Raw genomic sequence first — 287,699 nt, 5'->3', positions numbered from 1 at the left:
TCTGTTTCTTTCTCCCTGTCTCTCCACCTGTCTCCATCTCTCTCTGTTGCCATCTCTTGTGTCTCTCAGTCTCTGCCCCTTTCTCTCAGTGGCCCCATAGCTTTCCAGGTCAGGTTCAACAAGCAACCCCCGGGCATCCCCCTCCTTCCCTTTGCCTCTCCCCTGGTCCCATGATTTTGGGAACTTACAGACAGAGGCCAAGAGGGAGGCAGTGACTCGTGGGAAGCGGCGCAGCCAGTAAGCGACAGAACCTGGAGCAGACAAGGATTCGATGCCTTGCTTTGCTTCAGAGCTTCTGTTTCGCCAGGTGTTAAGTGACGGTAACCAGAGCTGCCCCGCAGGGTGTGACAGGCCCTTCGGGAGATGCCTGGCCCGCAGTGGTGCCTGGTGGGGCTGGCAGCCACGCACTGTTCACTCCAGCCTGACACCATTCCTGTACCAGCGCCTCCCTCCCCGCAGTTTCCTGCGGGGTTGTTCTCCGCTCACCCCAGGGAGTGTATATGCAGGAAATAAGGCGTCCCTCTCAGCCCCCTCCCGATGGGTCTTCTTCGAGGTCTTTTCCATAGGTAGGAGGCCCACCAGTTTGGACTTACATAGGAGCATCACTGTAGTTTTGTATTATTTTGCAAATGTAGGCTTTCTTACCTCTGCTTCTAAAGCACGGGCTGCTGTAAAATCCACGTGAGTTTCCTGGGCAATGCCCACCTTTCCCGTTGCTTCAAGGAGGGGAGTACAGAGCCCTTCTCTGGGAGCCTCTTAGAAAGTCGGTGTACCTGGGGAAGCAGGCTGCCTTTGCAGTGCTGTGACAGTGCTGTCCTGGAGGGGCCTCAGCCCTGGGGGACAGGAGTCTTCCTTCTTCTACAGCCCCCCCTCCCCCGGGGAGGGTGTGAACAGAGGCAAGCTCACGTGTCCATGAGAGACAGACAAGACACGAGAAAGTTGGGGCGAGAACCAGTGACGGGGCTGGGGGACCGGCAAGGCCCAGGAGCCGAGGTATGGGTTTTCTTCTGAGCATGATGGGAAGTCAGGGAGGGCCGTCTGTGATTTTGACAAAATGCCTTGGCTGCTGGGCAGAGAGTGGGTTGTTCTGGGGGCAAGAGTGGGCCCTGGGAGGCCAGTTAGGAGGCTTCTGCTCTGATCCAAGAGAGAGGGGGTGATGGCGGAGACCAGGCTGCAGTGGCGATAGAGACAGACCCCCAAGTGGGCCCCTGATGGGGTGCCTGGGGACAGCAGGGACCATTTAGGGGGCCAGCCACTCTCTCAACCTCTGTGATTCTGGCTTGGTGGTTTAGAAGACACATTCCCAGGGGATGGCCAGGGATGCACGTGTCATTCTGTCCTGTTGTCTGTGACCCCGATTGATGCTGCATGACCCCGATTGATCCTAACTGGGCCCACTGTGCTTTCTGAACCTTGCTTTGGTCCTGGCGCTGCCAGCTCCTCTGGGCTGGGCTTGGCCCCAGAGGCCACTGGCTGAGTCTGGCTTCTATGTGTGCTAAGTTGCTTCAGTTGTGTCCGACTCTGGGCGACCCTATGGCCTGTAGCCCGCCAGGCTCCTCTGTCCATGGGATTTCCCAGGCAAGAATACTGGAGTGGGTTGCCATTTCCTTCTCCAGGGCATCTTCCCAAGTCTGGCTTAGATGATACCGTCCATCCTCCCCTTGTTGTGGCTTGGAGAAAGCGTCTACAGTTTAGGGAGAACTGCAGCGGGCATGGGGGCTTTCTTCTGTGGGCCTGGATCCACAGCCAGCAGCTGGATTATCTCCCCAAGCTCCCCATCAGCCTCACAACGCTGGAACTCTCTTATGTTAAAGAAGAGTAACACAGACACAGAGTTGGGGTGATGAGTCCAGGTCCCCACAATTAGCAGATGACAGAGCCCACGCTTCCCTGGCCCTATGTCCCTCCTAGAGGGAGTGGGGTCCATGTGTTTGTGTGGCTGAGTCCTGGGCCACACCTCGATGGAGGCGCCACTGTAGGCTCCCCCTAGCGTGGAGCGGGGCACACATGAGTTTTGGGGTCAAACAGCCTCGGCCAGCTCCTGGTGGCTCCCGCATCCACCTCTGGAGCCTGTGCCTGTGAGCCCTGCCTGCCTGTCCTACATGGGTATACTTCAGCCTGTCACCCGGGACCCAGGCCACACCAGGCAGCCCACCAGTGATCCCCAGTAGGAATTTCATAAATGCTAATGCCTTTCCTTCCTCCTCCAGAGAGGTGAAAACCCTGCTGAAATTTTCCCCCTGGGACCCTGAACTTGACCGAGCCCACCTGCCCCCTGAGCTCACCTGTGATACTTCCTTGGCAGCAAGGTCACTGGGTCCCACTCTTCCATTTCTCACTTTATAGATGAGCAAACCGAGGTGGGGAAGGAGACAACTTGCCCAGGCCCCCTTCCCTGGCCTGACCCCACCCGACCCCACCCTGAAGCCTCAGTACCTCATTCGTGGGCTGGGAGAACCCCTAGAGCTGGTCCAAGCACCTGGAAGACCTCAGAACCAAGGAGGGGCGGCTGGTTTGCCCGGGAGGGCCTGGCCCTTCCAGAACCCCCACCCCAACCCATGCCTCTCTCTGTGTTCTGTCCCGTCTCTCGCAGGTATATCCGCACCATGTACCTGGGGATTCAGAGCCAGCGGCAGAAGGAACACCAGCGACGCTTCTACTGGGCTATGATGTACGAATATGCAGACGTTAACATGCTGCGCCTCCTGGAGACCTTCCTGGAAAGCGCCCCCCAACTGGTGCTACAGCTCTGCATAATGATCCAGAAGAGCCGCGCCGAGACGCTGCCCTGTGAGTCCCCCCACCCCCACCCCGGGGCTGGGGGCCACCCTCCGCGCACACTCAAGGGGCGTCGCCCATCCGGATCCCCAAGTCCCCGGCGCAGCATCTTTGCGCCCCCGTGTGCGCGCCCGTACCGCCGCCGTCACGTGTGCACTTGCGCGGCCTTCTTGTGCGCAGAGCAGAGCTGGGTCTCTAGTGTCCCTGGAGCGGCAGAGCAGGGGGCCTGGGTCTCCCAGTCCAGGGAAAAGTCCCCTTATCTTGGCGCTGGCCTGAGCCGCGGCGTTTGCACACACGTGATGAGGGAGACAGCACGTGCCCAAGAGGCTAACCGGCATCAGCAATTTTAGACATTCTTGAGCCCTGGTGCTTCAAACGCGTTTACAAAATGCAGAAGCCCCGTTTATAAAACAGGCTGAAGCAGCTGTGTTCTAGGTACATGGAGGGTGGGGGTCCAGAGCCCAGGGTATCCCGCCCGCCGACCCCACCCCCACTCCTGGCCCCTGCGGCTCCAGATAGTCTCCAAGCGCCCAGGGGCTGGTTTGGACACCACTGGTTTCTACAGCAGCAGGAAGCCTTTGGAGGCCACCCGGTGACCCAAGAAGCCCTTTCCAGGTGGGACTCCTCTGGTCAAAGCACATTGTCACCCTGGGTTGCTGATGTCAGGGCAGACCCCAGTCAGACCAGCCTGCAAGTGTCCAGTCATGTCAGAACTTGTTTCAGTGGGGCTGGAGTTCTGACTGGGGCAAAGGTCCAGGGTGAGGAGGCGCTGGAGATCACGATGCTTGGGGGATACTGGGGACATTTCATCCTGGGGAAGATGTAGGCTATGTGAACCCCAGCATTTGAAGGGATATAGGAGAAGGCAATGGCACCCCACTCCAGTACTCTTGCCTGGAAAATCCCATGGACGGAGGAGCCTGGTAGGCTCCAGTCCATGGGGTCGCTAAGAGTCGGGTACGACTGAGCGACTTCCCTTTCACTTTTCACTTTCATGCATTGGAGAAGGAAATGGCAACCCACTCCAGTGTTCTTGCCTGGAGAATCCCAGGGACGGGGGAGCCTGGTGGTTGCTGTCTATGGGGTCGCACAGAGTCGGACACGACTGAAGTGATTTAGCAGCAGCAGCAGCAGGAGAACCATGATCATTCCAAAGAGTGGGAGGGAGCTACAGGGAGATGGTTATTGATTCACCATGTGGGAGACATTTCAAACAGCAGGAGCCGTCCAGAGATGGAGAGACTGTCTCAGGAGGTAGTGAGTTTCCCGTCATGGGGAGCATTCAAGCAGAGATGTTGCTGAAAGGACTCAGTGCGGAGATTCCTGACTCCAGAGGATGTGCGTGTGTATGATCTGTGGTAGCAAGGGAGCTGGGGCAGAGGGTCCCTGGCCACTGGGGCCTGCAGGCCTCCTGGGTCCTTGCCTCTGGGTCCCCGGCTTCCCAAGCTGCTGCAGTGGGCCCTGGGTGTCACCAAGTTCACAGGCACCTGTAGGACACTCTCCAGTGGGATCCCCCCTTGCTCCACACCATCTGGAGAGGACAGCCAAGTCTGCGAACTTGGAAGGGGCTTGTTGGCAACGTGGACGCTGTGCGTTCTTGCAGGGCAGCAGCCTGGAAAGATGGGGCAACTCCCCCTGCTGCTTGACAGCTGTGTGACCTAGGCAAGGTACTGAGCCTCTCTGTTCCTCAGTTTTCTCGTTTCTGAAATGGAGATAATATTGGTACTTACCACAGAGGGTTGTTCTGAATATTTTGACATGACAAATGTCAAGGGCTTCAGGCAGCATCTGGCCATTTTGTTGTCGGTGACGGTAGAATTGGACCACACGTTACTAATGACATCATGGCCAGCTGGTGGCCTTTGGTGACACCTGTCCACTTTGTACCATTAATGCTAGTAGATGCTTAGGTAGATGGCTGTTTTTGTAATAGGTGAGTTTTCCAAGGATCTTGCCAGATACCAGCCTCTTCCACTTTTTCTCCCTATGCCATCTCTCCACCTTTGATTCTTCTTTTATAACTGGGTTAACATTACAGTAGTCAGCCTGAAAGATGGATTTGTATCCAATTTACCTGTAAAACTGGTTGTTTTTGTTCAGTCACTCAGTCATGTCTGACTCTTTACGACCCCTTGGACTGTAGCACAGCAGGCTTCTCCATCCTTCACTATCTCCCAGAGTTTCCTCAAACTCATGTTCACTGAGTCAGTGATGCCATCCAACCATCTCATCCTCTGTCGTCCCCTTTTTTGCCTTCAATCGTTCCTAGCATCAGGGTCTTTTCCAGTGAGTTGGCTTTTCGCATCAGGCGGCCAAAGTATTGGAGCTTCAGCTTCTGCTTCAGTCCTTCCAATGAATATTCAGGGTTGATTTCCTTTAGAATTGACTGGTTTGATCTCCTTTCTGTCCAAGGGACTCTCAAGAGTCTTTTCGAGCACCACAATTCAAAAGCATCAATTCTTTGATGCTTATCAATTCAAAATACAATTGTAGTGGTAATATTAAATCATGCAGATATTATGCAGTTATTATTGGGCTTCCTTTGTGGCTCAGCTGGTAAAGAATCCGCCTGCAATGCGGGAGACCTGGGTTCAATCCCTGGGTTGGGAATATCCCCTGCAGAAGGGAAAGGCTTCCCACTCCAGTATTCTGACCTGGAGAATTCCAAGGACTGTATAGTCCATGGGGTCGCAAAGAGTCAAACATGACTGAGCGACTTTCACCTTCACTTGAATATTTTGGTCATTTGGAGTCCTCCTTAAATCAGATGTCTCAAGTCAAGTTTAAATAAAGATAAAAATTATACATTTTATCTGGTAACATAGTGCCATTTTTCACTGGTAATGAGCCTGGTGTCAGTTGGGAGCTTCCAGAGCCTTCCTGGCTATGGCAGGGATGGGGAGGCAGCCCCGCATGGTGAGAAAAGTCCACCAGAGCTGTGTGTAAATTCCACCTCCACCACTTATTGGCTTTACAAGTTGATCTCCTAACTGGGCTTCTTCGTCCATAAAGTGGGCATAATAACTCCTCTGGGTGGTTGTGAAGGTCTAGTGAACTGCACATACCCGTCTACAGCACTTTGGCGGGTGTGTTATGGATATATGACACAGTCTTCCGGTCAACAAAGATGCTTTCAGTCATGCTCCATACTATGTGCAGAGGGTAACGGGGAACATAACAGAGGTAGTCCAGGCCCTCATGAATCTTCCATTCTCTCTTGGGAGACATAACAGGAGCAGTTAGATAGCTGGCATATTGTGGCAAATGCTTTAAGCAAACAAACATGATGCCAAGACTGTAGTACCTGGGGTGGGGTGTGCAGAGAGCTTATTTGTGCAGGGCTGGGTTTCCTAGGTAGCGCTAGTGATAAAGAACCCACCTGCCAGGACAGGAGACATAAGAGACATGGGTTGGATCCCTGGGTCAGGAAGATCCCCTGGAGGAGGGAATGGCGACCCACTCCAGTAGTCTTGCCCGGAGAGTCCCATGGACAGAGGAGCCTGGCGGGCTATAGTCCATGGGGTTGCACAGAGTCCGACACAACTGAAGCGACTTAGCACACACACATCAGAGAAAGCCTCTCTAGAGAGTTGACACTTGGCCTGAATATAAATGATGAGGAAGAACCAACTATGGGAGGAGCAGAAACAACCTTCCCTGCAGAGGGAATTGCATATACAAAGGCCTTGGGGTGAGAAAAGCCTGCCTTATTCTAGAATATGATAGGACTCAGTGTGGCTGCAGGTCAGCAGTCAGGGGATGGAGAGTGATGTGGGGGAGGGTGGAGAGGAAGGCGTGGGCCTGACAGCATGGGTGTATACCAAGTGCAGTGGGAAGGGTTATGTAGGAAAGCTATATGATCAGATTAGTTAAAAACAAATTATTTGCCTGCACGAATTTTAGTGCAGCGTGTGGGATCTAGTTTCCTGACCAGGGATTGAACCTGGGCCCCCTGCGTTGGGAGTGCAGAGTCTTGGCCACTAAAACACCGGAGAGGTCCCAGATTAGCTTTTTTAATTTTATTTTTTTAATTTATTTTTGGTTGAGATGGGACTTCATTGCTGCCCGGGCTTCTCTCTAGTTGTGGGGAGTGGCTTCTCTTGTCTCAGAGCACCAACTCTAGGCGCTTCAGCAGTTGCGGCTCCTGGGCTCCGGAGCACAGGCTCAATAATTGTGGCTCACAGCTTAGTTGCTCCAGGGCGTGTGGGATCTTCCTGAATCAGGGGTTGAACCCGTGTCTCCTGCATTGGTGCCAGATTAGCTTTTTTTTTTTTTTTTTTAAAGAGACAGGGTCTCGCTATATTGCCCAGGCTGGAGTACAGTGGCTATTCACAGGCGCGATCCCACTACTGATCAGCACGGGAGTTTTGACCTGCTCCGTTTCCGACCTGGGCCGGTTCACCCCTCCTTAGGCAACCTGGTGGCCCCCCGCTCCCGGGAGGTCACCATATTGATGCCGAACTTAGTGCGGACACCCGATCGGCATAGCGCACTGCAGCCCAGAACTGAGCTCAAGCGATCCTCCAGCCTCAGCCTCCCAAGTAGCTGGGATTACAGGTGCGCGCCATCGCGCCGGGCAGATTAGCTTTTAAAGAAGATCCCTTTTCTGGTGTTCAGGGAGGAAACCAAGAGCCCAGAGCACCTGTTAGAGGCAGCTGGTCCAGGGCTGAAACGATGGGCTTGGAGTGCTTGGAAGAGGAAGCCAACGCTCGGATTGGCAGGCAACTCTGGAGCAGAAATCAGCAACACTTAGCAGGCCTGGGGGAGGTGGTGATGGGAGGAGGTTGAGATGGGGTATGTTGAGATGAAAGATGCTCTCTGGGGATGGGGTTGAGAGTTAGCAGCTCTGTCGCCTTTCCCGACTTTGGGGGTTTTCTGATGCTTTTGGCCGGGGTTGGGGAGTACCACTCGCTTCACCCACACAGTGCCTGAGTCTGCCTTTTGGGGTTAAGCTCACACTGAGGTGTTGTCCTTCTTACATGACTCTGTGACCTGTTGTTCGTGGCCTCCCACCCGCCACGTGTCAGGCATCTACTCTGCTATAGGCAAGATGCTGTGTCAGAAATGGGTTTGCAAACACACTTATCCTTCGGTGGGTATCCTTAAACATTGGTTTTCTTTTAGACAAACACTGAACTCTAAGATCCAAATAGGCCCCTGTCTTTCCATCCCTTTGGTGTTAACCTCCCTAATTAGTTTTCTTCTTTTTCTTCTTCTTCTTCTTCTTTTTTTTTTTTTTTGAGTTGCCCCCGTGCATCATGCAGGATCTTAGCTCCCCAACCAGGGATCAATCCTAGATCCCTTGCACTGGGAGTGTGGAGTTTTAACCACTGGACCACTGGAAGTTTCTAGTTTTTTCTTTATTAAGTTCACTTGCTGGCTCCTCTTCTATCAGAAACCCTCCTGCTTCACACTTGCTCCTTTTTCCAGCAAGAGCTGATGGGAAACTCCACAGAGATGCAGGTGTCCATCCGCTTTCTCTGCTGCTCCTGTCTGTGCCTGTTTCTTCAGCCGCTCACATCCTGGAGGAGGCGTCAGCTCCCTCTCCTGATCAGCTTTCCTTTCTGCGTGAGGACCAGTCTGACCACGTTCCCCTTCTCAGGGGAAGGAGGGCCAGCTGTGGGGTTGGTTAACTGGCCCTCCTCGCCCTCCTCTCCTCGTGATCAAAGATTACCACCTCTCTCCTCTTGGGAGATTTCTTTTCTCTAATGAGAAAAGTGCTTTCTCCAGTCCTGCTTGTATGGACATCAGTTGTTACCCTCCAAATCTGGGTCACAAAAGTTGATTGCGTACATGCTCAGTCGCTCAATGTACATGGGTATATTGCCTGTGTCAGACTCTTGGCAACTCCATGGACTATAACCCACCAGGCTCCTCTGTCCATGGGATTTCCCAGGCATGAATAGTGGAGTGGATTGCCATTTCCTCCTCCAGGGGATCTTCCCAACCCAGGGATCGAACCCATGTCTTCTACAGTTTCTGCATTGGCAGGCGGATTCTTTACCTCTGAGCCACCTGAGAATCCCCAAAGTTGGTTACTTGATCATTTACACTTAGGTAAAGCTGCTGCCCAGAAGGTGACAATTATGTGGTTGTATGGCCTGAAGGTGACAGGTCTGTGCTCTATACCAACCTGTGAATTTCCACTGTGTCAAACACCATCAGATAATGAACCACCTTGCACAAAGTGATAGGGAGTTTTGTGCCCCGATCCTCTGTGATGTTGGCCACCACCTGGCCTAACCCTCCTCCCTGACTCCCCACCTACTGTCCCACCCCCACCCCCCTGGTGCTGAGCTGGAGCTAGCTGCTGGCGCTGATATTCCTGGGCTTCCGACCAGATTGATACAAAGATCTTCCAGCCTCCAGTCTGGACTTCAGGGTGCTCATCCCATGTCTGTCTTCGCCTCCTGGAATAATAAAGGGGAAGATGTGCGCTTCCCCTGGCTGCCTTGCATCTTCACAGATAGCTGCAATGAAGAGGGGCATGCCTGCCTTCTGCCACCAGAACACAGACTCAGCCTCTCTCACTTCCCTGGAGGAGGATCTCTCTCAGCTCTGTTTCTGTCTCCTTCTGAGGAGTCACCCCTCCCTCTCTCCCATCAGATACTTGCTTGGTGTCTACACACAGAGTTCCCCGAACAACGAACTCCAGCTCACAGCCCTGCTTCAGCTCCCAGTGGCTTCCTATCAAACAGAACATTAAAACTTCACACTCTTAAACAGAATCTGCAAGGATTTTAAACAGAGACATAACACTTTCAGTGCATCTGTGTAACTTGACTTTGTATCCAATTCTGAGGCCTTTTGGCTGAGGTTGCCCCTAACAACAAGAGAAAAAGAGAGTAGTTCTTTGTTTTTTTTTTTAAATTGTGGTAAGAACAAGAGAGATCCACCCTCTTAACAAATTTTAAGTGCAAAAGAAAGTGCAGTAGGTACATATGAGGAAGAGTCCTTAAAGCGGTAGGACAGCTCTAAGAAAGGCAGGGTTCATCAATTTCATTGGTTGCACAGTGGTGAAGAACCTGCCTGCCGGTGCAGGAAGCACAAGAGATGCAGATTCCATCCCTGGTTCAGAAAGATCCCCTAGAGGAGGAAAAGGCAACCCACTCCAGTATTCTTGCCTGGGAAATCCCATGGACAGAGGAGACTGGTGGGCTACAGTCCATGGGCTCGCAAAAGAGCGACCGAACAACAACAGTTAGTACAGATGAAGTAACAATTGGCCGCCTGAAAATGTCTGTGCATCAAATGCTGTGACAAGAGGGACGTTGAGGCAGGCTGACCGGCAGCACTTCAAGGGAGAGGCTCTGAGAGCTGCCAGCTCAGAAGCCTGAGCAGTAACTATAATGTGACCACTTGTTCAGTAACTATTTACCAAGCACCTACTATGTGCCAGGCATGGTTCCAGGAGCTGGGGAGAGAGTAATAATACAGACAGAAAGCCCTGCTCTCATGGAGCTTATGTGTCTTGGACAGAGACATGAACAAGGAGCAGAACAAATATTTTGTCTTCTGTATTAGAAAATGGTAAATAGAGTTCTAAAGCTGGAAAGAGAGCCACAGGGGAGCAGAGCTGTGTCCAGCGTTCAATAAGGGAGCAGGAAGGGGACCTCTGAGCAAAGATATAGAGCAGGGAGGGAGCCAGCCTGCAGGTCACTGGAGGTACACGCACCAGAGGAAGGCATAGCCAAACGCAAGGCCTTGAGCTAAGAAAGTGAGCCCAGTGTTTTGGGAGCAGCCAGGAGGCTGGGAAGATGGGGCACGATGCCTCCATTGCTTCCATAGCTCAGTCCTGCCCATGGTCCTGTCAGCAGAGCATCTTTTCTTCTTCTTCTTTGTTAAAAAAATATATATTTAAACAGCTTTATTGAGATACAGTTTGTATACTGCACAAGTCAGTCATTTGAAGTTCAATGGCTATCATTATGGGAGCATCAGGGCTTTGAGTCTTGTCGGCTGTTTGCCCCTCAATGAGGGTAGATTTACCGGGACTTTCCAGTGATGGCGGGTTTCCCTGTTGGCTCAGAGGGTAAAGCGTCTGTCTACAATGCGGGAGACCTGGGTTCGATCTCTGCGTCGGGAAGATCCCCTGGAGAAGGAAATGGCAACCCACTCCAGTATTCATGCCTGGAAAATCCCATGGACCAAGGAGCCTGGTAGGCTGCAGTCCATGGGGTTGCAAAGAATCAGACAAGCCTGAGCGACTTCACTTCACTTCTTCCAGTGATGGCAGACGGCTTCCTTCACAGTGTGCTCCAGGCCCGCCAGAATTCTGGCATTCGTGCGGCTTCTGCCAGGCCAGCTGAGTGGCTGACATTTGTCCTAGAATCTATAAAGTCTGCCTTTACCCAGCTGGCAGAGCCACAGTGCTCTCCCGCCTCTGTGAGTGGATTAATATCACTAGACCATGGGCCAGGAGCAGGGCATAGACCCCGAGGTCTCGGGCACCACTAATGGGAGCTTGCATGTGAGTCCACGGGAGAAGGGGAACTACTGGAGTTTGTAAGCCCAGGGCATTGGGCCCTTTGGAGCTGGAGGTACTGGGTTGGAAGCTCCCTCACCAGCAGTTTGCTGATGTTGTAGCTGTTTTAAAAGGCAGATTTTGTTATTGTTTAGGCATCTCAAGGCCAATAGATCAGGAGACAGCTGCCACTGAAAAAATCACTTGTCACAGATTCCCAAGAAGAGGCCGGCATGCCACATCATCGTGGGGGGCTTGGGATAGGCTAGTCTGAATAATATCAGGAAGCTTTGGGGTCCAGGGCTGTCCCTAATTGTCTGGTACCTGGCCCTGAGGCGATTAGGACAGGGGAACAGTGGCCCAAAGTGTCAGGGCCCAGTGAAGGTGTGAGCTCTGGACTGGTTGGTCTGTATATGAAAAGCACCTCTTGTTTGCTATTTCTAGGAATTTGCTAAACCTGAGAGGGGCGGTCCCTCCAAGATCAGCATGGCCCCAAAGGGGAACCATCAGAATACAAGCACACGCTTCAAGCCTTAATACTAGACAAATCCTTTTACCTCCTGGCGCCTTGGTTTCCTATCCTATAAAATGGGGTACCAGTAAGCATTTCAGGGGATTATTGTCAGGATGAAAGGAAATAATTTATGCGAAGTGTCTGGCACAATGCCTGCTGTATTGGGAATACTTGGTGGGTATTATCCTCCTCACCTCTGCCTTCTGCCCTCAAGGTTTCTTCTGAAAGACACACACATGAATGGAGGCTCCCCGGAGTTCTCTTTTCCCGCTTTCAGGGATAATGGTGGGAGGGTGAGACAGCTGGTGGGCTCATTTCTCCATCAGCCCCTTTGAGAATCAAAATGCCCCTGCGATTTTGCACATAGTTTCAGAAGGACCAGACCAATTGCTGCCCTGCCCTTGAGGGGCTCACCTGATGAAGGTGAGAACATACTTAAGGAAAAAGGGAAGGAGTCAGAGAGTGTATGGGATGGTGAATGACACTAAAGTGGGAAATACGGCCTGGAAGTGAAGCTCCAATACTTCAGCCACCTGATGTGACGACCTGCTTCTATAGAAAAGACCCTGATGCTGGGAAGGATTGGGGGCAGGAGGAGAAGGGGATGACAGAGGATGAGATGGTTGGATGGCATCACCAACTCAATGGACATGAGTTTGAGCAAGCTCTTGGAGTTAGTGATGAACAGGGAAGCCTGATGTGCTGCTGTCCATAGGGTCGCAAAGAGTTGGACACGACTGAGCGACTGAACTGGACTGAGGGCCTGGAAGGCGGGAGGAGGTACTGGGAGCTGAAGTTTGCAGTGTCTGGCTGGCAATGGCCTGGCTGAGAAGGCAAGCTCTGGTAAAAGCCTTCGTGCGGTGACACTTGGGGACCTGGGAAAGGGCCACGCAGGTGATGGACAGAGCCAGCACACATGTCCTGCAGTGGGACTGTGCCTGGAGCATGTGGGACAGAGGGGGTGTGAGGAGCTAGCTGGAGGTGACCTCAGAGCAGCCAGGGGCTGCCCTGAGTAGAGCCCAGGATTAAGGCCTGGCAGCATGACAGGAACTTCGGTGTGAGGCCACTGGAGAAGGGGACGCTGAGGAGCACGAACAGGGACTGGGCAGGGTGCACTCATAACTCAAGGCAGTGTCTTGAGAGGCCCCGCGGGCCTTAGAAGGACTGAAGCCTTAACCCTGGCCAAAACAGCATGTTGGCCCCCCAAGGGTGACCATACTGGGTTTAAGGGCCTCCCCGGTCAAAGATGTCCAACTGAGACTTGTGCCCGTCATGCTCCGTTTCGTTGATCTTGAGGTACAGACGTCCTCTTTCTAGAAACCTTAGATGCCTTGTCTGGTGATCAGAGCCCCAAGACCCCTGACCCAAGCCTTTCTCAGGGGTGGCCCCCAGGAGGCCCGACTTAGTGACCTCCCAGCTGCTGAGGCTGGACTCAGGTCGCCTGGTGGGCCAGCTGCACTGTCCCCCCGACCCCTCAGGGGCTGCTCCAGGAAAAATGAACAAGCCATGAAGGTCACTGCCTGGAACCCGTCATGGCTGAACGAGGAGTGTTCAGCAGTCTCCAGCCTGATCTTTGAAATGCAGAAGGTGATGGAGCTGTAAGTGGGAGGGATCATAAACACACCCAGCCTGAGCACAGTGTGGGCCTGGGTCTCGGCCAGGGTCATACATTGACTTTGGGGTTGACCTCGGGCCAAACAGAAATCTTCCAAGTGAGCTGCTTTGGAGGGAAAGCCCTGCACCCCCTCCCTCTGTAATGAAATACACGGCAGGCCTTTGAAGAGTGATCATTTAACAGGAGGAGAGTCAGGCCTTTGAAGAGTGAGAGTCAGACCTTTGAAGAGTGAAAGTCAGGCCTTTGAAGAGTGATCACTTAACAGCAGGAAAGTCAGGCTTTTAAAGAGTGATCATTTAACAGGAGGAGAATCAGGCCTTTGAAGAGTGAGAGTCAGGCCTTTGAAGAGTGATCACTTAACAGGAGGAGAGTCAGGCCTTTGAAGAGTGAGAGTCAGGCCTTTGAAGAGTAAGAATCAGGCCTTTGAAGAGTGATCACTTAACAGCAGGAAAGTCAGGCCTTTGAAGAGTGATCATTTAACAGGAGGAGAATCAGGTCTTTGATGAGTGATCACTTAACAGCAGGAAAGTCAGGCCTTTGAAGAGCGATCCCTTCATAGGCAGAGACTCAGGCCTTTGAAGAGTGATCACTTAACAGGCGGAGAGTCAGGCCTTTGAAGAGTGAGAGTCAGGCCTTTGAAGAGTGATCACTTAGCAGGAGAGTCAGACCTTTGAAGAGTGAGAGTCAGGCCTTTGAAGAGTGAGAGTCAGGTCTTTGAAGAGTGATCACTTAGCAGGAAAGTCAGGCCTTTGAAGAGTGATCATTTTGATCACTTAACAGGAGGACAGTGATCTCAGCTAATTCTGGTGGTCACCTCTTTCTTTGTGGCTTGCATGTTCCTTTCCTGAGGAAGGTAGAGGAGAACTTGGATTTGGTTTTCAGCTCCTTTATCAGGGGCCTCTCTCAGATACCTGTGAGTGCTACACTTCCTGTCCACTCTCCAAGAAGGGCTTAGATCCTTCACTCCAAGGGCTTCTAGCCCCTTCTAAGACCAAATCTGAAGGGTCTCTCAGTACAGTGGCTACTTTTAAGGCCAAAGAGTCTGAGTTTAAATCTTGATTCTACTTCTTGATAGAAACAGCCATCTTCTTTCCGTGTCCTCGGGTGGCCTTTCTTTTGTATGAGCGCACCCCTGGCATCTCCATCGGCCCAAGTGATCTGTTCTCATAAGGTTATGTTGGATCAGGGCCCGCCCTCATGACCTCCTGTTAAATTCAGTGCCCCTTTGAAGGCCCTGTCTCGGGATACAGTCACATACTAAACTCCGGGGGGTTAGGACTTCAACCTAAGACTCTGGGCAGAGGGGAGGAGATGGAGATACAGCCCATAGCAAATACCTACATCACTACATCACTTGTTCTTCTCAGTAAGAAAGGCGTGTTTTTTCACGAGGATGCCTGTTTCCTGTGGGGTGAGTGGGTGGAAGTGAGTGGTCTGTGTAGCTGCTGAAGATATAACGTTTAGCGATCTACAGCTTCACCAGGTTGGACATGGACGAGGCAGAGAGGTAAGATGTGGGCTGGACATCAGCAGACCCCCGACCGAGTGCTAGCACTCAGTCCTCCACGTGACCGCCTCCCGAACCTCTCCTCGTAATTCAGCAGTGATGTCTTATGACATTTGGGGAACACCACATCCTAGAGAGGACTTCCAGAAGCACTGACTGTGGACTGAGGCAGCAAGCAGTTTGGCTCAGAGGTGAGTGGTTTCTGTAATACCCTGAAGCCACCTGAAGGAACAGATCTGGAAGTGGCATCGGTGACCCAGAAGCTTCACTGACGATAGAGGATCGATGTGGCTTCACCGCGTGCAGCCAGTGGACATCTGAATTCCAGTTTGCTAGTACGTGGCATGGACCGGGCTACCGTCACAACACACCAAGCAACGAAATCAGGACCGTGACAGCTGAGGGCCTGTCCTGCGTCTGCCCCCCAAGTTTATTCGAGAGCACACTCAGAGACTGGATTAGACCATGCGTCAGCAAATCTAAACTGCCTTTTCTTACTTCGTGAGTTCGGCACGTGTGCTTTTCTGTGGACAGGGGAAGTAATACATTTTGCTCTATTAGAAGGAACAGGAAAATCAAGCCTTCTTCCCATGCAGCTGCTGTAGAACTCCCCTTTGATCACTGAGGGTGGAAGCACCTCCAAGATGTATCACTTTTAGCGTCAAGAAAAAGTGATAGTGTTCACTGGAAGCGAGGTGACGTCACGAAGAAGCTTTCTGAGGATGCTCCAGTGTCTGGTAATAAGCCTGGCATGTTCCCTGCCCTCCAGAAACCAACAGCCCAAGTCACGTGACTCCCAAGGGGACCCAGCCCCAACTCCCAAAGGACAGGCATGCAGGAGGCTCAAAGGTTAGCATGACCACTGTGACATGGTCACAGACACCACGTGGCCTCAGGAGAGGCTGGTGGAAATGTCCTACGTGACAACAGGCAACACAGGACACACATGAGTACCGTGTTCAGAACTTTCCAGAAAAGTGATAGAAGCATTGGCAGGAAAGATTGGCTTCAATGGAGAAATTGGGATCATTTCTTCTGTGTATTTTCCGCATTGGTTATGATCAGAAGACCAAAGCATACTCGTTGTAATAGTTAACCTTTCAGGCTTTTTCTCTGCTTCCACCAGCAAGATGGTTTTTGTTATCAGACTCTGAAGTTCTGCAAGCTGCAAACCAGCACAGCTTCTTGAAATGTTGGAAAAGAGGGGATGAGGGGCCTGGGAGAGGAAGAACCCGTGCAGGGTAGGGCGTGGGGTGGGTGGGAGGGTAAAGCAACAGAGGACTTTGATCCTTCACTGAGGTTGGGAGAGGAGTGGAGAGGTGAACAGGGGCTGAGGGAAAAGCAAGCAGAAGGGCCTGCTTCTTTAGTCTTAAGAATAGGCCTTCTGGATCTGACCTTGGAGCTGAAGACAGAAAATGACCAGGTGACTTTTATGTCAGCCTGGAAGAACGCCAAAGGGAAATCGTGCTCTGGGGCGGGGGAGGGGGATTTGGTTAGGAGATGTGGCCCTCGGGGCAGTATTCAGGACTCCAGCTGAATTGAGCTGCATTGAGTTCTGGAATTTGGGGAGAGAGGGAAAACAAAAACAGCGCTGGGTAGACTGAGTACAGATGATGCTTGGAGGAGCAGAGGCGTGATGGGGAGTCTTGGTCGAGAGAGGGAGGCAGTAATGACTGCCTGCTGGTGGGTGGATTTGGAGAGACTCTGGTCACTGTTTAGTGTGTTCAGTGTGACTGAGTTACAAATAGCAGATAGGCAGTGTCCTAAATAAAGCTGCTGTACAGGGATTCAAGTACAACTTGGGATCGGACACGCTCACCTGCTTGTTGAGGAATCTTGGAGGGAAGAACATGCAGAGGCCTTGGAGAGCTCACCATGCTAGGGAGGGGCAAAGAATCCCCAAAACCCAAGTTACCCTGCTCCCTCCCATCGCTGGACGGGGGCAGAGAGGGACCGGGCTTCCCCGGTCAAGGCTTTAAGGAGCCGAGAGCAGTGGTTGGAGGGAGAAGGCAAAGCACCATGGGGAGGCCAAGAGTGAGTGAGGAAGCAGCCCAAGAAACACAGGCTGTCCTGGTCCTCGATCAGAGTGGCCTTACGGAGTGGACGTGTAGTTGTTGTTGCTGCTTAGTTGCTCAGTTGTGACCAACTCTTTGAAACCCCATAGTAGCCTGCCAGGCTCCTCTGTCCATGGGATCTCCCAGGCAAGAATACTGGAGCGGGTAGCCATGCCCTCCTCCAGGGGATCTTCCTGAGCCGGGAATCGAACTCAAGTCTCCTGCATCGGCAAGCAGATTCTTTACCGCAGAGCCACCAGGGAAGCCCAGGGAGTGGATGAGAAGACGCTAAATGGGAGAAGAGCCTTTTGAGGGCTCCTTGGGGCGTTGGATGAGCTTACGAGAAGGCAAAGGGTGACTCGAGCACCTTCTGAGAGGAGGAGAGCTGTGCAGCTTGGGGCAGCGAGTAAGCGCTTGGTCTTCACACCCCATAATCCCTTCCGCTGGCTCCTCTGAGAACACAGCCTGCTAGTGACAAGGACACGGACCCCACGGTGAGCTTATGATTTCTTACAGTGGACACACATGTGGTCCCACCCGCAGCAGAGGTGATGAGCCAGCCAGGTGGTCCAGGCTCCCCAGCCCCTTGGCAAAGCACGTCAGCCTCCGCCTGCAGCTGTGGATCTCCAGAGGTTCTGGACTGGGTTACTGACACGGTTTCACGATTTCACAGCGTAGGGAGCAGCCGTGGCCTCCCAGCTTGGTTCCTGATGCTTTGTCTCTTCCCCCTCCTCCATTAGATTGCAGCGTGTGTATGTGTGCGTGTGGGCGTCTCCCTGGCCCGGCAGCCCTGCAGTGCCCGGCAGTGGACGTCCCCGGTTTTGACGGTGTGGGTTTGTGTCTTTCCGGCAGGTGTCTCCTCTGTGACTTCCCTGATGTCCCTGGCTTGGGTGCTAGCCTCCTATCACAAGCTGCTGCGGGACTCCAGGGACGACAAGAAGAGCATGAGCTACAGAGGGGCCCTCATCCACCTCTTCTGGCGCCTCTTCACCATCTCATCCAGAGTGATCTCTTTTGCCCTCTTTGCTTCCATCTTCCAGCTCTACTTCGGGATCTTCGTGGTGGTCCACTGGTGCGCCATGGCCTTCTGGATCATCCATGGCGGAACAGACTTCTGCATGTCCAAGTGGGAGGAGATCCTCTTCAACATGGTGGTAGGGATTGTGTACATTTTCTGCTGGTTTAACGTCAAGGAAGGGCGGACTCGATATCGAATGTTTGCCTATTACACGATAGTCTTGACCGAGAATGCTGCCTTGACGTTCCTTTGGTATTTTTACAGAAACCCAGAGACCACTGACTCCTATGCGGTGCCAGCACTGTGTTGCGTCTTTATTAGCTTTGTGGCTGGGATTGCACTGATGCTCTTATATTATGGTGTGCTGCATCCCACGGGGCCGCGAGTTAAGATCCTTGCCAGCTCCTGTTGTGCCGAGCTGCTCTGGGGCATCCCTTTGCCCCCCGATGTTGAGCCCATGGCGCCTCAGACCCCTGGGTACCGGGGGACCCAGGTCACGCCTACCAGAGCCGTAACGGAACAACAGGAGGATCTCACGGCTGACACTTGCTTGCCCGTGTTCCAAGTGAGACCCATGGGGCCCTCCACCCCGACGGGGCGTCCTTACCTCCCAGAAGGGCCCCTCATTAAGATTGACATGCCGAGAAAGAGATACCCAGCTTGGGATGCTCATTTTGTAGACAGGAGGTTGAGAAGGACTATTAACATTCTGCAGTATGTCACACCCACCGCGGTGGGCATCCGGTATCGGGACGGACCGCTCCTTTACGAGCTGCTACAGTATGAGTCTTCGCTCTGAGAGCATCCTGACCCAAGTTGAGAAGGGGACCTGAAGTTTGGTTTGCGGTAAAGCCGCCTGCAAGAAATATAACCCTCCCTTCCCCCAAAACACAGAACCACCACCACCACCACCACCACCACCACCAACAATGCTCCAAAAAAAAGAAAATAATAAGTCACAACCCCTTCAGATAAGCTTTCTTTCCAGTCGCTGTATGTATACAAAGATATTCTCTATGTTTTGTAAGTAAAAACAAAAAGAAAACCTTTCTTTTGTTTTTTACACATAAGTAACAGTATTGAAAAAAAAATCCCACACTATGGTTTATAGGGTGGAGAAGGAGCGGTTGTCTCCACTCCAAAAGAAAAAAAAAAACACAAAGTTTTATACCTTACACCAAGTGTAGATCATTTCCGGGATTGGTGCTGATTGAAAGAACAAAACAAAACAAAACAAAACAAACAAACAAAACCTTCAACTGCCTTATGCCCTTAGGTGCTGAGTTTCATTAAGTACTGTCACATTTTCTCATGCAAAACTCTCTGGTGATTTTTTGCACCGGGAGAGGGAAAATTAAACAATCAAATGAAACCAATCTAGAAACGAAACAAACAAACAAAAAAAACAACCAACCGATGGATAAAACTCAAAGCAATCATTCTTCCTATCTGATTATTTGTATTGAAGAAAACAAATTGACCCAAAGCAAAAGCATTGAAACCCCCTCCCTCTTTTTTGCTTTCTCTCCCTCTCCTCCTGTCCCTGCCCCCAACTTCTCAGCCCCTTCTAGGAGCCAGAGGCCATTTGAAACTCAGATGGTTGGCAGAGCTCCCTGAAGGCCAGCTAGGTGCCATTTCAGTGTTCACCTAGTAAGAATCACATTTGTTTCCTGGTGAAAAGCAAAACAGAAAAAAAACAAACGCCACCCTAATAATTCGATAAGAATAGGAAATTCTAAAGCAAACTAAAGGAGATTTCCATATACGTCATCAAAGAGAATCAGTAATAATAAAACTCAGCATAGTAGCAAAAAGAACGACATCAATTTAAAGGCACAATACTTAATCAGTGACTGGCAAAAATGATCTGTTCTGTCATTTTAAGGCCGCGAAAAGTATACATTTATCACATGTGATACTGGGGAAGGCCTCTTCTGTTTCCATTTGGTGGGAAGCCTTAAATTGATCTGGAAAGAATTCATTTTTTCATTTGTGCTTTTTAAAAATAGTTAAAACAAGAGGAAAATTAGAACATAAAAAAAAATCAAATTGTAATAACCTACCCATTTCAAAGACTGTTTGGTGCTTCTGTCTTTCACCATTGTGGTTGGCTGAAAGGTGTTCAGCTCACTTGGTGCATCTGGGTTGAGTGGGGAATTTTGTATGTGTTGCATGTGTGTGTGTGTGTGTGTCTGTGTGTGCCCATAGTACACACACACACACACGCACACACATATGTGTGTGCGTGTGTGTGTGTGTTTACATGTGTTTGTGTGTGTGTGTCTGCTGCAAAGTCTTGCCAGAAATGTAGAAAAAGTGATATAAGAGAGATTCTAAGGTCAAGTGTAAGGGGCTGGGAAGCTGGGGAGGGGATGGGGCTTTATCTTGAGTTTCTGTCTGATGGCAAGATGCAGCAGCAGCATACTCTGGGTCTTAGAAGGCGTGTCATTCGGGTGAAGGTTTGCTTCAATTATTTATTTTCTCATTGTACCAAGTTGAATTTCTCGAGGTGTTGCAAGTATGTTCAAACCATTTTTTAAACGTTATTTTTCAAAGTATTGCTCCTGTAAGGAATATTTTATTTTAGGGCATCGTTTCAATCCCATCATCTCTCTACTTGGGCACTAAAAACAAAAACAAAAAAAAGGAAAAGAAAAAAATCACAAAAGGAAAAAAATCTCCACAAAAAGATATATATATATATATACATATATATATATATACAAGTTTCTCTCTATATACACACACAATATTTTTAAGTAAAAATACTGTTAGTCTTTGCTGTGTGTAGCTGTGATTTTTTTCTCAATTCCAGATATAACTGTTTAGGGTGCAAGGCCTCACGCTGAACTACTCTTAAGAGAAGTTCAAAAACTGAGGACCTTTTTTTTATGTTTGTGGATTATTTTTTTTAAAAAATATTATTCAAAGAGGCTTCTCCTCCCTCCCTTCATTGTTTATCTAAATCTGTAAAAAAAAAACAGAAAAAACCCCACAAATTTTAAATGTCAGTTGGGTTGTAAAACTGGATCCTTTATAAATTGTTCAGACTCCTTGGATTTCCTTGATGATTAATAGATTTGCAGTGCCGTCCTGCCCCCTCCCTTCCCGAAGTGTCCCCTGTGGTCCCCCTGGCAGCAAGCAGGAGGGCAGAGGAGGGGCAGGAGGGCACGTCTAGGTCCAGGAAGCACTCCGCACAGAGCACACCAGGCCCTGGGAGGACCCTGCTGGCCAGTCCCCACCCGCCCAAGGGCCTGGGCCCCTCGGTGGTTGATTGGGAGTTCCAGTCTGGTCAGAGGTGCTTTTCTTTTCTATTCTGCTTCCCTACCAAGGGCTTAGCTCACTGCTTACTCTGCAGAGGCCAGAGGAGGTGAGGCCATTTGAGGGGGCTCTCCGCATCCTCCCTGCTTGCTGGGGTCCCAGCTCTCGTCTGCCTCAGCGCTTCGGACGTCCGCCACCAGAGCGGTCCTTGACGCTGCCCCTGGTGCATCCCTCTGGGACCTCGGCCACTTCGGCTTGTTCATCTGTTCTTGGCTTTAGTTCCTTCCTCTTTTTCATTTCGAGGCAATCACAGACTTTGATTTGCCACCTCTATTTTACCAAAACACATCCAGTGTGTACGCACTTGTATATGTGGGGTGTGTGTGTATACGTGTGTGTGTGTTTCACACAACTGAGAAAACGGCTGATGTCCGTTGACCTGGAGCACCCAAAGTTGGGGTGACTCAGGGAGGGCCCTCGGGGTGCTTTAGCCACTGGGAACAGAGGAGATGACCACAGGATGTTTCAGGAAGCCTTTCTTTCCGCGGGGGTTGGACTGGGCTCCATAGGACTCAGACAGGAGGGCTCCAGCTCCCCTGCCAGTATTGTCCACGCCTTCTATTGTGCCATGGCCTTTCCTAAGGGTGAAAATAAGCATCTGTGAGCAGTAACAGGGAAGTCTGGTTTTGCAAAGACAAAGGAAAAGCAAGTCAAGAAAGAAGTAAAGATCATGGGAGTCAGGGAAACATAAAGAGAGTTTTCCTGTGTCTTGTCACTCCCTTGAGAAGTGAGGGCCTCAACCCACCCCTGGAATCCCACCTCAGTTCATCAACCTGACCCCTGACAAACCATTACGGGCGCTGAGGCACCAGCTCATGAGGCCCTGGCTGCTCCCCCAAGAGGATGCTTTATGATGTTTTAAAAAAAAAAAAATCCCTGGGCTCAACTTTTTGCCCAGGAGCTCCTAATGAAAACTAATTAACAAGGCTCAATATTTAGGTCTAGTTAGGAGATAAGCACACTGTACCGAGAGCTAAAGAATAAACTCGGAAACTCTCTCTTTCCTCATTGCACCCCCCCCCCATCAAATCTGCCCACAGCTCCACTGTTAGTCCTTCTTTTCCTTCTCAGAAATATGGTGGCATCTCTAAAATCAGGCTGATTTTGTTAGCATCATTTCTTCAAGCTCTGTTTCTCCCTTGCTCGGTAGGTCTGCCTCTTCTTGGGCCCCTTCAAGAAAGGAAACCTTGGTCCCCTCAGCGTTGAGGCGATGTCCTCTGAGCTCATTGTCACAGGTCTGTGGGATCCAAAATGAGAACTAAGAGGATTTAAATTCATCAGATGAGCCCCCACTGACCTTACCCAGCCCCAGAGTTTCTCATTTCTCCAACCTACTCTTACATTCTGTCTTCAGAAGGTTCCCCTTGCTCTGCAGGGTCAGCCTTGTCTAAACAGCTGGGAACCGGGGGTGCTGTGGGGGTCAGGCTCCCTCTCTCTTGGGAGAGACAACACTTCCTTATAGCCCAGGGGCTCCTCTATCTCTCCCACAACTCCCCCACTCCACTCCCCAGGCACAAAATCACCTAAGACACACGGGGGCCTAACCCATCCCCTCAATAGCCACAGCCCCTTTGAGTCTCAGGGAGGTTTGAAAGAATACAAATACCTGTCTGGTCCATGGTCCTGAGGGTGATTCCACCAGCCAAATGGCTTGTCCTGCCAGAGGCATCAGACCCTATCCCAACAGTAGCCTTATTCTTGGAGAGAAAAACCTATGGGTTCTTAAAAAGCACCGAATGACATCATTCTCTCCATTCTCCCTCTCCTTTCTCCCCCTCTCACAGGGTCACAGGGGCCGAATAAGAGGTTTTTGATGCTAATCTTGTCCAGCCCTCTAAATGGGCATAGACGCCCTGTATGCACCCACAGAGACTTCACTCACTGTGTTGATAAGCCAGATGGAGGAAGCTTTCTTCCTCTTTCCCTTTCTGCTCTGCTTCTTGCTCCTGGAGGTTGGGGGAGCTCTAATGAGCCCTGGACCCTGATGCTTCCAGACCGCAGCAAAATGTTCTTTCTCCATTATCTAGGAACATAGGGATGAAAAGGACGGCACTGTGCAAGCTCTGAGCCTTTGGGCTGGAAGAAAGGGTGTCAGGTCCCAAACTGAAGAAGGCTGGTCATATTCCTGCTCCCAGCTCCCAGCTGGGGAGGGAGTGCCCTAGCAGTCACTTGGCACATGTGATGGCATTGTCTTTGCCAAGGAAAGGGGCTTCTTTCTCAAATGGAGCCCTTTCAAGGCCTCTGTTGTGTGGTGACAGCAGCTTCGGGTGGTGGTCTTCAGGAAGGATGCACTCCTTGTGCAAGTTCACCTGATTTTCTTATCAAAATACTAAAATCTGTGATTTCTTTGCCAAACTAAAAAATATTAAAATAACATCACCAAATTTGGCATGGGGAAGGGGAGAAATCTATATTTGGAGAGTGTGAAGGGAAGAAGGCTCATTGCAATGAGATTCTCCTGATTCCCAGTGTAGACCAGAAAAATGGCCAGGAAAAATCTCAAGGGGCTCAGAGGAGATAAGGGAGCACCTCGGCATGAGGGGGAAGAGGGGGCTGCAGAGGGCAGACTAAGCCTCCGGGGGGCTGGACCTGCCTTAGAGGGACCAGTTAGTTCTGTTCATCTTGTCCTCAAACGTTGACTGGTTCCTAGATTCTGTCCGGCCACCTTCCTCGTGACGCACACACAGGTGTCCTGTAGGAAGTGAATCTAAATCAACAGGAGCTTTTTACGAGAGTCCAGACATATGTGAAATGGACAAAGATGGGAAATTGCTCAAGGTTAAAGTCTGATCACCATCTCCTCATCCGACACTGGCCACCAACATACACACATGACAGCCACACATGGAGCACAGAAACAGACACTCCGTCCAGATAAGCCACGTTCCGTTCTCATTCACAGCTCGACCTCCTGGACATGGAAATGGTGGTGGTCAGCCTGTTGCAGGCTACAAAACCATAAGCTCATAAGAGGACTGCCCCAGAGCACCCTAAATCAGTGTGTGCCTATCTCAGTTTCAAAACCTGTGAAAAGGCCACTCTGCCCACTCAGAGATCTTTTTTGAAGCCCCTCCCTGGGAAAAAGATGATGCTTAGTCTTATTTCCTAAAGTGGCAACCTAAGCCTCTTTTTTGCCCATCCTTAGCTATTTTAAAGGTTTCATTTCTTGCTCAAAACACTGCATCTTATGCTACTGGCCAAATATCAAAAGACAAGGGCACTGCCTTCATCTGCCTGCAGCTTTATTCCTCTGCCCACCTGGTTCTGTCTGCCTTACTTGACCCTCCTGGGCATCATCTGCTTCTTCCCCTCCTCCTGGGAAGGAGCTGTGCCTTCTTCCTCCCTGTACCCTTCCGTGCAGTGGCTGGCAGGACGAGGTTGGTATGTTCTGGAGCCAAAGGTCGGGAGTCCCTATAAATGGCAGCTCCTGAGGGCAGCAGACGGACACCGTAGGGGTTCCCCCTGCACACAGCCAGCCCCTTGTGTCAAGGGCTAAGAATAGACCAAATCGGAAATGAGCAGGCAGGACCTCAGGGGCTCCTGCCCTGGTTTGCCCCCATCCAATGCAGAACAATATGCAAACCCCAGTAGGAGATGCCTGCCCTTGCCAATCCCTAACAGCAATCACAAGACCCCCATACCGGAAACGGAAGTCTGCCAGGTCACTCACGCTCATCCAGGAGGTTCTCGTCCTAAAAATCCATCCTCAAACAAAAAACAAAGGAATAATTTCCTTTGGATACAGTGCCAAGTGGTCACCCAGTGAACCCCTCTTTAGAGGCAGCCTTTGGCCATTTGACATGGTGGATACAGACAGCTGGTCACCTAGCAGATGACCCCCCTTGGTCAGGTTCTCGGTCCTCCATATGGGTCTGGGGTCCTCGGGCCGGAGTGGGGCTGGGAGATTTGTTTCAGCTGTTGACCTCCAAGAAGCTCATCTTTTGACCCAGAAAGTTCAGGAAATGTCACAGGCTGATTCAGGGTCCCCACTGTGATCATGGATAACTCACTTCACCTCTCGGTGCCTTGGTTTCTCCATCTGTAAAGTGGAGAGGAAGAAGGCCGGCTTCTTTCTCTCCTGCTCAGGGATGCTGTGAGGATTCAGTCATTATTGCCTGGAGCGAAGGCATTGTATAAGGACCAGTGACGGTCTTGTTACTTGGGAAGTGAAACCGCAGAAAGGTAGCAGGTTGTCCAGATACAGAAGCTCCTGGAAGCCCCCAGGACGAGCAGCGTAGCTGGACAGGGTGAAGTCTCACAAACTTGTAGTTTTTAGATACTTCCCAGCACTGTGAACCCACACAACGGTATTCTGGTCAGGCGACTGGGGGTCCCCTGGCTCAAGCCAGCCACTTGTAATTCTGAAACCAAATGTCCTGATGTTAAGTTTTCCTAAATTATTGGAGATTGTGGGAAGGATCCATTTGAAAACCTGATGTTCACTGAGCTTTGGGCAGATAAGAGAATGGGTGAATTCGGAGACGATTTGGACACTTTTGAAGGTGGTTGAAAGCGCTTTAGGAAATGTCTCTCACTTTCGTTCTTCCTTATAATCTTTTTCAACGTTGAGGCTCATCTCATCAAATGGACTGGTCTTCTCTTTGCCTCTTTGCAGAATACAGAAGCAAAACTTTGTTTTTTTGCGGGGGGGGGGGGAAACCCTTCGGTCAAAATGTGGGTCCCAATGGCAGATTTTACTCATTCCCTGGTGTGCTTTGAATGGAGCCTGCAGGCAAAGATTCAGAGACAAACAGGGGTTGGTGGATATCACTAATAGTTTTTATCCAAATCCGGCTAGTTTTCCCCCCTCATCATTTGAATTGGCAATGCTTAGTTGAGTTTTTCTTTCCTTTTTTTCTTTTTTCTTTTCTTTTTACTATGGGGTGACTATTATCAATCCAACTATAAAGATACCCTTTGAGCAGGAAAATAAACCCATCCTAAGAACCTCCATGTACTTCTTAGGATCTACACCAGAGTGAGGGCAGGTGGGAGCAGTGGTCACTGACGCTCAGACTCCAGGAGGACCAGCTGCAACACAGATTTTCTATGGGCTCTGAGAACCTTCTGGGAGAGGAAAATTCTAGAAGCCTCACCCATTGTAGCTCAGTCAACCTGGCTCTGGTTCTGGTCCTTTCCTTGGAGTTCAGGTTGTATCCTGGTATAAAAATTCTCACCAAAAAAAAAAAAAAAAGGCACCACCCAAGCCTGTCCTACAGGCCCAGGTGCTACTGCAATCTTCCTGCTCTTTGTCAGCCCTAACAAGACCTCTTTCCCACCTGCTCTGACTCTGCTCTCAAGTAATATTATTGTTTTGACAGCACAAGGGACCAGATCACAGTTTGGAATTCAGTAATGACTTCTGTTTGATTTTTATATCTGATCATTCTGTGGATAGGCCAAATCGTGCTGGAATTCTTTCTTTCCACAAGTATTTCTGATGCTAACCAGATGAAGGAAAACCTGAGACGCCCGTTCTCAGCGGCACTCCTCTTTGGACGGGAATGGACGGCGGATGAACTGGATGCCGTATATGAATGAGGACTTCGAGGATTGGAGCCGTGGAAGAACAAAATGACTCAGTGGATGGGTAGGAAGAACGATCAAGAAGAGGTGGGCTCCCAGAAATTCGTGGAAAGAAAACAGTGGCCACCATCTGTCTAATCACTACTTCCTATGTGCTCTGGGGCAGAAATACCAAGGCATGTCCTTTTCCAATAGAGGAAATTGATTTTTAGGGAGTGACGTATTGAAGCGTTATTGTTCCAATAGAAGGTCGGAGAAAGCATCTACGGACACGAAAGGCACGCTTTCATGCACAGACCACGTCGTTGGAAGTAAAAAAACAGTAACAACAACCCAGGACTCCATCCTTCTGCAGACCTGAGTGAAGTCACTCTTGGGGCCAAATTCTTTTTCTGTAAAGTGAGAAGAGTATTACTCACCTCACAGGGGTGTTGTGAGGATAAAGTCATTAATGTCTAGGAAAGCACTTTGAGGATAAAGGTATCACTGTTGCCAAGTTTGCTTCCTATTTCAAATCCTTCTAAACGTTCACCGAGCACCTGCTGTGTGCCAGGTACCACACTGGGTGCTGCCGAGAGAGGGGAAGACATCTAGTTCCTCTTCTCTTTTGTGATTAACGGATATTTTAAAGCGATTATAAGAGGGCAGAATAACAGAGTTTTCTCTGTATGGGCCAAGAGAGATGTTCTCTGTCTTTCTGCCCCCCAAAAGGCTACCCTCCTTTTTTTTCCCCAAGTGTTTGGGCAAAAAGGGAGAGCTTTGAATCCTTTTGACTTCCATCAGAGAACGCTCTTCTGAGAAGCAAACAAATAATTGATTACTCTTCTTCCTTTGGGGGAAAATGAAGGCAGATCTCAGTGAGCGTGTCCTGCGACCAGCAGATGAGGGTCCATTGTTCTGCCATTGCTCCCGGCTCAGCTTGTTTGCCACCGCCTTCATCTCCTCTCTCCTGACCCAGAGAAGGGTTGCTTGTGCTGTGCTGGAATAGCTGGGTGCTCTCTGGTTAGTTTGTGTCCTTGGAGAGTCTGATACACTGCTGTTTGCTGGCAAGTCTTGGCTTCCAAAACAAGGGTCTGCACAGAAAAGAAAGCAGACATGTGACTGCCTTTTTTGTTTTTGTTTTTTTTTTCTGGTGGTGCCAGGGTGGGGGGATTTTCAGTTCCTTAGCTGCCTCCCGTAAGATGAAACTTAATTTTAAGTTCCTCATTTGTTTTTCCATGTACAGAGTTCTTCCTTTCCAAAACACACTCTAGGAATCAAGTTGGGATTCCGAAGTAGCCTAAAATATTGCCCATCTCAGATGATTTTTACAGCGCCATGCCGAAGGTTCACTAGTTTATACAAAGAGCCAAAGCCCCCCAACTGAGCTAAGCAGGTTGGAAATCCAAGCCCCACTTCGAAGCTTCCAGAAGTGCCCTGGGTCCTCTGTAGTGTTGGGAGTGCTCTTTCGGTATCACTGGGGCCGTCTCCCTAAATCCTCTGAAATCTTTGTGCCACAGAGAGATCATTGTCAGAGCTCAGAGGGGGTGTCCTCAGTGTCTCAGAACCAGAGTGAAACCATTGTTATTCTGGAAAGTATTAGATGATGCCAGTCTTTAGGGAAAGAAGAGAAGCCTTTTTTCTGCCTTTCAGAGGGAAGAGGACAAAGAGAAAGGGAAGGTTATATGGTTTGAAAAGTGGCTCTTTTGTTGCTGAGAAAAGGCATGACACTCAGCAGTCCACAGTGGTCCCCTCCGCCGTGGACACAGGATGGGGAGGCCCTATGTGAGTTCCTTCAGGAACCCAAGGTAGTACTGGGGAGAGAGGGTGTCAGGGTCCTGTCCTTCCAACCCAGGCCCTGAGGATGAGAGGTTGCAGCTGTGACACTGCTGAGCCTCAGATCACCCTTGGCCACCACTGTGCCCCTCTCTAGCCTGCGCTCAAGAGAGCTCCCGACCCTGGCATTGAGTCCAGAGGCCTTCCTTCCCTGAAGCCCGTCCTTAAGCACACACAGACTCTGGGTGGGGCTGCTGGTCAGAAACTCAGTCCCTTCAGGGCTCTCCCCACACCTTGCCTGGACGCCCCCATCGCTGCATGCTTCCGCCACCCCTGCAGGACTCCAAGCTGAGGCCCAGACTCTCCTCTGGCCCAGCCTTCCTGGGGTTAAGGACAGGCTCTCTTTCCTCCTTCACTTAAATACGTATGTCTTTAAAACGCATGGCCCTGGGTCCCAGTGGAGACTTGAGAAACGGGGTGGGAGTCGGGGAGAAAGGGGCTGATAACTCTGGAGGCCAACTTGAGCTCTCAAGGGAAAGTGCAAGTTTTCTTGTCCCCTAGGCTGTCTAGGGCATTGTCTCATCAAAACAGCAGAAAGGTCTGTGCACATGATGACTCGTAGCTTGGTGGGGTCCCCTCCAGCCTCACAGGGGAGGCTAACTTCCTAGTTACTGAGGGCTTCGTTTTTACTTGTTTGGAATTATAGTGATTATGAAATGCTCGAGAGAGAGAAAGAGGACACATAAGCTGGGAGGTGATCTGACCTGATCTGAGATTTTGAGATTATGGTGGATTGGTCAGAAATGAGGAGCCTGATTGAAGTCCATGATCACCTAACTGCGTCATCAGCTTCTTAAACACATCGAGACACACGAACATGCCAATCTTGGGCGTGTGTATGTACACGTGTGTGTATATATACAGACGTGTATGTCTTTGTATATATATGCACACACGTGTGTGCACAAACACATATGTATTTGTGTGTATCTTTTTCTTAAAGGGCTTAAAACGTTGCTGAAATGAAGTATTTTGATGTTAGGTCTCTTGCTGGACTTGAAATAGACCTTGCCCAGATGGACTTTTGTTTCTCCCTGACCGGGGCCATGCTGGGCTCCCCTGAGCCGTAGTGTTCCTGCATCTCTTCCCCCCGGGATGGGAAGCAGGTCTGCAAGGCAACCAGAGACTCATACCACAGCTGACTAAGTAGCTCCCTGCTTTCTAAAAAGTAGATCATGCCTAGAAACTCTGACTGTTAGCATGGTGGCCATCAGAGCAGGAAAGAGAGGGACACACAGGGGGACAGGGAAGACAGGAAGTTACTGCTTGGAGTCCAGTCAGCATTAGATGTCCTTTGGTGCCAGGGACTCTGACCACGGAAACTCAGACCCCTGGGTTTGGCCGGGCAGTATGAGTATCTGCAAATGGCATGAAGCTACCTCGTGAGGCCCACAGGGACTCGGGGAATGTGACTCCCTTCCTGGTGACTCGAACAGACAGAGACATTTCAGGGCAATCCCCTTTAGGAGGCAGAACTGACTTCAGAGCAGGGCCACCACATTCCTCCCCAGCGCAGTGATGGTCACAAGTCTGGGGACAGAGCTGAGAAGAATCAGGTGTGCATGGTGTAGAAAAGGGACAGGATGCACGCGACCCAAAGTGCCAGGCTGTCTGGTTATGCTGGAGGGGTCCTTCCACAGAGCGGAGAAGAACTTTGAGGGAGTTACCTGGAGAGGAGAGATACTACACTTGTGCTTTGAGTCACAAACCTCTCTTGCCCTGCTTCCTGTTCTTTGGTTTCTGCTCTGACCAGAATTGCGCAGGAAGTGAGGGATGGAGCTGTGAACTGAGAATGTTTGGGATCCAGACAGGAGCTGGCTCTCTGACCCATGTCAGGTAGGAGAGAACCACGGGGTCTGGACAAGACCCCTGGAAAACTTTCCAAGCTCACTCCAGAAGAGCAGCTTTTGGGGTGCACATCTCCCGACCCTGGGTGGTGTGGCACGAAGCCCGCTGCTGCAGACTGCCGCCTCGGGAGCACACAGGACCCTTCCTCCCCCCATTTTCAGGTCCCTTTCTTCCCAGCGCCAGTCCCCAGCCTATAATAGCTCTGTTATCTCTTCCCTGAATGGACTCCTGTGACCAGACACATCAGCAGGAAGCCCGTTTCCTACTGGTGTCACAGGAAAGCGGCTCCTTGGGGTATAAAGAGGGAAATGCAGAGGTGGGACCTGGCAGATGGGAATACAGCCATGGATGGACTCAGGTGGCTTTTTAAAAAAAACAACAAAAAATGTGCACAATTGAAGCAAATATATGAGCAGGAAAGGAATGGAAGGGAGAGAGGGAGAAAAGGCAGGAGGAAGGGAAGACAGGAAAGAAAGAGGGAAAAAAAGAAAGAAGGGCAAAAAGAGGAAAAAAGAAAAATAGGCTCCCATCAAGTTTCTGCCATTTCTCGGCATCTGCAAGTAGTCACTGTGGTTTGCCAGCAGGTAGAGCTTCTCGGCATTCCTAATCCCATTGTCTGCCCAGGAAAGGCCACGCAGTCCTAGCTCTGGCCTCACTGACCTTACCCTGCAGGGATGTGGGGGGCACTTCCACGCTCACTCAGTCACTGGCTCTCCCAGTGCATCTGCCTGCAGGGTCAGAAGGCTGGAATCCAGTCTCTCTTCCCCAGATAATGGTTAATTTCTAGGATGTTCTCTTATCATTTGTTCAGTTTCTCTTGGATACTTTTCTATCAGTCATTCTTCCCATTTTAACCCCGGTGAAACTTCCTAACTGGCTCTTTAAAGAGCAGAACTATTGTAAATTCTCAGGTAAATCAAAGCTTAGAGGGCATAAAATTTGTAATTTCCCCTAAAGGGCTAACAAAATATTTTCTTGGTTACTCTTGAGTGTGAGCGGTGTCTGAGAAGCTGGTTGGGAGGTATCTTGGAGGATCTAAAGGAAGCTAAAGAGTCTAAAGGATCTAAAGGATCTAAAGAGTCATCAACACCATTCATTTGGAGATTCTAACAACTGCCTCCCCACTGGACAAATGATCAGGCACACATTTCTAAAAGGAAGGTTCTAGAACCTGGCAGTTTCAAGTGGGAGTTGGCTGCAGGAGTTTTAGTCAGCCTTCTGAGACTCGCCTTTCTCCCGTGTGTATCTCATCTTGATCCTCAGTTCCCCATGTTCCCTGAAGTAGATGTGTGAGTAAATATAGCTTCCAAACTTCAGACCAGACCTTCTTTTATTCTTGAGTTTGCTGATGTCAAAAACAACAGTGAACTCTAGACAGTGGATTAAGCCTATCAGCTGAACCTCTCAAGGTGGTTTACGGCCACCTTTCTGTTGACCAAATTCTCAACCTAAAGGAACATAAGTGAGCCTTTTTCTAACTCCATCTCTCCAGAGTAGGTCTGTGGAGAAGTGGTTTAGCCAGAGGTGGGGAGAAGGCTAAGGAGATACCCTTGCCCTTCATCACACCTGACCTGTCCAGGAAAGGCTTAGGGGAAACCTATGTTAAAGCCAGGGAAAGGTCTTATGCCTTTGGCAGGTGACCTAGACTACATTAATTAATGGGCCCCTTTGGATGAAAAAGGAAGCTCTTAAAACTAGATTTAATTTCATTTAACTGAGCACCTATTGTATGCACAACACCATCCTTGCCCATGGGTGATGAACCAAGGGAGGGAAAACATTGACTGAACCGTGGAAAGTGTAAAGGCTGAGATTGGCATTCACCCATCCTAAGGATAAAGACTTCCCATGGGACTTCAGTGTGATCTTGAACCAATTATTTGTTTCCAAAATGTTCTTTTCAGCTGTAACACACTCTGGCCACGATGACTCAGCTGGAAAGTCAAAGCGCTCTAGTGGAAGGCAGGATGATAAATACTGGGTTGGCCAAAAAAGTTCATTTAGATTTTGATAACATGGAAAAAGCTCGAATGAACTTTTTTGGCCAACCCAATACCATAGATGGCTTTCCAGGTGGCACTAGTGGTACAGAACCTGCCTGCCAATGTAGGAGGCGAAAGAGATGCAAGTTTGATTCTTGGGGTGAGAAGATGCCCTGGAGAAGGGCATGGTAACCCACTCTAGTGTTCTTGTCTAGAGAATCCCATGGACAGAGGACCCTAGTGAGCTACAGTCATGGGGTTGCAAAGAGTTGGACACGACTGATGACTTAGCACTCAATACATGGAGACACAGAGCAAATGCTGAGCCCCTCCAGCTGAGGGAGCACTCGACTCTGACAGTAAGGGGAGATCTCTGAGCCAAGTCCATCAATATTTCCCTTCTGCAGAGCTACAGAACAGCGCTTCTGGCTGCCAGGGATTGTGCTGGCTCTTGGTCTCATATAGGGAGCAGGAGTAGTGACAGATGTGGGTTCCCTTCTCTCTGCCATCTCTTCTGATTGGCAGCGGCAGGAGGAGCTGGGAAGGCAGGGGCCTGGCCCTCCCGGTCCCAGCAGCTCAGAACTGCACTGCACTCATCCACCCCAACTCCACCCACTGGGGTTACGGGGACTGTGGTCAGGACACCAGTGACTTTGGGTCTGTGGAGAGGCAATGGGCTCAGAGGTCAGCAATGCATCTCCCATCAAGAAGGAAGTTCTGGGAACCCCTGGAAGGAACAAATGGGCAGAGACCATTCTCCTAAAACTATGGGCAGTCAGTCTCCTGAACGCTCAGGTCTGTTACTGCAGGAGGCGTGTAGGTTGAAAATACCATGAATGGAGGCTTGGGGGCAGGGGAGGGTGGGGTGTCCAGGTGGCTTATTTCTGTCCCATGAAGATGCTAGAGGGGGGCTGTCTGCAAACAGAGGTCTCTTCTGGCAAAAGTCTTCTTATGCCCCTGTTGGCCACGACCCCAAAGTAGGTGTGGATGAACAGATTGCGGAAAAGTGGTAGGAATAATTCATTTTTCCTCACACTGAAATCGGGGTATCATTTTTGGTATAGATAAACATGAGAACTTGAACAACTTAAGGGAAAAAAAAAACACAATTCAAGGAATCAGAAGGAAAAGCAATAATTCGATTTAAATAAGTCTGCCACCGAGACTACAGTGTCAGACTCCCTCTGAGCAGCCTCCTGAGTTGTTGCATTGACCAGGGTTTGGGAAGAAGGGTCCCTGCAAGTAAGCCTTTTGATCTTAGTCTCAGGATCCCCCATCCTGTCATCATGGGCTTAAACACCAAGTCCCAGAAGCCTTGCAGGTCACACCAGCATGACCAGTTGGCATCCCTTCTTCCAGCCCTGACCAGGCATGACAGAAGGCATGTGGCTGGTGAGGATGGCTCTGCACCCCCCCACCCTCAGGTCCAGACCTTCTACAGCAAGTACAGGCTCCCCATCCCCATGACGAGTGTGGTCCCCCACCTAGAACGAGAAACACAGGGAGGACTATTTCAAGGCTGGCAAGCGACTAATAAAAATTAAGATGTCATTTCCCATGCACTCTGCAATCTGCCCCCTTTCCTTTTCTGGTTTGTCAGTGGCACACATCATTCTTGGTGCTCTGAATGGCCAACTTCCAGTTTTCTTGGCCAGACTATAAAGATGGAGTAATTCTAATGTAGATTCTAAGCCAACACTCATGGTTCTCAGCTCTGTGGACAGGTGTGGACATCTCTTTGTCCTCATTTAATCTAGAGCCGGTGCTATCTGTGGCTAACAGTGCCTATGGATGTAATTCCTTCATTTCATCTCTTTTTTCTGTGTGTGTGTGTGTGCTAATGCATTGCCACAAAGGAAACATATTAGAAAGACAGATATCCATAAAAAGATTTTCCTTAGCTTAAGATTTTTGTTCCGATTCTCACTTTTGTTAGGAGGGCTCGGTTTTCAGTGTCTCAGTCAGCCCCCCGCCCCCCGCCACCTCCTCACTTTTCTTTTGAAAAATGGAAAGGTATTCCTTTTCTATGAGCCACAAAGACGTTTCCGTAAAAGGAACCGCATCAGGCTCCGTCTTCCCTCTCTCCCTGGTGAGTGGAAGTGGGTAGATGCTCGTGGGTTGGGCTTATGTTTGAATCATTGGCTCCAGGGTTCTTGCTCAAGAGGAAAGACTTTTTCTGTCGCCCCACCACGGCGAGGTCAGGGCACTGACAACAAACAGTTCAACTTCTCGAAACCTCGTGGTGCCTTTTCTTGTGGTGCTTCTCTCGTATTTCTCCAGACAAGGCAGCCACTTGCAGCAAACAGCAGTGTCAGGGCTCTTCCTTGGTATTACGTGCCAGTGCAGTAGAAGACTTAATGTATACATATATAAACAGATATAGAGATATCACTATAGTTATATAATTATATAATTGAGGTTCTGATGCAGCTTTGGTGGGAGTTGATTACTCCTCTGCAAAAATAGACACTACTCAACGGGAACTCACAGCTCTGGGGGAGAGTTTTGACTTCTGGGAAGGACACCAACAAATGAGATAGGTTACTTCTGGTGATGAGTTTTCTTCTCCTTTCTTGTAAAAGTCGCTGTCTCCATAAACGTGGAACGTTTGCGAAGGGAGCCAAGAGCAGCTTCTTTTTTGAACTTCCTTTGGTGCTGATATTTTCAAAATTTCTTTGTTGCTTTTGCTTCCTCATCAGTGGCTAAAAGACTTGTTTTCCAAAACCTCGACCCACCCATCAAAGGGGATGGGGGACTGGGAATAAAAGGCTAGAGGTTGGGGGTCTCTGACTCTGTGACTTAACCCAGACCGTTTTCTGGGTATGGCTCCCAGACTCAGTCTCCCCGTCTCAAATAGACATCATATTTCCTTACCTCACGGGGAAGGGTAACTTCAGAGGATTCATCAATGGCCCTCAAACATGAAATCATGATTAATTTGGAGACAGCAACTTGGCATGTTTTTAAGATTTAGTTTGTATGTTGCTATCTTGACGTTTTGCTTTCTTCCCCTCCTGCTCTTCCATCTCCACCAAATTGTATGTCCTCCCTTCGGCAATACCTTTGAAAATCGTGTAACTGATAGCCCTCACCTAAAGGGTTGGGTAGTGCTAATTTCTCCCAAGGGAACAACATCACTAATACTGTATAAGGTGCTAGAATCAAACCTCATTTTATAAACTTTGGTTCTTAGAGAAAAACAAAACATGCAGAATTCTTTCTGTGAAGCCTTACTATAGATTGTTATAGCCAATTGTTTATCCAAAAAAATAAAAGAAAGAGAGAATAGAAAATAAAGATAAGATGCAGTGATTCTGTATAAAATGTAACTAAAAAACCTTCACTATTTCCTATATTAATGTAAACTATCATATATATATATATACATATATATATATGTTTGAGGCAGATGGAAAGAATGAAAAAGCATAAAGTATGTTCATCTTTCTTTTCATTTTCAGTTGGTTCGCAACTGTTAGTATGTGAGCAAGAGAGGTTTCTGGTGGGATGGGATAAGGAATGCCTAGTATGATATAGGAAATAAGTCTTATTACTGTCCTGTTCTACATGGTATTAGGAGTTTGGTTGAATGTGAGGACAGGGAAATCAATGAAAACACAGATGTGCTTTCTAACTGTTTGGAGCATTGATGTTATACTTTGGTGTTGTTTTCTCTTATTCTAAGTTTTCTCGATAGCACTGTACGCGTCTGCTGCCTAAGATGTTAACAAATCATGTTTACCTCAAAAAAGCTCAAAGACAGAGGCGGTTGTTTCCCCCCATCTCTTAGGAAGTAGTGAACCCCTGAGCAAAACATGAGGCATTTCCACAGAAGATCGATAAGAGACTAGAACCATTTCTGGTGCTTTCCTTGATGCCCCCATTGTCAGCTGCCCCTTCCCTTGCTAAAGAGAGACATACCCAAAAGATGAGTTTAATAAGGTTAGACTGTAGCACAAGCGGATGAGTAAATACAGAAACCTTGCCCGGAACAAGTGGTGTGAGGTCCTTTTAAGAACGGCTGTGTAATTCCAGAGTTTAGTGTTCGCATGCGTGTGTGTGTACTGTATATATGCTTCCATGGATGAAATGTTTGATGAACAGAGAAAAATACCGTAAACAGACATGAACAGAAAAAAAAAATAATCAAATGCTATTTTATCAGACGACGCACTTGTTCACCTTGATGAGAAGCCACTGTTTTCACAACTATGCAAACCCTCCCGCCTTCGCCTCCGCGCTCCATCTCCCGCACAGATTTTTCTTTGTACCAGAACCACAATATCCAACCTCTGGTTCAAGGTGAGCATGCTACAGTGATTCTTTTCCTAAATTTAAGAGCTCCCAAGAAAACTTTCCTTTGCTTTCCTTTTCAATGATTCGATGTAACCCTGTTTGGTTCTGTAAGTGAACTGCTGTGTATTTTTACATTTCGGTTATATGTTTACAAAAAAGCTTTCCATCCTCTTATCTATTCAAAATAATTATTTTCTTGATAAAGTCTAACTTTTATAGGATGTTTGGGGGATGTGTTGACTTAAGGCAAGAAAAAAATTTGGCTTAAGTGGAACAATGAGCATGTGACCTCGGGGGTGGGGGTGGGGGTGGGGTGGGGATGTTTGTGGACCTGCAGCTAACTTAGCACCTACACTTTGGTCCTGAATAAAGACCCCGGCAGGGAGCCAGATACTCTGGGAAGGATTTGATCCGGGGATTTTTCTTTCCTTACTTGTGGGCCTCTATATGGAGTAACCTGTCCCCAGAGGGTGAACTCGTATTTCCTACCCAGCTTTATGCCAGCCTCATCCTTCCCACCGACTTGACGCACTCCACCCGGTGCCAAAGCCCAGTTCCCTGCCTTGGCGCTGCTTCCTGCTCACCCTCTCCTCCCTTGGCAGCCGCTGAGTGGGGCCACTGCCTCTGCTTTCAGTCTGAAAGTTAGAAAGGATGTCTCCAAGAACTCGACCCCTGAAGCACTGAAGAGGTCAGCCCTTGGTTGCACGTCACTTGGAGGTATTTGCAACACAACCTTAGCTCTGGAGACAGTGGTTCCAGGTTTCACTTACAACCCACCCTGGAGCCATCTTGGCCGAGCCCTTCTTCACACGGGGTAACAGAGGAGTTGCTGGGCGGAAGAGCGATCCTGAGGTTAGACAAAGCACAACGTGGGCAGGGGCAGCCCTGCACGCAGAAGGCAGCTTCTCAACTTCTCTGGTTGTCTGCACAAGTCTGAGTTTTGCACAGTTTACACATCTTGCACAAGGTGGCCGAGCCATCCGAGACACTTTTTAAAAGATAAATTCAGACACTGCCTAACTGCTCCAGCACAACCTGCTTCCACCCCATGGCTGGTGGGAGCTTGAACGGAATTCCTCTGGAATGAGAAAGGTCGGTCCTCTGACAAGAATGCATTTTCTCTGTTGGCCTCATTCCCTGCCTCCCCATCCTATACAGACTCTTAGCGACTCAGGGGATCTTACTCAAGTGCTGTTCATTTGCATTCTGTCCTGTTCCACAGCTCACTCCTGCTAAGACCCATCCCTGGAATTTATCACTCATTATTTCTCTTTTCCTCCTGAAGAGGAGTTCTTTTATCCTTGGAAGTACCATTCTGGAGACCTTTGAGTCTATCTGACACAGACCTAGGAGTCTTTCCTGGAAGCCAGCTCACCTCTACAGCTCAGAAAACATCTAGGGAATCAATACCAGGATGCCAGGATACCAGGAGATTTCTCAACCCCTGGCCCTGCTTAAAAAGTGACTGAGGGGCTGGTGGGACCCTGTGAACCCTGTGACCCCACTCCTCTCCCATCAGCTCACCTGAGCTCAGGCCCTGGGCCAGCCTAGAGGACCCAGAGGCTCTGGGTCTTCCATGATGTTCAGAGTTGAGGGCAAATGAACCAGGGCCAAGGGGACGTGGGCTCCATCCACAGTTCCTCCACCATGGCCTGGTTAGAGTGTCCAGCACCTCTTTTGGGGCTGTGGCAACCGGCCTCTCTGGAAAGGGGCATGCCCACCTCCCGGGGCTGCGGCATCACTGAGTTTCCACTGCAGTCTACACCCAGTGGTTGTACAGAGGTAACGACTCACTCGAAGCACAAACAGAACCTTTGCCCAGGAGAGTCTTCCCCCTCAGGGGATGAGTCCCACTGTGGAGCAGGAGCTGACCCTCCATCAGGTGGATGGTGGCCACTGATTGGTATCTGAGACCGTGCCGGCCCCAGATATGTAGAGTTCTGGATGCCATGGCCAGAGAAGTCAGGTGCAGCCCCGAGCCCTCTCTGTGGTGGAGGAAGAGCCTCATCTGAGATGCTGTGTGTCCTCTTGTAGGGGAAGGGGACAATCGCTTTAGAGGAAAAGAGTATTTAGGATGCCCAGAGTCTCAGGATGTCAGAGTAAGTCCCATCAGCGTGGCCTGTGGGCAGGTGACACCAACCTTCTGGGAGGGCTTGAGGCGTCAGACACAGCTCACCCTAAGTGAGGCCAATGATATGGAAGGCCGTGTCCTGATGCCTGCGAGCAGTGATGTCGTCTAAACCTTTACAATAATCTGGCAAGATGAGAAACCCCATTCCATTTTACAGATGAGGAAACTGAGGCGTGGGGAGCTCAAGGGTCCTGTGGTCAGTCAGGGGTCCAGCTGGGGTCAGACCTGGATCTTTGGTCTTCCAGGCTTCTCTTTGTGCCCTTTCCCAATGGTTCACAGAGGCCAGCTAGCCAAGAGTGCCTGGCAGGGACAGCTTGGGACCAAGGCTGTCCAGGCATTTTTGTTTCCTTGTAGATGGCCATAGAGGCTAGGAGAAGAGTGAGTTTTAGAGGACTAAGAGTTTAATGACAGTTTATGAGACGGGGTATCCCTGTGGGAAAGGATTCCTGTTTCCCATGTGAGTTCTTGGAGAGCTGGTGTCTGTTTTGGTGTCCTGAGAACTTCTGTGTCTCCTTTCGTGGGGTTTTGTAGTGGTGGGTTTTGTGTGATCGATCTTGAAAACAGAGGTGATCTCTAGACAAGTGGATTATTTCTCTAAGGGTCCAGTAGGAATTAGGACAGAATCAGAAACTTAACCTTCACTGGGTAAATTCTGAGAAGGTTGTTGAAGATACTGGCTGTGACACGGCAGAGAGGAGGAGGATTCTCGACAGGCAAGTCCCCGTGCGAGCCTGGCATTCGGAGAGAAGCGGTGTTTGTAGGTGTGGGCAGCCAGGGAACCTACATCGTCTCTCTGTCCCCGCTTCCTGGGCCAGTCACTTGTCTTCCTTGAGCCTTGGTTTCCTCATCTCTGAAACATGGAAGTGAGCCTGGTGACCTCCATTGGGGGTCCCAACCAGAAAGGTACGAAAATAGCGAGAAAGGCAGCGCACTCACGAACGCCTTGACAACTGAAACTTTGGGATGATGAGCGTCGGGAGCCACTGTAAGTTCCTAAGCTGAGGGATGAAATGACCAGCGTGGAAATACGAGGCTGAAAAAACTGGTTTTCACTGGGATGTGAACTGATTAAGGGAGGAAAACAAGATAAATGAGAGAGGAAGAGCACCTGGGCAAACAGATGGGCAGGAAAGGGCAGAGTAGGGAAAGCTGAGGAGGAGAGAGAAGAGCCCTATTGTCCTGTTTCCTCACGAACATAGGTCAGCCTCCTAATTTACATGTTCATTTACAGTTATGTCAGCTTGATGCCTCCTGGGCTCACGCATGCACATACACACACCACACACCACACACGCACAACCTTAATCCTGCTGCAGTCAGAGCAGTTACCTACTGAGAAAAAAAACCCCAGTTCTTGGGCAGAGCTGGGGCTTCTTCAGAGCACAAGGGAACAATGGAATCTCAGGGTTTGAAGGAGACTCAGACGCCACCTGATTATTGCTTGTCCACACAGTCATAGACAAAATGGCATCAGACTTTTCTCAAGGCCTCCCCTCGAGTGAAAATACTCCTTAATGAATGCCTGGAGTCAGACAGCCCCCTCCTGTAAGGACTCCAACACTGTCTGTTGCTCAGCAGGCTGATTTCTTCTGCTTCCCATCTCTGAGGGAAGGGGGACCTAGTCCCTGGATTAGTGAGCCCTCCACCACCACTTCCCAGGAACTCCTAGTGGGGCAAGACTGGGAATCGCTTGAGAGTGATGGTCATAAGCTCACCTTGTCTTTGTCTCCTGAAATGATGCAAAATTAAGATGTATCGACCTCCTCCCCTCCCCACAGCCCAGCTCCAGGCTGGAGATGGCTGCTCACTTTGCTGTGACTCGGTTTCCGCACGTCCTCAGATGAATTGTTTTTAGTTCCTCTCGCACTGGGTTCTGCCGCTGTGTTATTCCTTCTCGGGACGATGTTTTATGTTCAAAATTCAAACATGACTCTTGCCTTGAGATGTACTTCAGAAGACAGGAGGAGGTTTCTGGTTATGGTCTTTGGGGAGAAAATATAGGGTCTTTAAAGTTCTTACAACATTGTGGCCCCTTCCCTTCTTCCCCAAACTATTCTCTCCTTGCATTTTCTTAAAATGCAATCCAGTCTGGGTGGTGCTCTTCATGTGCCAGGCACTGGGGCGGCAGAGGGGAAAGGTGCTCTCTTAGGGGATCTGCAGTCCAGCAGAGGAGAAAGATGGTCCACAGACAGATGGGACAGCGCAGCAACGCCCCCATCCTGGAGAGCAGGGCTGGGTCCCGCCCAGCATGGGCCAACTTTAAGCTTCCCTGACGTGCCTTTGCTCAGGCACCAGCCTTCCCACCCTGTTCCCTCCCCCAATCCTAAGTCTCCCAGACTCACCAGGCATTCCTCTCGGACCCCTCTGTCTTCGCTCTTGCCTGAGCTGACCCATTCCCAGCTATTTCCCAGCAACATAAATCCCATCCAAAGCAGGATCACAAGCAGAGACAAAACACCTACTCAATAGTCCGTGGAAGCTTGACTCCAGCTCGCTTGTTGCCCCGTCAGTGTTTCTGAGCCCCGCTTCCTCCGAGCTTCCTCTAGGGTCTCCAGGGCCTTGAGAGTCACTAGCCGCGAGCCCGAGTTACTCCTGCGCCTTCTGGTTGGAGCCCCTACGATCTCTGCCTGCACTTGGCTGAGCCGACCCTTTCTTGGCTGGTCCTTCCACTGTTTGCCTCCACCAGCCAGGCATCCCCTCCTGGTCCCTTACCTCACTCCATCTTTCTCCCATCCAAGACATCAGACAAGGACTAGTTGGCTTTCTCATCAGCTACCACTGCCTGACAGTGCATTTTACAATGCAAAATGCATTTATAGTAAAAACCAAGGCTGAAGATGACCTTCTCGGTGGCCTTTTAAGCTCTCTTTTGGAAAGGCTGTAAAGGGAAGTGATAAAGAGAAAGGAACCATCCCAGCAACCCAAATCAGTAGGTGCTCTTGACCTCACCCACTAGGAGAGCAGGGGATCCTCGGAAAGTAAAGTCATGCTGGAGACGTCACAGCTGAATTGATTGCCAGCTATTTCCAGGCGTGTGTCAAGGGCCCTCTGAGGCCAGCGGTCCCGGTGCAGTGGCTGCAGAGGCGAGGGTGCCCATAGACACCCTTACTGTCAACCCCCAGGCGCTGAACCCCCGAGGCTGCCCCACCCCCACCTGCAGGGATCCAGAGAAGAGCCCTGTGGGACAGGTTACTCCTAATTACATAGGTGAAAATTATATATAGAGATATATTATATAATTATATATTTTTTCCTGGGCACAAAAGCAAAAATACAAACTTTCTTTATTATACCAGGGCTTGTAATTGAACACACACATGATTCCCTGACTTAAAAAAAAAATTTTTTTTTTCATTTTGAAGCAGGTATTTTTTTAATGGGGCTTATTTTGGGGTTTGAGATCACTGGGCTTCTTGCCCTGTGAATCCACGCTTGCTGCTGTGTTGAAAATGCATACATTGGTGACCACAGTATTAAGCCAAATTTAAACTCTTTAGTCTCCTTCATCTGTAAGTGTTATGTATCTACCTCATTATGATTTTTTTGGTTTCCTGTGCTTTCGTGTTGTGTACAATGTCAGAGGTGAAATGTAGATAAAAATATATATATATATATATAAATATATATTTTTTGCTTTGCAATAAAGTTCAAAGCTATAACACAGACTATTCATGAAATGTCACAGCCTTTTATTGTGCTCTGTCCTCTTAGTTGTGAATTGTCCTGGGAGCCCTTTTGCTGATTCACCCAGAATCAATATTATTGTTTGTCATTTGATGAATTCTTCTAATTATTTTAACTGTACTTTTCCGACACATTGAATAAGACATTAGGATTCTTGAACAACTCTTGGTTCCAAAGGTGCTTTATTTCGTGGACTCATGTGATCAAATGGAAGAAAAGTGTCCCTGCAGACTTGAATCTTCCAGATAAAATGATGGATCTTAATGCCATTGGGTTTAGAACAAAAGGTTTGTGCGCAGGGGGAAAAAGGAAACATTGGTTTGGCTTTGACTTTTCGAAGCTTTCGATTTTGATTTATGTCCCAGCTTTCTGTTTTTAATTTCAATCTCTTGGCATGGAACACGGTACCCACGAACTCCCTAGCATTCTCATCTGTCTTGGCTGCTTTCGACATTTTGACTTCGCCGTTTTCTCTAGGTTGATTTCTTTGCATTGTGCCGTTTGGTGGTGAACCACCCTGTGCCCAGCCCTTACATCTCCAGCCTTGTGAAACCCTCTTCCGTACCATGTGTTAAGAGGAATGGCACCTGGGGAATGTTTGTAGTCGACAAGCCAGCGATGCCGTAAAGACCCAATTACAGAAGAATCCTGACCGATTACAGTACAGGGTGAAGGGAACTTGAATAGAAATTTCAAGGTGGATTATCTGCAATTGACTCCCCTTTTCTGTAATTCGAACACAATGACTTTCTTTTAACTAAGCAATTCAGGTTATGAGTCCTAGAAACTTCGTGTTTTTCTGTATCTTTTGCCAAAATATGGAAGACATTTCTCAACTTCATTAAATATGTTTTCAATGGGATAAAGAAAGGTCTGTAAGTTAAAGAGCCTTTAAAATGATACTTGAGTGATACTCTGTATGTCTTTTTTTAAATTCCCCAGCTCCAGGGAGCTAGGGAAAAGTTGTAATTGAAGTAGGGGAGAATAATTTCTACAAATGCCGTGTTTTCCCTTGAAACACATGCAGTGACTACAAAAAAAGAAAAATGCTTACGATTCAATTTCATATTATGTCCTGTTTTCCTCCTTTTTTTTCCTTCTGATGATCATAAGAATTGCTTGTGTGTATTAAGAATTTCCACTTGTGTTTGGGGAGGTTTGCCTTTCTCCTTAACAATGCCGAACCGGCATTCCAACAGCTCTGGCTAGATTATACCTTGCCTGTTCTCAGCTGTTTCTCTCTTTTTATGGTATAATGGTCTGTGTATAAATCGAAATGCAGATAAGATGTGTACTGAAGATGGAACACACTGGTGTTGACTTGAAGGGGAAAAAAAATCTAATGATAAATATATATTTATCAATCTATCTATATACCTTAAGTAGGTGAGTGGGAAAATATGATATATCCACACACCCACACACAAAACACACACATAGGCACAATGACAATAGACTTCCAAAGTTGGTTTTAGGTTCTGAGGAATTTGCCACCTCACTGAGCTTCCCAAGATTCCAAAATTTCTTTTGAAATAATTGTCTAAGAAGTGTTTTGCTTTGTTTTTTTAGGTACTAGAAAGCACAATTCTAATTATTCCCTGTTCCCTTGGGGACATAACGTAGATTCAGAGGAGCCCACTTGTAGGTGAGTTTCTATGGGATCCTTTCTTGCACCACCACCTTCTGGCTCGCCCAGTGATGAAAGAAATTTAACTAGAGCCTTGCACACCCTCCTGTCTTTGTTCCGTCTTTCCACTCATCTCAAGCCCCCCACTTTCCCACAGGGGAGACCTTGTTTGCTGGAGACCCTTCCAAACTCTGGATCCTGGGCTGACTTCTCTCTCCATGTAGGTTCTGGGCATTTCCACACTTGGGGTCACCTTTCCTGGATGACCAGACCCATTGCACCTCCAAATCGCCACCAGGATACAGGTAGCTAGGAGATTCCAGGATGAACAGAAGGAACTCCTTGCTGTGGCTGGGGCAGAAGCATTTTAGGTAGGCATGTTCATGGTCCTAAGCGCCAGGTTTAATCTGTTTCTTATAGAGGAAGGACCCAAACACACCAGGCTCTAAAGGTAACCCTGGGAGAGGGTGTGGCACGACCTCTGAGCCAGACCAGCCAGCATGGCCCGTGTGGTGCCCCACCCCTGGCCCACAAGCAAAGCTCCCTTAGTTGAGAGGGAATTTCCAACAGGACAGAGGGAGCATGAGGATGGGGAGAAGGGAGTTAAGCTTCACCTCACTGTTAAAAGGTGTTTTCTGCATGGTGGGTTGGTCTTTGGCCTTGACCGTTGCTCTTGGGTTGTTGTGGAAAGCATGTGCACTGACCTGAGGCTGCTATGCATTCTCTTTCACTGCTACCAGTCTGGACGCTTCTGTGTCCTGGAGAAGGGAGAGGGCACTGTTCCGGGAGGTGATCATTCTAGATAGAGTTGCTTTCAGTCCTGCTTACGGTTGTGTCTTGCTCTTGAACCTCTGGGGAAATCTCCAACCTGGACTCCACTTCTGAATCTCTAGCTGCTTTCTGGTGGCCTGTTTTGAGGCAAGGATGACTTCTGTGTTTGCCTGAGGTACTTTGAAGTCACTTTGAAATTAGAGGTGGAAAGTGTATTTCAATGAGATGTGGCAAAGGATGCAAGAATGTCTCTTACCCTGCATTTGAAGTGTGGTACAGCCGTGGTAGAGACGTCTTGATCTTGGACCATTAGGTCTGCCGTGTGCTATGCCCCTTGCAAGAACAAGGTGGGTGGATGATGAACTTACTTCACCTCGCTGCAGCTTTCCTGCCGCACAGTATTCCCACTTCAGATCTGGTCTGTCAGCTGGCTCTCAAACATGTGTCCGACACCTACTCTGCCAACAGCAGGGCTAGAATGGTAGGGGCGCTAAAGAGAAAACACACCTCAAGGAATGAAATATGAGAGGCAAGAAATGTGCATAAATAATCATAGTACAGTGACAAGCAGAGGCCTGAGAGAGTGCAGAGTGCTAGGGGCATCCTGAACAGAAAGCCATGCTTCCAATTAGAAAGAGAAGAGGAAGCTTCAAATAGACTGGCCTTTGAGTTGGGTTTTAAAGGCTCCATAGGATACGTAAAGATAGCTAAGTTGGGTTGACCATGCTTACAGTGGGGTGACATCATTGCTTCAGGTGACGTGTCGGCTGCCTTCTGATAAGAACGTGAGACAATTTCCAGCAATGCCACTGTCTGCTCACATTCACCAAGCCTCATTGAAAGGAGAGTCCTTCAAACTGCAGCCAGTTTCTCTTCAGTTGGTGATGTGATTCAGAGAATGGCGTCCCCTTGTGGCTAAACCCTCTCCCTCCTTGAAGGCTTCCCAGAGTTCCCAGAGCGGGTCTCAAGGGGTGCTCATGTGCGTTCACGTGCACGGCTTGGCTCAAAGCCTAGTTCCCTGCAGCTTGGGTGTGTCTAAAACCCATTCCTCTGGTCCTCGCAGTGCAGTGGAAGCCAGAAGGAATAAGGTCATCAAGTAGTGGTGACAGGCTTATGGGCCTCACATCTCTGCAAGTGAGGGCAAATCAGAGGATTAGAAGCTGTCCATCAAGTCTGATTTAAAGCCAAAGGGCAGGAAGGCTTGAATGTTGCATGGGATTTCTGAAAGCTCAAAGCTGCCCACGAGACACAAAAGAGCCCACTCTCTGCTTCTTAAAAAGTTTTGGTTCAGCCCTGGTCAGTCCAAATCCTAGGATATTTTAAGACTGCTGCAGCCTCCCAGAGTGACTAGACCTCAGCCAGCTTTGGGTGCTCCCTGAAGCAGCTAGGAGCTGGTCGCTGTGGGCTCAGCATATCCTAAAGGGGGCTGAGTCTTTGGGATCTGAGGAAAGGCCCGCTTGTTTCTATAGTTAGTGCAGTGGTTCTGGGCCTTTCCAGAAAAGAGTATTGATGAAAAGGAGGCCAAGAAAAATTAGGGTTTGTCTGACCCTTTCCCCAGTGGCCTCCAATTTCTTCAGCCCTACACACAGATTGCACCACAGTTTCTTTAGCTTGGTTTCATGTTCTGAGAAGAAAAAAAAAAAGACATTCAGACATTGGATGAGACAAGGCACAAGGAAACTGGGCAAGCACAAAACCCTTCCCAGCCTTCCTAGAATTCACGTTTCCCCATCAGAGTGGCCTGGCCTTTGGTGCAGACCACAGAATCTCAGCATGTCTAAGTCGACATGCATGGGTGGCTGTTCTGAACATTAGACCCTGATAATAGAATAAACAGGCTCGGTCCTCTCATTGGAATCCCCTGATTGTATGGGTTTACAGAGTATAGGTCTGTCTGGTTCATTAGTCATTCTCTCTTTAACCTCCATAAAATAAGTCTTTGCTGCCAATCCATGGCCTGGAATCTTTTCATAATGGGAAGGGTGATGACCACCTGCGTCCCTAACCATATCAGTCCAGTATCCTTTCAGAAAAGGTGGGCTGCTGTTTTGCACAAGTCATCTTTAAGAATATGTTAATCATGATCTTATTATCTGGGGGAATTTAATGTAGATCCTTAATTTACAGAGGAGGAAAGAGACATTGGGGTTTGAATCATTTGCCCAACTTCCCTTGATTAATGAAAGACAAACCACCATGTCGGCTCGGGTGTCTTGACTGAATGGCCATGCACCCCTCATGTAAATTGGTGGGAATATCTTACCTTTCTTTTCTTCCTACTGCCTAATAGAACTCTGAGGGTCCACCTATGATGGGACATTTATCTCAGCCTGCAGCAGACTGAATGGCTTGACTTGTGTATAAACAACTCATAGTGAAATGGACTAAGAGCAGGGGGCCCTCAGTTATCAGCTTGAGTCAACATATGGAAAAGAAACCCTCTGTATTCAACAAGAGTTGCTGCCTCCAGACAGACTGCCCCACAGACCTTGGAGAACACTGGTTCTAACTCTGCTTTGTCTCAGGTCAAAACTGAAGCAGTCTCTCCTGATAAGAAGGAGAGCCCCTCCCCTGAGATCCAAGGGCTCAGGATTCTTGACTCAAGGCCAGTCTGTTCATTCATAACTTAGTCTCCTTATTTACTCAGTCATCCTTCAGCTAGAAAATAGCCCAGGCATGGGAGTAGAATTTGTCCTCAAGTAATTAATAGTCTGGACAGAGAACTAGAACCTGTACATCAAGTGCTGAAGGGTAAGCCTTAAAGTGATGGGTCCAGATACAGCTCTTTGAGCTCTAAGGGAGAGAAGATGATGGTGTTGTCAGCTCTTTGCCTCCACTGGTCTTTCTGAAAGATTGCAGAGCACCCCTAGTGGGTGGCACACCTTGGATTTAGGACCTTAACACAATGTGTCCCCTACTCTTCTTCTCCTCTCCCTAAAAAGTAGCCCCCAGTGGACACCAATATATTGGTTCCCTTGACTACCACTTTTAGCAGATACCTCTTGCAAGATCACCAGGAGCGCTTCTCTAAAGCAGTGCTGTCTTAGGGAAAATGGCTTGACCAGAAAGAAGAGACAAATCAAGAAGAGTAAAGCGAAGACTCCTCTTCCTCTAAGATAGATTGCTTTAGAAAGAAAACAAGTTGCTTCACCTGCAGTCGTGTTAGCCTTGATCTGGAGACTGAAACGGGATGCAGATAAGGAATTTAGGAAAGGACTCTGTCTTAGATTTGGCTTCTATAACAAAGTAACATAAGCTGGGGGACTTAGAAACACACATTGATTTCTCTTAGTTCTGGAGGCTGGGAAGTCTGAGATCAAGATGTCATAGGTTTGGTGTCCAGTGAGAGATCTCCTCCTAGTTTGCAGGTGGCTGCTTCCTTGCTGTCCTTCCCTAATATCTCAGTTGGTAAAGAATCTGCCTGCAATGCAGGAGACCCTGGTCAGATTCCTGGGTCAGGAAGATCCCTTAGAGAAGGGATAGGCATGTCCTCATGTGGCAGAGAGAGCTCTTGTCCATTCTTCTTATAAGGGCACTAATCTCATTCATAGGGGCCCCACCCTCATGATCTCATCTAAATCTGATTATCTGTCAAGGGCTCTACCTCCAAATACCATCACATTGGGAATTAGGGTTTCAACATATGGAATTTGGGCATGAGACAGGGGCAGGGGACACAAATGTTTAGTCCATAGCAGACCTCTTTACCTGCAGGAGATGAAAGACCAAAAACTCAACATATCTACCCCATCCCCCTGAGCTATTATTCTTAGCCATCATTTCTTCATGTCCACGAACACATATCTCCATCCTGGGTTTACGGGTTTACAGAGTATGGGTTCAGCAGTGTGCTACGAATGTGTGCATGGGTTGTAGAGAACAAGAGAGAAGGCTGTCATCTTAGGAAGAGACAAGGGGAAAAGGAGGCACAATGGCATGACACAGCCAGCTAACCTTCAAGGTTTCCTATGAAATACAAACCCCTGGGCTGATCCCCACAAGACATTCACTCTTATGATGCCCCTTTAGGCCAATGGTGAATTTGTATTTCATTCCTTTTAACACTGATTCTTTTGGGTACACTGTTCTGTTCTCATGATAAATGCTGATATTTATCTTGAGGTGCATAATCAAAAGAGTTTTTGAAGTACAGGTATAGCACATCTATTGCAGTCACCACTAATCAGATGCCCATCTCTAAACATGTTAACCTCCAAGTAAGTTCATTTCAAAGCTACAGATTATTCAATAGGTGGTGGGTTTTTTTTTTAAGTCCTCATTGTTTAACAGTGATGAGGAATAGCGGGTTTTAAAAGTTATTTTTAATTTCCTAATCTCCTAGTTCAGTTCAGCAAACTGGACCACTGTAAGTCTGCCAGTTGTTATACCCAGTGCTTTGCTCTAAGCATGGCTGAGTGAGAGCAGGCTGAAGGGACTTCCGTGGTAGAAACGCAGATTGTTTAGGAAGCTGTGCTGTCCCATCACACGGCCAAGGAGCGCTGCCTCCAGCCCCACCTTCCTTCCAAACAGGGTCCCACCTCCACACAATCCATTTGCAGTAGCAAGGCAACTGGAATCACCACCAATCCGCTGAACTAGCTGAAGTACAATTTCTTTCCTGCAAAATGAAAGCAACACTTCCTAAGGTCCCTTCTCAACCCAGAATTCTGTTATCAACACACAAACTCACTCAACAAATGTCTATGAAGCTCATTGTCTCCAGACTGTGAACTTCTTAAAAAAAATAAAAACCAGGAGAAAAAATATCTTAGCTTCTCCTTTTAAACTCGTCCTCACGTTTGTGAGCATAAGAACCGGGAGATCGTCCTTAAATGGAAGGTAAACATCTCCTGAATCATTCAGCTCTATTTTTCTCTTGCTCAGAAGAGGAAGTCAAATTTCCACCATCTTTATAAACATACTCAAAACATATATCTTGAAGGTAAAAACATTCTGCGCCTCCCAATCCCTCTCTTGTTGATGTTAAGCAGGTTAAGTGTATTGGGGGAAAGACCACACCAGAGCATCTGCTAGTCACGAGAGGAGAATCAGCTGTATTGAACGCACAGAGACTATTGACCAGACCCACTTCCCCCACCAGTGTCCCTGGGCTGACTGTGCCTGTTCTCTGTGGCTGCATTCCTGGGAATCTCTTTCAGCCAGCGCAGCTCCACAATTCATGGTCAACAGTGTTAAACAGTCTCTGGAACTGAAAATGGGTTATCGCAGCCCAGTTCTGGAAATTTTCACCAGGCTTCACATTTGCCTGAGTTTGGCAACAGGAACTCAGCCCAGAGAAATCTTGGAGCATTTCTTCAGCATTTAAGCCACACTATCTATCATTTCATTCCCTAAGTCTATCCTGTCCCTTCACTCGCGTAAGTACACTTGTGATCAACGATCCTTAAATGATACTTTAATGACCAACTGCCAGATCAGAGACACAGCATTTGGCAAGAGTAGATCTAGCTGGGCAGGCCTTTCAGGGTTTATCTCGAACAGGGGCATTGGCTGAGGCCATTCAGGCAAAACAGCTTGCGCCTTTAAAAAATCCTCCTTTGGAGGGGAGACCTGCAGTCTGCGGTCCCTGTAGATCTAAGTTGGCTTGGAAGTGACCAGCCCCTCAGTGGCACCCAGAGGTGTGAGCAGGCAGCTTGTTTGGAGTCCCACCACTACTGTGCCCCAGAGGGCCAGGCCTTTCAGAGCTGGGGGAAGAACGCAAAGAATGTTTCTAGGGCAACTGCTTTGCTATAATAGGTCAGGTTGGGCCCCTAACCCCGCCCCCCCAGGGAAGGCTGGGTAGGAAACGGGATTGGGGAACCTAGGAAGTGCAGGGTCTCTTATAGCCAAAGCAATGAGGACCTGTGAGCACCCTGTGCCAAAAGCAAGGGATGCACACACAGGTTCTGCCTGATTCCACAGCCCCTGGGGTAAGAACAAGCCAGGGACACGTGCTAGGGGAAGCCTCATGCTTTGGCTGAACATGGTGCTCCACCGCACCCCGGGGAGCACAGCCAGCGTGGTGTGGGGGCGCTGAGCCTGCAGGGTCTGACAGAACTGTCTTTTCATCTCGAGGAATGTAGCAAAATGTGCCCAAAGTTCCTCTCGGGCACAGATTACAACCAATAATTGCGTTCTTCCTGGGCGCCTCACATTCTATATCAAAGGTAGGAAGCTTTCTAACAGAATGGAGGAATGTGTGTTTCTTCTTTTTCACAAGGTGTAGGTGTGAGTAAAGGGGTCACTCACCTACACAGGTCATTCACAGGAGGCAGGTGGATCCCACCACCCAGGCACGTCCCAGGGGGATGGGAGATGGGGCTGCTAACCCCGTACGTAGGACAGGCAGATCCCAGGCCCTGATCCCGCCGAGGCTGTCGAAAATTATCCCCTTTTAATTTCAACAGACCTGGGGAGAGTTTGCTCCACTGAGTTAGGAAGAACTCAGGGTGAGGCTTGAGAGGGGTGGGAGGGAGAGGGGCTCGCAGTCTTCTGGCCTGAGGTCCGTGCCCGCAGCTGCCAGCGCCTACCGCCACCTCTTGAGACAGAGATAAGGGCTCTTGGAGGCTCTCCAGGGCACCTTCCTCCCCCTGACCCATCCTGACTGTCAGCTCTAGAATGGAAGCACGTGATTCCTCGTCACCCTTCCCTCTTCTCCGTCCCTCAGCATGAGCATGAAGGCTGTCACCTGTCACTTCATTTCACCCCCTGGGTGGCTCTTCCTTTCAGGTGTGATGTGTGGTTCTTGACTCTTTCCTCTGCATCCTTCCCAGAACCTGAGGCTCTGAGACTGAGCTTGACAGAGGCCATCCCTTTGGCCAGACAAGGGCTCCTTGGTCCCTGCCTGCCCACCCCCACCCCAGCCCTTGCTTAGCAGTTCCATGGTCCTTTCCTAGGGGGGCGATTCTTGATGGCACAAGGGCGTGACCTCCATCACGGTTTCCTTTGACCCCCTGAGGTGGTGCTTCCTCCTCTTCCAATAGCCTGGGACGGAAGGCCAAAGCACAAAGCGGCAGTGCCCAAAGAGGCTCGTGCTAAACCAGTTCTTTTTAAGTATGATGGGAAAGCTCAGTGACGTGAGAAACTCCCTTCAGATGCTCTACCCTTCAGCCCCAGATTTCCAGTCCTTTTCTGGTTGGAATTTTCATACCATCCATTTATTATTATTATTATTTTCAACGGAAGAAGACACTCATGCTAATGAGTGGTTCAAAGGACACCATCTTTTGTTACTGTTCAGAGGGATGAAGACCATCGTCATGACCTGTGTTTCTGTTGAGACATCTATTTCTCGTGCTGGGTTGCTTTCAGACTGGTGCATCCTCACTTATCAGGGACCTCTGATTCCAGCAGAGTAAAATCAGCTACTTACTCTAGTTACTGTAAGCAGACACATAACTTTTACTGTAATTTGAAAAACCTTGCACTGTAATGGTTTCAAAACAAAACAAAAAGCAAATCTTCTCAAAACTGATTTTGTATTTTTGATTACATCTGAATTCTCACATTTTTGTATCTCACCGTGACCATGGTAGTGCTTCCATAGTTTGTGTTCAAGGTCTTGTTTCTTTCCAGGTTGAATTCTTAGGATTGTGTTGATGCCAAATGTTTCAGGGGCAGGACTGGGGCCTGGCTAGCAGACCTGTCTGGGGGTTGAGTGCTCCCTCGGCCAGATCACCGGCTGGCACAGGGAGCCTGGGGACCCAGTGAGCCGACGTCGCATTCCATCGTGTGAATTCCCACAGACAGCTCACATCTCCAACTAATCTAAGGCCAACTGTTTTGGCCAAACCTTTGCCAAGGACTCTCAAAACTGAGCTCCCCCGACCCCTGTACTACCCAGCTTCCTGGGTAAGGGAGGACATTTTTGAAAACAAAACTTGTGAAATTAATTTGTGATTATGGTTTTTTTTTTTCTCCTTGCTGGAAACGTGCTGGAAACCGGACAGCATGATGTTAATTGCTCTTTCTGCTTTTCCAAACCAATACACCTGTTGTGCTCTTTTGCTTCTTAGTGAAGAAAATTCTAGACACAGACCTAACTATGAACGCCTTTCCTCCTGTACTTCTATGAGCAATTCTCCCTATGTATTCCTAACTTGTTGAAGTGTTTTCCTTCTTAGCATTGCTTCTCATATCTTACTTTATTTTTTTTACTGAACAACAACAACAAACCCACAAAGGAACAAATAATCTCTTTCTCTTTTTCTCTCTTTCTCTCTGATGTGTACTGTTGTGTTGTCCAGATTCTGTATAAAACTATGTATATGATGTATCTGATACTTGGCAGCCACTGGCTGTTACTTTAACCAATATAATTAACAAAAAAAAATGCATAATGTTGGTGTTTGATTTTTTTTACAAAAAAAAAAAAAAAACAACCTAGTTAAGATGTTTGTGTATTTTTGCATGGTTAAAATGTACTTAGTGCATTGAGAAACGTTGTGGAGGTACTCAGTGAAAAGGCCGGTTTACTTTTTGATTCTAATGGTGATTGGTTGTTGACCAGACTATTCCCTACGATGTCCGTCTTTAATTTAGCATAATTCTATTTATAACTTGTTTTATGACTCAAGATTCTGCATAGTGTATCTATCTCTCTCTATTGTATTTACTGTTCCTTAAAACCAGGTTGTGGAAGTTCATGTCGTCTGGCACAGATGTCTCCATTGTCGATTTCTGCTGAGTTGTGTTCCCTTTGATTTGCTGTTCAGTCCAGACCTGAAGCAACCCCCCCACAACCCCATAGACAAAGGCTGTCATCCCTCATTCTAGAAGGCTGTTCCTCTGAGCAGTACTGCGGTTTTCCCTCGCCATGGAACGTCAATTTCCACCGCCTCCCCACCCCTCCCCCGCTAAACCTAGTTATGTAAAAAGGAGGAGAAAAGGTCAGGGAGTTAGACAGAAATCTACAAATTATTTATATTTTATACATAATAGTACATATATTATAGATAGACAAGCAGATAGACTTTAAATGCGAATTAAGCAGAAAGGCAATGGAAGATAGCAAAAGACTCAGAGAGAGATACCCAGGGTTTTCCTCCCAGGTGTGTGACTAGATCAGTATAAGAGCTGCAGGAAAACTGTTTGTCCTTCCTGTGCCTCAGTTTCCCCAGATGTAAGATGAGGACATGTTTTGGGTGGGGGGCGGGAGGCAACTATACCTTCCTGCATCTTCAGTGCACTTAAAGCAAGAGTGGGTCATAAGAGACGGAGCTGCAGGGAGTGTGGTGGCTGTGCTGGCAGCCTCCCTGCCCTTCTCAGGACACCCGGGCTTGCTCAGGGAAAAGATGTGTCATGTCTTAAAGGGTACGAGCCACTGGTCTGACATTACCCTGGCTTCTAGAATCTTCTCTTCCTTGAGGGGGCTCCTGCCCAGCTTGGAAGGAGGTGGGACTGGGAGGAAATGTCTCTGGCAAATGGAATTGACTTTCTCTCCCCTGGAATCCTGTGTTTCCTCTGCTCAAGTCAGAATCACGGGCTTGCTTTTCCCCAGGGAACACAAGGACTTTCCTGTGCTGTATCTTCTCACCCCCACTGCTAGGAACCAACATGCACAGCATTGTTGTGCAACCAACATTGCTATTAGAAGCACCAGTATTTCCAGCATGTTTGGTTTTGTGGACCTGTCTCCAGATGGGCCTTTCCTTCCTCCTCAAACCCAGAGACACAGCTGGTCCTCTGAGGTCTTCAGGCTTCTTGGCTTTGCAGTGAAATGTCAGCTCTGACAGCCGGTGAGGTGGACACAGGTACTTGCTGCTGCTCCCGCTCTGCAGAGAGGAGACCTAAGAGCTCAGTCTCTCGTCTTGTCCATCCTGCTGGACATTTGTGACCATGGGCACTGAGCTCATTACTGACCACTGCCGCGGATGTTTTTCAAAATATATTGACTTTTTAAAATTAGGTTTGAGGGGCACTTGCTATATTTCCTCAGAGTCAAGGTAGACTACATAGTGGCGAATGAGGAAACTCAAGTCCGGAGACAGGAAGTAATTTTCCCAAAGAAACAGCTATAAATTTGCATCAGGTCCCCAACCACAATGCTCCTTTCCCCTCTCCTGACTGTAACCGGTAGCTCAGAGACCTTCTTTTAATTTGTGAAATTCAGATGATACTTCCCAAATCGCCATGTTTTATGTAAGTTTCTGGGGAAGAGAAAAAAGAGTCTGTTTTCTCCGTTGCTGCAGTCAATATGAACAACAGATATAGACACAAACCCCTTCTCCAAACCAGGCTGTCTGTAAACAAAGTTAAGAGGGTAGGGTTTGGAATAAAAAATGAGCTGATGTCTTGTTTACCTATATTTTGAAGGACGAGGAGGAACAGTGAGAGTAAGAAATAGCAGAATTGCAATCTATAAATTTACTAAGTTTCTTGCCAGAACAGATTTTTCTAAATAATGGGAGTGGTCTGTGCACCCACCCGGTCACCCCATCTTTCCTTCAGCCATGTCAGCTTTCCTGGAGGTCTTCCACACCCATAGCATCTCATCTCCCTAGAACCTGCCGTTGTTTCTTTTAGCTGTTTCAGGAAGCCACGGTTTTTCATCCAGGCAAGTATTCATAATTCTTACTATAAATCTCTTGTTTTCTTCTTTCCATTATGCACCTCTCTGCTAACTTTTATCTCAGCTGAACCCCCAGAATCCAAAGCGTGGTTCCCTTGTGTAAAATGGTGGACCCAGAACTTTCCTGGGTGTCCTCCTTCTAAAAATGGTACGGGACTTCCCACCTCACCTTCCTCCTTTTGGGACCTTGGAGCTGCCTGTTTTACTTGGCTTGTTCTCCTTTGGGAAAACACTCCTTGAGCTGTGTCCTCATAAGCTTACAAGGACGTACATAGAACATTTTTATTTTAATTTTCAAGCTAAAGTCTATGACTTGCTACCAAGGCCCCTTGATTCCCTACTTGTGTCATCACTGTGAGGAAAGTCCAGTGTTCAGCCTCCCTCTTAGCCTCTAGTTCTTAAAAGTCTTTTTCTTATCAAATGGATTCATATCTTTGATTCCAATTAGATTACAGTGCCGTTTCTCTAAAGAGATTGAGGAACCTGAGCTGAAGACTTTTGATGGGATCTATTCTTTTCAGGGGCTGCCATGCCAGCCTTTGACACCCCTACCCTGGTCAGAAATGTGACACCCCCTTCCCCCACCAGGCCCTCTATCAGGCTCCAGAGAAAACTGCACACAGCCAGGGGTTCAGGAAGGACATTCAGTGTCCATCCTGGTGGTGGCTCCTCTGAGACGAAGCAGCCACAGCAGCTGCTTGTCCCTTAGACAAGTGTTCAAGTGGCTACTTGAAACCTTAGAGGAAAAAAAAGAAACCTTAGGGGAGAGCGAGTGCCTTAGAAATGCTGGGCCTGAAAAGAGCCTTCAAAGAACGCGCCCTCTAACGGCTTTATGGGAGAAGGGTACCTGGCAGTTATGGCTCTTAAGACTAATAGGCAGGATTTAAATTAAAAAAACACACCCACCTGCTTTTCAACATGGTAACAGCAGAGCTGAAGAACGTGACATTGATTTAAGGATGTAAATGCAATCAATATATCTTTAAAAAAAGTTTAATGGAGTATAATTTCTTTCCAGTGTTGTATTATATTCTGCTGTCCAGCAAAGTGAATCAGCCATGCAGACACATATATCCCCGCATTTTTGGATTTCTTTAAACTGTTGGTGCAAAGCCACTATGGAGAACAGCATAACGGTATCTTAACAAACTAAAAATAGAGTTGCCATATGACCCAACAATCCCACTCCTGCACATAACACCTGGAGAAAACCATCATTCAAACAGATCCATGCACCCCAGTGTTCACTGCAACACTATTTACAATAGCCAAGACATCGAAACAATCTAAATGTCCAACCAATATATCTTAATGCTGCATGAACACCCCGTGTGTTTCTGGACACTGGGTTCTCTCTGTAAAATGAGAGGTTAAGTTAGAGAACTTCCAAGGGGCCTTGTTTTATACTGTGAATAAAATCAAAACATATATTTAAATACAAACGAAAATCAAATTGTCCAATGAAGTCCCCCAGTAGGCTTCAACAGCAATCAACTCTTGACCAATCTTGTTTCATCTGGCACCCCACAGCTCAAGATCACATTGATTTTATTATGGATTTGTCATTATAATCCTTGGATTCCTGGAAGAAATGTCACCCATTTTTCTTAGGACCAAAATAGTATGACTTCCACCAGAGACAAGTCAGGCAGGACACCGGTCCCCAGACAGCTGACCATTGCAATTGGCATTTCTCCTTCTGCACGCCATTTCCCCATGAATGCCCCCTTTTGAGGTGAGGCTGAGTAATTAGATCATTGCCACCATATCCATGCCATTACATCTTCAGGCCCCAGGCATCTCATGGAGAGCTCTGGTATTAGGCTGCAACCTGGTGCTACAGGATGGAGGGGATTTTATCTTCTTTACTGAGCTTGCATTTGCTGGAGTGAGTTGCTGTACCTTTTAGAAACTGTCTTGAGAGCCAGTTCTTCAGTTCTAAGCCTCCGCAGTCAGATTATCCTGCATCTTGCCAGCCAGCCTGCCCAGAATGGAGGCAACTCTTAAGGTTTATGTTTTGCACAGTGTTTCAAGGTCTGTTTCTTTCACTCCAGAACAAGGGCAAAGGAATAGGTTCTTCCATCTGTTTTGTTCAGTCTTCTGTATGTTTCTCTGTGAGTGGGTTCAGATCAAAGGAGCTTCCTTCAAACCCCTAAGGAGCCAGCCATGAGTTTACAACCCTTGTTGGGACCTCAAACTCCGATGGACTTCATAATTGTCATTCCATCTGATGTAGGGGGAACATTCCTGAACCCTGAAGAGCTAGTCCTGCCCTCTAACAGAGCATGGGTCTCACTGGGGCATTTGAGCATCAGGCCTTGCTTTCCAGGACACACAGAGTTCAAGGCCACTGGGATGGGCCAGATAGTCTACAGCAAAGGACTTGCCCTAACTCTGCAATGAGCCTTGGTGCTTCCACTTTTCACTCCCTGGCTGGGTGACCATGGATGGCCTGTCCTCGGGAAAGAGAATCTGGAGAGAAGTTGCCTCCATCCAGAGCTGAGCCTCCTTGTCCACAGAGCCTTCCAAAGGGCAAACCCTGGGCTTTCACACACTGGATGCTTGGAGCTTTGGGAGCTGAGGTCTCCTGTGCTTGGGGCAGGGAGGTAGCCGAGGAGAAAGAGACTCCTTGCCTTTTGCTTAGGGCTTCCCTTGTGGCTCAGATGTTAAAGAATCTACCTGCAGTGCAGGAAACCTGGGTTCAATCCCCAGGTTGGGAAGATACCCTGGAGAAGGATATGGCAACCCACTCCAGTATTCTGCCTGGAGAATTCTATGGACAGAGGAGCCTGGTGGGCTACAGTCCATGGAGTCCCAAAGAGTTGGACACGACTGAGTGACTAACACTTTCTCACCTTTTATTTATCTTCCATCTGGCTGAATTTAGCTGCCCTTAATTTCTAGTTTGCTAAAGTCCTTATTGCCTTAACAACCACCTACCAAGCGATTAGAACCAGAGGAGAAAGCCCTTTGTGTGGTGTTCATTTTTGAGCCCACACCTGTCCTGGTCTCCCCCACGCTGCTGTGCCTGAAGAGTCCCCAGCCTTGTCCCCAAAGCACTGGGTGAGCCTCTTGCTGAGATAGAAATGTTCCCAGGCTGAGGGGAAACCCAGTACTGCTCAGGCAGGAGGACCCCCACCCCCTGAACCCCTCACCCCCAGCCCCCTGCCCAAATGTTCACTACTGACCGCTGTCTCCACCCTGCACATTTGCTCTGCTTCAGATCTGGACAACTCACCTCTCTCTGCGCCAACTCTTGTTCCAGAGACCCTCCAGCCCCCCTCATTCTCAGAGCCGTTCCTGAAGACTGTCTAGACTCTCCGTTCTCCTGCACACCTTCCCCGCCTTCAGCAGCAGCACATTCCTTCAGCCCCTCCACCGAGCTCTTTAAAACGAAAGGCAGTTGCTGTCTTCCCGTGGACAATACTGAATGTATCTTCTGTAAGTGCAGACCATGTAGAGAAGTGGCTGGGTTCATCAAAAAAAAAAAAAAAAAAAAAAAGGGTTTTTGTAAAGCCTGTTTATTTTTTTAAGTCGGTTTTGAGCATTTCTATTTTATCACCCTTCACATGGTCTTGGGGAACCCAAATTGTATCAAAGTCTCATGCCAAAACAAGCCAAAAGTTGTTTTCTTTACCTTTTTCCTCCATGCACCATGATTTAAATGATTGTTTCAGTGTCATTTTAAATGTTTTCTTGTGACATGTACTGACGATAAAAATCATCTTGACAAAAAAAAAAAAAAGATTTATACATGAATCAGAAAGTATTTATTTCAATTTTGTACCTTTCCATTTTAATACATTATAATGTATTGACTCAACTGAGATAATATAAACAGTTCATTTTAATAACATGTGTGTACGTGTGCCTTTTCCTTTGTTTACGGTGGGGGAGGGGCAGAGGAGCACGGAGTGGAAAATCCTGGGTGCTTATTAGCAGCCCTGTCAGCCTCAGTGGCCTCTGACTGGACCAAAGGCTTCTCAGCAGCAGCTGGTGACCCCAGAGGAAGAGAGGTGACAGGGGAATTAAGGAGGTAAGTGGGTGGGCCCTCTGGGCATCACTGCCTCCTAACACCACCACCCCACCCCCGCAATACCACTCAGGTAGGAAAAAAACCCTGGACCCGAAACTACTGACTCTTGGAATCTGAATGGAGGCTGGCAACCAAAGGTTAGGATAGGGGCCACGTAGGGGAAAATCCCAGGTAGATGCAAGGCGCGGAAGCTAGAGAGAAAACTCAGTGTTAAAAATTGGGCATGGTGGGTGGGACCTCCATGGTGATCCAGTAGCTTCTACTCGGCTCTCCCAGTGCAGGGGTCCGAGTTCAATCCCTGGTCAGGGAGCTAGATCCCACATGCCACACTAAGACCCAGTGCGGCCAAATAAATAAATGAATATTTTAGAAACTGGGGATGAGGGCGGGGAGAGACAGAAAAGTTCTAGGTTGTATTTTCCAAAGAAACACTTTCCCCCTAATACTTTATGCTAGAAATTCTGCCAGTGAATCCCTGGGACAAGCTGCTTTCATCAGAAACCCACTGACAACCAGCAAAAAGGTTTCTCATCGCTCCAATAGGACACGTGCTTTTTAAAATTTTTTATTTCTTTATCTTTTAAAGTTGCTTACATAAACTTATTTTTATTCACTTTTTGGCCTTGCTGCATGGCATGCAGGATCTTAGTTCTAAGACAAGGGATTGAACCCGTGCCCCCTACAGTGGAAGGGACCACCAGAGAAGCCCCATGACCAGTTCTTCTAGTTGTCCTAGGCTCAGGGCAGCATCTGACACAGCAGTCCTCATCCTGGGCTCTTTCCTGGAGGGTGGGGGTAGGTGGAAGGAAAGAGGCAGAACCTGGGCTGAGAGGGAGGGGGCATCCCACACAGTGGCACCCGTGGGCTTGTCTGGATTTAACTGTCCCAAGCAGATCTGACCAATGGGGTATTCCACCAGCCTCATGACAACGTTCATCTCTACTCGTGTCTGCTTGTTTGGACATGTTCCACTTTTTAACAGCATCATCCGGGAGGAAAAAGGAACATGGCTGGAAGGGAATCCATCAGCCCTTTCTTCCCCATGGAAGTGTAGCCCCGTGTGGAACTCCTCCGAGGGAGGGAGCGAGGTTCCATCAAGTGGGGATGTGTCACACACCAGAGCCTCCACACCCCCACTCTCTCCACTCCCTCCCCTGACTCCTCCCAACGTTCTAAATTGGTAACACTACACCTGCCCTTCAGGGGCACCTCCCCTCAGGTCCCTGGGACTCAAGCCTCGCCTTAACCCATAAAGAGAGCTCATCAGAAGAAGACTTCTCCGGAGGTGAGTCAGGGTCCCTGCTCTGTCTTTAGCTTCTTCCCTGGTCTGGGTCTGGTCTGATCACCTCTGTCCCCAGATTTCTGTCTGTGGATTTGACTCATGGTCCCTCAAAGACCTTCCATGCCACAGGAAGGGAGCGCTCACCCCCAGCACTGGGAGTGGCTTTTCTCATCCTCCCTGCCCCAAGCTGGGAGGAGTGAAGAGGAAACCCACGTGGCTTGGGTCCCCCCGCAGCACTTTGGCTTCTGGACCTCAGAGAGTAGAGCTTTGGTCACTGCCTTGGCCCCCTGGCACTCTCCATGCTGAGAAGAGGTTTTCTGTCTGGTGGGGAGTGGGGGCAGGAAACATTTACTCAAATAAACACATTCCTCCCTGAGTGACTTGTTGAGGAGGGCAGACCCACATACCAGCCACTCCCTGGATAGACGCCATGCCTGGGAGCACACACACGCCATGGCACTTTCAGGAAGAGAAGATCCTCCCCTGCCCATCCCCACTTCCCAGGCATAGTGAAGCTCTCAGTGGGCATAGAAAGACATTTCAAGGAAGGGAGGCCCCAGAATCTGCAGTAAACACTGCCCTGGGAAGCCCTTGTCCTTCAAAACTGTGTCTCCGATCCCCTCAACACCCCCCACCTTCTTGGATATGAAGCATGGAGCACCGACCTAACTCGGTGTTGAATTTTCAGACCAGACTGCCTGGGGCAGCTCACAGCCAGTGGGAGCTGATCTCAGATTTGTTGTTCTTCGGTCACTAAGTGTTATCTGACTCTGCAACCCCATGGACTGCGGCATGCCAGTCTCCTCTGTCCCCCACTATCTCCCCGAGTTTGCTCATGTCCATTGAGTCGGTGATGCTCTTGAACCATTTCATCCTCTGCCGCCGCCTCCTTCCTCCTTCCTCAGTCTTTCCCAGCATGAGGGTCTTTTCCAAAGAGTTGGCTCTCAGACACAAAGCCTTCAGAGGTTCTGTTTAAAGGATGCCCGGATCAAAGTTTAGGAAAAAATGTAGAAAATGTGGCATCTTATACCACAGGATAAAACCTTCAGAATTAACCAAGCCCTACAGCAACTGTTGCCGTGAGCCTTGGGATCTAAACCGGCCAGTTCCCTGACCTCATATTAGGTAAAATGCCCACCCCATTACCCACTCTGTAACATAACGCCACCCTTCCAGTAGGAATATTCTCTCTCTTGAGCCTCTAAAAACTGGCTGCTGCTGCTAAGTCACTTCTGTCGTGTCCAACTCTGTGCGACCCCATAGATGGCAGCCCACTAGGCTCCCCCATCCCCGGGATTCTCCAGGCAAGAATACTGGAGTGGGTTGCCATTTCCTTCTCCAATACCTGAAAGTGAAAAGTCAAAGTGAAGTCGCTCAGTCGTGTCCAACTCTTAGTGACCCCATTGACAGCAGCCTACCAGGCTCCTCCGTCCATGGGATTTTCCAGGCAAGAGTACTGGAGTAGGGAGCCATTGCCTTCTCCAAAAACTGGCTGCTGCTGCTGCTGCTTCTGCTGCTAAGTCGCTTCAGTCATGTCCGACTCTGTGTGACCCCATAGACGGCAGCCCACCAAGCTCCCCCGTCCCTGGGATTCTCCAGGCAAGAACACTGGAGTGGGTTGCCATTTCCTTCTCCAATGCATGAAAGTGAAAAGTGAAATTGAAGTCGCTCAGTCATGTCTGACTCTTCATGACCCCATGGACTGCAGCCCATCAGGCTTCTCCATCCATGGGATTTTCCAGGCAAGAGTACTGGAGTGGGCTACTAGCCCACAAAAGGAGTCAGCTCTATCTTGAGCCAGTCCACTGTTCTGACAGTGTCTCCCTCTCTAATAAACTTTATTCTTCTCTCATTCTGCCTCATGTCTGGACATTCTTTTCCAATCCGCACACAGATCCCAACAGGCACTTCTGGATCTAAAAAAGCATTTCACCTTCAAGTGAGTCCATCAGTCACGTGCTCATTGAGTAGCTGCCAGGAGCCAGGTGCCACGCTGGGTGCTGGGGAGACGGGGAGAATGAAGCAGACCCCATCCCACCGGGTGCAGCCTGGGATCAAGCCTTCGCAGGACTGGCTACTGGAAGTCCTGAGCAACTGCTGCCTGGAGCGTGTAACAACCCCCTACCTCCCACCCCAAGATACTCATTTATCATCTGAAATTGGAGGGGCATCTCTCTGGGGCAGTTTGGGCCTGAATACATCGTACATTTACGACTACATGGTGTGCTGGGCAGGAAGGAAGACCCTGCCCTTGGAGTGACTTGTCTCCACCACAGAGGCATTTCCAAAGTTTTCTCAGCAGCCTGAAACCTGTCTGGACCCACCCATTTGGGTCGCAGCATTATTTCTTTGTCAGATCGGGTAAATTCTGTCTGTAGCTGGCATAGTCCATCACTGTGGTTCTCTGCTGTGCTCTTTTGGAAAAAAAAAATTTTTAAGGGTTTCTGTAGCTCAGAAGGGCATTTGTCTTAGTCCATTCAGGCTGCTGTAATAAAATACCAGAGAGGGGGTGGCTTATAAACTACAGAAATTTATTTCTTACTGTTGTGGAGGCTGGGGATTCCAAGATCATGGTGCCAGCAAATTCGATGTGAGGGACCTCTTTCTGGCTCATAGATAGCCACATTATCTCTGTGTTCTCAAGCTGAGGAAGGGAAAACGGCTCCACCCTTCCTGATCTAATCAACCCCAGAGGCCCCCATTGCCAATTACATTGGGAGTTAGGCTTGCAACATACAAATTCTAGGGGAGCACAAACATTCAGTCTATAGCAGCATTCTTACTTGGGGGCATCCTCCACTCTTATCTCCCCTCTTCCCTCTCCCACCTTCTCTGGAGGTGGGGGAAAAGACTATTTTATGTCCCCTCCATGGGACTGCCCTGGTGGTACAATGGCTGACCTCGGGCTCCCAATGCAGAGGGCCCAGGTTCAACCCCTGGTCAGGGAACTAGATCCCACATGCAGCAACTAAGACCCGCTGCAGCCAAATAAATAAATAAACATTAAAAAAAAAAAAAGAATTTGCTTCCATGATGGACAGAAACTAGATATTTAGTGGTGAGCAAGCTGTAGAGTACACAGAAGTAAAGTATGATGTTTTCCACATAAAACTTATAGAATGTTATAAACCAATGTCCCCCCTATAAAAAATAAATTAAAAAAAAAGACTATCAGAGGTCCTTTCCACACACTAAGATACCCAGCACGGGTGCTAATGAAGAGATTCCAGAGTCAGGGAGACATGGCACTTGCTGGCTGATAAACTTTTCTCCAACTCTAAGATTCTAAAATGCCTTTTTCCCCTTACCTTAGACCGTGGGTCACAAACTCTTTGATAACATGTAATCAATGTTGGCAAATATTTTAGGCTTTGCTGGCCATACAGTCTCAGTTCCAGCTACGTAACTCTGCTAATACACAGTACAGAAGCCGCCAGAGAGCCATACAAAGAGGTGCTGACTTGAGCCACATGGATGAACTTTGAAAATGATGCTAAGTGAAAAAGAGCCAGGCACAAAAGCCTGCATATTCTATGGTTCAGTTTACACAAAACATCCAGAATAAGCAAATCAATAGAGGCATGAAGTTTATGAGTGGTTTCCAGGGGCTGGTGGGATGGAGAAGGGGTAGGTGATTGCTGAAGAGCATGGAGTTTCTTTTGAGGATGGCAAAAATGATCTAAAATTAAGTAATTCTGACAGTCGCACAACTCTGAACATACGAAAAATCACTGAATTGTAAAGTTTAAAAGGGTGAATCTTGTGGTGTGTGGGCTATATCTCAGCAAAGCTAGTTTTTTTTTTTTTTTTTAAACAGCCATAAAAAACATGTAGATAAGTGGGTGTGACTTTGTTCCAATGAAACTTTATTTACAAAATCAGGCTGGATGTGTCCCCTGGGCTGTAGTTTGTTGAGCCCTGCATAGCCAGGGCTGTGCCTCGTTTATCATTAATCTCCAGGACTACTACAATAGTGGTCAGATAAGTAAGAACCCAATAAATGTTTGCTGAATGAAAAAAATAAAAAAAGAATTGCCCTCTATAAGAGTGGGCAGAGGGCAGGATGATGTCCAGACTTTAAGACAGAGATGGAGCCAAGAAAATGCAGGCCACTCATAATTATGCAAATATGAGTCTCTGGTGAGATATACATCAGTGCCCTAATTTTTAAATTCTAATGCAGTGAATGTTTTGATTTAGATAGATCAAGATACCTTGATCATCTCGAGAGATGTATAAATACATGCAGATAAAGGTATTAACATCACAAGATTGTTTTAGACCGTTTTCCCATCTGGTTTGGTCCTGTAATTGCGTGGGAAGATACAGTTCTTGAAATTCTACCTGAAAATACATCACAGTCTCTCTAGGTTTGCAGCAGCCTGCAAGGTGCTTACTTCCAAAGCCAAGTTCAGATTGTTACAATGTCTGCATGGTATCCATAAATGTTAAGTCAACATTTTAGGGTGGTGATTGAGGGGAGAGGGTTACCAAACCTGGTTAGTTATCAGAGTGATCTGGAGAGTTTCTAAAAATTTTTATTCCTTGGACTTCCCTGGTGGTTCAGTGGTTGGGGCACTGCGTTTCCACTGCAGAGGGCACAGGTTTGATCCCTAGTCAAGGAACTAAGTTCATGCATGCTGCCTGGTGTGGCCAAAAAATAGAAAATAAAAGTAAAATCAAAAGTCTTACTCCATGCTCTGCCTTTAGAGATTGTGATGGCACAGCTCTCCAACGGGACTGGAAAGCCATATTTTTCAAAAGTTTTTCAGATGCCTTTGAGGACTACCCCCAGATCTCACGTTAGAATCTTAATGACCTGTTCTACTGAACGTGTACCCCGTGTGAGGGGCCTCAGCCTTGTCCAGGAACAGGTTAGAAACAGCAGCTCTGCATTTTCACCAGCTCCCCAGACAACTGGCAGGAAAATGTGAGAAGCACTGGTGTAGGGTTTCAACAGACCTGGGAAGTCTTTGGGAGACCATGACGGTCCCACTGTTGGCTGGTCAGGAAAGACTGTGGAGAAGTCCCACTGTTAAGATGGTCAGAAAGGCAGAGTGGACCACAGCTTCTATTCAACCAACACAGAAGAAGAGGAAATGAGAGAAAGGCAGAGAGGATACAGCCAATGGAACACAGGTGCTCTGTCTCCCCAGGATTATAAAAAATGAAATACCGACTTTATTTTGGCACATTTTTGCTGTAACTTTTAGAGCTGGCCTTCACACTGGAGAGTTATCTTCAGTACTCATTGAGGGCATCTGCAGAGCACGTTCACACTGTCTATTTAGAGCTTTTAGTTGAGGCTGTGCTGTGTGCTTAGTCACTCAGTCATGTCTGATTCTGTGACCCCATGGGCTGCAGCCCAACAGGCTCCTCTGTCATGGGGATTTTCCAGGCAAGAATACTGGAGTGGATTGCCATGCCTTCCTCTAGGGGATCTTCCCAACCCAGGGATCAAACCCAGGTCTCCCGCATTGCAGGCGGATTACTTACCATCTGAGCCACCAGGGAAGCCCCAGTCAAGGCTGTTTAATGCCAAAGAAAGCCCTAGGAATCCTGGAGATTGAGCCTGAAGTCAGCATTTCTTACAACCCACTGTGGGAAAGTCACCTGGGGTCCCCGGGCCTTGGTTTCCTCATCTGTAAAACATCTGTGGCTCCCAGTCTCATTTGATCCTACCTCCTGTTTTGAAATAAACATTGGTAACATCTTTGTGGTTCTAAAATGAAAATCATAGCTATAACCACCTACAGACATAACGTTTAAAAACCACTCTGATGCCCAACTGTAACCTAAGTGGGAAATTCAAGTGAATAGGTTGTAACAAAATAATATGCATTTTAATCAGTAAAGGTTTGGGCAGTGTTCTAAATATGTCTTTTGTTGTCTGTATTCTGATGCTTTGGCATCTGGGGCATTCTTGCACCTGGAGAGACTGGACCTCCCAGGGCTGCTGGAGATATTATTCCTAGAGACAGTAAGCAACTGGCCCAAGATCAGGATTTTTTTTTTTTTTTTTTGGCCATGGCACAGTCATGCAGGATGTTAGTTCCCTGACCAGGGATCAAACCCGTGTCTCCTGCAGTGGAAGCTCAGAGCCCTAACCACTGGACTGCCAGGGAAGTCCTAAGAGCAGGATTTTAAAATTCACACCAACCAGTCCAGAGCCCACCATCCAGCCACCTTTATCAGGCTCTCACATTCCTGACAGACCACGGTTTCCTTCTCCCCATCACACCAGAACCAGAGCTCTAGGGACAGCCCTGTGCCCAGAGCCACTGAAATTATGCACACTGGCCAGATCCTAAGCCCGCTTCCCCTAACCCACTTGTTGCTTTTCCATGGAAACCACGATGAAGACTAGCCCTCATTTTCTCCTTGCTCCTCTGCCTCCTAGCCCACCCTGATGCTTCCCTGTGTGCCCCTCCCCCACGCCGTGCTGTGCCCCTCCTCTTGGGCACTGTGAGTAACAATCAATTCAATGGCATTCATCTCTGGGCCTGTTGGCCTTCCTATACCTCAAAGTTTGTATTAATACACTGTATTTTTAAAACAGAACTCTATTGTGAGACATTAGGAAATGGTTTATTGCCCTGACTTACAATGACTAAGCTTAGATTTAAGAAAAGTCAAAGATAATAATTCCCAGGCAGTTTTGAGATTAGGACTTGGCATTCTTACTGCCAGGGCTTGGGTTCAACCTCTAGTCAGAGAACTAAAATCCTACAGGCCTCGCAGAGTGGTAAAAAAAAAAAAAAAAAAAAATCAAAGATTAGGAGCCATTTCCTAGAAAGACAGAGAATGAGAAAGCTGAACAGTTAGACAAAGGGATAATAGTTAGTGCTAAGTATTAACAGAGCTGATTTATTTGAACATGGCTGGAGAAAGAAGAAAATATCTTAAGTAGCGATAAGATGTTGAGCTAGATCATAAATTGCAGAGGAAAATAAGAAAGGAGGATGATTTGCAAATCATCCAGGCCTTATGTGTAAGTACAACATCAAAATAATTCCTTGTAGTGACGTGGGATGTGGAAGGGATGAAATATCACAGAAAAGGCATCCCAAATCTTGAAATCCCATCACTGGTTGAACCAGATGTTCTAACTCACAATGTCTGGCAGGATGCTGGAAAGTCTCATGGGGCCTGGGTAAACTCTTCCTGAGTGACCTGTCCTGGGCATGGTAAACATCCAGTGTCCTGAACTTCCAGCATCTCCAATCACATGACAGCAAAAACTCCCTCCATGGATTTTCAAGATGCCCACCTTGTGAATCCACTAAATTGGATAACCCCGAGCTACTCCCAGAACCAGCTTGCTTCAGTTCTGTGGCTCCAAGATGGCCAGGGCATCAGAGATGAGGTATATTGCTAATGTTCTTTAAAGTCTGAGAGTTCCTATTGCTGGACAAAAGGCCATTGCCATGAACTGGCCAGAACATGTTAAGACACAAAAGCAACAAAAATAGAAGAAAAGAGTGACAAGCCAAGCCACAGTGATTTTTTGAGAGCAAATCACAACCTTTAAGTGAACATCAAAAATGACCACAATTGTGCAAGTATATAGTTTTAGAAGCACGGTTTGGGATAGGCACTCTTCAAGACCCCAGGCTCTCAGTTGTGTAGGTGGTAGCAAGTCAGTCCGTGGTGGGTAAGGGCTCAGGCTCTGGAATGAGACAAAACTAGTTTCAACCATACTTATACCAGTTGTTAGCTGTGTTGTTGCTGCTGCTGCTGCTAAGTCACTTCAGTTGTGTCCGACTGTGTAAGACCCCATAAACGGCAGCCCACCAGGCTCCCCCGTACCTGGGATTCTCCAGGCAAGAATATTGGAGTGGGTTGCCATTTCCTTCTCCAATGCATGAAAGTGAAAAGTGAAAGTGAAGTCGCTCAGTCGTGTCTGACTCTTAGCGACCTCATGGACTGCAGCCTACCAGGCTCCTCTGTCCATGGGATTTTCCAGGCAAGAGTACTGGAGTGGGGTGCCATTGCCTTCTCCGGTTAGCTGTGTGTGGTGGTTAATTTGAATGGCCTCTCTGAATTAGTTCTATAATTGGTAAAATTGGAATCAGATGCCTAATTTACAATCAGTTGTAAGGAGGAGATAATAGAGGTAAAAGCTGTAGCCAGAGCAGGGCACTTAATAAGCAATGTAAAGATATTATTGTTCAGTCGCTAAGTCATGTTGGATTCTTTGCCACAGGCTCTTCTGTCCTCCACTATCTCCTGGAGTTTGCGCAAATTCATATTCATTGAGTCAGTGATGCTATCTAACCATCTCATCCTCTGCACCCACTTCCTTTGCCTTCAATCTTTCCCAGCATCAGGGTCTTTTCCAGTGAGTCTACTTTTCGCAACAGGTTTAAGCTGTTAACTTTAAAATTTATACAGGATGACACCACCCTTATGGCAGAAAATGAAGAGGAACTAAAAAGCCTCTTGATGAAGGTGAAAGAGGAGAGTTAAAAAGTTGGCTTAAAACTCAACATTCAGAAAACGAAGATCATGGCATCTGGTCCCATCACTTCATGGGAAATAGATGTGGAAACAGTAGAAACAGTGTCAGACTTTATTATTTGGGGCTCCAAAATCACTGCAGATGGTGACTGCAGCCATGAAATTAAAAGACGCTTACTCCTTGGAAGGAAAGTTATGACCAACCTAGATAGCATATTCAAAAGCAGAGACATTACTTTGCCAACAAAGGTTCATCTAGTCAAGGCTATGGTTTTTCCTGTGGTCATGTATGGATGTGAGAGTTGGACTGTGAAGAAAGCTGAGTGCCGAAGAATTGATGCTTTTGAACTGTGGTGTTGGAGAAGACTCTTGAGAGTCCCTTGGACTGCAAGGAGATCCAACCAGTCCATTCTGAAGGAGATCAGCCCTGGGATTTCTTTGGAAGGAATGATGCTAAAGCTGAAATTCCAGTACTTTGGCCACCTCATGCGAAGAGTTGACTCTTTGGAAAAGACTGATGCTGGGAGGGATTGGGGGCAGGAAGAGAAGGGGACGACAGAGGATGAGATGGCTGGATGGCATCACTGACTTGATGGACGTGGGTCTGAGTGAATTCTGGGAGTTGGTGATGGACAGGGAAGCCTGGCGTGCTGCGATTCATGGGGTCGCAGAGTTGGACCGACTGAGCGACTGAACTGAACTGAACTGAACTGATCTATTTTCAAACTTTCCACCAGAGGGCGTGCCAAACACTGTCCTGCAGCTTGAAAAAACTGCTGTCCTGTCTTGCTCCCAAATTCTCAATTTATAAAACATGCTCTAAAAATCCTTAGCACTGATATCTGAGAAATGTGATGTAGTGACTTTCCATTCATTTCGCCTCCCCCACTGAGAGGTCCTATACCTAAAATAAAAGCGCTCAACTGGAGACTGTTCATTTAATTTAAGTCAGATGTGCAATCTCACAGCCCTGAGGCTGCCTTTTAAAATCAGCTGCAAAGGGAAAAGCTGGGGAGCAGCCTTTTCTGGTACAAGCAGCAAGGGATGCTCTGTGGAGAATTCAACACAATAATACAGACTAAAATCACTTCATTTTTTTTAGATCAACCTGTGCCGGGGACCAGCCCCGGCTGATCCAGGGTATTCGAAGGGGAGACGGCGTCGGTGACCTATTCAAATGGTAATTAGAGATATTAAGAGTAATAGAATGAGGATAGCTCAGTAGGAAAATTCAGTGGAGAAAAGAGGCTGAGTAGCTTGGTTTACGCGGAAAATCAATATAACCCGTGACACCAGGTTAGCTCTGACCACGGAGGCCGCAGGCGCCCTCTCGAATAGCGGAAGGTGCCCCACCTTAGACACCTTCTCAAGTGGGTCTTAGAAGCCCAGGCAAATAAGTGGTCGCAGAGGATATCCACGCTCCAGATGGAGACTTCAGCCGGAAGTTAAAGGAAAGAATGACATGGGGAGACCAAGCATTGGTGAGCAAGCTTTATTTTTAACAGGGGCTTTTATACCCTAAGTTACACATAGAGGATAATAGGGGATGCAAAGTCAGCAGTCTTTGATTCTTATCAAAAACCAGGGTTTCTTTCCTGCAAATTTATCATATACAAATGGTTTAGGTGATTTACATCATCTTCTGGCCAGAAGGCCTACTAACATTTTATGACTCTTGACAAGGACTTATCAACAAAGACTTATTTTCTCTAAGAGTAATTATTTTAAGGTTTGGCGCCATCTTCCGAAGATAAAATTGCATTCCTATAGGGCGGATGTGTAATGGGTTTACAACAAAGGAAAGAATTTATTACCTTAAGGGTCTAAAGTTACTAACACCAAGGCCACTACTTATTTTTTCTACATACCAACTATATTAATTAATACACATTCAAGGATACAATTCAGGGGATGTGAAAAACTTGGCAACAAGCATTGGCTCATCAATGAAATCCTTTACTAATTTATTCTGACAGTTTCTAATTCTCTGAGAGGCTCTAAGCTATTTGAATATCTTAAGCTTCCCGTGCCTCTTGAGGCTGGCAGACTGTAAACAATCGTATGCATAGCTGTAGGAGTCCGGGTAAACTTGTCAGGCGAGTTAGAGAGCCATCTGAAGGGTTTGGATTTAAACACTCCTAATTGCCCAGGAACTTTATTAATTGGAGCTGTAAGTTAACTCTTTGACAGAGAGAGCGAGATGGTGGTAGGGGACAACCCCCAGTAAAGTCAGAGGTGAGAGCACAAAGCAATAAAGTAGGCAGACTCTGGTTTTTTGGGGGGAAAATGCTCGAGAATATCCCGGCGGACTCCTGAGGCTCGATCTCGCCTTTGCGTCTGTCGAGCCTCCTTCCTCACGACCTTTGTCACGAGCGGAATGCCTCACCGGCTCCCGGCAACCCTGTGCCAGTAATTCCAAATAATGTCAGTGATAAAATCCTCCTCCTTCCACACACACACACACAAATCTCTCATTGTTTCAAGTTCTAAACAACTTCTGGCAGGTAAGATGGTGCTTTATTAGTACATATGTAAGCTTCAACATGATACATTTCCTTCTTTATCCGTTAATGATTGTATTCTATCTGAAAGTTTATCCAGAGAACTCCCTGCTATGCCGAAGTTCCTGCTTGGTGGGTTCAGCTTCATGCATTTTCAGTCCAGGGTAAGTTCCATTTGATACAGAAAGGTTCAAAGCTTGTGGGGGAGGGGAAGGGAGGGTGGACAGGCTTTTGTTTTTGTTTTTTGGCCACACCGTTCGCCTGGGTGATCAGAGATGGTACTCGGTCCCTCTAAAGTAGAAGGACAGAGTCTTACCACTGGATGTCTCCCGGAGCTTGGGGTTTAATTATTGAGCAGTAACTGTTTCCAACACCTATTTTAATAGCCAATTCAAAATAACCCATGATAATACGGGGATTGCACAAAGGCATGGCCTTGAGTTATTTCACGTTTGTCATTCTACATGATACCGTAAACTTGGAGGTTTTGATTGTAAAATTTAAAACAGTTCCAGCTATAAAATAAACAAGTCCTGTAAGGTATAACATGGTGACTATAGTTAATAATACTGTTTTGTATGCTTGAAGGTGGCTGAGAGAGTAGATCTTAAAAGTTCTCCTCACAAGAAAAAAAAAAAAGGTAACCATGCGTGGTAATGGATGGTAGCTAAATTCATCCTGGTGATTGTCTCATAGTACAGCTGTCTGTGCTGTCTGACCCTCTGTGACCCCACGGCCTACAGCCTGCCGGGCTCCTCTGTCCATGGGATTTCCCAGGAAAGGATATGGAAACAGGTTGCCATTTCCTCCTCCAGGGAATCTTCCTGAGCCAGGGATCCAACCCCAGTCTCTTGTGTCTCAGACGCAGGAGGATTCTTCACCACTGCGCCACCTGAGAAGCGCAGACTACAAAGTTAAATTCAATTGTATCTCAACAACAACAACAACAACAACAATTTTTAAATAGTAAAATACGGAACTGTGAGATCTAATATTTTCTATTGGCAAGTGAAAATTTCAAGTGAAAATTTAGTTCAAACTTGAACTCTGTTCTAAATTTGAATAATGAAATATTATATGATTGTTACTAAAAGTAATTCTGTTGTATACGGACAGGGACACATTAAAAAATGATCCACCCCAGGTGTTAATTATAATAGGTCTGCCTGGGCCTTAAATCTCAAACAATTTGCTGTCCACCTCCCGTTGTGGTAAAGAATCTGCCTCTAATGGAGGAGACCCAGGTTTGATTCCTGGGTCGGGAAGATCCACTGGAGAAGGGAAAGGCTACCCACTCCAGTATTCTGGCCTGGAGAATTCCATGGACTGTATAGTCCGTGGGGTCACAAAGAGTCAGACATGACTGAGCAACTTTCACTCCCATTGTGGGAGGTGGCCAGCTGCTGACAGCCATTCAAAAATTGAAGGAAGGCTTTTCTATCAGGAAACTGGATACTGCTTTAGAGAAGCAGGGAGCAAGGGTTGAGAAAGTGTTTCAGAGAAGGAGAGAAGGGTGAGAGCAGTGCCAGCCACTTGATGCGTGCTCCTCCGGCCCGTGGAGACCACGTTCCCCGGGCCTAATCCTGCCCCCTTCATTTAAGGCCTATTTGGGAAGAACTCAGAGCAACTGACAAACAGCAGTTCAGGCCTGGAGCTGGAAGGATCGGTCGGAGGGAAGATGAGTTGAAAGTCCCACGGTGAGTGTGTTCTGGCTGCAACCTCATGCCTCTTGTGAAATCTAAATACATGCTTCAAAAACAAGTCAAGATGTCATGCCCTGCCCTCCATTGGAACTTGGTGATTTTTTAACCCCTCCAGAGAAACTGACCACAATTCTGTCCCTTCTCATTGGCATTGCTGCAAAATTTCTGCCCCTCTGGTTTGCACTGGAAGCCGCGTTCCAGCCCCCGAAATGAGGGGGCATCTGGATACCACCCTGCTGAGTCTGGGGTGCCAGTCCCTGGCGGCTGAGTCAACCCCGTTCCCTGGTAGCTTCCCCTAGCAGCAACTATTACTGTTTACTAAGGCTGGATTCGGAGAAGGCAGTGGCACCCCACTCCAGTACTTTTGCCTGGAAAATCCCATGGACGGAGGAGCCTGGTGGGCTGCAGTCCATGGGGTCGCTAGAGTCGGACACGACTGAAGCGACTTAGCAGCAGCAGCAGCAAGGCTGGATTGTTGTTTGTTATTTAGTCGCTAAGTCATGTCTGACTCTTTGCCACCTTGTGGACTATAGCCCACCAGGCTCCTCTGTCCATGGGGATTCTCCAGGCAAGGGTTGTCATTTCCTCCTCCAGGGAATCTTTCCAACCCAGGGATTGAATCTCTGTCTCCTGCTTTGGTACGTGGATTCTTTACCACTGAGCCAACAGGGAAGCCAGTTAAGGCTGGGCCTCCATGTCTAACAGTTGTATCTGCTTTATTTCTACTTCTCACAGTGACTTCAGTTTTGGGGTGAGGAAACTGAAGTCCAGAGGGCAAGCCCAGCGTCTGACCCTCACCAGCTAATGCTGTGAAATGAACACCAGTTCCCACCTGCCCCTGGGCGGCAGACAGCCTAGGGGTATGTTTCCAGGAACCGTGTAGAAATGAGCTCCCCCCATTTTTTGCTTTTATAAACTATTTTAAATTGTGAAATACATATGACATAGAGTTTGCAAATGAACTGTTTTCAAGTGTACAGTGTTGTGGCGATAAGTGCATTCACGTGGCTGTGCATCCGTCATCACCGTCCACCTCCAGAATCTGAGCATGCAAAACTGAAGCCCTGTACCCATGTAACTCCCCATCCTTTCCTCCCCTCTGCCCCCAGATCTTATAGGGTGGATACTGTTATTCCCCCAGTCCCAACTTCACAGAGAAGAAAACCAAGCTCCCCAGCCATTCTGACCAGTGGCAGGTGGTACCCTATTGTAGTTCTGATTTGCATTTCTCTAGTGATTATAGGCCATGAGCATCTCTTCATGTGCCTGTTGGCCATCTGTATGTCACCTTTGAAGAAATGTCTATTTAGATCTTATGCCCATTTTTTGATTGGGCTGTTTGTCTTTTGTTATCGAGTTGTATGAACTATTGGTATATTTTAGAAATTAAGCCCTGTTGGCCACATCATTTGCAAATATTGATAGTTCCTCTGAATCCATAAATTATCTTTTTGTTTTGTTTATAATCTTACCTAGTAACCATTTGGGGAAAAACCAAAGATAGTGGGCATTCCGAAAAAAAAAAGGTTCTCAACTGCAATTAAAACTAAACTAAAAAGTAGAGGAATGGAGTTTCTAGGGCACTGAAACTATTCTGTATAATACAATAATGATGGGCATATGCCCAATAAAGGACAGAAATGGTATAGACCTAACAGAAGCAGAAGATATTAAGAAGAGGTGACAAGAATACACAGAAGAACTATACAAAAAGGATCTCCATGACCCAGATAACCACGATGGTATGATCACTCACCTACAGCCAGACATCCTGGAATATGAAGTCAAGTGGGCCTTAGGAAGCATCACTACAAACCAAGCTAGTGGCGTGATGGAATTCCAGTTGAGCTATTTCAAATCCCAAAAGATGCTGCTGTGAAAGTGCAGCACTCAATATGCCAACAAATCTGGAAAACTCAGCAGTGGGCACAGGACGGGAAAAGGTCAGTTTTCATTCTAATCCCAAAGAAAGGCAATGCCAAAGAATGTTCAAACTATCACACAACTGTACTTATCACACACGGTAGCAAAGTAATACTCAAAATTCTCCAAGCCAGGCTTTCAACAGTACATGAACCAAGAACTTCCATATGTTCAAGCTGGTTTTAGAAAAGGCAGAGGAACCAGAGGTCAAATTGCCAACATATAAAAAGCAAGAGAGTTACAGAAAAACATCTACATCTGCTTTCTTGATTATGCCAAAGCCTTTGACTGTGTAGATCACAACAAACTGTGGAAAATTCTTCAAGAGATGGGAATACCAGACCACCTGACCTGCCTCTTGAGAAATCTGTATGCAGGTCAGGAAGCAACAGTTAGAACGGGATATGGAACAACAGACTGGTTCCAAATTGGGAAAGGAGTACATCAAGGCTGTATATTGTCATCCTGCTTATTTAACTTCTATGCAGAGTACATCATGCGAAATGCCAGGTTGAATGAAGCACAGACTGGAATCAAGATTGCTGGGAGAAATATCAATAATATCAGATATGCAGATGACACCACCCTTATGGCAGAAAGCTAAGAACTAAAGAGCTTCTTGATGAAAGTGAAAGAGGAGAGTGAAAAAGTTGGCTTAAAACTTAACATTTAAAAAACTAAGACTGTGGCATCCTGTCCCACACTTCATGGGAAATAGATGGGGAAACAATGGAAACAGTGACAGACTTTATTTTCTTGGGCTGCAAAATCACTATGGATGGTGACTGCAGCCATGAAATTAAAAGAAGCTTGCTCCTTGGAAGAAAAGCTGTGACCAACGTAGACAACATATTAAAAAGTAGAGACATTACTTGGCTAACAAAGGTCCGTCTAGTCAAAGCTATGGTTTTTCCAGTAGTCATGTATGGATGTGAGAGTTGGACTATAAAAAAAGCTGAGTGCCAAAGAATTGATGCTTTTGAAAAGTGGTGTTGGAGAAGAGTCTTGAGAGTCCCTTGGACTGCAAGGAGATCCAACCAGTCCATCCTAAAGGAAATCAGTCCTGGATGTTCATTGGTAGGACTGACACTGAAGCTGAATCTCTAATACTTTGTCTACCAGATGTGAAGAGCTGACTCATTGGAAAAGACCCTACTGCTGGGAAAGATTGAAGGCAGGAGAAGAAGGGGATGACAGAGGATGAGATGGTTGGATGGCATCATTGACTCGATGGACATGAGTTTGAGCAAGCTTGGTGTTGGTGATGGACAGGGAGGCCTGGCGTGCTGCAGTCCATGGGGTCACAAAGAATCAGACAAGACTGAGTGACTGAACTGAACTGACTAAAGAGTGAACACTAATGTAAACTGTGGATTTAGTTGTTAGCAATGCTTCAGTATTGGTAATCAACAAATGTACCCCACTAATAAAAGATGTAAATAATAGGGGAAACTTCAGAGTTGGTGAGGGTAGGGTAAAAGGATTAGGAGGGACATAAAGAGTCTATTAATTGCAAAAGAGAAACGATCAATTTATTAAGATAAAAACAAAGGTATCAAAAAACAGGAAGTGTCCATTGTCTTGACCTAATATATTTTATAGTAACCAGTCCTGAAGGTAATATTACCACCGTTAGGAATTTGCATAAAGTGGGGAGGATCCAAGACCTAAACGGAGTCTGTACAAATGTTAGCAGACTCTTAGGAGAGGCCAGAGCACACCCCAGGGGATGCGGCAGGCACAGCTCACAGCCATCACCTGTCACTGAGGAGCTCAGGGACAACAGCGAGGCTGGCAGCTCACCATCCACCACTGGATCAGCCGGGCATCGTTCATTCATTCATGCAAAGAGTGGGGTACCGCGCTCCAGGTGGACACCTTGCTCCTCACAGGCGCCGCCCTCCCCTGTGATGGCCCAGGACTGGTCCAGGACAGGTGCTGTCCCACTGCGGCAGAAGCTCTGTCTGCAGGCTTTCGGGGCCCATCACATCTTCCTCCCAGAGTCTCTCCACGCCTTGCTCCTGACAGCCTTGTACCCAAACACTGTTTAAAGGCCAGAGTTATTTAACCCTTTGAAACTCTTATCAAGAACGTTATTAAGCAACGTTTATGATTTTTACTTTCTTTGTGAGTGTCATAAAGTGTCATATGTGTTTATATGGCGGGAATACATAAGCCCAAACCATGTGAACATGAACTTAGTTTCTTTTTTTTCTTATAAATTTAAATTTTTTTCTTTGGGAAATTTCCAGATACATAGAGATTACTCCCCAGTCTCCTCAGTTGGAACTTAAGGTCTCAGGTCAATTAGGGATCTGTTGACATTAAAAAATACATAATCATGGTTATTATTAAAAACTTACAGGAAATGCAACACTGTAAACCTTATCCAGGCAGAAAAGGTGGGGTGAGTCCATTGGTTTGCATTGGTTTGCAGGATTTTACACAAATCGATTAGTTGTAACTCTCATGAATACTCTGGCTTGTATTTACTGTCTTAAATATACCATGTAAGTAATGATAACCTGACAAGTATAAGAAATTTAGGACATCCTATTCAGTCAAGCTTGTGGTAGGATAATAATTGCATAACTAAGATGTTATATTTAAATTATATTGTACATTATGATAAAATCAGATGTATAACTTTTAAAAAGCAAAATTCATAATTGATTAGTAGTATTAGGTGAATCTGAAATATAGATTTTTATATAACTTTCTTATACTAAATAATATTAAAACTCTTAAAACATAAATGTGAATATGGGGTTTCTGGAACCATTATCTGGTAAGTAGTTGTTGACCAAATGCTGAATTGCATTTATTTATTCCTTGTAATTTGTCAAAAGGAACTGCTGTTATTAAACTCTTACATTTTTTTTCTTTTCTGACCCAAAATCTTTATAGAGAGAATTGGTTTAGTATTAGAAAGCAGAAGTATTTTTTATATTTTTATTAAGGATTTATTTAGACATTGTTTTAATTTTTTACTAATTAGGATAATATATACCTTTTTTACTATTTAGTTCAGTTCAGTCACTCAGTCCTGTCTGACTCTTTTCGACCCCATGAATCACAGCACACCAGGCCTCCCTGTCCATCACCAACTCCCGGAGTTCACTCAGACTCACGTCCATCGAGTTGGTGATGCCATCCAGCCATCTCATCCTCTGTCGTCCCCTTCTCCTCCTGCCCCCAATCCCTCCCAGCATCAGAGTCTTTTCCAATGAGTCAATTCTTTGCATGAGGTGGCCAAAGTACTGGAGTTTCAGCTTTAGCATCATTCCTTCCAAAGAAATCCCAGGGCTGATCTCCTTCAGAATGGACTGGTTGGATCTCCTTGCAGTCCAAGGGACTCTCAAGAGTCTTCTCCAACACCACAGTTTCAAAAGCATCAATTCTTCGGCGCTCAGCCTTCTTCACAGTCCAACTCTCACATCCATACATGACCACAGGAAAAACCATAGCCTTGACTAGACGGACCTTTGTTGGCAAAGTAATGTCTCTGCTTTTGAATATGCTATCTAGGTTGGTCATAACTTTCCTTCCAAGGAGTAAGCATCTTTTAATTTCATGGCTGCAGTCACCATCTGCAGTGATTTTGGAGCCCAAAAAATAAAGTCTGACACTATTTCCACTGTTTCCCCATCTATTTCCCATGAAGTGATGGGACTGGATGCCATGATCTTCATTTTCTGAATGTTGAGCTTTAAGCCAAATTTTTCACTCTCCACTTTCACTTTCATCAAGAGGCTTTTGAGTTTCTCTTCACTTTCTGCCATAAGGGTGGTGTCATCTGTATATCTGAGGTTACTGATATTTCTCCCGGCAATCTTGATTACAGCTTGTGCTTCTTCCAGCCCAGTGTTTCTCATGATGTACTATGCATAGAAGTTGAATAAGCAGGGTGACAATATACAGCCTTGACGTACTCCTTTTCCTATTTGGAACCAGTCTGTTGTTCCATGTCCAGTTCTAACTGTTGCTTCCTGACCTGCATACAGATTTCCCAAGAGGCAGGTCAGGTGGTCTGGTATTCCCATCTCTTGAAGAATTTTCCACAGTTTATTGTGATCCACACAGTCAAAGGCTTTGGCATAGTCAATAAAGCAGAAATAGATGTTTTTCTGGAACCCTCTTGCTTTTTTCCATGATGAAGCGGATGTTGGCAATTTGATCTCTGGTTCCTCTGCCTTTTCTAAAACCAGCTTGAACATCAGGAAGTTCACGGTTCACGTATCGCTGAAGCCTGGCTTGGAGAATTTTGAGCATTACTTTACTAGCATGTGCTGCTGCTGCTGCTGCTAAGTCACCTCAGTTGTGTCCGACTCTGTGTGACCCCATAGACGCAGCCCACCAGGCTGCCCCATCCCTGGGATTCTCCAGGCAAGACCACTGGAGTGGGTTGCCATTTCCTTCTCCAATGCAGGAAAGTAAAAAGCGAAAGTGAAGTCGCTCAGTCGTGTCCAACTTAGCGACCCCATGGACTGCAGACTACCAGGCTCCTCCATCCATGAGATTTTCCAGGCAATAGTACTGGAGTGGGGTGCCATTGCCTTCTCTGCATAGTGTGTGAGATGCGTGCAATTGTGCGGTAGTTTGAGCATTCTTTGGCATTGCCTTTCTTTGGGATTGGAATGAAACCTGACCTTTTCCAGTCCTGTGGCCACTGCTGAGTTTTCCAAATTTGCTGGCATATTGAGTGCAGCACTTTCACAGCACCATCTTTCAGGATTTGGAATAGCTCAACTGGAATTCCATTACCTCCACTAGCTTTGTTCGTAGTGATGCTTTCTAAGGCCCAGTTGACTTCACATTCCAGGATGTCTGGCTCTAGGTCAGTGATCACACCATCGTGATTATCTGGGTTGTGAAGATCTTTTTTGTACAGTTCTTCTGTGTATTCTTGTCATCTCTTCTTAATATCTTCTGCTTCTGTTAGGTCCATACCATTTCCGTCCTTTATCGAGCCCATCTTTGCATGAAAGTTTCCCTTGTTAGGGTAATATATGTCTTTTTCTACATCGTGTTAACCATTTTTAAGTTTATAGCTATAGATGTTAAGTATATGCACATTGGTTTGTAAAAATATACCTTTTAATCCATGTTTTAATAATTGTGTTAAATTTAAGTCTTTGTATTGGAAATCTGCCTTTCCAAAAAGGGACCTAGTGGATTCTTCAGTTTCTAGAAGACTGATTTCTTTACACTATTTGAAATACAAGCATATATAGGTGGTTACAGTATATAATTTGCAACTTGAGTCTCCAACAACTTGTACATTTTATTTCCCATGGCGGAAGAGTTTTTCTTAAAGGGCCAGCATGTTTAAAGCATTAAGTATTTTGGCATCATTTTAAAACTTTTTTACTCTTTGGGGAGTCTTCAAGATTCTTTATCTTGCTTATTTATGTTCTTTTTAACTGCAAAAAATCATCAAAATAGGAACTGTATTGAATTTGACTTTCCAACTGTATTTGCTAACTCCCTGGGCAGACAGGCTATCCTGGTAATTCCCATGTGCATTTTCGAAACATTCTGGAAACTGTATCAAGATGTAATTTGTTCTCACATCTGGTACAACATGGATTGGTTGTATTATAGGTTTCATAAATTATTGGAGATTTTTTTAAAAATTTAAGGGCTCTTAATTAGGTTTAAAAATAGCACCTAACTCATGACAAAGGTTTATCTATTACCACCTGATCTTTCATTCAAGGTCTACTTCCTATGGGTATGTGTTGGTTGACAGCAGAGACCCATCTGTGTAAGAGCTGTTTGAGAGAGGGTGTTGCTGGGTCAGAACCTGATTTTCCTGTCACAGTTACAGTGAGCAGTTGGTGAGGGGAATTGCCTTCTCATGGTATCTTAGTCCTTTCAGGCTGCTATAACAAAATACCACAGACTTGGTGACTTATAAATAGCAGACAGTTTATTTATTGCCCACAGTCCTGGAGGCCCAAGATCAGGGTGGTAGTCTGGTCATGAGCGGGCCCGCCTCCAGGTTCATTTTTGCTGTGACCTCATGTGAAGGAAGAAATTGGAAGCTCTCTGGGGCCTCTCCTGTAAGGGCACTAATCCCATTTCTGAGGGCTTCACCTTCACAACCTAATCACCTTCCAAAGGCCCACCTTCTAACACTATCACAATGGGCTTTAGAAACAGCATGGTGATGTGGGGGACACATTCAGTCCCTAGCAGGAGGCACAGAAAGCAGAATGGGAGTAGCTATCAGTTCCTGCTGTGACTTAAGGCAACTTCTGGACTTTAGGAGTTTTCACATCTTTAAATTTAAGAGCTTCTTGAAGATGAATTACCAAACATCCTACATCCAAACAAGTTATCCCTCAGAAGACCTTGGCAACTAATACACTGATTCCATTTTTCTGGTTAGTTGTAAGATCTTTCCTATAGTGTGTGAACGAGTGAAAATCATGAATATTGGTTTTTTTTTTTTTTTTGGTAAGAAATTTGTTCCCTTCAGTTCAGTTCAGTTGCTCAGTTGTGTCCGACTCTTTGCAACCCCATGAATCACAGCATGCCAGGCCTCCCTGTCTATCACCAACTCCTGGAGTCCACCCAAACTCATGTCCATCGAGTCGGTGATGCCATCCAGCCATCTCATCCTCTGTCGTCCCCTTCTCCTCCTGCTCCCAATCCCTGTCAGCATCAGGGTCTCTTCCAGTGAGTCAACTCTTCGCATGAGGTGCCCAAAGTATTGGAGTTTCAGCTTTAGTATCATTCCTTCTAATGAACACACAGGACTGATCTCCTTTAGAATGGACTGGTTGGATCTCCTTGCAGTCCAAAGGATTCTCAAGAGTCTTCTCCAACACCACAGTTCAAAAGCATCAATTCTTCAGCGCTCAGCTTTCTTCACAGTCCAACTCTCACATCCATACGTGACTACTGGTTTTTCCAGTAGTCACGTATGGATGTGAGGTTAAATATTAACCCTACATTAATTTGCATCTCTGCCTTTACCAACAGCTTATCCCTCTCTCTCTGTCTCCTTGTAAGAGTTTTGTTGAGATGTAGTTCACATACCATACAATTCACTCATTTGAACTCTACAAACCACTAGAATTTATTATATTAAAGGGCTCTGCAAACATCACCATGATCAATTTTGGAACATTTTTGCCACCTGGAAAAGAAATTCCACGGACTTCCCTTGGAGAAGGAAATGGCAATCCACTCCAGTATTCTTACCTGGAGAATCCTGTGGACAGAGGAGCCTGGTGGGCTGCTGTCCATGGGGTCTCACAGAGTCGGTCACAATTGAAGTGACTTAGCAGCAGCAGCAAGAACTTCCCTGGCAGTTCAGTGGTTAAGACTTTGCTTTCCAGTGCTGGGAGTACAAGTTCGATCCCTGTTGGGAAGCTAAGATCCCACATGTCTCAGGGCGAAGAAACCAGAACATAAAAGTAATATTGTAACAAATTCAATAAAGACTTAAAAGAATGATCTACATTAAAAAAATTTTTTTTGAAAAAAGAAATTCCACATCTTTTAGCTATCGTCTTCATGTCCTCTTATACCTCCAGCTCCAAGCAATCACCAAAATCATTTTTTGTCTCTCTAGATTTCTGTGTTCTGGACATTTTGTTATCAGATCAGGTCCTGCTGCTTGCTGCTTAAAAATCAATATTTACAGATGTTGGTAGAAAGGAGAGGTGCCTTTTATCAGAAGGCTGGCAGTCTGGGGAGATGGTGGACTTGATGTTTTCCTCAAACCTGACTAGATTCTGCTCAGCCATGAAAGCTGCTAAAGGGAAACTGGAAAGTCATCTCAGTTAATCATTGAGATTGGGGAGGGGGTGTCAGAGTCATTACCATCTCCTACTGTTGAAGAGGAAATTTAAAACTTTACATAACCTCCTGCTGGTTCTGCATCTATAACTCAGCTTGCTCCTTGCACAGTCTGGATCATATAGGTCACATAGTCTCAGAAAGTGGGGACTTACAATACTAGGAACTGGAGCTTATCTCACTCACCCTTGTCCTGCTCTTTGCAATTGCCCAGCCCCTGCACACCTGCTTAAACATGCCTGTCTGTGTAAAGGTCAGGCATCCCCCTTCCCATCTTGACTGCTGTTCCCGTACACGCAAAACCCCTTAGTTTAAACCAGCCTATTATTATACTTGTTTCAGATGTACAACATTTTTTATAGGTGACTCCATTTAAATTTATTATATAATAATGGCCACGCTTGTTTGTTTTAAAATTTATTTTGAATTGGAGGATAATTGTTTTACAATATTGTGCTGATTTCTGTCAGACATCAACATGTGTCTGCCATAGGTACACATATGTCCCCTCCCTCTTAAAGTTTATTATGGACTCTCAGTTCTACTCCATTGATCTATATATCTATCCTTGTACCAATATCACGCTATCTGGATAACCATTACTTTGCAGTAACATCTGAATTTACGAAGTGTGATTCCTCCAGTTTTGTTCTTTTTTATGATTGTTTTGGTTGAGTCCCTTGCATTTCCATATAAACATATGTGATGCATTTATCTATAAATATATTTATAACCAGCTTGTCAGTCTCTACAAAGAAGCTAACTGGGATTTCAGTAGTGATTACGTTGAACCTGATCACTTTGGGGAATGTTGTCTTTTTAACAGTACTAAAGCTCTCAATCCATGAACATGAGATGTCTATTTATTTAGATCTTTAAAAATTTCTTTGAACAATATTTTCTAGATTTCAGAATATGAATTTTATACCTCTTTTGTTCAATTTATTCCTAAGTATTTTTCATACTTTTGTAAATGGAATTATTTTCAGATTGTTCATGGAAAAAGCATATAGAAATAACAGAAGATTTTTGTGTGTTGATTGTGTATCCTATAATCCTGGTGAACTTGTTTATTAGTTCTAATAGCTGTGGGGCTTTTTTAATGAATTCTCCAGGATTTTCTATATGGAAGATGATATTAAGGATCAGATCAGATCAGTCACTCAGTCGTGTCCGACTCTTTGCGACCCCATGAATCGCAGCACGCCAGGCTTCCCTGTCCATCAACAATTCCCGGAGTTCACTCAGATGTTAAATATAAATAGATATAATTTTATGTCTTCCTTCCTAATCTGGATGACTTTTATTTTGCTTTATTGCCTAATTGCCTTACTGGAACCTTTTGTACAATGTTGAATAGAAGTGGCAAAAGCATTTTGTATTATTTTTTACTTTTCAGAACCGTTAAGTATGATGTTAATTGTAGATTTTTCACCAATGCCCTTTCTCAGGTTGAAGAAGTTTCTCTGTGTATCTGCTGCGTGGTTTTGTCTGTTGTTTTTAAATGAGAAAGGGTATCAGATCTCGTCTTCTGCTTCTACTGAGCTAATCGTGTGGGCTTTGCTTTTATTCTGTTGACATTGTGTATTACATGAGCCGACTTCCAGGCGTTCCTTGTTCATATAGACATTCACAGCTACGTATTTTCCTGTAGGCATTGCCTTAGCTGCATAAATTTTGGGTTTTGTATCTCCATTTTCATTCATCTCAAAATATTTTTAAATTTTTGTTTTTATTTCTCCTTTGGTCTATTGGTTATTTAGGACTGTGTTATTTAATTTTCACATATATGTGAGTTTCCCAACTTACTTTCTGTTACTGATTTCTAATTTAATTCCATTTTGGTCAGAGGCTGTACTAGTTTAATGCAGTCATTTTAAGTGTATTAAGGTCTCTCTTATGGGATAGCATACACTCTATCCTGGAGAATATTTCATATGCATTTGGGAAGAACGTACAGTTTGCTATTGTTGAGAGAAGTGTTCTGTAGATATAGCAGAACCTAGTTTTTAATGTTTAATGGAGATTTCCATATGCATACAAAAGTAGAAACAGCATATGATGAACTCTCATCGACTCACCATCCAGCTTCGACGATCTCATGGCCACTTGTAGGGGTTCTGACAGGCGATAACTCGGGGTTCCCAGTCACTGCCGCTACTTGGGCTCTGCTTATCAGTGGCCTCTCAGGTGAGAAGGTCGAGAGACGGACACACAGTCCTCTTTCATGTTGCCAAAACGTCCCCTGGTCCAGAATTGAGGGGCAAGCTCTGGGTGATCTATGTTGGCCCTCCAAAAATGTTAGAAACAAAGGAGCAACAAAATTGAGCCTTGGCAAAATTTTACGGTACGTATAGTCAACAGTCAAATAACAGATTCCATGAGGATCTTGGAGGAAGGATTTTTAATGCAGAATTATAGGTTGTTCACATAACATTGTTTGCCAACATGATTGCATACAAAATGTTATATTGGTCTAAGCATTAAATAGAACTTTGTGGTCAGATCTCAGCTTGTCTTTGTAGCCAACTGAGTAGATGCTCTCAATATTCTAGGAACTAATTGTTAAGATTGGTACTAACTGTAAATTGTACAGATTGTAGCAGATCCAAGTTCTTGCTTGTAAACTGGCAAAATTCTTTCTTATTTGATATTCCAAAGTCATACTTCTAGCCCCTCCTTTGATTTCCTGTTGTTGTTTAGTCGTGTCTGACTCTTCGTGGCCCCATGGACTGCCGCGCGCCAGGCTTCCCTGTCCTTCACTGTCTCCCTTTTATTTCTACAAACATATTAAATATTTCCTTTCCTTTCCAGTGTCTTCAGGCTTTTGTGAATGTTTCTCTCCTCTTCCTCCTAACTCCTGCTATTGTGGCTTGTTTTCTCTTGTGTCTTATAAATTGTCGTTACGAGACTGTGTCCAGTGGAACCCACCTGTGACACTTCTTTGACTTGAGTCTGAGGGGCATTCCTTGAGCAAATAGTCACATTTGCTTTTGCAGACACCTGATATACAAGCAATCAAGGATGTTTTAAAATGATCAGTTTGGTGTTCTCAGGACTCTCAGACAGTATACATTCTGGCCCTAAACCTGTCTGAGGGTGAAGTGCAAATTCTTAATATATTTGTCTCCCCATCACCCAGAGTTAAAGTCAAGAGAGATGTTTCCTTACTATCTCCTTAAGAGAGTAAGGGAAAAATCCAAAGGGGATTTTTTTCCCCCTGGATTACTCAATGAAATGTGGCTTTCAGGGTCCCATATAATGAAGGTTTCCAGATGGTAGACTTAACCACCTGTACAGGGTCTAGACTTCATCTCCTTTCCCCTCAAGTAGACTGTCAAATGGAAACTCCAGGCCCCCAAAGTTTCCTTGAACAGTAACTGCTTCTATAGCCTTGCTCACATTTCTGAATTCATCATTTCCATAATTTTTGGTCTTTGAGAGTTCCCTTTTACTTTTCTGCCAGGCCAGCTATGCATTTAATAGTATGTTGGGTTTTAAATTTTCTTTAAAAAAATAGATAATTATAGGTGTTTTACCCAAAAGGGTTATTAGGGTTTGTAATCTTCCATATAACTAAAAGTAGAAAGCAATAGTTTTGTGGGAGTTTTTATTTTTTACATTTAGAACTTTATTTAAGCTAGATCTTATTTTTGTGATTAGTTTGAAGCAAGGTTAAATTTTTTCTGTAGATTCAAACAGCATAAAAAAAGGGACAATGGAAAATGGGCACTAAATGAGTGTGTTGGGAACTTTGAGTTCAGCTTTAGGAACAAAATGATGCACAAAAGCAAATATTAAGTAATTAACAGATTACTTTCATATCTTTGATTAATGTCTGCTACCCACCCCAGCCCTGACTCCTATTGATACAAAAGGTTCAAAACGACCTTTTCTATAGTGCTTTATTCACTGCATTTCCTCAGTTGTCTTACACTAGCTTTTCCCCACTGAGTTTCATGACTGAGGATCTATTTACTCTTCACTGTTTTTATTCCTGATTCTTCCAGGATGGTGGGGCCTGAATAAAGATGGGGGATTAGGATGATGAGTAGATTTTAGGATTTTGGACTGAGTTTGGGTCCAGATAAAAGTAATCTGAGGCTGCTAAGAAGAATGTGTTAATAGCTGATTTGTAAATGCAATCCCATCTAAATACAGAAACTCAGAACTTAGAGTAAATTCCATTCCTACCAAGTTTGAGGAACTGTCCTAATTTCTTGAAATATCAATTATATGTCTACTGTGTGCTTAGTCACTCAGTTGTGTCTGACTCTTTTGCCAGCCCATGGCCTGTAACCCACCAGGCTTCTCTGTCTATAGGATTCTCCAGGCAAGGATAGTAGAGTGGGTGGCCATTCCCTTCTCCAGAGGATCTTTCTGACCCAGAGATCAAACTCAGGTCTCCTGCATTGCAAGCAGATTCTTTACCATCTGAGCTACAGGGAAGTTCATCAATTCTATAAAACTATTACATATGTAAATATAAAATTAAGCCATTTTCTAGAACTTATAGATTATTTTGTTATAGATTTAAATTATAATCCACAACATTTTTAGAAATGAGAAAAACCCTAAATGAAAACTAACTTCCATTTAGAGGTAAAAATACTCAAACTTGGAAGCGCTTCCTACCCTTTGATTAGAATAGAAAAGTTTGCTTTCACTACTTTTTTAGAATTCTATTTTATTACAGTGCTTCCCAGGTGGCTATGTGACATTCTACAGGAGGCAGTGATTGAACCCATCCTCAAGAAAATAAATGCAAAAAGGCAAAATGGTTGTCTGAGGAGGCCTTACAAATAGCTGAGAAAAGAAGCTAAAGGCAAAGAAGAAAAGAAAAAATATACCCATTTGAATGCAGAGTTCCAAGAATAGCACGGAGAGATAAGAAAGCTTTCCTCAGTGATCAATGCAAAGAAATAGAGGAAAATGATAAAATGGGAAAGACTAGAGATCTCTTCAAGAAAATTAGAGATACCAAGGGAACATTTCATGCAAAGATGAGCACAATAAAGGACAGAAATGGTATGGACCTAACAGAAGCAGAAGATATTAAGAAGAGGTGGCAAGAAGACAGAAGACCTATACAAAAAAGATCTTCATGACCCAGATAACCATGATGGTGTGATCACTCACCTAGAGCCAGAGATCCTGGAATGTGAAGTCAAGTGGGCCTTGGGAAGCATCACTACGAACAACGCTAGTGGAGGTGATGGAATTCCAGTTGAGCTATTTCAAATCCTGAAAAATGATGCTGTGAAAGTGCTGCGCTCAATATGCCAGCAAATTTGGAAAACTCAGCAGTGGCCACAGGACTGGAAAAGGTCAGTTTTCATTCCAATCCCAAAGAAAGGCAATGCCAAAGAATGTTCAAACTACCGCACAATTGCACTCATCTCACGCGCTAGTAAAGTAATGATCAAAATTCTCCAAGCCAGGCTTCAGCAATATGTGAACCGTGAACTTCCAGATGTTCAAGCTGGTTTTAGAAAAGGCAGAGGAACCAGAGATCAAATTGCCAACATCCGCTAGATCATCAAAAAGGCAAGAGAGTTGCAGAAAAACATCTGTTTCTGCTTTATTGACTATGCCAAAGCCTTTGACTGTGTGGATCACAATAAACTATGGAAAATTCTTCAAGAGATGGAAATATCTGACCTGCCTCTTAAGAAATCTGTATGCAGGTTAGGAAGCAACAGTTAGAACTGGATATGGAACAACAGACTGGTTCTAAATTGGGAAAGGAGTACATCAAGGCTGTATATAGTCACCCTGCTTATTTAACTTCTATGCAGAGTACATCATGTGAAATAATGGGCTGGATGAAGCACAAACTGGAATCAAGATTGCCAGGAGAAATATCAATAACCTCGGATATGCAGATGACACCACCCTTATGGCAGAAAGCAAAGAAGAACTAAAGAGCCTCTTCATGAAAGTGAAAGAGGAGAGTGAAAAAGTTGCCTTATAACTTAACATTCAAAAAACTAAGACTGCGGCATCCAGTCCCACACTTTATGGCAAATAGATGGCGAAAGAGTGGAAACAGTGACAGACTTTATTTTCTTGGGCTCCAAAATCACTGCAGATGGTGACTGCGACCATGAAGTTAAAAGATGCTTGCTCCTTGGAAGAAAAGCTATGACCAATCTAGATAGCATATTAAAAAGGAGAGATATTACTTTGTCAACAAAGGTCTGTCTAGTCAAAGCTATGGTTTTTCCAGTAGTCACGTATGGATGTGAGAGTTGGACTATGAAGAAAGCTTAGCACTGAAGAATTAATGCTTTTGAACTGTGGTGTTGGAGAAGACTCTTGAGAGTCCCTTGGACTGTCAGGAAATCAAACCAGGCAATTCTAAAGGAAATCAGTCCTAAATATTCATTGGAAGGACTGATGCTGAAGCTGAAACTCCAATACTTTGGCCACGTGATGCGAAGAGCTGACTCATTGGAAAAGACCCTGCTGCTGGGAAAGATTAAAGGCAGGAGAAGAAGGGGATGACAGAGGATGAGATGGTTGGATGGCATCAGTGACTCGATGGACATGAGTTTGAGCAAGCTTGGAGTTGGTGATGGACAGGGAAGCTTGACATGCTGCAGTCCGTGGGGTCACAAAGAGTTGGACACGACTGAGCAACTGAATTTCTGAACTTCCCAGGTGGCTCAGTGATAAAGAGTCTACTTGCAATACAGGAGACACAGGAGACACGGGTTCTATCTCTGGGTTGGGAATATCCTCTGGAGAAGGAAATAACAACCCACTCCAGTATTGTTGCCTGGGAAATCCCATGGACAGAGGAGCCTGCTGGGCTATAGTCTATGGGGTCGCAAAAGAGTGAGACACAACTTAACAACTAAAGAACAACAGCGACAAATTTTATTACAACCTCAGATTGTAATTAAGTTACATCTATGTGATTGTTCTATTTTTTCTTTTTTCCTGCACTGAAGCCTGGATATCCCTGTTCTTATTTTCTGCCCCTCTACTCAGAAGACATCTATGTTTATTTATCTCCACTTTGCTGATATCATAGAGCATTTGTCTTTTTAAAACATGTTTACTTTAAATTGGAGTATATTGACTTACAATGTTGTGTTAGTTTCATGTATACAGCAAAGTGATTTAATTATACATAAATGCATATCTATTCTTTTACAGATTCCTTTCCCATTTAGGCTATTGCAGAATAGTGAGTAGACTTCCCCGTGCTATTTAATAGGTCCTTGTTGGTAATTTTTTTCTTTTACATATGGTACTGTGTACATGTTAGCTTCAAACTCCTAATTTTTTTCTTTCCTCAACTTTTCCTCAAATCATAAGCTTGTTTTCTAAGTCTGTGAGTCTGTTTCCATTTTGAAATAAGTTAATTTGTATCATTTTTATAGATTCCACATGTAACTGATATCATATGATACTTCCCTCTGTCACTTCACTTAGCGTGATAATCTGTACGTCTACCCATGTTGCTGGAAATGACATTATTTCTTTCTTTTTTATGGCTGAGTAACATTCTGCTGCTGCTAAGTGGCTTCAGTCCTGTCTAACTCTGTGTGACCCCACAGACGGTTTCAATGTGGTATAGATAGATAATAGAATGTTACTCTATCTATCAATGTAACATTCTACTGTCTATCTATACCACATTGAAAGATCTAGAAATTGATTTGGTTTTTGTGCCTGCAGCCTAGTTGGAAGAAAGTTTAGGAAAAAGGAACCAAGTGCAAAAACCTAATAGCAGAGGATGGTTTTAATCCATCGGCCTCTAGGCTGAGGGCCCAGCACGCTTCCACCGTACCACTCTGCTTGCTCACATGTGTGTTGTTTTAAGCCACTAAGTATGTGGTAATGTATTATAGCAGCTGTAGGAGACAGACGCAGCATGCGAGGGCCAGGCACACAGGACGTGCTCACTCAGTGACTGCCCTGCCCCGCCTTCACCGGCACACACGCACCCCCGGTGCTGAACTTGCTGCACCTTCAGAATTGCCCGGGGAGCTTGTGGAACAAGCTTAGGCTTCCAGAGGGTTTGATTCAGGAGGCTTGGGGAAGAGCCTGGGGTTTAGCTCAGGAAATCCTAGTGTAAATGTTTTGTCCCCCACAGTTTAAGAAACACCTCCTACAGCCAAGAATGATCTGTTGTTGCTGTCAGGGTCACCCTGAGGGGATGAAGACACGCAGGAGGAGGCTCTCAAAAACAGTCAAAGAGCAGGATGTAGAAAGCAGTCTTGGGACTTCCCCTGGGGCCTAGGGGTTAAGACTCTGCCCTCCCAATGCAAGGGCGCAGGGAGTGTGGGTTTGATCCCTGGTTGAGGAACTAAGATCACACATGCTGTACAATGTGGGAAATAAAAACGGGGGCAGTGTCTGCGCCTGCAGGGCCGTCGTCCTGCACCTCAGACCCGCCTTCCTAGAGGACCTGCGCAGCCTTCCTAGAGGACCTGCGCAGGTCACCTTGGAGGAGGCGGGCTATCAAAACGCCCTTTCCTGGAATCCATTAAAGGGGAGGGGATCTGTATTTCTCACAATCACAAACCGTTTAAGCTTTCTGAGAACAGTGCTAGGATCAAAAGAGAAGGTGCCCAGCTGAACTGCAAACAGTGCCCTGCTTTCAATTTTGTTAATAGTTGATATGTAGCAGGAGCACATCCTGTACCGGGCACTTTGATTTATTTTTATTTACTTGTGGCTGCGCCTGGTGGCATATGGAATCATAGCTCCCCGACCATGGATGAAACCAGGGCACCCTGCATTGGAAGTGCGAAGTTTTCATGACGGGACCACCAGGGAAGTCCCTGGCCACTTTTATGTATTTTAAATAATTATGTGATTTTATTTAATCCTCTTGATAGCTCTGGGAGGCCTGTGTTCTTCATTGGATAGGTGGGAACCTGAAGCTCAGAGAGGTTCAGTAAGTTGCCTGAGTTCACACAGGTGGTAAGTGTTGAGACAGGGTTCCACTTCCTTCTTGCAGCTGACGGCCTGTGGGCCACAGCCTGGCCCACACAGTTGTCCCCAGGGAATACCCTCTGGTAAAGTGACCCAGACTTAGGGGTCCAGGCTCTGCTTAGGCCACGTTCCCCGGCTCCTTTAGTGATTCTCCTGCAGCACACAGACATGGAAGACTGTGTCCAGGATGAGGCTGCCACCGAGATGCGGAGGCTATGAGGGCAAGCTGATGAGCTGTGACCCAAACATGAGACAGATGAGACCTGTGTCACTGGTGCTGAAAACCTGGGCTCTGTGCCCTGGTGCCAAACAGAAGCATGGAGAAAGAGCCTTGGAGGTGGAGAAAAGAGAAGCTTTATCACTTTGCGCAGCAAAGGGGGTCCCGGCAGGCTAATACCCACAAGACCATGCCCTGCTTCCTGGGAACGAGGAAGGGGTCTTGTAGTTTCAGGGTGGGAGATAAGGATCAGGGCTGATGTGGTCTTGCCGTCTGCTTTCCTCAGATGCCGGCTGAGATCATTAGGGCCAGCGTCAGGTGGCTCCAGAATAGGTTCTGGTGATCCGCAAGGTTGTCATTTCATGACCTTCTTTCTGGAATGAAGAATGCCCACAAAGGAAAGGGGTGCTAGGAAGTGTTGTCTTGGAGAGGTAAACATCAGGTCATAGTACAACTTTAACCAGAGGGCAGTCATTTTCAGAGTGCAATTCGGTAAGAAAGAGAGGGGAAAATAACATCTACAGGAGACCAGCTGAATGGGCAGAAGGAATAAGTGCTGAGGAGCGGTTATCATAATGGGGATGCCTCAACTAGTTTATACTACAGCATCACCTAAAGAACCAAGATGGGGGAGTGAGAAGGACCAGAGCTGTCTTTGTTGACCTTTGTCAATTAGTTCTTAATCTTTTTGTTACACAGGTGGTGGTTGTTTTTTAAATAAAAAAGACCATCTACATTAGTCTGCTAGGACTGCCATAATAAAGTACCGCACGTAGATTTAAACAACAGAAGCTTATTTCTTCCATAGTTCTGGAGGTTGGAAGTCCAAGGTCAAGTGTCAGAAGGGTTGGTTTCTCCTGAGGCCCCTCTTCTGTGGCTTATAGACAGCTGCCTTCTCCCTGTGTCTGCACATGGCCCTCCCTTTGCATGTCTGTGTCCAGTTATTCTCTTCTAGTAAAGGCAGCAGCAGCAGTTAAGGCTTTAGCCATATTAAGGACTTCCCTGGCAGTCCAGTGGTTAAGACACTGCACTTCCATTGCAGGGGGCATGGGTTCGATCCCTGATTGGGGAATCTAAGGTCCCACATGCTGTAGGGTGTAGCAAAGAAAGAAAACAAGAAAAAAAAAAAAAGGCTTTGGACATATTGGGTTAGGGCCACTGTAGACTTCACCTGCAATTCAGGAGACCTGTGTTCGATCCCTGGGTTAGGAAGATCCCCAGAGGAGGAAGTGTCAACCCACTCCAGTATTCTTGCTTGCAAAATCCCATGCACAGAGGCGCCTGGTGGGCTATAGTCCATGGGGTCACAAAGAGTCAGACATGACTGAGAGACTAACACTTTTCAAAGACTTTGTTTAACTTTAATCATCTCTTAAAACTTTAATCACCTACAAACAGTCACATTCTGACGTCCTGGGGTTTAAAACTTCAAAACATGAATTTTGGGGGACACAGTTCAGTGATCAGGTCTCTGGGTTTGTTGGTAATTATCAAGTTAGGATGGTATCCCCCCACAGACTGAGAGATGGGGACCTCTCCTTCCTGAGGATTGCATTTCAAAGGAGTGGCTTGCAGGTCCTTGAGAAAGACACTCCTGAGTTGTAGGAGATATATATATCTCTCTCTCTCAAAGGGACAGAGGAAGGATTCACAACTGTAGGCCCTTTTTAGGAAATGTTCTGTAAGGTCAGGTCAGGACCTGTCATCAGGTTTCAGGTAGAACAAACACTAAATTCTTTTTAGGCTTGAGGTTTTTTAGGCAAGAGCTTTAAGGTGAATAGAGTCATCTTAGGGCTGTGGCCTTGAGCTGTTAGAAATCAAGTTAGTGTTGGGACTTCTCTGGTGGTCCAGTGGCTAAGACTCTGTGCTCGTAATACATGGAGCACGGGGGTATAGGTTTGATCCCTAGTTGGAGAACTAGGGGTGTCCCTGATAGCTCAGTAGGTAAAGAATCCACCTGCAATGCGGGAGACCTGGGTTCAACCCTTGGGTTGGGAAAGGAGTGTCTCCATTCCCTGGAGAAGGGAAAGGCTACCCACTCCAGTATTCTGGCCTGGAGAATTCCATGGACGGTATAGTCCGTGGGGTCACATAGAGTCAGACACAACTGAGCAACTTTCACTTTCAGGGAACTAAATCCCATATACTGCAACTGAAGATCCTCTGTGTGACAAACAAGATTTGATGTGGCCAAATCAATCAATAAACACTTAAATTAAATTAAAAAAAAAATCAGGTTAGTGTTATTCAAGGCTTCAAATGTGGGTGGGGTAAGGAGAGGTGGGCAGAGGAAGTCACTTGTGATGAAAGTTTGCAGTTTTTAGAGGCCAAGACTGAGGCTTAGTTGAAGAAGGCTCAGAGGGCCTGATTAGAATTCGAAGGGCAAGTAAAACTGTCACTGTTGACAGATGACATGACGCTATACATAGAAAGTCCTAAAGATGCCACCAGAAAACTGCTAGAGCTCATCAATAAGTTTGCTAAAGTTGTAGGATACAAAATAAGTATACAAAAATCTCTTGTGTTTCTATACACTAACAATGAAATATTAGAGAAATAAAGAAAATAATCTCACTCTCCCTTTAAAACATTAAAACATCAAGTCACCTTTGAACAAATAAAGTTTAGCTCACTCTGGATCTTACCTATTGCAACACTGTGGGTGGTGGCTTAGTTGCTAAGTCGTGACCAACTCTTGCAACCCCATGGACTGTAGCCCGCCAGGTTCCTCTGTCCATGGGATTCTCAGGCAAGAATACTGGAGTGGGTTGCCATTTCCTACCACAGGGGATCTTCCCGAACCCATGGATTGAACCCACATCTCCTACATTGCAGGCAGATTCTTTATGACTCAGCCATCAGTGAAGTCTCATTGCAGTAGTATATCACTGGTTAAATCTTCCCTTAACACTCTGACTAGTGTCTGATTTGTTTATCTTTGATGATGACAGAATGTCCTCTTAAGTCTTAGGAGAGGAGATATTCTCAAGTTGAAAGCTGAGAAAAACAGATGTTCATTGCTCCTTAAAAGCAAAAACCTGAGGGACATACACGCATGCACACAGAAAACAAGGAGAAAAAATGAAAGTGAATCAAGGGGCTAGAGACTTATTGCCAGGGAGGAACTGATTAAAAATGCAGCAGAAGGGACTTCCCTGGTGGTCTAGACTCCACATTCCCAGTGCAGGGACATGGGGCTGATCCCTGGTTGGGAAACTAAGATCCTACATGCCACACAGTGTGGCCTGAAAAAACAGAGGAGAGAACCACCACTTCTTTCTGGTGTCTGGTCACATATACCTCCACCCCCCTGGGAATGAGAAGCTGGAGGAAACAGATCAGAGACCAGACTACGGAGACAAATCCTGGGTCATTAGTTTGTATTTGAGGACAAACTGGCTCTTCATTCTTTCCCTATTCCTCATTTATCTTATCTCAAAAATTAAAAATTAAACTAGACTAAATAAATGATTGCGAAGGAAGCAGTAGAAAGAACATTGACAAAAAAGGTTAAAAAATGGATTTTGCAGCATTATTTACAATTGCCAACATAGAGAGGGGCAATCTAAGTGTCTATCAACAGATGAATGAATAAAGAAGATGTAGTATTTATTAGTACCTATATACAGACACACATATATGCCAGAATTTCACTCTTTTTTACAGTTGAGTAATATCCCACTGTGTGTGTGTATATATGCATGCATACGCAATGGAATATTACACATACACAATGGAATATTACTCAACTGTAAAAAAAAGATGGAATTTTGCCATTTGCAACAACTTATGCTTAGTGAAATAAGTCATACAGAGAAAGACAAATACTGTATGATTTCACTTATATGTGGAATCTAAAAAACAAAACAAACAGAACAGGAAAAAGTTATAAATACAGAGGACAAAGAGGCGGCTGCCAGAGGGGAGAGGTGTGGGGGAGAAAGAAACCGGGGCATGAGATCGGGAAGTACACACCTCCAGGTGCAACGTGAAGGCGTCACTGGCATGAAACATGCTGTGTAGGGAATACAGGCAGGAACCACACAGTAACTTAGACGACGGCATACAGTAACCGGGCTTATCCTGGTGATCATCTTGAAATGCATAGAAATGTCGAATCACTGTGCTGTGTAATAGGAACTAACATAGTGTTGTCAGCCAATTATACTTCAAAAACAAACAAACAAGGTCACAGAAAAAGAAACCAGATTTGTGTTTACCAGGGGGCAGGGCGGGAAGAGGAGGAATTAGATGAAGGTAGTCAAAAGGTATAAACTCCCAGTTATGAGATAAATAAGTTCTTGAGATATAATGTACAGCATGATAAATAGATTTAACACTGCTGTATATTACATATGAAAGTCACTAATAACGTAAATCCTAAGAATTCTCATCACAAGGGAAAATATTTTTTTCTATTTTACTTTGTATCTGTGTGAGATGATAGATGTTTCACTGAATTTGTGTGCTCATTGTCTCGTGATATACGTAAGTCAGATCATTTTCTTGCACAATTAAACTTGTATAGTGCTGTTGTTTGTTGCTTAGTCGCTCAGTCATGTCTGACTCTTTATGACCCCATGGACTATAGCCCACCAGGCTCCTCTGTCCTTGGGATTTCCCAGGCAAGAATACTGGAGTGGGTTACCATTTCCTTCTCCAGGATACACTGCTGTATGTCAATTACATTTCAATAAAACTGGAGGAGAAAAAATGAAAATTTTAGTCCATGGTATCTTCCATTTGATTTTAGATCAAGGATTTAAAATCTCTGAGCCTAATTTCTTCATCTGTAAAATGAGAAAGTTGGATTAGAAAATTCAACGTCATTCAGGTGTATTTATCAAATATTTATTATATGCCCACGGCTGGAGCCACAAGGATAAAGGAAATGCAGTCCTTCCCTTTGTTCAGGTAGAGTTAAGGCTGCTAAAGAGTGTGGTGGAAATTATTGACCAGTGAACAGGGTCTGGGCAGGGAAGGAAGTAGTGCTGAGAAAGGCTGGTTCAGTTCAGTTCAGTTGCTCAGTTGTGTCCGACTGCGACCCCATGGACTGCAGCATGCCAGGCTTCCCTGTCCATCACCAACTCCCAGAGCTTGCTCAAACTCATGTTCATCAAGTCGGTGATGCCATCCAACTGACTGGTAGAGACCTGAAGTCTACCCGAGTACGGCAGATTTAACATGACAGAAAGTTAGGAAAAGGAAAGATTAGTGGATTTGGGGATTTGGAATTGTCACATGGAGAGAAGTTCTAACTGATGAAGTGAGTGAATGAGTGAAGTTGCTCAGTCGTGTCCGATTCTTTGCGACCCCGTGGACTGTAGCCCACCAGTCTCCTCCGTCCATGGGATTCTCCAGGCAAGAATACTGGAGTGGGTTGCCATTTCCGTCTAGATTACATTAAATATGAATGTGTGATTTAACAACTCATATCTGAATTCCTACAAGTAACTCCCGACAACGCAATAATGAAGTTCACAGCAGCAGTTAGCCATTGCCAAGTCTTTTGGTCTTTGGTGAGCTTTAGGAACCCAGACATCCTCAAAAAGGTCAGCCATTATGCTTCCCTGGGTCCAGAGTCACATTAAAATTGAATCTCCAGGCCAGGCCCCTCCAGACAGCATGCCGTGCTACGCCACAGCTCCAGTGTGTTCCCGTGTTTAGCTGTCAAATGCCAGAACTTGCATCTGTTGTTGTTTTTGCCGTTTAGTTGCTAAGCGGTATCCGACTCTTTGCTTGGCAGGCAGATTCTTTACTGCTGAACCACCAGGGAAACTCCCAGAAATTGCATTAATGCCCATTATATTGTGTCAAAATATAATGGGATTATATTTTGTGATTTTTTTTTTTTTTAACTTTTTGGCTGCACTGTGCTGCATGTCGGATCTTAGTTCCCTGACCAGGGGCTGAACCTGTGCCCGCTTCAGTGGAAGTGTTGAGTCTCAACTGCTGGACTTGCCAGGCAAGTCCCTGGTGCTATTTTCTTATTTTGATTTTCTTTCAACCTTAACTTGGAAAAAAATTTCCAGGTATACAAAAGTTGCAAGAATGGTATGCACATCTTTAAACCCTTCACCCTGATGAACCAGTTGTCAATAATCTGCCATATTTTCATTCTCTGTGTGTACACACTTCATGTGTGTATGTGTGTGTGTGTATATATATATATACATATGTATATGTACACTTCATCTTTAAATATTTCAGTATGCATCTCTTGAGAAAAAGGACATTTTCCTGCAAAACCGCATTGCCGTTATCCCGTTTAAAAAACATTAACGTTGACTCAATAATATCTCGTATACAATCCATATTCAACACTCCCCCCAAAATGTCTTTTTGCAGTCACTCTTTCTTTATATCAGGAACTGAATCAAGTGTTTTGCCTCGCATTTGGGGGTTCTTTCCCTTCCGCCTCTTCAAATCCGCCTGTCCTCTTGCTTTTTGTTCTGTGGCACTGAACTTTTAGGGGCGCCCAGGTCAACCGTCTGGTATTATATTCCACCCCGTGGATGTGTCTGGTGTTTCCCTCATGCCTAGGTTCGGGTTAAGTGTGTCTGGCGAGAACACATCCCCAGTGCCGCTGTACGCCCGACCTTGCCTCCTGTCGGGAGGTTCAGAATGTCGGCGTGTTGCGCTGCCAACGCTTGGTCACCGTGACCGTCACCAGCTCTCTCCAGGACGAGGATGTGCTGTTCTCCCTGTAATTACTGAGTCATCTTTGGGGTGATACTTGTAGGTCCTCTTAAGGTGGTCATCTCTGAGAAAAAAACAGATGGCGAGAAAAGCAGAGTAAGAGAGAAAGGAAAGGATGGTGGAGGAAGGACAAAGGAAGGAAAGCGAGGGATGACGAGAGGGGAGATTGGACAGGTGTCACAGTCTGTTAAATAAAGGGTTGAAAACAAAACTGTATGTCACTCACAGACTTAGAGAATGAAGTTATGGTTGCCAGGGAGGAAAAAGGTGGGGAAGGGATAGGGAGTTTGGGATGGACATGTACACTCTGATGCATTGAAAACGGACAGCCAACAACGTCCTACTGTATAGCACATGGAACCTGCTCATTGCCTTGTGGCAGCCTGGGTGGGAGGGGAGTTTGGGGGAGAATGGATACATGTATATGTACGGCTGAGTCCCCTTGCTGTTGACCTGAAACGACTGCAACATTGTTAATAGGCTGTGCTCCAATACAAAATAAAAAGGTAAAAAATATATATGTCTCATTTTAAATTGTATACAAAGCTTCCCCTAAATAGTGTGGGGAAAGAAAGAATGGGTGGCTAGGGAGGGGTGGATTTAAGAGCTGAAAGCAGGCTTTCCTCCCTACATAATTGGATAGCAATCCCAATTTAGGTTCAGTGACAATAAAATAAACCCTACAGTAATCACTGAATTTGCATTGTTGACAGTCCCACCTAGTAAATGTTCCTACTTCTTAATTATGCCTTTATTTTAGACATGTCCCTCTCTTTTAATTACAGTCAATTATATGTAATTGCAGATTCTTGGTTCACTTCCTTATGGCTATGAGTAGAACAGTTCTTTTTCAGTACCCTGACTTTCCAAGCATTCTCTTTGTTCCTCTCTCCAGCTGCGCATGTGTGCAGGGGAAGTTCATATATGTGTGTCTCCCAGTCAGCTGGGTCCCTGTGGCGGACGTTTTCTGACACTGCTCCTGTTGAGAGATGGAGCCTGTGTCCTCTCCCCTCGAGACCGAGTGGGTTTTAGGACTGTTTAAGATCCACAGAAGGCAGTGGAAATGACATGATGTGACCTGCAAAAGTTGATGCAGCTCTGCTTTGCTCATGGGAATATTCACTCTCGACGTTTTCAGCTGCCGTGTACACAGCCTGTCTGTGCTGAGGCCACTGTGTTCTGAGCCCAAGCTCGTACCGCTGGCCTCTTGTTATTGTTCAGTTGCTAAGTGGTGTCCAACTCTTTGCTGACTTCATGACAAGCCAATAAGTCAAGAAATGAGTTGCTGGGGCAAGGAATATCAACTGTATTAGAAAAGCCAGAAGACCTAGATGATGGTGAACTAGTGTCTCAAAGAACCATCTTTGCTGAGTTAAAATCCAGCCTTCTCTTATATGAAAACAGGATGGGTGTATGATTGCTTGCTGTATACTTCTTGGTGCTGGAACTCTTTGTTCTTGGAGCTGCCCCAACAGGCCTGCTCACAATGTTCCTGTAAACCTCCGGCAAGTCAAACGGCTCTTCTTTGTTCCCCAACTTTTAATCTCTATATGAATGGGAACATATTACACCTAAAGGTCAGAGCCTTGAGACTGGGGCTGTCCTGTTATATTTCAGGCTCTAGGCAAATTCTTGTAGCAAAAGCAATGGAAACAGATCTCATACGGAATCAGATTTATTCTTCCTTATTAAAGAATTGATGCTTTCGAATTGTGGTGCTGGAGAAGACTTTTTTGACAGTCCCTTGGCTGTCAAATTTTTTCCTGCAGAGCCACCAGGGAAGCCCCTGGAATAGAATACCTAATGAAGTTCTCGGGGAATGCCGAGGATGCTGGTCCCCCCTGTTCTACACTTCCTTTTGGTAGCAAGGTTCTAATTGGGTGCAAAAAGTCTCAAGAGCTTACACCGAGCTGTTTAAACATAGTTGGTGTGAAAATTGCAAGGAATGAGGGTCGGGGATGGGTGTGTTGAGTGGAGAGAAGTAGGAGAGATGAGGTCTGCATTGCTGATAGCTGCCTAAGGGACGAAATTGTGAAGGGACTTAACAAATCAAGAAAAAAATTTAGACCAACAGAGAGGGCTTCAGCTGCCAAGTGGAGAATAGACAGGTGGGAAACTCCTCTGGAAGAAAGGTGACCAGCTGAGAGCTTCTCCTATCATGTAACAAACTAGGGCAGTTGCCCTGGGGATGGAGAGAAGTGGGGGAGTTCAAGAGCTTCCAGAAGATACCATCAACAGCTTAGTGACCGATTTCCTTGCAGAACGGATGAACACAAGAGAAACTCAGCACAAGGTTATCAGCTCATTCCAGCCACATGCAGTCAGCACACAATTACAGAGCACATGGAGAGTAGCTGCTTGTCAGCGGTTAGCGCCACTGAGATGCTCCGACTGCTTCTGGCTGTCGCTTACCGGCATTGCTATCTTCAGACCATCTTCATTTCTACCAAGTACTCAAGGCCGAATGGAGAAACGCAACACCAGGAACGTAGACCTGTACTTCTTTTTTTCCTCCTATGAATATTACTGATAGATAGAAAAGATATGGAGCAGACAATTTACAAATAATAATAAAAAATATATGCAGTTTTTAAAGGAAGCATCATTTTTTTCCTTTTTTAACATACGCTTTTAATAAATTCCTCATAGCCTATCCATTGTCTCAAAATGCTTTTATTTTCATGCAATTAAAAGATGATCATGTCACCAGGTAAATGTTGCTTGATAACATTCATCTACTTTAAGGAAGTAAAACAAAAATGAAACAATGCAGACATAACTTTCTCTTTCATCAGTGGCGCTCTTTGTAGTGTGTGTCATAATTTAGCACATACTGTCTTACTTTGTTCATTTCTTGTGCAGGCTGCATTGTCCTCCAGAGAGCAGACATTATTCTTCGCAGGCAAGGGCCATGTCAGATCTAGTGTTTCCATTCTCCACAGTGGCAATAAGCAGGTAGGCACTTAATGCAGGCTAGTGGACTAGTTGATTGAATGTCTAGATGTTTCAAGTATCACATAAAATGATGATAACATTATCTATGAGGTGTTGATGTTTTATATACATTATAAATGACACCATTTTATTTGCTTATGAGAATCCTCGGAGACCCTTATTTCCAGGCAGTTTGGATAATAATTTGTTTAACCAACAGCTTCACTTAATTATTTTAATAAAATGAAAGCCTCTCTCATTACTGCTGAACTCTACTGCCGTCTACTGTTTGCATGGTTGCTGTTGTTCAGAAGTCCCTAAGAGAGGCCCCATGGACCGTGGCACTTTAACAGCATTATCTTTTAGGATTTGACGTAGCTCAGCTGGAATTCCATCACCTCCACTAGCTTTGTTCGGAGTGATGCTTCCTAAGGCCCACTTGACTTCGCACACCAGGATGTCTGACTTTAGGTCAGTGATCACACCATCATGGATATCTAGGTCATGATCTTTTTTGTACAGTTTTTCTGTGTATTCTTGCCACCTCTTCTAAATATCTTCTGCTTCTGTTAGGTCCATACTGTTTCTGTCCTTTATTGAGCCCATATGTGCATGAAATGTTCCCTTGGTATCTCTGATTTTCTTGAGGAGATCTCTAGTCTTTCCCACTCTATTGTTTTCCTCTGTTTCTTCACCTTGTTCACTTAAGAAGGCTTTCTTGTCTCTCCATGCTATTTTCTGGAACTCTGCATTCGGATGGTTATATCTTTCCTTTTGTCTTTCAATTCTCTTATTTTCTCAGCTATGTGTAAGGCCTCCTCAAACAACCATTTTGCCTTTTTGCATTTCCTTTTCTTGGGGATGGTTTTGATCACCACCTCCTGTAAAATGTTACAAATGTCCATCCACAGTTCTTCAGACTCTCTGTCTATCAGATCTAATCCCTCGCATCTAATCCCTCGCATCTAATCCTCCATTGTATAATCAAAAGGGATTTGATTTAGGTCATACCTGAATGGCCTAATGGTTTTCCCTACATTCTTCAATTTAGGTCTGAATTTTGCAATAAGGAGTTCATGAATGAAGCCACAGTCAGCTCCTGGTCTCGTTTTTGCAGACTGTATAGAGCTTCTCCATTTCTCCTACAAAGAATATAATCAATCTGTCTTCGGTATTGACCATCTGGTGACATCCATGTGTAGGGTCGACTCTTGTTGGAAGAGGGTGTTTGCTATGACGAATGCGTTCTCTTGGCAAAACTCTGTTAGCCTTTGTCCTGCATCATTTTGTACTCCAAGGCCAAACTTTCCTGTTACTCCAGGTATGTCTTGATTTCCTACTTTTGCATTCCAATCCCCTATGATGAAAAGGACATCTTTTTTTTTTTTTTTTTTGGTATCAGTTCTAGAAGGTCTTGTAGGTCTTCATAGAACCAGTCAACAGACTTAGCAATAGGTTGAAGGTTGCTACTGGGGGGCATGTCCACAAGGCTGCAGAACTTTCCATTCCTGCTCCTGTTTCTAAGATAAGCAGAGCCTTGGACACAGTCCTGTTCTCTCCTTGTAAATTAGGATGCCCTGCATCAGAAGAAGGCTTCAGGAACATGTGTCTCCATAATTTTTGTATTTTCTCCAAATGGAACATACAGCTTTTTGTTGGAGTACCGTATGTTTATAAAGCCGTGTTTGTGGCAGGTGTACAGCATCTTCCGTTCTCCACCTACCTAAGTCTGTTCATCTTTGGTTTCTTTTCTCGTGTACATTATTACACAGTGTGGAGTTCATCAGCCTTGCTCTCCAAGAGGTTCTGGTTGAACGGCTACTTTGTGTGTGTCAGTGGGTATCAGTTTGACCCCACCTCCAAACAGACCCTTCCTGCTACCTTTTCCCCTCACTGACAACCATCAGTTTGTGTTCTCAATCCATATGTGGATTTCACTTCTGTGAAGCAGTCTTTCATGGGCATCAATGTCTCCTCGCCGCATCAAAGAGATACCACACGATGTTAGGGTCTGTCTCTCTTGCTTCCTCCCTAAGGTCATCTCTCGGTGCATAGGTTACTGGGGATGTGATCAGGTCCTTCTTTTTCCTGGCTGGGCCATATTCCGTCTCCTGTCTGCCTCACCTCTCTCTCCATTCAACTGTCTGTACCCATTTGGTATGCTTCCGTGTCCCGGCTAGTGCACCTAAGGTGGCGGTGTCCGTCTGGGTGCCCGTGTCTTTTGGAATTCAGATTTTCAAACTGTACACCATGTGGTGGGGGACTGCCCCTTCCTATGGCGGCTGGCTTTCAGACTTGTCAAGGCGCTTGACAGAAGTGTCTTTAATGGCTGTTCCCCGCCAGCGCCCTGGGAGGGTCCCCTTTCCTTGACCTCACTCTTAGCTTTTCTTGTCTGTCGATGTTGTGCTCATGGCTATTTTGAGTGGGGCCAGTTGATCCCTGGTCGGGGTCTGATTTGCATATTTCTGATATTCGCCTCGCTGAGCATCATTTCGGGTGCTTTTTTGTTTCATTATTGGAGTCGTAGTGTTTGCCTCATGATCCTTCAGAGTTTGTCCTGTTTGATATTCTCTTCCATGACTTGCCCCTTTAAACTGTTGGAGGACAGGTAACGATTTCAAGCCCAGGAGTCCGGGTGAATGTGATGCTGCCCAGAAGCCCAGTGTCAGGTCATTGTTGGGCCATGTGGCTAGAAGGTGCAAGGGTTTATTGATGCCCAACTCTGGCTTCTTCTGCAGCCAGAGCTTTAGTGGGAATCCCGTTTAGGGGTTGTAAATGAGGATGGAGTATGCCACAAGAAACACCAAATGCCTGGGTCTCATTTGATCTGTTTCATTCGATTACTTTTTATCCAGAATGGGAGGGGCCTTGGTACAATATTGTGTGTCCTGTAGGACTCCAGAGTCCTTCGGAGTTTTCCGTGGAGAGACAGCTACTCATCTTTGGATTCCGTTCTCATGGAGGTCATTACAGAGTGTTGAGAGAACTGGCCAGACGTGCCTAAGTGTTGGTTGAGTATCTCCTGTGTATGTGACAGTTTGATTTTGTTCATCTCAACGTCCTAATTTCTCCCACAATCAGAAGTTTGTTTCTCCGTTGCTCAGTCTGTTTGCTCTCTCCTAAAACAGTTCGTGATGTGAATTTTTAGGTATTTGCAGTGACTTTGACAGTGTTCTGATTCTGACTGACTTCACTTAATAGGATTATCCCTGGATAGAACGATGTTCGTGCAAAGGGCGTTCTTTCCTTCTGCGTGCCTGAGTCTCTTTCCATCATGTTCACAGATCACTTCCTCTGGACTCGTGTGTCTGTGGACGTTCTGTGTGCTGCACGTGTCAATGTGTTGTAAATGGTGCTGCAGTGCCCGCATGAGTCACTTGTCTCTTTGAAAGCTGGGTTTCTCCAGATGTATCCCTGGAGCTGGGTGGGCCACATCGCCTGGTTGCTGAGTTTTCACCTTGTCAGGGCACTCCTCTCCTGTTCTTTTCATGGCTGTAACCATTTATGTGCCAGATGCAGCATAAAAGCCTTCCCCTTTTCTGATCAGCCTCTCCACCATTTCTTCTTTCCTGCCATTTTTTTTTTTTTTAATTTTCTCTCCCTAGACTTTTTGACGAGGGCCTTTCACACTGGAGCAAGTTGATCCCTCTCATTGTAGTTTTCATTTGGATTGTGTCTTAGAATTCATGAGTTTGAGCGGGTTATCACAGGCCTTTTAAAACTCTCAAGGGTGGGAGTAGGATTTACCAGTTGAACTTGTCTTTTGCCTTGCTGGTGTCTGGCGAAATTGTATTTTCGAAGTCTTGCATTGTAAATTCTTTGAGAGTAGATATCCTTTGGAACCCAGAAGTTGCTATGTATCAGTGTCTCCTTGCCACATCTAATTGATATCACAGGATGTTAGGGTTTGTCTTTCTTACTTATGCACTGTCTAAGGTCATCTCTGGGTACATAGGTTACTAGGGATGTGGTCAGGTCCTTCCTTTGTCTGGCCCTGGCATATTCTGTATTTGGGGGGCCGCACCTCTTTCTCCATTCATCTGTCCATGCCATCTGGTACGCTTCCCTGTCCTGGTTAGTGTACTCAAGGCTGCCATGCACGTTTGGGTGCCTGTATCTTTTGGAACTCTGGTTTTCAAACTGTGTCCTCTGTGGAGGAGGACTGCCTGATCACAGGCTGGCTGGCTTTCTGCTTTTTCAAGGCACCTGATGGCAGTGTCTTTAGTGCCTGTTCTGCACTAGCTCTCCGGGAGGGGTCCCCTTTCCTTGACCTCCCTCTTGGCTCTTCTTTCCTGTCAGTGTTCCGCTCATAGCCATTTGAGTGGGCCAGGTGATCTTTGGTCAGAGTTTGATTTGCACATCTATAATATTCGCCTTGGTGAGCATCCTTATTGGTGCTTTTTTGGCAGGTATGATTTCCAACCCAGCAGCCCTTGTGAATATGATGTTCCCAGAGCAATAGTTTTCAGGTTGCTGTCCGGCCATATGTCTAGAAGGAGGAAGGATTTCTTCCTACCCAGTCCTGGTATGTTGTGCAGTCAGAGGTTTAGTGGAAGCTCTGCTTGAGGGTTGTAAAAGAGGCTGAATGGTGCCAGCTGTTGTATTTGTTAGCCCTGTCTGACTCTGCGACCCCTTGGACTGTAGCACGCCAGGCTTCCTTCACTATGTCCTGCAGTTTGCTCAAACTCATGTCCAGTGAGTCGGTGATTCCATCTAACCATCTCATCCTCTTTCACCCCCTTCTCCTCCTGCCCACAGTCTTTCCCACCATCAGGGTCTTTTCCAGTGAGTTAGTTCTTTGCATTAGATGGCTGAAGTATTGGAGCTTCAGCTTCAACATCAATCCTTCCAGTGAATATTCAGGGATGATTTGCTTTAGGATGGACTGGTTTGATCTCCTTGTTGTCCAAGTACCTCTCAAGAGTCTTCTCTTGCACCATAGTTCCAACACATGAATTCTTCTAAGCTTAACCTTCTTTATGGTCCAACTCTCACATCCGTACATGACTCCTGTGCATGTACATCCGTACATCCATACATGACCACACATAGCTTTGACTGTACAGACCTTTATCGATAAAGCAATGTCTCTGCTTTCTAATATGCTATCTGGGTTTGTCGCTGCCTTTTTTTATTTTCAAGGAGAAATCATCTTTCAACTTGATGGCTGCAGCCACAGTGCACAGTGATTTTGGAGCCCAAGAAAATAAAGTCAGTCTGTGTTTCCATTTTTTTGTCCCCATCTATTTGCCATGAAGTGATAGGACCTGATGCCATGATCTTATTTTTTTGAATGTTGAATTTTAAGCCAGCTTTTTCACTCTCCTTTTTGACCTCATCGAGAGGTTATTTCCTCTTAGCTTCCTGCCACTCCAGTGTTGTCATCTGCATATCTAGGATTATAGATATTTCTCCCAGCAATCTCGATTCCAGCTTTAGCTTCTCCCGACTGTCATTTTGCGTGATATAGTCTGCGTGTAAATTAAAGAAGCAGGTTGTCTATATACAGCTCTGATGTACTCATTTTCAATTTTGAACTAGTTCATTGTTCTATGTCCAGTTCTAACTGTTGCTTCTTGACCTGCATACAGGTTTTGCAGGAGGCAGATAAAGTGGTCTGGTGTTGCCAACTCTTTAAAAATTTTCCACAGTTTGTTGTGATCCACACAGTCAAAGGCTTTGACATAGTCAATAAAGCAGAAGTAGGTGTTTTTCTGGAATTCCCTTGCTTTTCCTATGATCTAACAGATGTTCACGATTTAATCTCTGATTCCTCTGCCTTTTGTAAATCCAGCTTATACATCTGGAAATTCTTGGTTCACATACTGTTGAAGCCTAACTTGAAGGATTTTGAGCATTACTTTGCTGGCATGTTAGATGAGTGCAATTGTGTGATATTTTGAACATTCTTTGGCATTGCCCTTCTTTGAGATTGGAATGAAAACTGACATTTTTCCAGTTCTGTGGCCACTGCTGAGTTTTCCAAATTTGCTAGCATATTGAGTGCAGCACTTTCACAGTATCATTTTTTAGGATTTGACATAGCTCAGCTGGAATTCTATCACCTCCACTAGCTTTGTTCATAGTGGTGCTTCCTAAGGCATACTTGTGGTCACACTCCAGGATGTCTGGCTTAAGGTGAGTGATCACACCATTGTGGTTATCTGGGGCATTAAGATCTTTTTTGTATAGTCCTTCTGTGTCGTCTCGCCACCTCTTCTTAATATCTTCTGCTTCTGTTAGGTTCATACCATTTCTGTCCTTTATTGTGCCCATCTTTGCTTGAAATGTTGCCTTGGTATCTCTGATTTTCTTGAAGAGATCTCCAGTCTTTGCCATTCTATATTTTTTCCTCTGTTTCTTTGCATTGTTCATTTAAGAAGGTTTTCTTATCTCTTCTGGCTATAGTCTGGAACTCTGCATCCAAATGTGTATGTCTTTCCTTTTCTCCTTTGCATTTCGCTTCTCTCTTCTCAGCTATCTGTAAGGCCTCCTCAGACAATCATTTTGCCTTCCTGCATTTCCTTTTCTTGGAGATGGTTTTGATTATTGCCTCCTATACAATGTTTTGAACCTCTGTATTTCATCAGGAACTCTGTCAGATCGAATCCCTTGAATCTATTTGTCACTTCCTCTGTATAATCATAATGGATTTATTTAAGTCATACCGGAATGGCCTAGTGGTTTTTTCTACTTTCTTCAATTTAAGCCTGAATTTTGCAGTGAGTTCATGATCTGAGCCACAGTCAGCTCCTGGTCTTTTTTCTGCTGACTGTATGGAGCTTCTCCATCTTCGGCTGCAAAGAATATAATGAGTCTGATTTCAGAATTGACCATCTGCTGATGCCCATGTGTAGAGTTGTCCCTTGTGTTGCTGGAAGAGGGTGTTTGCTATGACCAGCGAGTTTTCTTGGTAAAACTCTGTTAGCCTTTGCCCTGTTTCATTCTGTACTCCAAGGCTGATGTTGCCCATTACTCATCTCTTGATTTCCTACTTTTGCATTCCAGTCCCCTAAGATGAAAAGGACATCTTTTTTTGGTGTTAATTCTAGATCTTATAGGTCTTCATAGAACCATTCAACTTTAGCTGCTTTGGCATTCTTTTTCATAGCTGAATGGTCATTCCATTGTATACTGATACCTTGAGTTTATCCTTTCATCTGTTGCCAGACATTGGGTAGTTTTTCCAGTGTGCCATTTGTAAACAGTGGTGCTGTGATCATTGTTGTGCAAGCATGTTTTCCAGTTTGGGTTTCCGCAGGACCTGTGCTCAGCAGTGGTATGTCTAGATGGTCTGATGGCACTCTTCCTGGTTTATTAACCAACCTCTGTACTCCTCTCTATCCAGCTCTACCAATTTACTTTTCCCCCAACGGTGTAGGAGGGTTCCCTTTGCTCCAGGCTGTGTCCAGCATTTTCTCCTTGGAGACTTGTTCACAATGACCCTTCTGACTGCTGTCAGGGGCAACCTCATTGGAGTTTTGATCTGCTGTTCTGTAATCATTAGGGATGAAGAACTTGTCTTCCTGTGCTTTGGTTGAAAAGAGTATGAGTAAAGTGTAAGTTTACTACACAAAGATCATGGCATCCAGTACCACCACTTCATGGCAAATAGATGGGGAGACAATAGAAACAGTGACAGACTTTGTTTTGCGGGGGCTCCAAAATCACTGCAGATGGTGACTGCAGCCATGAAATTAAAAGATGCTTACTCCTTAGAGATGTTACTTTGCCAACAAAGGTCCATGTAGTCAAGGCTATGGCTTTTCCAGTGGTCATGTATGGATGTGAGAGTAGGACTATAAAAAAGCTGAGCAGCAAAGAATTGATGGTTTTGAATTGTGGTGCTGGAGAAGACTCTTGAGAGTCCCTTGGACTGCAAGGAGATTAAACCAGTCAATCCTGAAGGAAATCAGTCCTGAATATTCAATCCTGAATATTAATTGAAGGACTGATGTTGAAGCTGAAACTCCAATACTTTGGCCACCTGATGCGAAGAACTGAGTCATTGGAAAAGACCCTGGTGCTGGGAAAGATTGAAGGCGAGAGGAGAAGGGGACAGAGGATGAGATGGCTGGATGGCATCATCGACTCAATGCACATGAGTTTGAGTAAGCTCCATGAGTTGGTGATGGACAGGGAAGCCTGGCGTGCTGCAGTCCATGGGGTTGCAAAGAGTCAGACACGACTGAGTGACTGAACTGAACTGAAAGTGTAGGTTGGAAACTGGCTTCCTGAATGTGAGCCCCATGGTATTTCTTTATCCTTGACCTACCTGGGCCCATTTCTTGAGGGCAGGTGTCTTTGACATCCCCAGTTTGAAGTGTCCTGAACCACAGGTTCTAAAGCTGCTGTTTTACGCCAAGTGGCCACAAGGCGGCAGCACTTACTCATGGCCAGCTGTGGTTCCGCCTGCCTCGAGGGCTCAGGGAAAGCGGGGCTTCTGGGCTGTGAATGAGACTGGAATGTGGCAGCACAGTCACCCAAGGGCATCCATCTCATTCGTTCTTCCTCCTTACACTTCAACCCTAGATTAATCTCAGCTACTGTAAATTCAAGGTCCTGAGGATGCTATTCTAAGAAGGGGGTGACTCTAAGGAAAGAGGCTGGATGCAGGGTGGGATGCCCACCCCTGCTGAACTGGAGACCTGGGGTCTTTTCAGACCTCTTTGAGCGCAGACGTTCACATCCTTTTGGGTGCATCAGGTATGTTTTAGGTGCAGGATGGACCCCCAGATCTGGAGATTGTGGTGCCATTCAGACAAGACCCCTGGAGAAGGGAATGGCAACCCACTCCAGTACTCTTGCCTGAAGAACCCCATAGACAGAGGAACCTGGTGGGCTACAGTCCATGGGGTCGCACAGTTGGACATGACTGAACGACTAACACTTTCCCACTTTTCAGATAAGACCAGGCATTCCAAATCAAAGAAGGGGATTATTTACTGATACATTCATCCCAGCTCCCTCAGCCCCACAGGCTTGCCCTCGAGTCTTCCCAGGCTCCAGAGATATGACAACAGTTTAGGCTCCTGAGTTTGCAGCAGAACATAGTAGGCACTTCTGTCTGTTTGGAGTGTTTTTATTTCCTTTTTATTTTTGAGGGGATATTGTCCCGGGTTCAATCCTTGGGTCGGGGAGATCCCACAGAGAAGGAAATGGCAACTCACTGCAGTATTCTTGTGGCGAAAATCCAATGGACAGAGGATCCAGGCAGGCTATGGTGAAGGGGATCACAACAGAGCCCACACTCAACTTGGAGAGTAAAAAAAAAAAGTGTCACTTTTTTATGTTGTTTCAATTACATTTGTACAGCAAGAGGATGCACCTATACACATACACTTATTCTCTTTTAGATTCTCTTCCCAGATAGCTTTTGACAGAGTGTTCAGTAGAGTTCCCTCTGATCTAAGTAGGTTCTTGTTGATTCTTTATTTTATAAATATGGGTTTGTATATCTTCAGTCCAAAGTTTTATATGGCCCCTGAATTTGCCCTTCCCTAATCCTAAAGTTTTGGATTTTTGGTCTAGAGTCTCTCCCTTCTGAACATTAGTTCATTGCTCAGTATTTTTAGATTCCAGCTGGACATCTCTAGCTTTATCCACATTGCTGCAAATGGCATTACGCCGTTCGTTTTCATAGCTGAGAATAATTCCATTCTATTTTGATACCAGGAGTCTTATCCCTTCATCTGTCATTGGTCATTTGGTTGTTTGACCATTTTGCCATTGTAAATAGTGGTGCCATGAACGTTGCTGTGCAAGCATATTTTCCAATTCGGATTTCTGGAGGACGGTGCCCAGAGGTGGTATGTCTAGATGGTCTGGTGGCACTCTTTCTGGTTTATTAACCAACCTCTGTGCTCTTCTCCATCCGGCTCTACCAATTTACGTTTCCCCCAGTGGTGTAGGAGGGTTCCCTTTGCTCCAGGCTGTGTCCAGGATTTTCCCCTTGGAAACTTGTTCATGATGACCCTTCTGGCAGCTGTCAGAGGCGACCTCATTGCAGTTTTGATTTGCCTTCCTGTAATCACTGGGGATATAGAACTTGTCTCCCTGTGCTTTGTTTGAAAGAGTGTGAGTAAAGTGTAGGTTGGAAATCGGCTTCCTGAAAGTGGGCCCCGTTTGGAATTTTTATCCCTGACCTAGGGGGGGCTGGTTTTTTGAGGGCGGGTGTATTTTTACATCCCCAGAGGTCTTGTGAGTTTGAAGCACCCTGAAGCACAGTTTCACAAGTTGGAAGCTTTTCAGACCTGTTTCCACACAGATTTTCACATTCTTTAGGTGCACTGGTGTGCTCTAGGTTCATGACGGCCCACTGTGATCTTGAGGTTGTTTTGCCAATCAGAAGGGGCTAAGCACTATAGTCAAAGAGGGAATCATTTCCTGGTACATCCCTTTTAGGTCCTTCGGTGCCAGATCACTCCAGTCTTGTCTCCCAGCCTTATCAGGCTCGAGAGATATGAAAATAGCCCAGGGTCCCAAGGTTGCAGTGGAATATAGTAGACACCACTTTCCCTTTTAGATTTGACCCTTAGAGGACCAGCGGTTCAGATCTAAAATTCTTTCCATGCTTGGAGTTCAACCCAGAGAAGACGTAATTTTCTAATAGTTTCTAGTATTTCATAATAACAACACAAGATGATTTTCACAGTTTTTTGTTCATCAGCAAGAAGGTTTTATACCTTTATGGAATGCTAAACATTTTAAAATGTAATTTCAGAACGGTCTTTTCATAGGCTTCCCCCTCAGGAAAACTGAAAGAAAAAGGTCATGCCTTCCATGAAGAATTTTTCCCTACCTAAAGGACCTCCTTAAACTGGACAGGTGTCTAGACTACACCCCTCTCAAATGATACCTTCTCCATAAAACCTTTCCCAATTCTTTGCTCTTGAGGATAATTTTCCCTTCTTCAGTTGGTAGTTTTTATAATGAACCACATGGTGAAAGGACAACAAAAGTTGCCAGTTTGAAAAAAGACGATAAATCATTTCCCCTTATGCTCTTTTGTCTGTTGGTTCCTACTTTTCTATTGTAGACAAGCAACAAAAACTGGACTTGCAGCTTTAGCTATCATAAAGGGCTTTGTCTTAAGCAGAGTTTTAGGTCGTGAACATTTTAGGGAGGGCAAGGATAAGTGTTGAGTGATCTGATAAGAATTCAGGCAGTTTATCTTGTCTTTGACAGCTCTGAGATTTAAGCCAACTCATTGTTCTTAGGTACTACATGGTGAGGAGTTCAAAGCTTAATGAAGTGACAGTAGACTGAAACGGACTTAAAGCCTTGAATATATTCCCTCTAATTCCCTATTTAGCATGAAAATGTTAGTTTAAAAATAGAAGGAGACACCAGGCGTGGAGAAATTACTGGAGCAAATTTCTGGCAGACTTTAGGTGTCCGAAAGTAGTTCAGTTAGATTGTATTTAATGAGGACCAAAGGAGTAGTGACCAAAGCCCAATGCCTTGAATTTAATAGACCTAGACTGAAGTCTGGAGAAGGAAATGGCAACCCGCTCCAGTATTCTTGCCTTGAGAATCCCAAGGATGGGGGAGCCTGGTGGGCTGCTGTCTATGGGGTCGTGCAGAGTCGGACACGACTGAATCGACTTAGCAGCAGCAGCAGCAGACTGAAGTCACTTCTGCTACAGATTAACAGTGTTTTAGGAAGTCACTTGAGTTTATGCATGGAATAGGATTAATTCATGATCCAGATAATCACGATGGTGTGATCACTGACCTAGAGCCAGACATCCTGGAATGTGAAGTCAAGTGGGCCTTTGGAAGCATCACTATGAACAAAGCTAGTGGCAGTGATGAATTCTAGTTGATCTATTTCAAATCCTGAAAGATGATGCTATGAAAGTGCTGTATTCAATATGCCAGCAAATTCTGAAAACTCAGCAGTGGCCACAGGACTGTTTGAAAAGGTCAGTTTTCATTCCAATCCCTAAGAAAGGCAATGCCAAAGAATGCTCAAACTACCGCACAACTGTACTCATCTCACACGCTGGTAAAGTAATGCTCAAAATTCTCCAATCCAGGCTTCAGTAATATGTGAACCGTGAACTTCCTGATGTTCAAGTTGGTTTTAGAAAAGGCAGAGGAACAAGAGATCAAATTGCCAACATCCGCTGGATCATCAAAAAAGCAAAAGAGTTCCAGAAAAACATCTATTTCTGCTTTATTGACTATGCCAAAGCCTTTGACTGTGTGGATCACAATAAACTGTGGACAATTCTGAAAGAGATGGGAATACCAGACCACCTGACCTGCCTCTTGAGAAACCTGTATGCAGGTCAGGAAGCAACAGTTAGAACTGGACATGGAACAACAGACTGGTTCCAAATAGGAAAAGGAGTACATCAAGGCTGTATATTGTCACCCTGCTTATTTAACTTCTATGCAGAGTACATCATGAGAAACGCTGGACTGGAAGAAACACAAACTGGAATCAAGATTGCTGGGAGAAATATCAATAACCTCAGATATGCAGATGACACCACCCTTATGGCAGAAAGTGAAGAAGAACTAAAAAGCCTCTTGATGAAAGTGAAAGAGGAGAGTGAAAAAGTTGGCTTAAAGCTCAACATTCAGAAAACAAAGATCATGGCATCTGATCCCATCACTTCATGGCAAATAGATGGGGAAACAGTGGAAACAGTGACGGACTTTATTTTGGGGGCTCCAAAATCACTGCAGCCATGAAATTAAAAGACACTTACTCCTTGGAAGGAAAGTTATGACCAACCTAGACAGCATATTAAAAAGCAGAGACATTACTTTGCCAACAAAGGTCCGTGTAGTAAAGGCCATGGTTTTTCGAGTAGTCATGTATGGATGTGAGAGTTGGACGATAAGAAAGCTGAGCACCGAGGAACTGATGCTTTTGATCTGTGGTGTTGGAGAAGACTCTTGAGAGTCCCTTGACTACAAAGAGATCCAACCAGTCCATCCTAAAAGAAATCAGTCCCGAGGGTTCTTTGGAAGGAATGATGTTGAAGCTGAAACTGCAATACTTTGGCCACCTCATGAGAAGCGCTGACTCATTTGAAAAGACCCTGATGCTGGGAAAGATTGAAGGCAGGAGGAGAAGGGGACGACAGAGGATGAGACGGTTGGATGGCATCACGGACTCAATGGACATGAGTTTGAGTAAACTCCGGGAGTTGGTGATGGACAGGGAGGCCTGGCGTGCTGCAGTCCATGCGGTCGCAAAGAGTCGGACACGACTGAGCGACTGAACTGAATTGAGGATTAATCACTTCCTTTTCTGAGCATTTTATATATTTTTATCTAGGTGTTCTCATAGGCGTTTGTATGCTTTTCCTCTTTCTTGTTCAAGGTCACAGCACTTTCGCGCTCGCCCTCTGTGATTGTGCGTGTCCAGCCGGCTCCTCCTTTACGTCTGGTCCCTTCTTTGTGGTCACAGTCACCGCCTTCGATCCCAAATGTTCTCTTTTCACGGCGAAAGTATGAAAATCTCCAAAATTTACGGCAATCCCACTCGCCGAATAGGGATTACTGCTCAAGTGGAGGCAGGCAGGTCAGGGACCTCTTCTCGTCGTTCCTTTTTCTCCTGCATTTTCTCCTATGGAATATTTGTAGGAGTAGCAGGCGCAGCAGCGGGCATGCAGGCAGAGCTTTTTCTGGTAGGAACACAAATATTCGACTCCTGCTGTCCTTCCGGAGACATTCTCTTCGCACCTAGGTGGGGACCAATTTCTGGGTCGGACTGTCCCGTCTTTCCTGTTTTCAGTCCGTCGCTTCCGCCCGGAGTTGCTATAAGTTCCCGCTGTGAGTAGCTACTTCCGCCAGGAGTCCTTAGCGTCTTGAACTTGGAAAGTGGCCCTGGGCGGCCTTCTCATTCTTTCAGCCTGGCTACCCGAAGCCAGATCTCAAGGTGGAGGCGGCAGCGGCTGGGCCTGTCGCAGAGCGTTCTTTTTGCCCAAGTCCTGGGCCTGAGGTTACTTAGAGGTGCGGGAGAGGCGCCCAGCCTGGCCCAGCCCGGGCCTTCCCCGGGCCAGTGACAGTGGCCAGAGGCCTCGCCGCGCCCACCCCAGCCCGGGGCGGGGCGCGGCCTCCGATCCCGGGTCCCGCCCCTACTGCCTGCTGGGGCGCGGGATCAGTGTCTTCAGCCCAGGAGCGGTGGAACCGTTTTGCACCTCTGGGAGTCCGCAGTCCCCTGGCTCCGGCCGCTGGAGAACATGGAATTTGCTGAGCTGATCAAGACCCCTAGGGTGGATAATGTGGTGCTGCACCGACCTTTCTATCCGGCCGTCGAGGGGACCTTGTGTCTGACTGGCCACCACCTGATCCTCTCCTCCCGGCAGGACAACACAGAGGAGCTGTGGCTTCTCCATTCAAACATTGACGCCATCGACAAGAGGTGAGTGCTGGTCCCATCCATCCCCTGTTCTGCGCGCAACTCAGATGCTTGTCTGCGGAAACCCGTCCTAGCGTTTTCCTTGTGTCCCCTCGCCCAACCAGTCAGCAGAACGACCCTCGCTCTGGCCTAGATTGAGGGTTTGAGTTTTAGAAAGCTGAAACCATCCAGTTGAGATACCGGGTTTCCATTCAGTCTGATTGGGTTACCGTATGGTTGTTACCGTGATTATCATTTTTGGTACATAACACTGTTTGGATGGATTTGCAACGTTTTCATTTTAAATTTCTTTTCCTTGCATCATCATATTCCTTGAATGTTAATTGCCCATCATAGTTCATGAAGTTGTGAGTGAATGTGATTACAAAGTCTTTACTTGCAACTTTTGAGGAAAACTGAAAAAATTCAGTATATAGTGTCTAAATTCCACAAACCCTTCTCCCCTCCTCTCGGAAATGTTCAGTTTATCATATTTCTCCTTGTTTCTTACCTTCTGGATCATCAATTTAAGACTTCCCATTTTGGAAGATTCAGTCAGTTCAGTTCAGTGGCTCAGTCGTGTCCGACTCTTTGCGACCCCATGAATCGCAGCAGGCCAGGCCTCCCTGTCCATCACCCAGAGTTCGCTCAAACTCATGTCCATAGAGTCGGTGATGCCATCCAGCCATCTCATCCTCTGTCGTCCTTTTCTCCTTCTGCCCCCAATCCCTCCCAGCATCAGGGTCTTTTCCAATGAGTCAACTCTTCGCATGAGGTGGCCAAAGTATTGGAGTTTCAGCTTCAACATCAGTCCTTCCAATGAACACCCAGGACTGATCTCCTTTAGAATGGACTGGTTGGATCTCCTTGCAGTCCAAGGGACTCTCAAGAGTCTTCTGCAATACCACAGTTCAAAAGCATCAATTCTTCCGCACTCAGCTTTCTTCACAGTCCAACTCTCACATCCATACATGACCACTGGAAAAACCATAGCCTTGACTAGACAGACTTTTGTTGGCAAAGTAATGTCTCTGCTTTTGAATATGCTATCTGTGTTGGTCATAACTGTCCTTCCAAGGAATAAGTGTCTTTTGGAAGATTAGAATGTGTTTTATTTTCTTCACTCTCCTGTGCTTTTGCAAAGAACAGAATAGGCTCTTAAACAAAGGTATTAATTAATTGACTTTTTTTTTTTTTTTGCACCGCAGGCTCTCTTTCCAGGGTAGTGTCTCAAGAGGCTAAAAGTTATAGTTCATCTGTAGTCAAAATTACCATTTCCCCAATGGTTTTGTGTACTTTAGCCAGAAGGTAATTTGGTCATCCAACTTACACTAAAGTGAAAATGAATGACAAAAGTTTTTCGGTTAGCTCTCAGGAGAATTTGGAGGTGAAGAACATTCCCAAAGTGGTTATGCCTTAAAAGAAAATTATTTCTAATAGGAAAAGTTAAACAATATGAGTGAAGTGATGATAGATTTATTTTCAAGCAGCAGACTCCTGTTTGACTCCTGAGATCACCTTCTCCTGTGTAAAAGTTTTCAGTGTTCCCTTTTTGCCTTCGTGGTGGTGGTGGTTTAGTTAATCAAGTCCGACTCTTACAACCCCGTGGACTGTAGCCACAGGCTCCTCTGTCCATGAGATTTCTCAGACAAGAATACTGGAGTGGATTGCCATTTCCTTCTCCTGGGATCTTGCCTACCCAGGGATGGAGCCCTCATCTCCTGCATTGCAGGCAGGTTCTTTATAGCTGAGCCCCCAGGGCAGACCCCTTAGTCTGTTGTGTATGGCAGTCCTTGTTCCGGTCCTAATCTACTTTTCCCTGTTCAGTTCTTGCCATTCTCTTTCCTGAACTCGTTTTACCAGTCAGTCCTCACTTTTTTTTTTTTTTTGAAGTTTGTTTTTGTATTGGGTTTTGAGAATTCTTCATTCTGCATACAAGCCCTTTATCAGATATTTTTGATTTGCAGATATTTTGTTTGCATTCTCACAATGCTTTTCAAAGAGCAAATGTTCTTAATTTTGATAAAATCCAATTTATCAAATGTTTCTTTTCTGGGTTGGTATTTTGATGTTGTAACTAAGAAATCTTTGTCTAATCCAAGGTCACAAAGACTTTTCTCCTATTTTTCTTTTTCTTTTTTTATATGATATTATACATGTTTTAATGCCATTTTGGTTCATCCATGTCCTGCATTCTCTCACGTCTGTATTTTACTGACGCTCTTCCTTCTGCCTGGAATGCTTGCACCTCCCAAATTTGTTAAACATTCATTGACTGCCTTATGTTTCCGACATTTTGTAAAACATTAAAGACAGCACGATGAATAAAATATCGCTCTTGCCTTGCAGGAGGTTTACAGGCTATCATCCAGCCGTTATTCATCTATCAGTATTCAGTTTAACCATTTCAATCTGCCACCCGTTTCACACAACTAAAAGTAATCCTCCTCCCCTTGAAATCCTATAGCTCTTTATACCTCTTTCATAAATATTTGTTAAAATTTGTGTTTTGATAGTTATGTTATGTGTTGGCTCCTTGAAGTCAGGGCAGGAATTTGGTTAATATTTATCTCCATCAAAGCTCCTATCTGTGGCATGGGCAGATAGGCACTTAGGAAATAAAAGACTTAACCACTGAGTGGAGAGTGGTGACACAGAATACAAATTAGAGTTTCTCTATGCCATCAACTCTTTTCTTTCTTTTTTATCTCTTCCTGTGGTTTGTTTTCTGTTTTGTCATTTCATATTTACCTACCATTTACCACATGCTGGGCCTGGTTGGGCTTAAATGAATGTTTAAGATAAGGACCTTTTAATCCTTAGAGAAAAGACAGATTGTACACACTTTTTACCTGGGAAGCAGCATGATGTAATGGAAAGAGCGTGAGCTAGGTGGTAAGAGCCGAGTTTGTTGAGTTGTTGCTTTCAGAAAAGAGTTATTTACTTCCTTGTGTCTTCTGTATGGTGAGCGCTGCCTGGGCTGTGGATGTGCAGTGGTGGCTGAGACAGACGAGGAGCTTGTATACTGGGGAGGAGATGGACATTCAAATAAATCAACAAATAAATATGTAACAGCATCAGGTAATAAGTGCCAGGAAGGAAAAAAAGGAAAATGTGAGGATGGAGAATGCCTGGAGGCAGTGTGTTTAGAAGGAGTGTTCGAGAGGACAAGTGATTTCGAATTAACGAAGGGAGGAAGCCTGTACTGAATATCGGAGGAAGGCGCGTTCCAGCCAAGCTCCAGCCAAAGAGAATGCAAATACAGAGACTTGAGACAGGAGCACGCCTGGCGTGTGGGAGGAAGAACAAAGAGGCCAGTGTGGCAGGAGGGCAGTGAGCATGGGGTAGGGCACGAGGGGCACTGGGCGACCACAGAAGCTGTGGTTGGAGGCATCAGCAGTGGCCAGATCATGTGCGGGCTGAGATGCCACTGTGATGGTTTTCATGGGAAGCGTTGCAGAGCTGAAAGCAAGAAAGTGTAGCAGTTGATAGAATTCTAGAAGATGATTCTAGTCATTGGCAGAAAACGGATGGTAGAAGAGCAAGAGTGGAAGCAGAAGGCCCAGGTAGACTGTTGGGTACTTCAGGCAAAAGATGATGGTGACTTACGAGTGGAAGCAGAAGTAGTGTGATCAACCGTGGTCAGGGTTGAGGTGTATTTTAACTAATTTGTTAATTTTTGGCTGTTCTGGGTCTTCACTGTTGCCCATGGGCTTCTCCTGGTTGCGGTGCCCTGGCTCCTCCTCTCCGTGGCTCCCCCTGTTGTGCAGCATGGGCTCTCGGGCACATGGGCTTCAGCTGCTGCAGCGCTTAGGGTTAGTTGCTCTGTGGCGCTTGGAATCTCCCCAGACCAGGTGTGGAAACCGTGTCCCCTGCAGTGGAAGGCCGCTTCTTACCCACTGGACCACCAGGGAAGTCCTGGGTGTATTTCGAAGGTTTAGCCGCTGTGAATTTGTAAATGGGATGCTAGAGGAAGAGCAGGAGTGAAACTGACTCCTTCAGTTCTGCCTCTCATTAGTTAGGTGTCCTTGGCCAACTGCTTACCTCCCCGAACCTCAGTGCTTTCACGCGAGGGAGAAAGCCCCTCTCATATCCAGTATATTTGAACGTTTGACATGCTTGTAGAATATGTTCGTGTACAGTGCTCACAGAATTTTGTTTAATCCCTTCCGCAGACAAGGTTGTACACAAGGTTTACAGTTATAGTTATCTTTTATTTTTATGGTAGAAAGTTGAGTTACTCCTACTCGTTGATGACTCGTCATTTTCATGATTGGCTCATTACAAAGTCTTTTTGTTTTTGTTGGTCTTCTTCTGCCCTAATTTTCTCTCTTTCCACCTTGCCCTCGAGCACCACAGGCAACTATGTCAAGTGTTGCAACTTGCCCTCAGATACACATATCACTATAAACTGTAGAGCACTGTTGTGGGTAGGTGTGCACATGTGTGTGTATGTGAGTTTAATTTACCGAAGTAGGATTAGTAGGATCTTGTTCTGTTTCTCAGCATTTTAACTCTACTCTTTTTCCAAGTTCTCTTCATATTGCTGTATGTACACCTGTCTCACTGCTTCTGATCGCAGTGTTAAATGCCAGAGTGCTTGTGCTGTGCTGTGCTCAGTTGTGTCTGACTGTGACCCCTCGGATGTAGCCCGCCATTCAGCGTGCCTGCGGTGGTTCACTTACCTCACCCCTAGATAATCTCCAGCTCCCTACAGTCTGACAGCTCTGGTAAACGTCCTCACTCAGGTCCCTTTAGAGTCTTCAGCTGAGTTTCCCTGAGACCTGCCTAGGGTGGGCTCAGCCAGAAAGCTGATGCGCGGGTGACCTCACAGAGGATGCCAGATGGCTCTCGAAAATGCCTGTTCCACTTTGTTCTCCCACCATGATTCTTATTTCTACCGTGTTCCTACCAACATTTGGTATTGTTGTTCTTCAAGTTTTTGCCAATATGATGACTGGGAAATGGTTTCTCTTTTGTTTTAATTTGTGCTTCTCTCATTACCAGTGAGTAAGTATTTCTTAGTAGAGTGTGCATGCAGAGACTTGAGACAGGAGCATGGCTGGCATGTCGGAGGAAGAAGGAAGGCCAGTGTGGCAGGAGGGCAGTGCACACAGGGAGACCGCAGAAACTGTGGTTGGCAGGATCAGCAGCGGCCAGGTTGTGCAGGGCCTGATACGCCCACTGGGATGGTTTTCATGGGGAGCCTTGGAGAGCTGAAACCTTGAAAGTGTAGCAGTTGATGGACTTCTAGAAGATGATTCTGGTTGCTGGCAGAAAATAGATTGTAGAAGGGCAATGATTTGTTAGCAAATCATTAAATTTTTTTTGCCTTTCTGTGGACTGCCTGTGAATTTCCTTGGCCCAGTTTTAAAAACTGGGTTTTCTTTCTTTTTTTTTTCCAGCCAGTTCCTTATATATTCTGTAGATATTAATTTTTCACTTAGACATTACAAATATCCTCTCCACATATCTCACCCATTTGTTGACTCTTGGGTGGTGCCCTTTATTAAAGACAAGTCTTTGATTTTGATGCAAAATTTTTCAATATTTTGTGGTTTGTGCTTTCTAAGTGTTACTTAAGTCCTTCCTTATTTCAGGATTACTAGGATATTCTCCTAGATTTTCTTCCGTATTAGCTTTATAGTTTTACCCTTCATTTTTAGATCTTTAATCCATTTGGATTCTATATTCAAGTGTGATAAGGATCCAACTTTGTGTTTTTCCTCCATCCAGCAAGCCAGTTTTCCTAAAACCATCATCTAACAACCTATCCTTGACTGATTTTTTCATACATCATGTGCCTTTATGCATATAAGTATATGTAATATATAAAGCTTTGGCTTCATCCCATAAGTTTTGTAATATTGTGTTTTTGTTTTCACATTTCTGTCTGTACTTTATAATTTCCCTTGTGATTTGTTCTTTGCTCTGTTGGTTATTTAAAAATGTATTAATTTTCACAATTTGAGAGTTTTTAATTGGAGTATAATTGCTTTACAATATTGTGTTAATTACTGCTGAACAACAACATAAATCAGCTATCAGTTCAGTTCATTCGCCCAGTCGTGTCCGACTCTTTGCGACCCCATGAATTGCAGCTATAAGCATCCGTGTGTCCCCTACCTCTTGAGTCTTCCTCCGCCCCAACCCTAGCCTCTAGGTCTCGCAGCGCACCAAGCTGAGCCTCTTGTGTTTCTGGCGGCTTCCTACCAGCTAGCTGTCTGCTCTGCACTGGCAGCACGTGTGTCGGTTGGACTCTCAGTTTGTCCCACCTTCTCTTTCCCCCTGCTGTGTCCAAATCTTCAGTCTCTACATCAGCATCTCTATCCCTGCCTGCGAATAGGTACCATTTTTCTAGATTCTGCAGATATGCATTAACATGCAGAATTTGTTTTTCTCTTTTCTGACCTGCTTCACTCAGTATGACAGACTCTAGGCTCATCCGCATCACTACGAATGACCCAGTTCCGTTCCTTTTGATGGCTGAGTAACACTCCACTGCACATATGCACACATCTTTGTGCATTGCCCTGTTGGTGGACATCTAGGTTGCTTCTGGGTCCCACTATTGCACATAGTGCTGCAGTGGACACTGGGGTACGTGTGTTTTTTTGAATTATGATTTTCTCAGGGTATATGCCCAGTAGTGGGATTGCTGGGTCATATGGTAGTTTTATTCCTAGTTTCTTAAAGAACCTCCATACTGTTTTCCATAGTGGTTTTATCAATTTACATTCCCATCAACAGGGCATCTACATCCTCCCCATTTATGGTTAGTAGATTTTTTGATAATGGCCATTCTCACTGGTCTGTGGTAATACCTCATTACAGTTTTGATTTGCTTTTCTCTAATAATGAGTGATGCTGAGCATCTTTTCATGTGTTTGTTGGCCATCTATATGTCTTCTTTGAAGAGACATCTATTTAAATTTTTTGTCCATTTTTTTATTGGGTTTTTTTTTTGAAACTGAGCTTTATAAGCTGCTTATATATTTTGGGGATTAAGCCTTTGTCAGTTGCTTTGTTTGCAGTTATTTTCTCCCATTCTGAGAATTGTCTTTTTGTCTTATTTATGGTTTCCTTCGCTGTGCAAAAGCTTTTAAGTTTAATTAGATCCTATTTGTTTATTTTTGTTTTTATTTTCATTACTCTAGAAGGTATGTGTCAAGGGGATCTTGCTGTGATTTATGTCAAAGAGTGTTCTGCCTTTTTTTTTCCCTCTAAGAGTTTTAGTGTTTTAGAGTTTAGAGTTTTCCTTTAGAGTTTTAGTGTCTGGCCTTACATTTAGTTCTTTAATCCATTTTGATTTTATTTTTGAGTAGGGTTTTAGAAAGTGTTCTCATTTCATTCTTTTACATCTAGCTGTCCAGTTTTCCCAACACCATTTATTGAAGAGAAGGTCTTTCCTCCATTGTATATTTTTGCCTCCTTTGTCAAAGATAAGGTGCCCATAGGTGCATGGGTTTATCTCTGGGCTTCCTATTTATCTACACTGATATTTCCGTTTTTGTGCTATTACTATACTCTGTTGATTTCTATAGCTTTGTAGTATAGTCTGAAGTCAGCAAGCTTGATTACTCCAGCTCTGTTTTTCTCTCTCAAGATTGCTTTGGCTCTTCAGGGTTTCCATACAAACTGTAAAATTTTCTGTTCTAGATCTGTGAAAAATACCATTGGTAATTTGATAGTGATTGAATTGAATGTGTAGATTGCTTTGAGTAGTATAGTTATTTTCACATTATTCTTCTAATCCAAGAACATGTGCTGTGTCTCCATCTGTTTGTGTCATCTTTGATTTCTTTCATGAGTGTCTTATACTTTTTTGTGTACAGGCTTTTGTCTCCTTCAGATCAGATCAGATCAGATCAGTTGCTCAGTCGTGTCCAACTCTTTGTGACCCCATGAATCGCAGCACGCCAGGCCTCCCTGTCCATCACCAACTCCCAGAGTTCACTCAGACTCATGTCCATCGAGTCAGTGATGCCATCCAGCCATCTCATCCTCTGTCATCCCCTTCTCCTCTTGCCCCCAATCCCTCCCAGCATGAGAGTCTTTTCCAATGAGTCAACTCTTCGCATGAGGTGGCCAAAATACTGGAGTTTCAGCTTTAGCATCATTCCTTCCAAAGAAATCCCAGGGCTGATCTCCTTTAGGATGGACTGGTTGGATCTCCTTGCAGTCCAAGGGACACTCAAGAGTCTTCTCCAACACCACAATTCAAAAGCATCAATTCTTCGGTGCTCAGCCTTCTTCACAGTCCAACTCTCACATCCATACATGACCACAGGGAAAACCATAGCCTTGACTAGACGAACCTTTGTTGGCAAAGTAATGTCTCTGCTTTTCAATATGCTGTCTAGGTTGGTCATAACTTTCCTTCCAAGGAGTAATCGTCTTTTAATTTCATGGCTGCAGTCACCATCTGCAGTGATTTTCGAGCCCAGAAAAATAAAGTCTGACACTGTTTCCACTGTTTCCCCATCTATTTCCCGTGAAGTGATGGGACCAGATGCCATGATCTTCATTTTCTGAATGTTGAGTTTTAAGCCAACTTTTTCACTCTCCACTTTCACTTTCATCAAGAGGCTTCTTAGTTCCTCTTCACTTTCTGCCATAAGGGTGGTGTCATCTGCATATCTGAGGTGATTGATATTTCTCCCGGCAGTCTTGATTCCAGCTTGTGTTTCTTCCAGTCCAGCATTTCTCATGATGTACTCTGCATAGAAGTTAAATAAACAGGGTGACCATATACAGCCTTGACGTACTCCTTTTCCTATTTGGAACCAGTCTGTTGTTCCATGTCCAGTTCTAACTGTTGCTTCCTGACCTGCATACAAATTTCTCAAGAGACAGGTCAGGTGGTCTGGTATTGCCATCTGTTTAAGAATTTTCCACAGTTTGCTGTGATCCACACAGTCAAAGGCTTTGGCATAGTCAATAAAGCAGAAATAGATGTTTTTCTGGAACTCTCTTGCTTTTTCCATGATCCAGCAGATGTTGGCAATTTGATCTCTGGTTCCTCTGCCTTTTCTAAAACCAGCTTGAACATCTGGAAGTTCACAGTTCATGTATTACTGAAACCTGCCTTGGAGAATTTTGAGCATTACTTTACTAGCGTGTGAGATGAGTGCAATTGTGAGGTAGTTTGAGCATTCTTTGGCATCGCCTTTCTTTGGGATTGGAATGAAAACTGACCTTTTCAAACAGTCCTGTGGCCACTGCTGAGTTTTCAAATTTGCTGGCATATTGCGTGCAGCACTTTCACAGCATCATCTTTCAGGATTTGGAATAGCTCAACTGGAATTCCATCACCTCCACTAGCTTTGTTCGTAGTGATGCTTTCTAAGGCCCACTTGACTTCACATTCAAGGATGTCTGGCTCTAGGTCAGTGATCACACCATCGTGATTATCTGGGTCGTGAAGATCTTTTTTTGTACAGTTCTTCTGTGTATTCTTGCCATCTCTTCTTAATATCTTCTGCTTCTGTTAGGTCCATACCATTTCTGTCCTTTATTGAGCCTATCTTTGCATGAAATGTTCCTTTGGTATCTCTGATTTTCTTGAAGAGATCTCTAGTCTTTCCTATTCCGTTGTTTTCCTCTATTTCTTTGCATTGATCGCTGAAGAAGACTTTCTTATCTCTTCTTGGTATTCTTTGGAACTCTGCATTCAGATGTTTATATCTTTCCTTTTCTCCTTTGCTTTTCGCTTCTCTTCCTTTCACAGCTATTTGTAAGGCCTCCCCAGACAGCAATTTTGGTTTTTTGCATCTCTTTTCCTTAGATAGGTTTATTCCTAGATATTTTATTCTTTTTGTTGCAATAATAAATGGGATTGTTTCCTTAATTTCTCTTTGTGAGCTTTCATTGTTAGTGTTTAAGAATGCAAGGGGTTTCTATGTATCAATTTTGTATCCTGTGACTGTATTAAATTCGTTGATTAGCTCTAGTAGTTTTCTGGTGGCATCTTTACGATTTTCTTTGTATAGTATCATGTCATTTGCAAACAATGACAGTTTTACTTCTTTTTCAGTTTGTATTCTTTTCATTTCTCTTTGATTTCCATGGCTAGGACTTCCAAGACTATGTGATAATAGTGGCAAGAAGCCACACTCTTTTGTCTTTCCTCATCTTAAGGGAAATGCTCTCAGTTTTTCACCATTGTTTGCTGTGGATTTGTTGTATATGGCCTTTATTATGTTGAGGTAGACGCCCTCTATGCCCACTTTCTAGAGAGTTTTAATCGTAACTGGGTATTTAATTAATGGTTTTAATTTTAATGTCTTTCCCTGCATCTATCAAAATATTATCATATGGTTTTTATCTTTCAGTTTGTTAATATAGTATGTCACTTGGATTGATTCATGTGTATTGAAGAATCCTTGCAACCCTGATATAAACCCCACTTGATCATGGTGTATGATCCTTTTTAATGTGATGTTGGATTCTGTTTGCTAGAATTTTGTTGAAAATTTTTGCATCTGTGTTCATCAGTGATATTGGCCTGTAATTTTCTTTTTTGTGTGTGATATCTTTGGTTTCTGTATCAGGGGAATGGTGGCCGACTAGAATGAGTTTGGAAGTTTTCTTTTGTCTGCAGTTTTTGGGAAGATTTTAAGAAGGATAGGTGTTAGCTGTTCTTTAAATGTTTGATAGTAAGAGAATTCTCCTGGGAAGCAATCTGGCCTTGTGCTTTTGTTTGTTGGAAGATTTTTTGTCATAGTTTTTTTTTAATTATTAATTTGCCTCAGTTGCATCTTAGTTGCAGCATGTGGGATCTAGTTCTTGATAAGGGATCGAACCCCTGGCTGCCTGCATTGGGAGTGCGAGTCTTAACCCCTGGATCACCAGGGAAGTCCTGATCATAGTTTTGATTTCAGTGCTTATGACTGATCTGTTCATATTTTCTCTTTCTGGTTCAGTCTTAGAAGGTTGTACTTTTCTAAGAATTTATACACTTCTTCCAAGTTGTCCATATTGGCATATGATTGCTCAAAGTAGTCTCTTAGGAGTCTTTGTATTTTGCAGTGTCATTTGTAGTCTCCTTTTTCATATTTCTAAGTTTACTAATTTGAGTTTTAGCACTTTTTCTCAAGGTGTCTAGCTGATGGTTTATCTATTTTATCTTCTCAGAAAAACAGCTTTCAGTTTTATTGATCTTTGCTGTTTTTTCATTTCTTTTCCATTTATTTCTGCCATAATCTTTGTGATTTCTTTCCTTCTACTATTTTTTGAGGGGGGTTCTTCCTTTTCTGATTGCTTTAGGTGTAAGGATGTTTATTTGATATTTTTATTGAGGTAGGGTTGTATTCTATAAAATTCGCTCTTAAAACTGCTTTTCCTGCAGCCCATAGGTTTTGGGTCGTCGTGTTTTTGTTGTCATTTGTTTCTCAGTACTTTTTTATTTCCTCTTTGATTTCATCAGTGATCTCTTGGTTATTTACAAGGATATTGTTTAGGCTTCATATGTTTGTTTGTTTTTTTTACAGTTTTTTTTTTTTTTCTGTAATCGATACCTAATCTCATAGCATTGTGGTTGGGAAAGATGCTTGATATGATTTCAGTTTTCTTAAATTTACTGAGGCTTGGGTTTTGTTACTGATTTCTGAGTTCATCCCATATGGTCAGAGAAAACACTGTGTATAATGTCTACCTTTTTTTTGACCATGCTCTGTGGCATGCAGGATCTTAGTTCCCCCACCAGGGATTGAACCCCTGCCCCCTGCAATGGAAGGACAAAGTCTTAACCATTGGACTGCCAGGAAAGCCCCCATATCTGTCTTTTTCAATATCTTGAGACTTGATTTGTGGCCTAATATACAGTCTGTCCTGGAAAATTTTCTGTGTGTGTGTGTGTGTCCTGTTGGGTAGCATGTGTATATCTGCTAGGTCTAGTTAGTTTAAAGTTAGTTCATTGTATTAAATCCTCTGTTTCCTTATATATATCTGTTTGTTCTGTCCATTATTGTGAGGTATTAAGGTATCTATTATTGTAGAACTACTTCTCCATTTACTTCTGTCAGATTTTGCTTCATAGATTTGATTTTCATTGGATGTGTAAATGTTTATAATTGTTATACTTTCCTGTTGTATTGAACCTTTTATTAGTAGATAATGTCCCTTGTCTCTTATAATCATTTTTTATGTGTAAACTATTCTTTCTAATATTAGTAAAATCTTTCCTCACTGTCTTTGGTTGTTGTTTGCTTGGAATATCTTTTTCCACCATCCCTTCAGTTTCAGCTTGTCTATATCTTTGGATCACAAATGTGTCTCATATGAGAGTATATAGTCGGATCATATGTTTTTATCCATTCTGTCAGTATCTGTCTTTTCATTGAAGAGTTTAATCCTCTTGTATTTAGGTTAATTATTTGTCATTGTGCTATTTCTTCTGTATATGCCTTAAAGCTTTTTTGGTTCCTCATCTCCTACGTTAATGTCTTTTATTGTGTATAGTTGATTTTATGGTGATGAAATGTTTAAAATTTTTTCATTTACTTTTGTGTTTATTCTGTAGCTGTTTTCTTTATGGTTACCATGGGGAATAAACTTAACATCCTACAGTTAAAATACTCTTAATTTGAATCTATACCAACTTCACTTCAAAAAATACAAAAAGTCTACTCCTTTATAGCTCTGTCCCCATCCCTTTCCATGGATGTCATAAAGTTATATCTTTATGCTTTGAGCCTGAGGGTGTAATCTATTTCTTTAAAATGTTATTAGTCTCTTAAATCATGTATAAAATATAACGTGCAGTTACAGGCCGTAGTTAGAGTAATACTGCCTTTATAACTGCCCATGTATTTACCTTTGGAAACCTTATTTCTTCATACAGCTTCAAGTTACTGCCTGGTGCCCTTTCATCTCACTTTGCCGGACTCCCATGAGCGTTTCTTGTAGAGCAAGTCTGGTGGTCAGAGACTCCCGCAGCTTTTCTTTATCTGGGAATGCCTTAACTTCTCCCTCACTTTTGAAGGACAGTTTTGCAGGCTATCAGATATGTAGTTGACAGTTTTTCCTTTAACACTTTGAATATATCAGCCAACTGTCTTCTGGGTCCCAAGTTCTTGAGTTCTTGTTGTGGGTCTGAGTTAATCTTACTTGGACTGCATTGAGCTTCTTGTTTATATTCACGTCTTTCATCAGATTTGAGAAATTTTCAGCCATTGTTTTGCAGATGTTCTCTCTGCCCTTCTCTGACTTTTCTCTCTGTGACTCCCACTATGTGTGTGTTGGTCGGCCTGTTGGTATCTCATAGGTCCCTTAGGTTCTGTTCATTTTTCTTTAATCTTTTTTCTTTCTGTTCTTCACACTTGGTGATTTCCATTGTCTTGTCTTCTAATCTTCAAGTTTGCTAGTTTTTGTCTTCTGCCTCTTGGGAATCTGCTTTTGAATCCCTCTTGTGAACTTTTCATTTCAGTTCTTAAAACTTTTAAGCTCCAGAATTTTTTGGTTTCTTTTTAGGTTTTCTATCTCTTTATCAATGTTTCCGTTTTGTTCACACATTATATTCTTGACTTTACCCACATTTTCCTCTAGCTTTTTGAGCATCTTTAAGACTGTTATTTTAGTCTTTGTCTAATACATCATCTTCCATCAAGTCTTTTTCAGAGACAGTTTCTGTTGATTTATATTTACCTTTTGAATGAGCTGTGCTCTCCTGTTTATTTCTCTGCTTTGTGATTTTTTTTTTTCTTCTGCTCAACACTGGACATTTGAACCTAATAATGTGGTAACTCTGGAGATCAGATTTTCCCTCTTCCTTGGGATTTGATGTTTTTTGTTTTGGGGGGTTTCTCTTGTTTACTGTTTTTGTTTTTTTGACTGTTACGGGATGTCTCTATGCCAAAGATCAGCCTGAGGTATAAAGTTAAGATTTTCTCAGGTCTTTTCTGAGCCTGGGTTTGTTCAGTCACAGTTACTTCTTAATTTTCCCTAAATGTACTGTAGTTTTCGAATGTCCCGATCTTTAATGTCTGGTTCCTGAAAGAGGAAAGTGAAGAATGAAGAGAACTGAGTACAGAGCCGACTGTCTAAATCCACTGGAAGTCATCGATTGGAGGTGGGGGCAGCTTACAACAATGGCAGAAACTGCAACAACAGTGGCTGCCTGCCTCTTTGCACCTCTGTGATCAGAATCAGCAATAACCGATCATAGCACAGATCTTTGGTGTTTGAAGAACAGGGTCCTCTTTTCCCATCTTGGCTCCTATAAAGTGTTGCTCTAGGAAAATGTACACAGCTGCCTGCCACTTGGGTAGGGCTGGGAATGGGTAGCTGCTCTTTTGTTAAGAGCTGAATTTATCCAAAACTACATTGTACAGGAGACAGGGATCAAGACCATCCCCGTGGAAAAGAAATGCAAAAAAGCAAAATGGCTGTCTGGGGAGGCCTTACAAATAGCTGTGAAAAGAAGAGAAGCGAAAAGCAAAGGAGCAAAGGAAAGATATAAGCATCTGAATGCAGAGTTCCAAAGAATAGCAAGAAGAGATAAGAAAGCCTTCTTCAGCCATCAGTGCAAAGAAATAGAGGAAAACAACAGAATGGGAAAGACTGGAGATCTCTTCAAGAAAATTAGAGATACCGAGGGAACATTTCATGCAAAGATAGGCTCAATAAAGGACAGAAATGGTATGGACCTAACAGAAGCAGAAGATATTAAGAAGAGATGGCAAGAATACACAGAAGAACTGTACAAAAAAGATCTTCACGACCCAGATAATCACGATGGTGTGATCGCTGACCTAGAGCCAGACATCCTGGAATGTGAAGTCAAGTGGGCCTTGAAAGCATCACTATGAACAAAGCTAGTGGAGGTGATGGAATTCCAGTTGAGCTATTCCAAATCGTGAAAGATGATGCTGTGAAAGTGCTGCACTCAATATGCCAGCAAATTTGAAAACTCAGCAGTGGCCACAGGACTCGAAAAGGTTAGTTTTCATTCCAATCCCAAAGACAGGAAATGCCAAAGAATGCTCAAACTACCTCACAATTGCACTCATCTCACACTCTAGTAAAGTAATGCTCAAAATTCTCCAAGCCAGGCTTCAGCAATATGTGAACCGTGAACTTCCAGATGTTCAAGCTGGTTTTAGAAAAGGCAGAGGAACCAGAGATCAAATTGCCAACATCCACTGGATCATGGAAAAAGCAAGAGAGTTCCAGAAAAACATCTATTTCTGCTTTCTTGACTATGCCAAAGCCTTTGACTGTGTGGATCACAATAAACTGTGGAAAATTCTTCAAGAGATGGGAATACCACACCACCTGACCTGCCTTTTGAGAAATCTGTATGCACGTCAGGAAGCAACAGTTAGAACTGGACATGGAACAACAGACTGGTTCCAAATAGGAAAAGGAGTACCTCAAGGCTGTATATTGTCACCCTGCTTATTTAACTTATGTGCAGAGTACATCATGAGAAACGCTGGACTGGAAGAAGCACAAACTGGAATCAAGATTGCCAGGAGAAATATCAATAATATCAGATATGCAGATGACACCACCCTTATGGCAGAAAGTGAAGAGGAACTCAAAAGCCTCTTGATGAAAGTGAAAGTGGAGAATGAAAAAGTTGGCTTAAAACTCAACATTCAGAAAATGAAGATCATGGCATCTGATCCCATCACTTCATGGCAAATAAATGGGGAAACAGAGGAAACAGTGTCAGACTTTATTTTGGGGGGCTCCAGAGTCACTGCAGATGGTGACTGCAGCCATGAAATTAAAAGATGCTTACTCTTTGGAAGGAAAGTTATGACCAACCTAGATAGCATATTCAAAAGCAGAGACATTACTTTGCCAACAAAGGTTCATCTAGTCAAGGCTATGGTTTTCCCTGTGGTCATGTATGGATGTGAGAGTTGGACTGTGAAGAAGGCTGAGCGCCGAAGAATTGATGCTTTTGAACTGTGGTGTTAGAGAAGACTCTTGAGAGTCCCTTGGACTGCAAGGAGATCCAACCAGTCCATTCTGAAGGAGATCAGCCCTGGGATTCTTCGGAAGGAATGATGCTAAAGCTGAAATTCCAGTACTTTGGCCACCTCATGCAAAGAGTTGACTCATTGGAAAAGACTCTCATGCTGGGAGGGATTCGGGGCTGGAGGAGAAGGGAACGACAGAGGATGAGATGGCTGGATGGCATCACTGACTCGATGGACGTGAGTCTGGGTGAACTCCGGGAGTTGGTGATGGACAGGGAGGCCTGGCGTGCTGCAATTCATGGGGTCCCAAAGAGTCGGACGTGACTGAGTGACTGAACTGAACTGAACTGCAATTTATTATCCCAGTCTTTCCCTAGAAGTTTAATAGACATGAGAGTTCCAAAGTAGTTATATCAGACAGATTCTGGCAGTGCAGTTGTTAGCAGGTGGGAAGAGAGATTCTTACTTCTTCTGATTCCACTGTCTTCCAGAGTCCTTTGCTTTTACTGAGTTATAAGGTTTTTGTTTGTTTTTAAGTGTATTGTGGTACAAGTCCTTTATCAAATATAAGATTCACAAATGTTTTCTCTCAATCTGTGGTTTGTCTTTTTATTCTCTTTAACTGTGTCTTTCAGAGAGCAAACATTTAAAGACATACAATTTGTAGTTCTTTTGTAGACTGGGCTCACGATATCTTACCTAAGAAATCTTTGCCTAACCAAAGGTCACAAAGATTTTCTCCATGTTTTCTTTTAGAAGTTTTATAGTTTTAGGGTTTTGGATATATGATCCATTTTTAGTTGGTTTTGTGTATGGATTTATAAAGATCCAAAGTCGTTTTTTCTGTATAGCTATCTCACTGTTGTGGCACCATTTCGTGAAAAGTCTGCCCTTTCTCCAGTGAATTGTTTTGCACTCCTTTGTCCATATGTGAGTGAATATATTCCTAGACTTTCTTCTCTATTGTGTTGGTCTGTTTGATGCCATTGCTGCCACAATGTTAAAGGATCTTTAAATTATACAGTGTTAGATATCCAGTTCTGTTCTTACTCATACTTGTTTTGGTTATTTGAAGTCATTTGCATTTCCTTGTGGATTTTTTTAAATTTACTTATTTATTTTTGGGTACGCAGTGCAGCTGGTAGGATCTTAGTTCCCCAACCGGGGATTCAACCTGTACTTGCTGCATTGAAGGCACAACATCCTGACCACTGGCCACCAGAGAATTCCTCCATGTGAATTTTATTGTTTGTTTTGTATTTATTATTTTGTTTATTGGAATATAATTGCTTTACAGTGTTGTGTTAGTTTCTGCTGTACAGCGTGAGTCAGCCATATGTATACCTGTGCCCCTCACTGTTGGACCCTCCCGCCCCGCCCCTCCCCTCCCGCCCCACCCCTTCCCTCCCCTCTCACCCACCCCACCCCCCACCCAGGCTCATGCCCTGAGCTTTAGGGCAGCTTCCTGCTGGCTAGTTTTACACACGATAGCATATATACGTCAGTGCTACTCTCTCCATTTGTCCCCCCTTTTACCCGTCCCGGCTGTGTCTGCAAGGCCATTCTCTGCCCTGCAGATAGTTCAGCAGTACCGTTTTTCCAGATTCCCTATATATGCATTAATATACAGTGTTTGTTCTTCTGTTTCTGGCTCGGGTCACTCTGTATGACAGGCTCTAGGTTCCTCCACCTTAATAGAACTGACTCAATTTCATTCCATCTTATGGCTGAGTAATGTTCCCTTGTTTATTTGTATCACATCATCTTTATCCATTTATCTCTCGATGGCCATCTTGGTTGCTTCCATGTCCTGGCTGTTGTAAACAGTGCTGCATCTGCATGAACCTTGGGATACTTACGTTTTTGGGGGTTATGTTCTTCTCAGGCTGTATGCCTAATAGTGGGATTCGTGGGTCATATGGTGGATCTGTATTTAGTTTCCTAAGGAGCCTCCATACTGTTCTGTACAGTGGCTGTGCCAGTTTACATTCCCACCAACACTGTAAGGGGGTTCCTTTTCTCCACACCTTCTCCAGCATTATTGTTGGTAGATTTTTTTGAAGATGGCCATTTTGGCTGATGTGAGGTGTGATAGCTTATTGTAGTTTTGATTTCTGTTTCTCTAATAATTAGTGATGTTGAGCATCTTTTCTTGTGTTTGTTAGCTATCAATATGTCTTCTTTGGAGAGATGTCTGTTTAGGTCTTCTGCCCATTTTGATTGGATTATTTTATATATATATATATATATATAGAGAGAGAGAGAGAGCGCGCACATGCACGCGCGCTCCATTAGCTGTTTGTATATAAGGAGCTTAATCCTTTGTCAGTGCTTTGTTTGCAAAAACTTTCTCGCATTTTGAGGGTTGTCTTTTCTTCTTGTTTATGGTTTCTTTTTGTTGTGCCAAAGCTTTTAAGTTTAATTAGGTCTTAATTATTTATTTTTTGTTTTTATTTTCATTATTCTAGAAGGTGGGTAAAAAAAGATCTTGCTGTGATTTATGTCAGAGAGTGATTTTTTTCCTGTTTTCAGCTAAGAGTCTTGTAGTTTCTGATCTTACATTCAGGTCTTTAGTCCATTTTAAGTTTACTTTTGTGTATGGTGTTAGGTAATGTTCTAATTTCATTACCGCTGTCCAGATTTCCCAGCACCACTTATTGAAGAGGCTGTTTTTTCTCCATTGTATATTCTTGCTTCCTTTGTTGTAGATCAGGTGATCCCAGGAGCTTGGGTTTATCTCTGAGCTTTCTGTCTTGTTCCATTGGTCTGTATTTCTGATTTTGTGCCAGGACCGTACTGTTGATTACTGTAGCTTTGTAACATAGTTTGAAATTGCAGAGCCTGATTCCTCCACCTCTGTTTTTCTTTCTCAACTTTGCTTTGGCTATTCGGGGTCTTACAAATTGTAAATTTTTTTGTTCTAATTCTCTGAAGCCTGCCATTAATTTTGCTAGAAATTGCATTGAATCTGTAGATGGCTTTGTGTGGTATCAGTTCAGTTCAGTCACTCAGTTGAGTCCGACTCTGTGACCCCATGGACTGCAGCACACCAGACTTCCCTGTCCGGCACCAACTCCCAGAGCTTGCTCAAACTCATGTCCATTGAGTCGGTGATGCCATCCAACCATCTCATCCTCTGTTGTCCCCTTCTCCTCTTGCCCTCAGTCTTTCCCAGCATCGGGTCTTTTCCAGTGAGTCAGTTCTTCACCTCAGGTGGCCAAAGAATTGGAGCTTCAGCATCAGTCCTTCCAATGAATATTCAGGACTGATTTCCTTCAGGCTTGACTGGTTTGATCTCCTTGCAGTCTAAGGGACTCTCAAGAGTTTTCAGCATCACAGTTCAAAAGCATCAGTTCTTTGGCATCGGTCATGGTATGTTTTTTCACCTGTTTGTGTCCTCTTTCATTTCTTTCATCAGTATTCTATGGCTTTCTGAGCACAGGTCTTTTCTTTCCTTAGGTGGATTCACTCGTGGGTATTTTATTCCTTTGTTGGGATGGTAAATGGGATTGTTTGCTTAATCTCACTTTCCATGCATTCGTTATTTGTTTTTGTCTGCACTGGGTCTTTGTTGCTGCGCGTGGGCTCTCTCTAATTGCAGGGCATGGCTTCTCATTGCGGCGGCCTCTCTTGTTTTGGAGCTTAAGCTCTAGGCTCATGGGGTTCAGTTGATGCACTGCATGGACTCAGGTGTTGTGGCTTGCGGTCTCTAGAGTGCTGGCTTGGTAGTTGTGGTGCACAGGCTTAGTTGCTCCATGATACATGGGGTCTTCCTGGACCAGGGATTGAACCTGTGGCACCTGCATTGCAGGCGGATTCCTAACCACTGGACCACCAGGGAAGCCCTGTGCATTAATTTTGTGTCTTGAAACTATCAAACTCATTGATGTCCAGTAGTTTTCTGGTGGAATCTTCCGGATTTTCTGTGTATAGTAACATGTCATTTGCAAACAGTGACAGTTTTACTTCTTCTTTTCCAATTTGTATTCCTTTTATTTCTTTTTCTTCTCTGATTGCCAGAGCCAGGACTTCCAAAACTGTGTTGAATAAGAGTGGTGAGAGTGGGCATCCTTGTCTTGTTCCTGATCTTAGGGAAAATGCTTTCATTTCTGTTTTTCACCATTGAGAATGATGTTTGCTGTGGGTTTGTCATATATGGTCTTTATTGTGTTGAGGTAGATTCCCTCTGTGCCCATTTTCTGGAGTTTTTAGTCATAAATGGGTGTTAAATTTTGTCAAAAAGCTTTTTTTGGGTCTATTGAAATGACCATATGATTTTTATTCTTTCATTTGTTAACATGGTATGTCAAATTGATTGATTTGTGTATTTTGAAGCATGTGTGCATTCTTGGGATAAACTTCACCTGAGTATGGTGTGTGATCACCTGAACGTGGTGTGTGATCCTTTAATGTGTTGCTGGATAGTTTGTTGCTGTTGTTCTGTCCTTAAGTCATGTTCATCTCTTTGGGACCCCATACACTGCAGCATGCCAGATTCCCCTGTCCTTCAGTATCTCCCAGAGTTTGCTCAAATTCATGTCCGTTGAGTCAATGATGCTATCTAACCATCTCATCCTTTATCACCCCCTTCTCCTTTTGCCTTCATTCTTTCCCAGCATCAGAGACTTTTCCAATGAGTCAGCTGTTCACATCAGGTGGCCAAAGTATTGGTGCTTCAGCTTCAGCATCAGGCCTTCCAATGAATATTCAGGACTGATTTCCTTTAGGATTGACTGGATTGATCTTGCTCACCAAAGGACTCTCAAGAGTCTTCTCCAGCACCACAGTTTGAAAGTCTCAATTCTTCAGTACTCAACCTTCTTTACAGCTAGCTGTCACATCTGTACATGAAAAAAAAAACCATAGCTTTGAGTATACGTTCCTTTGTCAGCAAAGTGATGTCTCTGCTTTTTAATATGTTGACTAGGCTCGTCATAGCTTTCCTTCCAAGAAGCAAGCATCTTTTTACTCCGTGGCTGCAGTTACTGTTCACTTAAGTAGTTGTGGCACACTGGCCTAGCTGTTCCGTGGCATGTGAGGATCTTCCTGGACCAAGATTGAACTCATCACCCCTGCACTGGCAGGCAGATTCTTAACCACTGGATTACTAGGGAAGTCCCAGCCAGTTGTGATTTTGATCCAGATTGTGGTGAATCTGTTGATAAATGAACTTGGTGAGAACTAACATCTGACATCTTAATATTGAGTATTGTGACTTATGAACAAATCTATTACTCCATTTATCTTATTTGGTGCTTTAGTCGCTAGGTCGTGTCTGACTCTTTCGACCACATGGACTGTAGCTCACCAGGCTCCTCTGTCCATGGGATTTTCCAGGCAAGAATACTGGAGTGGAGTGCCAGTTCCTTCTCCAGGGGATCTTCCCAACCCAGGAATCAAACCCAGGTCTCCTGCATTTCAGGCAGGTTCTTTACCGACTGAGCTATGAGGGAAGTTGTCTTATTTAGGTCTCAAATATTTTTTCAGCTGTGTATTATATTTTTCACTCTAGGTCTTTTACATCGTTTGTTAGGATTTCTCCTATGTATTTCATATTTTGATTCTATTTCAAGTGGTATTTCTAAAATTTCAACTTCCTATTCCTTATTTGTATCAATCAAGTTTTTAACTTTCTGTATTTTATGACACATTGTCATCTTAGGGCTTGCCACTCTCAAGGTTAGCTAATTTCCTTTGTTATTGTTGTTTTGTTGTTGTTTAGTCGTGTCCCACTCTTGCAACCCCGTGAACTGTAGCCCACCAGGCTCCTCTGCCCATGGAATTCTCCAGGCAAGAATACTGGAGTGGGTTGCCATTTCCTTCTCCAAGGGATCTTCCTGACCCAGAGGTTGATCTTGAGTCTCCTTCTTGGCACGTCAATTCTTTACTACTGAGCCACTTGGGAAGCCAGCTTATTTCTAGAGAGAGTGAATAATTTGCTTACTGGCCTGCCATTGATATGCAAGCTATTGATTTTTGTATATTTTTGTATCCTTCAGCTTTACTAAATTCATTTACTCAAATAGCTTTTTAAAAAATAATGTTCTTCAGATTTTCTAAATAGGCAGTTGTTCAGTTTAGTTCAGTCACTCAGTTGTGTCCGACTCTTTGTCACCCCATGAATCGCAGCACGCCAGGCCTCCCTGTCCATCACCAACTCCCGGAGTTCACCCAGACTCACGTCCATCAAGTCAGTGATGCCATCCAGCCATCTCATTCTCTGTCGTCCCCTTCTCCTGCCCCCAATCCCTCCCAGCATCAGAATCTTTTCCAAACAACTAAAAACAGTGTTATTTCTTCCATTTCAACCTAGATGTCACTTATCTTGTTTTCTTGCCATGTAGCACTGGGTGTAACTGGTAGTACAACGTTTTTATTTTAAAAAATCTTAAAAAATTCTTTTTGGCTGTCTTGGGTCTTTGTTGCTGCTCATGGGCTTTCTCTAGTTGCAGCTAGACGGGCCTACTCTTCATTGCAGTGCACAGGCTGCTCATCGTGGTGGCCTCTCTTTTTGCAGAACTTGAGGCTCCAGGGCACTCGGGCTTCAGTAGCTGCATCACTTGGGCTCCGCAGTCGTGGCTCACAGGCTGTAGAGCGTGGGCTCACTAGTTGTGGTGCACGGGCTTAGTTGTTCCACAGCACACGCGATCTTCCCAGACCAGGGATCGAAATAGTGTCCCCTGCACTGCAAGGAAGATTCTTAACCACTGGACCACCATGGAAGCCCCTGGTTCCACAGTGTTGAGTAGAAGTGTTGAGAGTGAAATCTCAGCATTATTCCTGGTGAGAAAGCATTCAGCCTTTTACCATTAAGTATACTCTTAGTGGTCAGAGAAGGCAATGGCAACCCACTCCAGTACTCTTAACTGGAAAATCCCATGGACAGAGGAGCCTGGTGGGCTGCAGTCCATGGGGTCACTAAGAGTCGGACACGACTGAGCGACTTCACTTTCACTTTTATGCATTGGAGAAGGAAATGGCAACCCACTCCACTGTTCTTGCCTGGAGAATCCCAGGGACAGGGGAGCCTGGTGGGCTGCCGTCTATGGGGTTGCACAGAGTCAGACACGACTGAAGCGACTTAGCAGCAGCAGCATACTCTTAGTGGTAGAGTTGCTTTTGGTAAGTGCTGTTTTTCAGGTTGAAGAAGTTCACTTCTGTTCTTAGTTGGCTGAGAGTTGGGTTGTTTTGTTTCATTTTAGAGTCTTGAATGGCTGTGGGATTTTGTCATGCATTTTGTATATTTGTTGAGATGAGAGTATGGTTTTTCTTTTTCAGTTTAACACAGTAACGTACTTTGTTAAAACTGCCATGCATTTCTGCAGTAAAACTGAGTTACTCATGATTATCCTTTTATGTATTGTTGGATTTAACTTGCTAATGTTTGTTTAGAAATTTTATATCTAGTTTATGAGGGCTGTTGCTCTGTAGTTGTCTTGTCGTGTCTTTGGTTTTTGTATTAGGAAAATGCCAGGCTTTAGGTGTGAATTGAGAAGTAAATGTCTCTTTTTCAGTTTTCTGGAAGAATTTTTCTTGAGTTGATAGTATTTTTTCCTTAAATATTTTATGGAATTCATCAGTGAAGCCACCCAGGACTGGAGTTTTCTTTGTGGGAAACATTTTAATGAAAATTTCAGTTTATTTATCAGATAAAGAATTAACCAAGTTATTTGTTCTTGAATGATCTTTAGTAGTTTGTGTCTTCTTTGAAATTTGTCCGTATCATTTACATTGTTGAATTTATTGGCATAAAATTGTTCCTAATATTCCCTTAGTATTTTTTAGTGTCTGTGGAGTCTATATGATTGTAACCTCTCTCATTTCTGACATTGTTAGATTGTGACTTTCTGTTTTCCTAATGTCTGCCTAGAAGATTATCACTCTGAAATGATCTTTTGAAGCAGTCATTTTTGCTTTGTTTTTCCCTACAATCTTCTCTTGTCTCTTTTTTTAATTAATTTTTTCCTCTCTTATCTTTGTTATTTAATAGTCTCTGCTTTGGATTCAACTTGCTGGTATATTTCTAGTATAGTGGAATCTGAGGTCACTAATTTGAGACCCAAATTTTCTTCATTAATTTCCTTCTTTCGTAATATAGATGGTCTTCTCAGACTATCAGCCCCACCCAATTCTTCCCTCCCTTCACTGTAACTCGGAAAATCTCAAAACAGTGCACTGGGGCAGTCATCAGACTCATCTTGTTTCTCATCTCCCAGAGATCTTTGTTCCATGTCTTAAAAATTGTTGTTTGATGTTCAGCGTCTTGAAAATGGTTCTTCCTTATATTTTGCCTCCTTATTTTAGTTGTTTCGGGTAGTAGGGTAAACATGGTCCCTGAAATTCAAACTTTGCCAGAAGTGGAAGTGACAAGAATATGACTTTTCAAAATATACTTTATAAGAGGCATTCCACTGTATTGACCAGTTATGGATATCTGATGGAATTTTCTTGCTAGGATTTGACCCATGTTGATAACTTTCGCTTATCCAAATCCACAGTCATGTTGGGGATGGGGGTATTTACAGAATTCAGGAAGAGTAGCTGTAGGAGTCTTCTTCCTAAACTAGGCACAGTATAAATACAATTACCAGTTCTGGGTCAGTATAAGAAGTCATAGTTTAGGGAATATTCACAAGTATTAATGTGAAAGAACTGGGGCAATTTGTGGCAAAGCAAAAGGAAAATCAGAGCTATCAACAAGTATAGACAAAAGAAAACATCAGGAGAAGGAAGACAAAAGTCCCAACTAAGGTAAGATAAATTTATTCAAAACTTAGTGATAACAAAATTTATGATTAGATATGGCATTTACTCTGAAGTTTTCCTTGACTTAGAATAGATATTGCAAGTTAATAGGTTTTAAAGACTGGGAAAAAAAGATACTTATTTTTCAAATCAACTGTTGCAAATTTGGAGGGAAGTGAAATCTGAAATGAACAGTTTTTCCTATGCTTCAGACATATCTCTATACAAACACTTAATACATCAACTACAGTTTTATTTTTCTTATTCTTTGAAGTGAGACTCCTAATAATCTCCACTAAATGAATTGGCCTAGTGTGAATGACTTTATATATTAAAAATTTTTAATATATGTATTTTAAGTAATTCATGGCTCAGATTTTAATGATGGAGGCATGAGGTTCTTCCTTCATTAAACTAGTAAGGGAGAAGAAGGAAGTCGAATACAGGCACACAGCAGAGGTGTTGTGTGTTTGGTAGTCTAGAGACTACCTCAATAAATCACGTCAATATTTTGGTTTCCAAATGCATATAAAAGTTGTGATACACTGTGCTGTAGTCTGTTAACTGTGCAATAGCATTATATCTGAAAAAAATATATATTTTAATTTAAAAATACTTTATTGCTAAACAAAATGCCAGTCATCATCTGAGCCTTCAGTTAGTTGTAACCGTTTTGCCAGTGGCGGGTCTTGCCTCAATGCTGATTAACCCTGACTGATCAGAGTGGTGGGTGCTGAAGGTTGAGGTGGCTCTGACAATTTCTTAAAATAAGACAAGAATGAAGTTTGCCACATTGATTGACTCTTTCCTTTCATGAACAATCTGTCTGAAGCATGCAGTGCTGTTTGATAGCATTTTTCCCCACAATAGAACTTTCCTCAAAATTAGAATCAGTCTTCTCAAACCTTCTTGCTGCTTTATCAGCTAAGCTTACGTAATATTCAGATTTCTTTGTTGTCATTTCAACAATCTTTACCAGGGGTAGACTCCATTTCAAGAAAACACTTGGTTCAACTCTAACCCTAACCCTAATCCTAACCCTAAACCCTAACCCTAACCCTTATCCATTAAAGTTTTATCATGAGACTACAGCAGTTCATTCACATCTTCACATGCTACTTCTATTTCTCTTGCTATTTCCACCACATCTGCAGTGACTTCCTCCACTGAACTCTTGAACTCCTCAACATCATCCATCAGAGTTAGAGTCAACTTCTTCCACACTCCTGGTAATGTTAATATTTTGACCTCTTCCTGTGAAGCACAAATATTCTTAATGGCATCTAGAATGGTGAATCCTTTCCAGAGGTTTTCAAAGTCGGATCCACAGTCTCCAGAATGGGCATTGTGTTGACCGGCATGAAAACAACGTGTATGTCATCGTATGTCTCCTTCAGATAGGAGGTGACCAGGTGCCTCCTCAGTGAGTAGTAGTGTTTTGAAAAGAATCTTTCTTTCTGAACAGTGGCTCTCAACAGAGAGCTTAACATACTCAGTTAACCCTGTTATAAACAGATGTGCTGTCATCCAGGCTTTGTCGTTCCGTTTATAGAGCACAGGCACAGTAGATTTAACATAATTTTTCAGGGCCCTCGGACTTTGGAAATGGTAAATGAGCACTGGCATCAGCTTTAATTCACCACCCACATTATCCCCTCAGAAGAGAGTATATCTGCCCTTAAAATCTTGGAAGCCAGGCATTGACTTCTTTCTAGCTGTTGAAGTCCTAGATGCCATCTTCTTCCAATATAAGGCTGCTTTTTTAAATGGTTTTATTTATTTTTGGCTGCGCTGGGTCTTCCCTGTTGGGCTGCGCTTTTCTCTAGCTGCGGCGAGCGGGGGCTTCTCTTCACTGCCGTGCGTGGGCTTCTCGTTGCGCTGACCGCTCTCGCCGTGGAGCACGGGCTCTAGGGTGCACGAGCTTCGGTAGTTGTGGCTCCCGGGCTCTAGAGCACAGGGTCAGTGGTTGTGGTGCATGGGCGTAGTTGCTTCATAGCATGTGGGATCTTCCTGGACCAGGTATGGAACCCGTGTCTCCTGCATTGGCAGGTGGATTCTTTACCACTGGGCCAATAGGAAAGCCCTAGGCTGTTTTGTCTACATTGAAAATCTGTTGTTTGATGCAACCACCTTCATGAATTACCTTAACTGTATCTGGATAACTTGCTGCTGCTTCTACATCAGCACTTGCTGCTTTCTTTTATGTGATGGAGACAGCTTCTTTCCTTAAATCTCATGAACAAACCTCTGCTTGCTTCAGACTTTCTCTAATAGGTTTCTTTCCTGTCTCCATCTTTAGAGAATTAGAGTAGGGGCCTTGCTCTGGATTAGGCTTTGACTTAAGGTAATGTTATGGCTGACTGATCTTAAAACTTTCTATCAGCACTTAGGCTTTTTTTGTTTTCTTATCATTCTTATTTTCACTGGAGTAGCAGTTTTAATTTCCTTCAAGGACTTCCCTTTGCATTCACAACTTGCTAACTATTTGGCTAATAAGAGGCCTAACTTTTGGCCTATTTCAACTGACATGGCTTCCTTACTAAGCTTAATCTTTTTTAGCTTTTGATGTAAAAAAGTGAGATGTGTGACTCTTCCTTTCCTTTGAGCTCTTAGAGGGCATTATAGAGTTATTAATTGGCTTAATTTCAATATTGTTGTGTTTAAGGAAATAGGGAGGCCTGAGGAAAGGGAGAGAGATGGGGAAACAGCCAGTTGGTCAAGCAGTCAGAAGACACTTATTTATCAGTTAAGTTTGCTGTCATATATGGGCAGGTTACTGGGGCCGCAAAACAGTTACAGTAGTAATATCAAAGATCACTGATGATAAGGCACAGTGACAAGTATAACACAATAGCAACAACAATAATAAGGCTTGGGTAATGTAACAATTACCAAAATGTGATGCAGAGAGAAGTGAGCAAATGCTATTAGAAAAATGGTGCCAACAGACTTGCCGGACACAAAGTTGCAACAAACATTCAGTCTTTAAAAAACACACCATCTGGGAAGCTCAGTAAAGTGAGCACAATAAAACGAGGTCTGCCTGTATAGCTGGTGATTACGACTAACCACCTCTTTTTGAAGAAATAATCATATACTTTGCGTTGGGAGTATATATGTCCTTAAGCATAATTTATGATTTTTTTATAGATTTGTGGGACCACTGGGTACCATCATCATAAAATGTAAGGATTTTCGAATTATTCAGTTGGATATTCCTGGAATGGAAGAATGTTTGAATATAGCCAGTTCCATTGAGGTACGTGTTTTGGAAACAAAATGTGATAAAAGAAGGAACTTTATTTTCGGATTCACTGTGACTCTTATGTTTCTCTTTTAGATAAATATCATTTGAGTCATGTTCTGTGGCTCAAATCTGGAAGACTGAACGCAAAGCCTTACCCTGAATCATTGTTACAGGAGTGTAAAAAGATTTTATTGACTTAGAGAAGTTATTAATGTTACTTATTCTTCTGGGTTCATCTATGTTGTAGCATGTGACAGGATCTCCTTCCCTTTTAAGGGTGAATAATATTCCATTGTGTGTTTCTAAATGTTGAGACTTTTTGAAAATCTTATTTCTTTTGTAAAGCAAGTAATTATCACTAATGATTGTAGTCTTTTGTTTGTTTTTAGTAAATTTGAATTTCCGTATATCCTGTTTGTTTGAGATAGGATGTGTTCATTTTATGTTTATAGAAATGATAGCGAACATATGTCCAGATTAGAAATAATAGAAATTTTACTTGGATAATTTAGTGTTTAAATTGAATCAGTTCAGTTCAGTTCAGTTGCTCAGTCGTGTCCGACTCTTTGTGACCCCATGAATCGCAGCACGCCAGGCCTCCCTGTCCATCACCAACTCCGGAGTTCACTGAGACTCACGTCCATCGAGTCAGTGATGCCATCCAGCCATCTCATCCTCTGTCGTCCCCTTTCCCTCCTGCCCCCAATCCTTCCCAGCATCAGAGTCTTTTCCAATGAGTCAACTCTTCGCATGAGGTGGCCAAAGTATTGGAGTTTCAGCTTCAGCATCAGTCCTTCCAATGAACACCCAGGACTGATCTCCTTTAGGACGGACTGGTTGGATCTCCTTGCAGTCCAAGGGACACACTATTTTCTTTCTCACTTTAACCAACTCTTTTGGTATATACTCATTTTTAAAATTGCTTTATTTTACATCATTACCACTAAATTATAGCAGTTAACTTTACGTTTATAGTATTTTCTAGATAATTATAGAGACACATTGAGGTTTTTTTTCCTTCTGTCTTTGAGTGCCTAATATGGGCTTTGTGTGCAGAATAAATGCTATTGGCTCAACTATTAAAAGGAGGCAGAAAGGCTTAAACCTGTAACTAGGATTTCCTTTGGCTTTTAAACAAAAAAAAACAGAAATAGAAGAACTGTTATGGTACTGAGAAAATGGCATGTAGTATTTTTCTTTCTGCTTTTGCTAAATTTTTCTTATGAAAACAAGAAGATAAGCTGAACTCTATGTGTTACATATTCATCATTGGAAATAACATAGGAATGCTGACTTGGCTGAATTTGTTGACGTGAGTGAGAATCACACTGTGCGTTCTAGGCTGTTGAAGGGAAATGCTGTCTTGCTCTTTGGGCCAGGTAGTGCCACTCACCCACTTCAGTTGAGCATGTTATTTTTTTTTCAGTTGTGGGGTTGGATTTTCACTGACCCATGCACATTTTTTTTTTCTTATCCCTTTTATAACTTGTAAGATAGCAGGTGGATGTTAGTGAAATTGCCTGTGGTGAAGAAACAGGGCAAAAAAGCCTATTACCCCACTCTGATGGCATTTAGCTTTGTTAGCATTTGACACTAATCAGTTGCTTATTTAGCTATACATATTAAATATTATGTAAAACTCTGTAGAAACTGACTGACTACAGAGAAGCCCTTATGGCTGAGAAGAAGCCGCAAATGCTGAGCCACTCTTGTGATTTGACCTTAGAAAATGAACGCTCTGTTGATTGTTTTCCCAGCAGAGTGCATGCACACGGTGTGCTTGGCCTCTAGCCTTGTCCTGGCGTCCAGTTTTCCTCTGTCCCTCCATACAGCTTGATATAATTTGGTAGTAATAAGTGAATTCTTATAAAGCATAGTTGAGCTATTCTTTGTTATCAAAATTCATATAATCAAAATCTGCTACCCTAAGTAGAATCCCATTGGAAGAATAAGTGGCAAGTGCTCAGTTTTCTAAATTATAGTAGGAAGTCTGATGAACCATTTTTTTATGTGTAGTTTCGGTTGTCTTTTAGGGTTGAAATGACTTTATTTCTTTGAGCATTAATGTGTTTAAAGGAAAAGTTCTGTCTCTAGCTACATGAAATGTAATCATGACAAGTCTGAGTGCTTATTGCCTGCTGGAATGTTTGTGAACATGGATTTAAAATAATGATTGTACCAGTCACTATTAATATAGTATGGAGGTTCCTCAAGAAATTGAAAAAGGATCTTTGATCTAGCAATCCCACTTCTCGGTGTATATCTGAAGGAAACAAAATGATTGTTTTCAAGAGATATCTGTACTCCCATGTTCATTGCAGCATTATTCATAATATTCAAAGAATATAAAAACCTAAGTGTCTGTTGATGGATGGATGAATAAAGAAGATTATACACACAATGCGTGCACACATGTACACACACACAGTGGGATAGTATTCAGCCATCAAAAGGAAAACAGTCCTGCCAGTGGGAACAGCCACACGAAGAATGGCCTGAACAAACAGCGGGTGAGACTGGAGGGCGTTGTGCTGAGTGAAGCAAGCCAGACAGAGACAGATATTGCAATGTATCACTTATATGTGGAATCTCAAAAACAGAAAAGGGAAACACACAGAAACAGGGAGTAGAAAAGTGGTTTCCCGGGGCTAGGGGTGGGTGAAATAGGGAGAGGCTGGTCAAAGTTACAGACCTGGGAATCTAATGTATAACATAGACTATAGTTGTTAACACTGTATTATGTAACTGAAATTTGCCAAGAGAGTACAACTTAAATGTTCTCAAAAGCAACAACAGAGGGTAAATATGTGAGGTGATGGATGTGTTAATTAACTCAAGGGGGGAACTCTTTTACAGTGTGTTTGTGTATCAAATAATCACATTGTACGTTAGAAATATTTTACATTTTATTTATCAATTTATACCACAGTAAAGCTGAAAAAATTTTTTAATACTGCAAAGAATATTTTTTAAGTAGTAAAATAATAAAATTTAAAAATTAAATAAAGGTTCTACTGACCTGATCTTTCTGTGACTTAGAAGGAGGTAGCTTTTCTCTGAGAGCTTGGGGATGTTAGCATGATGTTGGCCCCCTCACGCCCCTCCAGCTGAGTGTCTCCAAAATTACAGCAGTTTGAATTGTGCTAATTGATTTTGGTGCCTTTGTTTTTTCTAGCCATAGAAATGCTTTCTAAAACTCCCCTGTCAGGAGGATGAAACTGCCAGGTGACGGGACGTTCCGTCTCTCAGCTCCTCATCTAGTCAGGATTCCTTGGCCTTGCACTTCAGATGGCCTCTAGGCTCCCTTTGGGACCACAGAGTTACTGCCCCGGTTTGAGAGGGGTTAGCGTAGCATGAAGGTGTGAGGGCATCTGCTCACTCCAGGAATGGAGGGAGTTTCATGTTGATGGAGGCTACGTGGAGCATACCGTAGCTGAAATTAGAGCTTGCTGTGTGTCCGGTACCGTCCTAGCCCTGCTGCACACATTCTCTTAATGCCTCAGCAGCCCTAGGCGCGGCCCTCTGGAGTTATTTCCTCCATTGACAGCTGGGGCCCGGAGTGGCCGCGTCACACAATACCACTGTTGGCGCTGGCATCTGGAATTTGAGTCCAGCAGTCTGACTCTTTGCCTACTAAGCTTTTTTTACAATTGCTCAGAAACTCTGGTTTTAAGTAACTTACATATGTAGTTAATAACTGGATTTTGAGCCAAGGCCTTACTGATTAACTGCAGCCTGTTCTCTAATCCCCAGAAACATTTGGACCTTTTCATTAGGCCTTATTACATGGTCTCAAGAAGTTTTTTCCATTTTTCTTCTAGAATAGGTGTGCACATTGTTTTGTTATTTTGTTAATTCAGCAAATGCTAATTGAGTGTTATGTGCCAGATACCATGTTAGAGGCTGAAAATAAGGTATAATTGTATCTAGTGATAAATATAATGTTAGAGAAGTGTATTAGGTGTCCATCATTTTAGGCCATATTTGATGAATATCAATTTGGCAATTAGAAAATGCTTGGAATTGTGACACGTTCCTTTTTTCTTTCTTTACTTCTTTTTTCCCGTAGGCGTTATCTACCCTGGACTCCATCACTCTGATGTATCCTTTCTTTTACCGGCCCATGTTTGAAGTGATAGAAGATGGCTGGCATTCTTTCCTCCCTGAGCAAGAGTTTGAACTCTACTCTTCAGCTGTGAGTAACTTTTGAGAGAATTAATGGGTAATGAGAAATAACGCAGCACTTTACTGGTGAAAATGATCACTTCCTTTTGACAAGTAAAAGAAGTAGCTAATAGCTATTAGTGCTGCAGCCTCTGCCATTCAAAGATTTGCATAATTGTTCTCAGTGCTACAGCTTAAGTAATTTTCCTTTTAGTAGACTTGCTGATAAAGCATTAAGATCTTCATAAAGATAGTCCTGACCTGTTTTAATTTGGGGGTGTTTTAAAAGTGTTCCATAGAAGCAGTTTTATATATAGTAATTAGGTTCTGAGCCATCCCCCCAGAAGTCTGTTGAACTCACTCTGTACCCCGGAGAGCATCAGAAAACCATGTGTATCGATTTCTTCCTGTGGGATAGTTCTTGTGATTTCATGATTTGGGTCACTAAGACCGGTGTACTTCTCCTTTGTCTTTGGGCATGGGGTATCTGTTTTGGTGGATTCCAGCGTTCTCCTCTTGATGGTTGTTCAGTAACTGTGATTTCAGTGCTCTCTCAGGAGGAGCTGAGTGCATGTCCTCTTACTGTGCCATCTTGAACCAATCCCTGCGTGGGATGCTACTTACAAAGGTTTTTTGATTGAACCAAAAGAGAAACATTTGTGTCTTGCATTGAGTGTGCCTTCCCCTTCACTCTTGGCTGGCCAAAATATACAGATACCTCAAAAAAGAAATGGCTGTATCTTATTAAGAAAGAACCTAGAGTTGTCCAATAAGTAGATGCTTTTGGTCTGCAAAAAAAAATTTTTTTAACTTTTTCTTCTATACCTCTGTAAATGGGTCCTGAGAGATCAAGAAGTAGTGACCAGGTGCCATGAAATTTAAAGAACAAAGACGTCCATAGCAGCAAAGTGAAAAAGGAAGGGGAATTTTATATTCTTGCGTATAGAGCATTTTTATATAGCTTGTGCTACCTGTATTTACATTTATTTTCAAGGTCTTTATAGCATTAAAAACTACATAGTAAACATTCTCAAATGCATGCTGCTTTTCTTTCATATCAATTGACTACTACCTGATGGCTACCTTAGAGGAATCCGTAGTTACTTCCTAGGTGGAAAACGGCAGTCCGAATTTGATCAGGAAGGAAGATGTCTGGATGATTTTCCTGGTTATCCAGAAAATATCAGTGTAAATTATTCCTCTTGTGGTTAGGTGCCATAAGTGAATCACTCTTAAGTCTACATTCAGCAAGCCGACTTTCAGATCAGTCTCCTGTTGTGCTCAGAAGTCCTGTGTGCTGACAGCATCCATGATGTGCTTGTCCGGCTCCTGCTTGCAGAGTCTCTAGTGTGAGAGGATTTGCAGCATCACACAGCGTCCCAGTCGGTGTCACCGTCCTGGTACTGAGCTGACATCCCTGCACTCAGACCCCGTGTTTCTGACGTGGCCTGTGGTACTCAGGTTGTCTTATTCCTCTACTGTAAATAGTTCTTCAAATTAAGTTTTATGTCCCCACTAAGTTTTCTTTTCTCTAGATTAAATATGAGTATTTACTTCAGCCTTTTCTCATACCACTGAACTCAGGGCCACACCCTGTCTTGATTGCTTTTCTCGGCAAGACCTTCAGTTTGTAACTGATTCTCATAAAAGATAGCACTCATAACATTTAGTGTAGATTGGAACTATTGCTGATACTTTAAGGTAGCCCAAAGTTCCATTGGCCTCTTTCAGAATTAAATTACTTATGAAGGCACGGAGGAAATGACATTATTAGATTTGTGTTAGAGCAAAGCAATTCTGATGCAAAATGCTGGGAAACTGCTTAGGAGGCTACTGAAGTAATGATTGGATCAGTAACAGAGGGGTTGTAGTGCAGAAAGTTTCAGGAAGTGAAATTAAAAGGAGTTGGCGACCCACTCACTGGACACGAGAGGTAAAACAGGCAGAGGCGTCTAGGTTTTACTACTGAGATGGGAAAGACAGAGAAATGTGCACGACAGGGAGTGAGTGGAGTTCAGTTTTGAAGACGGCAAATTCGAAGGGCCTGTGTGGTGCACATCATTGAATATGTATAGGAGATAGTTTAGAGCTTGAGAGATCTCTGTTAAAAATGAAAAATTGAGAGTCATCAGTGTGTACATTGTGAGAATCACAGGCAGAAGTTGAGATTACTGAGGGAAAACGTCTACTGTCAGTAGGGACCAAGGACTAACCGTGTAGGGACGAGGGGAGGAAAAAGCCAAGGGAAGAGCGAGTTTCAAGTAGGAGGGGGTCACCAGTGTGAAAGCTTCTTTTCATTGTTTATTGTCTCCTGAGCTAGAATACAAGCTGCTAGAATACAAACTTTCGGAGGCTGGGGACCATGCCGTTCTTGTTCCCTGCTGCATTCCTAGTACATGGTTTGCAAGCAGTAGGTATTTGTCAAGTCAATAAATGTAGGAATGTGTGCATTTGTGCAGGACAGGACAAAGTTATGACAAGTCTTTATATCACTGAAATCCTCCATCAGGTAGACACATATCACTTCATTGGTATTCCTTAAGGAAGGTTTTTTTGATTGTCTAAAAAACTTTTTCAGTAGTATTAGCCAGTCCCTACTTCTCTGTTATATCCAAAAGAGATATGTGGTATTGAGAAGACAGAGTGCTCAAACTATCTCTCAAATCATTTACATTGCATCCCAGATGTTAATGTTGACTGCTTGACTTTCTGGGACTTTGTTTCCATGTCTATAAAATCAAAGTGTTGGACACATGACAAATGTAAGAGTTCCTCCCCTTTTAACATACTTTTATTCTAGGATATAATAAAATACTATTTCGGATACTTTGCTGAAATGCACATATACAGTATATATCGGTACTTCCCCAGTCTACCACTTTAGAAATTATATACAAAAAAGATGATGGTCAGGTAATGGTTGAGTAGCCCCTGTCTGACAAGATCTTCTGCAGATATCAGTGACAAACTATGAATAAAGCAGAAAAACTTGAAGCTCTGGTGAGTGAACAGAAAGCAGCGTATTTTAGAGGGAGGGGAGGAAAAACTTAGAGGAAGTGAATGGCAGAGTAAATTTCCTTTTTTGGGGCTTTGTCCTGAAGTTCGCACAGTTAACAGCATTGATGGTGCTGGACAGCTAACAGCCTAATGGAAAGCCCACTTTCTCTCTGGTGGGAGGAACCAGAGAGCCACAAGAGGGGAACCTTGATTCTGTGTGGAATCCTGAATCTCTGGCTGACTCCTGAACCATTGCTTGGGGCAGACCGGGGGCAGTCAGAAGTAAGATCTGAGTTGCCGTGCATCTCAGATGTTACGAAGTTTGTGGTTTGTCTGAAGAAGCTAATTCCTTGTAAAACACTCTTCAAAGGTGTTTAACAGAATGCAGATTTTCTGCAACATAAAATTCACAGTGAATATAGGATATAATCCAAAGTTGGATATTATGACTCATATTATGACCCATTCTATGACCCATTCTATGACCCATAGAAAAAGAGTCTATCAAAAAAAGAAAAAACACAGTCAACAAGTACCAGTCCCAAGATGCCTCAGATGTTGAAATGTTTGATCATTCAAGGTCTTTAGAGCAGCTGTTTAAATTGCTCGATTTTCCATAAAGGTAAATATGTTTCAAATGAGAGACAAGACAGGAAATCTTAACAGAGAAATAGAAATGCTAAAAAGAGTCAAATGAACCCTCAGCATTTTTTGAAAATATATATCTGAAATAAAATGTTCACCTGGTTAAATAGCAGAGAGGAGATGACAGGACAGAATCAGTGAAATTGAAGCTAGAGCAATAGAAATTATTTGGAGAAATAAAGGAGATGGGAAATTATGGAAAAAAGAGCCTCAGAAACCTGTGGAGCAAAATGGCTAGCGTGTGTGTAATTACAGACCCAAGAGAGAATAGACAATAGGTAGGAAAAACATTTAAAGAAATCATGTTCAGAAGCTAAAAATTTGGTCAATTTTATAAGTTCAAAAAATTCAGCAAGCCCCAAACAGGATGAGTATGAGAAAAATCAGGCTAGGCACATGATTGTCAAAGAGCAATGGTCAAATGAAGGTCTTGAAAGTTGCCAGTTAATAACAACACATTACATACAGAGATAATTCAGATGACCATGCACTATTCATCAGAATTTATGGAGACGACATGATAAAACTTTTATATTTTAAATTTTATTTATTTTTAGAGTATATTCAGTTGTGTCGGGTCTTGGTTGTGGCACACGGGACCTTTATTGCACCATGTGCAGTCTTTTGCTGTGGGCCACGGGCTCTCTAGGTGTGGTGCATGGGCTCCAAAAATGTGGGCTGCGTAGTTACAGTGGTCCAGCTTAGTTGCTCTGCAACTTCTTCCCTGACCAGGGATCAAACCCTTGACCCCTGCGTCATCACAGGGCAGATTCTTAACCACTGAACCACCACGGAAGTCCCAAAAAACTTCTATTAAAAAGTGCTGAAAGGTAAAAAGCCTATCAACCCTGAATTCTGTATCTGGTGAAAATATCTCACAAGGAAGAAGGTGAGACAACATTTTCAGATAAAAAGAAACTAAGAACTTATCACTAAGAGACTTTCACTATAAGAAATGTTAAAAGAAGTTATTCAGACTAAAGGGGAATAATACCAGAGGGAAACCTGAATATTCAAAATAATTGAAGAATATTGGAAATGGTATAATTAAGTATAACAAGCTATTTTTTCTTTTTAATGTCTTTAAAATATGTATGACTAAAACAAAAACTATAGCATTGCCTCTGTGGTATTTATGGTATGTAGGCATGTTACACAGAAACGATGTTGTTAAACATGGGTGTGGGGTGGCTGAGCGGGTCAGTCGTGTCCGACTCTTCGCGACCCTGTGAACCGCAGCACACCAGACCTCCCTGTCCATCACCAGTTCCCAGAGTCCACCCAAACCCATGTCCATCAAGTCGATGATGCCATCCAACCATCTCATCCTCTGTTGTCCCCTTCTCCTCCTGCCCTCAATCTTTCCCAGCATCAGGGTCTTTTCCAATGAGTCAGCTCTTCACATCAGGTGGCCAAAGTATTGGAGCTACAGCTTCAACATCAGTCCTTCCAATGAACACCTAGGACTGATCTCCTTTAGGATGGACTGGTTGGATCTCCTTGCAGTCCAAGGGACTCTCAAGAGTCTTCTCCAACACCACAGTTCAAAAGCATCAATCCTTCGGCGCTCAGCTTTCTTTATAGTCCAACCTTTACATCCATACATGACCACTGGAAAAACCATAGCCTTGACCAGACGGACCTTTGTTGGCAAAATAATGTCTCTGCTTTTTAATATGCTGTCTAGGTTGGTCATAACTTTCCTTCCAAGGAGTAAGCGTCTTTTAATTTCATGGCTGCAGTCACCATCTGCAGTGATTTTGGAGCCCAGAAAAATACAGTCAGCCACTGTTTGCACTGTTTCCCCATCTATCTGCCATGAAGTGATGGGACCAGATGCCATGATCTTAGTTTTCTGAATGTTGAGCTTTAAGCCAACTTTTTCACTCTCCTCTTTCACTTTCATCAAGAGGCTCTTTAATTTCTCTTCACTTTCTGCCATAAGAGTGGTGTCATCTGCATATCTGAGGTTACTGATATTTCTCCCTGCAATCTTGATTCCAGCTTGTGCTTCCTCCAGCCCAGCATTTCTCATGATGTACTCTGCATATAAGTTAAATAAGCAGGGTGACTATATACAGCCTTGACGTACTCCTTTTCCTATTTGGAACCAGTCTGTTGTTCCATGTCCAATTCTAACTGTTGCTTCCTGACCTGCATACAGGTTTCTCAAGAGGTAGGTCAGGTGGTCTGGTATGCCTGTCTCTCTGAATGGATACATAGACCTATACAGTTTCAGAGTTTTTACATGTTATGTAACATGGGCTAATGTTTAAGTTAACAGTATATATTATAATCCCTGGAGCAGTTTCTCAAACTTGGCACTGTTGACCTGTGGGCTGTATAATTCTTTGTTGTGAGAAGCTGTCCTGTGCATTGTAGGGTGTTTGGCAGTATCCCTGGTCTACCACTAGATGTCAGCAGTGGTCTTCTCCACCCCCCAATTGTCTCCACTCATTAACAAATGTTCCCTCGAGGCAAAATCACCCCTAGTTGAGAACGATTGTCCTTGTCACTTCAGCTCAGTAAAAGTAATCATAGAGTCAGTTCAGTTCATTGGCTCAGTTGTGTCCGACTGTTTGCGACTCTATGGACTGCAGCATGCCAGGCTTCCATGTCCATCACCAACTCCCGGAGCTTGCTCAAACTCATGTCCATCAAGTGTGTGAGGCGATCCAACCATCTCATCCTCTGTCATTCCCTTCTCCTCCTACCTTCAGTCTTTCCCAGCATCAGGGTCTTTTCTAGTGAGTCGGCTCTTCGCATCAGGTGGCCAAAGTATTGGAGTTTCAGCTTCAGCATCAGTCCTTCCGGTGAATATTCAGGGTTTATTTCCTTTAGGATTGACTGGTTGGATCTCCTTGCAGTCCAATGAACTCTCAAGAGTCTTCTCATTCTCACAGTTCAAGAGCATCAATTCTGGTTCTCAGCTTTCTTTATGGTCCAACTCTCACATCCATACATGACTACTGGAAAAGCCAAAGCTTTGACTAGACGGACCTTTCTTGGCAAAGTAATGTCCCTGCTTTTTAATATGCTGCCTAGGTTGGTCATAGCTTTTCTTCCAAGGATCAAGCGTTGTTTAATTTCATGGCGGCAGTCACCATCTACAGTGATTTTGGAGCCCAAGAAAATAAAGTCTGTCACTCTTTCCATTATTTCCCCACCTATTTGCCATGAAATGATGGGACCGGATGCCATGATCTTTGTTTTTTGAATGTTGAGTTTTTTAAGCCAGCTTTTTCACTCTCCTCTTTTCACTTTCATCAAAAGGCACTTTAGTTCTTCTTTGCTTTATGTCACAAGGGTGGTGTCATCTGTATATCTGAGGTTATTGATACCTCTCCCGGAAATCTTGATTCCAGCTTGTGCTTCATCCAGCCTGGCATTTTGCATGATGTATTCTGCATATAAGTTAAATAAACAGGGTGACAATATATAGCCTTGACGTACTCCTTTCCCAATTTGGAACCACTCTGTTATTCCGTGTCCAGTTCTAACTGTTGCTTCTTGACCTGTATACAGATTTCTCAGGAGGCAGGAAAGGTGGTCTGAGCAATCACTTAAAAATGTTAAGAGATGTGATTTAAAGTTAATATATTAAAGTGGAGTTCTAAAAAGTAGTTCAAAAGAAAGTGGGAAAGAAGAAATAGCAATTAAAAAAAGAAGGGGCAAACAAAATAAATGCTAGACTAAAATCCAGCAATATCAATATTTAGTATTACTGAGCTTAACACCCCAAGTAAAACACAGAGATTGTCAGAATGAATTAAAGGAAAAAAGCAAGGGAGTTCCCTGGTAGCCTGGTAGTTAAGATTCCAGGCTTTCACTGCTGAGGGCCTGGGTTCAGTCCCTGATCAGAGGACTGAGGTTCTGCAAGCTGTTGATGCAGCTAAAGAAAGAACAAGTAAAATTGAAATATATGCTGTGTACAGAGGTGCATTTTGTGTTCTTATTTTTAAATAGTTTTTATTGGAGTATAGGTTCTCTACGTTGTGTTAGTCTCCGCTGTACAGCAGAGTGCGTCAGCTGTTCCTGTATGTGCACCCCTTTCTGGGCAGCCTTCCCGTTTACGTCGCCGTAGAGCCTGAGTGAGGCTCCCTGGCCCGCACAGTAGGTTCTCACTGGTCACCTGTTTCCACGTAGTGTCAGTAGTGTGTGCGTGTCAGCCCCAGTCCCCCAGTTCATGCTTCCCCCACTCGCCCCTTAGTGTCCAGGGAGCCAGTTTCGTTCCTTCTTACAGCTGAGGAATATTCCATTGTATCTAGGTACCACTTTTTTTTTTTTTTCAGCTTGTCCTATTTTTATTTGGAGGCTATATTCAGAAGGCCCTAACTAGATAACTTTTGCCGTGAGTTATAAACTCTAGAGAGCCTGTTGTTATAAAGACAACTCACATTTTCTTTTCTTTTTTAAGGTGGTAGTTTTATCTGTTTATTTGCACATTCATTCTTTTTTTTAACTTAATTTTTTTAATTGGAGAATAATTGCTTTACAATATTGTGTTGGTTTCTGCTATACAACAACACAAATCAGGCGTAAGTGTGTATATACATGCCCTCCCTCCTGAGGCTCTCTCCCCCAGCATCCCCTCCCAGGCTGTCACAGAGCGTGTGTCACAGAGCGTGTGTCACAGAGCACGTGTCACAGAGTGCATGTCACAGAGCGTGTGTCACAGAGCGCTGGGCTTGGCCCCTGTGTTACGTGGCAGCTTCCCATCAGCTGTTTTTGCACGTGGTGGTGTGTATCTGTCAGTGCTGTTCTCTTGATTCATTTCCTCCTCTGCATCCACAAGACCGTCTGTGTGTCTATTCCTGCCCTGCAGTTAGTTCATCAGTGCCGTTTTTCTAGATGCCATGTATACACAGTACCATACTGCAGTTGTTTTCTCTTTCCATATGACAGGCTCGAGGTTCATCCACCTTGTTTCAATCGACTCAAATTCATTCCTTTTAATGACTGATATTCCATTGTGTACATATATATATGTACGTATCACAACGTCTGCCGGGAGTCAGCATATTGCATATTGAGTGCATATTGCATATTGAGTGCAACACTTTCCACAGCATCATCTTTCAGGATCTGGAATAGCTCAACTAGAAGTCTATCACTGCCGGGAGCCAGCGTGAGGAACTCCGCCCTTCATGAGGAAGGAGGCTCAGCATACGCAAAGGCGGGATCGAGCCTCAGGAGTCCCCCTGGAAATTCTCGAGCATCTACCCCCAAAACCAGAGTCTGCCTACTTTCTGCTTTGTGCTTTCACCTACACCTCTGACTTTATGGGGGGCTGTCCCCCACTACCTCTCTCTGAAAAAGAGTTAGCTTACAGCTCCAGTTAATAATTCCTGGGTGTGACAGTGTTTCAACCTACAAACTCCTTTGGAAATCCTCTAGCCTGCCTGAATAGGTTTTTCCGGCCACATGTGATTGTTCAGAGCCTCCCAACTGTGAGAGGCAGGAGATGTTCTAAACTGTCTAAACACAGATTCTTTTGAGTAGTTAAAAGATTGATTAGAAATTGTATTGGTGAAGGGTTTTTCACTTATTGGGCCAATGTTTGCTGCTAAGTCTCCATACTCCTTACCTACTGTGTCCTTGGCAGTGTATTGATTGATATAATGGGTGTATAGAAATGTAAGTAGTAGCCTCAGTGTTTGTAACCTTGGACCCTTGAGTTAATTCTTTTCTTGATTGAGCCCACCTCACCTTTGCCCTATAGGAATGCAGCTTTGTCCAGTGCTTTTTTTGGAGGCTGGTGCCTGACTTTAGAATAATCACCTTTAGAAAAAATAAGTTTCTTAAAATGTTAACAGGCCTCCTGGCCAGAAGATGATGTAAATCACCTGAACTTTTGCATATGATAAGTTTGAAAGCCTGGCTTCGATTAGGACCAGGAACTGCTGTCCCTGCATGACTCCACCCCTTTCCCCATTATCCTCTATGCACAACTTAAGGTATAAAAACTACTTTGGAAAATAAAGTGCGTGCCTTGTTCACCGAAACTTGGTCTCCCCATGTCGCTCTCTCTCTCACTCTGGCTGAGTCTCCATCTGGAGCGCGGAACCCGCCATGCTTACTAATTATGCCTGGGCTTCTAAGATCCGACCGGGGAGGCCTCAGTATCTCCTCTCCTTCGGGAGAACGGAAGGATGCCTGCGGCCTACGTAAGTGATGCAAACTTCTTGTCTTGAAGTTTTATTGGTCTCCCGCGTAAACCAAGCTACTCAGCCTCTTTTCTCCACTGAATTTCCTCACTGAGCTATCCTCATCCTATTACTCTTTATATCCTTAATTAACGTTTAATTAAGCAATTGTTTCCTGATCCTCGCCTACGCCGTCTCTCCTTCAAATACCCTGGATCAGCCGGGGCTGGACCCCGGCAAACGTCTTTATCCATTCATCTGTCAATGGACATCTAAGTGGCTGGTGACTGTAATTGTGTGCAGTGAACATTGGGGTATGTGTCTTGAATTATGGTTTTCTCAGGGTATGTGCCCAGTAGTGGGATTGCTGGGTCATATGGTAGTGTTTTTTTAGTTTTTTAAGGAACCTTCACGTTGTTCTCCATAGCAGGTGAACCAGTTTTTATTACCAGCAACAGTGCAAGAGGGTTTCCTTTTCTCCACATCTTTATCATCGGTTATAGATGATGGCCATTCTGATAGGTAAGGGGTAATATCTCACTGTAGTTTGGATTTGCATTTCTCTGATAACTAGTGATGTCGAGTATCTTTTCGTGTGTTGGTTGGCCATCTGTGTGTCTTCTTTGGAGAAAGAGCTGTTTAGGTCTTATGCCCATTTTTTGATTGGGTTGTTTATTTTTTTTTTATATTGAGCTGCATTTGCAATACTTTCTCCTGCTCTGAGGGCTGTCTTTTCATCTTGTTCATGGTTTCCTTTGCTGTGCAAAAACTTCCAAGTTTCACTAGGTCCCATTTGTTTACTTTTTTTTTTTATTACCATAAGAGATAAATCCAAAAAGATACTGATGCAAATTATATCAGAGAGTGTTGTGCCTCTATTTTCCTTTAAGAATTTTATAGTGTCTGGCCTTACATTGAAGTCTTTGATCCATTTTGAGTTTATTTTTGTGAATGGTATTAGGTAGTGTTCTAATTTCATTCTTTTACATGTAGCTGTCCAGTTTTCCCAGCACCACTTTTTGAAGAGGCTGTTTTTTCTCCATTGTATATTCTTGCCTCCTTTGTCATAAATCAGGTGACTAGATGCACATGGGTTTATCTCTGGGCTTTCTGTCCCTGGAGTTCCATTGGTTTATATTTCTGGTTTTGTGCCCAGACCATACCCTGTTGATTACTGTAACTTTGTAGTATAGACTGATGTCAGGAAGCCTGATTCCTCCAGCTCTGTTTTTCTTTCTCAAGATTGCTTTGGCTTTTCAGGGTCTTTTGTGTTTCCATACAAATTATAAAACTTTCTGTTATAGTTCTGTGAAAAATGCCATTGGTAATTTGATAGGAATTGCAATGAATCTTTAGATTGCTTTGGGTAGTATAGTCATGTTAAAAATATTGATTCTTCCAGTCTAAGAACATGGTATATGTCTCTCCGTTTGTGTCATCTTTGATTTCTTTCATTAATATCTTATAGTTTTCTGCATATGGGTGTTTTGCCTCCTTAGGTAGGTTATTCCTAGGTATTTTATAATTTTTGTTGCAATGTTAAAGGGGATTATTTCCTTAATTTCTCTCTCTGATCTTTTATTGTTAGTGTATAGGAATGCAAGAATTTTTGTGCATTAATTTTATATCCTGCAACTTTACTAAATTCATTGCTTAGCTCTAGTGGTTTTCTGGTGGCCTCTTTAGGATTTCCTATGTATAGTGTCATGTCTTCTGCAAACATTGACAGTTTACTTGTTCTTTTCCTACTTTTATTCCTTTTATTTTTCTTCTCTGATTGCTGTGGCTAGGACTTCCAAGACTATGTTGAAAAACAGCGGTGAGAGTGGACACTCTTGTCTTGTTCTGGATCTTAGAGGAAATGCTTTCAGTTTTCACCACTGAGAATAATATTTGTTGTGGGTTTGCCATATATGGCCTTTATTATGTTGACGTAGGTCTCTCTATGCCTACTTTCTGAAGAGTTTTTTTTTTATCATAAATGGGTGTTGAATTTTGTTGAAAGACTTTTCTGTATCTGTTGGGATGATCGTGTGATTTTTTATTCTTCTGTTCACCTGTTTGACTGGCATATATTGAAGAATCCTTGCATCCCTAGGATAAATCCCACTTAATCATGGTCTATAATCCTTTTAATGTGTTGTCCGGTTTGGTTTGCTAGTATTTTGTTGAAGAGTTTTGCATCTCTGTTCATCAGTGATTTGGGCCTCTAATTTTCTCTTTTTGTCTGGTTTTGGTATCAGGTGGCCTTGTAGAATGAATTTGGCAGTGTTCCTCCCTCTGCAGTTTTTTGGAAGAGATGCATTTAGAATATAAAGAGACAGATTGAAAATAAATAGGTGGAGAAAATTTGCCATGAAAATAATGAGTATAAAAAAGAAGTTGCTTTATTAATTTCAGATTAAAATGAAAAACTTCAAGACACAGAATATTATGAAATAAAGAGATCATTCCATAATGATGAAATTGATCAGGACAATATAATGGTATATATTTTTATAGCCTAAACTGATGAAAATAAAGAAAGTTCTGTGGTCATAGTAGATTGTTTAAACTGCCCTCTCAGCAAGTAACAGAACAACTAGACTAAAACAAAACAACAAAACGAGTAGAAAGGGAATCTGAACAGCACTATCTGATATTCACTGAATACCACTCCTGACTTCTGCAGAATGAACAGTATCCAAGAGCACATTGTGTTATCCAAGAGAGAACATATGCTGGGCTGTTACATAAACTTCAAAGGCTTGAAACCATACAGATTATAGTCTCTGACCACAGAGGAATTATATTAGAAATCAGTTAGCACTGGTGGCTTAGATGATAAAAGAATCTGCCTACAATGCAGGAGACCCGGGTTCGATCCTAGGTTGGGAAGATCTCTTGGAGAAGGGAATGGCAACCCACTTCAGTATTCTTGCCTGGAGAATTCGGAGGACAGAGAAGCCTGGAGAGCTACAGTCCACGGGGTCACAGAGTCGGACACAACTGAGTGACTAACACACAAGGTATTGAGGAATACCCAGAGTATTTCTAGATTAAAGGAAATACTTGTAAATAGTCTGTAAATCAGAATGGAAATTAGGAAATATTTTTAGCTGAATGATAATATCAAAATTTGTAGACTACAGCTAAAGCAGTCTTTAGAGAGACACAATGTTAAAGCACCTATGTGAAATAGGAAAAAAGGTCTAATAAATTCACCAACTTAAGCTCCAGCTTAAGAAACTGGGGAAAAAATGAGCAAAGTAACTTGAGAGAATGAAATAATAAAAAATAAGAGCAGAAATCAATAAAATAACTAGAACTAGTAAGGTTAGCAAGATTGCTTGGTATAAGCGTTCACAAACTAATTAGTGACATGACTAAGCGACTCAGCACTGCACAGCACAGCCTTAAAATGGATAAGACATTTAGTAAGAAAATTAACAAAAGGGCAGAGAAACACAAAGCATTGCTGAGAGAAGTTAAAGGACATCTAAATAAATGGAGATATATGTTAATGGATGGGAACACAATATGGTTAACAGTGGACTGAGTTATGTAAGGGACCCAGCAGTGAATGTATTAGGCTTTGTGGGGCATGAAGTCTTTGTTGCAGTTACTCCACTCTGTTGTATCATGAAAACATAATACATCAGTGAATGAGTGGTGCTGTGTTCCAAAAGTATTTTATAGGAATACCTGACTTATTGTGTTTCATCTTATTGTATTTCCTAGATATTGCATTTTGTTTACAGATTGAATGTTTGTGGCAATCCTATGTCGAGCAAGTCTGTAAGTGCCATTTTTTCCAACAGCTTTTGGTCACTTCATATCTCTCTTGCATTTTGGTAATTCTCAATATTTTGAATCCTTCACCAGCAGAAAGATTATGACTCACTAAAGGCTCAGATGATGTTTAGCATTTTTTAGCAATAAAATAGTTAATATTAAGAACAGTTCAGTTCAGTTGCTCAGTCGTGTCTGACTCTTTGCAACCCCACGAATTGCAGCACACCAGGCCTCCCTGTCCATCACCAACTCCCGGAGTCCACCCAAACCCATGTCTATTGAGTTGGTGATGCCATCCAGCCATCTCATCCTCAGTCGTCCCCTTCTCCTCCTGCCCCTAATCCCTCCCAGCATCAGAGTCTTTTCCAATGAGTCAACTCTTCGCATGAGGTGGCCAAAGTATTGGAGTTTCAGCTTCAGCATCAGTCCTTTCAGTGAACACACGGGACTGATTGCCTTCAGAATGGACTGGTTGGATCTCTTTGCAGTCCAAGGGACTCTCAGGAGTCTTCTCCAACACCACAGTTCAAAAGCATCAATTCTTCTGCACTCAGCTTTCTTCACAGTCCAACTCTCACATCCATACATGACCACTGGAAAAACCACAGCCTTGACTAGACGGACCTTTGTTGGCAAAGTAATGTCTCTGCTTTTGAATATGCTATCTATGTTGGTCATAACTTTCCTTCCAAGGAGTAAGCATCTTTTAGTTTCATGGCTGCAATCACCATCTGCAGTGATTTTGGAGCCCAGAAAAATAAAGTCAGCCACTGTTTTCGCTGTTTCCCCATCTATTTCCCATGAAATGATGGGACCAGATGCCATGATCTTAGTTTTCTGAATGTTGAGCTTTAAGCCAACTTTTTCACTTTCCTCCTTCACTTTCATCAAGAGGCTTTTTAGTTCCTCTTCACTTTCTGCCCTAAGGATGGTATCATCTGCATATATGAGGTTATTGATATTTCTCCTGGCTACATTTTAACTTTTAAAGACATAATGCTGTTGCAAACTTAATAAACTATAGTATAGTGTAAACATAACATAAGTTTGCTTGTATAAACAAGCATTGGGAAAGCAAAAAAATGTGAGACTCACTTTAGAGAACTACTCACTTCATTGCAGTGGTCAGGAACCAAGCCTGCACTGTCTCCGAGGTATGCCTACATTTACAAAACAAGTAGAGGACTGGATTTGGGTTGTGGAGTGTAGTTTGCTGGTCTCTCAGTAAGTGTAGTTTGCTGATTCTCTCCAAGCTGATTTATTGATTCAGTGCAACTTCCTATCAAAATTCCAGTAGGTGTCTTTGTGGAAATTGTCAAAATTATCCTGAAATTTTTATGGAACTGCAAAGTTACTAGAATAGCCACAACAGCTTTTGGGGAAAAAAAAATCTGAATGATTTACAAAACTTACTATCAGGCTGCAGTAATCAAGGAAATGTGGTATATTGGCATAAGGATAGATATAGTAATACATGGAACAGAATCGGATCAGATCAGTCACTCAGTCATGTCCGACTCTGCGACCCCATGAATTGCAGCACGCCAGGCCTCCCTGTCCATCACCAACTCCCGGAGTTCACTGAGACTCACGTCCATCAAGTCAGTGATGCCATCCAGCCATCTCATCCTCTGTTGTCCCCTTCTCCTCCTGCCGCCAATCCCTCGCAGAGGGATTTTCCAATCAGAGTCTTTTCCAATGAGTTAACTCTTCGCATGAGGTGGCCAAAGTATTGGAGTTTCAGCTTTACCATCATTTCTTCCAAAGAAATTCCAGGGCTGATCTCCTTCAGAATGGACTGGTTGGATCTCTTTGCAGTCCAAGGGACTCTCAAGAGTCTTCTCCAACACCACAGTTCAAAAGCATCAATTCTTCGGCGCTCAGCCTTCTTCACAGTCCAACTCTCATATTCATACATGACCACAGGAAAAACCATAGCCTTGACTAGCTGAACCTTTGTTGGCAAAGTAATGTCTCTGCTTTTCAATATGCTATCTAGGTTGGTCATAACTTTCCTTCCAAGGAGTAAGCGTCTTTTAGTTTCATGGCTGCAATCACCATCTGTAGTGATTTTGGAGCCCAGAAAAATAAAGTCTGACACTGTTTCCTCTGTTTCACCATCTATTTCCCATGAAGTGGTGGGACCGGATGCCATGATCTTCGTTTTCTGAATGTTGAGCTTTAAGCCAACTTTTTCACTCTCCACTTTCACTTTCATCAAGAGGCTTTTGAGTTCCTCTTCACTTTCTGCCATAACGGTGGTATCATCTGCATATCTGAGGTTATTGATATTTTTCCCAGCAATCTTGATTCCAGTTTGTGTTTCTTCCAGTCCAGCGTTTCTCATGATGTACTCTGCATATAAGTTAAATAAGCAGGGTGACAATATACAGCCTTGATGTACTCCTTTTCCTATTTGGAACCAGTCTGTTGTTCCATGTCCAATTCTAACTGTTGCTTCCTGACCTGCATACAGATTTCTCAAGAGGCAGGTCAGGTGGTCTGGTATTCTCATCTCTTTCAGAATTTTCCACAGTTTATTGTGATCCACACAGTCAAAGGCTTTGGCATAGTCAATAAAGCAGAAACAGATGCTTTTCTGGAACTCTCTTGCTTTTTCCATGATCCAGCGGATGTTGGCAATTTGATCTCTGGTTCCTCTGCCTTTTCTAAAACCAGCATGAACATCAGGAAGTTCACGGTTCACATATTGCTGAAGTCTGGCTTGGAGAATTTTGAGCATTACTTTACTAGCGTGTGCTGCTGCTAAGTCACCTCAGTCGTGTCCACCAGGCTGCCCCATCCCTGGGATTCTCCAGGCAAGACCACTGGAGTGGGTTGCCATTTCCTTTTCCAATGCACGAAAGTAAAAAGCGAAAGTGAAGTTGCTCAGTCGTGTCCAACTTAGCGACCCCATGGACTGCAGCCTACCAGGCTCCTCCATCCATGGGATTTTCCAGGCAAGAGTACTGGAGTGGGGTGCCATTGCCTTCTCCGTACTAGCGTGTGAGATGCGTGCAATTGTGCGGTAGTTTGAACATTCTTTGGCATTGCCTTTCTTTGGGATTGGAATGAAAACTGACCTTTTCCAGGCCTGTGGCCACTGCTGAGTTTTCCAAATTTGCTGGCATATTGAGTGCAGCACTTTCACAGCATCATCTTTCAGGATTTGGAATAGCTCAACTGGAATTCCATCACCTCCACTAGCTTTGTTCATAGTGATGCTTTCCAAGGCCCACTTGACTTCACATTCCAGGATGTCTGGCTCTAGGTCAGTGATCACACCATCGTAATTATCTGGGTCGTGAAGTTCTTTTTTGTACAGTTCTTCTGTGTATTCTTGCCATCTCTTCTTAATATCTTCTGCTTCTGTTAGGTCCATACCATTTCTGTCCTTTCTCGAGCTCATCTTTGCATGAAATGTTCCTTTGGTATCTCTGATTTTCTTGAAGAGATCCCTAGTCTTTCCCATTCTGTTGTTTTCCTCTATTTCTTTGCATTGATCATTGAGGAAGGCTTTCTTATCTCTTCTTGCTCTTCTTTGGAACTCTGCATTCAGATGTTTATATCTTTCCTTTTCTCCTTTGCTGTTCGCTTCTCTTCTTTTCACAGCTATTTGTAAGGCCTCCCCAGACAGCCATTTTGCTTTTTTGCATTTCTTTTCTATGGGAATGGTCTTGATCCCTGTCTCTTGTACAGTGTCACGAACCTCATTCCATAGTTCATCAGGCACTCTCAGATCTAGGCCCTTAAATCTATTTCTCACTTCCACTGTATAATCATAAGGGATTTGATTTAGGTTATACCTGAATGGTCTAGTGGTTTTCCCTACTTTCTTCAATTTAAGTCTGAATTTGGCAATAAGGAGTTCATGGTCTGAGCCACAGTCAGCTCCCGGTCTTGTTTTTGCTGACTGTATACAGCTTCTCCATCTTTGGCTGCAAAGAATATAATCAGTCTGATTTCGGTGTTGACCATCTGGTGAGGTCCATGTATAGAGTCTTCTCTTGTGTTGTTGGAAGAGGGTGTTTGTTATGACCAGTGCATTTTCTTGGCAAAACTCTATTAGTCTTTGCCCTGCTTCATTCTGTATTCCAAAGCCAAATTTGCCTGTTACTCCAGGTGTTTCTTGACTTCCTACTTTTGCATTCCAGTTCCCTGTAATGAAAAGGACATCTTTTTTGGGTGTTAGTTCTAAAAGGTCTTGTAGGTCTTCATAGAACTGTTCAACTTCAGCTTCTTCAGCGTTACTGGTTGGGGCATAGACTTGGATTACTGTGATATTGAATGGTTTGCCTTGGAAATGAACAGAGATCATTCTGTTGTTTTTGAGATTGCATCCAAGTACTGCATTTTGGACTCTTTTGTTGACCATGATGGCCACTCCATTTCTTCTGAGGGATTCCTGCCCGCAGTAGTAGATATAATGGTCATCTGAGTTAAATTCACCCATTCCAGTCCATTTCAGTTCGCTGATTCCTAGAATATTGACATTCACTCTTGCCATCTCTTGTTTGACCACTTCCAATTTGCCTTGATTCATGGACCTGACATTCCAGGTTCCTATGCAGTATTGCTCTTTACAGCATCGGACCTTGCTTCTATCACCAGTCACATCCACAGCTGGGTATTCTTTTTGCTTTGGCTCCATCCCTTCATTCTTTCTGGAGTTATTTCTCCACTGATCTCCAGTAGCATATTGGGCACCTACTGACCTGGGGAGTTTCTCTTTCAGTATCCTATCATTTATAGAAGGTTTAAAAAAGAACTCTTGCATCTGTGATCAGTTTTTGCCAAAGGTGCTTAGACAATTCTCTAGATAAAGGATAGTTTTTTCAACTAATGGCATTGGAACACTTGGATGTAAAAAAGATAGATCTAAACCTTTATTTCACAAAAAATAACTCAAAATATAGACCAAAACATAAGAGCTAAAGGTGTAAAACTTCTTTAAGAAAGTACAGGAGAAAATCTTTATGACCCCTGACGAGGCAAAGATTTCTTAGGTATAACACTAAAAATGAAGGAAAGCAGATGGTGATTCCTAGTATTGGGTGTGGATGGAGAGGTATAGACTGTAAAAGTGTACTAGGAATTTTTGTGAAAGATGATTGATGGGTGGGTACAGCCATCAAGAGTCATGAAATCATGTACTCTAAATGGATCTAGTTTATTTTTCATATAAAATAGTAAAATCTCAGTAAAGTTGACTTAAAAGAAGAGAAAAGAATAACTTGATGTAAAGGTTAAGTAGCTGATTATGGATAACTAAAAATGAGAATCTAGTGATCTGGAATATAGATACTCAAACAGCACCAAGAAAGAAGGAAGATGGAAAAAATGATAGAGAAGGTAGATGCATGCACGGATAGTAAAAGAAGAAGGTTCAATGTTTAGTAAATGGAAATTCAAGAAGATAATAGAGAAGTTGTAGGAAAGGCAGTATTGAAATAGATGATAGTGGGGACTATCAGCTTCAAAATCAGAAAGTCACAAAGCCCTAGACTAAGGTATCCCGCAAACCCCACATGGGATAGTGAAAAGGAAATCTTAGACATATTGAGTTCTACTATTGAACAGTAAGGCAAAGAGATATCACAAAATTAACCAAAGAGAAAAGACAAATTACATATATGGTAAAACAAAATTAGAAGAGAAAAAACAGTTTGAATAAATTAAGCATTTGTTCATGATAAAAGCTCTTAGCAGAGTTGAATGTGAAGGGAATTTATTTAATCTAATAAAGGGTAACTACAAAAGTAAAAACATACAAAAAGCAAATCTTTCATTATTCCCTGTAAGTTCAAGAGTGAGACAAAGATTTGCTCACCATCACTACGCCTAGCTGAGGAAGTCAAGAAGGGAAAATAAAAGGTATAAGGATTGAAATGAAAGAAACAAAATTGCTATTAACTGATTATATGTTTCTGTACTTAGGAAACTGGAAATCTTGAAATTGTATGCATTTCTCTATACCAGACACATATTTGAAGACATAACCTAAAATGCATTAAAAAATAAGGTTCCTAGGAAAAGATATACAGGATGTTTATTGAGAGAATTTTATAACTTTATTGAGAAAAATTAAGAAAGATTTAAAAGTGGAAGGATACTATGCCCATAGACAAGGAAATTAGATATTATAAAGATATCATTGTTTCTAAATCAGTCTATATAGTCAGTGTAAAACCCCAGTGGGATTTTACATGGAATTTGATAAAAAGTTACATTAAAGGGGCAAAGGATCAAGGGAAACCAAGATTCTCTTGAAGAACAAGAAGGAGGGAAGATGAAATAGGAGACTTGGCCTACTAAATGCCAGGCTTATTCTAAAAGCCAGAGACTCACTGCAGCTGGACCAGTGGGACAAAATACAGGCCCCAGCGTGTGTGGAAACTTAATAGAATATTTGACACAAGTGGTATTGCAGGTCAGTGAAGAACCATGGCATTCTCTAGAGCAGGAAACCAGTAAGTAATCCCTAAGAGTAAAAACACTCAAAATTGATAAAAATCTAAAGGAGTTGAAAATGGTTACTCTGGGGAAGGAGAATTAGATTAGCAGAATATTTTCTTAGTATTAAGCTGTTATTGCTTTAAGAATGATGTTAACAGTCTTTCCTCATTTTTTCTCCATTTTTAAATAACAGAAATAAACAAGGGATTTAATGGAGATAGTGGCATTATTCTGTTCTGGTTAAGTATTATCTGGAGTTGCAGTCTTCTTGTTGCTATACTTTAAGAGTACCATTAACAAAGTGAATGGTACCCAGACAAGAATGAATGAGAATAATTAATATGTTTAATTTGGATAATAGAAAACTAAGGGAGAATCAGCTATCTTTCATATATTCCATAGGCTGCTGTGTGAAATAGGGAACTTGTACTGAAATCATGGTTAAAAAATAAAATACAGGAAGTTACTGAGCAATAAATTTTCCTCAATATGAGGAAGAACTTTCCAGGAACTAGGGATACTTCTTTTTTTTGAAAAATAATTGACTCTTTTATAAAGTATCTTTTAAATTAATAATGTGCATAAGTTTGAACAGAGAAAACATTTAATTAAAAATGATACTGCATCTTCTAAAAGGTTTTTTCAGATACATTTATAGTATATCAAGGGGCTTCCTCACTGGCTCAGCAGTAAAGAATCCACCTGCAATGCAGGAGACATAGAAGACTCAAGTTCAATCCCAGAGTTGGAAAGATCCCCTGGAGTAGGAAGTAGCCACTCTTGACAGGTTCCTCTCTTCCATGGACAGAGGAGCTTGGCGGGCAGCAGTTCATAGGGTTGCAGAGAGTCAGACACAACTGAGCAGGACCACGAGCATAGTATATTAAACATGCTTTGGCTCATCAACAACCCATGGCCAGTATGTTAGGCCAACTCTGATTTACAGGAAGATATCAAAACTTTCGTGCACAAAAGCTTTTTACAGTCTTTAAGTGGTTTTCATTTTTCATGTTAGAAATAAGTTGTCATTTGATAGTTTTATATTGTGTGCTTTTGATCCTTAGCTTGCTGAGTTTGAAATTATTTCACTGACTCATAAGTATAATCTTTCTTAGTATTAAGCTATTATTGCTTGAAGAACGATGTTAACAGTCTTTTCTCATTTCTTCTACTTTGTTAAACAGCAGAAGTGAGCAAGGGATTTGATGTAGATAGTAGCACTGTTCTGTTCTGGTTAAGCATTATCTGGAGTTGTTGCTATAGTTGCTGCAGTTCCTGTTGCTATACTTTAAGGGTACCATTGGTACCCAGACAAGAATGAATGAGATGATGTTCATGAATATAATTAATATATTTCATTTGGATAGTAGAAAACTAAAGGAGAATCAGCTATCTTTCATGTATTCCATTGGCTGCCTTGTGAAATAGGGAACTTGTACTGCAATCATGGTTAAAAAAAAAAAAAAACAGAAGAAATTACAGATCAATAAATGTTGCCCGATATGAGGAAGAACTTTTTAGGAGCTAGTGATACTTAGCACTGTAAGAAGCTGGCTCTGAAGAATGGAGCTCGTGTTTTCTGAAAGTGTTTAAGTAGGTGTCCTCCTGTTAAACTCCTGTGAGATGGTGTCTTCATTGTATGAAAATGAATCTCTAAGCTCCTTTAATAGAAGTTTTTAGATTATTTTGTGAGATTGAGGTACCTGCTTAGCTTTGAAGTATTTGTGTCTTTCAGATCAGCGAATGGAGGCTAAGCTATGTCAATAAGGAGTTTTCTGTGTGCCCCTCTTACCCGCCAGCTGTCATAGTGCCCAAAGCCATCGACGACGATGCACTGCGGAAGGTAGCCACATTTCGCCATGGAGGCCGCTTCCCAGTCCTCAGCTATTATCATAAAAAGAACGGAATGGTAAGTGAGCAGTAAATACCGCTCCGTGGTCAACTGGAAGATTTGGTTTAAGGTTCTTAGAACTGTTCACCTTTTCTGTGTACCTGTTCATTGAAGCGATTAGTCTCTCCTGCCAGGAATTTTACTTCTGTTTAAACTTTCGGGAATCAGGACTAGAATGTTTCCTGTGATCAGGATATGACTTTGAATTCTTTCCATAATGCTGCTTAGCCTTAGAAAAGCCCAGGCTGGTTTATCTTCAGGACTCAGGACAAAGGGAACTAATGTTATCTGATACTGAAAATGACACTCTTTGGTAGAAAATAAAGTTCTCTGACTGGAACAATGGTATGACAGGTTTCTTCCACACCCCCGGCCATGCCTTGCAGCCCGTGGGGTCTCCATTCTCCCAACCAGGGGTTGAGTCTGCACCCTGTGCCGTGGATGCCCAGAGTCCCGGCCACTGGACCACCAGGAGAGGCCCTGTGGTACTTTAATTATTTTCACCAGATTCCCCGTGTAAGGCAAACTGAGCAGACGTTTTTATTTTCAAAAGGGAGACGAGTGACACACATCATTAGTCACAACTTAATACAGGAGTCAAGCATTGAATAGGCGGGTGCTCATTGTGCATTCATTTCCTAAATATTTTCTAAATTTATTTTTCTCCTCATGTTTTCTCTCAGTCAGTAAACTCTGCTTCTCATTTTGCATCCAGTAGTAAATAAGTGAATAAGTTATAGCTATTTTCCTTTTTCCCCTGAATTGTAGCTATTTAGGATAAAGAGATTTTTTTTAATTAGGTCACCTATCTTGCTTGCTGAGCAGTATTTCTCTTCACTAGGGTTCACCATAAAGGATTTTAACAACTCAAAATATGTTATTGTTCAGTTACATGGTAAATGCAGTCAGTCAGAGAGTTTGCCATTCTGGATGACCTTCCTTGATTATGTTAAATTTCAAAGTAGTTAAGATAACAGTATATATTATGGGATGAGATTAAAATAATTCCAGACCATTCACCAGGGAAGAGATCAGTATAATAGATGTTGCTTTCTTGAGAAAAGTATCAAATAAGTGAGATCTTATGGAAAACCCCAAAGGAACTTTCTGACCAACCCATATATAGTTTTTAGTCTTTGGAGATGAGTGGTTAAGTCCTGGAATATTGAAAGAGAGCCACTGGAGAATAAAGAATAGATAAGTAGCTTTCAAGACATTGAAAATGATTTCCAAAGCAGGAATAATAGTGTATAACCTTTTTAATTTTACCACTGGTTCCTTTTCTCTTTATAATTCTTGATAAAATCTGCCAACTCTAAGTTTACGTAGCTGAAGCAAAAGTTTCCTGGTGTCTAGGCCATTATTATTGTCTTAATTACAGGCCTGGATCTACTGGATGATTAATTCACTGACTAAACGAACTATAATATTTGATCTTTAAGAGGAACTATATTATGTGAAAGTATTTTGAGACAGTGGAAAGAAAAATCATGTAAGAATGCCAAGTCTCATTTTTGTTTTACTATTTTTAAACTGTTGTTAATACATAGAAATATTTCTTTGTTTCAGGATCAAATTCATCTCTGAAATGACACACAATTGTTTTTCGAGACATTCTTAATCTAGCTTAATTCATTTCTGTTTTCAGAAACTTTAAAGCAGCTACTACTAAATTTTAGACTCCGTTGTCCTTGTAGGTTATTATGCGAAGTGGTCAGCCACTCACCGGCACAAATGGGAGACGGTGCAAAGAAGATGAGAAACTGATAAATGCCACCCTCAGGGCAGGAAAGCGTGGCTACATCATTGACACTCGACCTCTAAACGTAGCTCAGCAGGCCAGAGCCAAGGGAGGCGGCTTTGAGCAAGAAGCTCATTATCCCCAGTGGAGGCGCATTCACAAGTCCATTGACAGGTAAAAGATTCAGGAGACAGTAATGGACTCTTATTTGAAGCTAATTAGAATGGGTGACCTCTTAGCTGTTGGAGATCACAAGTTTTTAAAGGAACCTTCATATTAGCTTGAGTCAAAAATTGGCCAGGTATCTTGCCCTTGTGTTCTGCAAGATAAGCAGAAAACTCATGGTAGATGCTCACAAGTGAATTTTAATCAAATAGCATTTTTTTCTCTCTTAGCCCTGAAATTTCATCACCATGAGATCTCCTCTGCTTTACATCAGCAGTCACCAAAGTTACTGAAAAGAGATGCTACAGGCCAACTGCATTTTCCTAAGTCAAAAACACTTAGTTAATTTCCCACATACCCACTTAACTTCCACATCTTGTTTCCTCCACCTGTATCATCTCATTTATGCTTGCAGTTAATGGTTTATAATTGCTTCTGGGACGGTGAAGGGGTGGGAGTTGGAACTAAGGAAATAATGTGATCTGAGCTGGCCTTGGGTTCTCTGCTGACAGTATCGGTGTCCAGAGTGAGCCCATGGGAGTAGGGTGCAGACGTCAGGGGTGCTGTCTCTGACCACTCACAAAATGCAGGGCTCTGACCCTCTCCCCAGTCAGATAATTTTAAATATTAGTTTTATAATCCTAAACTCTATAAATTATTACAAAGCTAGGTAAATATTTTTAGAGTATTTTGAGCTGCTCTTGCTCTTGGATATATTGGAGGCTGAGTTTTTTATTTGATTTCTTCCTTCATTGTTCTGTCTTCTCTTATCGTTTTTTCTTCTTATTTACTTTTTCTTATTTCTTAAAGGTATCACATTCTTCAGGAGAGCTTAATCAAACTCGTGGAATCTTGTAATGACCAAACACAAAACATGGACCGATGGCTCAGTAAATTGGAGGCCTCCAACTGGCTGACTCACATCAAAGAGATTCTGACAACTGCCTGCCTGGCTGCGCAGTGTCTTGACAGGTGAGTGAGTATCAGGGTTCTGGCGTGGGGAGCTCCTGCCAACTGGACTTGCTTCTGTCCAGACCTGTGCTTGTGTATCGGGTTACCATCTGTGTCTGTTCTGTAACTTACGTTCATTGTTGTTTAGTTGCTAAAGTCATGTCCAATCCTTTGCAACCCCATGGACTGTAGCCCGCCAGAGTCCTCTGTTTGTGGGATTTCCCAGGCAAGAATACTGTGGTGGGTTGCCATTTCCTTCTCCAGGGGATCTTCCCGACCCAAGGGTCAAACCTGCATCTCCTGCCTTGGCAGGCAGACTCTTTACCACCGAACCACCAGGGAAGCCCATCTTATGTTCACATTATTTTATAAGATGGTCAGTGCCATTCAGTATCTGTGAAGTGTATGTGAGAAGTCTGGCATTTAATTGTTGATGTACATACACAGTGCAATCGTGCGGTAGTTTGAGCATTCTTTGGCATTGCCTTTCTTTGAGATTGGAATGAAAACTGAGCTTTTCCAGTCCTGTGGCCACTTCTGAGTTTTCCAAATTTGCTGGCATTTTGAGTGCAGCACTTTCACAGCATCATCTTTCAGGATTTGAAATAGCTCAACTAGAATTCAAGTAATGCTCAAAATTCTCCAAGCCAGGCTTCAGCAATATGTGAGCCATGAACTTCCTGATGTTCAAGCTGGTTTTAGAAAAGGCAGAGGAACCAGAAGTCAAATTGCCAACATCCGATGGATCATCAAAAAAGCAAGAGAGCTCCAGAAAAACATCTATTTCTGCTTTATTGACTATGCCAAAGCCTTTGACTATGTGGATCACAATAAACTGTGGGAAATTCTGAAAGAGATGGGAATACCAGACCACCTGACCTGCCTCTTGAGAAATTTGTATGCAGGTCAGGAAGCAACAGTTAGAACTGGACATGGAACAACAGACTGGTTCCAAATAGGAAAAGGAGTACGTCAAGGCTGTATATTGTCACCCTGCTTATTTAACTTATATGCAGAGTACATCATGAGAAACACTGGGCTGGAGGAAGCACAAGATGGAATCAAGATTGCATATCAATAAACCTCAGATATGCAGATGACATGACACCACCCTTAAGGCAGAAAGTGAAGAGGAACTCAAAAGCCTCTTGATGAAAGTGAAAGTGGAGAGTGAAAAAGTTGGCTTAAAGCTCAACATTCAGAAAACTAAGATCATGGCATCTGATCCCATCACTTCATGGCAAATAGATGGGGAAACAGTGGAAACAGTGTCAGACTTTATTTTTTGGGGCTTCAGAGTCACTGCAGATGGTGACTGCAGCCATGAAATTAAAAGATGCTTACTCCTTGGAAGGAAAGTTATGACCAACCTAGATAGCATATTGAAAAGCAGAGACATTACTTTGCCAACAAAGGTCCGTCTAGTCAAGGCTGTGGTTTTTCCAGTGGTCATGTATGGATGTGAGAGTTGGACTGTGAAGAAAGCTGAGTGCAGAAGAATTGATGCTTTTGAGTTGTGGTGTTGGAGAAGACTCTTGAGAGTCCCTTGGACTGCAAGGAGATCCAACCAGTCCATTCTGAAGGAGATCAGCCCTGGGATTTCTTTGGAAGGAATGATGCTAAAGCTGAAACTCCAGTACTTTGGCCACCTCATGCAAAGAGTTGACTCATTGGAAAAGACTCTGATGCTGGGAGGGATTGGGGGCAGGAGGAGAAGGGAACGACAGAGGATGAGATGGCTGGATGGCATCACTGACTCAATGGACCCAAGTCTGAGTGAACACCGGGAGTTGGTGATGGACAGGGAGGCCTGGTGTGCTGCGATTCATGGGGTCGCAAAGAGTTGGACACGACTGAGTGACTGAACTGAACTGAACTGTACATACACATGTCATCCATGACAGATTTTTTAAGTACTCAAGGACCTATTTTTTTCTATACAAATCCTTAAGTTGTGAATCTAACAATTTCTATTTTCTTAAACTGAAAAATAATGAAAAGAAGTTTCAGAGAGTTTTTGCCCATTGAAGTTTGGGACTTACCATACTTTCATATTTTCCCCAAGGGAAGCTGTCTTCATGTACCTTATATAGATCTGAACCTACCAGACAGAGCAGAATGCAAAAGGCTTTCAACTGTTACTCTCAAGAAATGTTTATTATTAGCAGTCAATTGACAGTGTTGGGAGTGTCCCATTTGTTCTCTGGATTTCCCTTACAGGGAAGGAGCATCCATACTGATCCATGGAACAGAAGGAACTGATTCCACACTCCAGGTTACCTCCCTGGCCCAGATCATCTTGGAACCAAGAAGCAGGACCATCCGTGGCTTTGAGGCCTTAATAGAAAGAGAGTGGCTGCAGGTGAGAAAAGCTGTTTTGTCCACAGAGGAACTACTCATAATTGATGTTTGATCCTGGTTTGTGGGAATGGATATATGAAATTTTGATTGATTCAGATGTTTACTTTTCTGGGGGACAGTTCATCTATCTTCCTCTTAGTAAATGTCTGTGATCTTTACTGCCTCTCCTTTTTGTCTCCCTCATTGCTCGTATTGTTCATTTGGCACTTTATTCCCCTAACGAACGCTTGTTAGCTGTCTGTTGTTACCTACAGGGAAACACAAAGAGTGTAAAGCACCGTCTTGTGTCACAGAGCCTCGTCTTGTTAGAGGTAAAAGACACAAACAAGCGTGTGAGGAGGAGTGGGGACTTGTAAGTAGGGAGCGCGTACTTCAGCGCTTTCTGTCTTCTCACCTGGCTCCATCCTGACTTCTTCCCCAGCCAGGGTGAAGTCCTTCTCATCCTGTAAGATCCAGCTCAGTGTCGCTTTCATGAAGCCTTCGGGACCTGAACTTCCTCCACAGATAAAACTGATCCATTGTTGTCACACTGTTGCCCGAGCTAGACCCAAATATAGTGACATCTTTGAGTTCAGAGAACCTTGCCAAGTTCAGCTTTTACTCCTTGGACACAGCACAGTGCTGGCCTATGAAATGCTGAAGGGCAGCTAAAATAAAGGTCTCGTAAAATAGATGGAAATCCTCCAAGCTAGAGATTAATTCAAATGTTTGTGCACTGTGTCACTTAGTATATAATTGTGATTGAAAGCAAATGTTCAGACATAACTTGAAAGTAGAATTATCTCTCTCTTCTCGCCCTTCCAGCTACAGTTCATATTTATTATGTGTTAACGCTGTTATGTTTACCACATCTACCCACCCTGACAGCGGTCCTTTAAGTCAGACCATCCTAAGTATTTGGTGATCTTACACAGCTACGTTCCTTGTGAGCGTAGCAGACAAATGCATATGATTTGTGTATGTGCTCATCCGTGTCCAATTCTTTGTGATGCCATGGACTGTAGCCCACTTGCCAGGCTTCTCTGTCTATGGGATTTCCCAGGAAAGAATACTGGAGTGGGCTGCCATTAAAGAGCCAAAGATAAAACAAGTCTGTGAAATACCTAGAAGGATGTTATTGTGGGGATAACATCAATACTCAGGTTCTGGGTAGGCCAGAGAGCCAAATGATTTGACAGTTTCCTTTGGTCAGTAGATGGCAGACTCTTCAGTTCTTTTGTTGAGGAGAGGGAAACTAAGGAGAGCTTTGTCTCTAATATAAAAGTATTCCTACAGATGTCTTCATGACAGGAACTTGTTTTCATATGTTCAGTTCAGTTCAGTCGCTTAGTCGTGTCTGACTGTTTGTGACCCCATGGGCTGCAGCACTCCAGCCCTCCCTATCCATCGCCAACTGCCAGAGTTTACTCAGACTCATGTCCATTGAGTCCGTGATGCCATCCAACCATCTCATCCTCTGTTGGCCCCTTCTCCTGCCTTCAGTCTTTCCCAGCATCAGGGTCTTTTCAAATGAGTCAGTTCCTCACATCAGGTGGCCAAATTACTGGAGTTTCAGCTTCAGCATCAGTCTTTCCAATGAATATTCAGGACTGATTTCCTTTAAGATGGACTGGTTCGATCTCCTTGCAGTCCAAGGGACTCTCAAGAGTCTTCTCCGACACCACAGTTCAAAAGCATCAATTCTTCGACGTACATGACTACTGAGAAAACCGTAGCTTTGACTACATGGACCTTTGTTGGCAGAGTAATGTCTCTGCTTTTTGTCATGCTGTCTAGGTTGGTCATAACTTTTCTTCCAAGGAGCAAGCATCTTTTAATTTCATGGCTGCAGTCACCATCTGCAGTGATTTTGGAGCCCCCCAAAATAAAGTCTGTCATGGTTTCCACTGTTTCCCCATCTATTTGCCATGAAGTGATGGGACCAGATGCCATGATCTTAGCTTTCTGAAGACTTATTAATATCAGGAGTGACCTAATGAAATCTGTCAATGAGAACCCCGTATTTATCTCCATGTAGTGGTGAGGTTTATGGAGCTTACTCCAGGCTACAGCACTCTGGCTGGATAGAAGGGGAGAGCTGACCTTTGTTTTATACCTGCAGAACTTAACGTTCTTTGACTTTGCTCCAGATTTCACCAACCTAGTAAGATTTATATTATGTTTATTATTACTGAGGTCCATTATTCTATTTGGTATTCCAAGAACAACCACAGATCTTATGGCTAACTATGTAGCCTTGTTAAGTTCTGGGATGGCCACAGAGTTAAGAGTTTTTCCAAACTTTTTGGTCAGCCCGATATTTGGAAATCTTGTCTTTTCCCTTAGTTGAAGATTGTCTTAAACTAAGAAATCATTAAAGATCAGTCACCCAAATTATATGATGTTCTATGCAATCGTTTTGTTGCAACTGTGTGAAATTGTTACTAACATGCCGAAATGTGGTCTCACTAGGATATGACTGCCACGTGTCCACCTTCTCTCTTAGGCTGGTCACCCGTTCCAGCAGCGCTGCGCACAGTCAGCCTACTGCAACAGCAAGCAGAAGTGGGAGTCACCCGTGTTTCTTCTCTTCTTGGACTGTGTGTGGCAGATACTCCGACAGTTCCCTTGCTCTTTTGAATTTAATGAGAATTTCCTCATCATGCTCTTTGAGCATGCTTACGCCTCACAGTTTGGAACCTTCCTGGGCAACAATGAAAGTGAAAGGTGGGTCCACTGCTCACATGGGGCCATTTGCAGTTGTTTGGTTATTTCCTAAAAGAGACGAGGATTTGCTTCTATGTTCACGTTATCAACATTTAAGAGATGGTGGTGGTTACTGTTGGTATAACTGGGAGTCCTTCTGTATGAGTCCAGGTGCTGCATGTTTACTCTGAGCCTGTCACATGCTAGATGAGAGCATAGCCTAGATTTTGTTCTGTTAGATTAAAATGAGTCCATACACTGATTAAAAAGCTTTGAGTAAATTAAGGAACCATTAAAATGTTACTTTCCTTTTATAAGAACATAGTATGTGACACCTGTAAGAAGCTTAAATATATAATCTAATTCTACTTTCCATGCAGTTTCATAGAATAAAAAGGTGATATCCAGAGAAGTTAATGATTGTCCAGGGACACCCAGCCATTTGGTCACCAGAAGTATGGCTACGGTACAGGTCTTCCTGCTCCTGTGCTCGATTGTGTCTCTCATACCAAGAAACTGTCCTCAGGCCCAGAGTGCAAGTCTCGCTTCACAACCCAGACGCCATCAGGTGTATAGGTTTAGTTAGAAGATTCATATCAGAATGATCACTAAAAGATGCTTAACTGGTCGTCTTCTCATTTGGGTACAATCTAAGGGCTTCCTCTGGGTGAGAGATAGGATTTGTCTCTTGACTGGTAGCTGGCATCGGGTAGTTGAATAAAAATGTAAACAATTAACAGTCTTCACAAAAGAATGGAATCACTGAATCTTTACCAATTTAAAATTCAAGCAATACATTTTTCTTTTTTTTTTTTACTTTAAAGTTGAATTGGCAAATATTTCAACATTAGATTTTCTTATAGATTCTTGAGGGGGAAAACTTAGAACTATTTGCTCTAGAAAATTCTGTCACCATACTTTTCTCATTGTGTTTTGGCTATACACAATAGCCAATAATTCACATGATCAGTTTGATTAATTGGTGTGTTTATATTTTATACTGCTCTGTATCCCAAGGGTATTTGCTCTGAGTGTTTTCTTTGATGATAGAATGGAGTTGAGATAGGATTAACTTGTTCCAGTTGAAATGTCTTACTGTACTGCTTGTTGCACCACAGGCCAATAAATTGAGACAAGTTGTCAGGGCAAAGACTAGCAACTTTATTAGGAAAGCCAGCAGAGCAGGAAGATGGTGTATTAGTGTCCCAAAGAAGTGTCTTGCCTGGGTTGGGATGCTAGTGCTAAGTCACTTCAGTCGTGTCCGACTCTGTGTGACCCCATAGACGGCAGCCCACCAGGCTCCCCCTGTCCCTGGGATTCTCCAGGCAAGAACACTGGAGTGGGTTGCCATTTCCTTCTCCAATGCATGAAAGTGAAAAGTGAAAGTAAAGTCGCTCAGTCATGTCCGACCCTCAGTGACCCCATGGACTGCAGCCCACCAGGCTCCTCTGTCCATGGGATTTTCCAGGCAAGAGCACTGGAGTGGGTTGCCATTTCCTTCTCCAGTGCATGAAAGTGAAAAGTGAAAGTGAAGTTGCTCAGTTGTGTCCAACTCTTAGTGACTCCATGAACTGTAGCCCACTAGGCTCCTCTGTCCATGGGATTTCCCAGGCAAGAGAACTGGAGTGGGGTGCCATTGCCATTGCCTTCTCCATTGGATGGCTAGGTACTTTTTTTATAAAACAAAGAAGGGGAGGAGCTAAGGAGGTAAAGTTAAAAAAAGGAACTTGTTTGAAATGTTTCCTGGTTTCAGCCAGATTTGGGAGGGGATGTGTTCACTTCTTTTCTGCAGCCATTCATTGGTGGGCCTGGTAAGGATGTTTCCTGTGAGCAAAACAAATATATTTTAGCTTAGCATTCAAACATGGAGGTAGAGTTCCCAGAGATGGACCATTATGTATACCTCAAGCTATAAGCAACATCCTTTTAGTGATTAACTTGTAGCAAAAGGAATAGAATACAAAAATTAAAGTAAAAGAAACAGATCCAATATGGAGTCAGATTTATTTACTTGTTATAGGTCTGTTGAGATTTTCTGTTTCTTCAATTTAGGTAATTGTTGACAGTGAAAAATGCTGACAGATATTTCAATTTGACAGCATTTTGTTCTGCCTTCCAATGTACAGAGAAAAGAAATGGTCCTATTAGAAGCAGCATTTATTAGTGGTTGCCATAAATTAATTGGTTTAATGGCAGTTTTCTTTCTTGATCAGATGTAAGTTGAAGCTGCAGCAGAAAACGATGTCCCTGTGGTCCTGGGTCAACCGGCCCAGTGAACTGAGTAAGTTCACCAACCCTCTCTTTGAAGCCAACAACCTTGTCATCTGGCCATCTGTTGCTCCACAGAGTCTTCAGCTGTGGGAGGGTAAGTCATGCATCCTTTGCAAACCCTTTATTGATAGTCCAGGATGTTCTCTTGACTGCCTGTGGGTACAAGAGTATGTGTATACTGCTGTTTATATCAGATGTTATCTCAAGATAAGAAGGTACATTACTTCTTTTTATTGTGATAAAAACACAAAATTCACCAACGTGATACTTAATTGTACACAGAGATGGTCAAGTATATCACGTTGTTGTGAAACAGTCTCCAGAGCTTTTCTTCGTGTAACTGGACGACTCTGCACCCATTGAACAGCAGCTTCTCAGAGCTCCTGTCCAGCCCCAGGCAGCCACCACTCTGCTTACTCCTGTTGCCTCACCTAAGTGGAACCATACAGCATTTGTGCTTTTGTGACTGCGTCATTTCACTGAACGCAATTATTGTGCTCAAGGCTTTCCGTGTAGTAGCGTGTGACGGGATTTCCTTTTTAAGGCTGAGTGATTTTTCATTTGTGTATACATTTTGCTTATTCATTCATAGGTAGGACCCTGCTTTTGATGCTGGAATTGCTGGATCATATAGTAATTCTATGTTCAGTGTTTTGAAGAACAGCCATACTGTTTTCCGTAACACTTGTACCATTTTACAACCCCATCAGCAGTGGACAAGGGTTACAGTTTCTTCACATCTTCCTCAATACTTATTTCCTGTTTTTCCCCCATCTTTGAGAGGTCATCCTAATGGGGGTGAGGGAAAGTACATTACTTTTTGTGTAAGAAAGTGATAGGTAGTTGGGACAGGAATAAATTGTAAGCTCTTAGGAGATGGTTTCTGTTCCCTTTATCAGCTAGTCTTTAGGACAGATTGTTCTGTTAAATGCTGTTGAAGGGTTAATGAGCTAGTCCATTTTAGTAAGATTCCATAAAATGTACGTAATGTCATCCATCAAGGCAGTAATGCAGATGTCTTGTTTAAGTGGAATAATCCAGACTTGATTTTCATATCTGAAGAAGAGTTTTTACCTGCATTGCTTTCAGATTCCGAAGCTTATCTCCTGAAGTAGAGAATGCAGTCAGTTCAGTCGCTCAGTAGTGTCTGACTCATTGCAACCCCATGGACTGCAGCACGCCAGGCTTCCCTGTCCATCACCGACTCCTGGCGCTTGCTCAAACTCATGTCCATCGAGTCCGTGATGCCACCCAACCATCTCATCCAACTCTGTTGCCCCTTCTCCTCCTGCCTTCAATCTTTCCCAGCATCAGGGTCTTTTCCAATGAGTCAGTTCTTCGCATACCTTAAATACTAAAGCTTGTTTTTAAAAAATTACCAAAAACCTATCTAAAATATATTATCTATTCATTACACAAAGGGTATAACATACCATTTAATTTCTTTTTAATCAATTTGAAGGTGGTAAGTACATTTGTAGTCATCTTTATGTAAAACAACAAGGGCATACACACAGGAATGGCAGCTGTTTGGTAAACTCAAGTACCTTCCACATCCGTTATTTTACTGTGGTCTCCTGTGTGAGACTCTCAAGGGCAAGTCTATGTGTGAGGGGGTCTCAGGTTGCTTTCTTTTCTGGGTTTGACACGGAGCCTATTTCTGTCACTCCTCTGGCTGTCAGCTCTCATGGCTTGTTCTGCATGGGATAGCTGTCATTAGCTGCCTCCTCCCGCTCAGCTTAGGCTTCTAATCTTATCGGTCGAGGGGTCCCATGTTCAGCACTGTGGGAAAGTGGCCTCACCCTTAGAGTCTCCTGGGGCTCTGAGCCTCAGCGCAGTGTTTCTCCTTACTTGTGCAGTCAGGCACAGGCGCAGGAGAAGTGACCGCTTAAATGAGAGATAACAGCTGTACTTCTTGTTCAGGAATTCTGAGACCGTTTACCTAATAGCCACTGTCATGTTTAATAACAGAAGTGAGAAACTAGTTATTTGGGAGGAAAGGCAAACTGGAGAGCCAGATGGCTCCTGAAGCCAATTTAACTGGTTTTTACAAATCACTGAAAGTTCAGGGATTAAGTGATAAAAGAAGATTTTTTTATATGGATGTGCTCCTGCTGCTCCATTAAGGACAAGGTTTCCCTGTATGTTTAGTGCCTCCTCAGCTTAGAACTGGATGAAATTCTAAGTTGGATAAAAATATTCTCATGGTAAGTATATAGATTGTAGAAAAACCCCACTGAGGCCTTAAAATGTCTCTCTGCTGTTTATATCTGCACCGAAGTTAACCGTTAAAAGTAAGTAATTCCTGTATCGAAGAGCAGGATTTTAAAAATACATGCAATAGAAAAATCAACAAGGTCGGTCTTTAGTCTATGTTTCTATCTTCCTTCTCTGATAAGAATGTAAGTAGTATTCGGATGCATACAGAAGGAGTCTCTAGGGTGCATGGCAGTTTGGTTTATGGAAAGTGTTCTAATAACTCATAAAATCTTTGTGAACTTACCAGCTACTGGTAAGTTGCTCTTGGTACATGCATGCTGCATTCTGGAAGCATTTGTACCTCCTGACTTGAATATTGTTAAGCCATCACTTTGAGCTGATATCAATAACATATATGTATGTACAGGAGCAAATGTCTTTTTATCCATAATAAAAGGATAATTGATGTTATCTGGGGAAAAAAGCAGTTGCCTACAGAATTGGAAGACGGTCTGTTAGAAACAGAGAGGGGGAGAGAGTGCTGCAGTTCCGCCTTTTTAAACAGTTTGTGTGGTTCTGCTTTTGCTCTAACTGCCACTTTCCCACTGAAAGTGATTTCACACCTATGGGAGGTCTTACAGGTTCAGATAAAGTTCTGTAATTGTTTAAAAAAAGAATATTTGTATTGTGGAAGTGTGAAGTTTATGGCATTGTAAATGATTAGTTTGTATTCCTGAATACAACCAGAACTGCATTTTGTTCTGTTTCATAATGTTACAGGGGTTTTTGAATACCAAGCATGTACATGGTGACTTCTTGTGCACTCTTCAGCTGTACTCTTTCAGTACCTCAGATTGCTGTGCATTTTAGAGTATAATAAAACACAGATGTGAACTGTGAAAAAAGCAAAGGGTTATAATACATGGGATTATGTATTAACCTCAACAAGTATAATGCTAATCCATGGTGTGCATCTTTTTCCCTTCTGTTCTTTCGTGGATTCAATAGGTATTTTTTTACGCTGGAACAGATCCTCCAAGTATTTGGATGAAGCATATGAAGAAATGGTTAACATCATAGAATATAACAAGGAATTGCAAGCGAAAGTAAATCTCCTTAGGAGGCAGTTGGCAGAACTGGAGACTGAGGATGGGGTGCAGGAGAGCCCCTGAATCCTACCCACTGCAGCCCTCGCAGGACCGTGCAGACTGGTAGCCCACCTCTGTCTTCTGTGCCCTCAGTTCACCATCACACGTTCAGCCTTGAACGTAAGGCTTTAGAAGTGAGAACCTTCTAATGTAATGGGCTCCTCAATACTTTATGAATGAAACTTACTCTAATTACTCATGTTCCACGTGGCCTGGTGGGGCTCTTCACTTTGGGAGCAGGAAGGAGGTGCTAGTCATTCTATGTGAAACAGGTGACCTATTTAATGCCATTTGTGTTATACACCATTTCATTGTAAGCTTTTCTCTGCCTCTACTTTGCAAACAGTGCTCCAGACCAGTCAAGGATATGACTAATCTCTTTAGAGAATATTGGTTAGTTTAAAAAAGGACCAGACTTTTTAAGCACTCCAAATATAGAAATATTTTTCAAACCTGAAATTGCTGGTAAACCGAGACTTGTGTTTAACATGCTATTTCCAATATCTTTGCCACATAAAATCGCCCTTCTTCTTTTAAAACAGTTTTGGACTGACAAGAGCTGAATTCGTGTCCTCATTCTGGTTTGTCAAGAAAGCAAAAGCTGAATATTTATTCAAGGTAAATTATTTTTACAATGGCAACAGCTAAAGTTCTCTGGTATTTACATTAAGAAGTAGTAAATTTATTTTAACCATAGACACTAAAAGTATGTGCAATTTAGAAATAAAGGAGAAGTTTGTTACTGATAAGGTGTCAGTAGTGTCGAATTGGTTCTTCAGGGTTTTGGTCATACATTTTAAATGTGTCAAATGCTGGATGTAACATTAAACCATCATTTAGAATAGATGTTCATTTGTTATAATTAAGCTACAAATACGGTTACCTTAAACCAGAGATGCACTGCCCTTGTCTGAAGTTCTTACTGCACTGGTTTATGTACAGAAGTGTGTGCTTGATTGTTTTGTTTGTAAATATTCTAAGTTTACTAATACTAAGGTTAAGATTTTCTTACTCCCTTGAGCCTTTTGAAAATTTATCTTGACTCTGCTGGTTTGTCCATTAGGCAAATATAATTTAAGTGGAAGTTTATGAACATGACTCAGGTATGTTTTAAACTTCAGAAGCCACTTTGAAATGTTTTTAGTGTTATAGAAACAGTGATGACTTCATGCTATAGGCTGGTTTTTGCCTGCAACTCCAACAGTTCGTGATTAGGTGCTTTCTGTGTACATTCTACTTTGTGGCACTGCTCGTTTTAACAAGTACTTTCAATTGTAGTTTTCCCTTAAAAGGACTGTTGAAGGGTAATCTTTAATATCATTTCAATCCCATCTATATATAACCATTTCATTGTAAAACACACCAAAACTGAACCCAGCTTCAGAGTTATGTATCAAGTTAAAATTTTAGTTCTTCAAAATCAACTCTGACAAAATCTATGGCCACATTCAGAAGCTGCAGAAAGCGGTGAACACTTTCTATCTCCAAAAGAGTTGCCAAGACATCTTTTTCCCCGTTTCCTCAGACTAGGAGCAAAAGGCTAGACAACTAATCTACAGTCGGAGCTTTCCTTTTGGTAAATTTGTCTTTCTCCTCTAAGCTCAGTTTTACTCCTGGCCTGTTTTCTTGATCATAGTTAAGAATCTTGGGGCATTCAAGTCCTCACCTAAAGAAAGGCTAATGAGGGAAGGAGCAAAGATGTACTTTCTTGCTATAGGTATTTGTGTGCTGTGTGAAATGTCTCAGTTAATTTTTTTAAAAAGGAAACACTCTAGCTTTTTTAATGGATCCTCAAAATTGAAGGAGCCTTTTTCTTCTCAGTTAACTGACCCATAAGGAAAACTAGAGACTTTTTAGTGATTTTTTTTTTTTTTAAAGAAGTGACTCTCAGTAGTAATGTTGGTTGGCTATTGGCCATAAGGTTTCTGTGGGTGGAAACATTAGAGGGCTTTTTTTTTAGGCTTGGTCATGGAGAACCTGTATGCCATCAGCTTATACCTGTCTTCCTGATGAACATTTCACATGTGAGCCAGAGTATGATGATAACATAGTGTTTCCATTTCTTTTTCTTTCTCTTACTGAGATAGCAATCATAAGCAGTTTGGACAAGTTTGTGTTTTAGTGTTAATTTATAATTAGGGATTGTCCAAACTATAGTTCTGTTTACAGGGCGTAAAAACAAACTTTTGTATCAATGCACTTTCAAAGGGGTCATCTAATAATGTAAATACTAAGGTTTTCCCAAACTTGAGAATTCTAACAAAGACAAGTGTTTTATCAATATAATTTTGAAGAGGGTTTTTAGTAATACTATTAAATTACTCATCCCTTGGATGAAAAGAATAATTACAGTGGATGTATTAATAAGATACTTACTGAAGGTTAAGTTTGGAGAACTGTCTTTGATAAAGGCGGCTTTAAAAACTTTCATAATGAAGAGAATAGTGGCTCAATTAGTGAGGATGCAGATTGCCCCATACAAGCTTTAAGTGAGGTATAATCATGTTCATGTACATTGTGCATCTTCTGTATTTATTCGTTGTGAAGGCTGGTTTCCATTTTTGGAGTGAAAAAAAAGTAAGTCCCCCACAAAGAATATTTTAATACAAAGGACTGCTGCAATACAGTGATCTTTAGATTTAAATTAATAATTTTTTTTTAATCAGAAGAAACAATTTGGTTATATCAAAATGCTGAAACTTTTTGGGTGGTTTAAGACTTGTCAGTAATTGTTTCAAATTTTTTGTTTTGATTTTATTAAATGGGAAGAAAATAAGCAGAAATTATAAAACCCAATAGAAATAAGATAATTTTATAGCTTGTTTTAAACCTAAGAAAAATTAGGTCTTTGAAGCAAGATTTTAAAGTGATTTTGGGGAAAACTTTGGAAGACAATAATCATTTAAGATACATACTTACTTTTGTATGTATCTTATTTTAAAACTTTTCTTTGAACTCCACAGCATGATTTTGTAGAGGTGATAGATAAGTCACTGCTTTTCATTTTAAAGGATAAAATTAAGTGAGATTTTAGTCTTTGATTCAGTCCTTCTTAAGTTAAAAATAAATTAGTATCATGGAAAAGATCTGACCAGTAATTGTCACTTGAAGCCAAAAAACAAGAGGGACCTTGTACTGCATTACAAAGAAAACCACTTAAAGATGTGACTCTTGTAGTTGTTGGGTTTCAAGGGTAGCTGCTTTAAGGGTCAGTCCTAGCTAGGGCATCAGGTTCACTTACTGTCAGACCTTCACCTGAGACACAGTTTTGGCGTCTACCCATATCCAGATTTTATGAATTAAAATGATACAAGTCTATTATGAGCACCCTTAATCACAGAGGTATTTCCTGGACCAAAAAAAATGGGCAATATTTGGAATAGTTAATCCTCTGTTCTGGAAGCTTTGAAATTTTCCAGAGAATGAAGTCATTCAGTCCATCTGATCCAGGTTATCCTATACCTCAGGACAACATAGATGAATCATTTCTTATTCTTAAACATGACACAGACTCCACCCACCCACCCCCGCCCCCAGAGCATGTACACTAAGTTATTATAAGTAGTATTTTTGTGTAATTCACCATCTCAACAAAAAACCGTAAAAGACTGGTTGCTACACTCATATTTAGTCTCAGGTAGTAGGAAATGGTTATTTTCTAATTTTTGGTTTCTTAAATAAAAACAACTTCTTTTTTCACTAGTCCTTACAGTCTACCATCCACAGCATTTTCTTCCTTTCAACTAGAAGCCCAAAAGAGACCTTCTGAAACTCTATGCTAGATTTTAGAAAGTCTGAACTTGTTATCTAAATCCCCTCAAAAAAAAAACAAAACAAAAACTAATGTCCTATAATTGAACCACAGTGCAGAACTGTCATTGGTGTTTAATTAATGAAAGATAACAGGACTCAGTGTGGACACTACATTGTCCTGGAAAATGGTTCCTGATGAGAGCTCACTGTCTTCTAGAGCAGTTCTCTTTAACCGTCTGTGAGTATACATATTATATGTGTGATTTCTGATAAAAAGTTGTGTAACACTGCCTGCCTGTCAGCCCAAGACATTTGCTTCAATTTTCCAAATGCACATATTTTTAGAGAGGTGGTTTATTCTATACAAATACTCCTCGCGTTCTCTTGTTTAGAATCCTTATAGATATATTACCATCTACACTGAAAATCTTGTACTTGCACAAATTATTTAAAAAAATAATAACAGTATGTATTTCTTCAATAACCAGGTACTTGAAGTTTACTCTTGATATATTTGAATGTGACTGTTGGATTTAAGTGCACTATTACTCATGTCTCAGACAATAAAAATTGCACTGTATGGAAAATGTATCTATAATGTATGCTTTGCAAAAACCTCAGAGTGCTGTAATGTACAGGTGTCTACATGGTGAACCTGTCTGCGTCTAGGAGAAAATGATGAACTTTCGCTAAGTCTGTGTAACATTTTAGTATAATCTGTAATGTTCCCTTAAGTGGTAAGTTCACGTATGTCCTGGAATCATTTCTCTTGAATTGGCTGCTCTGTCAAGCTTGGTTTACGGAATCAAAAAACAGTCTTGTTGAACATGGTACAGTTATTTTTAGTGTGTAAGATTTGTGTGTTAAGATCCCCCTCTGCCTAAGAGGACTGTTGCACAAATGCTAGTGTTAAATATCCATAGACAATGGTAATAAAATTTGAATACATTCAAATGCAAGAAATTAAATCTATAGGCTGACTTTTCCCAAAATATTTATAAAGGTTTTTGCAGTGTCTTAATTAAAATTGCTGTATACATGGGTAGCTCAGATGGTAAAGAATCTGCCTAAAATGCAGGAGACCTGGGTTCGATTCCTGGGTGGGGAACATCCCCTGGAGAAGGGAATGGCAGCCCACTCCAGTATTCTTGCCTGGAGAATCCCAAAGACAGAGGAACCTGGCGGGCTACAGTCCCTGGGGTTGCAAAGAGCTGGTCACAACTGAGTGACTAGCACTTGACACTTGATATGTTTTTGGACTTTATGTTTTGAAAACATTCACATCAGTAGAAAAGTTGCAAATAGTGCAGTGATCTCCCACATACTGTTCACCCAGGTGGAATACTTTATAAATCAACATGGGCTTGAACACCCTTGAGTATGTGTGTGTGTGTGTGTGTGTGTGAGAGAGAGAGAGTGTGTGTGTAGCATCACTGTTGTTTTGGTGAAACATCTGCAGATATGTGCAGACATCATGACCTTTCCACCTAAACTTCACAGGTATCTCCTAAGAAGGAGGAGTAGATATTGAAAATACTGTTTATTCAGTATGTAGTGAAAAGAAATTCCATGAAAGGCACTCAATTATGGTGAATTAGCAAAATGAAAATTACACATATCACCTCACACCAGTCAAAATAGCGATTATAAAAAAGGCTGCTGCTGCTGCTAAGTCGCTTCAGTCGTGTTTGACTCTGTGTGACCCTATAGACGGCAGCCCACCAGGCTCCCCCCGTCCCTGGGATTCTCCAGGCAAGAACACTGGAGTGGGTTGCCGTTTCCTTCTCCAATGCATGAAAGTGAAAAGTGAAAGTGAAGTCACTCAGTCGTGCCCGACTCTTAGCAACCCCTTGGATTGCAGCCTAACAGGCTTCTCTGTTCATGGGATTTTCCAAGCAAGAGTACTGGAGTGGGGTGCCACTGCCTTCTCTGTAAAAAGGCTGCTGACAGTAAATGGTATAGTGGGGAGCTTGGGAAAAGGGAACCCTCCTATAATGCTGGTGGGATGTAATTGGTAACAAACACTATAGAGAACATTATGAAAGTGTGTCTAAATGGTGAAAATAGAGCTCTCATATGATCAGACAGGCACATTCCTAAGAGAATAAGAGGAGAAAATAAGAATTCAAAAACAAATGCACCCAAGCATGCACTGTAGCACTATTTACAATACCCAAACACAAAAGCAAACCAAATGTCTGTCGACAAATGAATGGATAAGGAAGTGACACATTTCCACAGTATAATAGGATTCTGCCATGAAAAAGAAATAATGCCATTTGTAGTAACCTATGAATTGGGAGACAATATGGGAAACAGTACTAAGGTAAGTCAGAAAAAGACAAACATCATATATCAGTTGTATGTGAAATGGAAAAATTGATACCAATCCACTAATTTATGAAAGTGAAAGAGATGCACAGACTTAGAAAACAAGCGCATGGTTACCAAGGGGGAAGGCAAGATGGGATTCATCAGGAGGTTGGGAGTGATGTATCACACTGATATATAAGACTGTCAACAAGGAACCAACAGCTACATAGGAAAGCAGGTAACAGAACACTGTGTAACACCTTACATGTGAAAAGAAGGCAGCTGGTATATTCAACCTAAGGTAGAGTCAGATAGTCAAACTGACCCTAAGGCTTCATTAGCATAGTACCAGAGTGGAGCATGAAGAAGTGCTGCCATCTTGTGGCTGTTTCCAACACCCAGAACCTAAAGCCCATTCCTTTTGATTCAAAAGGAATACTAGACTGTAAATGATACCTGCTGTCAAACAATTTTCATACAACTAATCAAAAATAATTTTTTGCAAAAGGAAAAGACTTGGAAACTAATTACAACTGGTAAATGCTAGTTTCCTTGTTAACAGTTTAAAACGTCCATGAAACATGCTCAATATTGTGAATCCATACACAGGAAAATTTAATTTGAAAAGGAATAAACCGGTTCCATATGAAGAGCCATCATCAAAAAGTCAATACAGAAAAAAAAAAAAAAGAGGAAAGAATAAATGGTGGAGAGGCTGTGGAGAAAAAAGGGAACTAATTTACGGGGCAGCTGGGAGGTAACAACTAGTATGAAGAACAGTAGAGAAGTGCCCTGAAAAGCTGACAATTTTCAGCCACAGGGTGATTGGGCAGGCTCACCTCTTAAGAGTGTCCTGGGAGAAACCCAAACAGCACCGTGGACAACAGAGAACACGTGGCAGCACACACAGTGTCCACGGACAGGCGAGTCCAGAGGCAGGAAGTGACCTGTGAACAACCGAAGATGACGCAGCCCTGAAGAAGGAGAGGATGCCACCAGCAGGAACACGGCTATACCCACAGCTACTCATGTGATGTGAAGTCAGTCAGTTCAGTCGCTCAGTCGTGTCCGACTCTTTTTGACCCATGAATCGCAGCACGCCAGGCCTCCCTGTCCATCACCAACTCCCGGAGTTTATCCAAACTCATGTCCATCGAGTCAGTGATGCCATCCAGCCATCTCATCCTCTGTCGTCCCCTTCTCCTCCTGCCTTCAATCTTCAGTCAGGGTCTTTTCCAGTGAGTCAGCTCTTTGCATCAGGTGGCCAAAGTATTGGAGTTTCAGCTTCAGCATCAGTCCTGCCCATGAATATTCAGGCCTGATTTCCTTTAGGATCGACTAGTTGGATCTCCTTGCAGTGCAAGGGACTCTCAAGAGTCTTCTTCAACACCACAGTTCAAAAGCATCAGTTCTTCGGTGCTCAGCTTTCTTTACCGTCCAACTCTCACATCCATACATGACCACTGGAAAAACCATAGCTTTGACTAGATGGACCTTTGTTGGCAAAGTAATGTCTCTGCTTTTGAATATGCTGTCTAGGTTGGTCATAACTTTCCTTCCAAGGAGTAAGCGTCTTTTTATTTCAAGCGTCTTTTTATTTTTATTTCATGGCTCCAGTCACCATATGCAGTGATTTGGGAGCCCAAGAAAATAAAGTCTGCCACTATTTCCACTGTTTCCCCATCTATTTGCCATCAAGGGATGGGACCAGATGCCATGGTCTTCGTTTTCTGAATGTTGAGTTTTAAGCCAACTTTTTCAGTCTCCTCTTTCACTTTCATCAAGAGGCTCTTTAGTTCTTTGCTTTCTGACATAAGAGTGGTGTCATCTGAATATCTGAGGTTATTGATATTTCTTCTGGCAGTCTTAATTCCAGCTTGTGCTTCATCCAGCCTGGCATTTCTCATGATGTACTCTGCTGCTGCTGCTGCTGCTAAGTCCCTTCAGTTGTGTCTGACTCTGTGCGACCCCATAGACGGCAGCCCACCAGGCTCCCCCATCTCTGGGATTCTCCAGGCAAGAACACTGGAGTGGGTTGCCATTTCCTTCTCCAATGCATAAAAATGAAAAGTGAAAGTGAAGTCACTCAGTCGTGCCCGACTCTTAGCGACCCCATGGACTGCAGCCTACCAGGCTCCTACATCCATGGGATTTTCCAGGCAAGAGTACTGATGTACTCTGCATATAAGTTAAATAAGCAGGGTGACAGCCTTAATGTACTCCTTTCTCTATTTGGAACCAGTCTGTTGTTCCATGTCCAGTTCTAACTGTTGCTTCCTGACCTGCATACAAATTTCTCAAGAGGTAGGTCAGGTGGTCTGGTATTCCCATCTCTTATTTTCCAGTTTGTTGTGATCCACACAGTCAAAGGCTTTGGCATAGTCAATAAAGCAAAAGTAGATGTTTTTCTGGAACTCTTTTGCTTTTTCGATGATCCAGTGGATGTTGGCAATTCTCTGGTTCCTCTGCCTTTTCTAAAACCAGCATGAACATCAGGAAGTTCACGGTTCATGTATTGCTGAAGCCTGGCTTGGAGAATTTTGGGCATTACTTTACTAGTGTGTGAGATGAGTGCAATTGAGTGGTAGTTTGAGCATTCTTTGGCATTGCCTTTGGGATTGCAATGAAAACTGACCTTTTCCAGTGAAGTCAGTCAAAATCAAAGAACAATATCATAAGCTATCCCATGAATCTGAAATGCACATCGTCAATACATGCAGGAAATGACAGACAGACACAGAAACAGAAAAACTTCTGATTAACAAAGGAGAATGAAGGGGCCGAGGGGTCCACCATGCAGGTTGAGATGAAGAAACAAACCATGACATATACTGTAGATAATCAACCAGGACCTACGGACACAAAGCTAATTCTGACAAGACTCAGCAATAACATACTTGAGAAAAGAATCAGTGAGTAGTTCAGCAGCTGTCTCGTGGAACTGTGAAATTGAGAAAGACTCTGGAGTCCCACAGTACCATATACCAATGTTACTCCAACTCTGGGTGGGGGGGGAAAGGCATAAAACAGAGGAACGAGACCCACGCATTTGGTGTTCAGTCTGGCACATTACACCATCTTTCACAATCCCAAAACATGACTTCCAGAAGCTCTGACTGCTTTAGAAACCAGAGCCAGGGATGAAGAAATCCTTCTGCCTTCTAGCCCTATGGCCCAACAACAACCTGAACAATACTGATTCTCAGAACTTAATATTCATGAGGGCTACTGAGCCTGAAATAATACCTGTCCTCCCAACATTTCAAGGGATTAGTCATGGAAAAGAATTACAAACAGGGGAAAGTAGGAAGAAGAAATGATCACCAGGCAACTGCCACTCCCACCATTTAAAGAAACAAACCAAAAAAAAAAAACAAAAAAACACCTAAAATGATGTTCAGGATGGTGACTTATTAGAGACATTCAAAGCAAACTGGGAGGAGGGGTCACAGGCCCCACTGAAACAGCCATCATCAGAACATCAACAGAGGTGAAAAGCTAAGAGAGGTGAAGGGAGAGGGGACCCTCCCAGGGTGTAGTGGGGAAGACAGTGGGATGCAGGGGCCTTTAAAAGAAATTCAGACAATGAGCTACCCTGTGATCGGGCAGTCCCCCTCTTCAGAATGTATGGTTTGAAAACAAGAATTCCAGAGGACCCGTGCACTGCAGCAGACACCACAGCAGTATTTATAATATCCCAAAATTGGAAGCAAACCAGATGGGCATGGCCAGATGAATGGAGACAGAAGTGATGCACACACAAGAGGGAATCTGTTGTGGTGGGGGAAAGGAAGGACATCATGCTATCCACAGGAACTTCTGTACCTAACAATGACCTCAGGGAGGTCAGCAAGACGAACACTGACAGCACACTATCACTTACAGGTGAAATGGAGAGACGTCCACACCCACCAACGACTGTGTTCCAAAAGTGAAGTGACGCACAGACTTAGAACACAAAACGGATGGTTGTCAACAATGGAAAAGGGGGGCTGCGGACATAGAGGAGACAGCGGGGAGAGACTCATAGCCACTAATACAGAGAAAACAGGGCCCTCCTGCAGAGCAAGGGTGGTGAGCCAGGCTCTCTGGAATAACCTACACAGCCAAAGAGAGCCAAGAGGAAGAGACATATAGGTGGAGGTAGGGGAAGATGCTGTACACCCGCAGCCGACGGGGCACTGGAAACAAACGTCCCATCACAAGGACTGTGTGTTGCACGTGAAAAAATGGGACACAAGTTCCTGGGGGGCAGACCCACCTCTAGGGGCATATTTGCAGAAACCCAGTTTTCAAAGAGACAAATGACCCACGTGGACCGCGAGCACCACTTACGACAGAGGACGTGGCAGCACACGGAGCGTCCATGGAGAGATGAATGCAGAAAGAAGCCGTCTAGGAAGATGATGGAGGATGACAGCCATGCAAAAGAATGAGAGCGTGCCCTCGACAGGAACATCGCTAAATCCAGAGAATCCCACTGAGTGAAATCAGTCAGATCAGAAAGAACAGTGTCAGAAGCAATCCATGTATCTAAAAATGCACACGTGAACTGGTTCAGGAAAGAAGCAGTAAACGGACTGAGCCACAGAAAAACAAGCTTCTGTTTCCCAGCGGAGAGTGAAGCGGGCCAGGAATAAACTAGGATGTTGAGATGAACAGTATCAAACTACCACACGTATAGTAGCTAATAGACAAGCACTATCCCAGGGAAAGAAGAGCCTAGTGGGCTGCCGTCTATGGGGTCGCACAGAGTCGGACACGACTGAAGCGACTTAGCAGCAGTAGCAGTAGCAGTAGGCACGTCTGGCCAGTTCTCTCAACACTCGGTAATGACCGACATGAGAACAGAGTCGAAAGATGAGTTGCTGTCTCTGTATGTGAAACAGATAAGGACTCTGGACACACAATATTGTACCAAGGCCTCTCCCATCCCAGATAAAAAGTCACTGAATGAAACAGACCAAACGAGACCCAAGCATTTGGTGTTTCTTATGGCACACTCCACCCTCGTTCACAATGCCTAAACAGGACTTCCACTAAAGCTCTGGCTGCAGAAACCAGAGTTGGGCATCAAGAATTCCTCGCACCTTCTAGCCACATGTCCCAACAACAACCTGAAACTGTGGCTTCAGGGCAGCATCATATTCACAAGCACTCCTGGCCTTGAAATCGTGCCTGTCCTCCAAAAATTTAAAGGGGCAAGTCATGGAAAATAGTTAAAACAAGGAAATTGGTATGCAGGACTGTGCTGAAGAGTTAAAAAAAAGAGCCAGGATACAGGGGGTTTGCAACAATAACTAGGTGAAGTGAATTGAAAGTCACTCAGTCATGTCTGACTCTTTGCGACCCCTTGGAACTATATACTCCAAGGAATTTTCCAAGCCAGAATACCTGAGTGGGTAGCCTTTCCCTTCTGCAGGGGATCTTCCTAACCTAGGTATCAAATCCTCCCACATTGCAGGCAGATTCTTTACTAGCTGAGCCATCAGAGAAGCCCAAGAATACTGGAGTGAGTAGCCTATCCCTTCTCCAGCAGATCTTCCTGACCCAGGAATTGAACAGGGTCTCCTGCACTGCAGGCAGATTCTTTACCAACTGAGCTATCAGGGAAGCCTAAAAGTGAAAGTGAAAGTCACTCCGTCGTGTCCAGCTCTCTGTGACCCCATGGACTATCCGGCCGATGAAATTCTCCAGGCCAGAATACTGGAGTGGGTAGCCGTTCCCTTCTGCAGAGGATCCAACCCAGGGAGTGAACCCAGGTGTCCCACATTGCAGGCAGATTCTTTACCAGCTGAGCCACAAGGGAAGCCCAAAAGTAGGTAGTCAGAACATCAAAAGATTACTGTTAAAGAAAAGGAAACATCTCAAGTTAATGAATTTAGAGGTTTGCTGTGTTTGGGAAGAAGGCAATGGCACCCCACTCCAGCACTCTTGCCTGGAAAATCCCATGGACGGAGGAGCCTGGTGGGCTGCAGTCCATGGGGTCTCTAAGAGTCAGACACATTTGATCGACTTCACTTTCACTTTTCACTTTCATGCATTGGAGAAGGAAATGTTAACCCACTCCAGTGTTCTTGCCGGGAGAATCCTAGTGACGAGGGAGCACAGCTGGTCCGCTGTCTATGGGGTCGCACAGAGTCAGACACGACTGAAGCGACTTAGCAGCAGCAGCAGCAGCAGCATCTGTGTTTGGTAAGGTGCCAGAGTCTGGCCTCTCTGAAATCATTCCTTCATTATGCACCTTAAGTATCTATGGCCAGTATCCTGCTTGTCTGCAGCCTGAATCCCCTCAAGGTGAACAGTCCAGGCGGCTGCTGTGGCTGCTGGGCTGGTGGCTGCCAACATCCTTTGTTTACTGATAAGGAAGGCAATACTTTTCATCCACAGCGCCTCACATTGGTCATTAATTCAACTAACATTTGAGAGGCATTTCATGACCAATCTTGTTGACGGTGCTAAGAAGTTTTATTCCTAATCAGGTGAAGACTCTATTGCTAGGCCATCTGGTGTGCTGATCTTTGCTGGATCAGCCCTTATTGATAATCGATAATCTAAAATTCTCTTGATTGCCTGTCTTATCAGGCTGTTGTGATTCAGGAAATGTTCTCCCTTGTGGTTTTTTCTCATACCTAGAGTTTCACAATTACGATGATTCTATGTATATATGATGAACTCTATCATGACATCTCTTTTGTTGGAGCCCTGGATACACATTGGGCAATGCAAGAGACAACAGTCTTATAAAACAGACAGGATATAAGCAATACAGATGGGTAACATTAATAAAGTCATATGCCAGTAGAGAGAGAGACAAACCATAAACACCCTGAAAATAAAGGGCCAGTTAAAACAATGGGTAGTATAAGAAGTAACCTGATTGCAAGAAACCATCAAGTCAGATGGAGAAGCCAAATTCTGGAAGGATCAGGTAAAGAGAAAAAAAATGGGTTCCATCTTTGTTTACCAAGGGGCAATTTATCATCTTGTAGTAAGTCATAGCATAAGAGTAAAGGTTTTTCTGGAAAATAAAGATTAAAAGCTGGTATATTTCAGAAAAAATCATAGAATTATAAATCATATTTATCAATTCATTCAGTTCCATGTAATTCATCCCTGTTGATCTGGATGAAGCTGTCAAGTTTCTATCAGAGTTTTGTAATTTCTTACACAGTTTAGCAGTATGGTCATAAGTTATCAGAAACATGTATCAAGAAGTCTTGTATGAATTTTCTTGAAGATCTTCATTTTATAAAAAGAGTAAAACAATGATTGTCTATAGACCACAAAAGTCTTAAATAGCATGGTGAAAGATCTGATTACAAGCCAACTGACAAGAATCTTGGATATTTCTGTGACATACAACATTTTAAGATAACTGGAACATGACTGATAACATTATATCAGTACATATCACATTTTTAGGAATTCCATATAAATTTTAGAATATCTCTATTAATGTTAATTATCCATACAATATAAGGTTAATCTCCAATCACTTGACAGTTCTTCTCAAGTAATTTAACATATCAGATAAGCCTAATTATTTTAATTTTCCTCTCTGAGTTGCCCCCAGGGTTCCTCTGAAGCATCCCAGAGTGAGCTGGAGGTCAGAAGAACCTTAGTTACAATTTGCTATTCAGGCAGGCAGTTTGTCAAAAAATATTAAATAGCTTTCAAACACTTGGTCCAATAGGATCATAGGTCCTTGCGAAGCAACTTAGTCACTTAAAGTGACAAAAGATTTCAAAAAGCAAATACAAGTGTCTTAAAGGCAAACAAACTCATGATCTGTTACCAAAAGCTATATTCCAAGAAAACTTTGTCCTCTTAACAGAGAGGAACAAAAATCTAGTCTTGCATCAGCCTACTTTTCTAACAAAATCCACTTATCTAACTACATTTAATCTAGTCTCAGCTGGACCATTTACAAAACTTCTTTATAGGGCTCTCTCTCTAGAACTAGTCACAACTTTTCGTGTCCTTATTGGTTTGTTTTTCCACCTCCAAAACAAACACATACCTGAGTCTAGGGCACGCTCATTGTTTTCCCCTAACAAAATGCTTTTCCATTCTTCATACCTTATTTTGCTGAAAATGCCACATCCTATTTTCTTTCCATAATGAAATCTTTCCATTAATATCTTTAGTAGCTTCAATTACATATTACAATTCCAACTCTTAAAAATCTTAATCTCTAGCAAAAACTGCCAAGCACCAAGTCATTGTAGTCTTCTCCATGCCAGCATTTCCTGACTGGAATATTCCACAACCTCTAGAAACAAATACCAATTTCTTTCTTCAGTGTGTACCAGATGTGTATCTAACAAACACACACATCTTTAGTTTCCCCTTCCTAAGGAGCTACCGTCCATAGCGTTGCAAAGAGTCGGACACAACTGAAGCAGCTGAGCACACACACTCACTCATAAGGAGACAAGGTAAGTCAATTTAGACTGGTTTAGCAGATAACATTCAGGTATTTTATCTTACTTGAACTGACTTGGATAATTCAATGAATTCCCATCATTTAATTTAACTTAGCAAAACTCAAGTTACCAAACATCTGGAGAAACTATTTTAGAAAGACATAACCAAAACGTTGTTGAATAGCTAAGTTAGGTCCGACTCTTTGTGACTCCATGGACTGTAGCCTGCCAGGCTCCTCTGTCCATGAGATTTCCAGGCAGGAATACTGAAGCGGGTTACCATTGCCTTCTTCAGGGGATCTCCCTGACCCAGGGATCGAACAGATGTCTGTGTCTCCTGCCTTGGCAGGTGGATTATTTATCGCTGAGCCACTGGGGAAGCTCATGGGAGAGATTAGACTGCCATTATAATATTGATCATATTGTATTTAAATCTTACAAAAAAGATAAATAGCTCCATTTTCAAACACAGAAGGAATTCCACAGTGTATGCAAACCAAGCCTTATTATAATATCTAAGTGACCCTAAGCGAAAAGTATCCATATACACTCTTTCAATAAGTGAATTTTTTATGGTGCCATACAGTATCCATGTTCATGGGTGGATTTTTCTAACTAAACTTGGTGCTTCTCACAGTATAGCTTTATTCAAAAGAGCTAAAAGGTGGAAACAACCCTAATTTCCTTCAATAAATGGATAAATAATATATGATAGACACATATAATGGAATATTATTCATTCTTAAAAAAAGAAATACTGACATGCCACACACAGATAAACCTCAAAAACCTGCTAAGTGAAGTAAGTCACAAAAGGACAAATGATGTATGATTCCACTTATAGCAGCCACCTACAGTGGTCAGATTCATAGAGACAGAAAGTTGCTGAATGATAGTTGCCAGGGTGTTGGGTGGGGGGTGTGATGAGAACTTACTATTTAATGGGCACAGAGTTTCAGTTTGGGACAATAAACTTCTGGAGACAGATGGTGGCAATGTTTGCACAACAGTGAGAATATATTTTATGAGTACATTTAAAATGCTTAAAATGATGAATTTTATGGTTTACATATTTGACCACAAGCTTAAAAAAAAATGCTGGGATTCATAGAATTAATCTTTACCATACTAAGTGGCAGATTATGTGACCAGGCTGTTCAGATTTGTTTTAAAATAAACCTCAAAATATAACAGAATCACTACATAGTCATTAGAGCAATATGAGAAAGCTCTCTTCTATGTTTAAGTTCAAGATCCAGAGGAACATGCCCTTTCTCAGAACTTCAGGAAGCCGTTCAACAAAGTATTTTTCTAACACTGGAAATTCCTTTCAAGTTATATTTTTTTGAACAAGGGCAAAAAAGACATGAAACCTATTCTACCTTGACATTTCAGAACTCTAATCCATTTTGAGTATTATAATGCACTTAATTTTGAGTATTACAATACAGAGCAATGACGGCGTGAACCCATCTGCTAGAAGCCTCCCTTTGGAAAAACATCATCAACTGTCATTGCTGGAGCTGGTCTGAACCAACCTACCAGGGCTGAAGCAGACTATTAACTTTCCAGGAATTTTGTCAGCTGCTTCTTAAATACAGGCATTATTAAAAATCAAATTACATGAACTGAATTAAATACATAAAATTACAAAGGTAGTTAATAACCAAATTCACCACTTCCTATGTATTTTACTAGATTTTATTTTACTCTGTATGCTCTTGAGATTAGTTACTGTAGCCTTATCTTTATGGTAGAAATATTACCTAAGGAAATACTGCCCTGTGGCACAGTACATCTCTCCCCAAATCCAAATGCAGTGTGACAGCACGCTGGTAGGCTGACATCAGTCATGGTTTAAATACTTACACCATGGAAATGGGCAAATGCTGTAAACCAAGAGTTGTTACGTTTTAAAAGGGTTATAGAAACAAATGAAGAAAACGTGACACAGACTATATGAGACCCATAATGCCTAACATATTACTCTCTTGCCCTTCACAGAAAAAGTGTGCCAATTTCTGGTTACAATGTTGACAGAGATTGTGTTAATAAGAGAATCAGACTTAAAAGTGTGCATGTCTGAGTCATTACACCATAAATAGCAAACAAAAAATGAAGGAATCATTTTTCCAGTATTCAGAAACTGTTACCTAATTCAGCAAAGAAGCCACAACACTGATGCATGAAGTTCTGCCGTGGTTTCACTATTGCCCTTTCATCTTACTCATTTTAATAAATGAAAGTGTCAAACCAACTCATATCAGCACAAAATTCTGATATATGACAAATAGTACAAGAGGAAGAGTACTAGATTAGGAGGACCTTGAACAATTGACTTCATTGGTTTTCTATTTTCTAAAATGAGTGGGGGAAAAAAAACTCAGATAATCCCAAGAGGGATTCCCAATAAGAGATGACTACTCTATGATTGGATACTCTATGTGTGGATGTGAGAATTGGACTATACAGAAAGCCGAGCGCCAAAGAATGGATGCTTTTAAACTGTGGTGTTGGAGAAGACTTGAGAGTCCCTTGCATGCAAGGAGATCCAACCAGTCAATCCTAAAGGAAATCAGTCCTGAATATTCATTGGAAGGACTGATGCTGAAGCCGAAACGCCAATACTTTGGCCACCTGATGCAAAGAACTGACTCATTTGAAAAGACCCTGATGCTGGGAAAGATTGAAGGTGGGAGGAGAAGGGGATGACAGAGGATGAGATGGTTGGATGGTATCACCGACTCAATAGACCTAAGTTTGAATAAACTCCAGGAGTTGGCGATGGGCAGGGAGGCCTGGCGTGTTGTGGTTCGTGGGGTCGCAAAGAGTCGGACACGACTGAGCGACTGAACTGAACTAAACTGAATCTGTCGTTCCTTTTCCTTTTGAAAGCTTTGTTTCCCATTCCAGGGTTGGTTTGTTGCGATCACTTTTATTTCAACAAACTCTGTTCAAACTATTCCAACTACCAATTCAAGGGAAAATGATGCCACTTAATTCCCTGGTCCAGCGCTGCCCAGTGACTTTCAGTTGAGCGAGGTCATCCCAGTCTCTCAACTGAGGATGAGCCACTCGGTGTCTAAGCTGAGCAGAAATCTTCCCAGCTTCTTTCTCTGAGGATAACCCAGGTGCCTCTTCTTGAATCTTAAGTTTCAAGGGTAACTGAGTCCTCCAGAGAATTTAAATACCACTGAATAAAACTTAGGACCATCGGCCAATAACAAGAGATTCAAGAACCAGGAGACCCTCACCCAGATTCCTCTGGGCTCTCTGAAGAGGTGGACGGGCCCAAGAGGCCTCTGCTGGCACCAAGCTCCAGGTCCTCGTCAAGTTCAGATGAAGGAGAGAAGTCTGTTTGGGTCCCTTCGTAGTCATCAGAAGCCTGGACTAAAAGAAATGCACAGCCTAAGAGTTGAGCATCATGTTTTATTTGGCAAATTTTCTGAGGACTTAAGCTCAGAAGGCAGCCTTGGATTGCTCTGAGGGGCTGCTCCAAAGAGGTGAGGGAGAAGCCAGGGTATATAGAAGTTCAGTAGTCAGAACATCAAAAGACTACTGTTTACTTAAAAAAAAAAAGCCAAACATCAAGTTAAAGAATTTAGTGCTTTTCTAAGTATGGGAAGATCCGAGAGTCTGGGTTCATTGAAATCATTCCTTTGATTTGCACATCAGCTATCTGGGGCCAGCATCCTGCTTTTCGCCATCTTGGGTCCCCTCACGCTGAACAGTCCAGGCAACTGCCCGTGGCTGCTGGCTTGGTGACTGCAACATCCTTCATTGACTGATATGGCAGACAACGTTTCATCCACGCCAGAAACCACTCACCTTTCAGTCCCTTGGGAATCACCCTTTCTTCTTGCCCTGTCCTCAGGAGCAACTGGCAGCATCTTCAGTGGGCTGCTCCACTCTGAAACATCCCTGTCTCCAGCCCCCTCAAAGCAAGCTCAGTATTATCTCCAACCTCACCACCGTTTGCGGAAAACCAAAAGTAACTCCTCATGATATGATTTGGTGTATGAGAAACGGCAGTGACCCAGTGGCTGAGTCAGTTTTTACGGTTCCCATGGTCTCTTGGGAATTCTTCACCGGTTTAGGTGGGGCTGCACCTCTGTCAGACAGGTACAGTGCCCTTGATAACCTCCTAGGTCTCTTGAGAGGCCAAAAGTCTAATGAAAATTTCAAACTTCAAGTGCACTAAAGACCCATAATGAAGATCATGTCAAAGAGAAAAAGGTGAAGAAATGGGGCCTTCTAAGAGTCTGTAAAACAGAAAGACATACTTCACAAAATCATAGATTCTTAATGTTGGAGGAGGCCTTACAGATGTTTTTCCAAAACCCTCACACGCATAAAAACCACTTGGAAAGCCCCTTAGAAATGCAGACTGAGATTCAGTAGGTCTGGCTGGGGGCTGCTTTCTCCAGGGGCCACACTTGGAGGTATATCTCTAGGGTATACCTGTGGTTAGCACCTTGACAGCATGTGGGGATTACTCAAGAAGCTTTAAAAAATACTCCTGCCAAGATCACAACAGACAACACAGAAATACAAAGGATCATAAGAGACTACTATCAACAATTATATGCCAATAAAATGGACAACGTGGAAGAAATGGACAAATTCTTAGAAAAGTACAACTTTCCAAAACTCGACCAGGAAGAAATAGAAAATCTTAACAGACCCATCACAAGCACAGAAATTGAAACTGTAATCAAAAATCTTCCAGCAAACAAAAGCCCAGGTCCAGACAGCTTCACAGCTGAATTCTACCAAAAATTTAGAGAAGAGCTAACACCTATCCTACTCAAACTCTTCCAGAAAATTACAGAGGAAGGTAAACTTCCAAATGAGGCCACCATCACCCTAATACCAAAACCTGACAAAGATCCCACAAAAAAAGAAAACTACAGGCCAATATTACTGATAAACATAGATGCAAAAATCCTTAACAAAATTCTAGCAATCAGAATCCAACAACACATTAAAAAGATCATACACCATGACCAAGTGGGCTTTATCCCAGGGATGCAAGGATTCTTCACTATCCACAAATCAATCTATGTAAAACGCCACATTAACAAATTGAAAAATAAAAACCATATGATCATCTCAATAGATGCAGAGAAAGCCTTTAACAAAATTCAACATCCATTTATGATAAAAACTCTCCAGAAAGCAGGAATAGAAGGAACATACCTCAACATAATAAAAGCTATATATGACAAACCCACAGCAAACATTATCCTCAATGGTGAAAAATTGAAAGCATTTCCTCTAAAGTCAGGAACAAGACAAGGGTGCCCACTTTCACCATTACTATTCAACATAGTTTTGGAAGTTTTGGCCACAGCAATCAGAGCAGAAAAAGAAATAAAAGGAATCCAAATTGGAAAAGAAGAAATAAAACTCTCACTATTTGCAGGTGACATGATCCTCTACATAGAAAACCCTAAAGATTCCACCAGAAAATTACTAGAACTAATCAATGAATATAGTAAAGTTGCAGGATATAAAATCAACACACAGAAATCCCTTGCATTCCTATACACTAATAATGAGAAAACAGAAAGAGAAATTAAGGAAACAATTCCATTCACCATTGCAATGGAAAGAATAAAATACTTAGGAATATATCTACCTAAAGAAACTAAAGACCTATATATAGAAAACTATAAAACACTGGTGAAAGAAATCAAAGAGGACACTAACAGATGAAGAAATATACTATGTTCATGGATTGGAAGAATCAATATAGTGAAAATGAGTATACTACCCAAAGCGATTTATAGATTCAATGCAATCCCTATCAGGCTACCAATAGTATTCTTCACAGAGCTAGAACAAATAATTTCACAATTTGTATGGAAATACAAAAAACCTCGAATAGCCAAAGCTATCTTGAGAAAGAAGAATGGAACTGGAGGAATCAACCTACCTGACTTCAGGCTTTACTACAAAGCCACAGTCATCAAGACAGTATGGTACTGGCACAAAGACAGAAATATAGATCAATGGAACAAAATAGAAAGCCCAGAGATAAATCCACGCACCTATGAACACCTTATCTTTGACAAAGGAGGGAAGAATATACAATGGAGAAAAGACAATCTCTTTAATAAGTGGTGCTGGGAAAACTGGTCAACCACTTGTAAAAGAATGAAACTAGAACACTTTCTAACACCATACACAAAAATAAACTCAAAATGGATTAAAGATCTAAACGTAAGACCAGAAACTATAAAACTCCTAGAGGAGAACATAGGCAAAACACTCTCTGACATACATCACAGCAGGATCCTCTATGACCCACCTCCCAGAATATTGGAAATAAAAGCAAAAATAAACAAATGGGACCTAATTAAACTTAAAAGCTTCTGCACAACAAAGGAAACTATTAGCAAGGTGAAAAGACAGCCTTCAGAATGGGAGAAAATAATAGCAAATGAAGCAACTGACAAACAACTAATCTCAAAAATATACAAGCAACTCCTACAGCTCAATTCCAGAAAAATAAACGACCCAATCAAAAAATGGGCCAAAGAACTAAATAGACATTTCTCCAAAGAAGACATGCAGATGGCTAACAAACACATGAAAAGATGCTCAACATCACTCATTATCAGAGAAATGCAAATCAAAACCACTATGAGGTACCATTTCACGCCAGTCAGAATGGTTGCAATCCAAAAGTCTACAAGCAATAAATGCTGGAGAGGGTGTGGAGAAAAAGGAACCCTCTTACACTGTTGGTGGGAATGCAAACTAGTACAGCCACTATGGAGAACAGTGTGGAGATTCCTTAAAAAACTGGAAATAGAACTGCCTTATGATCCAGCAATCCCACTGCTGGGCATACACACTGAGGAAACCAGAAGGGAAAGAGACACGTGTACCCCAATGTTCATCGCAGCACTGTTTATAATAGCCAGGACATGGAAGCAACCTAGATGTCCATCAGCAGATGAATGGATAAGAAAGCTATGGTACATATACATAATGGAGTATTACTCAGCCATTAAAAAGAATTCATTTGAATCAGTTCTAATGAGATGGATGAAACTGGAGCCTATTATACAGAGTGAAGTAAGCCAGAAAGAAAAACACCAATACAGTATACTAACACATATATATGGAATTTAGAAAGATGGTAACAATAACCCTGTATACGAGACAGCAAAAGAGACACTGATGTATAGAACAGTCTTTTGGACTCTGTGGGAGAGGGAGAGGGTGGGAAGATTTGGGAGAATGGCATTAAAACATGTATACTATTATGTATGAAACGAGTCGCCAGTCCAGGTTCGATGCATGATACTGGATATTTGGGGCTGGTGCACTGGGACGACCCAGAGGGAGGGTATGGGGAGGGAGGAGGGAGGAGGGCTCAGGATGGGGAGCACATGTATACCTGTGGCAGATTCATTTCGATATTTGGCAAAACCAATACAATATTGTAAAGTTAAAAAAAAAAATACTCCTGCCTGGATATCCTGCGGCCCCTCCCCCTCCCCACTACAACGTAACTGCTTTATTTCAATCACTCCCCCTTGATTCTAATCTGCAGCAAAGTGAGAATCACTGCCCCAGATCAGTGCTTCTCAACTTTAGCACATATCATCATCATCTAGAGAGCTTGTGAAACCACAGTTCTCACAAGAGCCCCAGTGCAGAGATTCTGACTCAGCAAATCTGAGATGCAGCCTCAAATGTACATTTCTAACAAGGTCAAGAAGCAACAGTTAGAACTGGACATGGAACAGCAGACTGGTTCCAAATCAGGAAAGGAGTATGTCAAGGCTGTATGTTGTCACCTTGCTTATTTAACTTATATGCAGAGTACATCACACAAAATGTCAGGCTGGATGAAGCATAAGTTGGAATCAACATTGCCAGGAGAAATATCAATAACCTCAGATATGCAGATGACACCACCCTTATGGCAGAAAGCAAAGAACTAAAGAGCCTCTTGATGAAAGTGAAAGAGGAGAGTGAAAAAGTTGGCTTAAAACTCAACCTTCAGAAAACGAAGATCATGGCATCTGGTCCCATCCCTTGATGGCAAATAGATGGGGAAACAGTGGAAACAGTGACAGACTTTATTTTTTTGAGCTCCAAAATCACTACAGATGGTGACTGCAGCCATGAAATTAAAAGATGCTTGCTCATTGGAAGAAAAGTTATGACCAGCCTAGACAGCATATTAAAAATCAGAGATATTATTTTGCCAACAAAGTTCCATCTAGTTAAAGCTATGGTTTTTCCAGTAGTCATGTATGGATGTGACAGTTGGACTATAAAGAAAGCTGAGCGCTAAAGAAAGGATGTTTTTGAGGTGTGGTGTTGGAGAAGACTCTTGAGAATCCCCTGGGCAGCAAGGAGACCCAACCAGTCAATCCTAAAGGAAATCAGTTCTGAATATTCATTGGAAGGACTGATGCTGAAGCTGAAACTCTAATACTTTGGCCACCTGATGCGAGGAACTGACTCATTTGAAAAGACCCTGATGCTGGGAGAGATTTAAGGGGATGACAGAGGATGAGATGGTTGGATGGTATCACCGACTCAATGCACATGAGTTTGCGTAAACTCTGGGAACTGGTGATGGACAAGGAGGCCTGGCGTGCTACAGTCCATGGGGTCACAAAGAGTTGGACACGACTGAGCGACTGAACTGAAATGTTGTTTTCTGGCTATTTAGGCAGCAACCTATCCAGGACTCCTGCATCTTCAACAACAAGCACAGTCCATGATACACAGTGGATGCTGCTAAGTATCAGTCCATAAACTGAATTAAAAATAAAAATTATCAGAGCTAAGATACTAAACAGCAAAGTTGTTGTGCTAGGTTGCTTCAGTCGTGTCTGACTCTTTGCGACCCCATGGACTATAGCCTGCCAGGCTTCCGTCCATGGGATTCTCCAGGCAAGAATACCAGAGTGGGCTGTCAGTTCCTTTTCCAGGGGATCTTCCCAACCCAGGGATGGAACCCAGGTCTCCGCACTTCAGACAGAATCTTTACCACTGAGCCACCAGGGAAGCCCCCAAACAGCAAAAGTCTAATCCGAAGTCTAAAAGGAAAACTATCTCTTTTTTCAACAAATATTACATTGAGCCAGGCAATAATCCCAAATGTACAGCTTATGTTATAAATGACCACTCAAGTGTCTCATTGGCGGTTACAATCCCTTTGATCAATCCGAAAAGAGAGAGGTACAAAGTGACATACTTCACAGGAAGGCTTTTCCCACCCGGTAAGCAGGAAGAACTGCCCATGCGCACACTGAACTGAACAAGCTCCTAGGTGATGCTGAGTCTGCTGCTCCCGTGGCCTTGGAGGTCATCCAGTTTCGCATCAGTTTCCCACGTGGGAAACCAAGATGAAATGAGTCGCTCAAGGTCTCTTCCTTCCCTGTCTCCTGACTCTGGTCCCCAGGTCTGTACTCTGCCAGTCCTTTCTGCGTCCCCCATTCTTCCCTTAGTCCTAGGCTAATCGCCAGAATGAGCTTGTGCCCGGGGGCTCAGGAGGGTCGAGGTTCCTTGCGGTGGGAGGCTCTTGAGCTACCCTCACCTGCACAGTCCGACGCGAAGACGTGCGGTCTAGCTCTGCTGCAGCCGGGACGCGGCTCGCTGGATTCGAAAGCTCGGCTGGCAGTGCGCGACCTCTCCTAAAGAAAGGTGGGAGGCGGAGCCCGCGAGAGGGGCTCACGCAGCCCAGTCGGTTACCATGGCAACCGGTGCCCTCCCTCGCGGTAACCCTACGCTGACGTAAGGCTGCCAGGACCGAAGAAGGAGATTGGTGCGTCTGGGGGCGGGTTTGCGCGCAAAGAGGATAAAGGCGAGGTGCGCCCAGGACCAACTGGGCTTTCTGCTCTGCGCGCTGTCTCTGTGCCACGTGCTTCTCCAGCGCCTCAGCGGCGCAGCATCTTTGGGCGGCTGCCTCGGAAGGTCAGTGCGGTGGGACCGGATGTTCCCCCCCGGCTGATCCTGGGAACTGAGCCTCTTTGAAACGGAGGCTGACGCCGCGCGATTGCCTGACGCCTTTGCCCCCGACTGGCCCGATAGGTGTGACAAGGCCGGGCGCCCCAGACTCAGAGCTCCCCGGGGCGATCGCGGGTCCCCTGCTGTCGCTGCGGACCTGGGAGGCCGAGGGAGGGTCGGGGTACTGCTGGGATCGGCTGGCGCGGCTCTGGCCCTTCCTGAGTTTCGAAAGGGCACCCCCTGCCAGGAGCGGTTTTCCACATAAAACCGGTTTATCCAGTCATCTTCCCTGGAGCTTGAGCCCCCCCCCCCCCCAACTTTTCCATAGGAAAGTGGGAGGCTAAGGCTGGAGATCCGCGAGCGGCCCTTGTCTCCACGTCTTTTGGGGTTCCCTCTCCTAGGCCAGTGTGCACTGGGGGTAAGGTGCGGGGCGCCCGCTCCACAGGGCCAAGCCTGTCTCTGAGACCCTCTATGGCTCACGCTGAGAGCTCCAGGATTTTTCCCCCCGACCCTTCCTGGCTTTCAGATCATCCCCGCTTTAAGTCCAGACTTTACCAGATGGTTGATGGAGTCTTTAGCAGTTCGTTAACTGCTTTTATAAATTGCTTTTATTAAATCCTGTCAGCATGTGGTGTCCCATTTCTAAGGATGGGGAAACTTGAGGTTGGCGAGGTAGTGTACGCCGGCTCACGCCGGAGGGAGGGCGGTGTTTGGCCTTGAACCCCGGGTGCTGGTGGGTACTCTTCTTCTGGGGAGCCGCGAAGAGGAGGAGCCGAGCTGGAGGGGAGAGGGGCAGCGGGGAAGATGGCCCCTTCGCCACCACGAGGATGCGTCCTCCTTGTCCCCTCTCTTAGGTACCCGATGTTTTCTCTTGGCAGGGAAGAGTGGGGGTGCTGGCAGGAGGGTTTGAAACTCAACGGACCTGGTTTGCAACCCCTTTCCCTTTGGTAATTAATTATGTGCCTGACCTTGGGCGGGTCAATTCAGTCTGCAAAATGGAGAAAAGATCCCAGCTTCAGAGTTACTGTGAGGCTTAAATAAGAGTTCAGGAGAGCAGATGCTTCCTCTGTGCTCGGTAGTTGAGGTGCCACATTTTCCCGTTGGATCATTACTGTGAAGAGTAGACCTTTGGGGACTTCTCTGGTGGTCCGGTTGTTAAGCATCCCCGTTTCCACTGCCGAGGGCACAGGTTCAGTCCTTGATGGGAGAACTAAGATCCAGAATGCCACAAGATGCAGCCAAAAAAAAAAAAAAAAAAGGACACATTTATTTATATGAATTTTTTATGATTTAATGAACGGGAGGAAATAAAGCCAAGACTACCTTGCAAATAAGCAGTTATAAGCGTTATTGATCCTTAACTCAGAGTGAGAAGTGGGAGAACTCAGGGGAGATGAAGATGGGCATGATCAGCCCTGGGAGAGGGTCCTGGGGCCAGGAAATTGTCAACTGGGCAATGACTGACCTTTGGTGAAAGCAGTTTCACTGAGTGTGGATCAAGAAGGCCTGCTCCAAGGGGCAGGGATGTGGTTTGGGGCAGTATAAACGCTCTGGAGAGCCCTGAGACTGGAAGGAAAGGTTGAAGGCTGGATGAGAATGCTAGGTTTCAGCAGGTTTATAAGCAGAGGGCAAAGAACCATTTAAGGGGATTGGTGGGACCAAGGGCTTGGGAGTTTGAACTGGCTGGGGGTTTCGTGGCTCTCTGGGGCAGCATTGATCTACACTGGGTGAAGTTTCTAGCTCTCCAGTAATATATGTATGCACTGACCATTTCTTGGGCCTGGATTTTTAAAAATTTGGTAAATTATGGTTTTTAATCACATAACATTAAATTTACCCTCTTACCATTTTTAAGAGTACAATTCGATACTGTCAGGTATATTCACAGTGTTGTGCAATGGATCTCTAAAACTTTTTTATCCTGCGAAATGAAAGCTGTGCCTGTTAGTTAAGCACTCCTATCCCCTCTCCGTTTCTCCCGTGGCAACTAAATTTCTACTTCCTGTTTCTATGCTTTTTGACTGCTTTAGATAACTCATGTAACTCATATGGATGGAGTCATACTGTATTTGGCCTTTCGTGGCCAGCTTATTTCAGTCAGCATAATGTTCTCCAGGTTCATCCGTGTTGTAGCATTTGACAGGAACTCCTTTTTCAAGGCTAAGTAATATTCCATCACATGTATATACCACATTTTCTTTATCCATTCATCTGTTGGGAGCTGGATACTTGTAGCTTCATACTGAATGTGCTAGAGACATGACCTAATACATTTTTATTTACTATCTCTGTGGCTGAGAATGATGAGAGCTAGAGATTTGGGAAGATCACAAGATTAAGGGAAACTGATGATGCATCCTCAGAAAAAAAGGTCTATTTTCTTGGTTTTCAATATTCCAAAGTAGAGTTTCTTTTAATATTTTTGAAATAGTATTATCTGTCTCCAGAGAAATCACAATTGAATTAAAGTTTTTTTCCCCAAGAAATGGAAGTAATGTTCTCTGAAAACAGAGGACATTCTGTTTATTGTGGTGTAGACAAACCCCTGATACTTCCCTTTCCTGCCTGCCTGTTTGACGTAGTGTTTGAATTCTCACATGCATCAAGAACTGTTCAGTGGGACTCACAGCTCCCTGGGAGAGGCAGCCTTCCTGGCCCCTGGCACGTAAAACCAACATGTCCAAAACCAAGCTCGTTTGTCTTCTGACCTGATCCGCTCCTCCAGGAAGCGCATGCCCAAATTAGAGGTCCATGTTATTCTTCTCCATTCCTCGCCAGTTGCTCCGTGTCCCAACAATCACAGCCAGCTGGGCTCAGAGTCTGCATCTCTGTCACTCCCTTCATGATGCCACTGCTTTCCTGAGCTCTGCTATGGTTGGGGCAGAAAGGTAGATGCCTAGAGATGGGAAGGTTTGTATAACAACCACCCCAGCAAGGCTTGCGCAGGGGAAACGCTCAATTATTTAAGGAGGAAAGTCTGTTGGCCTGTTTCTCTTTGATCCTTTGGAACTAAAGTAAGCAAAGTACATAGGGGAGAAAGTCTGTGGACTTTTATCTGATCTCCAGTCATCCTTGATGGTTTCCATTTCTAAGTTTGACAACTAGCTTGGCAAAGCAAGTCTTACTCTAGAACAGTTATTCTCAAGTGTAATCTGGGATAACCCTGAGATTCCCTGAGACCTTTGTAAGGTCCATGAAGTCAAGGCTATTTTTAAAGTAATACTCAGAAATTTTTTTGCCTTTTTCATTGTTTCTCTCTCAGATATGTGGTGAATCTTCTAGAGGCCACATGGCTTGTAATGAGCTATCCACTGATCTAATGGGGTGTGTGCTTGTGTACTCCTGTGTTTCTAGAATCTTCTAAGGATAGCAGGCTTAAAGTATAAATGTATTCATTTTCAGAGATAAACTCCATTTGTGCTTATCACTTCTGTGCATTTTTATTAGTTACATGCTGTTATATCTGCTATTATCTTTGGAGCCCATTTTCTTTTAAAATCAATATGTCATTGCTTTGAAATTCTAAGTTGAGCCTTTGCCTATATGGAAAAATAACAAAAAGTTTATTGTAATTTATTTTTTTTAATTTAAGGATACATCATTGGCTTAGAGGACTTGATTTTCTTCAACTCAAAGTTCTAGCATCTATGTGTATAAATCCTGAAAAGAAATGACACAAGAGTCCTCTGAATCATGGAAAGAGGAATTTTTCTCCAGATAAATGTACAAAATTAAATAATACATGAAAATATGAATGCTTTCCTCAGGTTTTACAGATGTTAGAAATTTAACTTGTGTGTCTGACGCCACAGAGCATTTTGAATAATATTTTGGTGGCAATACCATTATTCTGAGACCAACCATTCTAAATGAATGAAGTGTAGATAGGATGATCTCTTTAAAAGGCTATTTGTTACAGCCTTCCAAACTAGAAAAGAAAAAACTATTGAAGTATGACAAGATAGTTTATCAAGTTGCAGTGGCTGGAGAAACAGTAAAGCCTTGGTTGGATGAAAAAGCATGGAAAACACTCAGCACAGCCGCTGTGACAGTAACTTGTCAAAGACTTAGCTGCAGACGTGAAGACTGACAGCAGAAGTGTGTATCTTGCAAGTGGAAGAATCTGTGGTCATGGCTGGACTGATCATTCTGTTTGTTTTCATGCACTGTCGATGCCAAACCAATCATCAAAGACTAGCTTTTTAGTGAAGGTTTGACAGCAAACACAAATAGTGCCAGTCTTTGGTATAGAATTATTTTTTTGAATTTCATGGTTTATCCTGGACCAACTGTTGAATTTTCACTGACAGTGCACCAGCCGCAGTGGCTAAAAGTACTGGTTCCTTTGCAGGAATCAAGGCAGTGGCACCACTTGGTACTAGAAGTCACGGGATTCTTCACTGCCATATGCTTTCCTGTAAAAAAATAAAAAATAGAAAACTTAAGGACTGTTGTTACTCTTGTTGTTTAGTCCCTGACTTGTGTCTGACTCTTTTGCAATCCTGTGGACTGTAGCCCACCAGGCTCCTCTGTCCTTGGGATTTTCAGGCAAGAATACTGGAGTGGGTTGTCATTTCCTTCTGCAGGGAATCTTCCCAACCCAGGGATCCAACCCAGGTCTCCTGAGTTGGCAGGTAGATTCTTTACCACTGAGCCACAGGGAAGCCCCTTACTTAAGAATGCCCTTTCAGTTCAGTCTAGTTCAGTCGCTCAGTCGTGTCCGACTCTTTGTGACCCTGTGAATCGCAGCACGCCAAGCCTCCCTGTCCATCACCAACTCCCGGAGTTCACTCAGACTCAACGTCCATCGAGTCAGTGATGCCATCCAGCCATCTCATCCTCTGTCGTCCCCTTCTCCTCCTGCCCCCAATCCCTCCCAGCATCAGAGTCTTTTCCAATGAGTCAACTCTTCGCGTGAGGTGGCCAAAGTACTGGAGTTTCAGCTTTAGCATCATTCCTTCCAAAGAAATCCCAGGGCTGATCTCCTTCAGAATGGACTGGTTGGATCTCCTTGCAGTCCAAGGGACTCTCAAGAGTCTTCTCCAACACCACAGTTCAAAAGTATCAAACAGTAAAAAGTGATTAATTTTTATTAAACCTTGAGCCTTGAGATGTATCTTTTTAGTGTATCATTGGTAAATGGATGTATTTGTTGTGTATCAAAATATGATGGTTGTTTTGAGATTAAGCATTTTTTGGATTGAATTGTGAGCTGCACTGGTCATTTTTTTTTTTTTTTCATAGAGTACTAGTTTTACCTGAAAGAATGACTGACCAACTATGCTTATTCATACCTGGACAATCGGCAAACATTTTCTTAAAAAAAATAAAATAGATAAACCTAGCAAGCCTGTCAAGGAAACAACCAATGGTATCTGATGCAGGTTAACATGTATCCACCATTGTGAACCTGACCGCTTCCCAGTACTTAGGAATTTTCTGATGAGATCAGTGATGTTAACTAGTATAACTTTGAGGAATGGTACTGTCAAGTGTGTTGGCAGTTAGAAGCTCTGCATTACTCACTGAACGAAATTTTCCAAAAGACCAATGCATAGAACTGTAAAATCATACAGGAATAAAACACCTGTTCAAAGCATTAGATATACTAGTGGGTTCTAATGTTACAGGTACAACCGTTTCATGATAATGTCTTCAGATTCTGTGTTGCAGCTAACTTTTAAAGAAACTAGCATGTGTTGAGTTCTGGATATCAAAGGCGAGTATCCAGAATTATCTGAGAAGGCTTTAAAGATACTGCTCCCTTTTCCTCACTGCTTTGCTTTGTGAGTCTGGATTTTCTTCATTTACTTCAATCAAAGCCACAGACTGAGTTAGAAGCAGGTGCAAAAATCCAGTTGTTTTTCTATTAAGGAAAACATCAAAGAGATGAGTAAATGTAAAACAGTGGCAGTATGCTTTTTGTTTTGGAAAATATGTTTTCATAAAATACGTTTATGTTAACACTAGACAGAGGAGCCTGGTGTGCTGTAGTGCGTGGGTCAGAAAGTCGGACACGACTTAGCAACTCGAACAACAGCAAAAGGAGTTCTGAGACCAGAAAATGTGAGAGCTGCTGCCTTAAAAGCATTCAGCTGAGCTTGGAAACGGCGAGATAACAATCTTGACCTGGAAAAGCTACATGCTGTAGATGGGTGGAGGGCTTTTGGGTTTTGTTTTTAATGTGTATGCATTGTTAGTCAAAGCCATCCCGTAATAGGGACCGTAGTGCTGCTTGATGGTTAAGAACTGGGTTCCCTGAGACAGGTGGTGGTTGCGATGGTTAAATGCTGTAATACAGGAGGGCATTCATGGGCCTGTGGCCTGTATTGAGCATTAAATGTTAGCTAGTAATAGTTGCAGAATAAGAACCAACTCAGTCATGAATTGTCCACATTGCTAAACTAACATACAGTGTCTGAAGTTCCATCTACCAGTGCTGTTGGAAATCTGACAGCTGACCGAGGTGGAGGCCACAGGGCAGTGTGCAGAGAGCAAAGACCTGACCTTGGGGAGGATGGGCAGGAAGGTTGCTGTTCCAACCAGCAGAGTAAGCCCTGCACTCTGATCTACTCTTGTGACATGCTCACCTTGGGTAAAGTTGGCGAGGAAGAAGAGCTGGACTGCAGTAAAATATACATGATCTGGGAAGAGGGGAGAAAATGGCTTTCTAATTATCCTCTCTTAAGAGGTGGCAGTGAAACGGAAATTGGTCACGGCTTACTCAGTATTGCTGGGGGCCTTTTTACCTTAACGATCTGCTTTTCTAGTCTGGATCAGCCTTAAGATAAGTCTGAGTTAGTTTCATAGGGTGCTGTGTTATTTAGCCCGGAACCTATTTGCGCTTCAGTGGTACGTGGACAGATCGTAGTGGTTGTGAAGACTGGAGGCTTTCACTTGGATCCGTGACTTGGTGTTCCTGGCATGGACGGCTCTGTACACAGTAACCTCCACTGAGACTTTAGAGCCCGTTGTCGTCAGCACTGTGTAGCTCCAGTTCTAAATCTCAGCCAACCTTTGTTTGCCTGAACTTTGCATGAGCAACGTTTATCCCTTTTCACTGGGCTGGGCTCACGGTCGTCTCTAGATTGGCTCCCTGTCCCCACGCTCAGCAGTCTCTTTAGTTTGGTTCATGAATCCAGGGCATGGCTTTGCTTGGGAGCTGGCGATCTTAGTGTTAGTCGTGGTTAAATGGTTTGTGTTTTGAGGGGTCTGGAAGGTACGCAGTTACATGCTGACCTCTGCTTTTTTGTTTGTTTATTAAAGTTTTATTGAAGTATAGTTGATTTATAATGTGTTAATTTCTGCTATATAGCAAGTGACTCAGTTATATATACGTAATATATATATATATATATTCATTTTTATTACTATGGTTTGTCACAAAATATTGAATATAGTTCCTGCTATACAGAAGGAGCTTGTTGTTTATCTGTCCTATATAGAATATCACGTTGGCCAAAAAATTCATTCCGGTTTTTCCGTAAGATGTTTTCCTATGCTAATCCCAAACTCCCATTCCTTCCCTTCCCTACCGGCTCTTCCTTGACAACTTGAAGTCTTTTCTGTATATCTGTGAATCTGTCTTTGTTTTGTAGGTATGTTTTTTTGTATCATATTTTAGATTTGCATATGATATCATACAATATTTGTCTTTTTTTGACTGACTTCACATAGTATGATAATCTCTAGGTCCATCCATGTTTCTGCAAATGGCATTGTTTCATTCTTTTCTGAGCGCTAAGTCGTGTCAGTCGTGTCCGATTCTGTGTGACCCTATGGACTGTAGCCCACCAGGCTCCTCTGTCCTCTGTCAATTCTCTAGGCAAGAATACCGGAGTGGGTTGCCATGCCCTTCTCCGGGGATCTTCCTGATACGGGGATCAAACCTGCATCTCTTCAGTCTCCTGCATTGGGAAGTGGCTTCTTTACTACTAGCGCCACCCAGGAAGCCCTTCATTCTTTTTTATGGCTGAGTAATATTCCGTTGTATATATATGAACCGCATCTTCTTTATCCATTCATCTGTTGATGGGCACTTGGCTTGCATCCATGTCTTGGTTACTGTAAATAGTGCTGCATGAACATTGGGATGCATGTGTCTTTTCTGAACTCCACTCCTTTTGTGTTATAGGTGTGCCACAGAGACCATGCCAGTTGTTCGGGTACTGCGGCGGGTCGCCTGCTGGATGCTGCAGAGCCCAGCCTGTGGCTGCCGGGCTCCTGTCCTACCCAGCCGGTTTCTGGGGACCTCTCCTCGGCAGATTCCAATGGATGCCAACTTCCACTCCACTTCATTCTCAGAAGCAGACCAGCAGCGTGTCTTAATTACAGGTTGGGTTTTTTTTTCTTTCTCCCGCCTTTGTGGCTTCATTATTTTCTTTGTGTGGCTGTATATTCATTTTTGGAATGTATTCTTCAGAAACTCCCTTTCCACTCTTGGCTTCCTCCTGAATTGTGCAAATCCCTGGTGCTTATTTTGTCGCTGTTGACAGGGCTTGGTTTCCCTGCCCAAATCTTTTGTCATCTGAAGAAAGGACCTGGGAACCTGGGGATGAAAAAGCTACTCTGGGACTTGGTTCCCCTTTCCTGCTCGAGATCCAAGGTGTGTGGACAAAACGTGGACCCTGGAATCTGGCGCATCTTTCCTTGGCCAGGCTCCTCCGGCCAGGCAGTTACTGCACATTTGTGTCTTGGAGACAGAGCAGATAGGCAGGGCCTGCCGGGGGCTCAGGGAACTTCTCGCCATGACCTCATGGAGCCTGTGTCTCATTGTCCACAGACTGGCTCGCCAACCCCTCTCACCTCGTGTCCACCCAACGTCCAGTTCTGCATCTGCTCACTGCAAATTTGACCGTCTGCCCACAAGTCCTTCCAGCTGACCCAAGCCCACCACTGATTGATTAGCACATTTTTATTGTCTTTGATTTGCCAGAATTTCATGCCTTGACTTCACATCATTATCCATCTTACATTCTTCAGTGTGTGCATATTTCTCTCACTACCACCTCCTCCTCTGCTGTAAATGGGTTTCAAGTGAGGTCTGCTCCCTTAGCACTTCCCTCCCTGACTCTCCCAGCATCTTGTCCGTGTCTCTGATTCCCTCCTCCCGCCACCAACAAAGCACCCTCCAGGTGCTACTGTCAGTGCGCTGGTTTCAGTCACATGTTTACACGAGTTTACAGGAAATCCCACAGTCTACATCATCCTGCCTGATTACTTTCTCCCCAAATGGAATTTAGGGTTGTATTCCCCTAAATGTGTTCTAGACCCCCAGCTCTCCCATGTCCAGCAATGGCATTTGTAAGCATTCAGATTAAGATGCCGTAATCATTTTTTTAATGTTCTTAGCACCTCCTAACCCACCCAGTTATCTACTCTTTTTTGGGTGACTTTTTGATTTTTGCCTTCTTTCTCCATTCCTATTCCACTGCAGGTCTAATGGAGGAGGGTGCTCTGGATAATCCCACCAGAGGCTGATATCCAGCTATTGTATCTGCAAATAAACTTATTTACTAAACAGAAACAGACTCATAGACTTAGATAACAAACTTATGGTTATCAGGGTAGGGTGGGAAGGATGAGGGGAAGGGACAGTTTGGGATCAACGTGTTCACACTGCTATATTTAAAATGGATAACCAACAAGGGCCTACTGTATGACACAGGGAACTCTGCTCAATGTTGTGTGGCAGCCTGGATGGGAGGGCAGTTTGGGGGAGAATGGATACATGTATATGTATGGCTGAGTCCCCTTGCTGCTCACCTGGAACTATCACAACATTGCTAATCAGCTATACCCCAAAACAAAATAAAAAGTTTCTTAAAAAAAAAAAAAAACAATTACATGTGACTTTAAGTGTTCTGGTACCCATAGGAGATAAGCCTCATAGCCCGTCAAATAACAAAGCCAAAGCTGCTAGTGAGTTCCTGGCTGGGCGATGTTCTTGCTCTCCTGTGACTGTTCTCTTCCTGTTCCCTGGCTTCCCCTTAGCCACCCTTCTGCTGGAGAATGTTCTGTCTCTGAAACTCATCTGATCTGATCTCTGACCTAGCTCGGAGAAGGTGATTCAGTTCCATCAGGCCATCCTGGGGCTTCACCTAATTAGCTAAGATTACCAGTGGAGTTTTATTCTGTTACTACATCCTGGGAATAATTGAACTGGTTCAATTTAAATTAAAGTTTCACTTTTTTCTTCTTTATCCAGGGGGTCTTGGCCAGCTTGGAGTGGGTCTTGCTAGCTTTCTGAGGTAAGAGCTCTCGAAGTTGAAATTTAAAATCTGAGTTTGGGGGTATGTGAAGCTTATCTTTGCTCCTGTTTAACCCCTAAATCTGTCCTCTCCCCTCTTGCTCCTGAGTCTTTTACGATATTGTATCTAAATGACCGTTTGGAATGCATTTCATTGTGCCTCTTAGAATCACAGACTTTGTCTCAGGTCCTTGACTCAGTGTCCCCCATCCTGGTGCTTTGCCCTCTGCCTGTTCTAGGTTAGGCAAAGTAAGACCTGCCTCCAAATGGGTCAGTCAGTTTTTTGATGTTTGGGGACTGAGAGAAGAACATGTAGAAACTGAAAGGGAACAAGGTGGGATTTAGAGAAAGTGGGATAAAAGGAAAAGAGAGAAGAACAGGGGGGAAGAGGGAAGGACTCCAGGGCCCTGGGAGGACATTGGTGACAGGCACGGACAATGATGGGGTAAGGCATAAGCAGGAGATGCAGCCCCAAGTGCGGCTGGAACCGCAGGGATGCTGGTTGAGGATGGAGAGGAAGAAGGGCTCATGTGTAAAGGTGGGATTTGGAGGCAGGCAGTACATGGCAGTTTCTCTGGGCAGGATGGTTTTCATAGGACCTGGTGTGTCCTCAAATGTACCGTCTCGTATGTTTAATTTTCCCTTTAGGAAACGATTTGGGAAGGACAATGTGATTCTATCTGACATTCGGAAGCCCCCGGAACACGTCTTTCTTAGTGGTAAGAGGCTCTCAGAGCAGTCGGAGAGGCAGCTTGTAGGATTCGTATCATCACTCATAACCAGGCTTGTGAATTAAAGGAGGAGGAGTGTTTGAGGCACACTTGTGCTACTTAACAATGTTTCCTGCATTTGGATTTCCCGGTCATTAGGTGGTTAAGACTCCATGTTTCCAGTGCAGGGAGCATGGGTTCAATCCCTGGTCAGGGAACTAAGATCCCACATACTGTGGGGGTGTGGCCAAAAAAGGAAAAGACGTTTCGTGTTTTCGTCCTCATTCATTCTGTAAAATGTCATTGGTATAGTCACTGCTTGTTCAGGTGATCCAAGGACAGGGGAGTTCATTAGCCCTTGATGTGAAGTTGTGGAGTAATCTCTTCGGATATAATCTGCAGCCACATCTATGGAATAAAAATTTGGATTCTACCTTTCAGAGTTTTTAGTGAACTTAACTCAGAAAGCACACAAAAATCAAGTTCTGAAGTGAGGAAAAGGAACTTTAAGTTTTGGAGAAATTAATCCTCCTATTTCAGCATGGACTTGCTCTTAAACACCTGTGCACGCACACGGATCTCAGACTCCTGTAGTCGAGCTGTTTACCACCTCAAAGATGTTTTTACGTACTTTTTATTTTTTTGAAGTTCCCGTGAACATATTTTATTGGATAAATATGTGCATTGCATTCTTATTGTTGCTCGAACCTACATAAAATAGTGACTTAAGAAATTAAAGTTCTAGAGGTCAGGTCAGAAATTAAAACTCATTTCATTGGGTTGAACACAAGATGTCTGGGAGAGCTGGATCCCTCAAGACACTTCAGGGAAGATGGTGCTGGCTTCCTAGATCACTTCCTCATCAAAAATATCTTTATGACATCTCCTAGGCCCTCCTGGTTCCATGTCAGTCTTTCGTGGTTCACCTTGGGGAAGAGCATTAATGTGCTGAGTGGGGGAAATTGGCATTGCAGAAATCTGGCTCTACCCCTAGCCTAACCAAGTGTGTTGAACCCACAACTTGTGGGTTATTTATATCACGGTGGGTTTCTGGCTTTTGTAAACCCATGTTATCTATTCCTTTAAAATATGCAGCTTATTTAAGCGGAGTGAAATCATAGGTGCCTGCAGTTTGGCGTGAACAGCATCGGCTCAAGCCAGCTGCCTGGTTTTGATCCCAGTTCTTAATCTTAATTCTGTTTGATTCTGGCAAGTTACTTAACCTCTCTTGGCCTCAGTTTCCTCCTCAACAAAATACTCACCTCAAAGTTTGTTTGAGAGTTAAATATACAGTAAGTCCCCTACTTTCAAGTTGCAAACTTTCAAAGGTGTGAACGTGCATGCGAGCCTCTGTATGCCAGCTGTTGTTCTGTACTATTGTACTGTTCAAGGTGCTAGACTGTCAGATTAAAAATGTTTGATTTTTTGTTTGTTTTTTTATGTATGTATGATTTGCATTAAAAATTCTATAAACCTATTGCCGTATAGTACTATATAGCCGATTGTGTTAGTTGGGTACCTAGGCTAACTTTGTTGGACTTATCCCTGGGTTTGGAAGTTCCTCTGGAGAAGGGAATGGCAATCCACTCCAGTATTCTTCCCTGGAGAATTCCATGGACTGAGAAGTCTGGTGGGCTACAGTCCGTGGGGTTGCAAAGAGTTGGATACACATGAACAAATGGACTTATGCACGTGCTCTCAGGATGAACTCGTTCCTATGTAGGGTATTTCCTGTACAGGAAGCCCTTAGAATAGCACTCAGCAGGTATAAGTCCTGTGTAAGACTTAAAGTATTGTTAACCACGGAGTGTGTGTGTTAGTAGCTCAGTCATGTCCGACTCTGTGACCCATGGACTGTAGCCCGCCAGGCTCCTCTGTGCATGGGATTCTCCAGGCAAGACTACTGGAGTGGGTAGCCATTCCCTTCTCCAGGGACTCTTCCTGACCCAAGGATCCAACCCAGGTCCCTTGCATTACAGGCAGATTCTTTACCATCTGAGCTACCAGGGAATCACCTGGGGGTTGGGCTTTGTATTCTGCATAAGAAAAATGCTGAGTTGTGTCTGAATAGTTGTTACCAAGTTGGTAGCAATGGAATTCAAAATCAATGGGAAAACCTGTTGAAGTTTTCAAGCCCTGAACTCCTTCACTTGCCTGATTCACTGCTCCTTGCAGGCCCGTTTATTTATTCCGACATCCTGGATTACAAGAATCTTCGGGAGATTGTGGTGAACAACCGCATCACGTGGCTGTTCCATTACAGCGCCCTGCTCAGCGCAGTGGGAGAAGCAAACGTGTCCCTGGCCAGAGCCGTGAACATCACTGGTGAGTCTCTGAGTCATGCCCCGGATGCCCTGTTTGCCGGATTGCCCTTCCTGGGGAATCCTGGAAAGAGGTTTCCCAGGTTACGAGGGCTGCTCGTTTCAGGACTGCACAATGTCCTGGACGTTGCCGCAGAGCACGGTCTGCGATTGTTTGTGCCAAGCACCATCGGGGCGTTTGGACCTACTTCTCCACGGAACCCAACCCCTGACCTCTGCATCCAGAGACCCAGGACCATCTATGGGGTGTCCAAGGTCCACGCTGAGCTTATGGGCGAGGTAGGCATCACTTGGCACGGTGACTCAGTGTTTCCTTTTCTGTTTTTGTCTCAAACACCTGCTAATTCATCCTTGGAGAGGACTTCTTCCCTCCTCCAATTCCTGCCCCCAGAAATGCTTGGGGACTGATTGTGTTTGCCAGGTGCCCTGTACCCATAGCTCCAGCAGAATCCTCAGCCCTGTGCTAACATTCAACACTTCAATCATGCCCCTCGAGTGGCACCCCTCCTTCATTTGCTGCCCATCTTGCTTGTACTGCACTATTCTTTCAGGCTCCTGATATTACTATTATAAGAGCTAACTTTAAAATAACTTCAAGTGTCCTTTTGGTTTTCTTCTTTAATACACTTTGTCTTTATACTGTATCTCTGCATAGCACATCTTTTTTTTTTTTTTGTCATGACTCATAGCTTATGCTTATGGGATTTTAGTTTTCCAACCAGGGATTGAACCTGGGTTCTCAGCATTGAAAGTGCAGAGTCCTAACTACTTGACTAAAATGTCCATAAAAGGGCATTTTAGTCAGTGTCTGACCCTTCAACTGACGTATCACAGTGACCATCTTTCCCTGTGCTGTCCCAACACTACCTCCTAGGTCAGGATCATGGAGATTTGTTCAGCACAATGAGCAGGGTCTTCCTTCCAAAGAAAGGCAGAAACTCCCCACTGTCAGCTGATCTATTATTTACTGTGTTGTCTGATGATGTTATCACCAGAATGGCAATTATTTGATGATAACAAACTTCAGGGTTATTCGTTAAAGAAAAATGGCAATTCTAGGGTCTTCATTTCCTCGAGGAGGATTTTAAGATGACTGTACGGGGAGATGTTTGAGGAAAAGGCTGTTAATTCTTTGCATTGCTCTACCTGATTTAAAAGATTCTTTTTAAAGTTAAGTTTTCTCTTTCTCGTAGTATTATTATTACCGGTATGGATTAGACTTTCGATGCCTGAGATATCCTGGAATCATTTCTGCTGACTCCCAGCCTGGAGGAGGAACAACTGGTAGGGTTGTTTTTTATTTCTTTTTTATGTAAAATTAGCTTTCTATTTGCCTGGTGCAGTGGGGATGGATCTGCTGTCATTTCAGCCATACGCTGGCTGGAGTCTTTGCATCCTTTCTGAAAAGTGCATCTGAGAAGCTCATTGAACCCTATTGACTTACATTTGTTCAGGGCAGCTCAACCAATGCTGTAAATCCAATGGAATTTACCACCCACAGTGCCAGAATCAAACGGACTAATTTCACTAAGCATATTACCTTCCAAGTTCATCCATGTTGTCGTAAATTGCAAAATTTTATTCTTTTTTATGAGTGAGTAGTATTCCAGTGTGTACATTAGCCAACTCTTTATCCATTCATCTGTTGATGGACATTTCCATTGCTTCCATGTCTCAGTTATAGTAAATAAGGCTGCAGTGAATGTTGGACTGAGTGTATCTTTTCAAATTAGTGTTTTATTTTTCTCTGAGTATGTACCCAGGAGTGGAATTGCAGGGTCATATGATAGTTCTATATTTAGTTTTTGGAGGAACCTCCATACAGTTTTCCACATTGTTATCATTTTGGACTTGAGTGTGCATTATGTTCAGTAACTCTCACATCAGAGATCCTTCCCTTATGAGGGGTTCTGAGATATAACATAAAAGATACTTGACAACATCCGAGGGATTTTTACTATAGCTTTGTACTATTGTCTGAAGTCTGAGAGGCTTATACTCTAGCTTTGTTCTTTTTCCTCAGGATAGCTTTGGCAATTCTGGGTCTCTTGTGGTTCCATATGAATTTTAGAATTATTTGTTCTAGTTCTGTGAAAAATGTCATAGGTAATTTTACAGGGATCACATTAAATCTGTAGAGTGCTTTGGGTAGTATGGCCATTTTAACAATACTATTATAATTCTTTCAATCAAAAGCATGGGCTTTCTTTCCATTTCTTTGAATATCTTCAATTGAAATTTGAGGACATTTTTTTAAGGGATTTTCAAAGAGCCTTTGGGTTTAGTTACTTTAAAAAAAAATTGCCTAATGTAGTGCTTCTCCAGGAAGGCATGAGGAATCCCTGGGGATCCTTGAGTCAGACCTTCTCAAGGGATCCAGGAGGTCAAAACAATTTTCATATTAATACTAAGATATTATTTGCCCTTTTCAACGTCCTTTTCAAGTATACCGTGGAGTTTCTCACAGGCTGCCTGATGTATGTAGCATAGCAGACTGAACACAGAAGCAGAGATTCTTACTGTTTCCAATTAAGCCAGGGAATAAGAAGATTTTCAAAATGAAAAACATACCATTCTTCTCACTAAATTTTCTCTTACTTGGAATCTATGTTCTTTTTTTCACATATAATATCATACATATGAATGTGGGGGCTTATTATCATTTTTAAGTATAAAAATATTTTTTAAAAGTTCCCAGTTAATTTCTGATATGGTAGATGTTACTAATTTCTGATACAGTAGATGTTGCTGTGTGTGTATATGTGCTCAGTTGCTCATCATGTCTGACTCTTTGCAACCCCATGAACTGTAGCCCTCCAGGCTCCTATAACTCACCTTAATAAAACCTTTTTTGGGGTCCTTGGTGATTTTTAAGCCCACAAAGAGTTTCTGAGACTAAGACATCTGAGAACCACTGCCTTAATTCAAGAGGCTCACTCATAATTTTTGTTATAAGATGTCCCTCAGACAAGCTTCTCTTTCAGACTATGCGGTCCAGATTTTCCATGAAGCTGTCAAGAATGGCAGATTTGAGTGCAACCTGAAACCCGACACGAGGCTCCCAATGATGTACATTGACGACTGCCTCCGGGCCACCCTGGAGGTCATGGAGGCCCCAGCAGAGTCCCTGTCCATGAGAACCTACAACATCAGCGCCATGAGCTTCACCCCCGAGGAGCTGGCCCAGGAGGTGCTCAAGCATGTCCCAGAGCTCCAGGTCACCTACAATGTGGATCCTGTCCGACAGGCCATAGGTGGGTAGACCGCTGCCTCTCCCTCAGAACCAAAGTCAAGCTGCAGTCCGCCACACGAGTCCTTGAGGACATAAACCGTGGAGGAGAAGGAGAGCGCAGTGCCTTTCCCAGGGGCCCGACACCTTCCGAAGAAGGAGCTGCTATCGCACCAGAGCTGGCAGGTGGCACAGTTTTGGGAAATGATGTCCAAAATGGGTGGACTCGAGCTGTCCAAATAAACCCACTTGTCAGCATTTCACCATTTGCCAGTTTAAATATCAAACAAACAGACATAGTATGAGAGCAGCCCTGGGTTCTCAGAGGCTGTGACTGTGCCCCTGTGTGAGTGCCATGCCATCTGAGCATGGCAGTCCCACCTTACAAGCCTGCAGGGGACTCTCCTAGCAGGTGGCAACTCACAGCGCCTGGCAGTAGATACAGGCTTCTAGTCTAAGAAGGTGACTGTGTGTGCCTGTAATGGCTGCTCTGCTCTGCTCAAGGGAGATTTCAAAGAGAACGTTTCTCTCATGGGATGTTGACCTTTATGTAAAGTGTTCTAGACCTTTTTGCACACCTACAGCCTGAATAACTTAAGCTTCTTTTCCATGTCTTATCCTAGCGGATAGTTGGCCAATGAACTTTGATGATAGCAACGCTCGGAAGGACTGGGGATGGAAGCACGATTTTGACCTCCCAGAGCTGGTGACAACGATGTTGAACTTCCACGGTTCTGAGAGCAGAGTTGCCCAGGCTAACTGAAGGGGCCGGAGGAAGAGCTCATGAGTCCTGGGTGGCTGTCCAGGGGAAGCTATAACAATCCTGAGGTTCCAGACCCCAAGGAATCTAGATGACGTGGGGCTGAAGGACTAATTGGATTGAATTTTCGCAGCTCATATTGAACTGCCACATGGAGAAATGACTTGGCTGTAGCGTCTTCTCAATGCTGTAGGTTTGGTGGTAGCCCTTCTGAATCTTTGCTGTTTGCCTAAACTTGTCCAAATCACAGAATGAAGACTTAAGTCACAATCATTTCCGTTTCCTTAATTAAGATGAAGTGACCACTTTCGGGAAGATATGTGACATTTGTATTAAATTAAACTTAATTTAAATATCACTCCTAAGACTCCATCATTCCCTTGACTAAGACCAAAGATTACTTTTTAAAGACCATCAAAGATAATCTCCAAATTTAAAAGAATTCTTTACATCCCATCAGAGTCTGAAAAAATGTCTGTGTATTAATCCCATGTTCACAATGTTCAAGAGATTTTAACCTGTCAAAAATGATCACTTCCAATTTATTTTTCTAAGAAGATACACTGCTGCTACTGCTGCTAGGTCACTTCAGTCGTGTCCGACTCTGTGCAATCCCATAGAAGGTAGCCCACCAGGCTCCCCCGTCCCTGGGATTCTCCAGGCAAGAACACTGGAGTGGGTTGCCGTTTCCTTCTCCAATGCATGAAAGTGAAAAGTGAAAGTGAAGTCGCTCAGTCGTGTATGACTCTTAGTGACCCCATGGACTGAACCCCACGAGGCACTCCGTCCATGGGATTTTTCCAGGCAAGAGTACTGGAGTGGGGTGCCATCGCCTTCTCTGCGAAGATACGATAGTGGTAGGAAACTAAGAATATTAGAGATGATCTAACTGGTCAAGGGGGTCGCTAAGCGTCGGATACGACTGAGCAACTTCACTTTCACTTTTCACTTTCATGCATTGGAGGAGGAAATGGCAACCCACTCCAGTGTTCTTGCCTGGAGAATCCCAGGGATGGCGGGGCCTGGTGGGCTGCCGTCTATGGGGTCACACAGAGTCAGACATGACTGAAGTGACTTAGTAGTAGTAGTAGTAGTAGTAACTGGTCAAGAGGAGCATCTCTTACTTTGATTGCCTTCCTGCTGGTGAGCTGGGGGTTGGTGACCGGGACTTTGATCCCTTACCTGCCACGTCAGACTCTCCTGGAGCTTGTCTAAATGTACAGGTTTGGGGGCTCCATGCCTTCAGGTGGACTCAATTGTTGGAGATGGGAATCTCAGAGGACCATGGGTTATTCTTTACTAGCACTGGGCCCCCAAATTTAGACCAATTCCAAACATGATTTTCTAAAGAGGACTTCCTTACAACAGCCTTTCTATGCACTCTTAGATGAGCTTTCGAAAGAGCTCCACTAATCCTCTGAAGGGCTTCTCGGGTGGCTCAGCAGTAAACAAGCTGCCTGCAATGCAGGAGACGTGGGTTTGATCCCTGAGTCAATCCCTGGAAAACCCCCTGGAGAAGGAAATGGCCACCTACTCTGGTATTCTTCCTGGGAAATTCTGTCCTGGGAAATGCCATGGACAGAGGAGCCTGACAGGTTGTAAGAGTTGGACGTGACTTCGTGATTAAGCAACAAACAAACACTTAAATGCAAATGGAAGATGGAAAGGGCAGGAGGCCTGTGTTCCCATCATCACTCTACAGGGGCATTCACTTGCTGTTCAGAGATACTCACTCGCCCATTGCAGGGAGGGGGATCTACGCTGTGCCCCCTCCCCTGACCCCTAGTGCACTGAAGCCTGCCGACAGTGCTAGGTCTGCAGGATTCATAATCCAAGGACCTAAAGGAGACCGATTGCCTAGCCAATAGGCAGTGACACTTTAAATGTTTCCCGTCTTTCCTTCGTGACACTTTTGAACTTGAACATGAGCCTGTCTGGCACACTGGAAATCCACAAGTCTTCCAAATAAGTACAAAATGTGAAAATCTGATTTTTGAGGGGCGTCTGATTTGGGGGAAAAGCTTTGCACCTGGAGGAGAAATGAATTCTGGCTGTCACTTTCCCTGAGGTTGTGGATCTTAGCCGAGTCACTTCCTGTCTTGAGTCTCCACTTCCTCACCTGTGAGAAATGGCGTGAGCCTGGCTGCAGCTTCCTGACTTCCAAGGCTGTGGCTTCAATCAGGGGACTAGAAACAAGACCATAGTTAAACATTTCCTGAAAAAGTAACATTGGGTATGTTTGAAAGCATATCTGTAAACATGTAATTTATGGGGTATAAGAAAACCCACTGGGGGATAAGAGGAGGAGGGATAAATTGGGAGATTGGGATTGACATATACACACTACTATATATAAGTAGGAACTGCTGCGGCTGCTGCTGCTAAGTCACTTCAGTCGTGTCCGACTCTGTGCGACCCCATGGACGGCAGCCCACCAGGCTCCCCTGTCCCTGGGATTCTCCAGGCAAGAACACTGGAGTGGGTTGCCGTTTCCTTCTCCAATGCATGAAAGTGAAAAGTGAAAGTGAAGTCGCTCAGTCGTGTCTGACTCCTAGCAACCCCATGGACTGCAGCCTGCCAGGATCCTCCATCCATGGGATTTTCCAGGCAAGAGTACTGGAGTGGGGTGCCATTGCCTTCTCCAGAGTAGGAACTAAAAAGGACCTATAATACAGCACAGGGAACCCTACTCAGTACTCTGTAATGACCTATATGGGAAAAGAACCTTAAAAAGAGTGAATATATATATATATGTATGTATGTATAACTGATTCATTTTGCTCTATACCTGAAATTAACACAACATTGTAAATCAACTATACTCCAACAAAAATTATAAAAACAAAACTGCCACAACCCCACAACTGTGCTCAGGGACCACCCATTCTCACAGGCCGCCTCCCTCCCTGTCCACACTTAAGACATTAAGTGTCACTGGTGAGACATTAAGGTTCTAATGAAAGATGAATCAATATTTCCAGTCCTTCTCCTCTGGAGAATATACCTTTGATAAGGTATATTATCAAAATACCTTAATTAAAGAATACTTTGCTTAAAATTATTCAGCACATTCATATTAAAGCAAAATTATTTGGTTGTCTCGCTGAGGACTATGTAAAGCTGAATTGCACATTTCCAGTCAGTGAAAGAGGTAGAATATAAATATTGTAACAGTTTGACAATTTCTAGTTTTCTCCTTAAGTTTGGGGGTGGGGGAAACTTTTGCTAAGTATCTTCCATATGCTTTGATACTAATTTTGCAATGTTTGGAAATAAACTCTGGAAATGAACTGCTGTGCTGATGTATTTATTCAGTCTTGAAACAGATTGGATTCTGTTTGAAAGGGAGAAATGATTTTTAAGAATCTTTCTGTTTTAGTAAAAGATTTTAAAAATGTCCTTGTTCATACTGAATTTTGTATAATTGTATGCAAACTGCTTTCAACACTTCTGTTTAAAGATGGTTTGCAACTCCCTGGGAAGATTCCTTTGCACTGATTAATAATAATAATAATAATAATACTTATTTTAGTGAGTGTTTCTTTTTTGCTATGTAATACCATTTTTCACAACAAATATCAGGGAACCCAGACTGACATCATAATTAAAAACATGTATCACTTATACCTCTCCTATCCCCAGTAGAAATTTTAAAACACTTATTTTAGCATTTTTCCCCCTTTTCCCTTAAAAGTTGGGTGCATGTTTACTATCTTTTTTTTCCTGATCCAAGGTACTCTTTCAGAAGTTCCTGGCTTACTGTTGTTAAGTTATGACTCTTTTGCAACACCATGGACTGTAGCCCACCAGGCTCCTCCGTCCAGTCCATGGGATTTCCCAGACAAGAATACTGGAGTGGGTTGCCATTTCCCCTTCCAGGGGATCTTCCTAACCCAGGGATGGAAACTGTGTCTCCTGCATTGCAGGCAGATTTTTTTTTTTTTTTATCACTGAGCCACCAGGGAAGGCCTTTCCTAGGTTAATAGGACAATGGAATTGTCATATGCACAGATAAAGTGAAAAGTGAAAATTGCTCACTCATGTCCATCTCTTTGCAACCCCATGGACTATACAGTCCATGGAATTTTCCAGGCCAGAGTACTGGAGTGGGTAGCCATTCCCTTCTCCAGGGGATCTTCCAAACCAGGGATCAAAGCCGGTCTCCCACATTGCAGGTGGATTCTTTACCAGGTGAGCCACAAGGGTACAAGGATTAATAGTCAGCCACCTGTTGCTCTGGCTAAGCCATGAGAAAATCACCATGGGAAAAGAATAAAAGCAAAATAATAGCAATACAGCATAACCCAAATAAAAGCACACTGGGTTGAACAGTTGGGGTTGTCATTCCCTGCTAAGCTAAGGAAAAACATAGTGTGGACCTCGGAACGCTGGGTCAGTGCAAGTTCATAACACTGCTTGTGCACACACTAAGATGTTTTCCCAAGGCATATGCGGGTCTATGACCTCCAGCTAGGTGAGAGCCCTTGTACAAGAAAATAACAAAAATAGTTTAAAGTAATCAATAACCAGAGATCAAATTGCCAACATCCGTTGGATCATCAAGAAAGCAAGAGAATTCCAAAAAGACCTCTACTTCTGCTTTATTGACTATGCCAAAACCTTTGACAGTGTGGATCACAGCAAACTGTGGAAGATTATTCAACAGATGGGGATACCAGACCACCTGACCTGCCTCCTGAGAAATCTGTATGCAGCTCAAGAAGCAAGAGTTAGAACTGGACATGGAACAACAGACTAGTTCCAAATCAGGAAAGGAGTATATTGTCAAGGCTGAACATTGTTACCCCGCTTACTTAATTTCTATGCAGAGTACATCATGAGAAATGCCGGACTAGACGAACCACAAGATGGAATCCAGATTGCCAGGAGAAATATCAATAACCTCAGATATGCAGATGACACCACCCTTATGGCAGAAAGTGAAGAAGAACTAAAGAGCCTCTTGATGAAAGTGAAAGAGTAGAGTGAAAAAGTTGTCTTAAAACTCAACATTCAGAAAACTAAGATCATGGCATCTGGTCCCATCACTTCATGGAAAATAGATGGGGAAACAGTGGAAACCATGACAGATTTATTTTGGGGGGCTCCAAAATCACTGCAGATGGTGATTGCAGCCATGAAATTAAAAGATGCTTGCTCCTTGGAAGAAAAGTTATGATCAGCCTAGACAGCATATTAAAAAGCAGAGACATTACTTCGCCAACAAACGTCCATCTAGTTAAAGCTATGGTTTTTCTAGTCGTCATGTATAGATGTGAGAGTTTGACTAAAGAAAGCTGAGTGCCAAAGAATTGATGCTTTTGAACTGTGGTATTGGAGAAGACTCTTGAGAGTCCCTTGGACTGCAAGGAGATCCAACCAGTCCATCCTAGGGGAGATCAGTCCTGCATATTCATTGGAAGCACTGATGTTAAAACTAAAACTCCAATACTTTAGCCACCTGATGTGAAGAACTGACTCATTTGAAAGGACCCTGATGCTGGGAAAGATTGAAGGCAGGAGAAGGGCATGACAGAGGATGAGATGGTTGGATGGCATCACTGACTCAATGGACATGAGCTTGAGTAAACTCCAGGAGTTGGTGATGGACAGGGAGGCCTGGCATGCTGCAGTCCATGGGATCGCAAAGAGTTAGACACGACTGAGCAACTGAACTGAACTGAATCAATAAAATGGGAGATGTGACTGGGGACACATCATAGCAGGCTGACTTCATCATAGCACAACAGATACTCTCTGCTTGCCAAGACACTAAATAAAAGTGATGTGGCTCTGAGGAACAGGGCTCTTGATCCAAGAGGTCTTGAGTCCTCTGGTCCTATCTTTAAAACTTTAATTCTGTCTCTAGTTTTTTTTCCCCCAAACTGTGCATCAACCACTCTTGATCCCTACCTGCTGTGCTGGCTGCAGCACAAGGGAAGCCCAAGAATACTGGAGTGGGTAGCCTATCCCTTCTCCAGGGGATCTTCCCAACCCAGGAATCAAACCAGGGTCTCCTGCATTGCAGGTGGATTCTTTACCAACTGAGCTATCAGGGAAACCCCGCACAGATAAAAGCATGGCTACGACTCCATGTTCCCAATGCAGGGGCTGTCCATCCCTGGTCAGGGAACTAGATCCCTGATGCCTCAACTAAAGATCCCATGTGCTGCAACTAAAACCTAGCACAGCTAGATTAATTAATTAATTAAAGAAAAACAAAAACCAGTGCCTATGGCAGAACAGGTGCCCTGTTATTAGTTCTCATGAAGTCTGATGCTCACCTGCCTCCCCATGAAGCCAGGAGAACTCTGAGGGAAAGACCCAAGAATGGCATTTCGCTTTCTCCTTTCCTGGAACCTGACACAGGCAGGATGAAAAGGACACAGTCAGAACCCCGGAAGCTCACCCCTGCTTGAAGCCAGATGCAGCAGAGACCCGGAAACGGGATGTGTTTCTTCCTGCTCTGGTGACAGGGTGCTGGGCTCTCATCCATGCAACCATCTGGAAACCTGTCGATCCGGTTACTGCTCACTGAACATTTTCACCTTTGTGTGATTTGTCGCTCAGTCGTGTCCGACTCTTTGCAACCCCATGGACTGTAGCCCACCAGGCTCCTTTGTCCATGGGGATTTTCCAGGCAAGAACACTGGAGTGGGTTGCCTTGCCCTTCTCCAGGGGATCTTCCCAACCCAGGGATGGAACCCAGGTATCCAGCATCGCAGGTGGATTCTTTATCATCTGTGCCACCAGGGAAGCCCAAGAATACTGGAGTGGGTAGCCTATCCCTTCTCCAGGAGATCTTCCTGATCCAGGAATTGAACCGGGGTCTCCTGCATTGTAGGCATATTCTTCACCAGCTGATCTACAAGGAAAGCTTTGGCCTTCTGCTGATACCCTGTCCAACTCCACTGCCTGGAAACACCTGACTTACCTTTAACGCTGCAGGAATCAAGGCACCAGGATCCCTTAGTAAAGGGGGATAAACCTCCCTTTTCCTCCCACATCCTGTAGCAGCTGGCATAGTGCAGAGCCTGAGCTGCAGGTGTGGCTGAGGAACCCCATATGAAGGGGACTGTGGGTCTTAGGAGAACCCAGCCACCAGTCTGAGGGATCTGGATTGGGGAGAGCCCTGCAGCAGGAGGCGAGGCAGGTGATGAAGGGCTGGGATTGAGGCATGTTGGAAAGAGACGGGAACATCCAGGAAAAGGAGAGGGAACCCAGGCGAAGTCCTCCAGGTCTGTCCCCAGAATCTGGGACCTGTACGACGGCATCCTTGGAGCCATCCAGGACAGGGAGGCCTTTAGGCAATAACCTGATAAAACACCTAAGGAGGATCAGCCAGATGGAGGAGACACACGAGGCAGGGTGTAGGGAGGGTGCAGAGCTGTCATGCCCTCCCTGGGTGTGCCACCCCCCAGATGCTCCCTGGACCCCTTCAGTCAGGGTTTGAGTGTGAGTGTGAGTGAAAGTGAAAGTGAAAGTGTTAGTCACTCAGTCATGTCTGACTCTTTTCGATCCCATGGACTGTAGCCCGCCAGGCTCCTCTGTCCATGGGATTCTTCAGGCAAGAATACTGGAGTGGGTTGCCATGCCCTCCTCCAGGGGATCTTCCTGACCCAGGGATTGATTAAATAGGGATCAAAAAACAAACTCTCAGCTGCACATAAATGCTACATTTTTCAGAGTAGAAGGTGCTGGCTGTCATCAGATTCTCAAAGGGTCCTTCTCCAACACAAAGGATAAAGAACCACGATGTGAGGGATCCTCGTGTATACATTTGGAGGAAAATGCAGACAACTCATGTTAGGGGGCACATCTGGGGGGCTAGTCTGGCCATCTCCCCTGGCCCCCTTCCACTGGGCCCTGGGTACCAGGCCACAGCCGGACAGTCGTCCACAGCCCCAGCTGTGGTCGGCCAGGACAAAGCACGGTAGGTCGTGTGCCCGTGCCTGGCACAGTTCCCAGGCCCCACTTAGCTTATCAGCCTCTCTGCCCTTGCCTTGAGGCTCAGACCTTGTGAGCTGATAGCATCCTCTCCTCCTGCCAGAGTCAACATTGCCTATGAAGCTGGTGGCGCTCCCAGAGAGGGGGCTGGATGCGGTCTTGTCGCCGAGGTGCCGGGTGTGTTTGGCCTCATCTCAACAGGCCCCTTTGGCTTCTCTCCTCATCTCCCTGCTCCCGAGGTCCTTTAGTGCTTATGTGGGTCAATGGATCCAAGGGTGACAATTCTTCCCTGTCTAGGGTCCCCTGGGGGGTCTGTTGTCAAGATCCACCGTTTTCAAATCTCGGCCCCTTGGACGTTTTGTCTCACTGGTGGGAACCCTGGTAGAGCCTGTGCTTGCAGACACCAGAGCCGTGTGCAGGGGAGCAGCATCCCGGGGCAGGCAGCTCTGAACCTGTGTTTAGCAAATGTCTCCAGCTTGTGATGGGACATAGTGGAGAGGAGATGGTGATCAGTCGAGTACCTGCGGGCTCAGGAATTCTATGTGCTGTCAAAGCAGCCAAGGCCTCCAACTCCGTGCCAGCACCGTGTCATACAATAGCGATTTGCTAAGATGCCATGCCAGCGTTCCTGCTGTGTAACCCTGGAAGAAAGAAGCAAGTTCTGCACGTGGTTAAGACTCAGAAGGCATCTGCCAAGAAGTATGGACTGTGCATTGGGGAAATCGGGTCAGGTTGCCTGAGCCAGTTATTACAGGAGTAGTTTATGGCAAAAATCGTAGCTAAGGAACTTAGAAACATGAAAAGCCCTGACTTCTCATTCTTTGTGCAGTTAATTTCACAAGTGGGAAGGAGGGAAGCTATGCTGGTTGTTGCTGGGAAATGAGAACAAATAACCAGGTCGGAAACGGTGGCACCAGTATTGGGGGTGGATGCGACCCAGCAACCTCGGGTCAGATCGAACAGAGAGTGGGGGTTACCAGTTCCTCACCTCTGATCAGAGAGCAACCTGAACCCTGAACTCGTCTGCAAGTATGCCTGTGAACAAAAACACCCGAGCGGGGCATCAGTAGAAAGTGTGGGAAAGGTGCACCCTGGAAGGGCAGGCTGAAAGTCTCCCCCAAGGGCTTTTCACCAGGTGCTGGTTCATAGACGGCCGTCTTCTCGCTGTGTCCTCATGCGGTGGAGGCAAGGGGTCCCTTGAGGGGGTCTCTTTTATAAGGACACTAATTCCCCTCTCTGATGGCTCATCCTCTTAACCTAATCACCTCCCAGAGGCCCCATCTCCTCATCCCATCACAACCTGGATTAGGATTCAACATGAATTTTGGGGACACACAAACATTCAGTCCTTCCAATGTACCTGATGCACCCTTAAACCAGGGAGACCCCAGTGACTCCCTGGGTTACATGTATGCTTGATTCTGCCTGTTCTCCTGTCTTGCTACTCAAAGTGAGGTCTACCGGCTGCAGCACCATCCCTGGGAGCTTGTTAGAAATGCAGACTCTGAGGTCACAGACCTGTGAATCAGAATTAACAGGAACCCAGGCAACTCTCAGGCACACAGACATTTTGGAGAAATGCTGGTAAGCTTGATCCCAGAAAAGGTGTGGCCAAGGGAGACACACAGTTGTGGTTGCAAATCCTGACTCCACCCTCCCACCCAGCTGACCCACTGCAGGTTACTCACCTCCTCTGAGCCTCAGTGTCCTCGCCTGCAAAATGTGGACAGTCACAGCGCCCAGTTTGTAGGACTGGAAGACGAATTGCATAGGCTGGTGTTTGAGAAGATCCTGGTGTGTAGTGGGTGATTGGTGGGTAAGAATTCTTTTTCTGGAGCTTTCCTCCTGGCAGATTCTTCAGGTATGGAGCTGAGAAAGCAGTGTATTTCTTCAAATGGATGAATTACTCCCAGAAGAATTTATGCTTTTGAACTGAGTTGTTGGAGAAGACTCTTGAGAGTCCCTTGGACAGCAAGGAGCTCAAACCAGTCAATCCTAAAGGAAATCAACCCTGAATTTGGAAGGACTGATGCTGAAGCTGAAGCTCCAATACTTTGGCCACCTGATGCGAAGAGCCTACTTATTGGAAAAGACCCTGATACTGGGAAAGATTGGGGGCAGGAGGAGAAGGGGGTGACAAAGGATGAGATGGTTGGATGGCATCACTGACTCAACAGACATGAGTTTGCACAAACTCAGGGAGATAGTGAAGGACAAGGAAGCCTGGCGTGCTGCAGTCTATGGGGTCACAAAGATTTGGACATGACTGAGTGACTAAACAACAACACTGGTGCAAGATATTGCTTTGGATCATTTACAGAACCTCTCACCTGGGATTGTGCCCAGGGAGCACCCTCGTGCACTGGGATGAGGTTGACAAGTGTCGGGAGGGCGCTCCCTGCTGTGGGGAAGGAGATCCACCCCCTCCGACTGCCCGTGACCACGTGGCAAGCGGTGGCCCAGCCCCTCAGAAACCCAGTGGCTGATCAGATCTGTCCAGGCGCAGCCTGACACCCACGGCAGCTCAGCTCCACATCTCACAGACTTGGGAGAAAGGAGCAGAGGGGCAGGTTCACATCAACCATTTTAGGAGCTTGGCTGGAAAGGGAGAGAGATCTGTGATAGTTGAGAATCAAAGGATTTTTAAGAAAGATGAGAACTGAAATGTTATGGGGGTAGGGGTAACTGAACTAGCATTTATTCAGCACCTGATATTGTTTCTATAGCTTTACTTTTAATTTATTTTTTTATTAATTCTTTTTTAATATAAATTTATTTATTTTAATTGGAGACTAATTACTTTACAATATTGTATTGGTTTTTACCATACATTGATGTGAATCTGCCACAGGTGTACACATGTTCCCCATCCCTCTGGGTCATTCCAGTCCACCAGCCCCATGCATCCTGTATCATGCATCGAACCTGGACTGGCGATTCGTTTCACATATGATAATACACATGTTTCAATGCCATTCTCCCAAACTATCCCACCCTCGCCCTCTCCCACAGAGTCCAAAAGACTGTTCTATACATCTGTGTCTCTTTTGCTGTCTCGCATACAGGGTTATCATCGCTGCTGCAGCTGCTGCTAAGTCACTTCAGTTGTGTCCGACTCTGTGCGACCCCACAGACAGCAGCCCACCAGGCTCCCCCGTCCCTGGGATTCTCCAGGCAAGAACACTGGAGTGGGTTGCCATTTCCTTCTCCAATGCATGAAAGTGAAAAGTGAAAGTGAAGTCCCTCAGTCGTGTCCGACTCTTAGCGACCCCATGGACTGCAGCCTACCAGGCTCCTCCATCCATGGGATTTTCCAGGCAAGAGTACTGGAGTGGGGTGCCATCGCCTTCTCCGGGGTTATCATTACCATCTTTCTAAATTCCATATATATGCGTTAGTATACTGTATTGGTGTTTTTCTTTCTGGCTTACTTCACTCTGTATAATAGGGGAAACTGTACGGTAGAACATATCTATAGGAAAGTGCATACAGTTCAAAGTCCAGTTTAAGAAATACTTATAAAGCAAAGTCCTGTGTGGCCACCAACCAGCTCAAGAGGCAGAACCATGCCCGCACCGGAAGCCAGTGTGGACCATGGCCTCCCAGCAGGAGACCACGCATGTCCATGGTACTTTCTTAGTGTCCCTGTTTTAGGCAGGAGGTTCAGGTAGGTTAACTACCTTCCCAGGGTCACACAGATCATAAGCAGTAGAGCCAGAATTCAAACCCATGCGTGTCCAACTGCAGAATGGGACTAAGGAGCAGGGCTCCTGCATGGGAATGGGGCAGGACAGGGGCCCAGGCCAAGGTGAGGTGGACAGGGTGAGGCATGGACCCAGAGCCAGAGCTCCCTGAGCAGGGGAGCATACAGGAGAGGTGAAGGGGGAGCCCACCCCACATGCATCTGTCCTCAGGTCCCCCAACTGTGCCTAGCACCTTGCATCTTCCTAAAACACAGAGAGCTTGGCGAGCAGGTCTGGCCCAGCCAAATCACCAATGAAAGAGCGTCCATGGGAGTGACAGAAAGCCCAGAGGAAGGATGGACCTTCCCCCCAGAGGGAAGGGTCCCAGGGGCTTCAGGGCCCCCTGCTCTCAAGGGAGCTGGGCTGTTTCCAGAGGAAAATGCTCTGCTGGTTTGTTTGAGGTTCATGCTGGGTTTCAGGTGAGATAAGACGGATAACAAGGCCCTGATCAATGGCAGGTCAAGGTAAACCCCACTAGAAAGAGTTAGCATTCAGAGGCGGCCATGTGGCCATTACGCAACCTTCAGATCTGATTTCTGCTTTTCCATAAGCACCTGGGAATTTCCGAGACTTGTTTATATAAAATTAGAACCTCCTATAAGACATGTGACAAATGTCACACCCACCTTTGCCTTCCATCTGCCCACTTCCCACCCAAGCCCTGCAAAGTAAAGTTTATTTTTAGTTTCTTATGCATCTTTTCAGAGCTTTGAAAATGCATATCCATGCAAATAAAATACTGGAGTCTTATCCCCTCCTCCCTCCATTTAACACGAGTAACCAATTCTATACTGGTTTCACCTTGCGTTTTTCCCCCTAATTAAGAAAAGGTTTGGGCAGAATACATGCAACATGAAATTTGCCGTCTTGACCATTTTTATGTGTACAGTTCATTGGCACTAGGTACATTCACAGTGTTGTGCAACTGTCAGCATCATTCACCGCCCAGCTTTTTTCATCTTGCAAAACTGAAACTAAACTATAACCCCATTCCCCGCTCCTCCCGCCCCTGGTGACCTCCGTTCGACTTTCTGTCTGTATGCATTTGACTCCTCCAGGTACCTCACGGAAGTGGAATCACACAGTATTCGTCCCTTTGTGACTGGCTTATTTTGCTTAGTGTACTGTCTTCAGGGTTCATCCATACTGTAGCACGTGCTAGAATTTCCATCCGTTTACAAGGCTGAATAGTATTCCGTTGCATGAGAGACCACATTTTGATTATCTGTTCCTCCATCAATGGACACCTGGCTTACTTCACATGGTAGCTCTTATAAATAATGCTGAGTATACAAACATCTGTTTGAGTCCCTGCTTTCAATTCTTTTAGTTAAACACCCAGAAGTGCAATTGCTGGACCATCTGGCAGTTCTATTTTCAAATTTTTGAGGAACCTCCATACTGTCTTTCACAGCAGTTGTAACTGCTGTTACATAGAATGTAACATACTGTGTTACATTCCCACTAGCAATGCATGTGGAGAAGGCGATGGCACCCCTCTCCAGTACTCTTGCCTGGAAAATCCCATGGACGGAAGAGCCTGGTAGGCTGCAGTCTATGGGGTCACTCAGAGTGGGACATGACTGAGCAACTTCACTTTCACTTTTCACTTTCATGCATTGGAGAAGGAAATAGCAACCCACTCCAGTGTTCTTGCCTGGAGAATCCCAGAGACGGGGGAGCCTGGTGGGCTGCCGTCTATGGGGTCGCACAGAGTCGGACACGACTGACACGACTTAGCAGCAGCAGCAGCAGCATCCTCATAGGTATGAGGTGTTGGTTCACTGCAGTTTTGATTTACATTTTTCTAATATTTAGTGATGTTGAACATCTTTCTGTGTGCTTATTGACCATTTGTATATCTTCTTGCAGAGAAGTTTAAGCCCTATGGTCATTTTTAAAAAGAGTTGTTGCAGGCTTTGTTATTGAGTTTTAGGAGCTCTTTAAATATTCCGGATATTAATCTCTTATCAGATATATAAATTTCAAATATTTTCTCCCATTCTCCTAGTCTTTTTCATCTGTTAATCATGTCCTTGGACTGCAAAAGTCTTTACTTCTGATGAACTTTATCTTTTTTTGTTTGGTTATCTGTGCTTTTGGTGTTGTAGCCAAGAAATCATGGCCAAGTGGAAAGTCATGAACTTTAAAAAATATCAAAATTAATACAAAAAAGTCCATGTGAAAAAATGATCAAAATCTGACCAAGATGGATATTGCATGATTTAACCTTCTTCACCTCACTGTGATCTCAGCCTTGTTCAATCCTGTCTTCACTGAAAATGTTGTTATTTTCTTCATATAGAGCTTGGGGGCATTAATTTTGACCTTTAAAAATATTGTGTTAAAAGTATCTGTTGTCTTGATTACTGAGGTTCCTGACGCCCCTAACATTTTGTGCCTGAGCTGAGTTCCTCCCTCCCCTCACCCTAACACAGCCCTGCTCCAGACACAGAAGCTCTCTATTCATCTTCATGTGCGGCCAGCTCTCCTTTAAGGCTGGACACCCACCCCTGCAGAGAAGCCCTCTGCTCTGCCAGCAGTCAGTGGACAAGTGTTCACTGCACTAACTCATCCTGATCTCCACCAGGGGTGTGTTGGCCTGTGTTTAACAGCTGACTCTTGGCAGAGTAGGGATGGGCAGTGTGAGCAGTTTTCCATGATGTAGTTTCTTCCATATGAAAGTTCAAGCCACACAAAAAAAGATGTAGCTGAAATCAGAGCTGGGAAGAGCTGGCAACGGGCAGATCCAAGCCATAAGAGGTATTGAAGGGAAAACCCATGGCCAGTGGGAGAGGGAGCAGTGCCTCTCCAAAGATGTTGTCACTGGGCTTTGAAATTGCAACACATCAGCCAAAGGTTAACTGGGATAGCAAAGGAGATTTCATGCAGGAACTCGGTTCCGCAGGGGATGGAGAGGTTCTGAATCACCCAGGGACCATGTAAGTCCAGGAGCAGATGGACTGCCCTCCATCCCTGGGCTGAGAGAGAGGAGGAGGCGATGGTAGGTACCAGAGCCAGGGGCTTGCGTGCAGTGCTGGAACTGCAGACGAGATGGAGATGCTGTTGGACATGCTGCCAGAGGGAGGGATGAGAGAAACAGCCTGGTGTCTCTTCTCCTCCTGAATTCCCATCCCCACCAGCACCTCCCATTGGGCTGAACACAGCTGACAGCCGAGAAGGGGGTTTGCAGGCTTCAGGCTGCCCCTTCGAAACACAGCAGAGCAGGGAAAGTGTGAGGAACAGGTCTGAGGGCATCCAGGCCCAGAACGGGCACATCCAGGTGATGGGTATCTAGTGCTGGTCCATTCCCATAGTGCCCATTGCAAGAGTCAAGGGTACAGATGGTCTGGCTCTGTGATTCTGAGTGCTGCTGCTGCTGCTAAGTCACTTCAGTCGTGTCCGACTCTGTGCGACCCCATGACGGCAGCCCACCAGGCTCCCCCGTCCCTGGGATTCTCCAGGCAAGAATACTGGAGTGGGTTGCCATTTCCTTCTCCAATGTATGAAAGTGAAAAGTGAAATTGAAGTCGCTCAGTTGTGTCCAACTCTTAGGGACCCCATGGACTGTGGCCCACCAGGATCCTCTGTCCATGGGATTTTCCAGGCAAGAGTACTGGAGTGGGGTACCATTGCCTTCTCCGGTGATTCTGAGTATTGAGTGGTAATTAGATTACCTACAGAGGGAAAGGAGTGTGGGGCTTAAACAGCTGAGGACTTTATATTTAAATGTGAAACTTAGATAATTCCTGTAGAGCAGGAAACTGAAATGGGAGTGATTAAATATTTGGGAAAAAAATTTTAAATTAGAGACTTGGCTTGCTGCTCCTGCTGCTGCTAAGTCGCTTCAGTCATGTCCGACTCTGTGCAACCCCATAGATGGCAGCCCACTAGGCTCCTCCGTCCCTGGGATTCTCCAGGCAAGAATACTGGAATGGGTTGCCATTTCCTTCTCCAATGCATGAAAGTGAAAAGTGAAAGTGAAGTCGCTCAGTCATGTCTGACTCTTAGCGACCCCATGGACTGCAGCACACCAGGCACCCCCATTCATGGGATTTTCCAGGCAAGAGTACTGGAGACTTGGCTTAAGTATCAATAAATAATATTCTAGCAGACAAATTAGAGACTTGATTCAAGTAAATAATATTCTGCTGCTGTTAAGTCGCTTCAGTCGTGTCCAACTCTGTGCGACCCCATAGACAGCCCACCAGGCTCCCCCGTCCCTGGGATTCTCCAGGCAAGAACACTGGAGTGGGTTGCCATTTCGTTCTCCAATGCATGAAAGTGAAAAGTGAAAGTGAAGTCGCTCAGTCGTGTCAGACTCTTAGCAACCCGATGGACTGTAGCCCACCAGACTTCTCCATCCTAACATACCTCAAAACTTTGTTTTGTTTTATAATAAAGAAATATTTCAGTTATTAAAGCTGAAAAATTATTTTGATGAATGATAAAGTTGTTACAAACATTGAGAAAGAGAAGCAGAAGATAATGCGAAAAGATGAGATAATGAAAAATATAAAAGTGAAAGTCAGTCAGTCTGACTCTCTGCAACCCCATGACTGAAATCTCCAGGCCAGAATACTGGAGTGGGTAGCTGTTCCCTTCTCCAGGGGATCTTCCCAACCCAGGGATCAAACCTAGATCTCCCTCATTGCAGGTGGATTCTTTACCAGCTGAGCCACCAGAAAAGCCCAAGAATATTGGCATGGGTAGCCTATCTCTTCTCCAGCAGATCTTCCTGACCCAGGAGTTGAACCTGGGTCTCCTACATTGTAGGAGGATTCTTTACCAGCTGAGCTACTAGGGAAGTCCAGTGAAGATATAGGTCATACATAAATACATATAGAGAAAAAAATAAAGAATATTTAAAGTAATGAAACATCAATTGTAAGAGAAAATTATTCATTTTAAAATAAATTATATATAAATGCACATTTGATGACAAAAGTAAAAACCATCTTGGAAGTTCCTTCCATATGGCTGATTGATAGTCAGGAAACTTCATGGGCTGCAGGTGAACATAAGTTGATAAAATTAAACCAATTATTTAATAGGACATTTCAATAAACATTTTTATGACTTAGTTGGTAACAGAAATATTGAATAAATAGAAGTATCAAGCAGTACCATAACAGCTAAGAAATTCTTTAGTGACATTCCTTAGTTCAGTAGAAGATTCAGCACAAAAAATGAAACCATTGATACTGAGACGTTTACTTAGGATGAAAGTCACCTACCAAATATCATGGTTGAGAGTTTGGTATGATTCTGTAAGTTAAATTATGGTTCAGACAATTACAGTTTCATCTAGCAGGTAACAGCTTGCCAGCCAAAAAAAAAAAAAAGGGCAAAACTTTAAAAGATCAATGCTTGAAACTGCTAAAATGATTTATTGATTTATTTTCTCAGTGATTTTATATTCCTTGATATGTCATTGTAGCAGCTCTATTAGTTTATTTTGATATTAGAATACATTTTGCTGATTTGATTTGCATTTGATTTACATGACTATTCCTGCTGCTAAATGATATTTTCAGATCACATGGGGAACTCATTTATAGAGGAGAGGCTGCAGCTGAATTTCAATTGGTAAGTTGGGAGGGGGCTTCAGCTCATAAATATGAACATAAACCTTGCCCATAAATATGAACAGGGACACGTGAAAGAGCCTGTGTGATGCGTGTGCTCAGTTGCATCCGACTCTTTGTGACCCCATGGACTGTAGCCCACCAGGCTCCTCTGTCCATGGAATTCTCCAGGCAGGAATACTGGAGTGAGTGCCATTTCTTCCTCCAGGGAATCATCCCAACCTAGGGATCAAACCTGCATCTCCTGCATTGGCAGGCAGATTCTTTACCACTAAGCCATCTGGGAAGCTAAAAGAGCTGATACAGAGGCTCGTTTGGACAACCAAATGTGGGCAGGGAAAGCTTCCTCACTGTCATTCACTCGACAAATGAATACGCCAAAATTTTTAAAAAGATTGAGATGCACAAAACCGAGGTGTCCTTCATGAGAATGCTTCTCATCACGGAAAAGAAGAATAACCGTCTTTGCTTTCTTTCCCCTGCCCTCAAAAAGCAGGACATGTGTAAATAAAAGGTATGTATCACAGAAGTGCCCCAACCTACACCACCTCCTTCCCAGAGAAATGTTTATAATTGGAGGTATTTGTGATGATTTATAAGAGTTGTTTTAAAACTTGTGAAAAAAGGCAAAAAAGACCTGTGTTTTCTTGACTTACCAGATTTTATAATTATGCTAAAAAGCATGTCGAAACTCTAACATTACCATTTCTCAAGCAGGCTAGGGCTGTCAGGCTGGAGGCTGACAGCCCTATTAAAAACGGTGCTGTGTGTTCTGGATCCCGCGAGCCAGCTCTGATTTAAATGGCTCTTTCCTACTCTGAGCATCAGCGCCCTTGTACTAGTCAGGTTCTTCCTCCATTTGACTTTGGAAAATGCCATTGTACTTCTTGGAAAACAAGACAGTCCAGACATGGTGCCCTACCTTGTGCCCATTCGGTGAGTCACTAGGAGCTGATGGGATTTCGGTAGGAAGTAACAGCTGGTGTGAGGATCACACACAGGAGAAAACAGTCCTGAGCTGAACAGGGTTTAACACTGGCTTTTAAGTTCCTGGAAGGCCAGGACTGTGTCTTAATCCTTTCTGAATGACATGTTCCTAACAATGCCTCCCCACCGCAGAGTATTTGTTGAAACGAAATGCTCATAAATAAAGCGTTGTTAAATACAACAGTCGGTGTTATAGTCATTCTATCGCTGGAAAAACACGTGTGGACTGCTGTGAGCAAGAACATGAATGTTACAGCCTAGTTCTACTTCTTAGATCTGTTCCTGTTGTTATTGATACGTTATTACTCACAGTGATTTCAAGTGATTTCAATTAATTAACATAGTAACTGAGTTACATTTCTTAGGGCACAAGAGGTGACCGAATTCAGAAAACAAAGTTGCTTGGCACTTGAACTTGAATCCCAGGTCTATCATCTTCTATGCGGTCCTAAAAAAAATAAATCACCGATTTCTGAGCCCCAGTCTCCTTTTCTGTAGTGATGAAGACAACAATAATACCTAAGTCAAGAGTGAATGGGAGCACTGTGAAGACGTCTGGTCACAGACCATAAAATCCCGTGTGGATATGAAAGGCTCTCTGCAAAGATTGTAACCGTGTGTAAGAACGGCCTGCACTCGATTCAGAGAAATAATCAACTGAACCTCCTGGGGGCAGCATATGACTTTGCTCCACATCATGAACATTTGGTGTTCCTAGTCTTTTTTAGTATTTCTCACAGGTGTGAAGTGGTACGCATGTGTGCTACGTCGTTTCAGTCGTGTCCGACTCTTTGCGACCCTGTGGTTTGTAGCCTGCCCGGCTCCTCTGTCCACAGGGATTCTCCAGGCAAGAATGCTGGCGTGGGTTGCTATGCCCTCCTCCAGGGGATCTTTCCAAGCCAGGGATCGAACCCACGTCTCTTGCATTGGCAGGCAGGTTCTTTACCACTAGCGCCCCCTGGGAAGCCTGGGAAGTGGCGCACCATTGTGGTTTTAGTTTTCATTTCTCTGATGACAGGTGGTGTTGAGCATCTTTTCACATGCTTAATGGCCACTTGTTTTCCTGTGAAGGGTGTGTTTGAATTTTTTTGCACATTAAAAAAATTAAGTTGTCTTTTTATTACTGAGTTCTAAGAAGCTTTTTAAAAATTTTCTGGCTACAAGTTCTTTGTCAGACATATATATTGAGAATGTTTTCTCCCAGTTTGTGGTTTATTTTTCCATAAGCAATCTCTTCTCAAAGATCAGAAGTTTTACATTTTGATAAAGTCCAATTTGTTAAAATTTTTTGGTTTGGGTTTGTTTTTTTTTTTTTTTATTTTTTGCGTTTTTATATAAAAAGATCTTTGCTTATCCCAAGGTCATACAGGTTTCTAAAATTGACACAAAACATGAATCTCTGTTGAGATGGCATGAATAAAACCAAAGAGCCATATAAACCTTCAGCTTCTAGTCACCTTGCTTTCCTAGAATTGGCATATTGCCTGGCACATAGTAAATACTAAAAAGTATCGGTAGAATTTAATTTAATTGTGACAGTGTATTCCAACTAGACATTTCTGTTTTTGAGGGATGGAAATAGCATTTGAACTTTCCACCAAATATGTAAAGTGATGACAATCATAAATGGAAATACCAAGGTGTAAAGTCTTGACGATGCTACAGTCTTTGGAAAACAAACCACGTATTAGTAGATTCCTCTGTTTCTCCAGCAGGGGGCATTATAGGATTTCCTTAACTCAATAAGTGTTAGTCTCTCTCAGTCCTGTTTGACTGTGACTCCGTGGACTGTAGCCCATCAGGCTCCTCTGTCCATGGGATTCTCCAGGCAAGAACACGGGAGTGGGTTGCCATTCCCTTCTCCAGGGGATCTTTCCAACCCAGGGATCAAACCTGGGTCTCCCACATTGCAGGCGGATTCTTCACCATCTGAACCACCAAACTCCATGTTAAAAATCTGAAAAAAAAACTAAAAATTATTTACAGTACTGGGGAAGAACTTCTCAGATTTGTCTTCTCAGACCTCCTTCTCTGTGTGGGTCCCGAGGCAAGGTTCTGCAGGGAAGAGAGGGTGCTGGGAAGAGCCAAGATGAGGAGCTAGGAGGCCTTGGTGCCTTCCCAGTTCTGCATCACCCAGACGGTGACAGTGGTCCGCCACTCCAGCTCTTGGACCTGCTTCTTTGAAGGACAGGAGAAAAAAAAGTCGTACTCAGATTGCTAACGCCACCTGACTCTGACAGCATGTGGTGTGCCCCACCTGCAGCTTGGGGTTGATATAAAGCCATGCTCTTCTGACGTTATATGATTGAATTCCAGCCCCATTTCATCAGGGCAAATCTCTCTCCTGTCCCTTCTTCCCTAAGGCTCATCACTCCCCAAGGCTGCTTCTTGCTCTCTGCTTTGTCCCTTTAAGCAGAGCTGTCACCTCCTCCTGTGTCCCAGCCCCTGGGGTGCATGTCTCACTGCACATCTGTGTTCCTACGAAGGAGCCAGGCATTCAGCCTTAGAGGTCCTTTTGAAGCTGTAGAGGCATCAAGGTTATTTTCTTCAGGAGGCTTCTTGTGTGGGTGCAGTTTGTCCACCCCTCCCAGGCGGCTAACAGCACAGAGACCTGGCTCTCCTCCCCCAGGGGGATGGTCAGTGAGTCCCTCTGATCCACTTTTCTGAAAGGGACCACTCAGGAAGACTCTGTGTCTCCTCTGCTAGAAACAGAAGCGGCTGAAAATGTTTAACAGAAACCTGCTTTCAGAGCATCCCTTTTCACTTCCCGGGCACCATGCTACATCTTTAGGATGGTACATTCAGTCTTTCCTTAGAGAGAGGTGTAGACAGCTGCGCTCAGAGGCTACTATGGTTGGGAGTGGGGGATATAGGGAACGACATTTTGTGTGCGGACAGTGTCAAAATTAAGACGTAGAACACCCAGTTGGTATCTGCAGAGAACTGAAGAATTGATAGGGGTGGGAAACTCACACATCTTCTGTTGGTGGTGGGGGCGGGGTTTGTGTGAGTAAAAACCCAATGGTGTCGGCAGGCAGAGAGGCAGACAGAAGACCTCTTGAGAATCACCCACTCAGGTACTGCCAAAAGCCCAAAAGTTTGCCTGCTGGAATCCAGAGCAGCTCTGGGAATCACGTCTTAAAATAGCCTGACTCTTCCAATGGTTCTGTAAGCCCGGATGCCTTGGGTCAAGTCCTCCCCCGCTTGGGATGCTGGGACAATTCCACTCCCCACCCACCCTGACTGGTGCAATGGCGTAAGAGAGGGAGAGCCCTTGTTCTGCCTCAGTCTTGTTCCACCAGATGGGGCACCCTGACCAGATGAGGCTCGAGGAGCAGTGGGTGGTGCCCGGGTCCCCCTTGGGAGAGAGTTTCCTTGAGGGAGGCAGAGTCCCTTAGGTTCTTTCTCAGGCTTCAGTTGTCCCCATGTTAGGAGGAAGGGGCTGGAAGAAGCATGACTGAGGGGCTCCCTGTCTGATAAAATAAAGGTCTAGGAAATAAACACACTCCAGTCCTGCAGAGCTGAACCATGCCTTGCTGGATCACTTCCCAGGGAATTTCCACCCACTATAGGCGCCTGTCCCTGCCGGTTGGGAAACATCCCCAATGGACTTATCTCTTAGCCGTGAGTGTGGGTGACTACTGTCCAGAGCGCTCCAACGTTTGAGGTTTCTCTTCCTGAATCAACTTCCCTCGGAGACCGCCTAGCTGTCTCCATCAATGTTTGCTTTGAGCCTGTGAACAGGGTATTTAAAAATAGCCTCGTCTGAAACCCTCCATGTGTCTGAGTGGTTCCCATCAGATTCCCATCAGATAGGTCCCTGGTTGTACTTGGCCGGTGTGTCCTGGCGGGGCCGCCACTGCTGTGCTCCCCCAGCCCTTCTTCCCCAGCCATCACAATCTCAGACTCGGGGCTTTGACAGGGAGTTAGAGTGAGAGATCCTCTGCTGTTGCAGAGAAGCCAAGGGGAATGCGGTCAACTGAGCACAAAGGCCCCTTTCTAAATAAGCCGGGTGAGGTCTGCACGGGGGCTCTCGGTCTTGACCGACATCACCTATGCCTGCAGCACACACTTAGCCAGAGCCACCAGGCAGCTAATGTAGCATCAGGCTGGGTCTCTGAAAGATGAACCTGCACTGTCCCCGAATCGTCACTTCCACTGTCCCCACACTCTGATCATTACCTGTCCAGCCTTTCTCCACCAGCCCTGTCATGCAGGGAGTCCCAGATGGCGCCTAGACCTCCAGCTGTGGACCCAGAGCTCTGGCACCGGAGCTCTAGCACTCCAGTCCTATATCTCCGTGTTCCTGCTTCCCTCCTTACTCAGTTGGGACTCCTTAATTCCACCCTGGTTGCCCTTTTGCAAAACACTTAACTCTTGCTTCCCCATCCTGCCATGCACCTGCCTGGCACACCCCCTCGCCACTCTGCCTGCTCTGTGTGAATGCTGTAGCATCTAACCATTGCTGGAGGGAAAAAAACACACACACACACAATCTCATTCTCAGGATTTGCATCACGCTGAAAGACCACCAGCCTCAAATGGGGAGCCAACACTGCCGGATGGTTCCACTACTCTTCCAAACAAATGAACATGCCCACTCGATGAGATAATTATTTCAAAACTTTCTTCCTGGACCTTCAACATTCCACCAACTCCACGTCACTCTCCTATTTTACAAGGACAGTAGGAAGGATCCAATGGGACTCTCCTCCTCTTCCCACCAGATTCCTTAAGCTACTCATCTTCAATCTTCCCTCTCATGACAATGAATGTCTTTGCTTCCCTCCCAGCCCGGCTCCCCCACTTACACGCTGACATTCCCCTCCTCTCCTCCTTAAGAACTTCATTGTTGCCATTGCTTTCTTCTCTCTCCTGCACCATCCATTTCTTCTTTCCTAACAGATTATTCCCATTGTCAGCACCTTTATCATACATTTTATTATGATCCACTGTTAATGTACGATCAACACTCTATTATGCATTTATTTTGTTATACACTGTTTCAAGGAAACCAAAAATTGTTTCCCTGACTTCATGACTTTGTCCAGCTCCTATTTCTCAGCTCCCTTTACAGCAAACCAACTTGAAAGAATCCATTTCTTCACTTTCCATTTTGTCCTCAACCCACACAACTGGACTTCTGTGCTACCCCTGATCAGAAAGGGCTATTGTTGCTGTAATAAAGGACAAATGGGCTCTGTCTTGCTTGAAAGCACTGTTTATCTCTCTGTGTACCTTTTCTTTAATTTCTCCACAGCAGTTGATATTGACGACACTCTCCTTGACACATTTTCCTCTTTAAGGCTCCCATGCCTCCTTCATCTGTTTTCCCCTGTACTTTACCAGCTGGTCTTTCTAAGTCTCCTTGGACTGTTCCTTCTTTATCAGAACCCTAGATGCTGGAGTCCCTAGGGTGTTGTACTTCAGTCAATACTTTCTTCCTAAATGAGTTTATCTGGGTATGCTGCTTTTTAATATCACCCAAACACCCAAATCCAGGTTCCCCAATTTATGCATCCAACATTGGTCTTTTCCTGAAGTCCAAGTTCTTGCAGCCTAGCACCTACTCACTTCCTGCTTGGATGTTTGACAGACATTTAAATATAACAGAACTGAGATGGAACTAACAACTAACTAATGTTGCCCGTCTCTTGCCTTGTGCTCCCCTCAAATTTTCTCATCTCAGTAAACAGCGACCCCCATCCAGCTGCTGACCAGAGAGCCATCCTTAGTCTCCAGCTACCAGTGGGCCCTGCTGGTTTTACCTCCGAAGTATCTAAAGGGTGTCCTGCAGTAGGTCCCAAAGTAAGGCAAGCATGCCTTCCCTGCCCGCTTTGTTCCTCTGAAGGTTTCTCTAAATGTCTGTGGACCACCTACGCTGGTCTCACGGGGGTGTTTGTTAGAACAGATTCCTAGGCCCTAAGCCAGAGCTGCACACCAAGACCCTTGAGCAGAGCCCAGGAATTTCCTGGGAATACGCATTTGCATCGGCTGCCCCAGGTGGTGCTTTTGCGGGCTTTGTTTTGAGGACCGCTGCTTGAGATGTTGAATGAGTTTGACACAAATTCTCCACAGGGGACAGTACATTACGAGGCAATGTACTTGGATGATGGAATTGTGATTTGAAATATACGCCCTGTGGGTCCGCTATCCAGCTGTGCTCTGAGTTTGACCCAAGTATTCTGAATCCAGTCACGTTTGAAGTGTTTAATGCAGGAGAGGGGCTTCCCAGGTGGCGCTAGTGGTAAAGAACCTGCCTGCCAATGCCAGAGATGCAAGAGACTTGGGTTCAAGCCCTGGGTCGGGAAGATCCCCTGGAGGAGGAAATGGCCCTCCTCTCCAGTATTCTTACCTGGAGAATCTCAAAGGAGCCTAGAGGGCTACAGTCCATGGGGTCGCAAAGAGTCAGACAGGACTGAAGCGACTTAGCACACAGGGTGGGAGACAGTGGGTTTGCTTTGGCTCTGGCTTTGGTCACAGTCAGGAATAATGGCTGGGTATCCTAATTTTGCATCCTGAGCTGGGAAGCTCTTGATGGCATCACCACCAAATAGCCCCCCGTGAGGGAAGGCACCAGGAAGGACAGAGAATCCTGTAGCTCCTCTTCCCTCCCCACCCTCTTCCCCACTCCCTCTTGATCTCCCTCCTTCTTTCTTTCAATTCAATGCTTGGCCCTGTGTGTGCTATAACAGGAATAAGGTAAAAGGAAGCACATTTCTCCTCTTTATAAAGATGTCCTTTTGAAATATTTTAATTTCACTTTTGCTAACAGCAATATAGAAACAATCATAAAAAATAAAATTATAAATTGTCCATCAATTACATAATAGCACTTGGTATTGCTACAGGGAGGAGGTCCGGGGCAGGGTCAGGTCATCTCAAGCCTGTCCGGGCTCCCCAGGCCTCTGGGATCACTGCCGAGTCCACGAAGGTGTCAGACATTGCCCCGCTTGGCAGTGTCAATGCAGACTTTGAGTTTTACACCCAGGGGTTCTTGGGGGTGTCAGAAAGATGGGCAGATAATGAGTAAAACTGCAACAGGACTGTATACACATGGTAGAGCTGGAAGGCTGCTCTGAGGTGATGAAGGTTAGGCTGGGACTGACTCAGACATCTCTTGACCACACGAGACAGGGACTTCACAGAGCCGAACTGACCTGGTTAGTTGTTTGCATTCACCTTGGAAATAGGGCTGCTAACAGATGCTGCACAATGAGTAAGAAAACACACCTGTCTTTTCCCTGGGCTTCTCTTCCTGATCCCCTCCTCCCTTATCCCAAAGTAAGATTCTTTGCGGATGAACTAAGCACAGTATGGGGATGAACTAAACACAATAGCTCAGACAACTAACCTATTCCAAAAAGCATGTGCCTTGATCTCAGAGAAAGGAATCATTAGGTTAACTGAGCAACTGAACTGCCCAGTTGACTCATGCACTGACTTGATGCCATTCAGCTAGATCACTCAGCTTTGGTTGATTCCAGCTTTTGCAGTTACTGTAATGACTGGTTTCTAGAAAGAAAAATAACCAGTTGGGCACTTTTCTTCCAGAATACGGAATGGGCTTGCCCGTGTGGGTTGGGTGTGTATATGGTCACATCTCTGTAGAGTGGGTGTGAGTGTGTGCAGGCCAGCCTGATACCCCACGACCTCAAGGGCTCTTCTGGAGGAAGGCTGGCTGGTGTGCCTCTGCAGGGCTTGGCAGCATCTGTACAGAACCCCCGAGGGAAGGCATCTCTGGGTTGAGGACAGGAGTGGGGCTGCCTGCCCTTCCACCAAGGCCTTCTCCATGGACCTCAGGGCCTCAGACTTCTGCCACTGCTCAGAGTCAGCTTGAAACAGATCTTGGCTATGTGGTTGTAGCATCTTTGAAGGAAGCATAAACCCTCTGGCTCTTAGAAATCACAAGGAAACACCAAATTATCCTCTGTCTAACCAGGGACCAATCATTTACAAACTCCTACTCCCAGCCCACAAGAGGAAACCAACCTTTCCCCAGCATGGGTCATGGTGTGTGTGTGCGTGCAAGTATGCATGGGCCCTGATGAAACCCTACAGGAGGACGAAGCAGGAAAGGCAGAGCAATAGGGCACCTCATGTCGATGACGGAATGCTGACCGCAAGCAGAATTTCAAATTGGGAGGTGACAGGGTTGAGTGAGCCAGAGAGTAGAGAGCTTGGCAGTTCATGGTTTGGCAAAGCCTTAGTACCATCTTTGGAATTCAAGTTCATTGATACATGATCCATGTAGGCATTATCAATAATGATTTTAATTAACACATCCATATTCTACAGCCGCTAAAGAGCTGAGGAACCTCGGGGGTAGGGGGCCTCCCCTCCACTAGCCTCTTTTATTCCTCTATGAGCCAGAGGGCTTGGCTAGAAGGATCAAAGACTTTGGGTCAAACACCCAAAACCCCAGGCACAGGGCATTGCACTAGGTTAACTTCCTAAACTGTGGAGGGCTCAGTCCTCACCTTGCTGACTCTCCCACCTGTCCTTAGGGAGAACCTTTTAAAACCAAACCCTAAACCTCTGTCAAACTTGACTTACCCACTGGTTCACCATTTGGGCAAAAATCAAACAGTTATAAACAAGCTGGCCATAGGTTAGTCACAGTCTGATTCAGTTAAAGTTAGGTGTTTAAACCAGGCACAGAATCTCAGAGGAGGCTCAGGGAGAGCTTCTGCGGAGGGCACGAAGGTGACAGAGGTAACAACGTCAGAATCCACCAGGAGGCCTCTGCTGGCCCCCCAGGGAAGCCCACCCCTAGGCCCTCCCAATCCCAGGTTGTGGGGTGACAGCAAAGGGGTTCTTTGGAGGTTGGGACGGGTGTATGTGGCTACACGGGCGGGACCCCACATACTGGAAACAATTTACCTGGCACCTGTGGGGCCAAGGTCCAAGACCTTGCCCAAGGCACAGGTGGCAGGTGGGGCCTGATTCCCTAAGTGCCACCTGTTATTCCTCTTGATTTTCCTTTGCTGGTGGGTCCCTGTTGAGGTTGCTGAGTCAGCCACTTAGGGTGAAGCGAGCCTCAGAGCACAGTGACAGTGTCATGGGCGCCACTGACGTATCTAATCAACCTCCCTTCTGGGGTTCGGTGTCCTTGGGGAAGCCTTCTACAAGAATCACAGCTTTGCCCCCCACCCACTTTGGGTTTCCAGGTCATAGCACCAGTGATTCTGGGAAACAGGAATCTGGGTTACTGAGTGGGGGGATGAGGCGTGTGCGTGGGGTACCGAGGTCTCACTGAACATCGGATGGAGCAGCCCTTCTGCAGGACTCTGGGTATTAAACCAGGGTCAGGCATGGGGACACTGGGCTCCACAGCTGGGCTCCGAGAGCTCTTGTCCCAGGGACACCCTGCCTCCGGAGAGACCCACTGGGGTAGCTGGGCCTTAGCTCCCTTCCTACATCCCCGGTCCACCTCCCAAACCCTCGTTCTGGCTCCACCGCCCCGTCTAGGGCTTCTCAGCACAGAGAAAACCTGCGGGAGTTGATGTTCATCTTGGTGACCCCGATGAGCTTGAGTGGTGCAGAAAGACTGAAAGAGGAGGCGAGGGGAGCGTCGCAGAAGAGGTCGGACAGCTCGTCCCGCTCCTCGAGCTCGTAGGTGGCGTCGTTGAGCATCCGCCGGTGGAGGTCGCAGGTCTGTTCGATCTTCAGCTTGTGGATGTCACTGCGCAGGCGCATGAGCTGCCGCGCCAGCTGCTGGTCCTGAAGCCGCATCTCCATCTGCCAAGAAGAGCCGGGAGGGAAGGCATCAGCGCCAAGCTGGAGGGGGAGCTGGGGTGCTGCACAGTGCCTTACCGGCACAGACCCCGGTTAACAGACCTAACGAACGGCTTGCATCATCATTTGGGGACCCTTCCCTGGTGGCTCAGACGGTAAACAATCTGCCCGCAATGCGGGAGACCTTGGTTCGATCCCTGCGTTGGGAAGATCCCCTGGAGGAGGAAATGGCAACCCACTCCAGTATTCTTGCCTGGAGAATCCCCATGGACAGAGGAGCCTGGCAGGCTACAGCCCATGGGGTCGCAAAGAGTCGGACACGACTAAGCGACTAAGCATAGCACAGAGAGAGTAGCCTGTTCTCAGGTCAGGGAGGTGAAAAATCATAGAGTGAGGTGACAAATCAGGACACGCTTGCCGCACAGCCCTTTGCGCTAAGCTAGACACTGTGTCCAAATTCTTCTGGAAGGCGTGTGTGTCAGTCCTGGCTTGGAAGCATTTCCAGCTCAGTCTCATTGTTTACAAATGGAGTAAGGGTATAAAGAAATGCGTGGGAATGATAAATACCAAGTTCAGGAGCATGGTTACCTCTAGGCAGGACGGAGAGACTGCGATTGGGGGAGGTATTTGGGGCTTCAACTCTATTGATGCTGTTTCATATTGTATGCTGGGTGGTGGGTATGCTGTCACCTTATTCTTTAAACATTTAAGAGTGTTTGCAATACTTCTTATTTCAAAAGAGCCAAGCATAAATACATGCTAATATTTATTGGATGTTTTCCTGTGAGCCAGGCACTGTTCTAAGCTTTCTGAGTAGGTATTAGTCAGCCCAGGCCGCCACACAAAATACCATAAACTGAGGGGCTTAAACAACAGACGTTTATTTCTCACGGTTCTGCAGGCTGGGAAGTCCAAGTTCAAGGACTTGGTGTGCTGAGTCAGTTCCCAGTGAGGACACTTCCTGGCTGACAGGTTCTTCCACCTTCTCACTGTGTCCTCACATGATGCAGAGAGAGTGCTCTGGTCTCTGTTCCTCTGTAAGGACAATAATCCCACCAAAAAGCTCTATTCCCATGATCACAACATCTAATCATCTCCAAAGGCCCTGCCTTCCAACACTGTCACACTGGGGCCTAGGGCTTCAACATATGAATTGGGAACGGGGGCGGGGTGGTGGGGGGCAGACATGAACTGGGTATGTTGATACGCAACACTTAATCTTCACTACAACTCTGGAAGTAATACCACCAACCTACTCACAATTTCTGGGCTTCTCAGACGGTGCTAGTGGTAGAGAACCTGCCTGCCAGTGTAGGAGAAATAAAAGACTCGGGTTTGATCCCTGCGTGGAGAAGATCCCCTGGAGGAGGGCGTGGCGACCCACTCCAGTATTCTTGTTGGAGAATCCCATGGACAGAACAGCCTAGCGGGCTATAGTCCACAGGGTTGCAAAGAGTTGGACATGCCTGAAGTGACTTAACATGCATGCATGCACTCACAATTTCTAGATGAAGAGGCAGAGGCTCAGCAAAGTCAGTCCTCATGACAAGTCACAAAGCTCACAACTGACCGAGCTGGAATGAGGCGCTCAGAAGTCAGACTCCAGAGCCCAAACCTCTGACCTCTAAGTTCACCTCTTCAGGTAGAGCTGGAGTGTGGGGCATGGGACCCGTTTTGTGCCCATGACCTAGGAGAAGGTTCATGATATATTTAGTGGGGTTTTTTTTTTTTTTTTTTCTACTGAGGAAGAAATGGGATAACTCCTCACCTGGCCACACATTTACAGTTTCCAAAATTCACTTATAGGTTAACTTTGTTGGAACCATACAGCCAGCCCCAAGGTATCGGTGTGGCAGTTTGGTTGAATCCAGAGGAGTTTTAATGAGGTATTCAGTGTTGCAGCTTCGCTCCCGGGGTCTCTTCAGGCTTCTAGTGGAGTGTTTTCCATTAATGACACTTGGTCACTGAGGTCACCAGCTGCTCTTACTTGGCACAAGATCTGATTCCTTCTCACTGTTTGCTCTGCTCTGCTCGCAAGTGGTTAATGTTTATGTACTTCTGTTTCTTCACACTCAGCTGTGTTGTTCAGCCAGTGCTTGGAGCCAAACTGATTTAGAAAGACTAACTGTGAGATTCCAGAGGGACTTTCCTGCTGGTTATGCAAATAAACGCTAACATTCTCACTTTTCCCTCTTCAGGCTTAGAATCAAGTGCATTGCCGAAAAATTAGTGACTCCACCAATAAGCATTTCATTGCTCTATTTTCTCTCTTTCATTGTTTGATGTACTTCTACAGATCTCTTTTATCCAGATTTTATAGATGAGGAAAATCAAGATAGGAAGTCTTGCTTGGGGATCAGCAAAGTATTTAATGACCATCACCACCAAAGTATTTAACAGCAAGTTCATAGCATCCAGTTCATCCGTTTACTTCTCAATCCTTGGGCATCACAACCCAGACACATTGCCAATCAGACTACTCTAGTAGAGCCAAATTAATGATGGCAGGCTCGCCAGAGGGTGACTGGTTATTCATTCACTTATTTGGAAGCTGGGCTAGGAGCTGCCTAAGCCCTTCTGAAGGAGATGGGGGTCCAGTTTTTCTGAAAGATAGTGCCAGCTCACGTCACTGCTTTATTTAACATGGTCTTCCCCTGGGTAGGAAAGATCCCCTGGAGAAGGAAATGGTAATCCACTCCAGTACTATTGCCTGGAAAATCCTATGGACAAAGTCCATGGGGTCGCAAAGAGTTGGACACGACTGAGCGACTTCACTTTTACTTTTTCACTTTCTGGGAGTTTGGCTTGAACCACTTCTTTTTTGGGTTTCCTGTAATTTGAAGATCGATCTCTTTGAAAGCTAGGAAGCCTATGGCTCAGATGTGAACCCAGAAACTGGCCTCATTGGATCCTCAATCTGAAAATATCCTCTAAAGTTGGAGAATTTCAGTTTCGACCAGGTGTTTGCAAGTCTCTGTGAGATGTGGTGGGCAGGGATGCCTGATGGGAGAAAGGGGCTATTTTTCTATGGCAAATAGATCTGGTCAAGAGTTTGAGAACAATTTAGGGTTGAAAAATCAGCTGAAAGAGGGGTGATAGTAAGGCACCTGTCCAATTTCCTTGGACAAGGTCACCTTGGTGGAGCCACCTGCCACCCACTGAGCTTGGAGGTGTCCACCTCTGCCTAGAAGGAAGGAAACTGCTTCCGATGGGGATGGTGACCTGGTCGCTACCTTTGTTGGAGCCCCAGCACTGGAAGGGGCTGGGAATTCTGTTTCCTCCACTGCCTTGGTCCTGAGGGCACATCGTCATGTGAACAGCCCATCCTAGGACTTGCCTGCAAGACATATTTTGTTGCGACTCCTGAATAGAAATCCACTATCTCACCTGATGCTCAAAGAAATAGTGTTTGTTCCAGGGCTTCAAGGAAAGCAGCGGTGCTGGCCCCATTCCCACCGCCTCTGCCGACCACACAGGAGTTTTCCAAGGGGACTCCACACCTAAAACCCTAAACTGAGTCCTCAGTGAAGAGGTAACTTTACTGCAATCAAACCAAATCCATATAGAAACAAGTTTTATGAGCTCCTGAAGAAACCTGAGTAAAATGTGCAGAGCTAAGAGGCTGTTTCCCTCTCTCTAGGATTTTTTCAATTGTGTTAAAATACACAGAGCATAAAACCTTACCGTCTAAACCATTGTGAAGTGTGCAGTTCAGTGGCATTAAAAACTTTTACATTGCTGTGCGACCATCACCACCAACTATTTCAGAATTCTTTCCATCTTGCAAACTTGGAGCTCCATCTCTATTAATTAATAACTCCCCATTTCCCCTCCCTTAGCCCCTGGCAACTACCATTCTGTGAATCTGACTCTCTGGTTACCTCGAGTAAGTGGAATCAGTACATTATTTACTGTTTTGTGACCGTCATATTTCATTCATTCGAGATTCATCCACGCTGTAGCATGAGTCAGATTTCCTTTCTAAAGCTGATGTATATTCCACTGAGTGTATAGCTCACACGTGCCTTATTCGTTCATCCACGGATGAATGGGTGTCTGGGCTGCTTCCAGTTCTTGGCTCTTGTGAATGACGCTGCTATGAACACAGGTGCAGCAGGCTCTGAGTCCCTGCTTTTGCTTCTTTTGGGTGTAAACTAAGAAGTGGAATTGCTGGATCATGTAGTCATCCTAGGTTTAAGTTTTTGAGGAACCGCCATACTGTTCTCCACACCATTTTACTGCAGCTCTTGTTTTTATTCCTGCCAGTCCAGAGGCAGGAGTAGCCAGTTCCTCTTTTAACTCTCCAGGAAATCACTAATGACCCATGAGACTCGTACAAAGAGACCTCACAGCAAACCACTTACACACGCAGATTCTTGTTTCCTGAGTTTCCTTGGCCGCCACCCTCCTTGATTCTCCCTTTCTATCCCCCCCACGCTGGAGCCTTACCACTCATCACACCCCCTCATCTCATCAAAGAAAACTGGAGAAATCTCCATCCTCCTCTTGCAGATGTTGTTGTTAAATTGCTAAGTTGTATCTGACTCTTTTGTGACCCCCATGGACTGTAGCTCGCCAGGCTCCTCTGTCCCTTGGATTGTCCAGGCAAGAATACTGGAGTGGATTGCCATTTCCTTCTTCAGGGGATCTTCCCGACCCAGGAGTCAAACTTGAGTGTCCTGCGTTGGCAAGTGGATTCTTTACACTTGAGCCATGGAGAAGCCCTTCCTCTTGCAAAGCAGTTTAATTACCACCTTTAGTTACATCTTCCCTCCCTTGGAGTTTCACCTTTCACCTTAAGAAATAACCAACCTCTCCAAATAAGATCATCTATACCATTTTTCTAAATTCCACAAGACATACGGATACCAAGGAGGAAGGGAGGCCAGGATGAACTGGGAGATTGGGATCGACATCTATACACTATTGATAGTATGTATAAAACAGATAATAAGGACCTACGGTATTTCACAGGGAACTCTACTCAACACTCTGTAATGACCTATACAGGAAAAGAATTTTCAAAAGAGTGGATATATGTAAATATATAGCTGGTTCACTTTGCTGTATACCCAAAACTAACACAACATTGTAAAGCAACTCTACTCCAATAGAAATTAATTTTTAAAATCCCCTTTCAATCAGTTTGACTTAAGATAGTCAGTGGTAGCTTCTGTCGCCTGAGACCAAGCTCCATGACTGGTACAATAAGTTTTTCCTGCCCTCAAAAGAAAGAAAGAGAGAAAGAAACAGGCTCTCCTAAGAGCCATTCTTATCTGACTCAGAGAATCACACGTGTGTTGCCTGCAGCCAAGCACTCAGAGCAGCACAACCATTGCGACAGGGCCTGGGTCAGCGGCCACCCAGCTCCCCCCACCCCCCAACTTCAGTGCGTGTGCTTTCTCACCCCGTGGGAACACACCCTTTCACTATGCCCTAATTATAGGATTGCTGGAGTTACAGGCCGCGCCTCTGAGAATCCTGTAAGTATCTTTATCCCGCAGAGGCCACAGGCCACCCTGGGAGGGGGGACTACCAATCACATGTCCCACAGCTGAGCCTTTGCCAGGGCGAGCATTAAACCCACATGGATGGTGGAGTCACTGGGACCAGGTTTTAGGGCCAACGTCTCTGTCTTTTTAATAAAGGCTCAAAACCGGAAGGCCTTGCCCAATCTCCGTATTCCGTACCTAGAAGGACCTAGATGGTGGAATTCTTGCCTTTATTTGACCGGCATTGCTCAGCTCATGTGGCATATTACTTTTGATCTACTTGCTTCCTACAGTTCTTGGAAGGGGCATTATTCAGGTAGACAGGAAAAAAAAAAAAAAATCCCAAGGTGATCAAGGACATTTTGTTCAATCCTTGTTTCTAAGGCTGGTGTCTAAGCTATTCTAGCCTCAGCTCAGCTCAGTCATGTCAGACTCTTTGTTACCCCATGGACTATTGCTCACCAGTCTCCTCTGTCCATGGGATTCTTCAGGCAAGAATACTGGAGTGGGTTGCTATTTCCTCCTCCAGGGGATCTTCCCGACCCAGGGATCGAACCCAAGTCTCCTGCATCTTCTGCAGTGGCAGGCGGATTCTATACCACTGAGCCACCTGGGAAGCCCAGCCTAACAGCTACAGTTAATCTTTGATTGATGCTGAAGAGAGACTGGGTATAAAGTCCAAGCCATTCTCTCAGAAACATGCTCCCTTCTCTATGGGACTTAATGCTGGAAACTTGGGAACAGTGTTTGTAACCTGTCTCATGATTTAACTAAAGGTCCGGTACTGTTTTAATCAGTATTGTTCAGACACACACTTAGAAGCCTGGATAAAACATGACTCATTATTTGATCTTGGCCTCTCAGAAAGAGCCAGAATCATGCTGTGAGGAAAGAAAGCAAGGCTTGTCACTGAAGTGTGCTGCTGGTCGGCAATCTCAGATGCTGGGAAAAATTTTTAAAAACTTTTCAGACACCCCTAGAAACCAAACTGTGTTTGTGAATTGATTTCCAGGAGATGCTATCAACTCGGGGAGAGGGTGGAACGTGTTTCTCAGCCTCCACTTACTCTGCAGCCCCCGCCTTGGGGCTGGGGCAGGTACAGGCTGGATGCCGGGTCTCCTGATGTCGCTGGCCGGGGGTGTGGGTGGGGGCAGGTACCATGGCTCCCATCCTCTGTCTGGAGGGGTTCCTCCGAGGTGCTCTCCTGATTCCCCTGGAGCCATTGTCTGCTGGGAGGGGAAGTCGGAGCAGAGCCCCGGGGCTGGGACAGAGAGCAGGAGCTGCTGCAGGCCCCACCAGGGACTCTCCATCACCAGTGGTGAGTCATACTCTACATACTCTATGATAAGGTCTTTGATTTTCAAACTTGGAAGGTCCCAGGCCAAATTACCACCTATACAGGTGAGGCTGACCTTTGAGAAGAATGTGGTGATACATTCTGCAGGCCTCCGGTCTGTACCCAGAGCCTCTGGGTTCTAGTCTGCTTTGATCTGAATCTTTGTGTCCACCCCTCCCCCAGATTCATATGTTGAAACCCTAATGCCCTATGTGCTGGTATTAGGAGGTGGGCCTTTGGGAGGTGATGAGGTCACGAGGGGTAAGGGCCCCTCATGAAGGCTTTTGTTGTTTAGTCACTCAGTCGTGTCTTACTCTTCATGACCCCGTGGACTGTAGCCTACCAAGCTCCTCTGTCCATGAGATCTTCCAGGCAAGAAAACTGGAGTGGGTTGCCATTTCCTTCTCCAGGGGATCTTCCCGACCCAAGGATCAAACTCACGTCTTTCATTGGCAGGTGGATTCTTTGCCACTGAGCCATCAGGGAAGGCCCATCATGGGGATGTTCTTATCAAAGAACAAAGATTTACTGTTCTTATCAAAGAGACCCTAGAGAGTCCCCTTGCCCCTTCCATCGCGTGAGGACATAGTGAGAAGTCTTTAACTCAGAAAAGGACCCTCTCCTGACCATGCTGGGACCCTGATCCCAGACTTCTAGCCTCTGGAACTGTGATAATTGAGTATCTGTGGCTTATCAACCACCTAGTTGGAGAAGTCTTTAACTCAGAAAAGGACCCTCTACTGATCATGCTGGGACCCTAATCCCAGACTTCTAGCCTCTGGGACTATGATAATTGAATATCTGTAGCTTATCAATCACCTAGTTGGAGAAGTCTTTAAATCAGAAAAGGACCCTCTCCTGATCATGCTGGGACTCTGATCCCAGACTTATAGCCTCTGGAACTGTGATAACTGAATATCTGTGGCCTATCAATTCCACCTGCAGTGGCTGGAATGGACACAGACAGTTCGTGTCCAGCCCGTAAGGAGATGAGGGGCTCTGGCAGGTGATGTGACCCCCTCTGTGGAAAGGGGGTGCTCGTCCCCTTCCCCTACCTCATAAGAGTGCATCCTGCGCAGGAGGGAACCCTGGAAACCGTACGCCCAGAAAAGGAATTCTGTGCCTGAAGGTAAGCGGGGAGAGAGGGGCACTGCTGCCAGGGGCAGGTGAGCACATCCACACTCACCTCTCACCTGCACCAGCCACCTCTCTGCCTCCCTCCCGCTGTCTGCACTCAGCCCTTCAGTCAAGAGGCCAGCGATCAGGTTTCTCCCCTTCTGCAAACCCTTCAAAGGTACAACCAGCCCTCTTGGCTCCCTTGCTCTCTCCTTGCTCGGGCCCCCATTCTCAGCCCCTGGCCCTTTGAAGCAGTCATGCTGGGTCTGTGTCCCCTCTTTCAGAACCAACCCTTCCCATGCCAACATCCTCAGGCCCAGCTCAGCCCTTGAGCCCTTGTCCCCCAACTGTGAAGGGTGAGAGAGACTCCCACATTGGACTCCTCCTGCCACAGCACCTACACACGGCACTGGCTACCTCCCCATGCTCAATCACTCAGTCATGTCCCACACTTTGTGATCCCCTGGACTGTAGCCACCAGTGTCCTCTGTCCATGGAATTCTCCAGGCAAGAATATGGAGTAGGTAGTCATGCCCTCCTCCAGGGGATCTTCCCAACCCAGGGATCGAACCCTTGTCTCCTGCATTGCAGGCGGATTCTTTACTGCTGAACCACCAGGGAAACACCTTTATCAATTCTTTCAGTTCAGTTCAGTCATTCAGTCATGTCCGACTCTGCGACCCCATGAATCGCAGCACGCCAGGCCTCCCTGTCCATCACCAACTCCCAGAGTTCACTTAAACTGATGTGCATCGAGTCGGTGATGCCATCCAGCCATCTCATCCTCTGTCGTCCCCTTCTCCTCCTGACCCCAATCCCTCCCAGCATCAGGGCCTTTTCCAATGAGTCAACTCTTCGCATGGCCAAAAGTACTGGAGTTTCAGCCTCAGCATCAGTCCTTCCAAGGAACACCCAGGACTGGTCTCCTTTAGGATGGACTGGTTGGATCTCCTTTCAGTCCAAGGGACTCTCAAGAGTCTTCTCCAACACCACAGGTCAAAAGCATCAATTCTTCGGCACTCAGCTTTCTTCACAGTCCAACTCTCACATCCATACATGACCACTGGAAAAATCATAGCCTTGACTAGATGAACCTTTGTTGGCAAAGTAATGTCTCTGCTTTTGAATATGCTATCTAGGTTGGTCATAACTTTCCTTCCAAGGAAAGTTAATTTCATGGCTGCAATCACCATCTGCAGTGATTTTGGAGCCCAAAAAAATAAAGTCTGATATTGTTTCCACTGTTTCCCCATCTATTTCCCATGAAGTGATAGGACCAGATGCCATGATCTTAGTTTTCTGAATGTTGAGTTTTAAGCCAACTTTTTCACTCTCCACTTTCACTTTCATCAAGAGGCTCTTTAGTTCCTCTTCACTTTCTGCCATAAGGGTGGTGTCATCTGCATATCTGAGGTTATTGATCAATTCTTTAGTAACAACTAAATGGCAGTGTCTGGCCAGATTAACAGGACAGTCTTCCTCCTGCAGGAACAACAGGCAGAAAGCCCAGCTGCATGGAGGAACCTTGAGTAAAGGTACACTAGAGCTAGAAACCCTCGTGCATCTAATCTTATCTCAGCCAGCACCCAGCCTGGATGGCTCTGAGCAACTAATTATTCTCACCACGCTCCGGGCATGGCTCCCTCCATCCCTGCTTTAGGGTTGTTACAAGACATTGCTAATAACAGGGGTCCCGTTCTGAGATCAGAAGAATTTTAAATGCAGGCTTTTCGACAACTCCTGGCCCCAGACTTGAACATCTGATGTGAACACCGGTACCCAGTACACAGAAAGAGATCTGGGTCCAAAGCCTGGAGATGCGGGTCTTGGCTTAGTCACACCCTTGTGTAAGACCTTGGAGAAGTTACTTAAACTCTCTGACCCTCAGGCTCATCATCGTTCTGAGCCTCAGTCTTCTCATAAAATGGGAAGAGCAAATACCTCCAATTCTTCTCACTTAGATACTGCATGTAAAAGTGCTTTGGGGACCATGAGATGCTTCCTAGGTGGGCAGGGTTAATGTGGGTATCACCTTCATGCCTCTCACCTCCATCCCCATCAGAAGATGCTCAGTGAGCCTGAACTGTCATTCAGCCATTATCATTCAGTGGCAGTGGATAACACTGGCCTCAGAGGGCAGTGTGTGGACACCCTAGTCACATGCTTGTCAAGCAGGCAGCACAGGCAAGAGAAGGTTAACCTGGAGAGGCTGGACCCGAGCTGTGGCCATGAGGGGCCAGCTGGGTCCGCAGCTACAGGACTCCTGGCACAGCAGGCCTTACAGTTATTAAAACCTGGCAGGTTTCTTTTCCTTTTTCTAACAACCATAAACACCTTTTTGGCGGGAGGCTTTGTCTGTGGGGATCAAACACCTGCGTGAGGCTAAGAGAAAAATATCTGTTGATGCTCAGGGGTTCTTGCCACAAAGACAAGCACTTAGGAAGCTGGGGTTTTTATTTATTTATTTTGGTTTTAGTTTTGGCTCTGCACAGGCCAAGGAGACGATTTCTCCCTTTCCTTTATCCTTCAAGCTGGCAAGGGGAATGTTTTAGGATTGAAGGCAGAAGGGAGCATCTCTTTTTCTCTTGGGCTGTGAACTCTGGGGTCAGAGGTTTGTGACATTCTGAATTCCAGGCTTAGCTAGAGGGCTGAGTCCCACAGCTTCAGGGCTATGCCCTTTCTAGCTGACCCCTACCCCACCACCAAGTCCAGGCTCCTTCGCCACCTAGTGAGGCTACTCTGGAGGTGGAAAGCTGGAGGCTGTGACCTCTGGCAGCGGGAGCAACCCGGATCAAGCCGAGTCACAGAGGGTCATTTCACCTGGCTCCGAGTCTGTCTTCCCAGAAAGCGAACCTGGGGAGTCAGAGGGCCGAAGCTGCCAAGTGCAGAGCTGACAGCCCTACCTGCCATGGCTGGGTGGCAACACCTCTCCTGGACACTTGGGGAACCAAAGGTCAGGTCTTGCTGGCTGGAGAAATAGTGCCAGCAGGGTTTTTAAGTATTCCCACCTTCCTTCTACCCACAGTGAGTGACTCTGAAGGAAAACTCACTACTTGCAAGTCCCTGGGGGTGTCAGAAGTGCCTGAACTTGCCCTGCAGTCAAAGCTGAGAGGGAGGGCAGACCCTGACGGCGCTGCTAGGATCCTCTCTGGCCTTGGAAATAAACCAACATTCAAGCAGTCACTCTACCTTTGAACTGGCCTCCTAGGAGGCAGGCGTGGACCACCCATCCTTACAGACCCAACTTCACCTGCCTCCAGGAGGGTCAGCAATTGACAACAAGCACCTCACTCATTCCCTGGGTCAGGAAGATCCCCCTGGAGGACGAAATGGCAACCCACTCCAGTATTATTGCCTGGAAAATCCCGTGGACAGAGGAACTTGGCAGGCTATAGTCCACAGGGTCCCGAAGAGTCGGACACGCCTGAGCACGCACACACCTCACTCACTGCATCAACTGTCCCAGGATAAGATAGAGACCTATTCAGGGCACAAACCCACAACCGAGCCCAAACTCCCAAGCAACTGAGTTTGGCATTGCATAGGGCAAACAGCCACACGGCTGACTGAATTGCACGTTTTTAATTGGTTTCCTTGGCCACATCAAGAGAAAAGACCTATTTGCAAGTGAGCCTGACAAATTGCCAGAGAAAGTCCACCCAGGTATAGAGAAAACTTGACTCTGGGCTTAAAATAAAACAAAGGTTATTGAAACCAATTTTGAAATGACTATTTTTTTAATGGGTTAATTTTTAATGACACCTTCAACAAGTTAACAGATGACAAATTAGGAAAACAATGACATGAAGTCGATGTTTGAGACTTAAAACCAGAGAACGGGCATGTTGACCAAATGTTCAACTCTGTTTTCAAGTCAGTCAAAGGATTTTATAGGTTGCCTCTGTTAGTGTTTAATCTTAGAAGCAGGCAGAGTTGCATGTTTCAGTTGGCCTTCTCCCCCATCTGCATTAGGGCTGCTCTGGCCAGACTTACAGTCTTCTGAACAAACTCAGTTCATAGACCACTCAGCGTGGGATGCTGTGACTTTAACTCGGGAAACCCAAGCCTATAGGGTAGATGCAGCAGGGACAGGGCTTAGGGCACAAGCCTGGGGGTCCTGGGACTCCCCTCTGAGGTCCTGTCTTGGTTCTCTGACCCCAGTCTTGCCTGCTTTTCAGTCCTAGATTCTCAAATTGTGGTCCGTGGACCAGCAGTACAGCACGACCTTGGAGCTTGTTGGAAATTCAGAATCAAGGATTCCATTCCTGTAGGATCAGAATCTTCATTTTAACAAGATCAGAATCCTTCCATTAGAGTTGCAGAGTCTCTGCATTGAGAGTTTCTCTACTTGCCACCTGAAGAGGCCTGCCTGATGACAGGGCCCTATGAGGGGGGACCCTCCTCACCCACGGCCTCTCTCCCAAAGCTCTGCTCTCACTGGTAAAGGCTGAGTTCACCACTTACTAGTCATATAATTCTGGGCAGGTCGTCTGACTCCTATGAGCCTCAGTTTACTCATCTGTATAATGGAGACACTAATAGCAATTGCAAAGGTCTGTTCTAGGATTCAAAGAGACCACAGTGTAAGGGCTGGACTCTCACCAATTTTGTTTTTCCCTCTGCCCCACCCTACACATTCTGTTGACTGCCTGCCGACATCTCTTGTGAAGTGACATTTTTAGGAGTCACAGAACAAAATCAACTGCCTTTGGAAGACACCGCATAGTACAGTGGTTAAGAAGAGCCAAACGACACAGCTTTGCATGCCTACACCCTTCTCATATGCTGAGCGCCACCACTGATGGGAGTCTGCCATGACCATGGGCAGGAAAAGGGTTGAGCTGCTGGTCCCAGCTCCCAATACACACCCAGTGCTCACACTTACTCCAGCTGGATGCCCTCTCACCCAGTGCATCAGCCACTCAGTCGTGTCAGACTCTTTGCAACCCCCTGGACTGTAGCCCACCAGGCTCCCCTGTCCATGGGATTCTCCAGGCAAGAATACTGGAGTGGGTTGCCATTCCCTTCTCCAGGGGATCTTTCCGACCCAAAGATCTAATCCGGGTCTCCTGAATTGCATGCAGGTGGATTTTTACATTCTGAGCCACCAGGGAAGCCTTGGTTTCTTGGCAATTTCCAGTCTCCGAGGCTCAGACCAAAGCCTTCACCCCCACCAGGCCTGATCAGCCATGTACCCCAGGCATCTCCCTATTCACCCCTCAATGTGCATAGAGCACTGCTGGGCTGAGCCCAAGCTACACAGCCCCACTGCCCAGCACAGCGCCGTGGGGAGAGTGGCTGCCGAATAAAGGATCACAAGGGCGGATGGCAGGATGACAGGGCTTCAGACAGGAAGAGGCACAGTCACAGTCCAGGAAGGAGCGCAAAAGAGACTCTTCTGCCAGACCCGACTTCACCTGGCTCTAGGAGGATCAGCAATTGACAACAAGCACCTCACTCACTTCCTGAACCGCTCAGCTCTTGGACTACTCAGCGTGGAATGCTGTGGCTTCAGGGTGGCATCAGGAAGGCTGGGGACACCTTCAGAACATGGGCTCAGGCTCTCCATAAGTACCTGTGGTTGGGGGCTGATGGACACACAGACCACATGGACCTACATAATAATGAGGCCCACCCTTGTCTGAATAGGAAGATGTGAAATTAGCAGGGGAATAGACAGAGAAAGGCTTCTTTTCTGGGGCTTCCTGAAGGGACAGCCACTTACTTACCAGTTCCTTCCTGAGCCAGGCTATAGCTTCGTCGATGCTCTCAAAGCCCTCCAGCTTGCCAGTGGGCGGGGTCCCGTCGTCCTGGTTAGCCCTCCCGTTAGGTGGGGGATGTGGCCTGAGTGCCCTCGTTCGCAGGAGCGAGGGTTCCTCCTCTGCAGAGCCCCGAGGCTCAGCCGCCGGCCTTGGGAAGGGCCACGTCTGCTCCTCCAGCCTGGCCTGCCACTCCAGGTAGGAAGGCCTGCGGGTCTCCAGCCTCAGTTTCTCCGTGAGGGCCTTCAGGCTCCGGAGGTGGTCATCTGGAGGTGGGGTTGTTCCTGCCGGCCCTTCTTCCCCACCGGCCACTTCTTCTACTTGGATCTGGGGCACAGACATTCTAGAACCTGCCCGGACAGCCAGACATGAGAGGTGGTGGAAGGTGCCGTGGGATTCTTGGTGGGCAGCAAGGTCGAGTCCTGCTCTGGAAGGGTCTCATCCAGTGGGGGCCGAGGCTCCCAAGGGCATCGCTAGGAAAGGCACAGCTCCAGGAGTCCAGAGGGGGCGGAGGGGACCTGCACAGTGTCCACTGGAGCAGCTGCCAACGTTCAGGGCTTAAGAGGCTTCCTGGAGTGCTGTGGGCGCCATGCTTTGCAAGAGGCAGGAACAGACAAGCATTAGCAGGAATCTTTGGGGGCAGCTTTGCCAAGAAGATCTATCAGTGCTGGAGGGGCAGGCAGATCAGACGCCAGTGGGGATGCAGGATGGACCCCGTCCACTTCACAGGAAGGGCAGGCGGCAGGAAGCTGCTGGCTGGTGTGGGACCTGCAGGAAGGATTGGAATGACGTCAGTGCTGACCCCTCCCTTGGACACAGCCTCAGGAGGGGACGCGGAGGCTCAGAGAGGCTTAGTGCCTGAAGTCGATGCAGGAAAGAATGGACTTTGTACCAGTGTCTTACCATTTAGGAAATGGTTCCACCCCTATTATCTCATTTAATCCTCCCTGTAAGTCTATAATTACTTATTTTTGTCTCCGTGTTATGCACGAGGAGTCAGAGTCTCCAGAGGTTACATGGCTCACCCAAGAGCTCCCAGTGATTAGTAAGGACGCAGGCTCAGGTCTCTTTGAGCTAAGGCTGCCAGCGGGAGGGAAAGGGTGGTCCCCAGGCAGCCTCTGGTGAGCCTTGGGTCCAGAGACCCCTGACTCTGCCCCACCCTGCCCACTACAGCCCCTTCCTAGGCTCTGGTTCCTCAGGGCAAGTCCTACTGCACACCCTCAGCTTCTTTCTCCAAGGACAACACCTTACCTCACCTCATCAGAGCAGGAAGCAAAGAAACCTGCAGAGGAAGAGCAGGCCGCACTCGGGTGGATGGTTAAATGGAGTGAGGCCATGACTCACCGTCTACAAAGATGGTTCTCACATTCACCTAATATGCCCACACAGCAGCACCTCCCGGGCTGGGGCTGCAGTTCTCTGACCTGACTTGGCCTTCCCACCCCCACGGAGGAGGTGAGAGCCAGGCCCTTGTCCCATCACAGGGAGGTAGGGAAGTAACTGAGCCAGAATCTGGCCCTGGGCTCCCAGCCTCCGTGTCCCACAGGGTGTGGGCAGGTGGAGGTGGGCCATCAGAGTGGGAGAGCTTTCACTTGGGCAGAGAAGAGGAGTCCTTGGTTTTCAGGGTGAGTTTTGAAAATTTGTGTGAGGGCGTGAGGTTGGGCAAAAGACTGAACTGGTATGGAACAAGGTCCAAGATAAAGCTTATGTGGGGGAAAAAAAAAACAAGACATCTGCAGCCCGGAGAGGACACTTGGTATGGAAAAGGTGGGGAATGAAGAGATTTGTATTGACCTGGATGTGCCTAAGGAGAAAAACTGAAACGAAGAGTTGTGATTGTGTGTCTAGGGTGATGGGAACCAGGCATGGGGTGATGGTGTGAGGGCTGGGCCACTAGGGAGGCTGTGGGCCCATCTCCCACCTGGGCTTGGAGTTATTCAAGAGCTGAGCCTGCTGTCTCTCTGGATGGTTCCTGCAACCCCTTCCTGAGATCGCATCTGACCAGAGCGATGTACTGCACCTGGCTCCAGGAATAAAAAGAAATCTTTCCCCTGCTGATGGCAGAGGAACCTAGCTCTCAGCTCCAGTCACACAGATGAGAATCCCCTGAGGAACCTCCACAACATGAGTCCCAGGCCTGTCCCAAGGGTCCTGACTCAGTTAGTCTATAGCCAGACTCAGGCATCAACATATTTTAAAGCTTCCCAAGTGATCTGAGAGACAGATCTGAGTGATCTTGAGACAGAAGCATGAGACGGAATCAGATCGCTCAGCTGTAAGTGCTACCAGGCTTGCTGAGCGTCAGTTTCCTCATCTGTAAAATGGAGAGTGACAATACCAGCCCCCTAGGCTTGGGACACTGGCAGAACTAAGGCTTGTGAGGACTTTCTGTAAGCGTAGCAGACCCTGCAAATGTGGGGTATTCTCATGGGGGCCTTCTATGCAGCCTCACTGTCATCCAGGCTTCTCAAGAATCTCTCCAAATCTAAAGACCCATTAGCCTCTGTCTGGGGGCCCTCCCAGGAACCATCCGCCTCTTTGCTGAGGTGCCAGAGTCTGGCTGGAGTGTGCCCAGGGTGGTTTTACCCTCCAGGGCATCCTCCACTGACAGACAAGCCCTGGCGATTTCCAGCGAAGCCTTTTAAGGAGATGAGCCCTGAGATCTGTGAGCAGAAGAAGCTACTGGGACGTCTGTCTGCCTCCCTTTCTGCCGGCTGCACCCTCCCTGCAGAGGGAGGACCTGTTAGGAGGCGTGCTCCTTCTGGAGGGAAACAGCTCCGACCACTGTCATGTAGCTGCCTCCTGGGCGCGGGGAGCTTATTTTAATCAGCGGTTTCTGCATCAGTTCCAAGACGGTGTCAGGACGACTTGGCGGTGTCGGCAGGAGCGTCTGTGGGAGTCAGCCTGTGCTGATCCCTGATCAGCTGAGCGTGAGCGTATAAGGCTCCCCTGGTGTGTCTGTCTTTTCCCTCAAACCTCATGGCTGCCCTGAGGAGCAGGTGAAAAAAGTGAAAGTAAAATTCGCTCAGTTGTGTCCGACTCTGTGACCCCAGGGTCTATACAGTCCATGGAATTTTCCAGGCCAAATACTGGAGTGGGTTGCCGTCCCCTTCTCCAGAGGACCTTCCCAACTCAGGGATCGAATCCAGGTCTCCCGCACTGCAGGCAGATTCTTTACCAGCTGAGCCACAGCGGAAGTGAAGAGCAGGTGGTATCACCCTATTTCAAGAATGGGAAGATCGAGCTCAGGAAAGCTGAGGGACTTGGGTCAGCCTCCTCCAGGGGGCACAGGCCTTGGCGTCAGTCCCCCAGGGGCCCAATTCTGTGATCTTCGGCATGTGGCTTCAGACCACTCCGTGCTTCTGTGTCTTCTCCTGACAAATGGGGAGAATCAGGACTCCCTATGGAATTTGCTGGGCTTGGTGCAAAATGTAAAAGGGCACCTTGTTACAACATACTACGATTTTGGGACTTTCCTGATGGCCCAGTGGTTAAGATGCAATGCAGAGAATACGGGTTCAATCCCTGGTAGGGGAACTAAGATCCCACATGCCGCAGAGCAACTAAACCAGAGCCCATGAGCCACAACTAGAGAGTCCATACACGCAATGAAAGATCCCACACACTACAACTAAGACCTGAGGGGTAGCCAAAAAAAAAAAAAAGTACTAAGATTTTCAAGACAGGACAGCAGAGCATGAACCCAAGGACAGGGCTCTGTGGGGCTGCCCAGGTCCCTTGCTCGTGAAGCTGGCTCCAGGGGTAATACTATCAACTTTGTAGGTCATTCTGAAAACCAGGCAAGGTGACAAATATCAAGCCCTTAACAGTGCCTGGTCTACAGTAAGCCCGAGACAAAGTGACATTCGTTGGAGACTTGGCAAAGACAGAGAGTCCCAGCAGAGAAGCCAGAGAATGCTGCCAGATTTAGGACCCGGGACATCCAGAAAAACAAGGCTGGACGGTAATCCCTCCAGGCCTGGGCACGCCCCACCAGGCAGCCACTGAGCTGCGGGAGAACGTGAAGTTCCTGAAGCAGAAGACAAGCCCTGGGGGCGATCAGCTCCTGTAGTAGTGACGTGTCAGCACCTGGGACCCACACCACACACAAGGACTGCTGTTCAAACACGCTCCTGGCCCGCTCTGGGCCCCTGGTGGCTGCTACAGAGGATGCCGTGCCAGCCATGAGCTAATGCCCCGGCTGCTGGGGAGTCAGGTGGGTGCAGCCCAGTCATGCGGCCAACATCTCATCCCAAGATGACCTAATCTATCCTCCTGCACAACTTCCAAACCTGCTTCCTAGATGGGCTCTGAGAGCAGGAAGGATGCTGAAGACCCATTCTCACTCATCTCTCTCTCTCTCTCATGGGACACTTGTTCTCTCTCTCTTTTTTTAATACTTATTTTTATTTATTTGGCTGTGCTGGGTCTTAGTTGCAGCGTGTGGAATCTAGTTCCCTGACCAGGGATTGAACCCAGGCCCCCTCCATTGGGAGTGTGGAGTCCTAACCACTGGACCACCAAACAAGTATCCCCCTCCCGCCCTATTGCCCTGTGTTTTCCCAAGAAAGTCTCAGTCACTCTCTCCAGCAGTCTGGATCCCCAGGCTCCAGTCTGCTCCTTCTAGTCTGGGGTTCTCCACTAGAAGGGACTCATTTCTTCTCCGTGATACACAAACCTTTCCAACACTGAATCCCGGGCCCTCTCATGGCCGTTGTGACTTTGCACAAGCTGTTTCCCTCAGCCCAGAACACCCTTTGCTCCCTTCCACATCTCAGTTCTCAGGAATTTTCCCCCTTCAAGTTTTCCTCGACTTGCCCACGCTGCACGTGCCCCCGCAATACCACGAGACCACATCGGGGAAACAATTATGTCATCACAGCAACATTAGGTCACATCTCCTCAGAGCAGCTCAAGCCAGGCATTGTTCTAAGAGCTTCACATGCACAAACATGTTCAGTCCTCACAATACCCTCACGAGGCATGCATTATCACCATCTCCATGACTGAGATGAGGAGATCAAAGCCCTGAGAGGTAGAGTAGCCAGCCCCAGGTCACACAGCCAACTGGAAAGGTGGGAACTCAACCCCTGTAGTCTGGCTCCAGGTTGGCTCAAAACAGTGGGCTCAGTGGCTCTCTTAGACCACAGCACTTCTACCAGGAATTTTCTCCACGGTCTCCTCCACTGGACTCTGAGCCTCATGAGGGCTGACTCTTGGAAATGAGGGGGGCAAACAGTTCATTTGGGGAGCCAAAGCATATAACTGATGGCTAAGCAGTGTCATAAAATAAGATGAAGACCAAAAGACTCTCCCCCACATTTCTACATTTCCTTTAGATGGGGTGGTGCCACCTCCAGTTGAGGCTGGATGACTGCTGTCCACTCAAAGAAGCTTTTACTGAGTCCATCCGGAGGGACTTTCCTGGTGGTCCATTGGCTAGGACTTTGCCCTCCCAACACAGGGGGCCCAGGTTCAAACCCTGGTTAAGGAACTAGATCCCACATGCTGCAAATAAGAGGCAGTGTAGCCAAATAAATAAATATTTGGGTGGGGGGAGGAAAGACTCCACCTGCATCCATAGTTGATTGTTTCCTAATTTACAAGCTACTATGGGTAATGCTTGATGAGGATGCAATAAGAATTTTCCATACGGGTAAATTTACACTTCTGCTGCTCCTTCTAGTAGAAGTGCCACCCATGGGTCCCTGTGCCTCAACTGACATGCTCTGGTTTTCACTGGGGTGATACCCACAGCACAGGCTCTTCTGCACACGCGTGTGAGGCTGGCCCTGGCCTCCAGCAGCAGAGCACTGGGCAACACGCAGGAACCGGAGTGGAGATGAACAGCCCCATAAGGCATCCCATCCCGGCCAGATCTGCCTTGCTGAGGAAAGTCAGATCCTGTGAGGGCCTCAGCCACAGTGTAGCCAGTTCTTCACTGTGGAAATGTTTCTGCAGAAGACAGACCCAGCTGTGGGGCCCACTCCAGGGGCCGGACCTCCGGCTCTGGGTCCACTGCTGTGCCTTCCACTGCCTCTGCTCATCCACCTTCTACTCCTGAGTCAGGCTGGACCCACCAATCCCTAAAAGAGAGCCTCCCTGTGGGGGTGTTTTATGTGTCCTGAGGCCTAAAATACCTATCGGACTCAGGCCCAGGGCTGAGGGGCCACCTAAGCAGGAGGGGAGCGGCAGCACCCATTCTGGCCTTAGCTGGGCCAGACCCGCCGGCAACCTCCCAGCAGGGCCACAGAGCCCCACCTTCTACCCGCAGGTGTGCCCTGAGAGCAGGTCAGAGGCTGCCGGGGCTGAAGACAAAGGGACCCCTGATTCCTGCTCCAGGTCTTTCCTCTGGGAGGGGGGGGGATCCCTCTCCAGTGGGAGCTGGGAGACTTGGGTCTCGGCCCCTCTTTTGAAAATGAAGTGGCTGCAGTGTCTGTCCACAGCCACCCGCAGGGCTGAAAGCACAGAGTCGGGGAAAAGCGCTCTGTGGTCTGCACTTCACATTATGAAGTTCCAAGGTGGCTGAGGCTGCAACTCACACCTGAATCTTTTTCTTTCCTCTTCTAAAGCAGCGAATCCCTCTTTGTTCCAGGTGAGTGACAGGTCAGTAGGTGTGGGACACGGAGGTGGAGTTGTGATGAGGCTGGCTTTTCAGTATGGGGTTTCATCATAAAACCCTGATGATTATCTTAAACGGAGAGCCCAGGGCTGGGCCTCAGGACTGACCTCCTGTGGCCGATGGAGGCTGGAAAAACCCATCTGTGCTCTGTAGACTCGTGGGAGCCCTAACAACCGGGGATGAGAGGCTGGGGGACACAGCCCTATGCCCCATGGAGCGACCCACAGTCTCCAGGGCACTTCCAGGAGCTGCCAGAGAGCGCGTTTTCTCACCTCCTCCAAGGTTGCCATGGTGACTGAAGCAGGAGGGGACACTGCTGGTTTGGCCCTGCACAGATCATCTTTCCCAGCTCATCTTTATTCCTGGTCTTGGTCAAAGCTGGTGTTGGGAGCACCTGAGATGGGGAAGACATGGTGCAGAGACAGGACCCTGGGTACCAACTGTGGGTGCATGGTGGGGGCAGAATGAATTGGGATATTGTGTGTGTGTGTGTCTATGTGTTTGTGTGTGCACGCGCGTGTATGTATGGTGGGGTGGGCTTTATTGCGGTTATGCTCTGGACGTGCACAGTGGGGGAGGCTGGTGACAACAGTGGGGTGGTATCTGTGTTCCTCCCATCCACCCATGATGTGCTCCTCAGGGGCCGCAAGCTGCCACCAGGAGAACCCTCCACTCTCCACTTCCAGAAAGCCACCCCTTGGCTGCCTAGATCACTCCTCCTGCCCAAACCACTGTGGGACTCCAGCCATTTCCTCTAAGACTCTGAGACTGTGCCCCCACCCTCATGCCTTGCTCTGTCAGCTGACTTCTCCCTGATCTCACACCACCACTCAGATGCCACCTCCACGGACACCAGCTCTGACCAGCCCACTGGGACGTCCCTGCTTCCTTTTCCTTTGTAGCTCTTCCCACTCACATAACTAGGATATTACACACGGATCACGTGTCACCCATGGGAATGTGAGCCCCTGAGCGTAGGGACGTCGTCTTGTTCACTCCTGTGATCCTAGCTCTCAGAACAGTGCCTAGCACATAGTAGGTGCTCAGTAAACTCAATGAACAAGTGAAGGAGTGATAGGATGAATGGAAGAAGGAAGACTCTCTGGACAGTCGTTTTATCCTTTTGCCCATCACTGGCCCTTGAGGAACGCCCTTCTCGCTGTGTCCAGAGCCCTGCTTTGAGGCTCATCTGAGGGCGAGTCTCCTCTCCAGAATCCTCTAGGAAACCCCACCTTCCAAGCCGTCCTCTGAACGTTCCCAGCACTGTCACTTGCGCTGTACCCAAGAATGGTAAGAGTGTCTAGGCTCCCTGACCACCGTCTAGCTCCTTGATGGGAAGGACCTTCCTTTCCCTTTTGTGTTCCGAGTTCTGCAGATAGTGGATGTTCATTCAATGCTGAGGATGGTGGTGCTGTGAACCAGTGAACAAATTCACACCTCCAGATGGTTTCCTGCCCAGTAGAAGACCCCCTGCAAGTTCAAGGTCAGAATGTTTCTAGTGAGTCTGAGTGGGGAGGGCAGGGGTGGTTTAGGAAGCTGGTCTCAACTTGATGTTTAAGACTTTCCATGTAGCCTCATGTTTGAATTTGACAAGTCTCTGCTGCTGCTGCTGCTGCTGCTGCTGCTAGGTCGCTTCAGTCATGTCCAACTCTGTGCGACCCTATAGACGGCAGCCCACCAGGCTCCCACGTCCCTGGGATTCTTCAGGCAAGAACACTGGAGTGGGTTGCCATTTCCTTCTCCAACGCAGGAAAGTGAAAAGTGAAAGTGAAGTAGCTCAGTCGTGTCTGACTCTCAGCCACTCCATGGACTGCAGCCCACCAGGCTCCTCCATCCATGGGATTTTCCAGGCAAGAACACTGGAGAGGGTTGCCATTGCCTTCTCCCAACAAGTCTCTGAGCCTAGTTCAGACACCAACTCATTCTACTCTACAGTCCTCTAGCCCAGTGGACGGGTGGAAGGAGGCTGGGGGTGCTACATTCCTCACTCCCTCACTGCCTGCTCCAGGGGTCCCAGGAGTGCTGCTGGGGGACAGGAATGGGTCCCCCATTTTGGTCAGGCCCAGCCTGGGTGGGAAAGAGGCATCCCTGACCTGGGAGTCAGCTCCAAGAGCCCCATCCCCACCCCCACCAACTCGAGTGACTGTGGTGACTCACTTCCCCTTAGGGTTTCGCTTCTCCCCTCTGAAATGCATGGTTTGGGGGCAATGGCCTTGACCCTATTCCCTGCCAATAAGTGCAGAGTCTAGACCACAGCACCCCATGGGGTTGTCACCTTGTCACGAAGTCACACTCACAGGGGGCAGGGACAGAGGAACCCACTCACCCGCGCTGTCTCAGGCGTTTCTCCCAGTGAAGCTTGGTTTGCAAGTCCTGTGCTAACTGGCTGCACCTCAGGTTATCACTCAGAGCTCCCTTGTTCACACCTGAAATCACAGGAGCCATCACAAACACTGGGAAATCACACTGCAGTTTACAAATGTTTCCCCATACTCACTCCATGACCTGGGGTGGAAAGACCTTCCTGAGAGTATAATAGAGAAGCCACAAACCAGAGATGTTGCAAGACTTGCCTGGGGTCACACAGCTCCGTTCGGGGAGCTGGCTGGGCTTGGACCCACATCTTCTGACTCCAAGTGGAGCTTCCAATGTCTAAAATATGGAGAAAGCTTGCTCTGTCTCTCTGGGACACTGTGAGCAGGCAAGGATCTATAAAAATCCTTGTCAGGACTTCTGTGCTTTCAAAGAGCTCGGTCCACACTGAATAATTGATGGCCTGCTCCCCGCTGCAAAGAGAGGTCGCACAGACCTCCCGCTGAGGCTGGGAATGGAGAGATCTTTCCTATCGTTTTCCCCAGTGAAAGAGGTGGCCGAGAAAACCTCCAAAAAAGACTTGTGTGTCCCCGCGGGTGGGGGAGAGGTCCTGGCTCCCGGGAGCCACAGATGTAATTTACTGCCGGGCTGAAAGGAGAGGAGGGGCTGCTGGGCCACACAGCATCCCCGCCACCGTGTCCCTTCCAAGGCTGCAAGGCCCTGGGAAAGGGCTACTTGGCTCCGAAAGGAGGGAGAAAGGTGCCTGAGAATCTGAGGGTCCCTCGGGGGCGGGGGGAGCGGGGGGATTAGCCATGGGAAACACAGAGTCTGAGGCGGAGGTTCTCCTCCGTGAGAACCCTGACGAGACAGAGATGCACAGGAGGGGTGAGGCAACCCTTCGTTGCCCCGCCAACCGCTGCATGTGACCACGGGGTTCTTCTGGCCAAAGGCCGTGGCAGTGGGGATTAGGGGGCAGAAAGCAGACCCAGAGTGGCCTTTAAAGTAATTTGCAGAGATCAAAGTAGAAGGCTGTTTGAGCAGACACTCTGACTCTAAGAACAGAGAACGTTTCACAGCTGAGGATGCAGGAGCTGTGCATCCTCTCCCGTGGGGTGTATCCACCCCACCCAAGGGTCCCCTAATTGGCATTTGTCTCAGCTCCTAGACAAGTCAGATTTAGGACTATCTGAGTCCACAGGATAACAGACTTCAGCTTCAAATAAGCGGAAGCAACCAGATCAGGCTCAAAGGGGAAACTATTGGGATGACTGGTTTTCTGTTTCACTCCGCATCGGAAGTTCCAAAGCCTAATGGTTTGGCAAGGATGTCCTAAGAAGTTTCACTAGCTTCTGCATAGTCTGTCTCTGTGTGCTGACTTCTCAGTGGGGTGCAGGGCCCTCAGAGTTTCCCTGTGTTTGGGCAAGGCCTGTACTAAGGATGTGTGGGAGCTCTGTCTGCAGCTCCCCCAAAGCACAGCCCTGCACTCTCTGGGGCCCCGGGCAGAACAGAAAGTAGGATGTGTGACCCTGTTCCCCTTTGGTGTCAGCGTGAGCTGAACACAGCCAGATGCTGAGCTGCCTGAATTCACACTTCACAAAGGGTAGGAATCAGGAGTTGGAGAAAGAAATGGAGAAAGAGATGGAACAGGTTAGGGATGAGGCAGGGCTGGGTGTTGGTGGATGTGGGTTGATGGCTAAGCCCTGACACTAATTCTCTGACCTTGGGATCATAATGGAATCAACTGCAAAGGCTTGCAAGGATCCGATGAGTGTATGTGAATTCTTAATTATGCCTCTAGTAGGACAGTCCCCTCCTGCCCATGACAGTGCTTGGCTGGACTCTCCTTGGCTGCCAAACCACTGAAGTTAGCTCACACTTTTCTGTGTACCCCAGAATTTACAGAATATCACTCTACTGTCAGCCCAGAACTCTGGGCTGCACAAATGGTCTGTTCTCTTCAGCAACTCTGATCAGACTCTGCACTCCTCGAAAACAGAGCTAGCGTCTTATGCTTCCTTGGTGAGATGTCAATGATTGACCCTAAAATCCTTCACAGACATGAGATGTTCCATGTGGTATTGTGAGGCCAGCGGAAACCAGCTACATTCAACAAGGGACATCCCAACCCCAGCCGGGAGCCTAGTGTAGGGTTCCTTACTCCAGAAGGGGCTCTAGCAAATGCTTGAGTATCTTTCTTACTGCTCAACACCAGACATTTGACAGTTAACACGGTAAACATTAGAAATGCATTCTCGTTGGTGAAAACAGAGGTATTCAAGATATGCTGGCCAAATGAATTTTGACTCATGAAAGGGTAGGGAGAAAGAATCTGGCAAGACCTCGAGGGAGGTATGATCTCTTCTCGAGAGATAGACGACTGTGAGTTGAACCAAGCTCACAGAACAGGCCGTCTGATCTCTGCTGGACCCATTTGCAAATAAACAAGTGTTCAAAAAATGTCTAGATGGGCGGCAGAGTTCAGTCTGAGGCTTATTTCACCTCATAGTTTTCAGTGGCTGCCATCAAACAAGTAAACAAACAACAACACAGCAGAGCCTGAGAGTCTGGACCAAGCCCGTAGGTCAGTAAAGCGATGTCCCCAGGTTGAGACACGTGTAAATGCTCACGGGCTGGGGGAGACAGTGCGGCTTTAACTTGATGACGGACAAGGATGACGAGGGCCTGAAGTGGCCTGCCCGGTCAAGGATCCTGATCTAGAACCTTCCTGTGTACTCCTCACCGTGTACCACCCCGGCTGGCCTCACGGGGCTGAATTGGCCAGCTCACACTCAGGCCCGGCTGGCTTCCTGGAATGAGGAAAGGCTGCTCAGCCTTCAGTGACCCTGAGCTGTGGCTGCCCATTATGTCCCTGGAAAACCAGCTCTGAGTTGGGCCTTCCAGGTCCCCAGGGACAAGCCTGACGACAAAGCCTCTGGGAATACATAAGCAGCTCCCACATCTGAATCAGGATACCTGAGGGAATCTCTGACCGTCCTGGAGAGATGGCATTGAAGAAGTGGGGCTCAGTCTGTGCCTGGGAGGAGATGAACCCCACCCCTCCCCAGGGCTGTGTGAAGGCTGCTGCCCAGGGGCCTGGAGCGAGGTGGCCCATGATCGTGGGGAGTTCACTGTCCCCTACCCTCTTGGATGGTGTGCCCACAGGGAGAATAGCTCCTATGTTCTGCATTTCCTTCCTTAAGGAGCTTTTCATGGGCTAGTGTTGTTATGGGTTGGGGGTGAGGGGGTGGCTGTTGGGTGGCATCAAGAGGACAAAAGATTGATACGGGGCAGTGCACACTGCTAACTTCTCTTGACAATTTCTCTGTTTTCCTCTTTTCTCTTGCCTCTCCAGAGAGAAGTATGGAGGGTTAGGGGAGACAGGCTCAGGGGAGGGGGCAGCGATGGGCTTTCCTGCACCGGGGCAGCTGTCCTAACCATGCAGAAGCTGACATTTGCAGTCTTCCTAACTCATGTTGGCAACTTGACCCCCTGGGGCAGCTCAAACTCTACAGGCTGATGACAAAGTTCCTTCTAACCACCTTGTCCACCTCCAGATCCTTCCGGGTCCACTTGCCCACTGCCCTCTGTTTAGTCCACGTGCACCTCCTTGAGCTCTGCTTCAGAATTTGCCTTCCCTTTCTTTCTCCTCACCCAGGTCCAAATCCCAGAGTCCATGTGCATGCTAAGAGTCATCTTGATTAATCCTAGAAGATTTCCATTTCGTGAGTGAGAACTCCCTTCCCGCCTAGTCAGGAAACTGAGGTCAAACTGCTCCAGTTGTCATTCACCTTCCACCTTTGCAAACAGCTCTATGTCCCAGGCAAACAAAGAGCGACTGCTGGGGAAGGCACAGCTCCCAGAAGGTTCTGGGAATTCCAGACACTCCTGTGGGACCAAGGGAGTTTTCCATGAGCAAAATTTACCTAGAGAGTGCCACCTGCATGCGTGAGGAGACTGACAAGCAGTTTCTTCCTCGCTGGGCTGGGGCTCAGTGGATCTCTCTCAGCGATACTTAGGCACTGCCTGAATTTACTTCCCTGCCACAGTCCCTCTTGGAAAAAGGCCAAGCTGGTAGATATGGAGATGGGACTGTTAATTTAGTGGAATCCCATGCATGTAATTGGGACGACAAGACAGCAAGTACACGAGAAGTTGGGGGTCTTCGAGTGGGCAAAGAGGAAAAGGGGGTGAGGGAGGACCCTTTCCTCTCTTGGCTTCAAGGGAGTGGGATTGAAGCCAGCCAGGTGGAATGCAGAGCCTGGCTTCTCTCCTGGCTCCACAGGGCCCTTGAGACGGCCAGGGACATTCCCAGGTCACAGGACAAGCCCCGCCATGCAGCTTGCTTTTCATCTGGTTTCTTCCCTCTCTGCTCAGATCTTCAAAGCCTTCCTTTGCGATCACTGTCTTAGGAGTCAGGCATGTGGGGCTGAATCTCTCCGCTCTTTCACCAGTTCCACGCGCTGCACCAAGTTACTGACTCTCTTAGAGACCCGTTGGTAAAATGGGGGTATAATGTCTCCTCGAAGGGCGATCATGAGGGTAAAATGGCCAGTGGGTGTGCAGGGTTCTCAAGCCATGCCCGACTGGCAAATGCACTCAGGGAAGAAGAGCTGTCATCACTGTGCACTCTGAGTACAGCTCCTGGCTGCTTTGCCAAGCCCCTTAAAAACCCGCCAGCAGAAGCTCCCACCCCACAGACACGGCTAGGCAGAGGCGCCCTGGCCATCTCTGCTCTCCCAGGACTTTGCCCAGCTCAGCATCCCGCCTGGAGGGCGGTGGCACTGTCTCTGGGGATCTGAAAGGAAGCTGCTTTAGAACCACGCCTCCCTCGGGCACTCTAGGGATTGCCCTGTTGGCGGGATCTAGCTCATTCCACCTGGGATTCACTGGGAACTGCTGGGAGCTGGTGGAAACAATCTGGAGAGCACGGCTCTGGGTTTGAGACAGTGGTCTACCAACCTGGAATCAACTCACCTTCCAAATCTTCTCAGGAGAAACAGGGAATGAGAAACAGATACAGGCAATATGGGATTTAAAAAAAAAAAAAAAAGCAGAGCAGTCAACGTGACTTGGTGCACACAGACATCTGCCTCCTGGCCACAGGCTGTACAGAACTGCCGGCCTTCTCTCAGGGACCAGGAGTCAGCCGCAGGGCTACTCATTCCCCCAGGCCCTCCTGGCTGCGCAGTTCCTGCTGACCACACTGACCTCAGCCCTTCAGAGCACTCTCAGGCCCAAGTGCCCTTGGGTCACTTCTGAGTTAGTGATTGCATCCTTGGGACAGGAACACCCACATCACTGAGCCTGAAGTAGACAGAGGGGATCAGGTGGGCTTGGAGGTGACCAGCGGTCAGGAGACCTAGAGAGACTGAGTGGGGCTCCTCCCTTTCATATCTCAAACCTCAAATCTCCACCCAGATCTTATCCCTGGAAGAGGCCAGCTGGGATATGAGAGATGCAGGCCACCCACCCGTCCCACTCCCGCTGAGGGCAGCAAGCCCCCAGGAGCGGGTGAGGCAGGACCTCATCTCCTGCGGGCGGGTGCGGGGTGTCCACTCCAGGGTGCCCTGAGGTGGGTGCTCCCGCGGTCCCCGCTGCTCCCCTCTACTGCCAGTTCTGGGGACCTGCGGTGCCCCAAGAGCCCCCTCCCCTGGCGGCGCCGAAGGCAAAAGACAAACCACCTCTAGACCGGCCCTCAGACCTGGAATCATCGCCACACAGCCGCGAACCCACCTTCCCGTGCGCTCCGAGGCCCCCTCCAGGGGTGTCACCAGGTCCCCGCCTTCTCCTTTCGAAGCTGGCTCCCGGCTCCTCCGCAGCCTCTGGCCCCGGCTTCAGGGCTGAGCCGGCTTCTGCCTCCCTTTCTCTCGTGCTACGGTGAATTCTCAGCACTATTCTTTTTTTTAAGGGACTTTTTTTTTTTTTGCGTTGCGTCAGGGCGGTTGCCTGGCGACAGCGGAGCTATTCCGCCGCGAGTCCTTTCAGCCGAGATCCCCCTCCAGCCTCTCATTCAAGCCTTTCTGCCCGGAGCTCCGGGGCCCGGGGCGCGCCGGGTCCTAAAGCCCTTCTAGCTGCTAGTTCCCGGCCAGAACCTCAACCGGAGCAGCCGAGAGTAGAAGCAAACCGCACGCGATGGCCCAAACCCTAGACGAAACCAAACCCAAATAGACTTTAAAAAAAAAAAAGGAAAGAAACCAAGGCGGTTTTCCTCCAAGCATGGCAACGTGGCTTCGCCACTGTCAGCAGTTTGCCTCCGTGGAGGGGGCAGGAGAACCCCTCTTCCAGCGGTGTCGGCAAACAGGGAGCCTACACTCCACCCGCCAGCGGCTTGAATTCCAACCACCAGCAGCAAGGCCTGTATACTGAGTGCCCAGCACGTGCCACACCATCACAGCCCCTCGGTGGGTCAGCTTACAGATGAGGAAACTGAGGCTCGGAGAGGCTAAGTAGAAGCAGACGTTCTTCCAGATGCGTCTCCCAGACCAGTCCGGGGACTGGGTGGGGGGCGGGGGGCTCTGCCCTAGAGCTTGTGTTTCCCCCACTAGCCACAGCTTGCCTCGAGGCACAGAATACTAGGTGCCATGCCAAGCACTGGAACCACTGGAGATGGGTGCCCTTGCTCCACCAGAGCCTAGAGCTCCAGGCACCTAGGACATATACAGGACTGCAACCAGGGCTGCCCGACCCAGGCCTTTAGGATCAGTCCTGACTGCAGACGGGGTACTCCAGTCCCAATGACGGGGGCAGAATTCCTCCTCTCCCTGGGATCTCCTGCCCCAGGGCTGATTACTGGAAGTTAGCCTTACTCTCAGGGGCAGCCTGGACACGGCCAGGTTCTTTTCCTAGACTCTTGACTCTTCTCTGCAGGCTCCTTCAAAGTTATCTCAGGACAGTCCTGGAGATGCAGGGCAAGCATCGTTATTTCCAGGGTAGATGTACACACTGAGGAGTGGGGCTGCAGAGTGGCTTGACCCAAGGTGACCTGCCTTCTTTTCTGTGGGACTCAGCTCCCAAGATGCTGGAGACCCTTGTGCTGCCCTCTGGTGCCCATGACCCTCACTGGGTGCAATTCCCCATCTGAGTCCTGTCCTACTTCCTAGGACATCCGCTAAGGATTTTGTCAATGGAGACACCCCACTAACGGGAGCACCTCTTCACGCAAACAGGCTGACGGTGGTAAACCTGCACGTGTTCTTGAACAGGGGCTTTCTGGAGAGTCCCTGGCATTGCCCCAACCTCTTGACTCTAGCTCTTAAATATGAAAAGTGGAAGTCGATCAGTTGGGTCTGACTCTTTGTGACCCCATGGACTGTAGCCTGCCATGCTCCTCTGTCCATGGAGTTCTCCAGGCAAGAACACACTGGAGTGAGTAGCTATTCCCTCTTCCATGGGATCTTCCTGACCCAGAGATCAAACCTGTGTCTCCTATATTGCAGGCAGATTCTCTACCATCTGAGCCATCAGGGAAGCCCTCGTATGGATCCAGTCTTTGCATTTCTTTCCATCCCCTCTGCCACTGCCCTGGCTCATGTCAGCTCAGCTAGCCATCCAAATAAAATTCTCAAAAAAAAAACCTGATGACATAGGAAAATGCTAATGATCTCACACTAAGCAAATAAGACTGGAACATCAAATGTCGAAGTAAATAAGACAGTATGAAACCTTTAATTCTAATATTTAATATTTAATCATGGGCTCTGAGCTTGGGGTATGAACCTGATGTCTCCTGCTCTGAAGGCCTTTTATATGAAGAGCTGTGAGGCTGGGCTGGAGCTCAGAGCAGCAGAGTTCCCTCAGGGCTCTTCCCCTCCAGGGGCTGTTTGGAACACAGGACATTGGGCTGGTCCAGGAAGTGCCTATCATACAGAGGCGTTGATGCTGGCAACGGTAATGGCTCTCTGCTGCCCTTATCTCTCAAAAGGGATTGACTCAGGCTGAAGCACAGAAAGGAGATGAGGACCAGCTTTCCATCCTGTAGAGAGCTCAGCAGGTCAATGAGCATTTATGGGTGGCTTGCTCTGTACCACCTAGTACCAAGTGTCAAGTGTGGAGCCTGACACTTATTGATGTAGGAATTAATTAACAAAGAGCATGCACCTTAGAACTAGAGTGGGGGGGTGGGCAGTGACAGAGGCCATCTAAGCCCAGATGAGGAGGATGAGGGACTTAGCTAGGAGAGGGGATGGGAGGCCTGACAAGGCCAGAGAAGGAATCGCATTTGCAAAAGTGTGTGCAGGCCAGAGGGGGCTTGACCGCCGCTGAGAGGGAGAGTGCAAGAGCGCATGATGGGCCTAAGCGAGGTCTTTGAACATGACCCTGAAGGCAGGGGGTTAAGAAGGTCACTTGTCACAGCTTCTGTGTCTTAGAAAACCTGGCTGGGTGAGGGGACAAGACAGGAGGCAAAGAGACCAATAAAGAGACTGTTTGCACCTTTACAGTGGCGAGACGTGTTGGGAGTTCAGGCCCCCAGCAGGGAGGGGCTCACTGCGTTCCCAGGTGATGCTGGACCGTGGGGAGAGCAGCGTGGGGCAGAGGCCCAGCAGGGATCTAGAGGCAGGCAGTCTCAGGTTCAGGTCTTGGCTCTTCTGTGGCTGGTGTGTGCCTGTGTAGAGTCACTCAAGTTTTCTGAGTGAAGCTACTTCATCTGTAAAATGGAAATAATTTTAATAATACTTGCCTATACATGGAGAAGGCAATGGCACCCCACTCCAGTACTCTTGCCTGGAAAATCCCATGGACGGAGGAGCCTGGTAGGCTGCAGTCCATGGGGTTGCTAAGAGTCGGACACGACTGAACGACTTCACTTTCACTTTTCAGTTTCATGCATTGGAGAAGGAAATGGCAACCCACTCCAGTGTTCTTGCCTGGAGAATCCCAGGGACAGGGGAGCCTGATGGGCTGCCGTCTATGGGGTCGCAACAGAGTTGGACATGACTGAAGCGACTTAGCAGCAGCAGCAGCATACATGGGCAAGAGAGCCTGCCTTGGCTATATGCTTTAGATCGCCCTAATCTGGTTCTCCTCCACGGAAGAGGGCCATAAGGCCAGAGGAATCACCCACTCCAACTCCATTCCTCCCCTCTCCTGTGATCTAGGTATCCAGGACCCGGGAATTTCCTTCCCAGCAGGCCTCTTTCCTGGACTTGGAGTGGACTCTCAGGATTGGGCTTTCCCTGCTTAAGCACAAGGGCCCTCAGGTCAAAAATGAAAGAAGGAAGGCCATGGGTGGGGCTGAAACCTCACCTCTCTGCCCCGGTGTTCTAGGTGTCCAAAGATTTGCAATTGAAACCTGCCTTTGAGGTTGCTATAAAGATATGTTTGTCCAGGCAAGAGGAAAGAACAAACATTATCTAACGATTTGTTAGCTTGGTTTACAACTCTCAAATATTTGGACACATGGCGTGTGGGCCTCCGTTTATGCCTTGGCTTTAGACCTCTCAAACACTGAGGGTGGGCCTGATGGTTTGTTTAAGAAACTCAGGACACTACATGTATCTGTGAACTCTCGTCACTCCTGCAGAGTTTGCACTTTGATCTGATGATGAACGCTTGTAAGAATCACCGTCTGAAAGATGCTGCCGTGTATTTCCAGATCAGGAGGAGAAGGGGGCAGCAGAAGATGAGATGGTTGGATGGCATCACCAACTCAATGGACATGAGTTTGAGTAAATTCGGGAGATGGTGAAGGACAGGGAAGCCTGGCATGCTGCAGTCCATGGGGTCTCAAAGAATTGAATACTACTGAGCAACTGAATGACAATAACCAGCACATCCTCAGCTGCAGTGAGGTCTCCCTGGGCACTCCCAGCTCTGGAAGGAAAGCAGAAATGATGACACTTAATGACGGGCATGAAGCAGCCTGCTGCCAGGAGACAGCCTTCTAGATCCTTCATCTAGAATATCATCTCACTGCCTTTGAACCCTGGAAAGAGCCCTGGATAGGAACCAGGAAATCCAGGCTCCAGCCCTGTCTCTGTAACTAATTAGACTTTTGTCAAATTCCTGGAATGAAGGGTTCAAGCTCTGGCACGTTGGGACCCAAGCTTCCACCATCTTTCCCACACACCCAGTAGAATGTATCATGCTAGGCAGAAGACAGGAGCAGAAACTGCAAAGTGCGAGGGTCTGACAGAATCTGCCAGTCTGGATCAGCAAGAGGTCAAGGCCAGCTAGATGGGTGAAAAAGAATCCTGGGGGTTTGCTGTGAGGCTGCGTTCCCTGTATCCTGGGGAGAGCCTGATTGTGCTCTGCCCTGCTTTAATCTGGGGTGGAGGTGAGGTGAGGTGCTCCTGGCCTGAAGACAGGATGAGAACATCTAGGGCCTGCAGTAGAACTCTGCACCTTATGGGGAAGCTCCACCCGATTCTCAATTGCTTCATGAACTCAACAGCATTCCGAGTGCCTCTATTTTTTATTTTTTTCATTTCCACCAGTCCCTGATGGTATAGAGGCTAAGGATGGGTATCTGGAAGAGAGGTCTTTGTGCATGGGGATAAAATTGAACTTGACCTTTCTTTCTTTTTTAATATAGTTCCCTATGCTGTACAGTAAATCCCTGTTGCTTATCTATTTTATTTTGTTTATTTAATGTTTTTTTTTTTGACCATGCCATGCAGCATGTGGCATCTTAGTTCCCCAACCAGGAATCAAACCTGCGTTCCCTCCCACATTGGATGCATGGACTTAACCACTGGACTGCCAAGGGAGTCCTGAACTTGGTCTTTCTATCACTAAGAAAACCAAGATCATAAACATGGGCTTTAGAGGCAGAAACAAGGCCAAGTCAAAAAAGATAATGCTGTACTTATTACCCATTACTGGGGTGGGGCAGTTCTGGGGGAAGAAGTTCTCTGGGTCTTCATATTCATCCCCTTTCCAAGAATTATATACCTCAAGGACAGACCTCTTTAACTACCCTAAACTAAACTGCTCAACTAAAATCAACACAAACTGATTGTCCCCATGGAAGTTGAAGCAAATGGGATGCACGCTTTCCCTGCCACCCAATCCTGACCACCAAGGTGGGGATGAGGGGTACCGAATGCCCAGTTCTGGTTTTGGGGACCTTGGGTCTGGTTCTAGCTTTGCCAGTTGTTACTGGGCTGCTTTGGGCAAATAACTACCCTTTGGAGCTTCCATTTCCTCTTCTACACATCAGGGGTCACAATACCTATGACTATGGGCCGTGGTGAGGATTAGAATGAATGTGAATGCTTGCCTATAAAATGCCTGATGTGACGTTTGGCACAGAGTAGGCACCCAATAAAGAATGTTTTTTTAACCATGTCTGTGCACCAACTGATCTTCGATTGTGCCCCATCTGAGAAGGGTCATGCCTGTTGCTCATTCTAGTCTAACCCACAGCACAAGCAAATATTAAACAATCAAGCTGA

General features: G+C 45.0%; 4 protein-coding genes and 2 long non-coding RNA genes across 13 annotated transcripts; 4 read left to right on the top strand and 2 right to left on the bottom strand.

Moving 5' to 3' along the window:
- The first annotated feature begins 2,392 nt into the window (after window positions 1-2,392).
- XKR6 (XK related 6) lies at window positions 2,393-20,691 on the top strand. Its single transcript, XM_061425022.1, has 2 exons — window positions 2,393-2,790; window positions 17,785-20,691. Exons 1-2 carry the CDS (start codon window positions 2,559-2,561, stop codon window positions 18,747-18,749), a joined length of 1,197 nt encoding a protein of 398 aa, XP_061281006.1. The 5' UTR covers window positions 2,393-2,558; the 3' UTR covers window positions 18,750-20,691.
- A 10,851-nt stretch (window positions 20,692-31,542) lies between these two features.
- Window positions 31,543-59,377, top strand: LOC133252427 (uncharacterized). The gene is made up of 2 exons (XR_009737922.1): window positions 31,543-36,744; window positions 58,745-59,377. It is a non-coding gene; the product is annotated as an uncharacterized LOC133252427 (long non-coding RNA).
- A 12,328-nt stretch (window positions 59,378-71,705) lies between these two features.
- Window positions 71,706-188,665, top strand: MTMR9 (myotubularin related protein 9). 4 transcript variants are annotated; one of them, XR_009737920.1, is made up of 13 exons: window positions 71,706-71,803; window positions 71,892-71,964; window positions 73,402-73,497; window positions 144,230-144,338; window positions 148,396-148,521; window positions 170,244-170,417; window positions 172,097-172,314; window positions 173,116-173,277; window positions 175,477-175,618; window positions 178,103-178,323; window positions 180,516-180,667; window positions 183,781-184,040; window positions 184,463-188,665. XR_009737920.1 is itself a non-coding variant. In XM_061425016.1 (12 exons), exons 1-12 carry the CDS (start codon window positions 71,722-71,724, stop codon window positions 183,942-183,944), a joined length of 1,719 nt encoding a protein of 572 aa, XP_061281000.1. In that variant the 5' UTR covers window positions 71,706-71,721; the 3' UTR covers window positions 183,945-188,665. The 4 variants fall into 4 exon arrangements, 3 of the variants coding, with proteins under 3 accessions (XP_061281000.1, XP_061281001.1, XP_061281002.1); XM_061425016.1 differs by having other exon boundaries at window positions 183,781-188,665; XM_061425017.1 differs by lacking the exons at window positions 71,706-71,803; window positions 71,892-71,964; window positions 73,402-73,497 and adding an exon at window positions 115,808-116,426 and having other exon boundaries at window positions 183,781-188,665.
- LOC133252426 (uncharacterized) lies at window positions 180,641-208,065 on the bottom strand. Its single transcript, XR_009737921.1, has 3 exons — window positions 207,987-208,065; window positions 201,670-201,805; window positions 180,641-180,726 (listed from the first exon to the last, which is right to left on the bottom strand). It is a non-coding gene; the product is annotated as an uncharacterized LOC133252426 (long non-coding RNA).
- Window positions 208,066-208,284: 219 nt separating this feature from the next.
- On the top strand, window positions 208,285-226,023 carry LOC133252425 (L-threonine 3-dehydrogenase, mitochondrial). 2 transcript variants are annotated; one of them, XM_061425019.1, is made up of 9 exons: window positions 208,285-208,363; window positions 216,531-216,730; window positions 218,604-218,646; window positions 219,294-219,364; window positions 221,531-221,680; window positions 221,783-221,955; window positions 222,870-222,960; window positions 224,661-224,930; window positions 225,529-226,023. In XM_061425019.1, exons 2-9 carry the CDS (start codon window positions 216,547-216,549, stop codon window positions 225,666-225,668), a joined length of 1,122 nt encoding a protein of 373 aa, XP_061281003.1. In that variant the 5' UTR covers window positions 208,285-208,363; window positions 216,531-216,546; the 3' UTR covers window positions 225,669-226,023. The 2 variants fall into 2 exon arrangements, with proteins under 2 accessions (XP_061281003.1, XP_061281004.1); XM_061425020.1 differs by lacking the exon at window positions 208,285-208,363 and adding an exon at window positions 215,312-215,615.
- A 24,645-nt stretch (window positions 226,024-250,668) lies between these two features.
- Window positions 250,669-282,427, bottom strand: FAM167A (family with sequence similarity 167 member A). 4 transcript variants are annotated; one of them, XM_061425014.1, is made up of 4 exons: window positions 282,040-282,418; window positions 267,342-268,139; window positions 253,424-253,671; window positions 250,669-251,445 (listed from the first exon to the last, which is right to left on the bottom strand). In XM_061425014.1, the coding sequence occupies exons 2-4, from the start codon at window positions 267,711-267,713 to the stop codon at window positions 251,427-251,429; spliced, it is 639 nt and encodes a 212-aa protein (XP_061280998.1). In that variant the 5' UTR covers window positions 267,714-268,139; window positions 282,040-282,418; the 3' UTR covers window positions 250,669-251,426. The 4 variants fall into 4 exon arrangements, with proteins under 4 accessions (XP_061280998.1, XP_061280999.1, XP_061280996.1 ...); XM_061425012.1 differs by lacking the exons at window positions 250,669-251,445; window positions 253,424-253,671 and adding exons at window positions 253,723-254,703; window positions 276,320-276,419 and having other exon boundaries at window positions 282,040-282,427; XM_061425015.1 differs by having other exon boundaries at window positions 250,669-253,671; window positions 282,040-282,415.
- Window positions 282,428-287,699: the final 5,272 nt, after the last annotated feature.

This window comes from Bos javanicus, chromosome 8 (assembly GCF_032452875.1).
Source record: "Bos javanicus breed banteng chromosome 8, ARS-OSU_banteng_1.0, whole genome shotgun sequence".
NCBI classification, from domain to species: domain Eukaryota; kingdom Metazoa; phylum Chordata; class Mammalia; order Artiodactyla; family Bovidae; genus Bos; species Bos javanicus.
Note: the sequence above shows the minus strand (reverse complement) of the source record. Positions and strands in the feature narration are given on the sequence as shown.

Excerpts from the sequence above, each read along its gene's own strand:
- LOC133252425 (XM_061425019.1), top strand. The coding sequence starts at position 216,547 with ATGCCAGTTGTTCGGGTACTGCGGCGGGTCGCCTGCTGGATGCTGCAG. Across the intron at positions 222,961-224,660 it reads GCCTGGAGGAGGAACAACTG|ACTATGCGGTCCAGATTTTC; the intron begins GTAGGGTTGTTT and ends CTTCTCTTTCAG. Across the intron at positions 224,931-225,528 it reads TCCTGTCCGACAGGCCATAG|CGGATAGTTGGCCAATGAAC; the intron begins GTGGGTAGACCG and ends GTCTTATCCTAG.
- XKR6 (XM_061425022.1), top strand. The coding sequence starts at position 2,559 with ATGCCTCTCTCTGTGTTCTGTCCCGTCTCTCGCAGGTATATCCGCACC. Across the intron at positions 2,791-17,784 it reads CCGCGCCGAGACGCTGCCCT|GTGTCTCCTCTGTGACTTCC; the intron begins GTGAGTCCCCCC and ends TCTTTCCGGCAG.
- MTMR9 (XM_061425016.1), top strand. The coding sequence starts at position 71,722 with ATGTCAGTGATAAAATCCTCCTCCTTCCACACACACACACACAAATCT. Across the intron at positions 144,339-148,395 it reads ATATAGCCAGTTCCATTGAG|GCGTTATCTACCCTGGACTC; the intron begins GTACGTGTTTTG and ends TTTTTCCCGTAG. Across the intron at positions 180,668-183,780 it reads GAGTCTTCAGCTGTGGGAGG|GTATTTTTTTACGCTGGAAC; the intron begins GTAAGTCATGCA and ends TGGATTCAATAG.
- FAM167A (XM_061425012.1), bottom strand. The coding sequence starts at position 267,713 with ATGTCTGTGCCCCAGATCCAAGTAGAAGAAGTGGCCGGTGGGGAAGAA. Across the intron at positions 254,704-267,341 it reads CCTGGCTCAGGAAGGAACTG|AGGAACAGAGACCAGAGCAC; the intron begins GTAAGTAAGTGG and ends TTGTCCTTACAG.